We start from the raw sequence: 284,847 nt of genomic DNA, 5'->3' as shown, positions 1-284,847 counted from the left end.
CTTATTCAAAATAAAAGTGACAGTTTTGTGGCTGATCTACTCTATATTTAACATGGCAAAAATCATCAGGAAACCTGCTTGAATGTAGCCAATGCCATTAACAACAGATCCAGTGGATCACTGACTTATCCAAGCCTGCCCAGTGGAACCCTGTCAGATGTCAAAACATATTCTCAGATGGAAAGAAACACTGACTGTACTGGGGGTTGAAGAACTCTTTCATTGACACTTGAATGGAAATTCACTGAGCGCTGTTACTGATCAGTAAGCCCTGATAACCCTATTTAGAAATCCTAAAGCTACAGAACTGAAGGAGAAAACTATTTTGCTGTAGTACATGCAGCTGAAAAGACCACCCCCTTTCCCTACACTCTTGTCTCCAACATTTATAATTATTTATTTGTATTACTGCAGCACCTAAGAGTCCCAGTCACGGACCAGGCCCCATTGTGCTCGGCGTAGTACAAAGAGACAGTCCCTGTCCCAGCTAGCATCATGCTATGCCATTTAGTTAGATGATTTAAAAATATATGTCCAAGCTTATTACAATGGCAGGCAGCGTACTCATTAGTATTGCAATCTGAGGAACTAGCTGTTTTATTAGTTGAACCTTTTGTTTTTCTTGCATCTGTCATCTATCTCAGTAACCTTTTTTAAAAAGAAAGAAAGAAATTCAAGAAGCTGAAAAAATATTTTTTCCTCTAAATCAAATTGCATTTGCCCATGGAAGTGTCAGTGCAGCTCCACTACGTCCCTATGTGGCATCAGATATTACTAGGTAGCTATTTCCTGGAAAATTTTCACAATAGAGTGTTTTCACTGAGATTAAACTTGAAGCAGGACTGGTAGGAGCTAGGTAGCACTGGAGTATCCTGTAAAACTCTCTTCAGTCAATCAAGTGTTAAAGAGCAGCACTGGTGGGTTAATTAATTAGTGAGGGCTAAATGCTGGCTTTTCCAGCGAAAGGTGCACTGGAGAGGTGCAGATGGGCCGTACTGCAGAAGGAGCCCCCAGGAAAAAGCCTGGTTGACTCAGCCAAAGTTTCTTCTGGGGCTCCTAAGGGAACTTGGGCAGAAGGTGCTCATTTCATACCTGGATAACTCTGCTGGCTATTGTGGAGGGGATAGGGGGACTCCGCCATGGCTCTCCCTTGCCCCTGCCTCTCCCTGCAACCTTTTGGGTAGCTAGTAAAGGTGGCACTGCTAGCAGGGTCTATGCTGCCAAATAGGACCATACTTAGTCCCTGCACAGGGGTGCAAGTGGCAATGGGAGGCTTCTTGTACCCTCTCCCCTGTTCTGTGCACCCATTGGTGGCTGGGCACAGTCTGGCCCTTAGGGTTTTTATGGCACTGGAAAATAAAAATAAAAAGCAACAACTTGAAAAAAAATTAATTTCCTGCCCCTAGAGGCTCTGGACCAAGTTACTCTCTCAGATCTACAGGGTATCCCCTTTTGGCTTCATTCCCACTCTCAGCCTGTCCATCAACGGGATTTGCGCACACACCATTCTAGGTGCAGATTTGCAGCTGAGTGTGGCCTCTCTTCTTTCCCCATCTCCTTTTCCAGTTCTTTGTCTCCTTCTCTCATTCCACTCAGATTGGGGCAGGGGCCATCTTTCATTATATGTGCACAATGCTGCCCTGACCGGGGGCTACCACAATGGAAATTATAAAAAATAAATTCCTTCCCTCCATTCCCTTTCTAATTCATAAGAACATGAGAGTGGCCAACCTGGGTCAGACCAAAGGTCCATCTAGCCCAGTATCCTGTCTTCTGACAGTGGTCAATGCCAGGTGCCCCAGAGGGAATGAACAGCTTCTGGCAAACAGAGGCTAGGGACACCATCCCTGCCCATCCTGGCTAATAGCCATTGATGGACCTATCCTCTATGAATTTATCTAGTTCTTTTTTGAACCCTGTTATAGTCTTGGCCTTCACAACATCCTCTGGCAAGGAGTTCCACAGGTTGACTGTGTGTTGTGTGAAAAAATACTTTCTTTTGTTTGTTTTAAACCTGTTGCCTATTAATTTCATTTGGTGGCCCCTAGTTCTGGAGTTATGAGAGGAAGTGAATAACACTTCCTTATTTATTTTCTCCACACCAGTCATGATTTTATAAACCTCTATCATATCCCCCCTTAGTCTTCTCTTTTCCAAGCTGAAAAGTCCCAGTCTTATTAATCTCTTCTCATACAGCAGCCGTTCCGTACCCCCAATCATTTTTGTTGCCCCTTTTCTGAACCTTTTCCAATTCCAATACATCTTTTTTGAGATGGGGCGACCACATCTGCATGCAGTATTCAAGATGTGGGTGTACCATGGATTTATACAGAGCCAATATGATATTTTCTGTCTTTTCTATCTATCCCTTTCTTAATGATTCCCAACATTCTGTTCGCTTTTTTGACGGCCGCTGCACCTTGAGTGGATGTTTTCGGAGAACTATCCGCAATGACTCCAAGATCGCTTTCTTGAGTGGTAACAGCTAATTTAGACCCCATCATTTTATATGTATAGTTAGGATTACGTTTTCCAATGTGCATTACTTTGCATTTATCAGCACTGAAAATTCCTTCCTAACTGGGTCATTCCTTCTCTTGTAGAGAAATGTCTCTTTTGTTTGGCTTCATTACCGGCCAGAGCGCCCCCCTTCCCCTTCCTGTTTTGTGTCTCCGCCTGCCCCCACCCCTTTGCACTTTAATTCTATTCTCTCTTTCACCAAGATTGCCCCTCCTTCTCTTTCCTTGGCCCAAATCCTGGGCTCCAGTTTACCTGGCTGGGGTTCTCAGGAGTACTACCACACAGGTTGCAGAGCTGCTCAGCAGTCCTGCAGGTCCTGAACCCTCTCCTCTGCAGGGAACATCGGCTGAAGGATCCATGTAGTGATGGATCCACCAACTGTTCCACTGCTCCCAGGACAGCAGTGCACAGGGAACCCTACAGAGCTGGGCTCCAGAAGGCACTGGCCGGGCACCTCCCTGGACCACCTCTACAAATCCTGCCTCCACCCCCCACTGCACTGAAACTGGACAAGTCCCACTGCATCTAGAAGCCACCACACCAGAGTGTCCAATTTTTCTTCTTGGGGGTATATTCTTCCTTCATTCAAACACATGGGATTCTGGCTAACGCTAATGGGATTTCCTCATGGAGAATGACAGGACACATGGGGGCATATTCTGCTATCTCCTTGCTTTCCCCTTCCCCATGGCTAGTTGTTAGTAATTAGCCATCCATCCAATGCACAGCATGCAACACTGATCACATCATTCCACTGGGCTGTAACAGACTGACTTTCCTCAGTGTTACATTTTAGGCAAGAAGTTGAGCTAATTTCCACAATCTGAGGCTTTGCTTGAAGTGGTGAAGATCAGGGGCTGTCACTCACCAGGGTTATTACTTTCTTAACATACATTTCCCTGGGTACAAAACCCTTCCCCTGCTGACAACCCTTGCGTAAAGGAGGAATGGATGAACATTAGGGCACTAAAGAACTCTAGAACATTTGGAAAAGTTCCTTTGTCTCATGAAACCTCTAAAATGAAACAAACAAAAAAACCAACCTATCTTCACGGGTTTGGCTGGAATAATGGCAGCCAGAGCTTGACGAAACAGAATGATCCTTTAAATCAGTGGCCAGAACGGAGTCATTCCAATGGAATCTCACACTCAGCCCACTTCCCCCTCCTCCCCCCATGAATTTCAAAGGCAATGCTTTTCTACTCACCACTTTTTCTAATGGGTGTCACACTCATATTCCACCACAGGAGAATAGGGCTCTCAGAATTGGATAGTGTGGTAAGGACACATGATAAGAACCTAGAGAGAGAGACAAGAGTATGTCTACACTGCAATAAAAGATACACACACACTCCCCTCCACTCCCCATCATGGCACAGATCAGCTGATTCTGGCTTGCGTGCGTGCGTGTGTGTCAGGCTGCAGGGCTAAAAATTGCAGTATAGACATTTGGGCTTTTTCAGATGCCACAATTCACTTTCTCTTTTTCACATGCATGTGGATCAATGTACCGCAGAAGAGGGTTGACGGCAAATTGTTGTTAGAATTTTCTGAGACACACACACACACACACACGTCACACATCACATAGCTCAGTAACAACCAGAGCGTACAATTCTGAGGGTTTTTCCCTCACCTCTCAGCTCTACTTTTTGCTGGTCGATTCATATTTCCACCCTCATTCCAAACACTATTTTTCACTGTATCTTATGATGTTAATGGAAGACTGCCTTGCTGAAGAAAGATAAGGCAGTTGCCTACGAGTCAGACTTCCTCCTTCGTGATTTTGGCTTTTACCAAAACACATGGGCGTTGAGGATGAATTAGTCTTTGTAAGGTGTGTTGGGATAGGAGGTACCATACAAGTGCACAGTGTTGTTATAATGGGAGCATTCTAAATGTACAAGTTAGTAGACAGCTGGACTGCAGATGATAACTTTTTTGGTCCGAAAATGTCAACTCATCTAAATGAACCGGTTGCAGGAAAGAGTCAGTTTTGACCCCTGTTGCTGTTTCAAAAAAATATTTGGGAAAAAAAAAAAGAAAAAGAAAACATCCTGTTTCGACATTTTCAAAATGAAAAAGTGCACGTTTTTGGGTCGAAGCAACTTTTTGTTTCAAACTTGAAGTAAAAAAAATAAATAAAAAGGTCAAAATTGAAATGAACCATTTCAAGACTATTGAAGCAAAATGTTTTGATTGACCGGATATGAATTTTTTTTTTTTTTTTTAGTCATGAAAATTTGAGATTTAAACTTTTTATGCCAGTTTGGGATGGGAAAGTTTTTCAGCCTCTCGAAAATTCTTGCAGGATGGGAAAAATGCTTCATGTCTAGATCGAGTAGCTAGCGCCTTATTTAAATCAACTTTCATGAATAAATGCACACAGTATATTTCATTTTCAAGTGGACAGTGTCTAAATATCCAAGCAACATAAAGTGATTTGATAGTATCACATGACTAAGTCATAGGTGTTTTAAGGAAACGAATCTGACAGCTAACTTAATAGCTTTGGCAAGTGATGCTGGAAACTATTTTGAGGGGTGACCATGCAGTCGAAAATGGCAGCGCCCAGAGAGTGCGCAGAGAAGACGCCTTGAACAGACCTCTCCCTAATCTACTCTAAATCTAATTTATCAACCTTTCTTAAATACATCTAGACTTTTGCATCATCAGCAACGAAATACATCCCTCTACCACTCAGGCCATGTCTATACTACCGGGACTAGAGAGGCACAACTGTGGGTGTGGTAGCTATGCCCGCATAACCCCGTAGTATAGACACAGCCTACAGCAACAGAAGGGGTTTTCTGTCATTGTAGGAACCACCACCTCCCTGAGCGATGGTAGCTACATCAAAGGAGGCATTCTTCCATCAACCTAGTTGCATCTACACCAGCATAGCTACATCAGTCAGGAGTGTGGATTTTCACACCCCTGAGCACCATAGCCACGTCAACCTGACTTTTAAGCATAGACCAGGCCACAGACCCTTTCATTAGTAGCAAAGGCTGCACCTTGAACAATAGACTGGGCAATAACTGTGCGTACTTAAAAGCTCATTCAATTATCAGAGGCTTGTTTGAGACCAATTTACTGTTTTACGTCTCTTAAAAATGCAGCAAACGCAATAGGAAAAGTTCTGTGGTTTTGTTTTTCTTTCAGTGCAAGTCATTCAGTAAATAACTGAAGGCAATTCAAAGCCAGTTTAAGACTCTAATGAAATGATCCTAGTGTGTTTTCAAACCTCGCCACTCGGGGGCATTGACCTCGTGCACAGAATCACGGCACTATTTCTGCTCTTCCCAGAGCTTCAAGCAGCAGGTGTTTCAGGTGAGGGCTGATGTTCATTGGCAAAGCTGTGTGAGGGCCCAGGCAATGGCAATGGAGTGGAAGGTCAGGGCTGAGATGTGCTAGCAGGGCAGTGTGAATGGTCAGGAGAGAGCAGGGATATTGCAGATCAAGCAATCACAAGACCTGTGCGCACCATGCCTAGCTCTAACTGGAGATATTAGGCCCAGCTGTTAACATCACTCTTTGCTGCAGTAAGTGCTGATTACACCAGAGGGCTACAGTGTAGCCACAATTACTCACTGCATCAGACTGGGACCTCTCATTTCTACTCTGCTGCCTTTCCAACATGCCATTTCAGGGCAGCTTAACTAACTTAAACTACTGTATATCCACTAGGTGGGGCTCTGGGACCAAGAAAATCAGTTGGCATGGTCTCCAGTTGAATGGACGTCTGTTAGTCTATAAGGTGCCACAGGACTCTTTGTCGCTTTTTACAGATCCAGACTAATACGGCTACCCCTCTGATACTTGTTACCTGGTGTTCTCTGCCTTCCTTCCAAAGACAAGCCCCTAAATGGAGATATAGTCGCGAGGGTAAAGCAACATGCTTGTGTAAACATATAGGACTGGACACAAACCTCCCTTAGAGGATGCACATTGAAGGTTTATCATTTTCACCTTAAAATCCATATTTGCATGTTGGTCCGGGTGTTGGAACAGGCTCGGGGTTCATTGTGACAATGGGATTCTGATGATTATGTGAGCCTAGATATAGGGTATAGAGGTCTGAGTCTAGGTATGTGTATTATAATATTTGAATTGTGCATTTCATCTGAGAAGATCAAAGAAGTCAACCAACATTTGTGAGGTTAAATTCATTACAGGTACATACATGTTGTTATTCCCATTTTAAAGATGGAGAAATTGAGGCCCAGATAAGTTACATGACTTGCCAAAGAACACATAGGGAGACAATAGCACCAAGATCCCCTAACTCCCAGCCCTGTGCTTTAGCTACATGCTAATATTTCTTCCCTACAGGGGTCAAGTCTGTGTATATGGGGTATGTATGTATGAGTGTGGGGTCTGGGTATGGAAGCATGTGCAGGTGGAGATGTGGGTTGGGTAGATAAATAAGGTTTTTAAGGTCAGGCTTGACAAAGCCCTGGCTGGGATGATTTAGTTGGGGATTGGTCCTGCTTTGAGCAGGGGGTTGGACTAGATGACCTCCTGAGGTCCCTTCCCACCCTCATATTCTATGATAAGGGTCTGAAGAAGCAGGGATGTGGGTAACCCACAGCAGTGCAGTGTAGATTACCTGGTCTCTGTTTGTTAGGTATCAGACCACAAGTGCAAAGCCCAGAATGTTTGGTGGGAGGGATGAGCTCAGTCAGAGAAGTATACGTCTGTCCGTGGCATACACCTGCCGTCTCTCCTTTGTCTTCTCTATTATGACTATTATTTATACAGTGCTGTAAGTTCTGCCCATCTCTCTTCCCAGCTAGTGCTCCTTCTGCTGACAGCGGAGCCTCTGTGCCAAGATGTGGTAGAGTTGCCACTCATTGGAACCTGTCCTTTCTTCCAATCGGAAAGGGTCCTGAACTAACGCCCTGGGGCAGACCCAAACACTCCTCACTCTTTCCTTTTTGGGTTGTATGAGGGGGAGCTCAGAATCCAAACCCAGCTCTGGATCTGGACTTTGGGGCTGGGATCAATCTCTATTATGAACTGAACTAAAACCCCAGCTCCAAACACACCCAGATTTCTGAATCTGAACTCTACAGCTCTCATAACATAAAAGCCACGTGCTTCCTCCCAGCCCACCTATTCTAATTGCCAGTTTCAGTTGCCAGGTACTTTCAAGACCCCCCTCCCCCGTTGGTGAACAGAGGAGTGAGGAACACAGAAGTTTCTTGTTTGTTGTGGGTTCCAAACTTTCCCGAAGTTCAGGGGTGTTTGGATCCGATTATTATGGCCAGAGAAACAAGTGTAACTCACACACCTCCTGGGTGTGGTGTTCTGTCCCATCTAGGCCTGGTCTACACTACGACTTTAATTCGGATTTAGCTGCTTTAATTCGAATTAATGCTTGACCCGTCCACACAACGAAGCCATTTAATTTGAATTAAAGAGCCCTTTAATTCGATTTCTGTACTCCTCCTCGACGAGAGGAGTAGCGTCAAAATCGGTATTGTTAATCCGAATTAAGGTTAGTGTGGCCGCAATTCGATGTTATTGGCAATTAGATGTTATTGGCTACCCACAATGCAACGCTCTGGAAATCGATGCTACTACGGTAGCTTGGACGCACACCACCGAATTAATGGTGCCTAGTGTGGCCGAATACATTCGAATTTATAAAATCGGTTTCCTAAATTCGAATTATATAAATTCGGATTAATCCTGTAGTGTAGACATACCCCTAGTGACACCAAGGCAACTTAAAGAGAGAGAGAATGAGTCTTCTCTACAGCCTTAGCTACCAGGCTTTTAGCTCTTGCACTAAGCTCCAGAGGCCCCAGGTTCGATCCTGCCCGCCGATGACCAGGGTCTGTCGGTGTTACATAAGGACAGGCAGGATAATCAGGTCCACAGAGAAAGCTGCATGAAGTACAAACTCTTATCCATTAACACCATATGCTGTCACAATACTACGGTACAGTCAATTCATTTGATCTGATAGCAGCTATCTAGGTCTAGAGGAGGTAGGCAGGCAGAACACAAGAAATACACTGAAGGAATTAAATCACGGTCCAGTGATCATGTGGATGGGAAATGGATATTCTTCATCTCTCCCCACAACCTGACACATGCCTGTTACTGACGGAGCCAAGTCCAATGACGGGTTGCATGGCTTTGATCTTTAAGACCCATTGTCAGTCACAGAGCACATTTATTAATTATTATTGGTATGACGCTAACAGCCAGAGGCCCCAGCTGAAGCTCAGCACCCCAGTGTGCTAGGTGCTGTACAAACACAGTGAATGAAAGTTCCAGCCCCCAAAAGCTCATCAGTTAACAGACATAAGAAACAGGTGGATGAAACAAACGAGTGGGTAGAGGGGGGATGGGATGACAAAAATCCTAGGATGTATTAGCACAGAGTGGCTGTGTGCACAATTCAATCGAATCAATCGATATCAGTGATCACAATACAGTAGATTCTACTTATTAGCTACCTCTTGCGCCCAGCAAAAAGTTGCCGTTATCTGGAATAAGTGGAAGGCAGGTTTGTAGGACTGCAGCCAGGGCAAGAAGTGCTGGGACATGCCTTCCCTGGCTGCAACCCTGTAAATCTGCCTGCAGCTAGGGATCTGCTGCCCACACAGGAGCTAATAGGCTGGGGTGCATGCATCCCTGCCTAACGGGGGAACCTCTGGTGGAGTCCCAATGCTGCAGCTGGGAGGGGAGATTGCAGGCAGGGGACTGCAGCAGCCTAGATGTTGGGGCTTTCCATGGGGACCGCGGCGTGGGGCACCCATGGAGCTGCATGGTACCTCCCCCTGTGCTCTCAGGGCTGCATCCTGCCTTGGTACCACAAGGCTGAGACTAGGGAAGGAAGCACTGAAACGTGGCAAGGCTGGGCCCTCGGTGCCAGGGCAGGGCGTTGCCATGAGAGCACAGGGAGTGGTACTGTGCAGCTCCATGGGCCGCTCAGAAATTGATGAAATTATGGACTGAGAAACATTGCATTTGGTGCCAACGTGAACATTTACCACTCTAGGGTACTAACAGTGTTACTCTATGGTCTGGAAGCAGCTGCATGAAAGGAAACAGACCTCAGAAGGCTGGAGGCAGAGGAGACGAGAGTTTTTCAAAAGATGGCAGGTGTAGAGTGGAATGATTTTCAGACAAATGACGTTAGAGGGAGAGCAGGATGAGAAGTCAGAGTATGAGTCTGGCTGCGATCAAAAAGATTACAACAGTAGGGACACCGGAGTAGGCACACAGCTAATAGGATGCCAAAGAAAATAAGGCAGACACTACCAAGGTCAGTCCGACCTAGAAGCCAGCCACCAACTAGGTGGCGGGCCATCATACGCAGGGACATAACCAGGCTGGGCTTCAAGGAGGAACATGCCTGGGGCAGGAAGGAATGGTGATGCTGTACGGCTTCTTGTGTCTGCAAAGATGCTTCGGGATGAAAGATATATACACACACATACACAATCAGTTAGCCTTAATATTTGCTTGTATTTTCCTTGGTAGATGAATAGGAACTGGAATGCCTGGCTGTTGCAGACCGACAGTTTATACCCCATATTAAGCTAGGCAGGTGAGGGATCAACTAAGGGCATGTTAGAGCAGAGATATAAAGAAGATCCATTGGTCAGAGAAAGGTCTCATTTATCCAAGGCAGGACGGAAACAGGGTTCTGCAGTTTCTGGGCCCGTCAGACCCAGACCAGGATGCAGGGAGGAACTGGGAAGCTGTTTATCTAGTTAAGCGGAAGGTCAAGAGGCATTGTAAATTAAGGACAGTTGGTTTTTCCCCCTCAAACCACCCTTTGTTTGCCATGTCACTGTTGTATTCTGACCGGGCTGAAGAATACCACAGCCCTGACGACTCCACATGCTGGGCCAGGCTGGAGCAGCGCTCGGCGCAGAGGGGGTGATGAGTGTTAATTTGACTCACTGAAATGCTATCTAAGCAGATGGCACTGCTCATTGGGTTGGGCTCAGCAGCAACAGAAACAAAACTCCAGGCATTCACAGAGCCAGTGGGGTTGACTCACCTCGTTGGGTGCTGGCCTGTTGGAAGCATTCGTCTCTGCAGAACAGATCTAGAGGCAGTGGAGATAGCTGCATGGAGCTCTGCAATCTGGACCCGGTCAAAGAGCCACTGGCCACGGTAGGCTCCTGGATTATAATGGAAAGCACTTTTCAATCATTCATTTTGGGTTCTTCTGTAAAGCAACACACTCCAGAGAAATCTCTTCAAGGGGACTCGGGGTGTTTTCCACTGCGGGGCTCAGCACGCTGCTGTGTAATTGTGATGGTGATGGCAGATATATGTTGCAAACCCAGCATCTCAAAGGACACACGCACTCATCAGACTTGGCCAAATGGAAACATCTGCCTGACAGCACGGCATAAAAAACAACGTATCAGTCCTGGGCACGTCCTAGCCAGCCGCAGCCACGGCCAGGCAGGGTCTGAGTTAGCAGCATCTCTCTGAAGAGGGCCATTGTGTGTTATTGGACGTATAGCCATGCCAGGATCTGGGAAATCGCTTTAATTGCCTGAGTGTTTCCTAATGTTTGGCTCCCGGATACTTTATTTTTTACTCCTCGCTAGGGTGACCAGATGTCCCGATTTTATAGAGACAGTCCCGATTTTTGGGTCTTTTTCTTATATAGGCTCCTATTACCCCCCACCTCCTGTCCTGATTTTTCACACTTGCTGTCTGGTCACCCTACTCCTCCCACGATACAGCAGGATGAAACAAACCATCCAAATTGAGAAAAAGAGCCTGAATAGAAGAGATCAGGCACAAAGGAACTGCAATTACTGGGCTAGAGATGAGATCGTTCTTGGGGCTGGATTCGGAGTTTCTTTTCTGAAATATCGGACTGATATTTGGCGGGGTGGGGGAGGGCAAAGAAACAAAGAGCTTGAAATGTCCTCTTTAGGGTCCATGTTTCTGTGCCGATCCCATCTGTACGCTCATCTCCGCGGCGTCAGCCACACCTGATTCCACTGGGATGAAGTGGGGTGGAACCAGAGGTGGGTGAGCCTCAAAGTTTTGGAAGTTCAGCTCGGATAAGCACCCCAAGCCTGGCTCTGCAGCCGTAACTTTTTGGGGCTGCAAAACTGGTCTGAAAACACAGCCAGAGCAGCTTTCTGTGCTCAGACTCCATACAAACAGCTGAACGGAAGAAACCATTTGCAGCACACAACAGTGAGTTTTATTGGCCCTACAAAACCCAGGAACTGTGCTACATAATCTCAAGCACCATCTACTGGCATCTCATCTATTGACTATTTGTATGGATACGATTTTTGTCACAGTAAAATTAGGCAAAATTCACAGAGCAGTTATGGTAAAAATGTACAACATCAGGGCATGCTCATGGCAGGGTTGAAGCCCAAGCCCCACCATGCGGGGCTGAAACCAAAGCCCGAGCGGGGCTGAAGTTGAAGTCTTGGACATCTGTTAAAATCACAGAATCCGTGACCTCCATGCCAAAATCATACCCTTAATCCTTTGTTTGAAGTGGTGCTGTAGACGTGTTGGTCCCAGGATATGAGACACAGTGAGGGAATATTTTTACACCAACATCCCTCACCGTGACAGCATCGCGGCCTGCCTCATATATCTACAAGACCATGAACAACACTCACATCCACCCCAAGCACATCGCCAACCTCATCCATTTCATCCTCACCCAGAACAACTTTACATCCAACAGCAAACACTTTGTCCAAACCCTGGGAACACTCATGGGTACTAGTCCGGCTCCCCAATATCCCAACCTCTCCATGGGCCAGCTTGAGGAAGAATTTCTGGAAAAATGCAAGATGAAACCGACGCTGTACATGAGATACCATCAATGATACCTCTGGACAGATACCTCTGGACAGATGACCTAAACTCACTCAGAGCTTTCCACAACATTTTCAACCACCACCACCCACTCATCCATCCAATTCCTTCTAGAACATTCTCACACCAGCACCAATTTCCTGGACACCACAAACAGCTTTAACAATGGAAATCTACAGACAACTGTATACAAGAAACCCACTGATCACCACATCTATATTCACAGATCCAGTAACCACCCCAAACACACCAAGAAATCTGTTATCTACAGCCAGGCACTCAGGTACCACAGAATATGCAAAGAGAAAGTCCAGGATACACACTTTAACACACTAAAATCACCATTTCTAAACAAGGACACTGCACCAGACAACAGGCCACCCAAATGCCCTGAGAAAACCTGCTTCAATATAAGGGGGAAAAACGCACCGATTACACACCCCTAGTTGTCACCTACTAACCCATACCATGTATTATCAAGCAATTACAACCCATACTTGATGGGGACCATATCCTGAAAGAAATCCTTTCCAAACCCCCTCTCCTGGCCTTCAAACAAACCCCCAACCTGGCCAAGATTATCATCAGAAGCAAAGTCCCCACAGACCAGGACACACCAATTCACGTTAGCCAGCATACAGGTACTTCTTGAAACTGGAATGCCCTACAGCAGTGGGCCCCAAATTGTTTCATGCCAAGACCCTCTTTCGGCTCACTTCTGTTACCCAAGAGCGGGTGGAGTTGCAGAGAGAGCCTGCCCGGCACTCACCCCACAGTAGCATCTCTGGCCCCTGGCTCACTGGATCACATTGCAGCACCTGACGGAGGAGGGTGACCGTGCTTAATTTGAGGGAGTGGTGTTGTGATCCCACATGCCAGAGGCCAGGCCACAATGCCCAGAGCGGGGGGCCAAGGCCAGCCAGCCCCAGGGACAGAAGCCACTTCAACTAGGAGATATTCTGGCTTTCTTGCATTTTCCTTTTCTGTCCATGTCTTGCAACCTCCTGGTACCTTTTTGTGACCCCCTCTCAGCCCCCTGGGAAATGCTGCCTTAAGCATTCCTTGTGCCTGGACCAGTGATGGCTAGAGCCCCCTTGAGGCAGGAAATGGTAATGTTTAGTAGCCCCCCCAGATAGGCATGTCCCAGCCGTGTTTACATCCCTCCTACCCCATTTTGCTTTGGCCTGTTATAGAATCATAGAATATCAGGGTTGGAAGGGACCTCAGGAGGTCATCTAGTCCAACCCCCTGCTCAAAGCAGGACCAATCCCCAGACAGATTTTTGCCCCAGATCCCTAAATGGCCCCCTCAAGAATTGAACTTACAACCCTGGGTTTAGCAGGCCAATGCTCAAACCACTGAGCTATCCCTCCACTCATGACCTGCCCACAGAGAAGTCAGATAAAAACAGAAAATACTCTTGCTGGAAGCTCACAACGTAACACGACTTTATTTCTTGGACTCCAGAACCAGAACACACAAGAACCGAAAAGAGAGTGAGAGGGGGCCCCCAAACAAAGTGGCCTTGCAGCCTGGTGCACAGGGTCCCAGCACAACTCAGGTCTGGCCCAGCCGCCCCTCCGTTGGTCTACAGGGGGCAGACAGGCCATACCTGAGTGGCGCTGCGGCCCTGCTTTGGTCACTTGAAATATCGGAAGGGGTGCAATTAAAGTGATGGCTTGTCATTTAAGCTTGCACTACGTCACGTGGCCAACCATGGCCACCCCACCCCACCCCTGGGGCTTGGGCTATCAGGGTTTTGTCCCACTTTCCTTGTGGGCCTTTGGGTCTGGGCAGAGTGTACCCACCACCTTTGGGTCCCTCCTGCAGCATTTGGTTTCCTCTTTCCCCTTGGCACTGGCCCAGGGTCTGTGCTGGTTGACGGTGTTTAGTCTCCCACTCCCTTGGGGCTGCTCCAGCCAGCAGTCTGCACTCTGGGGCTGGATAGTCATTAGCCCAACAAAGAGCCCTTGCCACAGAACCTTTGGATCATTGAAGGGATTAGGAAAAGCAGCATCGGTGCCCCTCTTCTTCACCCTCTGGTGCCTTCTGTGCCTCCTCAAGCCCAGAAGAGCTTAGGAGCCAGATTCTCAGTGAAACATCCCATTAGATACCAGAGTGGAGGGAAGTGCTCAGCGGGCGCCGAGGGAGACATAAAAGCTCCCAGCGCGTGGGCCGCGGGTTGCACATTTTCACTCCTCTCCACACTCCCTTGTGAATCCAGCGGAGGAAGGCGAGAACAGCAAAGAGCAGAAGAGCTTTTCACAGGAGCATGCCTATCAAACAAGATGCTGCCCAAGGCAATTGACAGAGCAATAGTCTTATTAATAAATCATGCCCACGCATAGGCGACGCGTAGAGAGGGGCATGCGGGGTCAAGTGCCACACAGATTTATGCTTGGCCTGGGGGGGGGGTCCTTCTCCCACTGCACCTGCCCCCTGGCACACTCAGCCCCTGTACTTGGCAGCCGGGCAGGCAGGGAGTGGAGGGGGCGGGACCAACCGCTTCTCACGCCAGCCACTCCGGGTCGCTGCTCTGTGCAGTGCAAGGGGCCAAGTGAGCCAGGGAGAGGGGCTGAACACGGCAGGGGGTGGGAGGCGCAGCAGAAGGACAGAGCCCCGCCCCCCGCAGGTAACTCTGGTGGGGCAGCAGAATGCGGCAGCCCTGGGATGGGCTCAGGATGGGGGGGGGGGCGCGCTAGGCAGAGGAGACACATGGGGCGATCACGTCCTCCCCTTTAGATTGTGCCCCCAGATTGAAGAGGCACGAGTCGTCTACGTGCACATGCCACACCCTGCTCTGTGCGCTGGTAGAGGCAAGGGGATTTGAAGACTCACCAAGAGGGTGTCTGACAGAGTTTACATTTAAAGAAATCCAAAGCCAGCTACTGTCTCTGTCAGATGTGCTGAGCAGAGGAGACTAATCCACAAAAGCTCTTTAATCCAACAGTGGCATTTAATCTTCCAGAGAGAAAGACATGGTCTATGTCATCACATGCTGACTGGCAGAGGTGATACTTGCAGGCAGTATCGCCTTGCATGGGCTTCAGCTCTTTTAGAGCTATAGAATTGTGGTTTCACTCTGAAAAGTAACTCAAACTGGCATCCTGGGGCTCCGCGTTTATTATTCTTCATTGACTCCAGCTCAAGCTATGCGTTGTTTACAAGGAGAAGGAGATTTGCTTTCTCTTAACAGCCAACCTTGCTAATGCAGCCTGGGATCTGAGGGTCAAGCTGGGTTCTTTCCATCTCATGCAGCATCACCTGTAGTAAGAGTTCTGCAGGACAATTCGGGCCCTCAATTCGGCAACTCCACTGCCATTTGACTGTGTCCTTTTTGACGCCTGTGCAGCCTCTAACTTTCAATGGGCTTGCCAAAAGAGTAACTCACTAGAGCTCACTGAACTATCCTGTTGGTGATGTTTGAGGAGGAACAGACGCTGGCTCCTCCTCTCTGTGCTGGCTGCTGTTCTGTGGCAGAACATGGTCAGTTTCACACAATGAATTCCCACCAATGAAGGCCTCTTCTGCATTGCTTATGTCCATCTATCCATCCATCTCTGCAGGATATGCTATCCAGGCCACTTCTCGCCTGCTTTTGCTTCGTGATTTCATAACCAGTGATTCAAACAGCAGGGCTGCTTTTTTACTGGGAAACCCTGGGATAGACTCAAGAGAAAAAATCCTCCTTGGAAAACATAATCCGTCTGCAATGAGTCACATTATGAAAATAGCCACGTTTGTTCTGCCATGCTACACTGACATCGGCAGCAGGGGAACAGTTTAACAGCTGAGGAGTTTCAGTTTGCGATGGTTAATTTGCCATTGTGAATAGTCTCCCTACAGGCAAAGGGCAGAGGTGAGTGTACATGGTGAATTTCAGGCTGAATCAAAAAACACTAGAAACCCAGGGTAGTTCCCCCAGGGGCAGGGACCAAAGATGTCCACTTGAGGGCGGATTTTTTTTGCCTTCATTTGGATAATTTCCCAGCAACTAAAGAGTTATTGCATTGGCTTCAAGACCTGCATCCTATTGCTGATCACGGATGCTCTCTTTACTAGGATAGGGTTGTAAGCGTTGGTTTCCCCATTTGACGAACGGGGATCGAATACTTACCCACCTCGGCGGGGTGTTACAAGGCTTCGTTTGTTACAAAGCACTTTGAAGAATTCCCCTAAAAGAGCACTGAAGGGCAAAGCGACCCTGTTCACTGCTAATCAGAGAGCTGCTGAGATGCTACAGTCAGAGCAGGAATAGAATCCAAATGCACCCCAAAATCAGGGCAGGCAGCCCCAGTGCTCTGGCGTGGTCCGCTCTGTACCGCCCCTGTCATTACGCCCCTACCTGCCTCTGCGGGAAGGACGCGTCCTACAGAATCTCTCAGTGGTACTTCAAAGACTCCTGTCACCATGGTACCTAAGCATCGCACAGCAGTTCAGCTTCAATAAGCCTGTCCACAAAAGATTATAATTACATCGGCTCCCTCCAGTGGGCATTCTTTTCACCCTTACTTCCTACTCCCCTCCTTGTGAAGGCGCCTAGAGGATTCAAGTGAGAATTATCCCCTTTTGGTTGGGTTTTTGAAGCAGCCTATAAATAGTAATAGAGAATGTTATCACTGCTACATAATTCTATAGGCTGCGTCAAAATCCCTGTAAAAAAGCACTTGAGGTCCTATTGTCTATTAAATCCTCTAGGGTTTTTTTTGTTTGTTTGTTTGTTTTTTCTGGAGTGATTTCTATATCTCCCCAGTGGTTTCATTCCTATTCATTTCAATGGGACTGTTCCAGGAGGGTTTCTCCTGGCGTTTCTTCTGTTTTCCCCTCTGATCTGCCCCATTCTGGGGGCCCATCCATACTTTGTACCACCAAAATGTGAGCAGACCAGACCATATAAGGCTGAGCACGCTCCTTTCTGCCAATAGGGATCCAGGATCTTTGGGGGTGGGAAGGGACATATGCGTCAGAGGAATATGGTGAAAAATGGGAGTTCATTTGGAGCCCTGTGTCCAGAGAAAGCGTAGACGTGAGAGACAGCGACGCTTTTTCAGTGGGCTGGGCTGGATCGGTTTCCTCTCTCGTTTGTCTCGTCTTTCGGTGGCATCTCGTTTTCATGCCTCCGTTAAACATCCATCCCGAGGATGAGGCTCTGGTATCTCTCTCGCAGCTGGGAAACGCAGCTCACGCTGGATCAAACGCTGAGGACGCAGAGCGGTTGCTCTTATATTGTAGCTGTGGCTGCGGGGGTGGAACGTGGCTTGCATCTTCAGCACGCCCATCGCTTGCTCCGGGGAGATTTATTTGCTTGGGTGCTATTAGGAGGGACTGATGCTAAAAAGCCTTGGCTCAGCTGACTTGTGTGGTGGGGGATGCTCAGATATACCCCCAGCCCTGCCCCTGGAGGAGAGCCAACAGTCAGGCCTGGAAGGGGCAGTTCAGAGGGAAAAAGCCACTGTTGTTCCTGGCTCTTCCCCTGAGCAGGTGGAAGCCCCTACACATGAGCATTACACTTTATTCTATGTAGCTAGCTCCCCTCTCTGGGCAGTGAATTAATAGACAGCAGCAATACTTCCCCCTCGGTGGCTTTATTACATGGCCGAGGGGGCATGGGTAGGAAAACAGCCATGCAAGGGCTGGTGGGGAAGGCCTGACGGGTGTGCGCCTGAGCTGAGATCCACAGGAGTTCACCCTGTTGCTGTACATGCCAGTCTCCCATGACCATGCTTCGTTCTGCTCTGCAGCCAGCCATACATTCAGCTGGGCCCAAGGCCCTGGCATACAGGTGTGCCAGTGCTGCCGAAAGGCTGCCCTTTATGGCCTGGCCCCAGTCACATGACACAGGCCAGGGCTCCACTGGGCCATACTCAGGGCCCAATAAGTCCAACGGCTACCGTTACAGAGCAGAGGGGCCTGGGAACAATGGCTCTGCCGTCCTTTGACCGCGGGAACACCAGGATTTAGCCTGTGATTTAAGCTGCCCGGTTGCAGCAGAGCAGGATTACAGGAGCTTTGCTGGGGCTCAGTGAGTAATACTCCAGCCTTTGGCTGACGGGGACGTGGGCTGAAATGAGGAAAAGGGTTTCACAGACGGGGCTTTGAACATCAGCCCTCCCTAGCAGCACGGACCAGCAGCCCGTGTTGTCCCCATCAGTCCCGACTAAGCTACACCAGCATTCGCCACCTGCCAGGATGCATCCCTCCTTCAGCAAAGGCAGCCCCTTCTGCTGAGCCCAGAGCCACTGCCAACGAGACACGTGGGGAATCAAGCCCCGGAAAGGTTTCAAACGACGCAGTTCCATGGCATCGGGGGGGGGGGGGGCGGGGAAATCAATGCCAACCCTTCAGCTGGAAGGTCAGCTCTGCAGCTGAAGGGTTGGCATTGATTCCCCCCCCCCCCCCCCCGATGCCATGGAACTGCGTCGTTTGAAACCTTTCCGGGGCTTGATTCCCCACGTGTCTCGTTGGCAGTGGCTCTGGGCTCAGCAGAAGGGGCTGCCTCTGCTGAAGGAGGGATGCATCCTGGCAGGTGGCCTTGGCCGCCTGCAGAACGAAGAGGCTCCGAAGCAGCGCTGGGTGAGCAGCGCTCGCTGAAGGCTTCACCTCTCTCTCTCCGGCCATGCTGTGAATTACAGCTGGATATTTCTGCACAGGGTTGGATGTGTCATGCTCATTGAAAGGGAAAGCCTTGAGTGTATTAGTGAGAGCTGCAAGCAGGCATACGGAGCTACTGGTGCTAGAATCCCACTGAGGCAGGGCAGAGACAGACAGCTGAGAGCTGTTAAGAGCTGCAAATGTGGACAGACAAACGCAACACCTCCCGAGTGCCTTCCCCCACCCTATTCGCAGCACAAGTTCATCCTTGAAAGGGCTGGTTCTCTTTGCAGAAAAGAATCTGTCCAGCCGACCAGATGATTTCCCCCACCCCAAGAGGTTCAGATTCATAAATTATACAAGGATTAGTTATTTTTTCCCTTTGGAACTTTCTTCCCTTCCAGAGTCTGTAACTTCCCTGGCTGTTAACCTTCAGAGCATAGTGCACGGCCCACAAGAAGGATGGTAGGGGAAGGGGTTAAGGTGCTAGCCCCCACCACAGGCAAGCCAGGTTCAATGGCCGGCTCCACTACAGCCTGTGTGTGAGACCAGGTCCAGCTTAAAGAGTTTTGGGGTGCTGTGCTCTATGGAAATTGGGGGCCCCCCACCTTCCTTCAATTAGATAGCCAATGTGAGATAAAAGACAATAACTGCCTGAGGTGAAAATTCAGTGTCCCACCCCTCCTCTGGCCCCCTAGCGCAGAGGTTCTTCGCCATGGGGCTCAGTGTGAGCCTGATGGTTTGGTGGTTACGGTAGAAGCGGGCAGGCCAAGTGGTGGGTGACAGCACCACTCATTCAGGTTTGGCCCAGCCGCCCCTCCGTCCCGACGGGGGGATGCGTGTGAGCCAGATTTGAGTGAATGGCATTGTGACCTGGTGCCACTCAGGGCTTTGTTGCTGCTGCTCTTGTTTCTTTTTCTGGTGATAGGGGGCCTTCCTGAGGTGGGGACCCCATGCCAGGGCACCGAGAGCACGTTGGTTAATCTGGACATGCATGAGATGTGGAACAAGTCACTTAGTTGCTCTGTGCCTCGGTTTCTCCTTCTGTACAATGGGGATAATAGTACTGCCCTGCCTCACAGGGGTATTGCGAGGATAAATATACTGACAATTGTGCGGTGCTGAGATACTAAGGTAAAGGGGCCATGTAGGTACCTAAGAGAGGTAGATTTTTGTTATGTGGTTTGATTTGATCTGAGGGATCTATTTATTAGTATATTTTAAAAGATGGTCAAGGATGACTAGAGCATTGGACGGCTGCACTTTGACTGGAGAGCAGTAAGCACCCAGAGTCATAAAAAACGACAGGTTCATAGCACTGGCAGCCAGGGGCGGTTCCAGGCACCAGCACACCAAGCGCGTGCCTGGGGAGGCAAGCCGCAGGGGGTGGCCTGCGGGGGGTCCGTCGGTCCCGCGGTTTCGGCGGTGGTAGGGGCACTCCCAGAGCAGCCAGCTCCCCAGCCCTCCTTCCCCAGCTAAAAAAATCACCTGCCCCAAGCAGTTTTGGCTCCAAAAAGTGCTACAGACTCCAGGAAGTCTACTAAGGGCTTTGCTATTGATTTTAAGTGGAAGGTGCTCGGATACCACAGAGATGGGTGTAGTATGAGAGAGAAAGAGAGAGAGAATCAGTCCTGCTTGGCTGTCAGATCTCAGGCTGGCTTCTAAGGAAAAACAAATCTGTTTACCTTTAAAGTGACTCTGTTTGGTCTGGAATTAGTGACCCCCGACGGAGGTGCAATGGTGCCGTTTTTACTGTCACTCCTCAGAGCAGAACTGCACTTTAAATCCGTACCCAGGATGTCTTGTAAACCCAACCGGCCACTGTGGTTTTAACATCCGCCACAATGCCATCCAGAACCGGCTGGTGAAAGCCATCCTGCCGTCCCTGGGGAAGATCACCGTCGACTCCGCCATCCCCGGGACAGACAGCCGACTGTGACCCGACATCGTCGTGACAGGCGCAGAAAAGAAGAAGGTCCTCATGGTAGGCGTCATGGTGCCATTTGAAAACAGGTCACCGGCCTTCCACGAGGCCCGAGCACGGAAGGCGTTGAAGTACACCCCGCTGGCCGACACCCTGAGAGCCCAGGGCTACGAGGTCCAGATACACACCCTGATCGTGGTAGCCCTGGGCTCGTGGCACCCCCACAACGAGCCGGTACTGAGAGCATAGGGAGTCGGGCGATGCTACGCCCGGCTCATGAGACAGCTCATGGTGTCTGACACCATCAGGTGGTCCAGTGACATCTATACGGAATACATCATGGGACACCGTCAATACCACGTTGAGTAATCGAGACCGCTAACCAGGGAAATAACTCACTTCCTTCCCTGACGAACCAAAGGATGCACCCCACCCAGGTACTTATTCGCTACACTGATACTGACTTGGACTCTTTATACATTCCAGTGGTGGCGTACCCGCGCCCATTTATCCACTGACGCTTTAACAACTCCCACACCCCAATCTGGGTCTATGTTGGTTGTGTGATATGTATGTCTCTCATGATCCTTGTAACCAGTACCTGTAATCCCTCATAACTCAAGCCTGACCCCAGATGTACAGTACCTTCCCTCTTAACTTGTGTCTATTTAATTTTAAACATTAACTTTAATAAAATGTTTATTACATAGCTGACCAGTGACTAAGGAATTTCTGGAGTTCTCCTCCATCCTTACATAGATTCCGCACCCAGTGAGGGCAACGGACCTTATAGGGATCCCTGATATTATATAGTAAGTGTGGGGGACTCAACGAGACAATGGTCAAAGCACGGTTGTCTAGGATGGCCTTAGTCTGTATGTAGGATATGGCTGAAAGATTCATGCCATAATCGATACATGTGGGAGAAATGCAGTTCTTACCTCTTCCTTGCCCTAGTGCAGTCAGGCCTCCTCAACACCAGGGTGAATGCAGAGCAACAGCGGCACTGCTTCAGTTTCAGTGACTTGCTGCAGGGGGAGGGGGTTCTCTTCCTTAGGACTGACTCATCCAGGATGCACCAGACAGTCTCCTCAGAGCTGGGAGCCCCAGTCTCCTGCCAAAATACAAACCGGGATAATGACACACCATGTGCTTCTTCACGTCCTCTCCTAAACAATGGCATGCTGTTGCTGTGCGCTGCTGAGCAGCTGATGCGTTCCACCCCAGAGGTGACTCCATCGCAAAGTAAGGGGATCTTCATCTAATCCGTTCTGGCAATCTTTTGTTACAAAAGGCACCGTGGCAATCTAAGTGATGACACTTTGCTCATTCCACGGTTAGCTAGGGCTACACCATTCACTTTCTTCTGATTTTTATGGCCCTCCTATTACAGGAATGAGGCATTAGACAGCATTTCCTTTTGGCCTTTTCAGGCTTCTCTGCTCCCTTTTCCTGGAACACGTGCTCCAGCTGCAGGTTCAATACCTCTCCATCCTGACAGAGGCAGCAGGTTTAAAAATAGCCCCCCAGCCATGCCCAGATCAAATGAGCGTATGTGCGTCTTGCACAGCGGAATTAGCCTCTCAGCGTCCCCTTTGAAGCACAAAGAAAGAACTGTGCAAAATTAAAATTACAGGGCAAGAGCCTAGAAAGAAAGGAGCAAAGATCTCCCTATAGAAATACATTTCAAGAGGCAGAGCCCAACGCCCAGTGTTGCTAAGGGAGCAAGGGGGCAGGAGGTGCCGGGTGTGTGCATGCGTCCTGGTGGGAAGAATGTGCCAGTGCTGGTTTTACCTCCTCTTCTCTATTTGGAAAAGGGACAAATCCCACCTCTTGGGGGGCTGTCAGAGCAGCAGATCCCACCCCTCTCCAGCTCCGGCTCTTGGAAAATGCACGGATTTACCAGCATGGGGAGAGAGAGGAGTCTGCTGGAACAGATCATCCCAGCTCTGCTCTTAGCCCAGACCCCAACACCCACCTCATTGGGGACTGGCAGGGACCCCTCGGTGGTCCAGCCTTATCTTTGTTAACAGCAGCTAAGATCTGCCTTGGCATTCAAACAACACTGCTTCCGATTTACATTCTAGCATCTGCAAGGAGAGCAGATCGCCCTCACATCTCTCTGGGAGGATATCAGCACTCAGGCCACCGTTTATCTGTCATTTCACATGCCATGGAACTTTGGACAGGTCTGGAGAAGGGCAACTCTTGCTCGCAGCTTCAATTCAATCGCTGACAACTTAAAAGCCTCCAGGGTCACAAGGACCACTTAGAAGGCAATCGGAGTAAATAAATGCCTGCATCTTCATGGGAAGGAAAAGAGCTTGGACAGGCAGCTGCACCAGGATTATTTCCAGCAGAGTGATCGCTTCCCCATCTACCTGCCAGCCACAGCTTTAATATACATTAGGGGCTTTTAGCCTTTGGACTTGAAGACAGCTGTCTGCAGGTAACTGACTCCTATCTTCACTTCCATCTGTGGTCCTTGAAGGCTGTTTTCTGCAGGGTGAAATAACATACAGCCGAGAGAGAGCAGGGATTGTTTTTTTAGAGGCTGTAAATTCGTGGGCACCGGCAAAGAATCAGAGTGATGCTGTTATAGTGACAGGGACCTTTGTGTCTAACGCAGCCCTGTCTGCTCAGCTGCATGGAATCTGTCTGCACGTCTGACGACAGCTTCTCAATGTGACATCTTCACAGTTAAGTGCATCTATTATTATGCTCTGGGGCTGGAAAAATCCATAATTGCAGAGAGATGGAGCTGGGTCCATGCACTTCTGTGCCCTGCCACCCTAAGAATGCCACGGATCACGCCAATGCCACCTTTGAAGTCCTCGCTGACACCAGTGATGTCTTGGTCACCTACTTCCTGGGGTGCATCCTGGCCGTGATGTGCCTGGTGGGCATAGTTGGCAACATCTACACGTTGGTGGTCGTGAACCTCTCCATGACGTTCACTGGCTCAATGTATATTTATATTGTCAACCTGGCACTGGCAGATCTCCTGTACCTGTCGACCATCCCCTTCGTGGTCTGCACGTATTTCGTGAAGGACTGGTACTTTGGAGATGTGGGTTGCAGGATCCTGTTCAGCCTGGACCTCCTCACCATGCACGCCAGCATCTTCATCCTCACCATCATGAGCACCGAAAGGTACCTAGCCGTAGTCAAGCCATTAGACACTATTGGGAGATCCAGAGACTACCGGAGGACTGTCACCTGCCTGGTGTGGCTGGTGTCCTTTCTTCTTGCCCTCCCTACTATGATCCTCATAGACCTCAGGACGAGTGACCAGGGTGGGGTGACCAAGCGCATGTGCCATCCCACTTGGCAGATGGAGACCTACAAAGTGTACCTCACCATCCTTTTTAACACCTGCATCCTGGCCCCTGGGCTTGTCATCTGCTACTTATACATTAAGTTGGCCAGGACATACTGGAGATCTCAGACTGCTGTTTTCACCCCCAGGGAAATGAACCGGTGCCCCAAGCAGAAAGTCCTGTACATGATATTCAGCATCGTCCTCACCTACTGGGCTTGTTTCATACCCTTCTGGCTCTGGCAGCTGCTCAGTATCTACTACAAGCAGCCAGGGAACCTCACCACCACCACCATGGTCTACATCAATTTCATCGTGACCTGCTTGGCCTACAGCAACAGCTGCATTAACCCTTTCCTTTACACGCTGCTCTCCAGGAATTACAAAGAGTATCTGAGGAGTCGCCAGAAGAACTGCATCAACCTCTCCAAGTTAAAGCCCAAGAGGCGCTCCTCGAGGAGGTCCAGGTTCTCTGGAAGCCACGCCTACACGGAATCCATAGCCATCGCTCAGATCACAGGGCTCACTAACGAGGATGTCTGCACTCTGTGAAAGGTGAGTAGGTGTGGGGGGAAGGGAGCTATTTAATGATTCATGCTCATGGGTTTTATTTACATGTGTGGTACCACCTGCGTGGCACAGCTGCACCAGAAATTACGTTCAAATTTAACACACTAGGTATGAGCAACATATTCCCCTCTGGTAGCCACTCCACATAGAGGATAAGAGCCTACTACAGCTACCAGCTAACCAAGTTATTCATTGGGAACATGGTAGAAGCCCAGACTTTGGAGCTGAAAGTCCTGGGTTCTAGTCATGTTGCCCCCCACATGGTGCTGGGAGGTCATTACACACGTAGATCATTACAGTAGCAGCTGTGGTCTAAACTATGTTCACATAACTCATTTCGAGTTGGTGTGGCAGGGAAAAGGAGGCTACGTAGTACAAGCACCATGCCTTGGTTTTCTGGCATCCAGCACCAGACAAAGGCTTTAAGGATAACTTAATACTTGGCAGTCACTGCTTCTCCACATTGAGAGAGAGCTCTTAAATCTAATGTAACTGAATGGAAAACACAGATGCTGCTCTTCCTCCCCCCCCCCCAACCAATTCATTTCATTTGTGTTTGCATTTTAATCAACATCTTTCCCTTGAAGAGCCCAGTGTGTTGTTAGAGCTGATAGGATGTTGTTAAACAATGACGATGTCACAACAATAAAGAGGTAAAACAATAGCTCCCAGCCAGGAGAGGCAGAATTGGAAGAACCAGGTTCTTTTGGGGGAGTAGCTCAGATTATAATTAAAACCTAGTCTCACGGTGCCCATTGAAGTTCCATTGAAAATTAGTTTAGATTTACTAGTAAAATGATCTCCAGGCAAAAAGCAGGGCTCTGAACTGAATTGATCCTTTCAGTTCTGTGCCATCGTGCTTTCGGGATTGTTTTGGACACGCTGCTTTTGATGATAGCTATCGAACGACTGCTAAATCCAGCCCCAGAAGGCTGTGACCTTCCCTCGTCACACCCACACAACAGAAGTTAACTTTCAAGGACAGTAAATTCTACTGTGCATTTTAGTGCCCTGGCGGATCTGACAGGCTGGGTGTGATTCTGAAAGGCTTGGCCTACGTTACATCAGTTACAGCTTCCCGCCATTGCTACCACCGCCGTACGGGTCCGTCAGTGGAAGGGCTCTAGTCTAGGCAGGCTGACAGCATTTTAAACACCACATGGACTAAGCCTGCTCCGAGCAGGTCTCCACAACAGTGGCAGCTGGGAGTCTGTCTATGACTGGTGGGGCTTCGCTGCAGGTAGCAATGGTGGGAAATTCGGGGGAAATCAGTCTAATGTAGGCATGGTCCATGTGGCGTTTGCACAAGCAGAAACATGGTCTTCCTAGGCCACAAAGGGCCTTGAAAGGCCTGGCCTAGATTAGGGAATTTTAGTGACAAATTGCTTCTCTCGCTAACACCCACTGGGAGCCAGAGTGTAGACACCCCCTGGCTCCAGTGTGCATTCATTAACATGTTCCACCAATTGTCTTTCCAGCTGAGCTGGCCTGGAGGCAGCCCCCTCTGGAGGCCTGGAGGAGTTAGTCTGTGCTGGCCAGATGGTGCTCCCTAGCAAAATGACTGGCCAAGTATTATTTTATCAACTACACGTGGTTAATAACCTAGTAAAAGCATCCTGGTTGGTTAATAACTTAGATTGGTTAATAATTAAATCACATGGTGTGTTAATGTCATCTGCTGCAAAGAGCCAGAGGAGATGTATTAAAAAGCCACTTGCAGCTCCCAAACCTCAGGCTGAATATCAGTGTTATTGTGTCCTCTTCCCTCTCTGTAGGGTCCGTGGGGAAGAACAGTGTCCCTATCAACTCACGCCCCAGAAGGTCTTCTGTTGCTGGGTTCTCCTTGGGACACAGAGGTTGAGGAGGAACAACGGTGCCAAACCTCCTGCCGTCATTTGCACCCCATGTCCCTGTTCTACTGGTTCCTGCCCCAACGGTGATGGTTCTGAGCTGTTGCCATCTAACCCAGTGTCTGAGCTTCTTCTGCTATTAGGTGCCCATCAGCGCCTGCCACTTGGGCACCATCATGAAATTAAATGAACACAATTAACGTTGTCCCTAGGCAGGCAACGGACTGACTCTGCTGTAGGCTACCCCCCGCCGGCTGACTGACACAGCACCCGATGGTAACACCCCAGGAAGGAGAAGCCGGATGGACAATGGTGCATCTCGAACTGTACCCTACAGGTGACCAAGCTCAGCAGAGAAGGTTAAGCCCTGGGACCTCACTGCAGGTTGTCACCACTGCGGCGGGGCATGTGGGGAGAATATGCAGGTGGACGAAGGGCTGTCCACCGTACGGATGCTGTCGGTGGACTCCAGGGAACAACTTTCCCAACGGAAGGCCCAAAGTTAAAACGCCGGACGAGCCCAGGAGGCAGGTGGGTGACTTGCTGCAGGCTGTAGTGAGGACGCAACAAGGCTACCTGAACTCCGCTCCCCTGCGACATCAGAGCAAGGAACGGCTCTGGCACGGCCTGCCCGGCTCTGCTGCATTCCTCGCTCTCCATGCACAGTGCGGCACGAGGTGGCACTCAAGCCCATTGCTGGCTAACCCCCCTACCCCGCGCCGGACGTTGCATTTTTATTATTGGGTGCAAAGGTTCCATCAGTAAAATAAAAATACGCTGAAAGAGGAGGCGGCCCTTTTCTCTGCACCTAGGGGCAGCTCTCGGTTGGGCCAGAGCTGAAAGCAGGTCGCTTTAAATGGTGTGGGTGGGGACAGTGTACGAGGGTTGGCCCAGAGGGGGACCGCTGGAGTTTGGGGGGGGGGGGGAGGAAGTGGGCCTCGAGCTGTGTGGGCACTGCCAGGAAATGGGACAAGGAGGGTCCCACTCAGAGGCGGATTAAGAGCTCCTGGGGCCCTGGGATGGAGCAATGTGGGGGCCCTGCCCCTGGCACCGGAACTGTGGCCCGACCCCACCCCTTTTGTCTGTGGGCCCCGCCCATGGCCCCACCCCATTCCACCCCTTCCCCTGTTCCACCCACGGCCCCGCCCCGTTCTGCCCCAAGACCAGAGATACTGTGCCCCTGCTGCGACACTGGGGCTGTGGTGGGAAGCAAGAGCTCCTGTAACCCCAGGGCTGTGGTGGGGAGAGGGTTTTCCAGGGGTCCCAAATTGGCTGGGGCCCCTGGGCACACTTTAGAAATGGGGAAATTGAACCTATGAGTCAAGATATACATCCGCCAATCCCTCCCTCCCAACGGGGCTGGCCAGTTGGAAGCCATTCTCCAGCCACTGTTCTACTGGAGACACGAGTTCTCAGGGCCACTGGGAGTGGGAATTCATCACCGTATTTACTGGGCTCTGTATACAAAACACAGTGGGCCCAGCCCTGCGATCCTTGCTCAGGCAAAACTGCCAGTGCTATCACCTGCCACACACACAGGCTCAGACCCATTCTCCTCACACAGGAACAAGTTCCCGGAGTCACTGCCATGCAGGGGGGACCGTGAGACACAGACAAATGTTGAACACGATCACCGTCCTGCAAGGACAGGCTGGTGGGGGGATCCGGAGATTGCGGAGTGGCTCTGGAGTCTTTCACCAGTGGTCCAAATCTAATCCAGGCCAGGAGGGATCGAAAGTTGCTACCCCTTTATTGCTATCTGAAGTGTGTTTGGAAGTGTCAGTCCCGTCCCTAGCAGCCGCCTACCCACATCCCAAACATGCCAGGCAGCTGCAGCCTCAGCAGAGCGCCCAAGGGTTACGTTGGCTTTGGAGACCCATCTCCCTACTTGCTCTGAGACCTGGGCTGCGTTAGCAGAGCACCGTGGGTCGCCCTGCTGTGGCCCAGGCTGTCTCCATCCTGTCCAGCCAGCATGTGGCTGCAGGACTGCCAATCTGGCCCCTTTCACCCACACTTTCTACAGCCCTGCACGGGAGACTGCCATGGAGAAAATGGCCCGTACCAGTCCCGACCCAAATGCTGGCGGTTCCCTCCCCCCAAGCAGGTGTGACAGATCAGGGCTACAATCTGCAGAACAAAGAGCCCAGCCCGGCACTCAAACCAAGGTGAGTGCACATGGAGATTTCTGTAGAACAGGGTCAGGCCAGGGCCAGAGTCGGAGAGAACAGTCTCCACCAAACCCTCTGTGACGGAGGATGCTGGCGATTGATGCTGGTTTTGCTGGACCCTCCCCAAGGAAGCCTTTTCAGCAGCTCAGATAGTTAAAGCTCCTCCCCTCGGCGAGGAGTGATGCATGCACCATGCGAACCAGGCGTCTGCCCTGCAGCTGCCTCCACTCGCTGAGCCCAGGGGTTGTGCTCTCAAAGCGCCTACATGATTTAGGAGCCCGCGTTCCACTTTCAAAAGGCATTTATGTACTCAGGAGCCTAAGGGAAGGAGATGTAGGCTCCTAAGTCACTTTTAAATAGGGAGCATGGCTTCCTAAGTCACTTGGGTGATTTACATTTTTTTACCCCAGTTCCCAAGTATACAGAGCCCAGGACACATCTAAGGGGCTCAGACACTGAACCCACTGGCCCTTTTCATGTTGTTTCAAATTCTTTACAGCTCGAGACTTGTCCTCACTGACTGATGGACCATCTCTTCCGTCAGCCCCAGAGGTGAAAGTAAGTCGGTAAGCCCCCGTACGGCGTACCAGCAAGAGCCGGTGCGCCGTACCGGGGCAGCCCAGCTTCCCCAGGCGGCAATTTAAAGGACCTGGGGCTCCCAGCAGTGGGCTTGTCTACACAACAAAATTAAGTCGATTTAAGTTAGGGCGACCTACATCCACCGTAGTAATTAAATTGGCTGTTCATGTCCACCCTACCCTCCTTCTGCTGGTGGTGTGCGTCCTCAGCAGGCGCACTTGCTCCTTAAGTAGGGCATTGTGGGGGGGCTGACAGCCGGAGCGGTCTGCCCCGGAGTGGCGGGGTCCCAACTGTCAAAGGCAGCAACAGGCGATGTAAGCAACACTCCCAGTGCATACACAGACACTGGGTTGACCTAACTGCTATGCCTCTTGCAGAGATGGAGTTATTAAGGAGATGTAGTGGGTGACTTACATCGGCGGGAGCAGCAACATAGTGTGGACACTTACAGAGTTAGGTCGACGTAAGCACCGTAACGTAGACCAGGCCTGAGTGAATAGATGCTGCAAACCTCATCTCTGTGCAGACATGCACCCCTGGGACACACAGGTTACCACAAACTAAGGAACAACCTCTCTGTGGGAGCACTCCAGTGACACGGTGGGGGCCGTCATTGCTAATCAGGTCCCATTCCCTTGGGGCCGGTCAGGAAGGGGTGGGGTGGTGTGAGAGTGAGAGTCCAGTCACTTTAGGGCTTTTATTTTTTTAGCCCTCCCCGAAAATGCAGCCAGCTGGAGAGATGGTTCTGTTTCCTCCACTGCTGAGCCATGATCCCACCAGCCCCCACCACTCCCCCGTGCCAGTGGCCGCGGAGATTCGCAGCTGGGGACTGCCTGAGGTGAGCACACCTTGGGTTTATCAGCGGTTTTGTGCTACACTTTACTGTCCTCCACTGCCAGGCAAGGGGCTCTGACTCATGCACTCCCCCACAGCCTGCGATTCGGAACCCCGAATGGAATTATTCCAATGTCGGAAAAGATGAGTCTAACCTGAATCTACTGCACTCAGATCCTCGTGGAGCGCCAGGAGCTGGGGCTGCTTCTTAATTGCTTTTTTTTAAATTCTTAAAGACTTTCCTTTCCCTTCCCCAACCCCCAGAGCTGTAAGGTCGCAGACAACACGCAAAGGAAGTGAATTGAAACTGACACACCTGCCAGGCTGCCTGATCTGAAGCTGCCCCATTGCAACTATCACCTCCTGTCAGAGCAAAGCACATGGCAGAGGCAACGCAGACACGTTTGCCCTGGAGAGATGTGCTTTGCTGGGCAAACTTTGGGAAGATGACACTGGGAGGAGGAGGAGAAAGGTACCGACAAGAGTTAATTCTCCTTGGAGAGGTTCAGACAGTAAAAGGAATCTGGGCTGGAGGGCTCGGGCTGGCTTCTTGCACACCATGCAGGAAACCACAGCTCAGCGAATGCACTGCTAATGGCTTCTTCCTAAAGCACTTTACAAAGAGTGGCCCCTTTGGGCTGGGGCGGCGTCACGCCCTTGCGTGACGGCAGTGAAGTATTATCCCCATTTTACAGATGAAGGCACAGGCTGATGAAGTGCCCATGCAGGGAAATCTTTAGCAGAGCAGGGAATCGAACCCAGGACTCCTTAACTCCCAGCTACAAGACAACCCTTCCCCTCCTTAGCAGCACTCAGTCAGCTGTAAGCTCGGTGCCCAACGGGCAGGCAGCAGCCCATCCATTTATCTAAAGTCGCTCTGGTTGCATTGATTTGCTCGGACGCTTGGAAGCCAAAAATCAGCCTCCTCCCTGATTTTAGTCCACACTGCAGAGGATTGTCCCCATTTCAATATGGAGGCCTTTCATTCAGGTGCCCCTTCCTCCCTTTTCAGGCACATCACACAGCAAGCGGCCACGAGGCCCAGAGCCCGCTCCACAGACTCGGGTTCACGTGCTGGCACTAAAAATAGCTGTGCAGGCGAGGGAGGGGGGTGGGCTCCAGCCTGAAGCGGGGGGTCTACACTGCTCTGTCGAGCCGAGCTCTGAGCCTCGCTGCCGCAGGCTGCGTAGCTGCACCTTCCAGATCAGTAGCGAAGACGTCCAATCAGAACGAGCTGCTCAGGAGGCCATTGCCCTGCTCGACGCATTGCGAGCCACAGCTACCCTAGTGCTTCGGATCCGAGGCCACAGGCCAGGTTGTGTGTGCAAGCCCTGATTGGATCTTTAAGTAGGATTCTGTGAGGCTGTATCTGAGGCTTTCCTGAGATCCCAATCTGCCGCACGGCCTGCAGGCCCTTCTGTAATCCTTCGGAACAAAAAAACCAATCAGGTTTGTCTGGCTGGATTTATTGTCTCTAGTCTAAAACCCCGTTTAGGCTCCTGTTTCCTTAGTGATCCCCCCCCACCCCTTTACCTTTGTTCAGAACGGTCCGTCCACGCTCAGTTTTTACATCAGCCTTTTAAAACCCTGTTATTACCTCCCTGCTCGGCTGCAGCAGCATTGCGCTCTGCGGAGGAGGCCTTTGAGTCCTGTGTGGTGAGCAGAAAGCCAGTTGCCCTCACACGGTGCACAATCAGTGCTCCACAGGGCTGTAGCTGCACGCACAAGTACAGCGGCCCCTTAGGCCCATCCTGCCCAAAAATCTCTCACAGGATTGCTATAAGCTTGGAAACTCAGAACACTTTCTCTCACCTAGATGCATTAAGTACCAAAGTACGTACTGACCTTTAGAAAAAGAAGCCCTAGGCATTTGGGAAGCTCTTGATATATCATCATCCACTTTTAATAGTTCTTAACAACATATCACAACTAGAAATAATTCTAGTTTTGAATGATCAGTGGTATTAATGTGAGTACTGCTTTAGTCCCTTGAAGGGGAGGGATAGCTCAGTGGTTTGAGCATTGGCCTGCTAAACCCAGGGTTGTGAGTTTAATCATTGAGGGGGCCACTTAGGGATCTGGGACAAAAATCTGTCTGGGAATTGGTCCTGCTTTGAGCAGGGGATTGGACTAGATGACCTCCTGAGGTCCCTTCCAACCCTGATATTCTATTTCTAGAGCGCCTTTCCAGTCTGAAGGATCTCAAAGAGCTTCACAAACCACTACCTAAATGCTACCACCTCTGGGGAGGAAGGCAGCGTCATGTCTCCCTCTAGTGGCCAGCCCAAGCAAGGATAAAAGCCTGCTGCGTAGAAATGCCCTTTTTGAATTCACACCAATACCACAGCGATGAGCAGAGTGGAGAACCTGTGTAGAAGAGAAGGTGGGGGAGGAGAGGACTCCTTCAGCTCTAGTGGTGGGTGCTTGTGCTTTTGGTGCCGACGGGCACGGGTCCAGTGTCTGCCAGTCCCTGTGGGGTCAGTACAGACATTGCCAGGAGTCAGTAACACATGCAAAGCAACACAGCCCAGTAGTTTAGGACAGGAAGTGAAAGCCATCTCCAATTAATCCAACACCAGGGGGCGGGGATAAATCATATCCACCAAGTTTGGGAGGAAATCCACTTCCTGGAGGGGACAGGGTTGCCAGGGAGAAGTGAGCAGTGCATCATGAGACATCTCAGTAGCAACTTGTGTGTGAGCTCCCACTGGCTGCATCCTCCAAGTCTCCACCAGCTACACAATTAACGGACAGCGACGACGGGGCTTGATTCAAATCAGGTCAGGATCCCGCAGCCTTACAAAGAAGCTGCAGTTCCTGCTAGCCTCACCTTGGGCATGGCCGCTTGCCCATCGCTTCCCTGAATTCGCGGGACAATGGGCTGTTACTGCCTCCCCTTCTCACCAAGACCTTAAATTGTTTCCTAACAGCGAGGTAAAGTTGCCTGGGCAAAGGGTGGAACCCCCAGGAGGGGCGTTGCAGCCATGACAACTCCAGGACATGCTTTACCAGAACGACATGCTCCACTCACCCCAGGGAAGACGAAGGGATCATGGCTGAATGATCCTTTCCAGCATGGTGAACCTCATAATGGCATCTCTAAACAGAGACTTTATCCCAGGAGGAGTTCTTGGCAGAGAAAAGATGCCTGAGCACCAGACGAGAGCCCTAAATGACTGTGAAGGACACTGCTAACGAAATGGGCTGAGCCCAACCGATATCCCTTGGAGTCCGTCAGCTCTCCATTTCACTTGTCACATGCTGTCTTCGCCAGGTTTGGACTCTCTAGGTTTATGTGGAGTGGGCGTTTGGGCAAGGCCTTTAGAACACAGGACTTGACAGGCCAGAGCAGCCCATCGGTGCCCCAAGTCGGTTATGATTTGTCCTCCAGTAATGCCTAGGAACCCAATCACAGATCAATGCTAAGGCCTGTACAGGCACATCACAAAAAGACAGCACCCATGCCCCGAAGAGCTCGCGATCTAAGCATAAGGTGAGACAATGGGTGGATGCAGACAGACAGGAAGCACCAGGCAACAAGAAGATACTGGGGCGCAGGGCAAGCTGGCTCTCAGCACACCACCTGCTGAACCACTCCTGAGGTTTTTGTAGGCGTACCCCACTTTTGGCAGGGGCCCAATAGCTATTGCTCCCGAGAAAGGCAACTCTGCTCCTGCACACGCCCAAAGAAAGGGCTGTATCTGGCCAGTGTTGCAATGCTGCGTCTGGAGTCAAAAAGTCCCCTCCTGGAGGCTTTGACGATCAGCACGAGACACTAGCAATCTTGTCAAAACCACACCGCGATGCTCATGTCCAGCCACTGGTGGTTGAGAAGGACCTAGAGCGGTGGTGGGGCTGCCCCTCCCTACATACCCTCACACTAGAGCTGGTGTAGAGGACGTGTAGGGCACAGGCAGGGACCCAGAGGCACTGCCAACAAGATCTCTGATTAAGAGCACACTAGACTGAATTACAGCTTCCCAAAGGGAGGGTCCGGTAGTGCCACTGGGGAAGCACCAACCTCCTTTCAGGACAGGCACAAGAAGTCAAGAGGGAAATGGGAGAAATGTGCTAAACTGATTGATCTTTTTGAATCAAGGCTCAGCAAGGAGCGGATTCTGGATAATGAAGATCCAGTGTGTCCACTCTTCAAGGAGTAGCATTGCTGGGTTTTTGAGCCCCGGCTGGTGGTGAAATAGCCTGGTGTCAAAACAAAGGAAAAGGGGTGGGGCAGGAAATGCTGTCCAGGGTGTTGAAAGGGATGTGCCAGAGTGATTTGTAAGGGTGGCTGTTATCCTCTTGTTGCAGATGGGGAAACCGAGGCACAGAAAAGTTAAACCACTTGCCCAATGCCATACAGCAAATTAGTGGCCGAGCCAGTTTGCCCTAGTCTCAGCCTCCTGCCCAAACCACTAGCCCACAAGACGGGATGAACTGGGCACACTGGGTAGGGTCATACAATTGCATTCCTGCACAAAGTCATTCTCGCCTTTCCTCCTCTGGGACCTTGGACGTCAGGATGGCCTCGCTTCTGGATCTTCCCCCTCCTTGGCACTGCCTGCTCTGGCAAGGGGCTACCACCTTGTGCCAGTCTCGGGGGCATTAAGCACAGAAAGGAAAGGAACTGCTTGGTTTCCACATGCAATACACACACAGCTCTCCCAGGCATTCTAGTGCCCCTCCCCTATGCCTTCCCCAGTCTGTCTTCTGCACACTCCTCCAGACCCTGCCTCCTTTTCCTTCTTTCACAACGTCCCTCACATACGATGGCTACACATTTTCCCCTTGCCCTCCCCTCTTATCCTCCTTCCCCTCTAATTTACATTGGCCCTCCCTGTCCCCCTCCCGCACAGTTCTGCTAAACTTGCTGGCCCTGTTGTCTCCTCGGGCCGAAGCACAAAGCATACCTGATGTTCAGTGGACAAGCTAACTGTAAAGGCACCGGGCCAAGCAAACGCCGCGTGGATGCGCATCAAACCGACGCTCTCAATGAATAACAATATGTAATTATTAGGAAGATCGTCCTCTTGAAAGCGGTTATTTAACGGCCTTTTCTTCATGTCACGGCCAATTAAGTCATAAATTAGTCCTCAAGAGGAGCCTGTCCCACTGGGGTCGGCGGGTTGACGCTGCTGCAGTAGAATTAGCTGAATCCTTGGCAGCCATTCAAGAGAGGGGGAAATAAATCAGTAATTGGAGTTGAATAAAGACTGTTGGCTTCTTCCTCGGGCAGACTTGGATCACTTCAAGAACCATTCAGACCTCACAGCTGCTCCGGTCATGTTCTTTTCCTGTAGTGAGTGGGCGTGAGCCTGCACTCTGGATCCAAACACCTCCCAACCTGATCTGAGCAGCCTCAGGTTTGGAGGAGCTGAGTTGTGCAGCATGGACCTGCCAGTAACGATCGGGGCCGTTATCTCCATGACTCGCAGAAAACGTGCTGTCAACATTTGCACCGAAGGTCGCTTGAGTGATCATGTTGCTGCAAAACAAAAGAAAACAGAGGCCAAAATACTTCAGTAAGATGAAGTTAGGCACAGGTACACGTTCCCCGCACAGCTCCCCTCCCCACCCCCCAAACCCGCTGAGCTCCTGAGCACGCCCCAGGACCCCTTCATGCCCCCTCCCACCCACTCCATAGGTTCTATTCCGAAAGCAGCAGAAAGTTCAGAAAACAATTTCTCCCCATACATACATACATACCTCTGCTCGTATGCGGTGGGGGCCAACCAGTGGAGGTCTCTGCCATGGCAGCAGATTGTTGTGGGCTGACAATTTTTGATGCCAAAAGCACAGCAATCATTAAGCCAACCTAATAATCCCTGTCAGGAGGGGAGCAGAGCCAAATAGGATGGCAGCCAGGCCCTAGGAAGGTTTCAAAACCTTCATTTCCAGGGATACAGGGCCCAGCTTGTGTAGTTTGGCCTCTTACAGACACATGTTAACACGCTCTATCTGAAGTGCCCTCCTAGGGATCACTGAGGCTGGAGGCAAAGAGCCGGAGCACAGGGAGTTACTAAGCAGACATATTAAAAGTGAAACACTGAAGTAATCAATGGAAGATGGAAAGAACTAAGAGCTGGAGCACTTGAAATTGACCGCAGGGCTGCATCTGCTCTGCAAGGTCCTGGGAGAAGATGGTGGTACCATCTCCACCATCTGGGTGAGTGACAGATCTTTCTGGTTCGGTGGAGAAGAAAAAGATCCTTTTCTCCTTTGCTGCAACTCCCCTCCGTCCCCCCCCTGAGCACCATTTCTCAAGGTTTGATGCAGACTGGCTCAACTGCATCTCAGTCCAATACATGCCTTGACCAGGAGCCAACAATAGCACACATCAGTGCTAGCGCTAGGAGTTTTGGATCAGGTATTTTCAGAGATTAAGGCCAAAAGGTACCATTGTAATAATCTAGTCGGACCTGCTACATAGTACAGGCCATAGAATTTCACCCAGGGATCCCTGTATCAAGCCTACAACTTCTGGTTGAGCTGGAGCATATCCAGATGCACACACTGGATTTAGAGAAGTTGAATGATGGAGAATCCACCAAATCCCTTGGTAAGTTGTTCCAATGGTTAATTCCCCTTCCTTAAAAATCTGCACCTCGTTTCTAGTCTGAATGTGTCTGGCTTCGGCTTCCAGACACTGGATTTTGTTATGCTAGATTAAAGAACCGTGGACAACCAGAAATTTTTCTCCTTGTAGGTACTTACAGATTGTGATAATTGCTTTCTTAACCTTCTCTTTGATAAATCTTGATCTTTCTAAATAGATTGAACTTCTTTAGCTTTTCACTCGATGGCAAGTTTTCCAGGCCTCAAATCACTGTTATAGCTCATCTCTGAACACTTAACACGTGGACACCAGGATGGGACACTGTATTCCAGTAATAGTCTCAACTAATGCCACATACAGCGGTAATAACTCCCTACTTCTACTTGATACTTCCAAGGATTGCATGTGTTCTCTTAGCCACCACACTGCACTGGGAGTTCATGTTCAGTTCGTTTTCAACTATTATCCCTAAGTCCTTTTGAATCACTGCTTTCCAAAATACAAACCTTCATCCTAGAAGTGGGACCTATGTCCTTGTTTCCTAGATATATGACTTTGCCTTCAGCTGTATTAACACACACGATGTTCAAGCAAGCCCTTCACGTGCAAGTCACATTACTCTAGAACTGATCTGTCCTTTATCACACCACCAATTTCAGCATCCGCAAACTTTATCTGCAATGTTTTTCTCTTCCAGACCATTGATAAATGTCTTACATAGCATTGAGCCAAGAATTTAAAGGACTGAAGGAGAGTCCATCTTTTCCCTTCCTTCCTCTTCCCCATCCTTCTATAGCTTATTTTGACCATTTTCTTCTCTCTCCCTTCTTGTGGCTGAAAGTCTTAAGAATCAAAGAGCCCAATTCACTTCTCTCTCACCAGCTTTTCACGGTTGTAGCTTCCATTGGACTCAATGGAATTTACTCATTTTCCCCACAGGGAATGGAGATTCAGACCCTAAGAATGTCTTTCAGCATTAGGCAGAAAAGAAGGGATCTGTTTATTCTAACTGGGGCAGCCTCAATTGACCATCATGAAAGTTCACCTAATTAATTGCGTCCCCTGTTTGTTCAGTCATGTGATCAAAATGCCCCTATGTTATCCCCTGGCACACCTGATTTTTCTTGAAGGCATAATCTCATTTCAGTGGAATCCTATCTTCAGACACAGCTTCAGCCACACCCACGCTCAGTCCTCTCCCTTGGGACTTCACCCCTAGAGCGGAGCTGGTAAAAGGAATGAAGACCAACCACCCACTCAGCACACAGCAGCAGGGCTGAGCCCTTATTCTCAGCACGCAAAAGCAAAGATTAGTGGCTGAACAGATTCAACAAGGGGATCTTGGAAGTGTTAAATTTCTTCCCATCATCTTATGTAATTGTGATGAAACCTGGCACAAGTGGGGTAAATGTAACCATGACAGACTTCCCATAATTTTGCTCTCTCCTCTCAAAGATTTCCTCTTCAAGAGCATCTGCCCGTAAAAGAAGAAGAAGAAGAAGAAGAAGAAGAAGAAGAAAAAAGACGACATGGTCTTCAGCTCCCAATAGATAGGCCCTGGCCTGCAAAGGCAGCTGGTTCTGTTTAAATGAATCTTTCACCATCTATTAGAGGCTTTGACAGTGTTAGCAGCTGGGGGGTACATTTTGTCCTGACTCCTGTTTTAACAGCACAGAGTGGCTGCTAACCAGTTTCAAATCTTCAGTAGATGCCAGTCCCTGGAAAGATTTAACCTTTTACCCAAGTAGCATGACCAGCAATTCACTAGGCAGTTCGATATAAACTTCAAGAGGTCTAATTTGTTGTGTAATTAAGTTGGAACCTTCAAGGATTCTACTTCTACTGCCACAACCAGTTGCTTTCCCAGAAACCTTTGGTGGTAAGTCTGAAGGCGTCTATACTCATCACTATAGCATCCATTTGCATGGGGCAAGATTGACACCAATGACTAGTAAACTAATTTCAAGTGCCCTGTCTAGGTTTGTCGTTGCTCCAAGCTCAGACAAACCAGCTTTTTTTTTTTTTTTTTTTTTTTTTTTTAAGTTCCCCTGTGACCCGGGCCAGCTCCCCTATGGAAAACACAACCCCCAAGAAATCCTTCAAGCTGGTTTTACTCTTTGTAGCTAAAACAAGCTAGGATTTGTAAAGGAACTTGAGTTAGACACCCAAATCCTATTGAATTGTCGTAAGAATGAGACACCGGATTCCCTCGGGTTCCTTTAAACATCCCAGCCACAATGGATAGCCTGGAGAGAATCTTTAAGGTAGCAGCCTGTGTTCTGGATGCCTAGCTCCTAATTTTCCAAAGAGCCCTACATCTGGAGACCAGCATCTCAGTTTAGTTTCCAATCCCAACTCCTTGTGACTGCTGTTCACATGTCTCCCTGCACACCTCTTGTAAACCAGTGCTGCCAGATGAATGGAAGAAAACTGGTCCAAGCAGGGCTGAGAGAAGACATCCTAGGCAAGCATTTTTTTGGACAATCCACCTAGCAAATAACTGTCAGCCAATGAGAATCTAGAGAGACTAAGCACCATCACTAGTTGCCAGAAGAATTAACCCTCCCCTTCCTAGTCATACAGTAATTAGCAACCCACAACCATGAATACCTGGAAAAGCCACCCAAAATATGGCTCTGTTGTTGGGTGAACATCCCTAACTAGGTTCTACTAGCTAAGAAAACACCACCACGACCTTGGCACCTCTCTGCTCAACACTGCAAGCCAAACTCCCCATTTAATCACTGGGAACAGGGGACGGAGCTGCTCAGGGCACGTTGCCGCAGCACCCGCTCCATCAGCAGCAGGGACAAGCTCCAGCACCTCTCTTGGAAGAAGTAAATCTTGCAGCAAGGGTTAGCAGAGAAGCAGCAACACGTTTTACGGTGCTCTGATGTCGCCAGCGTGTTTCTGAACTGCTTCTGGCCTAGTGATGAGAGACGTGACTGTGGGGTGTGAGGGCAGGGAGAGTGAAAGGGGTAATAAATTAGAGATGTAAATAACATGTAAAAACAACCGTGTAACCAATTAAAATTCTATCCATGACACGGTTAAACATTTAACCGGGGAACTACAGGTGCACGGGGTGCTGCAGCACCCCCACATTTTAGGCAGGGTTCATCTGCCAGCCCCATGCCCGGCATCCCGGCTGCCGGCCCACCTCTGGGGCTCTGTGCGAGGCAGCAGCAGAGCCCCGGGTGCGGGGCCGGCAGCCGGGACCCTGGGTGGAGTTTAATTGTTAACAGAAACCGATAAGCATCAAGTTTATGGCTTAACCTTTTACATCCCTATTACAAATCAGAGATAATTCCACTAAGATTAAGGTTAAGGAATGAGAAAGTGTAAATTAACAGAAGGTAAAATGTATGGATTAAAGACGAGGTGGACTTTAAAGGGCGTTTTCTGTTTAGCTGCTCTGATTGGCTGAATTTTCTGCAACTCAGCCATGTAACAAAGATTTCCATTTGATAGATCTCAAAGCGCTTTTCAAAGGGCAGTATAATTATCTCCATTTTACAGATGGGGAAACTGCGAAAGAGGGCTGGGTAAAAGGGAAATGAGAGAGGGAGGGGGTGTGGAATGAACTAAAGGGATAGGGAAGGGGGCAGCTGGGGATCAAATTGTACAAATGAATTAAACAAGTTTACCAATCACCACCTATCCCACTGTTTGTACATTGTAACCTCTTCCCACCACCTTGTGTCCTGCCTTTTTAAACTAAGCAATTTGGGGCAGAGATGGTTTTCCCACGTGTTTGTACAGTGCCTAGCACACCACAGCCAGCATCATAAATACATAAACAAGTGAGGCCACTAATGGGCAGATCCTTCTTTTCACAGGATGCTGTTTCCACCAGACTTGTTGAAAGAAGGCCCAGGAAATGGAAAACATAACCCAAGAGATTTATTCCATCTGGACCTCCTGCATTCCTGTTTATAAGAGGGTAAGTTATTTGTCAGCTGAACTATCCCTATATTTTCTTTTAGCAGAAACTTTACATTTTTCTGTCTCTATCAAAAGTTCATAGAGTACGATATAGTCCTGTCATCTCAGTTGCTTTAAAGAAAAAAAATCCAAGGCCCTCACTTCAAAAAAGTATCAATTAACTGATGTAGACAGCCACCTATTTATAGTGTCAGGAGGGGGAAAAAAAGAATTCCAAAATACTCTATGGGTTTGCATACCAAAAGAAGTCCATGGAGACCAGGAATTTCTTTTCCAAAGTATTTAATAAAGAAAACACAAGGTAGCACAAATGCTTGTCAGAGCAGTGAAGAATTGATGGCAGTTTCTGTTCCAAACCATCAGCAAAAGTGGTTAAATCCCTACTAGCTGGTTGAAAAAGGAAAAACTTGGATTAAGGCCACCATCGTTCACTCATTACATGTAGATTCACTTCTTATACCATGAAACTGACTCAACAACAAACAGCAAAAACAGATGAATGATCCCAGTTTTATAACAATACGCATGAAGATCAAACCGTAGCAAGAAAAGCTTTAGACAGGAAAGGCTATGCCACAACACATGCCTGTATCAAGCCCAGAACTCCCATATCCACCTTGGAAATACAGCCAAGCAGTACTCTACATCACTTCTGTAAAATAAGTTTCTCATTGCCAAAGCAACAACATTAGTAATGTGAGACCACACTTGTCAGTTACTTTTACCCAAGTACCATTAAAATGGAATCTGTTTTTCCTGAGGGTAGAGATTTTGCAGAAAGGAAGGAAGCTGCAGAAGGAGCAGCAAAAAAATCATGACAAGCCAGAGGAAGGAGAGAAGCAAATTAGGGCTGGTAAAAATGTCCCAACAAACTGTACAGCTTAAAAGATAATGAATGCTACCTGGGGAAAATGATTTTCATCTGAACAACCCATGTGTTCTCAGATAAATCTAATGGAGTTCTATGCTACCTTTCACAGCTTGCCTGCATTGAAATTTTATCAGAATTTTCCTCACTACTGGTCTAGTAAGAGTGCCCAGAAGAGAATTAGACAATGCTGTGGTAAAAGTGTCTGGTCACCACTAGAGCTTCCATCATTGCCAGTGCTGCATTAGTGCTTAACCAATGCTGGAAAACTTTTGTAAAACCATTATAGATGCAGACTGTCAAACATGTCTTAGGTTCTACTGTAAGCTTTGCTAAATACTCAGTTTAGTGGCATTTCAATCCATTTCTTTGTTGCCTTCCCTACTGTTCTACCATTCCCCAAATATGGGCTGACTGATATCACTCCCTTAGTCACAATCGTCACTGCCTTATCCACAGTTTGATAAACAAAATGGTAGATACCAAGAGTTTAAAGTTGTGAGTTTATTGCATATGTAACAAAAATGAACATGACCTCCTGGGTCCAGCCTACTATACAATCACTGTTTATTCCAGCTGGTTCCATAACCACATTAAATAGAAGTAGTATTTCTTTAAATACTTTGATTTAGACATAAAATGAAACTTTAGTGTACAACTTTCACAAAATAAATCTGCAATAAAAACAGTGGGAAGAATAACAAGGATAGCAGCAATACTTAAACAAGACATTACAAAATAATAAATTAAAAATACATTATAAAGTGGTCAAGGAACAAAAATTAACCAATGAAAAACAGAATCACATATGCTGTGTTTCTGGGAGCCTGCTGTGCTACACAGCACTGACCCTGGGCACTGGGTACAGAGTGTGCGGTGGCGGGGGCTTTACTTGTACGAAATCTGCTAGATTTCAAAACCACCTTCCTTGACTTGAACTAAAAATGTACAGCTGAGTAAGCTTTGATTTCACCATCTCAACCAACAAGCAGCCTTTTAAAGCAGGGCTCTGTCAAACATAATGCCCAAGTTAACTCTAACATTCATAACGCAGTCTCATTTCTTCCCGATTTAAAACACAAGCAGAGTGGTGGTCTCCTACATCCCTGAGTGTATAGGATCGGCTGATGAGCAATATCAGGGCAAGTACTGAACATCTGTACCACTGGAGCAGTTTCTAAATTTGCTTTTGGAATAGGTACAAGAAAGAATTCAGAAGATGTAACTTGCACTTTCCTCAGGTCTGCTCCAAAATGTATGTGTGTACAAGGCAGATGGGTGATGGTGAAATGTGAACGGTAAACTTTTCTGTGTTATTCTTTGGGCAAGTCTGTAAACAACCAACCAGTTCAAATACTGGAAGTTGTTGTAGAGAACACGTTCCATCTTCTTCATGCTGGCAGACCACAAGGGAAAGAACATGCTTTAAAATTCTGGGTGTCAGAGGTGACAAGAACAGACTCAGTAAAAACCTCAGTCAATCAATGACTAAGTTCCCTCCAGCACCATCCCCTCTCAACTTTCTGCTTGTCTTTCACAATTTCTTGGCCATGAACCCAGATGTGAAACCAGAATAGTGAGTCTTAGGCAGAACCAAGCATTGTTTTAAATCCACACTTGCCTAGCTTGTTTATTTTCTCCATCCAGACAGTTTTAAGGCCTGCCTCACACATTAATATACAGAATGATATAAAATTAATGCTCCATCATTACTGTAGTGGCACAAAATTGAAAAGACAACATAACGGGAGAGGTGGGAAAACTGTTTCAAAGATTTATCCCTTAAAGTAATTTAGAGGACAGTTCCCTCTCCCCACTGCTGCCAGCATGGAAAAGGGACATTAGCAAGGCTTTTAAAAATACAAAAACAGACTTTACAAAACAGAAATCCTTGCCTATTTTGTGCAACCAACGAAGTGTTGATCTAAAAGAGATGTACTATCACATGCTAACTTGCTTGCTGACTTGCAGTTCTCCGGATTGAGAGCCCTCCATCCTCACCTTGTTTGGTTTTAGAGAGCCAGCTGTGCTTTGTGTGAAGGTGGTGGGTTTTATTTATTTATTGTTAGCCCTTTCAGTGAAAAAAGCCACAACATGAGACTGCATACAATATTTTTGGGCAACAACCTATTTTGGATTTTTCCTATCTGCCTATGGTATATTGCACATACAAATGCACTGAAAGGTTAAATACATTCCACTGGCAGTGACTGATTTCATAGCCATTTTCAACAAGCCAGGGCTAGTGGAATTACGTTACCCAATGCAAGACTGCACAGACGTGCGGCTGCAGAAAGTTGCATTTTTCCCTCTACTGTAAATGTCACACAATTTCTCCTTCCATGCCCAATAACCCATAATGCAGAAACTGGTCCTTAAGTGCCACTAGATTCTAAAGACCCTACGTACAACTGTCTGAACATGTCTTTCTTACAAAATCCTGCCATGTGAGCTTCTATAGCCAAACTGTGCAAATCTCACAAAATTATACAATTTCATACTTGGAATGCAATTCTGACACTCCCAACATCAAATCACAAGAATTATGGTCAATGGAAAATAAAACGAAGGGGGAAGATTCCAGGATTTTGACAAGTATATAACTTTTTGTCCTATCACAGTTTAAAGCTATTATCAAATTCAATTAAAAAAGACAAAATAGAAATATTCCAGTAGACATTTTCTAAGAACAATCTCTGACCCACAGCTGAATTCCAATGCACTATTCCATAAACATAACATCTGTTAAATGTTTCAGTAATGAATCTCTCTAAAAATCAGGCTTGCCAAAGAAAATCCTATACAAAGCAAGTCTGCTTTACTTATGTTTAGACATGTTTGATGGCTAACTTGCTCTTTATGAAGTCATGTTATTTTGTTAAAATACTGTCTTATCTTGGTGTGCAAATTGGAAGAAATGTTATTTGACCCAGGTACTTGATTTGCTTTTGTTTCCCCTTGCACTGGGAATCCATATTAGCAAATGAGTTAGAGTACCAACCTTTAACATTAGTTTCAGACAGTTGAAAAAAATGCCATATGTGGCACTCTGGAGTAATTTCCATCACTATAGAACTTAAAAGATAAAACCTTCCAATAGCTTTACGTAAAGTTTAGACTTTATTCACTATATAGTTATCCTTTTACCTTCCCCTCAAATACACCTTTCACAAGGCCTATGACTTAAGAACAGAACTTTGTTCCATTAGCTTAGCTTTTAGCAATTTCCTCATAAAATCTTTTAGAATTTCAACTCACAAGTGACTCTCAGATAAAACAGTGGCACAGAAATCACAGCTTTTTGGATTTATCGGATTTGAAAATTTTGTCTGTTTGCTTTCTCTTTACCAAGCTTCTTTGCAAAGTACTTAAATTTGGACAGACTATGGTAAGTGAATCTGCAGGAGAAATATTTTTCCCATGTGCAAAACAATTAAATTTCAACCAGGACATCCAAAAAGAAATAATATACACCAATTAAGCTGCCCTGGATTCCTTCATTTTTCTAGACGTGAGCCACTACTTTCACTGAGAGCTTCCTGCTAAGGCAGAACTTCCGTTACACGTGCATATGGAGTTTTATTTTCTGCTAGAAATTTGTTTGTTTAACAGGTGTTTAAAACGTGCAATTCTGAATTCCAGTGCCAGTCAGATATTCAATAGCTGCTGGACTCTACAAGAGGCTCAAGCTTGCTTTAAGACAAAATAGCCAGGTACTCCTACCAGTTGCAAGTCCTCAGCAAACCAAGCTCAGATACTCAACTACAGATTGATACTCCTATAAAAAGACCACAGGTCATTGACCCTATCACAATATGTGTTACAAGTCTAGCAGAATATCTGGTGTAATCAAAGCCAAATGCTGAACTTGGCTGCATTTCATTTTATGGGGATGGAAGAAGAGGGTGGGGATTATTGTAACAAAGGGGAGAAAATGGCTGGGAACCACCACCAAAAGCCCCCTCCCCCCACCAACAAAGGAGGGGAAACAACCCCATCTCTCTAAGTTGTCTAGTGTTCCAATGCTTCAGACAGCTTAGCAGGAAGTTCACAGCAAGCTTCTTCTAGCTTTTGATCTGGTGGTCCATGAGCTAGTGTCTGTTTCCTTTGGTTGCCTCTTCACTCCACAGCAAATCCACATGTCTCTTCCACGGCTGTCAGTAGCTTCTCATAAAGCTTCTCATAGGACTCATAAGGCGGAATGTCAATCCGGTTAAAGCTAAACAAGATGAAAATAACAGTATGAACATTGCTGTATATGACCCAAAACATTTCACTTGCAAAAACCTAACTCACCCATATTTAAAGATGTACTCTATAAAATGAACCGTGGTAGAAGTGAAAATTATTAGCTGTTTCAGTGATCAAATTAAACAAGATTAGGGCTAATTTAGCACCTTTTCCTATAGTTCATGAACCTGCACAGGGGAGCTGTGAACTGGGGGAAAGGAATTCTGTTAGCATTTGAGCTTGTTTAACTTCACTATTCCGTGTTACCCTTTACCTAGTTTTTTTTTTTTTTTTAAATATTGCCTCTAATATGGCTACACTTTTTAAAATAAAAATTTAGCATTCACACGTGAAATGTTTGATTTTTTTTTTTTTTTGCTTAATAATAATAATGTATAATTCTAATGGTGGAATAAAGTAAAAAGCTTTCAATAAAAATACACACATTCCCATGCAATATTTGAACTGAAAACACTTGCAACGTGTAAAAAAAGACACCAGGCTACAGTGCCTCTGGTTAGCATCCAAAGCATTTTGAAGCATTGTTTTAGTCACGGTAACACTAACTTTTTTCTTGCCTATTAATACCTAATAAGGGAAGAAGTTACTGAATCCAAAGCATTTCCTGTATCGGACAATGCTACTGCTTTCTGAGGGGCTGATGGTCCAATGGAATGTCAGATAGTAGTGTGCCTAATATACAGGGAAGCACTGGGTGTATACTTTGCCCCAAGTATGAGGCATATTAGGGAATCAGTTAAGTGGTTAATTTACTGAAAGTGTTGCTTCAAAATAAGAGTTTTCCTACATTTTGGTTCCAAATGCCAAAATATTTAGGGTACCTATTAAAATGGCTTCCTGTACATGAGCGTGTGAGTAGGTCTATGCAAAAGCTAATCTCAGATTCTCTTGAAGTTCAGTTCTGTATAGAACGTATTAGTAGTGCCTTTTTTTCTAATTTTATAGCTAAATGTACATGCAAGAACACCATTACTGTACTGCTGCACAAGGAATACATGGAATTATTGAATCATTGTCTTTGAAGATTATTTCTTGTAATGTGTATCCTTTTATCTGTGAAGACTTGACTGGACAAATGGAGATAAATGAATATCCTGTGCACCAACGCAAGAGGCAGCAGATTTTAATAACATCTTCATCTTACCAAGTGTGGGCTTTTGGAAGGTTGTCTGTATTTGCATCTATCAAATGGATGGTAAACAGCCTGGGTCCTGCAGCGCCTGTAGAACCTTACAGACAGACATTCTAGTTAATGCACTTCAGCAACAGTTATAATACATAATGAATTTGCTAAATACGGGGGGAGGCGGGGTGGGGAGGAGGAGGATTCATTCCAGTTTCAAGCAGGAATGTACCAGAGGTTAACTGTGCATACCAGTCAGTGCAGAGTTGGCCCAGGGGTTCTGGGGAGGTAGCTGGAGTGGTTAAGACAAAAATATCACCCAACATGGCTCTCAGAAAACATGGGTTTTTACTTAAAGAGCTTCCCCGTTCTCAAAATGGGAGAGGTGTTAGGGCAAGCAGCACTTGGGAGATGCTCATACACACTATGCTGCAAGGCTCCATTTATTCTCAGCCAACATGTATCTGTAATGGGTCCATTCATAATGTGCTTAATACACTGAAATTCTGTTGCCAGAAAGAGGCAATTTCTGGAAATACATTCAAAGTCTAATAAAAATACTTATAGCAAATGTATTGAGTCAGGGTATAAAATCTTCATTTAAGAAACAGTCTAAGTAGTTCATGTGCATTCAGGAACCCAATTAGATTTGTAAATTTCATGCACTAAAATATACAGTGGTTGTATATACAATGATTTTAACTACACCCGTCTAGACAATAGTCTTCTCAGGAGACTGGCACATACTAGTGGTGACACCAACTAAACTGCTACCTGATAACAAGAATACAGACTTGTCAATGCATATCACTACTGGCAACTGCTAACTGTCCATTACTGGCAGAGGTGTTGACAAATGAGAACTTCAATTCAAGGGCAGGGTTTCAGTAATTAGCTTACTAAATTCTAGTGCCACATATTGACATGCTACTATTATAGTGCAGTGAATATGGAACAACTTTTACTGCCTTCTCCGACTACGCATTAACTCAGACTCCACATCAGTCACCTTGCAAAGCCTTGAAACCTTGAAGAGGGACACGTGTGGACCCAGTCACAAACTGTAACAGCCTCGCCCTTCTTTCCTCATCAAACGTTTCCACGGCTTGCCAGAACCACTTTACGATATTGCTATCTGCCATGCAGTGCTTTAGACGCGTGTTTGACTTCCAGTCATTCAGGTCTATCTTATCCAGGCCTCCTATTATTAGCTGTTAAATAATTTTAAAAACACTTTAAAGCAACAAGCACTGAAATGACATTTTACATTAATATCTATTACCCCAACATGCTTTACAAACTGTAATATACTGCACATACACAAATCATTTTACCCACAATGAAAAACTTTTCTGGTGCACAGTATATAGTAATGCTACTAAACAGCTCAGGACAGGAGGTGAATACTCTCTCCAGTTGAAATGGCAAGTGGATTTTAGGTAGGTGAATGCAATTACCTAAACTGGGTTTTGGAGAAGAAACCAAAGCCAACCCTCTACTTTAATTATCACTAGTTTTGTTTGTTTGTTTTTTTAACATGTAACCTGAAAAGCATAGTGTGATTCCTTACACTATACCAGAGCTTCAGACTTAGACAAAAGAGTGTCACCTACTGAATCATAGACACCACTTTTCACAGCACTGCATTTTATCTGGAGGTCTTCCATCCCACTAATGACTACAGCCAAACCCTGCTTAATTTGTGAGATCTTACTAGATCACTGCCAACTGTGCCATGGTATATATATCTATACAATATTCTGTTTATCATCTCTAATATAGACTACAAAACAAATTCCTCAGATCTCTTCCATAAGTGAAAATGGAATGCTGAGTAGTGGGAAGAAGTCATGATAGGCCAAGGTCCCAACCAACTGGAATGGTGATAAGGAAGTGGGGACACAAGAGCCAATTGCTTAAAATGAATGATATAGTCCAGGGATCTGCAACCTTTGGCACGCGGTCCATCATGGAAAGCCCCTGGCGGGCCGGGATGGTTTGTTTACCTGCAGTGTCAGCAGGTTTGGCCGATCGCAGCTCCCACTGGCCACAGTTCGCCGCTCCAGGCCAATGGGGGCTGCGGGAAGCAGCAGCCAGCACATCCCTTGGCCCACGCCGCTTCCTGCAGCCCCCATTGGCCTGGAACGGGGGACCGCGGCCAGTGGGAGCCGCGATCGGCCGAACCTGCGGACGCTGCAGGTAAACAAACCGCCCCGGCCCGCCAGCAGATTTCCCTGTCGGGCCGTGTGCCAAAGGTTGCCGATCCCGGATATAGTATATTCCAAAGGTACTCAAACTGTTTCAGGCGGTGGACCACATTTTAAAAGAGTATTGTCTCATGGATCTGTCTTGTGCCAGGATATGTAGACCCCCTTCCCTCTCATTCACACTCATTTAACATTGTGGCAATGGCAACATTTGTTTACATGGAAAATATCACAAAGTTTTTAATGCATTTTTTATTTGCCTTTCAGGGCAATTTAGAAGGCTGAAACAAGAAATAGCCTTATGTGACTAGCTGGCATGCCACAAATTGCTAGCAAGTGCTTCCAGGACCACCAATGGTCCACAAGCTACAAGTTGAGAACATCTGCTTTACTATTAAGGGAGCAAACCATTTGCACTGAAGGAACAGAAAACAGAAATAAATAAATGTGATACAAAGAAAAAAAATACCATTTTAAGTGGCTGCATTTTGAAATTCAGGTTTAAAGTAACAGGCCCAGGTCTTTTCTGTATATTCTATACTTAAATTTTCTGCTTTCATTTTAAAGTGCTCTAATCTTTGCTCTATGTAGTGTCAATAAATGACCTGGATTGTAAATTATTACAGAAGACAAGCTATTCTGAGGAGACTAACAAGCTAGGATCTGTCATTGTTTGTGCGATCTGCAATATAGAATCAGTCTTATTGCTGAAAAAAACAAAACTGTCCACGTCCAGCATTAGCCCTCGTTTAGACAACATGTATTTTTACCATCTCCCATTTTAGACAGCCCTAGCCGTAATGCTAGTATCTCTCACGTACAAAAAAGCCAGAACAAACTAGCAACTGTGATTAAAATGACACAGCTTTCTGGTACTGTTCATTATAATTGAAAAGGGAAAAACTATTTTTACATTAATACTCTAAACATTTGCTCATGGGTCATCCTGATCACAAAATAAAGTCATTCCGAATGAATAAACACGTGTACCTCAAGCTCCTTCTGGTCAAAAGGCTTTAGTAAGTGTTGAGGAATAAGTTCATTAAAGCCTTTTTGTAGAGCCAGAAACTGTGCCTCAATTCCTCTCATAAATCGCCAGTTTACATACAACCTGGGGGGGGAAAAGCCCAAAACAGAAAGTTAGGAGCAATATGCTGGATAGAACTGGGCTTTTTTATATTATCAGAGTGGGAAAGTTTGGTCAAAGACCTATTATGGTCTGGATAGACACATTGTGTTTATGGAAAACACTTTTTTTGTCCATTTTCCTTCTGTAATTACCAGTTCCATATCAACACAAAGAAAACGAGAACTAACTTTTTTAAAGCTCAGTTTATTTCTCCTAGCTCTTATGGCATGTATACAAATTACATTGGTATGCCAGGAAGGTATATAAAGATGAAGACTTCATACAAAATCAGGCCAGAAAGGTCAGCACTAACTAGCTACTGTGAATAGGTCACTGGATCTTGTTTGTATCATTCATTACATCTCCCACCAATTCAGAGCATTTGTATTCCCAGCCTAAAAGGAAAGCAGTAAATTAATGTTTGAAATGCATCAAAAAAAGGTATTATTCTATACTTAGGTGTTGCAGATTTTCTGAAAAAAAATCTTAAAGTTCTGCCCTCAACCATCAGTCTCCCTTCAAATACCTATCACCATTTTTAGGCATGTTTGCTAAAAGCCAGCTCAGAAGTCTAATCCCAAAATGATTTTAGTCATGTTTTTCAATGTCATCAGTAAGAGGACAGAAGTCAACTGAAAGCAGCAATGAATTAATATGTATGATAATAAACAACTAAGGGAGAAATATGAACCTGCTCTCTACATCTGATATAGGTGTGACCTTGAATTCTCTTTGGACTTTTTCCTAAAAAGAGATGACCTAGCTCAAACACAAGTTATTGGACACCATCCAGGAATTACTGGATTAAATTCTATGTACTGTGCAATGCTGCAGATCAGACTAGATGATGGGTTCTCAACCAGGGGGTCATGACCACCCTGCCCTTCCCATATTGCTAAATAGAAGGTGGGTCTGGTATCGTCATATTAGTCCCCTCCTGGCCTTAAAATCCATAAATCTATATACCTTATAAATCCCGAAGCAAAAATGTCCCCAAATCGAAGACACTTAGACCGATTTATCCTTCAGAATAGACTGATTTAGTGCCAGCAGAAACTGCTGCCGTGCAGAGAACCACAACTCAGGACAGAACTTGGTCCTTCACTCCAATGGCTTTGCAGGGGCTTAAGTGCCAAGGAATAATTTGCTCTGACTGATTGAAGGAAAACTGTTTACTTGCTCAGAGAAAGGTCTTCATTCCTCCCTAGACTAAGGAAGAGTCATTATAATGGACATAAGTGGTTGTGATGGGCTGGAAATGGGAACTTTCAGGAAAGCAAAGGATTTCCCAATGTGCTTTTTCTCTGAGAATCTCTTTTCCTCCAAGTCCTAAACAAAACATACACTTGTTCACTAAAAACAATTTTCAGATCTCCCTCCTAATGTGCACTCTTCATTACTTCACTTTTCAGATCCTAAGAATTGTATAAAGAACTCATCTTCTCCAACCCCTTCCCGTTATGTTTTGGGCAGCTGGTTCTTCCTGTGGTACCTGACATATTCTTTCTTGTTCTCTTCTGTAACAGGAACATTTCTGCCATTTGGTTTGAGCTCATGCTGCAGAATGCGCCCAAAAGCATTGTGTTCCACACAGAAAGTATGGTCCAACACTGGGGTGATGTCATTCTCTCTGTCAATTAAAAGGAAAATGGAAAAAAATGTCAGTTTTTTCCAATTGTTGATGCACACAGACCAGTTACTTATTGAACACTTAAGGAAGTTAATCAGTGAAGGGTCCATCTGCCATCTTTCACAAGCCCTACATTTACTGTTTCCTAAGTTGCCTCTCTCATGTATAGCCTTGTGGGTTTCAGAAGTCCAACCTATGTGTTAGTTTCCCTTTTCTCTACACACCCTGCTAGTAAACAGACAGTTAATTTGTTAAATTTAAAATAAAATTAACTGATTTTTTGCCATATTTCAACACAAAGTATTAGGAAGATCATGTAACTTTCTGAACTGCTGGTGAATTGACAATGAATTAGAACACAAAAGGAAAAGCTGCATTGATAAAAATTATTTGCCTTATGACCAATGAAACTTTGAAGGAATTTCAAATATATCTGACTAAATCTAAGAGGATGTGAATATAAAAGATAATTTCTTATATATGTCTAAAACAGTAGAACCAAGGGCACGCTCCCCCACTGGTTGTTTCCCAAGCAATCACACACAGAATTCATTAGATTTTGATATAAATAATTTCCACAACTAAACATTAGGTGACTAAGGACAAGGTTATGATTTCATTGAAGGATCCAGCAAGAGCTGAGTGGTGTTTGTATAAGAGCTTTCCTTCACAAGTACCTTCAATTCTTGGATGGGGAAGCAGAGGCTAGGAAATAGAGTGTTTTTGCAAAACCTGCTCCACTGTGAAGGCTCTCTTTTAATGTGATATCTTACTACCCCTGAGGTCTGGTGCTCAGTCTTCTATAGTTAAGTACTTGGTAAATGAATAGTACTTACAAAATCCAAACTAAACTCTTGTGCAGTTCTGGGTCAACAGATTCCAGATCAGATAGCTGAATGGGTTTCCCCAGCAGCTGTTTGTAGAAGGGAACTGTGAAACCCCCATTGATGTAGTGTCCATGGAACACAGCTAAACCCATTATCCGACCAACAAAATGGAAATATGACAAGTGATCCTGCAGGGGACACAGAAGAAAAAGAATAAATCATTGGCAAAGCAGTCCAATGCTGACACCTTGTGGCTATATTTATGCCAGTAGCAATGACTTAGTATTCAAGGATTTGCAACCTGCTGGGCACCAAGGTATGTCTATACTGCTATGTAAGCCTGGGCTCACTCAGGTTTGAGCCCATATCCCCATCTGTCTACACACAACTCTCTCAGACTCTGGCTCAGACCTATAGTCCTAGGTTCCTGCAGTACTGGAGGGTTCAAACCCTTCTACTTTGCAGTGTAGATGCAGCCTCCCGACTGAAGTCCTAGAAGTCCACCAAAAATATCCCACAATCCCATGGGTCAACTTCCTTTGTCCTCTCTATCCCAAGAACCGCCAGCTGACTGCAGGGAAATGGGAGCATCTGCCCCCCTCCCACTTGTAGTGCAGAAGCTTGGTGGGTCAGTGAGCTGCAAACACACCATCAGAGAGCCTTCTGTGTTTGCAATGGAGACTGAACAGAAAAAGTGAGTGAGGCCAGCAAAATGAGACTGCTGCTGAAACTGGGCCCAGAGGAGGCTTTGCCTCAGGAGCAGCAAAACCTGGGGCCACACTTCGAGGAGCTTTTTGATGCCCCACCCTCACTCCTAGAAACAGCCCATTCTCTCAAAGCCAGCAATTACTTCAGGAATATCTATTATGCTCAATATGCTGGAGTAAACCACACACCTGATTGCCTCAGAAATCTCTGCCACCACTTTACTCACAGTTGATTTTTCCAACACCAAACTGGTTGGCAAAGAACCTGTAGCAGTCTGGGGTAGCCAGCCTCCAGACTGTTATAGCAACCTGCTTCTGGACCAGCGTGGCTGTCCTCATGTGTGTGGTTTGATGCTGGGGGAGTAGGGCAAGCTGCTCACAAAGCTCCAGAAATGTAGCTTTTCTTCATGTGAAAATTCTGAACCCAATGCTGGTCATCCCCTGTCTGCATGATGATGTGGTCCCACCAATCTACGCTTGTGGCTCTGCTCCAGAAGAGCTGATCTACATAGGGGACATCAGCAGCTGTACTGAATGTCATGTGCGGCATCAGCCTCTTTGGGCTGGTCTACACTAACCCCCCCACTTCGGACTAAGGTACGCAAATTCAGCTACGTTAATAACGTAGCTGAATTCGAAGTACCTTAGTCCGACGTTACCGCGGTCCAGACGCGGCAGGAAGGCTCCCCCGTCGATGCTGCGTACTCCGCTCGCCGAGCTGGAGTACCAGCGTCGAAGACGAGCACTTCCGGGATCGATCCGGGGCACTTCCGGGATCGATCCGGGATCGATTTATCGCGTCTTAACCAGACGCGATAAATCGAACTCAGAAAATCGATTGCTTACATCCGGACCCGGATGTAAGTGAAGACGTACCCCTAAAGTCTATCATGTTTGTGTTCTCCTTGTTTTCTTCCTCCGCCTCTATCATAAGCTCTATCAGGTGCCTTTGGTGGACCAGAAAACACCACTGAAATGTCCACCAGCATCTCACAGAAGCTCTGCCTGTTTCCTGACACAGGAGTGAAAGCACAAGCAATAGAAGTGCTGCCTCCATGTTGCTGGTTCTGATAGCTGAGAGCGCACAGACCAAAATGACTAATTGGTAGGATGCATTAGCTGGCTGTTCAAACTTCCTGTAACATGCAGGGTGGACAGTCAAGTTTCCCCACAGTGCACCATGGTCAAAGGGCTAAAAGCTGCCACGTTTCAGGAGTCACTGGAAAGTCTGGGATATGGTTGATGGGACTCAGGCCTGTACGCGGCACTGCGGACACCAGAGCTCTGAGTTCAAGCCTGGGATAGAAAATTCTTAATGAACGGTTGACAATCAGTGTAGATGATCAAGCTCTGGGTTCTCTAACCCAGAGTCAGCTGACATGAGTCCCACTAACCTTGGGCTTACACTGCAGTGTAGACATACCCAAAGAGTCATTATTTCACCTACAGTCATATGACCAAGCACAAAAGAGCCATTTAATGATAAGATGTCACAGAAAATATCCAATGAATTAACTGGGTCAACTTAATTTGGAAAGGTCTCCACACACCATCTAAAGGGTCCAAAATCGAAAAAGGAAATGCAAGATTATGAACCCAAAGAAACCCTTTAGAAATACAAGCAGCAGGGAAAATCCAAACAAATCAAATGCTTGTCAAGTAGAATATCAGCTTCACCCCTAACTCTTATTGATAATTTCTTCTGTTGGAAGTTGGCAAATTTCATCCAGTTCTAGACCATCCACATGTTGCTTATGCTTGCAGGTTTGCCTCAGTTTTTAAGGAGTTGGCTTTTTCAACCCGAGGCCAAATTTCTTCCAATACATCCTCTTGCACAGTGCCACCTATAACTTGTCAACACTGGGATTTTAGTCACTGATTTAACTGCATGAGGTGTAAATCATGCCTATGCTAGGGGTCTGCATCAGTGCAGCAACAACATCTAAAATCACAAAATACACAAGGGTTTACTCTAGATTCATAGATTATAATGCCAGAAGGGACCAGGGGTTCTCAGGACAAATTATTCGGTGGCCTCAGAGTGCGGCCACCAACTCTTGCTGGTGGCCACTCTCACACTTTTCCCTAAAATACTTAATTAGCTTTTGGAAAAACAAATAAATATGCAAATATACACGTCCAGATAATTGTAATTTATTTATTGTTAGCTAGTAAGTCTGTTGTGAAAAGGGATATTAACAAACATACAAGTATCACTTTTCACAGCAGACTTACTCAGCCCCGGAAAGCCTGGGGAAATTAAGCCATGGATGGGGAGGTTGGGGGGAGGCAGCTGGGGCCAGGGGAGATGGGGGTGGGTGGGTGACTGGGGAAGGCAGCGGGGGGCTAGAACCTAAAGGCTGGTGGACGGGGTCTAGGGATGGAGACCAAAGCCCTGCGGCCAGAACCTGGTGCCTACCGCCGTGCAGCCGGAGCCCAGGGCTGGAGACTGAAGTCCCACAGCCAGAGCCTGCCACCCCAAGGCTGAAGCCCAAAGCCTGAGCCCCACCATCCCTGGTAAGGTGGGGAACTCATCAGCTGCCTGCTCCTCCAGCGTTGTGCCCTAGCTGTCTCCGGAAGGGGGCAGGGTCCAACCCCTGCTTGCAGCCTCAGCAGTCAACACCAAGGCAGTGCATTCAGGAGCAACAGGGAGGGGGAGGGGCCACTGCTTCTTCTCCCCCCAACCCCCTCTAAATCACAGCCCAGGAGGCTGTGGCCACAAGAAAAGCCCCTGGTGGCCACATGCAGCCACAGTGGCCGCATTTGAGATATGCTGATCTAGTCTGACCTCCTGCATAACACAGCCAGAGGTCCTCCCTGAACTAATTTCTGTTTGAACTGAGAATATCTTTCAGAAAAACATACAATTTTTAAATCAAGACCGGAAGTGATGGAGAATCCACCACGACCCTTGTTAAGCTGTTCCAAAGGTTAATTTCCTGTCCGAGTCTGTCTAGCTTCAACTTCCAGACATTGGATTGTGTTATACCATTGTCTGCTAGACTGAATATCCAATCCTCAAATTTTTGTTCCCCATGTAGGTACTTATAAACTGTGATTAAGTCACCCCTTAATCTTCTCTTTGTTAAACTAAACAAATTGAGCTCGGAGTCTTTCACTATAAGGCATAGCTCCCAATTCTTTAATCAGTATCCTTGGCACTTCTCTCAATTCTATCCTGTTTATTAATATCCTTTTGAATTGTTTACCCCACAACTGGACGTAGTGTTCCAGTAGCGATTGTACCAGATGCCAAATACAGAGGTAATATAACCTCCTCACTCTTACTTGAGGTTCCCCCGTTTATGCATGCAAGGATCACATTAGTTCCCAGTGTGACTCTGGACAGAAGGGCTAATGTTCAACTGATTATCCACCATGATCCCCAAGTCTTTTTCACAGTCACTGCTTCCTAAAATAGAGGCCCCCATCCTGTAAGTATGACCTACATTCTTTGTTCCTAGATGTATAACTTTACATTTAAGCTACATTAAAGAGTATATTGTTTGTGCTCAGTTTGCCAAGCAACCTAGATATCACTGTATCAGTGACCTGTCCTCTGTGTTATTTACACTCCCGCAATGTGTGTGTCATCTGCAAACGATCAGTGATGACTTCCAGGTCACTGACAAAAAAATTAATAGTATAGGCCAAGAACCAATCTCTGTATACCTCACTAGAAACACACCCTCTCAATGACAATCACCAGTTTATAATTACGTATTGAGACCTGTCCATGAGCCACTTTTTAATCCATTTAGTGTATCATGTTTAATACTGTACTATTCTAGTTTCTTAATCAAAACGTCATGTGGTACCAAGTCAAATGTCTTAAAGAAGTCTAAGTTTATTACATCAACACTATGACCTTTATCAACCAAATTTGTAATCTCAAAAATCTAAATTAGTTTGACAGGATCTATGTTCCATAAACCCATGCTGACTGACATATTACCCTCCTTTAATTCTTTATTAAACGGAGTCTCATATTGACTTCTCTGACTGAGGGCAAAGTACGTGAGGCCACTCCACAAATTGGCTGGGCATTGTTCAGGACGGAATATTGCTTATACTTTTCAATACTAGGGTTGGGAAGTATTGAAGAGTAGCTGCACCCGTGCATATGGTCTCAACAGACCAGGTGTTTAATAGTACCAAAGAATCTCACATGACTGCACACAGCAGTGCTGACATACCATAAACCACACACTACTTCCGGTACATCTGTCTAAAACTCGCTATCGCATTAGTTCACATCCCATCACAAAGCTTTATTGTTTACCCTCTTAAGATTGGACAATTATTAACAGAAGTAGAAGTGTGATTGAGCTCCCATTGAAGTTTAACATATATTATTATTGCCCTAATGTTAATACTTACAGGATTGATAGAAGAGTCTGGATTGATTTGCAGCATGTAAATATTGTCAGTAGAGTACTGGAAGAGTCCATAATAGGGGTTCAACATTTCATGGCACAGTAAATACAACCACTCTCTGCCAAACAAAGCAGGATTTTAGTGAAAGTTTCACTGAAATTTCAAACATTTATTATAACTCTGTCAAACAGTCTTGAATGATTTATTTTCAATATTCGATCAGAAATCTGATAATCTATATTGCCTAGGGTGGAGGACTATAAAGCTTCCTCTAGGAAGCCAGGAAAAGTCTGGCTCATTCACATACAGATTTTGATTTTACTTTAGAAGTATTGTCAAGGAAATTAGCATTAATTAAAAAAAAAAAAGGGGAAAAACAGACTCTAGTAAGCCGTTAGGGTAATGTAATCGTAACTCAGTCTTCACCTGAACCATGGGACTGAGTGTAATCAAAGGAAAACAAGTGGCTGGGTCATTTAATCAATGGATTAACTGGAGCCCTCCTAACATGAGGCGCTCATAATATTTCCAGATTTGTGTAACTTTTGGTGCAGAGCTAGCTATCTGGAAGGATATGAGGCATCACTGGGCAACCTTAACTATGCATTAAAGTTTTTGAGCATTTAGGTCATATGTTCAAGTAATTGATTAAATGATGTAGGAGCCTAAGCCCCACTGACTTTCCTTGAGCTTTAGGCTCCTAAGCCACTTGTGTGCTTTTGAACATTTTACCCACTGGTGCCTTAATTCAGCACTCAATCTTGAAAATTACAGATTGATATATGCATACATTTGAGAACACATACAAACATGAGTTTTGAGGAAATGTTAAGTTTTAGGCCAATGATGTAATTGAAGGGACATCAACTTGAATTAGTCTTTTTTTTAGTATTCAGTAGTTTCAGGTACTACACATCTGCCCCACCAATGGGTTGTAGATTTACAATCACATTTTCCTATTTAAAAATATGTTCTTCTAAGTCCTCTTGCTGTGTGCCAACCATACAAAGCTGACAATTTGGAAGAAAAGTGTGACTATACAAAGTATGCCCAAATGAAAAGAGTTATTTCAAACCTACTTCAGTTATAAAATTTTTAGGTATTATTATTAACAATAGTAGGAAAAATTTTCAGACTTAAGTGGCAGTTTTATGTTGACAGTATTCCCTCCAAAATGATCTGCAATTCAACCTGTGTTTTCCCACACTTCCAGTAATAAAAGCCAAGAAGGAAGGCAGCAGCAAAACAAACACACAGTAAATATTTTGCATAAAGGATATCGTACTAAAGCAAACTGTATAACCAAGTGACTCATTGTAAGAAAAAGCAAGGTTTAAGGTAATATTTAAAGGGGAAATGACTCAGAAGTACTGAGGTGCTGGAAGGAAGAGTCATAGACAGCACAGTAACAGTAAAAAAGCAGCTTCCAATTGTTAAGCATTAATGTGACATGAAAAAGGAGGGGCAAAACCAAAAGGAATAAAGCAAACAAGAAAAATTACAAGCAGAATTTTGTGGGAAATCAGTTTTTGGATAGAATATGGAGATAGATAGGATCTTGATGAAAGTAATGGGGGTTATACAGTTCCACTATCTGGAACAAGAGAGTAGTCTAGCTACATAATTCTGGATCCTCTGAAGTTGTATGCAGAGATTTTGGGCAAATCATAAAAAAAGATATGGAACAGCATCTGTCTAGACAGGAAGTGATTAAGACCTGAATAAACATTGAGGCAGAGGCATTGTCAGGGTAAAGATGAATTCTCACAGCGTGTCAGTGGTGGCAACAGGTGTAGGTCACTAAGCATTTTAAAGGCTGTTTTACAGTTAAACTAAAACATTCCAGACAGAAAGGACTAAAAAAATCCAGGTCTCACCTTGCCACTCCACCATAATCCAAGCCTTCTTCTCCTCGAAATTTCACCATCAGCCTCTTTTTCAAGTCTTTTGGCCTCATCTTCATTATCTGACGGTAGGACTCCTATATAGATTACAAAGAAGACAGTTCTTTCCTTTCCATGGTTAGAAGTCTATTATAAACCACTAGAACCATATAGGTTGCCATTTGAGTCAAGATTTCCCCAGTATAATGCATTAGAGTATTTCATGGCTGATGTCAATGTGAACTCCAATAACATCCCACCAGTATTACTGTTAAATAGGAGAAGATACATGGAGTCTGATTCTATAAATTCAGATGTGTTTTCTATGTTCAAATGCTCTTAATGTTATCCATTCCTAGAATAATAAGAGCCTTCCCCAATTAAAGTAAATCTTTACATGACTGAAAAGCACAAGCAATAATGTCAATGATAGAGATGGACTGGAAATACAACTAAGGGATTTCACTAAGAAAAATTGGTTAGATTTTAACAAATTAATCTGAAAGTGTCATATTAAATTCTTGACTGCTTGTAATTTTAGCTAAAGAGGGTCAAGTTTGCTGCAAAGTCTACAGAAAGAAAAAAAGGTTTCAGTGAGACTTGTCTGACAAGCTGCACAAGTGTGGAAACACCAGCAAAGACTTCTCTCTGTATGGCACATTCTGAAAACGTTTTCATAACATCACCACCTTATATTCAACATTTGAACCTCAGCAGTTAACATTTTCCTCAATGTTATTCCCTTATATTTTCATACTATGCTGCACTATATTTAAAAAACTCTGTCGGTGTTGAGTTGCATGACAGCTTCTGGCCTACCCTCCCCACACTCCTAAGGGAAGGGGGGGGGGGGAAATACCCCAAACAAGCTAGGGCTCTAATCACAAACTGAAACTCAGAGTTAAGAAGGTAATAGGATAGGTCTGCTACCCAGACAGAAAGTTAAACAAAAACAGACAGATAATTCAATATGCTCTGAGGTGGTACTTCAGCTGCACTTCTCTAGCTACAAATTTCAGTCAGAAAAATAATCCTGCAATTTTGTAGTCCAAGCTTACGTTTACGGCAGCTTTCTCTCCTTAGCCATGTCTACTTCAGTGCCTACCTTAGGATGAATCAGATTCACTGTAACCAAAGAGCAATTTTACATAAGAACTATCAGCAGCATTTGACTCTCATCTCACCAGTGATGCACAAACCTACATACCTCAAATATTTCTTCTCTGGATACTTCAATGCGGCAGTGACCAGCTTGTGGTTGCTGAAGAGAGAGTTCATGTCTAAGGACTTTTAATTTCTGTACTAAGTCTCTTTCATATCTTTGTGCAGGCAACTCCTCACCATCTTCTAATGACCCCTCATTTGGGACTGGCAAAGGCTGGCTCGGTTCTTTTAGTTGGCATTGATGGCTTTGGGAAAAAAATGATGTAAAACATTTACTCTAAAAGCACAGCAGTAGAAAATATGGCATAATGTGATGGTCATGGCAATGAAAGAACTAGTTAGCCTCCCTTTTCATTAATACTGAAATGAAGCAGAAAGTGGATTGAGCAGGGTAATTACTGCAGCCTGGCTGCCTTTTATTGGAGGCTGTAACAAATCAGGATACGTACAAAAGCTGAGATAACTCAACTATTCCAAATTCAATGGTTCATGATGATGATATTAATTAAGAAGTTCTGAAAGGCAATATTATTCACCGTTGTACAACGCTTATATTGACTGCTGACTGAACAGTGATGAAAAATTTCATTGACTTCTCCAACGTTGAGACCACTTTAAGAGCTATGACATTCCATTACAAAACTGTTTGCATAAGAGCTTTATAAATGAAATAGCTTAAGACTACATTCTCATTGCATTTTACTTGGGCTCCATGCAAGTAAAACAAGTAGCACCAAAATGAGGTAGTAAATACTGTATTCTATTGTTAGGCTTAAAAAAATATGCTGGTCTCAAAGAGTTACAGCATTATATCTAAATTTACTGATTATGGACAAAGAAAAAGTTAAGCTATTTTTAAAAGATACACCTCTACCCCAATATAACGCGACCCGATATAACACGAATTCGGATATAATGCAGTAAAGCAGTACTCGGGGGGGGGGGGGGGGGGGGGACGACACGGACTGCACACTCTGGTGGATCAAAGCAAGTTCGATATAACGTGGTTTCACCTATAACGCGGTAAGATTTTTTGGCTCCCGAGGACAGCGTTATATCGGGGTAGAGGTGTACTTCAAAGCACAGGAGCCTAAAATTAAAACATGAATTCTCTACTGTATGAAGTTCTTACTTCATGATGTGATGTAATCTTGGGTCTGTGAACTGTGTGGTTCTGTTATTGTGATCTACAAAATATATTCTTCCAGATACTGTACTTCTCACTTCCCAACCCGGTGGCAGAGGTCCGAGTTCATCGCAATTCACACTGTTAAGGTCTCTAGAGAGAGGAGAAGGAAAAAAGTTAGGAAGTATTGGTAACTAAAAGAAAAACAAATTACTCTGAAAATAAGATGAGTAAACTTGGAGTTTATGAAGGCGAGGGGAGATTGCCATGTAAGACAGGGGCCATTCTGTTTTATTTGTTATGCAAGAAACCCAGATATTCAAATAGGAGGGATAGATCTGAAAACCAGGAATACTATAAACACCTTGGAGTGATAGCAGAAAGCAAATTAGACATGAGTTTGCAATACAATATGGCAGCAAAAAAAGGTCAGTGTTGACAGTGTAGTTTTGGGCTACACATTCAGAGGTACCTCATCACAGAGCAGTGAGATAATAGACCCTATTTGCAACTGCATGTGGAAAATTGCATTCATTTCTGAACATCTCATTAACACAAAGAATAAGGAATTAGAAGGAGTTCAGAGTACAGCAATAAAAGTGATTAGGAACCAGAGGGTTAGAACTGAAGAATAATTGAGAACTAAATATGGATACTTGGTTAAGCAATTAAATGGGGAATATTTTCAAATGGCGTAAACACCATGCGGGGGTTTCTCATGGGAAGATGACAAATCAGGATATGTACAAAAGCTGAGATAACCCAACTATTCCTTTAAACACTAAAAGGGGCTTCTTCCCAAAAAACTACAGCATTCATAAACTTAAGACTATAAATTGCAGTGTTCAAAAACCCAGACCATTAAGAACTGAGGTGGCTGACTATTCCCACTATCTTTTTGAAACTGTTAGTGATAAAAATAGGCACAAGCAGGCAAGAAGCTCTCTCACTTCTAATTAGCAAGTTTCTGATTCTAACCATATGATTAATAATTTCAGTACAACTCATTTATTCAGGGAGGCATTGTTGACAACATTTTCCTTTTCATTCTAGGTAATCTCAAATGTATTTTTTTTACAAGTGCTATTGAAGACAGTACACTTACTCACAGGTAACATTTCAATTCTATTGACATGATGGTATTACACATGCAGAATTGCAAAGGCAGAGGACTCCAGCATCCTAAGTATAGGAAAATACTAGTAGGGGCAAAAAAGGGATGGAGTCATTGAAGACTATTATTTAGATAGCAAAGTTGTTCTCATTAATAAGGAAGTGAAAAATGCACTAGATAGCTGCTATGATGCACATTTTATCAGCATTCAAGATGCTGTCTGACAGATATTCTGAATGGGAATATTCTTAAATCTAGCTATACATTATGAACATAAGTCAGTGGATTGTGAGGCTATGGGGAAAGCACATTTTATATACTCTAAGCTTCCTTAGTGCAGGAAAAAGCAGGGAATAGGCCTTCGTCAGGTTTTTCTAAAGGATTTCAGTTATGGCTATGTGTTTAGATCAGCTGAGCATCTGAAACCGTAGTTTAGTGATCTGATCACATCCAATTTTTAGTGTACATTTGTGCTAAATGGCAAGGACAAGATTATGAAGTCTTGTTTCAAAACAGGTACAGAAAGAGAGAACAACCTTTGCTAAAAAATAAGACAAATGTTATCGTCACTAGTAAGACACTGTGACCTGTTTACTTAAACTGTTGTTCTTGAAAGCCTGTCTCTGCACTCTGCTTCATCTATCCAGTATCTTGCATTACTCCAGTTAGTTATGTTGTCTGCACAGTGAGTAGAAAGTTGCAGACTTTCATAGTTTCACTTTCCAGGCTTTGGGGCACAGACAGCCTATAGGAACATTATGGAGAAGCAAATCCCCTCAGGGAAACTAGCCAGCCATGGATGTATAGTCACAAAAGACTGGATTAGCACAGGCTAATTCTTTAAAGAGGCTTTATCAAATTAATTTTGTGGATGATTCATATTTTCCCAGCTGCAATTTGTTGGTCTGAAATGAAGAGAATTTTAAATAGTTCTTTAAAAGTAATTTTTCAAGCCCCTAGAGTGTAGAATTGGCAAAATATTTCTGCTTCAGTTGCACAAAAAATGAGCAATACTATGATTGAAGACATCAACCAACCATTCAGGAGTCAGAAGTTATCAGTAGTTTAAAGCCAGCAGAATTTAGCTTTTCTCAGTTGAGCACTCAAACGGTTCTCAGTCTCAGAAAAATTTTAGGTCAGATTCAACAAAGCAATTTGCAACTTTATTAAAAGGATCAAGTCAAATCAATGTTTTATCAATGTGACTTCAGTAAGGGTTACATGATGTTTTTACTTGATTTAAAAGTCGCAGGTAGCTAATTTTTAATTAATAAGTAAGTAACCTGAGATTGAATTAAAGTCAATAAAGAAATCTACGATGATTCCTTATTCTGCTGTCTCTCAGAGTAGGAACCACTTCATATCATCAGCACTTAATGATTCAGCTGACTGCCATAAGATGAAAATAACTGACTTTGTATAGCTATGAATACATACCTTGGTATCCTGGGGTCATGCCACGTACTAACTCCAGTCTGTGTGTGCAAAAAATAAACCTGTCCCTGTACCGTTGTCCTTTGTTCTACATAAAGGAGGGAAAATATTCCTTAATTATTCTAAATTATAAATTCTTAAAAATCTATAAGCAGTTTCTTAAAGCTATAAGCATGTTCTTTTACAACAGAATCAGGGAGAGAACAGATTACTTGAGCCATCCAGGCTGATCTCTCTCACTTTGGACTCAATAGTATGTTCCACCATCCAACTGCTCTTAATATTTCTAATATCTTAAATTCAGATTACGATGCCTTGAACTAATTCTCTTCTTTTCTATTGTGGTGATTATTATTACTATTTTAAAATAAACTAGATAACTGCCTCACTCCCAAATCTGGTGTCATCTTTTTTCCTAGATGAGATTTAATTCTCCCTCTCATCTTATCCTCGGATTCTTGTTTCTTTGTTGCCTTTATATTTTCTTGTAGTTTTTCTAGCTCTTCTCTAAACTATGGGCCTCAACCCTGCACAAAATATGCCAGAGGGAAAGCAAAATAGCACTACTACTCTAGTTTAAAAGTGTTTTAAATGCACTCGCCATGCATAAACATTCAAATTTAGCATTAGCTTTTCTGCAACAGCATCACACCACAAACTCATGTTTAGTTTACTATCAGCGCTAGGTGTCTCTTGCAGTAGCTGTTTTCTAAAGCAGCCATTCTTCAGTTTATATCTGTACTGCTTATCTCGTGTCCCTAAATACAGACCGTTACAGACATACAGATATTGCCTGTACTAACAAGTAAAGCATGTATTTTATACTAAACTTAAGGAAATTTAGATATAAAGCTCTCTAATAGACTTCAGCAAATGTACAGTTCCGGAAACTCTTACCATAACCTTCAGGTAGGTCAGGTGACTGATGACCATGTGGTCTATTCTGAGGTGTTTGTACATGACCTCTGACTTCAGGGTTTCGAAGTCGCTGTGCCTGAAGTCTCTGATCTTGACTAGGAGATTCCACAAACCTACAATTTCCTCCACCAGCAGCACCAGTACTATCTGTATATGGTGCTGGTTCCTCCATAAAACAGCTTAGTGGCCTTCCAGGTCCAGAATCTTCATAAACCGTTCTGAAAGCAGGGACGCTCACAAAATTAACACAATAAAGGCTTGTATACAAAAAGGGCTAATTTTCTTCCTCTCCATTATTTGATTTGAATGAACTGCAACTTCTATGACACACTATACCCTACTTTTTTTTACATATATATGCGCACACATATTGAATTAAATTTATATACACACACATACATATACACACACAAATTTAATTCAATATATGTTTATGTGTATGCGCACACATGTATGTATAAATATATAATTAAATTGTGTGATTAGCAATACAGACAAATTTATAAAGAAATGGTCTGGAGATACATCATATCTATCTCAGGACCATTTCTTAATTAATTTGGCTGAATTACTATTCACAAGAATTCCAGATTTTATTCTTCATAAGCGTAATACATAGCATGAACAAAAATACAAAAATACCATGAATGGAATTAAGTGAAACTAAATACTCAGCAGAATTATCAGATGTGACACTTACCCTTCGTTGTCCAACAGCCCTCTACAATCTACCACAGAACCTCCTGAGCCTATTCTGTCCCGTGTCTGTAAACTGACTGAAATAGAAAAAGGAAAATTGAAGACAAATCCTGCCATTCCAAGAATGCATTGTTTTATCAATAGTTCACATCTGCACTAAATATTTTATTAAGTGTTTTTGATTAAAAAAGGGATAGTATTTCCCAAATGCAAACTACTAGCATCACAGCTCCAAAAGCTAGGCTGTCTCTTCCCTATGAATAATCCAAGCTAGCATTTACTTTGTTATAAATATGGACTTTTTTATTTATCAGCATTCACAAAGGTTCTAAATCTCTTCTGTGAGTACTGAGTCAAGGATGCCCGGAACTAGAACTTTATTCACCACTAGATGTCACCACAATGGAGAATTAAAATTTTTGCCAATTATATATTTCCTCCTTCAGTGAAGAGGAGTCAGGAAAAGACAAAGGGGATTTGATTGTATTTTTAAGTTGAAGGCATACTTCAAAATATTTTAAAAACAACACAACAGAGTAAAATTTGGGCTAAATGCTCCAAACAGAGCAAGAAAAATAAAAAAAATGAAGAAAAAGTTTGTCTAATCAATTGTTAAGTACCCCAAGTCATAGATCACCAGCTCACACTATGAGATGGCTAGGCAGGCACACTACCGCAATGTCAAAACAACAATTCACTGTCAGGTGGTGTTCTCAGGAAAGTACCTTAAAAATGGTGTTCTGCAAAGCGTTTATATCCCAATATCTTCCTTTAGAGTTGACAGTACCACTGAATTCCTGTTATATATCACCTTGGCCCTACATGTACAATTGGTTTTCCATGGAGAAAGTTTACCCTAAGTAGCTGTATTAGAACCACCACCAAAATCCTCCATTCCTACTTATTCATACCAATTACCCTTACAATTACCAGTTGGAAGAAAGCAATTTAGATAATAATTAAACAAATTTCAAATGATCTAACCTAGTCCCTGTTCATTTACAGTAACCAGGACATCTAATTAATATTAGTATAAGGAACACAAAAGGGGATTGAAGCAATTAGTGACTTCAGGAAATGATGTTTGAAAGATTATTTTTTTTTTTTTAGGAAAGTTTTTCCCTTTTAGCATCCATCTGAATCTTGTTTTAATCCAAGGAGTTGTAAGTTTGAACTATAACTGCTTCTTTTTATACAGACAGGAATGTTCTTACCCACTATTTGGCCTCGTACTGCATCAGTATCTGTGGGGTTTAATTTGCATAGATCCAAACGCTGGTCTGCAAACGAACAATTAAAAAACAACTCAACCCAAGCAAATATTGAACTGAAGATAAAAAAGTTAATATTCACAACTCAAATATATAGCAAGGACTTTTGCAAAATACATTTTTTAAGATGCATGTAAAAAAAAATACACTAACATCCAGTATCTTTTAGTCTGCTGATGGCATTGGAAAGGAGACGGACACACCCCAGGAAGCCAGCTCCCTGTTTCTTGTGTATTTTCTTGTGATTCCATACACTGATGGTTATAGAATCTGTTTTCCCAACATATCTAGAAAAATATATATTTAGAAGAGATTAATTCAAACTTGTTCTCTTATTATTCTACAGTATTTTCACTTTGCTCCATGCAGATTGAATTCTGATATATTTTAAGTCATGCCGCTTTATCATAAATACAGAAACACTTAATCTTGCTATGGCATTAATTAGAGTGCTGTAACTTTGCACAGCATGTTAATGTTACAGCGTTGGCTAATTACAGACAACCTCATAAACACACATGAATTCATTATGTTCCAAACTTATTTCTTTTAGATCTGTGTTTATTATTTTGAAAACATTTTAAATCACTGCAACAAGGAGAATGTTTGGAAATAACTTTGATGCAGGAATCTAGCCAAGCTTGAGTCAAAGCTTTCATGCTGTGTTTGAAACACCTAGATGCTTTAAAATCATGCCTAAATAATTATTTTTTAAAAAGTGTCCATAAAGAAAAAGAAAACCCTTCAAAAACATTTGAAGAACTGCAAGTGATTGTAAAGTCAAGCTTCCTCAGGAAGTGTGGCTCTTCTTGCTAACAGATGGGGAAAAAGGTGGCTTGCTTACACTTGTGTTTTACTTTCCATGTAGAATCATGCAATGGTTTTACAGAATAAGTAACTCACAGATCATAATGCTGGTTCCACTTGGGGTCTAATGTGTTCTTCACAGTGTCAGTTGAATGGCACTGACCTGATCCGTCTACTACTATTTTTGCAAATGGATCAGGAAGTCCTATGGAGGGGGTGTGGGGGAGAGAAAAGGTACAATTAGAATCACAGTGCCAAATTAATAATTGAATACATACATATATACATACATATATACACACATACATATACACACACACACACACACTTTTAATGCATCAGAAACTGAAAGAAAAAAACCTATCACAAGTTTCAGCAAGCTACCTTTTTGTAATTTTATATAGGACCAATAAAGTGATGACCATAATTTGACCTTTGTACTGTTTTTTTGTTGGTTCAGTTTTCCTTTTTTATCCCAATTCTGCCATGAGCTTTTAACATTCTTGTAAGGAAAATTTACAGTTATCCTAAAATTCTTTCTGTAACTTAAATACACAGTTTCCATTCCTAGGATCAGATTTTTTTTTTTTTGACGCAGATTTGCTTAACATAATTCTAACCTGTAGCAAATTTTGAAATTCTTTAGGGGAAAAAACATTAAATACTGCTTAAATTAAAACAGTATTTCATTTAAACAAATACCTTCATTAGTATCTATGCATTTCTATGCACTCTTTGGTATGATGTTTAGGCTCCAGCACTCATATGGTATTTTATAACCTCAGAGTGCTTTACAAACATAATACTGATCTCAAAAGAGGTGGTAAGTTATGCCTCTTTTACATAGACGCAGAGGTAAGTGACATCAGTGGTAGAGTTAGGACTAGAATTATTGTCGTCCCCCCCACCCCCACCCCCGTCTTGTATTTAGGCTGCCTGTCTACATCATATAGTAATATGAACCTAAATAGTAATCCAATGCTACTGGCAAATGTGGAAGTTATCCTTAACTCTCTCTCACAAAGAAACAGACATGCATAGGAGTTAGGACAATAATAATGTATAGTTTAAAAATACAAGTGTGAGAACAATACCATAAAGCTATTTATACAGTATTAGAAATCTGTCAGTTATACTTACTGAAGAAATCTTTTTTTGCAAGATTCTTGGCACATAATACTGCAAAACAAAAATATCAGATTAATATTTTTATAAAAGGTTTTTAGATGTATCTTCAACACCCATAATGATTAGACACCAAAAATTTTCTCACTCTTGATCTTAACTTAAAACTGAGCAAGTTAAATATGAACACTGCTTTTTTTGCCCTCAAAATTTGGAATCAGCGTAGTCTCTGCATGCACTCATGTATGGAGGGAGTTGAATTAATATCCTACCGCCTTTACCCTCATATCTCAATGCTGACCACATACCAAGAAAAATAAAATAAAAGGAAACTTGGTCTTTATGAACTTTTGGCATGAATTGTTTAATATGACAAAGACCAAATTCAGTATCTTTCAAAGTGTGCCAGTTTTGCTGAACTTCCCAATGCAGAAAGCGCTCTCTGTATTTTATATTTACATACACAAAAGTGACTTCTCTTGCCTCAGGTCCACCCATTCAAATTGTTGGTCATAGCTTTTCAAGCAGTTGTTACTGTACTGTACCAGTAACTTTTTTAGAACTTTTGCACCTACCCTCCTACTGAACCCCAGCTTACTCTACCTCAATCTGCCAGCAAATTCCACTCTTGTAGGCAAAGGTATTTTTACATATAATAAAATAAGATAAAAGAGGAAGAAAAAAAAAGCACACACTGCAATAGCACTCAAGGGGTCTCCAATGCAATATCTTTTTGCCCTAGATATAAGACAAGACCCCACCCAAGGGAACAAAGCCAAAAAAGCATCCAATTATCCATGACCTTCTTGAAGATCCACAAATCAGACATTATTTGCCTCTCCCCAATTCTACAGAAAAAGGATAGCAGAGTACGCAGAAATGAAGGAAGTAAGGGAAGGAAAGACTTTGGTCTGACTATCTCCACTTCTATAAGGTCCTCTTCTGCTCAAGACTCCAATCTTAATTCTACTGTTCAATAGGACCTTTTCAGTATCCAGTCTCAATTCAAAGGAGTTGTCCAATATTCATTAAACTTCTATATCAGGCTAGGAAGCATAACCACTGACTGTCAAATATTAACTTTAATATCTTCAAGATATTTAAGTGTTACTTAAGGTGTGTGTGAGAGAGAAAGTAGGCTAGCTATACCAGTGTTCAATTTATGTATCACTAACCACTTGTTGAGAAGGTCCCCTCTATATCAGGATGAGACTTCTGGACACAAGTAGCAGGATGCTTGTATCATGCTTATGCCATCACTCTGCCTATCAACATCTCTCCTCATCTCTTTCCCACACTGCAGCTAACGGGTTCCCATTCTACATAAAATCAGCCCTAGGAATGTGGGGTCAGACACAGGCACCTTCACCTTGGCTAAGCTAGACTTGGGAGGTAGTTGTAACAAGAGTGTGGGAAAAACAATCTTGGCACACCTCTGCTGAGACCCTTTCAGCTTCCTGGGAGCAGCTCTGCGCTGGGAGCAATGCCACCAGCATCTGCCTTCAGCTAGGAAGTGGAGTAAGAGGCTGTCAAAGAGCAAATGTGATCGAAAACACTGCATTAAATTCATAAATGTATAACCAAATGAAACTGTCCAGACTAGCTTGCTATTCAACCTGAATGAACTGCAAAAATAAACCATTCATTTTTACATCCTTTGTAGCAACAGGTAAAGAATTTTTTTAAATACAATTATCATAACAGTGTCTCTTTAAATTGGGTGCTAGATCACAGGAATCTTCTTCCATAATTTTTTTCCCCCCCACTGACCAAAAAAATGAAAAATCTGCAGGTCTGTGAAGTATTGTACTCGAAAGAATACTGATGACACAATTTGAAATAAAATAGGATTACAGAATCAGAGTCAGTTACTACATGAGCACTTACAGAGCAAAATTTAATTTTCTTCTACTGCTGGGGTTGATTTGAGAAAAAAGGAGGAAAAACAGAAAAAAGTGAATATGGGAAAAATTAGAGTCAGAAATGTTAGACTGTTAGTTGAAATTTCTAATTTAAAAAAATCCCTTTAAAGTATGGAATTGTTCAGCCTCTCACCCCACTTCTCACCATCAATATGAAAGCTTATTGGAGAAGTTAAAGCCCTATACTCAATCTCATTGTTAAATTAATATTTTCAGACTGACCCAAGTTTTGTGGTGTTTTCTTACAGCTACCTTCTCCAGAGCTTCTGAATAAAAGCCACTGCAGTTCCTGACTACTGGAAAATTAGATTCTCTGTTTAATGTTTTATCTTTGCCACTGGCTTTTGGTCTACTGTAGTAGAGTATTACTGCCAATTTTAGTACTGCAGTCTGTAAAACCCTCACTTTTAGATAAAGCTATTATTCACTCTAGTAACACAAAAATCCTGCCCCAAAACAGTCAGTGCTCCAAAAACACCTTTATGAAGCAGTCTCGGCAGCCAGCATCCCTGAGCTGTGCCCCTGGCTTCATTCCACTATTTGCGCACTAAAGTCACTGAAGCAAAAATGCTTTTAACTGCCCTATCAATGGTTCACTTAAAAACCCCCTCAGATTTCTAAAACCAAGTAAACAAACAGGGGACAAAGGCACTTGATAGGGGACTGCAACAGGAAGTGGTACTGGTGATTGAGGAGAAGGCTTTCCTCCTCCAGGCTGTGTTTATGCCAGACTTTTTCTTAAAGTGCACTACCACCAGTGAAACTCTTCTGGCAGGGTGCACGATGGTAGACTAGCCATTGGCATCGTACTGCCAGAGGGCTATATACCACTTGTAAACAAATATCTCACTGCATTTGCTGCAAAAATATTGGGGGTGTTCACCCTGGCATGCTGGTCATTTACATTATGCCTTCCAAATAGCTTCCCCTCACCTTGTTACAACAAAAAGAACAGGTTTCAGAATAGCAGCCGTGTTAGTCTGTATCCGCAAAAAGAACAGGAGTACTTGTGGCACCTTAGAGACTAACAAATGTATTAGAGCATAAGCTTTCGTGGGATGCATCCGAAGAAGTGGGTTGTAGCCCACGAAAGCTTATGCTCTAATACATTTGTTAGTCTCTAAGGTGCCACAAGTACTCCTGTTCTTTTAACAAAAAGAACAGTTCTTAGCACTGCGGTAGGCAGAGATACTCTGTACTCTTTGCCACTGAATTGTAGGAGAACTTGTCGGTCCTTTCTGGGCACGTGGAAGGAATTGTGGGAAGATACTGCAGGACTAGATGCACACCAGAGCATCTAGTCCAGGGGTCTCAAACTCAAATGACCACGAGGGCCACATGAGGACTAGTGCATTGCCCGAGGGCCGCATCACTGACACCCCCCCTCGCTGCCTCTGGCCCTGTCCCCACTCCACCCCTTCCATTAGGCCCCGTCCCACCTCTTCCCACCCCTTCCCCGAAGTCCCCACCCCAACGCTGCCCCCAGGGGGTGCAGAAAGGGTGCAGGGTGCCGCGGCAGGGGCTCAAGGCAGGGAGTTGAGGTGCAGGAGGTGTGCAGGGTGCAGCATGGGGCTCAGGGCAGGGAGTTGGTGTGTGGGGTGCAAGAGGGTGAGGGGTGCGGCAGGGGGTCAGGGTGTAGGGTGCGGCAGGGGGCTCAGGGCAGGGAATTGGGATGCGGGATGTGGCAGGGGGCTCAGGGCAGGGGATTGGGGTGCAGGAGGGGTTCAGGGTGTGAGCTCCAGCCCAGCACCACTTATCTAGAGCGGCTCTGGGGTGGCAGCAGCGTGCACCGGGGCCAGGGCAGGCTCCCTGCCTGCCTGCCCTGGCCCCCGGCCCCGCGCTGCTCCGTTCCAGGAAGCAGCTGGAACCCTGTCCCTGCAGCCCCTGGGGGAGGAGTAGGGGCTCAGGGTTCCATGCATGTGCTGCTCTTGCCGCTCCTCCAGGTACCTCCCATGAAGCTCCCATTGGCCGCGGTTCCCTGTTCCCGGCCAATGGGAGCTGCAGGGGGCGGTGCCTGGAAGGAGGCAATGCAGGAGCCCTCTACCTCCTTCCCCCCTCCCCCCGGCCTGAAGGGGCGTGCTGTCAGCTGCTTCAGAGAGTTGCGCAGGGCTCGCAGCGCCACAGGGGGCAATCCCGGGGGTAGGCAGAGGGGCGGGGGGAGCTTGGTGGGCCACATGCAAGAGCCCCGCGGGCCGCGTGTTTGAGACCCCTGATCTAGTCTGTATCCAGACTACAGAGTGGTTGTGTTAGAAATTGACAAGTTGTGTTCACTTGAGTTTTAACTTATACCCCTTCTCAGGCCAGCCAACTTGAGTTAAAAGGAGCACTGCATTCAAGTCAGGGCTTTCTGTGTGTGGATGGGATTCTAATTAGGAGCAACACTTAAATTACTTGAGTTAACTTTGCAGTGAAGACAAGTCCTCTGAGAATGATCAGCTCTTCCTGTACAGAAAGAGGGGCGGTCTCATTGTAAGATGTCTGCAGAGCTATGTTTTGGTCATCTTTGTGCTTTCATCAGGTATTATAGTTGATTATCTTTGTTTGTATAAATGCACTTTCAATTACTGCATTCCAAGAGGTGTTTAACTCTCTGCATTCTCAGTCAGAGGCATTAATCCAGATTGGTGGACATAAGGGTGCAGAAAAGATTTTGACTTGAAAATATTTACACATCTGACACCAGTCTTGACTTTCCCTCCCTAATCATAGGTAAAGTTAGTTAACACAGAATAGGAACTTTAACAGGTCATTTCTATTAAAAGCATTAAAGATTTTAGGGCTCAAGTTTTTTAATTCTTATTTATAAATGTCTACTTTGAAAGTTTCCTTATGGGAAGAGAGGAGTAAAAGTGGGAAACAGGAAGTCCTAGATGCAAAATAACTGACACATTGTAATGAATGTTACTGTATACCACACAAGGACATCCAGCTGCAATGTAGTTTACATTCAGATGTGGTCTACATTACAAACTTATGGTATAACTACTTCGTTTAGGGGGCGTGGAAAATCTACTACCCTGAGCGACAGAGTTATACCAACTGAAATTCTGACAGACAGTGCTATGTTGATGGGAGGTCTTTTCCTGTCAACACAGCTACCACCTCTTGGGGAAGTGGAATACCTACACCAATACCTACCATTGGCATAGGTAGCATCTTCACTAAGCGCTACAGCAGCACTATGTGTAGACAAGCCCTCAGTGTATCTGAGATCAGGTCTACACTATAAGCTTTTGCTGGCATAGCTATGTTGGTCAGGGGTAGAGTGACCAGACAGAAAATGTGAAAAATTGGGACGGGGTGGGGGGTAATAGGAGCCTATATAAGAAAAAGACCCCAAAATCGGGACTGTCCCAATAAAATCGGGACATCTGGTCACCCTAGTCAGGGGTGAGACAAGGTATGAGCTCTGACCAACATAACTGCATCAACAAAAGCCCCTAGTGTACACAGTGATACTGGCAAAACTGTGCTTTTGCCGGTACATGCTCCATCCACACTAGGAGCACTTTGCCAGTATAGCTATACCAGCAAAACGCCCAATGTAGACTGGCCCAAGACACAGAAATTATAATAATAATAGTAATACCTCCACTAGTGCCTCCAGAGTTCACATGGTATGCAACTTGCAAACAAAGGAATCAGCGGCGACCTATTTATGAAGGAGAATTTTTTTGGCACTACTATGCAATAGTGCAACCAAATGCTATACTATTTAGAAGTTCTGTCTTAAGGGCTATTTTCCAAATTGCTGTTTTTCTACCCCTAAATAAGGCAGTTTAAAAATAACTACAAACAGCAGTGTGTTCTGTTATTCAAAGCTAAAATGCAGAGGGGAAAAGAACAAGTTTTCTGAGAGGGCAGCATAAAAGGACAAAGTATTTTAAGTGTTAAAAATTAGACAGCAGCAGCCCAACACATGCGGCATTAAATCCCACAGTACAGTGGCACAAGATTAAAAACCTTAGATGAATCTGTTAAATGAAATCCCTTCTCATCCAAATGGTTCAGTGTATTTTCTGTGGAAAATCTTCTGAATACCACCAGCAACCCTCCCTATACTGCCTCTGAGAATGATTCTTCTTCCTGTTCCTAATCTGTGTGCATGCCCTTAAGAGAGACTTCACGGCAGACAAATGTGTTTTGATTTCCCACCACTAGGCAACACATGAAGAAATCTAAGTGTGTTTTTTTCCAGGTTGGCAATCATTTACGTTTGATGGGGTATGGAAGGAGAAATAGTTTAATAGAAAATGAATATTGCTGAAGGCACCACGTGTATAAAAACAGAGTTTCTAAGACTAACCACATTATTGTACCAAAATACACCATTATATTTGCAATTTGAAGTTAAATTGTTACCACAAAGCCCAAGGCATCCATTCTATTCTCCTCTTCCTTTATTTTTGTTTTTTTATTTTGATCATAATTTTAAGTGAATTTCTGAATTTTTTTTTTTTTTTTTTTTAATTCAGAGTCAACTTTGCACTTCAGGTTCTGAAAGGTTTCAGAGGGTTGTGTGTATTTAACTTTTCAAAAATCAAATACTTGGGTCTCTGATATTTAAAACCCAGAGAACAGAGGCAAACTGAAAACCTGTACAGATGTCCATGCAATAACTCATCAGAATATTTTGCAAACATCACATGACTGACCTGCATTAATGATAGAGAATAGTATTATAATGCCGACACAGTTTGCTAGTCAGCAAAGAACAGGCTTCAGTGGAAATACAAACCATATCCTGACATTTCACTCCACCTTAACTAAAACTAGAACTCAACTGGGCTACAGGACTGAATCAATACATTATCCTTTACATTCCTATGAAGTTTTCTCTTAATTAACAGCCAAAGGAAGAGTTACTAGATTTAAGATATTTAGGTCTTTTTATGCAGCCCTTTTATGTGGGCTGCAGTAGGGTTCAAAGTATTTTTTTTTTTTCTGGGTTGAAACTCACTACATATCCATCTACAAACAGTAGGCACCTCTGAAGAGAGATTCAAAACACACACCAGGAGCGAGTGTGAGCATTTTTATTAAGCAATAGCTAACAATTAAAAGTGCATTAAAAAACTAGTTGGAAAAGAATACTAACAGGTTGGTCCTACATAAGCATAAAAAGAACTTGCAAATAGGAGAGTTCTCTCCATTTATGTTAATTTCAACATGACATTACCACAAAGGGAACCATATTGTCTCTCAAATTCCTGATATTAAAAAAACCAAAACACTATGGCAGTGACCAGCAATAAACGTGATTAAAATCTGCATCTGTACATCCTGTGTACGTGGAAGGGTTGGCTAGCTTTCCAAACTTTCGGAAATATTTTAACCTTTACTAAGGAAGAATATAGGGCTAAATGGTGGGGCGAGGCTGATTGCAGGGATTTATAGAAGGAATTTATAGAAGGACTAACGTGTGCAGGGGAACAGAATTGGGCCTTTGTGCATATGTGGTGAATTACAGAAATGGGGAAGAGAATAAATTGGGGGGCATGTGAAAGTTCTAGAATTAATTATGTGGGAGCGAGGAAGATTAATTGGTGTTGAATTAAATCAATTTTATTTATTCGAACATATGCAAATTTAATTTTGTCAGGAGATATTAGCAGGTCTGGAAATTTTTTTAAATATTAACTTCTCCATCTGTCCCCTCCTCTACCCACCCATAATTAGTGCCCGATCCAACCCTTATCTACTAACCTAAATATTCCTTTAAATGCCCCTAAAATTCTAGCTAGTGTATCACTTAACCAAGGATCCTCCTGTGCCGCCAACACAACATAGCCACTGTCACCCTGTCCTCCCCTCCACCTCTGCGCCAAGAACCCTCCCACTCCCACTGCACAATTACTTATTCTGTAACAGAAATTCAAGAAGTCTGAAATGCCTTGTGAGGGCAGCCACAACTCCCCCTCCTGGAAGCAGATCAGTTTTTGAAAGTAGGAGTTTCCTTTGGTTCCTGTTCACCAGCCGTACTTGTTTAGCCTCTATGTTCAATTCCTACCCATTACCTACTCCTCTTATTCAGTCACCTTCTTATCTATATGTTCCCCCCCTAAACAGTCTCCCAGCCTCACAAAACAAATTAAGACAATTTAGATCTTTAATAGCAATTTTTAGCCACAAATCTCAAAGCACTTTTCAGTCTTATCAGTATTCCGATTTTACAGATGGGTAAATGGCAGAGCAGGGAACTGTCCCCAGATCTCCCAATTCCCAGTTCAGTGCCATATTCATTGGACTACACTGCCTCCCTTGACATTTCAGGGGAATACAGCCACATATTCCCACTGCATGGTATACTATTCTCAATCGTCTCCTAAGTAATGCATCCACCAGAACCACAACAAAAGTGAAAACAAAATAAGTCAAATTTTTCTTCCCTCTTTTCTAACAAATGTTTCCAACAAATCTGATTGAGTGAATTCTTTATGAAATGTCCACCAATTATCTTTCAATGATCTGAGAATACATTATGCTCTCATTACCCCCATTGTATTCCGTCACAGTCTGGATACAATATGTATTTTGAGAAGTGAACAACTGAGAGACTGGTTAGAATACCTTTTTTTTTTTTTTTTTTTTAAGTGATGTATATACAGGGAAGAAAGTTCAGAAAATAAAGTGCAAAAATCCTAAACGCAACTTTATAGATGAGAATTTAAACAAAAAATCAGGAAATTCAAAGCTACAATTCAAATAAGAGCTGTAACAATATTCCCTTTCATATATGCACCATATTTCTGTTTATGCTGTTAATTTTATGCCCTAATGTAGAAGCAATGCATCCACGTTACAGTTGCTGTGGTAACCACAATTTTGGATTTCTTGTGAGTTTTATTTCTTAAACCATAACATTATATTCATTTCCATTCAATATTTTTTTTTTTTAAAGAGAAATTCTCTGTTGACTAGCAATGATTATCTGAATGGTTCGCACATATCTGATCACACTCTGAAACAGATATTGATGTGCAGAGCTCCACACCATTGTCATAAAATTAAAAATTTGTTGGAAGGTCAAGTGTTGAAAATTATGTGCTGCATGTGTGCTTCAAATAACATCAAAATCTTTGAGAAATAAACCCATGATGAAGTTCTAAAATTAGCTGTTTCAGTTATCCAAGTACTAAAAAAATTCTTAAAGCATGAAAATACCAAGCGCACACAGCAAGTCTGAGGTAGAGCTGGTAATCAAACTCAAGAGTTCTGACTCTTGCCCCATATCTTAACATTATACTCTACTCCCAGCCTTTGCTGAACAGCAAAAAAATATATAATACTCCAAAAAGTAAGCATCTGACAACAGCATCTTTAATCATAACTTCACCAATATGCATTTGATTTTTACAAATACCAGAGGTGCAACAGTGAATGGTTAATTCAATATAAAATTTGAGATCTGAACACAATACAGGTACCGATTTTAGCTATTAAAATTGTCTTTAGGTTCACCCTTTAAACATAGTTCTTTCCTATTTATGAAAAGACTGAAGCTACATCTTGAAATGACATTGGGATCCTGTACGTGTGTGGAACAGGAAGGAACAATTCTAACAATGATGCAAAGGCCATTTATCAATTTGTACTAACTTTTAATATTAGGAAGGTAGGACTATTTGGTTTCTTTTAAAAATAATGCAAATAGTCAGTTAGGTATGTTATATGAATGTGCTTTAATTACCCATCTGTTAATGCTATCAGTATTCATTCAAATTATTTAAGATTTTTGGCGGAGTACAGAACCACCTAAACAAAAGGGCTGCCAACTGCAGACAGCATTCATTTCCTAACACATCAAACCCACAAGAATATTTAGGCAAAAAAATTCTTAATTAGTAAATATATAGATGGGAGCCTGGACTTCCCCCCCATAATTTTCCAGGAAATCAAACATTCCACAAATACAAACTCTAGCCTTAAACTACTCATCCACTTCTGAATGATTACCAACAAAACTGTACAGTGAAATTCATGCAGGACATAAATGGACTTTCTAAGGACACGAGAAATAGGAAAAGAACCCCAAGTGAATATCCAAAAAGCTTTCTTCCAAAATTACTTTGGAATTGCTTTGTATATACTTAGCAGGAAAGTGTTTACAGAATACTCAGATAATTCAGATAGCTATTTACTGGTTCAATGAATTTAGGATAATATTCAACCTCCTCTTTCACAAGTTTGAAAGCTCTTCAAATGTCTCAAAAATGGATTTTCTTTAAAAATATATATTTTTATAAAACGTGTGTAGAGCAGATCATTTGAGTGCTAATTCAAATATGTAATGGTCTTCTGAAAACCTACATATTAGTTATAAAATGCACAATTTTGGATCTTGCTCTTTTACCAGATGCGCTCTGTGCTCCCTTTTGAAAGCGAAGGGCTCAGCCAGCCACTCTACTAGTATAATTATGTTTTTGTGACCAATTTGTGAAACACAAATGACAAGGGTAGAGTCATTTTCACACAGCTGCTTTTTTTCTTTTTTTTTTTTTTTCCCTTAACAAATATCCATGTGTCAACCAAGTTTGAGAGTCCTTACAAAGAAACATCTTTCTTTGTCCCTTCGTATACTGGGAAAACTTGGACGGCTATATCCCATACTGCCTCAGTAGGAGATAAACTACCCACAAAACACATACATGCTGAGTGGCTCCAGCAACACACCATGCTATATACTTTAGGATGCCTTACTACATTTACAGCTAAGAGGAGGGAGGATCAGCCAAACTGATTAAATAGACAAAATTTGGGGTGGGGGGGCAGGGGGGGCGGGAGGGAGAGAGAGAGTGTATTGTCCACAGAGCAAAACACATTTGAAATGGTGACAGAAAGAGAACCACATACCAGCTTATATAAAACTCTGGCAAGGGCAAAACATGGTTAGCCATTATACTTATTAACCAAGTATTATCTTTGACCCTGTTTCCTCCCCACACACAGTTAAGCGCCAAATAATTTATCTCATCAGTAAAAAGATAGCAAAAACCTGACTGGTCATAGGCTTCAAGTGTCCTGCAGTGGAAAGTGGAAGCCTCTGCATTGAAGCTGTTGAGAAAGTTTATTTAAATACAACAAGGCAACAGGCCAACAGTGACATTATATTATTCCCAAATGGTCAAAGCTCTAAAACGTCCATCCAAATGGCAAGCATTTTTTTGCCATTTCAATCCTGAAATCTTCATAAAAAAGCATTTTGCATTTCAGCCAAACAATGCTTGGGATTTATAGCCCTTCACATAGACTATATTAATCTCCAAAGACTACTTCCAATTTTAGATGCTATTTAATTTACTTAAAGATCATACCAAAAGCGACAAGGACATGATTCAGAATTCCATATATATTAAAAATCAATTATGTGAAGTTAAATTTTATTTTTCAAATAAATGGAATAAGACAACAAAAAATCAGGGTATTGATTCAACATAAGATACAAGAGCAAAAGTATTTAAATGAAAATAAGCCTATCTGGAATTTTTATGGACAATACATTTTTTTGGTACAGATAAGTGTCTGGTTTTCATCAAATGCTCAACAGGAATGTTTGCAAGAGCTTAAAAACAATGTTATTTCAAAAATGTATGCAGTTAAACCATGTGTAAGCTGTAAACTATGCAAACTGCTAGTTCATCCCATGAGAGTTTAAATGTATCACTATGAAAGATTTTAGTTAAACAACTTGCATGGAACATTGTCTTAAAGTAAAAATACAGGCATGCCTTCAGTCAAAGCTTGGCACTCAGCTGAGCAGACCCAGCAAAAGCTGCTATGTAATGCACTGTGTAAAGGCAGCTAGCAATTGGCTTCTGCTGAAACTATAGATCACTTCAGATGATGGACTCAAGAGCCACCAGAAAGAACAAAGCTTTTATAAGAACAACATTTAACTGGGAGAAGCAAAGAGTAAACTTAATTCTGCTAAAAGGTACAACTATAAAGTAAGAGAGGAGTAAATTGACCCAACAGCAAGTGAAAGTCCACAGGATAGCTGCTATTTAAATAGACTGAAACCAACACACACTCTTGTAGATTCAATTAATGACCTGGAACCAACAGGGATATTCCAACTTTCAATTACAAGCAATTCTTTTGATGGCAACTAATACTAGCCAAGGTACTTCTATAACCATCATAACCACAGTATCCTAGCACCCCCTTTCCCTAAATTCTTTTAAATCACTAAATCCATTCAAATGAAGGATTTCCAGTACCAAACATCAATTTAGGAAACAAGGAAACTTCACTCTGTAAAATATCAGACACAAAAATTTTAAGGCCAGATTTTGAATATGTCTAAACATGAACCAGTAAGCCAGTAGTTTACATCTCCAGCAGTTAATCTGACACCAACTAATTATTGGAACTAAGGGTTATGCTTTAAAGTAAAATTATAAAATAAAGTCTCTTAAATTAATCTGACATTACTACTGGAGCGGCCTCTAAATAAATACATACTGAAGTACTTTTCAAGAAGTCCACAGTCCATGTTCTCCTTTTTTAAAACGTATAGGATTTATTTTGCTTTTACTTACTATTGTGTATTGGTATTAATACTGCAGCCTCCATTTTGATATTGAGTACCTTAAGCAATCGGTGGTCTTAAGCAACCCCCATTTCCTAGAGTATATAGCTGGCTTTCACATTTATATTTTAGTAAGAAAGCTATGGCGAAAAGATGGCTTTTACTTTTCCATCTAAAATGTAGTAAGACTACTTGTGTCAATCCTTGTGATAGAGAGAATTCCAAAGCTATGGGTCCCACTGCCAAGGCAACTCTGTTCCCTGCTTCCACAAATTTCAGCCTTGTTATTAACAGTTCCATTGTTCCTGATGGATACAGCTGTCTGGGTAAGCATGACAACAAGGGGGACAATTTTTGAGGTAACCAAGCCCCAGCCCATTGAAGGCTATAAATATCAAGATCAGGACATTAAAGCCAGTATTCAATGGGGAGCTAAGAGTGTCCAAAAGATGAGGGTGATGTGTTCATATTGATCTGGGCTACTTAGCAGGTGGACAGCCATTAGTTGAACCAGCTGGAATTTTTTCATCAATGTTATTTTCATTCCTTGGTACAGTGTGTTGCCATAGTCAAGCCAAGGGTAACAAATGTGTGGATGACCACACATCCAAAGGATGGGGCATGGCCTCTTGGCCAGTAGTAGATGGAAGAAGTTATTTTTGGCAGCAGATGCTAACTGGTAATCCATTATCACTGAAGAATCCAAAAGGAACCTAAAGCTGCATACCACCATGGAACGCTGAGACTAATGTCATGGTGCTGGCTAGTTCTTCAAAAGCATTTCCCTTCCCCTGCCAGGCATCAAGGCACTGATACTGCTTAGACACTAACAGCTAGATGGGGTACTGTTAGTTTTCAATATGGAGAAAATATACATACTGGATACAGTTTTAGTTATTTCCCATGAGTATAACTTCATTTCACAACTATATGAGTGACCTGCCTTGAATTCCTGTTATATTTATTTTGAGTTGACAGTTATGTCATATGTCATTAGAAAGAATTCCCCCAGATTAGTAATAAGGTCTTAGATTTTACCTAGGACAGTATCAAGGTATTAATGACATTCACATTTAAGACCTTCATATACAAGATTTGCCTATCAGCTAGATTAGTTTAAAAGATTTATCTATAATTCTAAAGATTTTAGATTGATTACCTACTTTTTGATGCACAGCTAGTTACTATACGTGAGATCCTGATGAGTAGTTTCAACCCCTGCTGATACTGAAAGATCAGCTTTTTAGCATAGATATACTGCCTTCCCTTCTATGTAGCCCATTCTAAAACACTCAGCCAAGCAAAGTGAGCCTGCCACATGAAGTTATTGCAGCATAAACACCCAAAAGTCATTCTAAACACCATTTGGATTCCTTCCTGTAGGAAAATAAGTACTAAAAATGGAGAAAGTCATTTTCATTCATTACCCACATTTGACCACGTCTACATCACAAATGAAGCTGTGCTTGAAATCCAATATCACTGTTCCCTCCAGGACCCTTCCAACTGTGGCTGCACATAGTTTAGCCATTTGTGCAATAGACAGAGTCAAACCCCATTTAATACTGGAGCCAGGAAGTGTGATACTGCTCTATAGTCACATTGTCACTGCAGCTAGACAGAGAAGGATCTAAACACTAAAACTCTGCCGATTCTGTACACTGGCACCAGACAGAACACCTAAAGTATCAGATTAGCGGTCAAACATCTATTAATCAATTTTGGTTTTTATTAATACTCCTTTATAGCCACATTATTTCTATCAGATATAGAAAACAAGGCATAATTTTCTTAAGCCATTCCCAGAAGATTATAAAAAGGCACAGCCAAATCTGAACACTAAGGCCTATATTTCCCAAACTTAAGTATCTAAAGTTGCACAACAAAATCTATTTTTAAGTAATTGCTCTGATTTTCAGAAGTGCATTGGGCACCTGTAACTCCCACCTATTTCAACAGAAACTACAGGCACCAAGTTTTTTTTGGTTTTGTTTTGTTTTGGGTAAATCAGACCTATTACCTAAGCACCTAAATATGGAGTTAGGTGTTTGATTTTAGGAACTCAAATTTGGAAGTTCTAGCATAAGGGCGCAATTTATTTCTCAAGTCTGGGGAGGTAAGGAACAGAAATTTTCTGCAATGAGACAAACATGAGATTCTTAGCACCAGCTTTGATTTTTAATATAAGAAGTCTATCGATTAAAATATTACTCGTAATTGAATCATTAGAAAATTTCAACTGTCAAATTCTGAGATTTATACACAAACTATTATACATCTTCTCCATTTATCAGTCCAAATTACTGTAGTTCAGCACAAAGAGCTTAAAACTCTTATTCCCATTACTATTTGGACATCTATAGTTTTCTAAAGATCGCCACTAAAGCCTTCTCGCTTAGAGCTGAAAATGCATAGAAAGTATGGAACAAGTTGTCTTTAGTATTTATTTTAAATCAAATTTCTCATTCATCCCCCAATTCCTGATCCTTTTGCAGAGTCTATTAATCCTAATATTAAAATCACTATTCTCTATTAGATAACAGCAGCTAACCTGTTGTAGGAAATACCCCTATATAATGCCGTTTTCACTGGATTAATATAAAAGTTTCTAATATCTGGTAAACAATTAAAACACTTTTGGTTTAGAAGTAAGCAATTTTTTACTTGGCTATTGTAAGAATAAGGCAGTAGTGTGCACAGAGATTTGTGTTTTCTTGTTAGACAAAAATTAAAGGAAGCGTACACATATACTCTCTATAGTCTATCTCAGCGATTCATGTGTTGCTGACTTAGACTTGCTGGGGCCCGGGGCCAAAGCTCAAGCCCGAGTTGAAGGGCTTCAGCCCTGGGCATCAGGACTAAGGTTAGAGGCTCCCTGCCTGGGGCTGAAGCCTTTGGGCTTTGGCCTCCAGGCCTAGGGCAGTGCAGCTTTGGCTTTGCCCCCTCCACCCAGGGTGATGGGGCTTGGGCAGGCTCAGGCTTCGGTGACCTCTCCTGGGGTCCTGTAGTAATTTTTGTTGTCAGAAGGGGGTCGCGGTGCAATGAAGTTTGAGAACCCCTGGTCTATCTAATCACATATCAGTCATACAAAGGGTAAATCCCTGAAAGCACTTTGGTTTAGGTTATATAAATGCTTGATGAACCAAGTTACTGTACATCAATGCTTGTCTGGTTTCCAAACAGTAAATGAGATGCATTTCCTGGTGTGGAAGACACACGTGACTATTTCTGTGCCTGAGGAAATGTGGGTCAATAAGCATGCATCCTACTGCTGAATTTGCAGACTCTCCAGAGACTAGCAACAATGTGACTCAGGAACACTAGACTGTCTGCAGGCACATACTGTACACATATTAATGAGATTACCACTATTCTGTTCTAATGCTGTTCACACTACACTAACGCATACCTAGCACTCATTTGTAATACATATTGGTAAGCTGTGTGTAAACAAGGTACTATGGACAGAGGAGGCAAGCTGAAACATTTTGGACAGAATACTCTAAGCAGTTGGAGCCAGAGAGTGATAAGCCATTCTTCCCCAAATATTTTCATTTGTCTACCCAAGAAATTGTCTGGCAGTATGAGATTAACTAGTCATTTACCTCACAGAACACCCTGGTGACCATTTCCTCCAAGCATGATTTTACAATTAGCATCAAAGGCTTTGCAGTCTCACATCATATCAATGCCATTTTTCACTTATAGTCACAAAACTATTATCCTCACTTTATTTTAAATATATTTTGTTTATTTTAATAATTTTAAAAAAGCCTAGTTCTTGTGCAAGCTAAATATACAAAACAAGAAAAACATCTGAATAGCACCAAATTAAGACTTTATGAAAAGAAGGCTTTTATTTAGAATAAAGCCGTATCAGCCAGTGTTACTCTCTTGTTCTACTAATTATATAGGACAGCATCTATTTAAGCAGCCAAGTTAATGACTTCAAATTTGATCAATAGTCCCTGTTTGTACAGCATAGCACGACTAGCAGTCACCAGGGATGAACAACAAAACAAACAAACTGGTTACACCAAATCTACCAACTGAGATACAATGGGAATAAGAGAAATGTGTTCAGAGTAAGAAGCAGATCATATTTTCCATGTTTGCAGTTACAAAGATTCCCGCTCACCTCTCATTTTAGAAGATTAATCAAGATTATTCCATTGTCTATGAACATTACAGAATTGACACAAGTAAACTATGTCTCTTGTATGCATAAAATATTTATCCTTATTATGCTGCTCACAACCTACTTGTGAGTTTAGTGAACTCAAGCATAATTTACAGCATGGATACAGAATGATTCCAATCTGTATCCTATACCACACAGCTATGTTAAATATTTAAGTTTGTTTTCAGCTCATGCTCTGCAGGACATGACAATTCCCTGGCATCAGAGAAACACTGTAAGCCCTTGGACCATAAGCATTAGGTTGTCCTTATCTTCACTGAGCCAACCGTGAAACGGCACTTAAAGCTATTAGGCTACATACTGGAATGGAATCTGGAAAGACTAGAAAAATCCTCTTAGAAGCAGATGGAGAAGGATAAGTGTCACTGCCTAAACTTTCTATCAAAAGATGCTAGAAATTTTTTACTTAAGGACTGACTGCAAACCAAAAAACAAAATGTCAATCCAGTTCAGGATGAAAGCAATAGATTTTTATAGTATTATATACAAAGCTTTCTAGCTAAACTTTTCAACCTATGCCATAATTATTTGCACTGCAAAGCTAGTTTATTAGCTTACTTTTCCATGTGCATAATTATTAAAATATTATGACTTTCTGGATACAGCTTGGCAGCTGAGATCACACTTCTGCACTAACAGGATACCACCATTTAACTGACCTCAATCAAATCTATATGTACAATGAATGAGAACCTGAAGAGAGAACTACTGCTTTAATGTAGTATTAGGATTGAGATCTTAAAGACATAAAATTGAGAAAATTTAGAGTTACTGCTATTAGTAAATTGTTCTTATATCCAAATCAGTGTTCAATGAATGAACAAATTATAATCCCAGTACTACTTTGAAATGCTCATCTGAAAGGTGATAAATAATTGCAATGTAGCTCAATGAAAATATACCAAAGCTGCCTCCACCCTGCAAAAATATGGGACTTTTAGGTCCAAAGAGAAGGTGCAATATTTTCAGAGATTACATAATATTAATTTTGCTGTGTTTTCCATGGGAAAGAACGTTAACAGAGTCAAACCATGCTATGATTTGAACTAAAACCTTATAATTAATATTCTTAGAAGTTAACTGAGAAAACCTGTTCAGTGAAAAACCAAGGATTTTTTTAAACTGGCTGACCAAGTAAACATATTATATTTCACATGGATGATTAACATATACAATGCTAATATTCTAGGTCAGATTAAATTAAATGTGAGGAAAGTATTTGCTTGGGTTTGATTTTAACATTCCTCTAACTAGATATTTCATTTACCTCCACAATACTCCATTAAAACAGAGGCAGTCCCAATGAAAATTTCAAATTAGAGAGAAACAGAATTACAAAAACATCAACATATAGTTCATGCTACATCCCTGGAGACAGTGACTGCTACAATGCAGAGTATGGAGACGCTCAGAACCATGGGTTTCCTCATTATACTTTCAACCTACGGAATGTACTTGCACTTGTTATGACAGCTTTACTATACATATTCTATCATTTTAAAAATTACACTAGTAACAGAATAAGTTTGAATTGTTCTTTTCCACAGAACAATCCAAGATATTCAATCCTAACCTACTGCTTCAGTTCACGTTATATTCATAGTTCTCATACCCTCAAATGTCTGATTTCTAACCCAAACATCTAAAACAAAGGTCATACCTATTTAAAACATGTAACACTAAAACTGAAAGGATGAAAAAAGCCGAATCAGGCAAAATTCAGTAGACAAAAATTTAAACTTCTGTATACAACATTCAAAAAGTATGAAACATTGTTCCACTCCTTATTAGGAACACACACAGAACACTTCAAAATGAAATAATATTGTGTTTAAAAAAAGCACAAGCTATCCTAAACTACTGCAGAATGGTAGAAATTTGATGCATTGTTTTGAATGTGAACTAGTGAGATCTTTTAGAGCACTTTGCAAAGGTAAAAAAAAAATTAATATTTGAAGGACGTAGTGAGAAAAGGTAAATTAAATAGTATTCTACCAAGACAACAAAGAGGAGTGTCTCAATGTCATGTCAAAACTGTTCACCTGAAGTAAGTAGGAAGTTTTCCTAGTGACGGCTATCAATTTCTGCAAAGTCAGAGCTTACATTTAAAACATTAAGTTTCTATCCCTTCTGGTTATGAACACAGCAGTTAGGCTACCTTCTGAAGTCTGCAGACAGATAGCTCTGGAGCACCTCTGCTCTTGCTTACAGCATTGCCAAACTGAGGAAGAGTGCAATCTGACCAGAACTGCCTTTTTTCACTGCTGCTATACAGAACTAATGAATACCTATAAAACTGACAGGTATCAGCTCCTGTTCTCTGGATGAGTCAGGCTGGCCAAAAGTCTTGCTGGCCAAAAGTATCTACTGATTCTCTGGACCACTTTTTCCAGCATCCTACATCTAGACTCCATGGTCCTAAAAAGAAAATCAGACTCATGACCAGGTGTGGGACTTCCAACATGATTCTTTCCATTGCTACAACCATAAAAGGAGCACCACTGAGGCATCTGAAAGCATAACAGTCTTATTTAACAATTAACCACCACCTGCTGATTGACAGCTGCGTGAGTGCAGAAAAATTCCAGGAAACAAGTAGGTCATTTTGGTTTTATTTGGTACGCCGATTAGTACAGTGAAGCTCATCTGTCAAAATGTACAGAGCCTTTGGATCAATCAATCTCACAAATAAGTATTCCAATAACATTTATATCATTTCACACCTCCCCAAATGAATAGTAATTCTTTCCTTTGGTCTCCCAAAAGTCTGAAGCTTTTTCTGTATACAACATTTGTATGCTTAGTAGCTTGAAATAATAAAGAAGTGGTACTATTTTCTCTGAAATTTTGTTTTATTCCCTCCCTTTTACACCATCCCCAATCAGCTAGGAATAATTCTCAAATCTGTTCTAGTTCAGCTTGGAAGTAGAGCTCACAGGCTTGATAAGCATGCAGAACAGGAAATGCTTTGAATTGCAGACTACTTAGAACACTTATTTTCCCAAGCAAGTTTTTACAAATTCAGTTTGATGGGTGGTTTTATAATTTTTAATTCCCACTAAAGCATATCCAAACACTATCGCTAGACAAGTCAAAGAAGAATGAGAATCACTATTCCAAAAGTCCTGCAATAGATGAGGCAAGAAGGTTACTACCAGCAGGTGGAGAGAGTAGACAGGAGAATTACAACAACTCAGATTATGTTTGTTGCCCATATTTTTACATACACACACAGAGAGATCTAAACAATACTTATTGAATAAAAAGTGTTACGTTTATACAACATTCAGGTTTTAAATTGAAGTCAAGAAATGGAAAAAATATGCTTCTCAATGTAACATTAATTTGCCCGTATTGCCATAACACTTTAAATTACTAGTTACTGTTAAATGTATACTTCACTACACAGTATGCATGTGTACGTTAATCTTGCAAAGAAAACTATCATTTTCTGATATGCTTTTACATTTGTAAACTTAATGTTACATTAATAAAGGTTTTGGTTTGCATTTAACTTCTGAATTTAAGAAAAAAACTCCCCCACACATTACCCAGTAAATGCTTCATGCCAGTACTAAATTTCATTGAATAAAGTGATGAAAGAAGGACAAATATATACCTTTGCTGCTTGATGGCATCATGGTCCAGGGGATAGGGAATGGACTGGGTGTCAAAAGAACTGGGTTCCATTCCTAGTTCTGTCACTGATTTAGCTGGGCAATCTCACATAAATTACCCCTTTTACCATTTCACATATCTGTACCTCAGTACTCATCTGTAAATTGGGGATAACAATCATTTGTTAAGCTTTTTGAAATATAAAGGAGATAAGAACCATTGCTGTTTGGTGGTAGAGAATTTTAAGTCTAGGTTAACCAAGCAACGGTATATCACTTCACATAGTGGAGGTGCTCTTCCTAATGGAAAGAGGTTTTTTAAAATCAAGATCACAGAATTTTCAGAAAATTTCACAAATCCAGAAAATTGTGGCACGTTGCTATTTTTGCACCCATCAATTTCTTCTTTCCCTGATGCTAAAGTATTTGAGGAGTCTGTTATTTCAATAAGACATTTACAAACAATGAGAGTGTGCATAATTTGAAAATTAGTGATAAGAGAATTGCCTGTTAAAAACAACCACCTTAAACAGCTAGGTTGACCTTATTTGTGGCCATCTTAAAGAAAAGAGGGACACTGTTGATATTTCAGCTACTGTCTAAAAATGCCAAAGTCAATGCTACTTCAAGAACCCAACAAAACTGGCAAACTTTCAATAAGAGGTTAACATCACAACACAAGCCTGTGTTCACATACCCTGGTCAGAAGAAAACAGTTCAGATTCTTAGGCTTGGTCTACACTCAAAAAAAAAAAAAAAAAAAAAAAAAAAAAAGAGTTAGATCAATCTAGCTACATTGCTCAGTGCCATGAAAAGGGTCATGCCCTGTGTGACGCAGTTTGGTTGACCTAACCTCCACTGTAGACATTGCTAGGTCGACGGAAGAATGCTTCCGTCAACCTAGCTACCACCTCATATGGAGGTAGATTAACTACATCAATGGAAAAATCCCTTCCATGATGTAGGAAGCACTACACTGATGCTGCAGCGCACTACTATAGTGTAGACAATCTCTTGTTAAACAGGGCTTCTCCATTATTCTTAAAATAATTTCTTTTAACAATCAGGTTTTCATTATCCCTGAATCTGACACACATTTGAACTACATGTATAAAACTGGAGTTCTGCATTGTAAACTTGAGTGTAAAGTCATATACATACAACATGATGGGGGCTAATTTAGCTACAACGAGTCAGGAAAAAGATCTTGGCGTCATCGTGGATAGTTCTCTAAAGATGTCCACGCAGTGTGCAGAGGCGGTCAAAAAAGCAAACAGGATGTTAGGAATCATTAAAAAGGGGATAGAGAATAAGACTGAGAATATATTATTGCCCTTATATAAATCCATGGTACGCCCACATCTCGAATACTGTGTACAGATGTGGTCTCCTCACCTCAAAAAAGATATTCTAGCACTAGAAAAGGTTCAGAAAAGAGCAACTAAAATGATTAAGGGTTTAGAGAGGGTCCCATATGAGGAAAGGTTAAAGAGGCTAGGACTCTTCAGTTTGGAAAAGAGAAGACTAAGGGGGGACATGATAGAGGTATATAAAATCATGAGTGATGTTGAGAAAGTGGATAAGGAAAAGTTATTTACTTATTCCCATAATACAAGAACTAGGGGTCACCAAATGAAATTAATAGGCAGCAGGTTTAAAACAAATAAAAGGAAGTTCTTCTTCACGCAGCGCACAGTCAACTTGTGGAACTCCTTACCTGAGGAGGTTGTGAAGGCTAGGACTATAACAATGTTTAAAAGGGGACTGGATAAATTCATGGTGGCTAAGTCCATAAATGGCTATTAGCCAGGATGTGTAAGAATGGTGTCCCTAGCCTCTGTTCGTCAGAGGATGGAGATGGATGGCAGGAGAGAGATCACTTGATCATTGCCTGTTAGGTTCACTCCCTCTGGGGCACCTGGCATTGGCCACTGTCGGTAGACAGATACTGGGCTAGATGGACCTTTGGTCTGACCCACTACGGCCTTTCTTATGTTCTTATGTTCTTATACTGATGTTTCCAAAGACTTCCAAAGAATATTTTTCTAAGAAGATGTATTCAAAAAAGCTATTAACACTAATCATTGAAGAATTAAGTTACATAATTTTCAGTTAGAGTGCAGCATCAAGTCCATTTAAAAAACTGTTATATACACTGATTAATCAAAAACACACAAATATAAATTTACCAAACTTTCCCATTATGATTATCTTTGGGCCGAGAAGCAAGCATAAGAGGTTTCAACCCAAAGTATAGTGATCACTGTGAAGCATATAAATTACATAGCTGGATTAAGTACTACGGCGCATGTGTGATTATGCATATAAAACTTCTATTGACTTAGTAACTGTAGCACAAGCCATGTACAATACATTTAGCTCTTCATGCGCATTTAAAAATCTGGACTTTTTAGACTTTGCACTTTCAGTATAACAATTAGAAATGTTCGTTTCACAAAATGCTCTCTTTTCAAAAAGCTTTTTGGTTAGTATTTGCCATGGGTTAATAGTAAATATAATAGTATCGATCAAAGGGGCATAGAGTTTTCAACCCATCATACTTATGAGCATGGTACATTTACTGGATGCAAGCCAGGCACCATTCAGCGTCTGAAAAAACATCAATTCAGCTTTACATTAACAGTCATCTTGAGTACAAAGTGAATCAAATGCCAGCTGTCTAAAATACATTTCCACAACTTTCTTTTACCTAGATCTTAAAGAAAAAGATACAATAAATCTCTACACTGTAATATACTCCACACTCTGGAGACCAAAAAGTTTACTATTCAAAAAAAAAAAACATTACCTCTTTCATCAACATAATCAGATTTATCTTGCCATTTTGTAAAGGAAACAAGAGATGCAAATCTTCAGATAGTAGTATGCTGAACTACAGAGGGTTCAGATCAGTGCTGCATTTTATTTTAATCTAATCATTTGAGTGAAAGTATAATCAGAAGACTGAAGTACAAAGATACAAAAAGCATAATGAGCATTCTATACTTTTCCCCAAAAGTACAATAATAAACCCCACTTTATTGAAAGATGCTAAATTGCAAAATTTACAAAGAGAGACTATCAAGTTAAAAAAAAAATACTCATCTGATTTTTTTTTTAACCTAGTATTACTGGTAAGAGCTAAGATTCTCTAAAAGGTTAGAGAACACTATCTTTTACTTTTCAGCTTATTTTTTGTATATTTCATTCTCCTGCATATTTAGTCTCCCCTGTTTGTGTAGATCTTTTGCAGTCACTGGGGAGAGAAAAAAATCTAAGTATTTGGTAATGACTAAGATCATAAACACTGGCAAGGAAACTTAATGACAGAATATCTGAAATAATTTTTTTAATTGATAATTTTCAAATTGACTGTGTTCCTTTAAACTTGCATTGTTTACAGCACACTCTAATTGGGTATTAGAAATTAAAGAATAAAATAGAAAGTTACTATAATATAAACACCTAGCTGCAGATGATTCTTCACAATTTCAAGAAACCATAAGAGCAAGAGTCAGACTCATAGATCTTAAAACATTCAAATTGCTTCATCATGCCACAGCCAGCCTAAACCTTTGGGTTCACTGATGAATGTCTGTAGCATCATGTCTCAGCCAATTAGAATTCCTTTCAGCTGCAATGGAGGTGAACACAGCTGGAATTGATGGAGTAGCATGCATCATCACCACATACTCATTGATTAGGCATTATTTTAACATTATTCTGAAATAACCGTGGATTGTTTTACCCACAAATAGACGGATGAACATTCCAATTAAATACTTAAGTTTATTAAACTGCATTACTACACACTAATTTCGATATCTTTAAAACAAAAAAAGAGGTTAAAAAAATCTTGCTCTGCCTACTCTACCCATCTACGCTCTGAGTTTGGTGGCCTTAGGGATTTTTGTCTACTGTGCTTACAGTGACCTTGACAACAAGCCAGTCTGAATTTTGGCCTGTAACTTGACAAAAATCATTTGCTGAAGAGGAAGGCATCAAGCTATTTATACCCTTTATGAGTTTTTTTGTTTTGTTTTGTTTTTTTAGTTTTTCTTCACAGAATACAACCCTACTTTGCTATCTAAGCCAAGTTAGTGTCACAAACATATCTTCCAATGTAGACACCCCCAAAATATTCCCAGGATGTGTCTCTCTCTTCAGAATAATTTAATTCACACAAACACACACCACAGAAGGATTGGGGAGGCTCAAAATGTTGCCTTTTAAGGTCTACACAAGGCAGTTACTGGGATGTGAGAAGAGGCAGAACATATTCTCTGATTTCCCACTCAGAAATTAAGAAAATTGCAATAGCATTTTAGTATCAAACGGTCTTGAATCACAATTTACAAGCAGACAGTCTACCTAACTGGAGTATGGAATTGCAGATTTTCCTTTTTCAAAAGGAAAGCTAAACAATTAATGTTTTACATTCAAGTTGCTTATCCTACCACATACACAGACCTCATCTACACTGAGGCACTGGTGAAAATCTTCCACCAACTCTATCAACACTAGCAACAGTGGGAATGTTAATGTGGACTGACTGTCTTTAACAATGTGTCTTCTAGAATCTGCTCTAGATAGAGTTAGATAATATGGCAGCAAAAAAGCTGGTAGTCAGTCAACACTAGTACTCATTTCTAGCACAGGGGGAGGTGTCAAGCAATTATGGAAGATTTTCAGAAAGACTTCAGTGCAGACCACAGCCACTCACACCAAACTCTAAAACCTATCTGCAACAGGAAACGTACAGTATGCAGTTTATAATGGTTGTCAGTAAGAGGTATCCTGGACTAATGTTCTATAAAGTTTAACTTCCAGCCTAGAAAGAGAAATCATCTTCAGCAGCAAAATAGCAGTCGCCTTGTCCATACTGGGAAGCTGAACTGTTGCTGAGAATAGTTCTCAGTTCCCTCTGAATCAAAATTGCACATGGTTAAAGTGCTAGTACAGACAAAAATTTTCAGCAGCATTCCAGAATTTTATCCTGTCTACAGGAGGACTTGAAATATTTCAAGTATTGCTTCCAATGGAACCATTGTGGAGAACCATGTTCAGCAAAGATAGAGAAGAGAACTCACTACTTTATATCTTCATCTTATTTATTTTTATACCTAAGGACATTAAAATGAGCCACATGATTTGCACATGACTAAATTAAGTAGCCACATTATTGAACTGGTGTAGCCTTCATCCTTCTTTGACCCATTCCCACCTTTGTTAGTCATTCCCAATAACTGTGGCCCCAATTCGGCAAAGGATTTATGTGCTTAACTTTAGGCCCATGAGTGTTCCCACTGAAGACAAAGGGATTACTTCTGTTCTTAAGGTTAAGTACACGCTTAAGTGCTGTACTGAATCAGGGCCTAAGTCCAGTTTAAAATTTATATTGTAAGCTCTCTGGGGCAGAGAGCATGTCTTTGTATTCTGTGAAGCACAGAGTTCCAACTTCAGCGTGCTATATACTGACACCACTCCATGCTGAAAACTTTTGTTTCACCAGCAGCAGGTAAACTGTTTGCCAGCTCCTGTCAGCAATAGGTCAATTTCCTTGTATAAATGGGGACATAACATAAAACTTAGTCACCTCTACACTACAAAATTGAAATTACTAAATAATTTTCAGAAGCATGTCCCACTCCATCCTAAATCAGTAATGAAAGTGGTGTACGTACAAATACATCATCTTCAATGCTGTTTCAGAAAACATGACTAAAAATTAGCAAATCTCACACTTTCTGTATCTGAAATGATAATGAAGATGTTTTATCTGCTCCACTTATGCCATTTCAATATTGATTCAGTGGTTCACTACTGAAACCAATTTTCAGTAATAGTTGAACTTCTTCGCAGAGACAGAAAGAAGGCATTCGGAACAGTTACAGAAAACACAAAAATACAAGATGAAAGAGCGTTAAAAGGAATGGGTGAGAAAAGAATAGTTCTTAGTCTGGTAGATAATGAAAAGAAGAAAAAGCAGTAATTAAATTGTACAACAGTATTCCAAGTTACACTCTTTATATGAAGATTCTGAGTTTGAGAAAAGAAAGCTTTGAGTTAGGAACAATGGCGACTTTATTCCTACTTCCCCCACCCGAGAGGGATGTTGAAGCAAACTCTTTTTGAAAATTTAATTTCCTTCCACCAGGACAACAGTTTTGGGATGGTCTTGACTTCCATGTAGGAAAAAAAGACTTGTTACCCACCAGCCTGCCCATAGGAAAAGGCTGTTCTCCGTATTCCCACTCTGGTAGCTCAGTGAAGATATCAGCAGACCTATTACAAAAGTTGCACTCTGGATTCTTACCCATCAAACAAAGAAAAAAAAATACAAGTTTTTTTCTCTAGTTATATGTGTCCCCTTCCATATCACCATACTATGAGAGTGTCACACCATAATAAGGCTCAACTTAAATGTATACCCCAAATTAAAAAACATAGTAAGAGAACCAAAAAACTGCCACCGTGGCTAACCAACAAAGTAAAAGAAGCAGTGAGAGGCAAAAAGGCAACCTTTAAAAAGTGGAAGTTAAATCCTAGTGAGCAAAATAGAAAGGAGCATAAACTCTGGCAAATGAAGTGTAAAAATATAATTAGGAAGGCCAAAAAAGAATTTGAAGAACAGCTAGCCAAAGACTCAAAAAGTAATAAAAAAATTTTTAAGTACATCAGAAGCAGGAAGCCTGCTAAACAACTAGTGGGGCCACTGGACGATCGAGATGCTAAAGGAGCACTCAAGGGCAATAAGGCCATTGCGGAGAAACTAAATGAATTCTTTGCAACGGTCTTCATAGCTGAGAATGAGAGGGAGATGCCCAAACCCGAGCCATTCTTTTTAGGTGACAAATCTGAGGAACTGTCCCAGATTGAGGTGTCATTCTAGGAGTGTTTGGAACAAATTGATAACTAAACAGTAATAAGTCACCAGGACCAGATAGTATTCACCCAAGAGTTCTGAAGGAACTCAAATGTGAAATTGCAAAACTACTAACTGTAGTCTGTAACCTATCATTTAAATCATCTTCTGTACCAAATGACTGGAGGATAGCTAATGTGACGCCAATTTTTAAAAAGGGCTCCACAGGTGATCCTGGCAATTACAGGCCTGACTTCAGTGCCAGGCAAACTGGTTGAAACTATATTAAAGAACAAAATTGTCAGATACATAGATGAACATAATTTGTTGGGGAAGAGTCAACATGGTTTTTGTAAAGGGAAATCATGCCTCACCAATCTACTAGAATTCTTTGAGGGAATTCAACAGACATGTGGACAAGGGGGAATCCAGTGGATATAGTGTACTCAGATTTTCATAAAGCTTTCGACAAGGTCCCTTACCAAAGGCTTCTAAGCAAAGTAAACTATCGTGGGATAAGAGGAAAGATTCTCTCATGGATTGGTAACTGGTTAAAAGATAGGAAACAAAGGGTAGGAATAAATGGTCAGTTTTCAGAATGGAGAGAGGTAAACAGTGGTGTCCCCCAGGGGTCTGTACTGGGACCAGTCCTATTCAACATATTCATAAATGATCTGGAAAAAGGGGTAAACACTGAAGTGGCAAAATGTGCAGATGATACAAAACTATTCAAGATAGTTAAGTCCCACGGAAACAGCAAAGAGCTACAAAAAGGATCTCTCAAAACTAGATGACTGGGCAACAAAATGGCAGATGAAATTCAATGTTGATAAATGCAAAATAATGCACACTGGAAAACATAATCCCAACTATACATATAAAATGATGGGGTCTAAATTAGCTGTTACCATTCAAGAAAGACATCTTGGAGTCATTGTGGATAGTTCTCTGAAAACATCCACTCAATGTGCAGCAGTAGTCAAAAAAGCAAACAGAACGTTAGGCATCATTAAGAAAGGGATAGATAATAGGACAGAAAATATCATATTGCCTCTATATAAATCCATGGTACGCCCACATCTTGAATACTGTGTACAGATGTGGTTGCCCCATCTCAAAAAAGATATATCGGAATTGGAAAAGGTTCAGAACAGGGCAACAAAAATGATTAGGGGTATGGAACGGCTGCCATATGAGGAGAGATTAATAAGACTGGGACTTTTCAGCTTGGAAAAGAGACAACTAAGGGGGGGGGGATATGATAGAGGTCTATAAAATCATGACTAGTGTGGAGAAAGTAAACAAGGAAGTGTTATTTACTTCCTCATATAACACAAGAACTAGGGGTCACCTAATGAAATTAATAGGTAGCAGGTTTAAAACAAGCAAAAGGAAGTATTTCTTCACACAACGCACAGTCAACCTGTGGCACTCCTTTCCAGAGGATGTTGTGAAGGCCAAGACTATAACAGGGTTCAAAAAAGAACTAGATAAATTCATGGAGGATAGGTCCATCAATGGCTATTAGCCAGGATGGACAGGGATGGTGTCCCTAGCCTCTGTTTGCCAGAAGTTGGGAATGGGCGACAGGGGATGGATCACTTGATGATGACCTGTTGTGTTCATTCTCTCTTGGGCACCTGGCATTGGTCACTGTCAGAAGACAGGATACTGGGCTAGATGGACCTTTGGTCTGACCCCGTATGGCCGTTCTTACGTCTTATGAATTTACTCTCACAGCCTCTTTGTATGGTGAGGCAGTAGTATTATCCCCACTGCACAAATGGGGAACCAAGGCACTGAGATTCAGTGACTTGTTCAAGGTCACAGAGGAAGTTTGTGGTAAAGTCAGGACTGAACTCCGTCCAGTGCTCCAACCACAAAGGCACCTGACTCCCAGAAGAGTGTCTGCGGTAAAGGAGTTGAGACAATCATTACAGGAGAGAAATTGAGGTAAAAATAAAGTAAGAAAGTTTTGGTCATAGATTTTGATGAAATCCCATGCTATTATCCAGAGTTTGTAGTGACTCTATTGTTATTCCCTGCTCCTCCCCACCACCCCACTGTGTACAACCAAATCATTTCCCTGTCCAGATGGTGTAACATACTGAGCTTATTAACCAGTCATTTCAATTTTCACCCCTGGATCATAATAGTCAGACCAGTACCAAGACAATGCTTTTCTACAACCAGTAAACCACATTCTGTATGAAAATGTGAGAAAAACAGCTATGTACAACACATTAGGTACTTAGTACTTCTGACAAGACAAAGACAGATGTGTAGTGCTATTCAACATTTCTAAAAATGAGACATAAAACTGTCTGGGTCACCAATCTCAATGTTCCTATTGATCAGTCAGTTAACTTTGCTGCAAGCAATATTACATTAATAATAAAGCCAAAGCAAGACAAGCTAATACATTTGTGACAAGTGCTTTTCAAATTTGCCTTTTCACTAACTGTAAGTGCATTCTATCTAAAATATAATTTAATATTTTACTTTGAACTTTAAGTCAATTTATTCCCCAAATGTTTAAGTTGCAGGTGAATTTACTTACAAAATGTTTGGAAGCCATGCTTTTGAAATATACTGATCATTCAGTTTTATATACTCTAACTAAATTTCATCCAGAGTTTATTGTAAGTATTGGTATGTACAACCATTCTCCCTCCTCCCCCTTTCTCTGATACTATTAATGCAACCATCTCTCCTGCAAAAATCAGATCTGTAACCCAGGAGTCACCTTTTAGTGCCCCCACTTGCCTCAGACTTCCAGGCTGCCTCCAAATCTTGCTGCTTGTTCCTCCATAACATTTCTAAATCCAACCTTTTTTTCTTGTCAAGACAGATAGGACTCCCATCTATACCCTCATTGACACCTTTACTGCACCCTCCAATCTGTACAAAATGCAGTTAAAATAGTCTTCCTTGCCTATCACTCTGACCATGTCATCCTTCTCTTTAATTTCTCCAGTGGCTCCCCACCTCCATGATATCAAGTTAAAAATAGTTGTCTTACTTTCAAGGCCCTTCACAATTCCATCCCTCCCAACTTATCCGCTCATGTTTTATCACACTGCTCCTCTCCACCCCAGCTCCCTTTCTTTTCTGTCAATTAGAATTGCCTCTGCTACCAACTTGTCCATTCAGCCCATAAAGATCTTTGCATTTTCTTTCACTCAGATTCTTATGCATGAACCCCTTTCCCCAGAACTGATCCATAGGGCTATTACTACCCTTTCTTCCTTTAAATTGCTTCCCAACTCCCAATACTGCCACTAAAGTACCTACAGACAACCAACTTCTAAAGCCTAGGCCAAGAAGCAGTTGGGGAAAGTCACTCTTTGCTATTTTTTATTTTGCAATTATATCAATAAATTTATACATATAAAATGTTATATTTATTGTTTCCATCTTCCCTACGCTTCATATTGTGCACATCTTTTTAGGTTTTATGTCATTTGGGGATGGGTGTCAAGTCTCCATCTTTGCATAGTACTCAGCACGATGTGATAACAATCCTCATCAAGGCTTCTAAGTGCTACTAGAAATCTCAAAACCTTAAATGTTTTGGGACCTGCCCGACAAACCCCTCTGCCCAAGTGACACTGCCACAGCAAAACACAACAAAGATGCTTGAGCTGGAACACTGGAGAAACATCCTCTGTGAAGGCCCCCTGGTCTTTGGAATGCAATCCTCCCTTGAACAGCAGACCTTTCAGACACATGGCACAACCCATTCAGGACTTTTCTACACTAGCTTTTTTTTTTTTCATTGAGAGGGAGAGAGAGCGCTCTCATTCTTACACTACCACTGATAACACTAATATACACGTTTTTACACTGTGTTGTCCAGAGTTGCTCTGAAAAGCAACAGACAACATGATTGTAAAAACCAGTGCACGCCTTACCACCACCAGGACCTTATTTGCTCAGGCTTTGGGGAAAGCTGAAGTATAGGGGGGAGATCAGAGTGCTTGAGATCTGTGAAAGGTGGGATCATTCTATTCTATGGACTGGCTTTTTATTGTTTTGTTTTAAACGGGGGGGGGGGGGGAGATTTGCAATTTTTTTTTTTTTTTAAATGGATAGCACTGTGGCAGAGCTCACAGTGTCTGATCCTGTCCACAAGCAGTTGTGTTTTTAATCACTGTCAAAGCGTCTAGACCTTGGGATAAGTAAAAATAAATAAAACGTTTCTGTTAATGCAAACGTTTGTGTGTGTACAAGAATGAAGTTCATTTCTTTAAACACAGGAAAGATTCTACCAGTGTTCACATCTCATTTATGAAGTGGTCCTTGAAGGCATCTTCTATGGAAGTGGTATTTACATAGTAATTTTCAGTTGATATAAAACAACAGAGATGGTTTATAATCACAGGAAAAGAAATTGCAAGTCACAAGGCAACATGATGTAGGTAGTATATCAAACAGAAGATGTCCTGTTTTGTTTCAATTCAGCTTCTCTCTCTCAACAACAAAACAGAATGTAGTAACAAGAGACATATTAGCTATAGTTATTCAAAGTTGATCAGTCAATGAGCACATTTCAAATGAAGCAAGAAGTAAAATATATGTTTAATACTTCTGAAGGGACAAATCTCCAAAAGTAGTAGTTATTTATTTTTAGAATAAATCTTGCAGATTTTAACTCACTGTTGGGGTTATTTATTAATAAAACTGAAAGTAAGATTGACCAGGTGGCAGATTCCTCAATATAGTTTAAAGAATGTTATGCTCAAACAAGTCACCAAAGTTATTTCATTAACAAAAAATGCAGCATCTTCCGAAATGCTTTGAATTATGAAGGTCGATTCATGCAAACTAGAAGTGAAAATGAAGATACAAGCTACCTGACGCAGTATTTGTTTAAAAAATGCAAAACCAGTAACTTCTGTTCAGAATAATTTTTACTTGGGCTGTGTACAGTGTTCTGAAGGGGACTGCCAGTGTCCCTTATACAACAATTACTCAGCTCCTTCTGAAATCAATTAAAAAAAAATATTCTGCACTTCTGTTTTAGAAACAATTATATGACTCTGTGAGTATGTATTTAACATACACCAGTATAAAACTATCAAATATCTATGTACTTTAAACATTTTAAAACGTTTTAGTTTCATAAAACATTCATTCTATCTTTAAAGCCCTTTTCTCACAAAGCCTAAATTCTAAACCAGTAGTAGTTTAGATCCAAGAAGATTAATGAGCTGATATCTTCCAACCAATTACTCTCCCCCCCTCTGAAACATATATTTAATCACCCTGTTTCCTAGAAATACTATTTGAAATCAGCTAGCTTTGCACTTTATAAAAGGAAATGGGGTTTTAACACAGGTGTTTATGACTGACTGCACTGTAACTAGGAACCAAATTAGGCTTATCATTAAAGCTTAACTAATGCCATATTCTCATTAATCCATGATATTTTATGTGCCAATAAAAACTATATACTGTATGTTAAATTCATGCAGTGGAATAGTATTATAGTTCTTTCAGTCAACAAGATCCTATAGTGGATGTACCTGTTGCCTTTCAAAACCTGTACTGGATCTTATTCATCAGTAATTCATGATGCTGTCATCTTTAGAAACAGAAATCACGTCTTTCCCTTAAATGAGAGATGCCAATGCAGGCTGCACCTTTTATAAAATAACAGGTAATTCAGCTCTGTAAGGGTATAACAAACTGATGTACCCACTACAACCTCGTGACCAAACATGAACTTCAAAGTGTAGTATGTGATTTACATAAGGAAAGCGAATTAGGTGAAAACGTCTGAAAGAGATTAAACAGATGTTTGATTTATTCTCCTATATATATCTTCCAGCAAGTGAACCTCTCCATTGCAGAAAAAAGCAAATTCATTATTAATTAGGGCTAACAAAATATAAACTATTAAGGGAGGGACTGATTTTCCATTATAAAAATTGACATGCAGAAAAATATGACTCTTTAAATACATCTAGCAAAACCAGACTTTTTTATGGGGGGGAGTGGAAAGGAAAGATGCCAGGAATGGACAGGACATCTGGAGACTGCCAAAGAGGGATACTTCCCAGCAGGAACTGTCCATCCCTATGAGGCATGCATACACCAGAACTCACACATTCATCCGTTAAGGGATCTCTAATGGGCAAATGCAAAACACAACGGGAGGGGAGACATGTAAAGTTGATTGAAGAAAAAAGCCAAAGAGGCAGTTCAGTGGTGTCTGGACTTCAGACACCTCCCACTTGACAACCCCAACTGGGAAAAAGAACAGGAACAGGAGAAAGACACTTGAGAAATACAAATGGTAGATTGTGAGGTAAGGAGATCTGCAGGAGGAAATGGTGAGAATGGAAAAACGATTGCTGGGAAACAGGGTCTGGAGAGAAATAAAGAGGAAGAGAAAAAAGGAAAGAAAAATCCTCAACTTTACCCAGCACACTAACTCAGTCCCCAGAATTATTCTGGATTTCAACAAGCTGCAGCCTCCTCAGAAACTACACCACACGAGATAAGAGCGTCCAACCCAGCCTCATTTTTTTCTCCGGGGGGGGGAAGGAGAAGAAAACCCCCTCCACAGCCCTGAGCCCTCTGGAACTCGGCCCCAATCGCAACTCGAGAAAAGAACCACCCTGGTGGGTCCTCCCATGATCTGCGGGGTTAGGAACCCCCCCCCCCCCAGCACCCAAACACCCTCCCCCCCAGCGGGCTTCCTTCCCAGGGAAGAGGAAATGAAACCCAAACCCTCCCCTCAGGCCCCGACTGGCCAGGATTACACCCCAAACCAGAGGAGCAAATCCGGATTTAACACAGACGGGCTCTGATCCCCGTCCCTTTCCAGGGCCCTGCCCTCCCCAGAGGCCCTGCATCCCCCCCCCGGGGCCCGGGCCGTCCCTGCCCCCAGGACCCTCTACCCCAAAGAGGAGAGGAGAACCCGCAGCCCACTCATGCCCACCCGACCCCTCTTTGCCGTGCAAGGCCCCCCGATCCCCTAGGTCCCCCGGGGTGTGGGCGCGCGTGGGGGGGTGTAAAACCCCCGCCGCCCCTCCCCTCTCCGCTACCTGTGAGCCGGATTTTGATGCTGGAGCCGTTTCTCCGGGTCCCTGGATTCGACATCGCTCCCCGAGGAGAGGGGTGGGGGTGGGGAAATCAGCCGCCGGCCACAGTCACCCCCATCCGGACCCTGCCTCTCCCGGCCCCCGGCCTGGGCTGCCCCTGTCCGGCCGCCGCCGCCGCCCCACACAGCGGCCCCGCCACAGCGCCTCAGCAAGCCGCCGCTCGCAGCTCGACGCCCAGCCCGACCCGGACGAGGACTGCGCGCTCGCGCCGCCCCGAACCGCAGGCTCGCACCTCCTTCGCTCCTGCGCGAGAAGACGGCGTGACGCAAGCGCGGCGGCCAGAGGCTGCCGCCATCTCGGGGAGGTCGCCGGCTGAGCCCGGCCAGTGTCACGCTCTGGGCGGAACGGGCAGCGCCCCCAGCGGAGGGCACGAATATTGCAGCCACAGGGGAACGGGTTGGGTTCTTCCCAGGGAGGAGACCGAGTCTGTGCAGGATTTCAGGGTGGCCACAGGGAAACTGAGGCCTGCGCTGCGCCCTGTCCTCTGGGGCTGAGCCATGCTGCACACCATGTGCCTCATCCCCACTCCAAGGGGCAGCATGGGTCACCCCCATGGCATCGCCCCTCCAGGGCCCTCTGGGACTGAGCCATGTTGGACTCCATGCGCCCCATCACCCAGGGCTTAATTTGTGCTAGGGTTGAGCCCTGGCCCCTCTCGTCTTGGCAGTTCATAGCCCTGGCACCTCTGGCTTTCTGCATCAGTTATGCATGTAAAAAAAAATTACTTGAGCCCTGGCACCTAATTGCTTGGCACCTCTTTCATTACAAATTAAGCATTGTCATCACCTGTGGGACCTAGTGGATCGGGGGGGGGGGGGGGGCTTGCACGGCAGAGAGTGGTCGGGTGGGCATGAGGGGGCTGCGGGTTCTCCCCTCCTCCTTGGGGTAGAGGGTCCTGGCCCCCTGGTGCCCCTGGGGTGGCAAGGCCCCTGGGGGCAGGGACGGCCCAGGCAACGGAGGGGGGTTCAGGGCCTCTGGGGAGGGCAGGGCGCCGGAAAGGGACGGGGATCAGAGCCCGTCTGTGTTAAATCCGGTTTTGCTCCTCTGGCTTGGGGTGTAATCCTGGCCAGTCGGGGCCTGAGGGGAGGGTTGGGTTTCATTTTCCCTTCCCTGGGAAGGAAGCCCGCGTGGGGGGGGGGAGTGTTGGGGGTGTTTGGGTGCTCGGTGGGGTTTCCTAACCCCGCAGATCATGGGAGGACCCACCAGGGTGGTTCTTTTCTCGAGTTGCGATTGGGGCCGAGTTCCAGAGGGCTCAGGGCTGTGGAGGGGGGTTTTCTTCTCCTTTTCCCCCAGGGGAAAGAAAATGAGGCTGGGCTGGACGCTCTTATCTCGTGTGGTGTAGTTTCTGAGGAGGCTGCAGCTTGTTGAAATCCAGAATAATTCTGGGGACTGAGTTAGAGTGTGATGCTGGACTCCCTGAACCTGCTCCTATGGGCTCAGCCCCGGCCCTATGCACTCCTGATCTCAATTACTGCAATTTGTCATATGTAGGAATGAAGCTACACACCCTGAAAAAGCTCCAGCTGGTACCAAACGCAGCAGCCTGTCTTGTTCAATATCACTAGTTGCTGTGCACTCTTCATGCCACTGTTCTCCGCTCTGCATTGGCTCCCTACTGAATACAGGATACAGTGAAAAGTCTCCATCATGATACTCAAAACCCTCTTTGGGATTGGTTCAAGCTACCTGGAAGATACCCGCTTCCTTTGCAACCATGACCGCCCATAGCAGTTACATTTCTCTGGAACAATATAGGAATTCTCATACGTACTGGATCAGACCCCTAGTCCATCTAGTGCAGTAGTCTGTCTCCAACCATGGCCAGCACCAGATTCTTTAGAGGAAGATGCAAGAAACTCCTTAGTAAACAGATGTGGGATAATCTGCCCTTGAAGAAAGTCTAATCCTAATCCCTTAATTGTTAGAGAGAGGTTTAAAACCTGAAAATATCTTTTTTAGCATTAACTATTCTAATTTTGGATATTCTTGTGATCCATATCAATGTTCAGTCCCTCTCTGAACCTTGCGAAATCCTTGGGCTCAACATCATCCTATGGCAATGAGTTCCACAGTTGAATTAAAGTATTTCCTTTTCTCAGTTATGAATTTGCTGCCTTTCAATGTCAATAAGTGTGTTCTTGTACGTGCGTTACAAGACAGGAAGAACCTGGAACTCATAGCCGTGAGAGCTAAGAATGACCCTCAGAACTAAAGGCAAAGCTCACACCCTCAATAATTTTGTCACTCACATACATGTAAACAAATAAAAAAAAAATTATAAAGCAAAACAAATCAAGCTACTTCTCCTACTGGCTAGGAAGGGAGAGAGAGATGGTTATTGATATTTCTATTTGTAATATTTCAGAGGTATTCAGATATTACAGTGATGAGATCATATAAATATCTAAAGAGATCGATATGGCATGGCATGGAAATACCAAGACAACAAGAATTTTGGCACATTCTGGCACATTTCCATGGCACAATATGACAGTATCTGCTGAACTTTCCACACCACGATGTCTGGGTGCATCATGCTTACATTCCTCACCACGTTGAATACTCATGTCTCCAGGTCTCTATGTTATGCTAAACAGGGCCGGCTCCAGGCACCAGCAAAGGAAGCAGGTGCTTGGGGCGGCCATTGGAAAGGGGCGGCATGTCCGGGTCTTTGGCGGCGGGTCCCTCAGTCCCTCTCGGAGCGAAGGACCCGCTGCCGAATTGCTGCCGAAGAATGAAGCGACGCGGTAGAGCTGCCGCCGAACTGCCGCTGATCACGGCTTTATCTTTTTTTTTCTTTTCTTTTTTCCCACTTCGCCGCTTGAGGTGGCAAAAAAGCTGGAGCCGGCCCTGAAGCTAAATCACAACGGTGCTCTCATGCCAGGTTGTGACAATTCCCATCTTTTCTTTCTTCTTTTACACTTTTACAGCATTCTATCTAAAGGAACTTAAATTGCTTTCCAAACATTAATTAACCCTCTCAACTATTCTGTGCTATAAAAAGAGGGGAACACAGAGGGATATAATGATTTATTCAGGGTCACATTGCAAATTAGAGCAAGGAACAGAACCAGGAAAAGAACAGAACCTGATACCCAGTCTCCTGCTATAACTACCACCATTACTCTCCCATCAAACCCAAACTTTGAAATAGCCTATGTATGCTGATACAGAATATCAACTAGAATAAAAATTGCATAGATATCATAAAGCTTTGATTTACAAAGATAGGATAACGTAATTGTCTTTATAAAGAGCAAACCCATCCTAGCTCAGGGAGCTACACAATGCTATCAGCAAAATAAACAATAATGAACATTTGAATAATAAATACAACATAATCCCTCCCCCCAAAGAGGTGGATTTAGTCTCCTCCAAACTCTGCTAGTGTCTCTTGTATTCAAGCCATTAATAAATCTATAGATTATACCCTTTGCTAGGGCTAAGACTGGCATATCTTGATTATTTATCTGCATGTGGTGCTTTGTGTCTCAGGCAAGCACATGCTAGGTTGAACATGCTACTGGAGGAGGTTAGATGAGGCTATGCATAGCCAGACAGAAGGAGTAAAACACTAGTGTGTGGCAAATAAATGTTAGCTTTTTTTTTTCTGCCGGCAAGGAGATGACCTAGTTCCCCACTCCTGCTGATTTATTGAACTGGAAGCTGGAATCAGGACGATATGCGCTTGGGTTTTGCTTTGCTTCTGACTGTATTTAAGTTGAAATCATCATCTGCTGTTGCTGGATGAAAGTGACATGGCTGGCTCCTTCCACAGGCTAAGACAGCACAGTTTCTAATCTTCCCTTCTTTGGGGTGAAAAAATTGAAGCCAGGACAGGTGAATGAGATGAAGACTCCTGGAGCATGAAGGGGTGGGGTAGTGGCTAAATGCACTTATTTCAAGCCCCTTCCCATTAAAAAAATAATAATAATTCGGGATTTTGAAGCAGCTGCTATTGTGTGGGGGCAAAGATGATCTATAATTATAAACTACAGCTCTTCTTAACTTTGCCCACCCCTTTCCAGTGATTTCTAATAGTAAGTATGTATCATGTAGAGGGCCAGATCCTCAGCTGAAAATCTGGCTCTTAATGTTTTCCAAGTGTTGTATAGGTGTTTATTAACTCCTAGCTCAGCTAGGGACTGGACTGCCTGAAATATATTTTCAATCCAGAAGTCCCACTACTTTAAATATTTCCAGAAATTAGGACTGAGAAAGAAGGCAAGGATATTAAGACAGGTTTCAGAGCAGCAGCCGTGTTAGTCTGTATCCGCAAAAAGAACAGTACTTGTGGCACCTTATTAAGAGTAACCCCTGCGTCCCTGCTGTTTGATTTTCAGAATGCTGATGGCTAAATGCCTTGTCTCACAGCAGAAGACTTTCCTTGCGGTTTGTTTTCCTCTCCAGATTGTCGTTTTTAGGAACAACAGTTGTAGAAGTTGCAATCTGTTTGCTGAGAAAGATCTGCGATGGCTTAACTAAGCACAGCAGCAGTTCAGCAGTGAATCTCTATACATGGAATTCTGTTGCGGTAAAGGGGGAAACTGCTTTATACATTCCATTGTCGTCTGCAGTCGTCATAGTTTGTGGTGATACCCAGATATGAGAGAGACAAGGTGGGTGAGGTAATATCTTTTACTGGACCAGCTTCTGTTGGTGAAAGAGACAAGCTTGTGAGCTCTACAGAAGAAGAGCTCGGTGGAGCTCAAAAACCAGCAGAAGTTGGGCCAATTAAAGATATTACCTCAGCCACCTTGTCTCCCTTATAAATTCCAGGAAGTAGACTGCAAGGAGAGGAAAACTCCATGAATTTTTGGTCTCCTAGGATTGTACAGTTGGATAATATGTTCGGGTGTGATGGGTGAAATGGAGACCATCAGATGATTTTCTACGTTCACATCCTTCCTTAAAACACTTATTCCAAGCCTTTCGACATGGGCATTCACATCCATTGTGTATTTGAATTAAACAGCAGTGCTTGAAGCCTGGACCTTCACCCTACGCTTTGTGTGTCTGATCACCACTTTGTGCTTACGTTGGATTGCAAACTTCTCGGAGGAGAGATCAGATTCATACAAGGTTGAGGACTAGGTAGTCAGGCAACTAATCCCTTATAATTAATCCTTTGCCCCACAACTCTCTTTTGGTTGACTTTTTTAGACCTAGCAATGATATGCAACCAAAAGATCCTGCCAGCTACTCTTATTGCATAGATTGGGCAGGGCAGGGTAGGGTTACACTCTGGAGCCAGACTGGTGCTTCCTTCAATGATGAGAGAAGTCAGACAGTTCAAACACCCTCCTCCCTCCCCTCCCCCTCCCCCCCCCCCCCCCCCCCCCCCGCCGCCCCAGTAAAAACAAAAGTGAAAATTGCCACCTCACACTCAGTGGGTGCCTGAGGCAGGGGGCCTCTCAGGTTGATGATTACAGGATAGCAGCATCAGTGAAGCAGGCAAGCAGATTCCTGTGGGTAGCAAAGTCACCCACTAGGAGACAACTGAAAGAGCACTGGCATGTGCATATTTATTCAGGCATCTATCCTAATAGTCTAGCCACTTGTACAAGAATATGCTAGCTCAGCCAGCCACAGCAAAGTCAACTGCCAAAGTATGACATCCCACCCCTGCTCATCCAACACCCCCACAACAAAACCCAAGGAAACTAAAGGAGTGTTGCAGCGTGCATTCATGTGCGCTCTTTGTGACAGGGATCCTGGCTTTGCATTTGCACAGTGTTCAGTCCCGCGGGTGCCCCCTGATCCCTTTGGTGGTACTTAGGTGTTACTGCAATAATAAGAGATCCTAGAATGGGCATAACTACCACAACAGTACAAGGAGTACAAAAGAAGAGATGGAACATACCTGGGACACCTTATGAGAACGTCCAAGAGTAAGCTACCTAAACAAGCATTTCTTTGATGACCCCAAGCCAAGAGACTGAGCCGCTGACCTAGAGGCACGCTCTGTTGCACAGTAATGGCTGAAGCAGCATTATTACATCTGGATATAAAAGAGCTGGAAAAACAAGCCCAGGATAAGGATGATTGGTGCCATTTGACTTCTGCCATATGCACTTGATGGTGCAGGGAGAATGCTGCTGCTATAGAAATGTTAGGCAGCAACAAAGGCGGGGCTCTATCAGCCCATGGGGAATGGGCTGTAGAGGAAAAGACCTCTCCCTGACAACACCCTAGCACCAGTCCCTGCCCCTTTAAACCAGGGTGCAGTGGCTCAAGCTTCTCCACTGTAGTATCCTGTGGGGAAAGAGGCTGTCTCTCGCCTAGCCAGATCTCAAGCATTTATAGCTCCTCCAACTCCTCCGTGAAACTGAAGGAAGCCAGTGGAGACTACAGAGCATCAGTGAAATATGCTGTCTGAGAAAGACACTGCTTGGTTACTGGGCAGCTGAGGTTCTGAGTACTAAGAGTCTCATGAACCTGGCCTATTCCGAGCATCTTTCAAAGATCGCCCATCATTGGAGCTCTATTGATGGTAGAGCTAGCTTAGATCAGTCCCATGTCATCTAGCAGTGCTGCCAGGTTAAATGACACAGTGGTTCAAATATTAGAGGAGAGTTCAGTGTGTTCAGTCCCGCGGGTGCCCCCTGATCCCTTTGGTGGTACTTAGGTGTTACTGCAATAATAAGAGATCCTAGAATGGGCATAACTACCACAACAGTACAAGGAGTACAAAAGAAGAGATGGAACATACCTGGGACACCTTATGAGAACGTCCAAGAGTAAGCTACCTAAACAAGCATTTCAAATATTAGAGGAGAGTTTTCACTGGTGTGCTCACCACTGCTAGCCTACTGGTGAGAGATCATGAAAAAGCTCAGCACAGATACAACCACGTAGAGTGCTTTAAAGTAATCCAATCTCAAGGCGACCGTCACAAGGTGGCCTAGCAAGGCCCACCTCTATGCTGTGTATCAATTTACACCAAAGAGGCATCTGCCTCAGATTCTTTTTACCTGGTGAAATACAATATTTTCCAGCTGCAATATCAGTCTCAGCAGCAACGCTATGCCAGAAGAGCAGGCAGATGAGCGGAGGTCAACCCACTGGCCCAGACAAAAGATTTAATAGTTTAAATTCCATGTTCAGGCAACGCTTTGTCCCAGTTTTGAATATACAGTATCATGTCCAAGAAATAAAAAATAATCAAGGATCACTTTGTAATTCGGCAGCTCTGGCATTTTAATTTTAAACAGAGAAGAATACCCAAGTCTCCCACATGATCAAAACCGCATGCATCTCACCAGGGCAGATGGAACGTGTGTGCCGACTCTCGGGCATATTAACCCTTCAGTTAGAACTGGGTAGATAAGAGGAGGAAATAGGTTCTGCTTCCAGGCTGAATTAACTTTAATGGAAGGAGGTTCTCTATTCTCCAGTACCAGATTTTCCTAATACTCTGTAACATGGGGTGCAAACCCCTAAACACATCTGGGACTTTTACTTTTATTTTATTTTTTTGTCAAAAGGAAACCTGAATGGGGCATGATATCTTAAGTCACGGTAGATTTTCAGGAGAGGAGAAGACAGATCAGGTGGAATTTACATTCCATGAAGACTATATATAGTTCTCCTTATATAGCCGCTCTACACCAATCACCAATAGAGTAGCCATCACTCCCACAGATTTTCTAGTGACTTTAGAAGATCAAGATAATACCTACCCTTTATACAGTAGCTTTTACTCTGTAGTTACGACTATACCTCTTTCTCATCTCATGATCATCACAGCCGGCTGAACCGTTCCACATGCCATTCAAGTGTCTGTCACTGCTGCTTGTGATTGGCCAGCAGATAGTGAATAATCCAAGGCCTAATTTATTTTTTCATAGGATGGCAAAAGGTAACTAGACCTATCACACAAGCCCATCTGTTTTGCAGTCTCAGTTGCATGTGTAGATCTCCCTCAAGCAAATTCATCACCGATGTTCACCTGCCCTCCAGCATATTCCAGTTCTGCTAGGGAAGTTTCTGGTTTTGGTGTTTTCTGCAATACTTAAATGTCCCTTGAGTTAGATAGGGGCAGTGCAAGCTCCCCTGGCAACTGCTCACAGTTCTAAGATGGAAGCAATAGCTCCAACTGAGGTTGCAGCATCATGTCCAACTGCCACATCATCCTTGCCCCGTTGCCCTCATTGTTGTAGTAGCTGGAGAAGGCTGTGGCAAACCCTCTGCACCAGGACCGAGGCAGCCTCATATTGCACATGGGCTAGATGGCTTTCAGCTAGCAAGGATTTCATTTATAACTGCCTGGGGCTATAGTCAAATGAGTTAGCTAGAGGTTAGCATTGCTCAAGCCTAGCTACTGTGCCACCCAAACCAAGATTGCTTTCTACAGAAGACTGGATACTGCATGTAGGAATGAATAGGCAGGTTCTTGCCTAGATCTGTTCCGTGAGAGGGTCTTTAGGCAAGAGTTGTTAATTAAGAGAAAAAGTGTAGGAGGAAGGAGCTGTGATGTATTTTTCATTTGGACACCACAGGCAGCTTTTTGTACAGTCAAGTAATTACAGACCCAGGAAGTGTCTGGAAACAGCAAGGTTCGGATGCTCTCTGCACAGCCCCTCCCTTTTCCATCACCACCGCCACAACCTCATGGTCTGGGGCAGAATCTACTTCATAGGAAATAAATAACAGGGAGCTGAAGTGTCAAAGCATCAGGCACCTATTACTTGAAGACCAAGTCAATAGCTAGGACTGTTTATGGTTTCTGCTATTAACTCCTGAAGTGGGGTGTTGGGGGCTGTTCTTATGAAGAGGTTTGAAGGGTAAAGTCCATTAGTGTGCTATGAACAGTGCAGTCTTCTAGTTAAAGACTTGCTCCTTCCCTGGTTTACCTTCTGTGAAGCACTGAGAGATCACTCACCCTCAAACAGTTGAGAGTATCTCCTGTACCACTAACTGCAGCTCCTAGTGCTGGGTGAAAGCATTGAGGGGGTGGGAATGCTGAAGTTCATCCTTGAAGCTGAGGACCTGTTCGAAATAGACTTCAGAGAGGTGGGCCAGATCTTAGATAGTCTTGTGGACCGCTTTATCCATCTATTTGCCAGCAGGAAGTAGTCTACACAATGTTGCAGCAGCTATAGTTGCTGCCTAGATTAGTATTAGAGAGTATTTAATATAGTTTTATTCCCCTCAGCATTAAAAGCTATCCTGTTACTAGCCAGCAGGTGACTCATAGGCCACTTTTTGGGTACCACTAGTTTAGAGATTGATCAGACCTCTACACTGTGACATTACTATGAGAACAAGGGCTTCAGAAGTTGGATGCTATAACAAGGGGCATGGCTACACGTGCAGATGTAGAGTTAAACCAGCCTTCGGAGACCGCAGTAGGGAAAACGCTGCGGTGTGTTTACTCAGCTGGAAGCATACTGGTGTGGCCACATTAGCAGCTCTTGCAATGCCACAAAGAACAGTGCATTGTGGTAGCTATCCCAGCATGCAAGTGGCTGCAACATGCTTTTCAAATGCAGGGGGTGACAAGGCATATGTTGTGTGTATGTGGGGAAGAGAGAGAGTTGGTTTTTGGGGTGCTGAGTGTGTCAGTATGCTGTCTTGTAAGTTCAGACAGCAGCAGACCCCCCCTCCCTTCTCTCACAGCAAGCAGCATTCCACAGTAATGGTTGCTTTGTCCCAGAGCAGATAAGCATGCCAGCTGTCAGAAATGGAGCTTTGAAAAGGGATAGCTGCATTCCTACAGCCAAGTTCAAAACAATGACAAGAGTGGCCACTTGACTTAAGAGGATTATGGGATGTTTCCAGAGGCCAATCACAGCATAGTAATGCAACACCCCGTTCACACTGACACCTGGGCCTTTCAGCCAAGGTGCAGCAAGCCTTATGCTTCTCATGGAGGTGGATTACCAGGAGTGCTCCAGCTGCAGAGTCCAAGTGCTCTAAGTGCCTTGCCAGTGTGGACAGGTCAGGAGTTAAGGCATTTAGGGCTGCTTTAATGCGCTCTAACTTGCAAGTGTAGCCAAGCCCAATGCAATGTTTAATTCAAGGTGAGAATTGGGGCAGAGATCTTAACTGTTCTAGCCCCCCCCCCCCGCCCCAGAGCTGGGAAACTGGTCATGCAGCTCCTGCTCTGACCAGAGTATCAGTTCAAGAACTATGGCTTCCTCCTAAGCCAGTGTCACTTTATGCAGTCAAGGGGGCCATTCTTGCATGCAGCAGCTGCTCCTCAGACTAGCAAAATAGAAATTATGAAGTTCATGGTTGTCTAAGAAGATACGTCTCAGTGAAATAGGTAATGCCTTCAGGCTGCACATAATGAAATGTGTAATTGCTATGCAGAGAGACCTGTGAAAAGCAGCCTTGGTACACACTTGTGCTTTAATCAAGCTAATTATCTTTATGGTACAGGTACAAGTTAGCTTTAAAACTGGTTCCATGAATCAGTCTATGTGCAGTGGAGTGGATTATCTCCTCACCCTCGCCTGTACACCGCATGCTCAGCCTGCAATGAGGACATGGAAGAGCTAGTTCCTCCTGATCCTCCCAGGGAAATACAACTTCCATTAACATGGCTCAAAACACAGCTGCCATTGGCAAGTTAGCAGGAAACTCCAACAGTAAACAAGGGCTCATGCTTGTTTTTTGGCTACTGGAGCAAGCCACAGCTTGCCTACAACAGCCAGTTTTGCCACTAGTACAAGGTCTGACATCTAACTCAACAGCTTTACTTGTTCAGGCCTCATTTTGGGCCATCAGCAACTGAGGCCAGTTTTAGAAAGTACGAATCCTCTTTAGCAGATGCTTAGGTCAACCAGGAAAGAGTGCCCTTAGTTCCCTTCTGTTGGGGTCAGGTGGTTTTTTGCCTACGAGATGGAAGCTCTTTAAATAGCTTATTGTAGAGCTAAGAAGGTTTCAGTCACATCCAAGCTTACTTGAAAAATATCACATGTGGCCAGATAAAAGTTTGCTTTATTCCAATGCTCTAAGCAGCAGGGTGTTCTTACAAAGTCTGAGTAAGAACTCAGAAAGCTTTTATTTTGCTTTGTGAACTAGGTGGACTGAATTTTCCATCCATGCCCCTTGCCTGAAAAAACAGTTCTGTGGACTCCAGTAGTGTTTGAGATATTAGGACAGACCCTGTTGAAGACATTCACAGCAGAGATTTGGCTTCAGAAGCATGTAGTACAAATCCAGAAAGTGATTTATTGTCAGATTTCAGAAATACAAAAAAGACTGAATGCCTTTGTTCCTCTTGAAGGGCTTGGCAGCCAGACAGGAAGACACCTCCACCCACCAGCTCAGTGTTTTGTGGTGCTTCATCTTTAGAAGTTGTAGAAATCCGGTTTCTCTGCTGAGAAGTTGAAGGTTTGTCTTTCTTGGTCAGATTCTGGTTGCAGGTTTGGATTCTCCTAGAGAAAGACAGATACTCATCAGCTGAACGATAGTGGCAGTAGCAGTTCATTGGGATTGCTGAGGCCCAAGTTTCTGCCCTCTTGTTGCTCTTCTAAAATCTGGGAAGTACTCAGAGGAGGTCTAAGCTGCAGCTGGGAGCAAACCTCCCAGCCCGAGTAGTCAGACACTCACACTGGCTTCACTCAATCTAGTACACCAAAAATAGCGATTGCAGCTTGCCATTCTAGCTCCGATCCAAGAGGTTGGATGGGCCTGTGAGGTCAAGCTGCTGCCTGAGCTTGCTTCCAGCTGCAGTGTGGACATATCAGGGGCAGTTAGCTAAGGGTGTTTCATGCAGTGGAGACTGGCCATTTGACTTGACTAAGTGACTAATTTCTTATAGCAGTGGAATGCTTAGATCAGTCGTCTCACTGGCAGTGCCAAGACAACTGGGGACTAGTTCAGATGCTGTTCCAACCCATCTAGTACTGCACAAAGCAGGGATAGCCTAGGCCTCCTGTATTGATTGTGTCGATGGGCTGACAGTCACAGCTACAGGTCAAGTGTCTCACAGAAGCATTGCAGTAGAGTCAGTGTTTACTCAAGTTCTGATCACTGCTGTTACAGCCTGACTGTTTCTTTGTAAGGGATATCTCAGTCTTTGCCTTCTTCCTGTGACCCCAAATCCTTCAAGGTTGGGGTCAGCTACTCAGAACACACGAGGCTTCCCTACAAGTATCAGGATTTTAAAAGGAAACACTCTGCAGGATTTTAACAATAGTTTCTAGACCTTAGGATTTGGGATATGAACATCCTACCAATATAGCACCTATAGATTTTAGGTAGGGTCTGGTCCCACTGTGCTTGGGTACCATATAGACTAGTATGAGAAGCCCTGCTCAAAAAGCTTGTCATTTAAAGGTGCCCCAATTCATCTCGATGAGTGTTTGCTCTTAAGCCTAATGATATTATGAACACATTTCAGATACTTTAGCAGCACAGCTATGCTCTGTGCATGCACAAGTGCTGCAACTGCAGTTATGGTAAGTCATAGGGGCACATGAGCTGCTAGACAGGGTTAAGTGCCCTGTCTCATTTCCCCCTGCCCAAATGCAACAGTAACCATAACTTTAGAGTTACTGCACAAGGCCAGTGTTCTAAACTTAACCTTTGATAGAGGGAGATTTGTGGTGAATTAACAGGATTTGATCTTCTACCTATAGGGCTAGCAGCTTGACAAGAGTGCTCAATTAGAGTAGGATGTTTAGTCTAGCCTTCCATTCATGCCAATAAATTAGCTAAGCTTTAAATAAGTAAAGCCTATTTACATTTGCAGTTCATATAAATCCTTGAATCATTCCAACAGCTGTCATTTGGAGATAGCCAAAAAGGAACTCCAGCAGCAAGATAGGATCTGGTTGACTTTGTTGGGCATCAACTCAACCTAACTTAAGTCTTGACCTTCTGGAGTCCAGATTAGTAACGGATACCTGTGAACTGAATGATGGCACAGTCTGAGGCTAATAAACTGCAGAAACTCAAGATTGTTTCAGGGTCCTGAAAGCCTGGATGGAGAGACCTGGCAGAAGATACTATTCAGAGATCACATGTGATAACTGTTCTCCCCATGCTACCACTTGGAAGTAGTTGAGACAGTCCACATACCTCACTAGCGAAGTATCTCTCTATGAGACCTAAGGCAGCTTGATAAACCATGGTATTATTATGGGTTTGCAGTGCTTCAATTTTCTCCAGGCCACCAAGTTCTTCCACTAGAAAGCACAGCTTTTCTGTCTCTTCCAGCTTCTCAGCTGCCTGTGGAGATTGGGAGAAGGAGCAAGGAGATTAGATAGCACCAGCTGCCATAGGTGCCTTCTTGACATACTGAAAAAATAATTTAACTCCATCAGATGGCACCTTGTTCTGGGACTATCCATTGAATCCCCACTCCTGCACACCGAAGTGTTGTAGAGAGTCAAAGCCTGCATGCAGGTATGCCGTTTGTGAGCTACAAGCTCTCCAGTTGGATCCTGCAGTGCTACAAGAATGAGGCCTGAAGCTCAGGTATTTACAAAATTAAACCACACAATAAGTACTTGGCTCCAAGGGATTTAGTTACAAGCCTCTGGGACCAGTTGTTGATCTTAAGTGGTTAACCTCAGTGCTTTTATTTAAATATTAAGATTTAGGTTTTCAAGAACTCTTTACTTCTGTGCTGTTAGACAGCACGTCAATAGGAGTTTATTTCCAGAGGGGGCCAATATTTACACAGGACATGGTTGTAGTGTCATACTAGCTTGTTTCATCCTCTTAAGGAAGAAAGAGCTGCAAGCAGAAATCCAAGCTTCGTTTCTCTTAGCATGGCTTTTAACTTTATCTAAGTCAGCTCACGTTTTTGGTATTTAGTAGTTATTTTGGGGCAACACTTGCCTTCTACTGCCTACAGCCTATTGCAAGGGTAGGGCCAATACTGGTGATCCATGTGCACAGGCAAGTGTGACCCTAGTGCATACAAGTTTGGTGGTTTTTCCTTTTGGGGGGCCTCACTTACAAAAAAGCAAGACCACTGGAAGTGAAGGTCTTACCAGGAAGAGATTTGAAATTGTATCAAGGATGACCAGGATGGTTTTGCCATCTCTGGCAGAGAGCAGATTGAGCAGAGGTTTAAGGACCCCATACTGGACAAGTTCCACCACTTGCTGTACAGTGCCTCCTGTTGTGAAGTTGGCTACTGCCCACACGGCCTCTTTCTGAGCTTTAAATTCTCCCTGCAAGAGAGATGCGTGTTAGAACTTGGAGATCCATTCACCTATATCTATAAAAAATGTAACAAGTGGAAAAGGACTAGACAGTTTCCTTGATACGCTGGTTGCTTAAGCACTCTGTTCTCAGGAGTCAGCTTAATTCAAGAATTAAGCAAAGCTTTGTAGAGGTGACACATGGGGGCATATAGGGTCATGCTGCTTCCCCCCCCCCCACCCCCATTTGCTGCTTGGCTTTTACTGAGCATGGTCAGTAACACTGCTTAAGCCAGCTGCCCTCTGTCTCCCCACCCACAACTATCACTAGGCACAAGTCATCTGACACTTGTGATGTCTGTATGGAAGAGGTTGGTCATAGGGAAAGAGTACCTGCATGCTTCTATGAGGGGCGTGCAAGAAAAGCGTGCAGCTCCCTTGCAGTTTTAAGGCACATGAAACAGGCCAGAGTACCTCAAGAGGAGTAGTAGCATGTGCCGTTCCTCCTAGTCCAAACAAAGTCTCAGACTAGAAGTGGGAAGCATGGAGCTTTTAACAACTCACTGCTTTTGCAGTAGCGGTAATCCCAGCGCCACACATCACCCACACTGCTTCTCCCGTACCTTATCCAGCAGCTCCACCAAGGGAAGTAGCAGCCCACAGGTGATGAGTTGCTGGATCTGATGGCAAGGTCCTGCTGCAATGTTACTGAGAGTCCATGCTGCCTCCTTCTGTATAGTTGGCTTTGGGTGTTGCAAGAGCTGTGGCAGGACGGTCAACACACCTGCATCGATGGCCATCTGGGTCTGCTCATCGGTCCCAGTGACTACGTTCCCAATAGCACGTAGAGCAGGGGTCTAGGTAGAGAGAAATGATTCACTCCCTGAATGAGCGAGATGAGGAGACTGTCTTTGGCAGGTACCCCAGACTTAGTCACCCAAGAAGCAGAACTAGTCTAACAAGTGTTTCCCCTCAACATTGGTCTTTCCCTTACTGACCAGTAGAAAAGTTCATTCATGCTGCTGGCCCCTGCAGCCATAACCTAACTAGTGCACAACTCTGGTGTCCTACTTTTAAGACAAGTCCCACTTTCAGAGGAAGTTGGCTTGTTAAATCTTTAGGTCATGAACCATAAGCCAGCAAGACCAGGGTGCTGGATCAGCAGCAGAGCTACCTCTGCAATCTAGGGAGCAGGACAATCCCATTATGGTGGACAAGGATACCTTTGTTTCCCTCCCAGCTCCAGCATGCTTCCAATTCCAGTCCTAGAAGGGAGGAGTCTTGCTTTTTAGGTTTCCCTTTGTAGCACTGAATTGTGCCTTTGTGGAGGAGTGAGGTTCATGAAAGAATAAGTATTTCTTGCCATAGCCCATGTGTTCTACCTACCACAACACTTAATTCTGGACTGGCCATGAGTTCCACCAGCCTCGGGAGAATCCCAGTCTCCACCACCACATGGATGCGATCATTGGACCCATCAGTCAGGTAGGATACAGCCCAGCAAGTGTCAGAGAGGATGTCCTTATCTTCATGTTTCAGTAGGCGAATGAGCACTGGCAGGATCTGTCTCACTGCCTCAAGGGGTGGGTAAGGGTTCTTGTTCCTGCAGAGGTTTGACAGCGTCCATGTTATATTTCGCAGGAACCCAACCTGAAACACAAGGGAGGATGTTCTCATACAAGACTGAGAATCTGCAAAGTTAAGGCCAGGGAAAGGAAGCACTCTAGAAGTGGTGCATTTGCCCCATTTAATAGCATTTCCTCGTGAGTTAGAGGGGAACAGCAAAGAGTCAGCGTAGGGGAATCCTGCAAAGCCAGTGGCAACTTTCTGTGAAGTTTGAGGTGGGGGGAGGGGGGAGAGAAAGGATAAGATGGGAGGTGAGTTAATAGGGTGCCCTCATCAGAGATGAGGTATGAGTAAGAAGGCAGTCTCCTTTCCCCCCTCCGCCCCCCCCCATGATAAATTGCTACCTGGTGAGAAGTCTCTCAAACAAATACCTGGTGGCATGACAAACTGATACTAAAACAATAAGTGAGATTTTTAAACTAGAGCTGTTTGGCATGTTACAAGTTAAATGCCAGTTTCCAAGGCAAGCATTTGCTGGACCTTTGGGACCAAGATTATGAAGTAATCCCATACGGAGTTCGGAGCTGGAGTGGTTGGTTTTTCAGCATGGCTGATCTAACGTACAGTGCACGGAGGCTATGAACAGGGCCAGCTCTAGGCACCAGCAAAACAAGCTGGTGCTTGGGGTGGCACATTTTTAGGGGTGGCATGGCCGGCGCCAGAATGCTGCCCCTAAAAATGTGCCCCGGCCACCCTAGCTCACCTCCGCTGCCGCTCGCGCGCCGCTACTTGCCCTCCCTCCCAGGCTCAAACCTGGGAGGGAGGGGGAGATCCCAAGTGGCCGCAGCACGCGAAACACTTGTTTCGCACGCCACTGCTCCCCCTCCCTCCCAGGCTTGAGAGCCTGGGGGAAGGAGGCAGGGCTGGGGATTTAGGGAAGGGGCGGAGTTGAGGCAGGGCCAGGGGTGGGGTAATTAAAAAATGGGGGGGGGGCGGTGGCCAAAATTGTTTTTGCTTTGGGCGGCAAAAATCCTAGAGCCGGCCCTGGCTATGAATAGCTAGTGCTGTGCAGACCATATTCATCACAGCAGGAGGGAAGCACAGACTTTCTGAAGGACAGCAACATCTGGGTTCACAAAGAGTTGCATCTACCATATTATGTTTTCAATACACAACTAAGCTATCCATGCTGTTCCCTGGGAGGAGTATGCGAGTACATCTAGGAATGCAGCAGCAAGAGACAGAAAAATACAGAAAGAACTAGGAGCATCTAAGGCAGGGCTTCTCAAACTGGGGGTCATGACCCTTCAGGGGGTTGCAAAGTTATTATGTGGGGGGTTGCGAGCTGTCAGCCTCCACCTCAAACCCCGTTTCATCTGCAGCATTTATAGTAGTGTTAAATATAAACAAGTGTTTAATTTGTATGGGGAGGCTGCACACAGAGGCTTGCTATGTGAAAGGCGTCACCAATACAAAAGTTTGAGAACCACTGATCTAAGGGAAGGACATTGCTTAACACTGCCCTAAATTGCCCCTCCTCTACCCAGAAGTGCATGGCAGGCTCTCCTGCCTCTATTCTACCCATAGGAAAGGACAATATAGACATCAGTGCCCTACGGACACCCCACCCTAGGCATCCATGCAGGTCACTAGGCCCAGCCCTCACCCTGCCATTTCCCAGGGAGCATCTTATACAAAGCCTCAGCCCTTCCTGGGAGGAGAGGAGCCCCAGAGACACATTTATCATCTCAGGAACCCTCAGCAGGGTCAGACTAAGCAGTTCATCCAAGGAAGAAAGTATTAGACACGTATGTAGTAAGGATCTGGACTGGTGAATCTAGTGGATCACTCACATGGGTTTGCAGATAAAGTGATGTATAATACACCTGCATCGCCAACCTCCCCCTCCCCCCATTATGCTTTGTTTTGTGTTTAGAGCCAAGATTTTAAATTCTTTGGGGTAGGGACCAGTAACTGGTTTTGAAGCATCTAACATTGACTCAAGTACTAGCCAGGAGGCACACCAGACCCTGCATTACTTCTCTCCTTCACTCCTCCCCATAAGCAGCTTCTGTTTTACGGGGTACAGGTTAATCTTGCTGCTTCTTAGAGAGACCAGATATCCTGATTTTATAGGGACAGTCCTGATTTTTGGGTCTCTTATATAGGCTCCTATTACCCCCACCCCCGTCCTGATTTTTCACATTTGCTGTCTGGTCATGCTACTGCTTCTTGTTCTCCTCTCCCTCCCCCCCGTCCTCCATCCTTTTGGGAGTGACAATTCAGCATCTTACCACTTTATCTAGTTCTGACAGTTGTTTGCTACTGAGCACTAGACAAGTGGAAAGGTTTAAAAGAGGATGAGACCCAGAGTGGAAAGGTTCCTTAGATCTAGGTGCAGGGGGACCAGCTTGCTACATCTACACATTTGCCACCATTAGACAGCCAAATCAGCATGGACAGGTGAAAGCGGTCAGATCTTTGTTAGTTTGTATCCAGTGGGTTTCCAATTAGCCAATCACAAACCATTAACTATATACAGGACAAGATCTCCTTTTCTTCCAGCCCCTCCAACTGTTTTATCCCAAGAGCAGAGCCCATCCCACCTTTACACAAATGGGTTAACATTTGGCTTTGTTACAAGTGATTAGTAGTCACAGTTCAGCAATTAGTCAAGTGATTAACAGCTACTAATTCAAGAAGTTGGAATATTTACAGGAGTAGAAGGCGACACCAGGGCCAACAGAGGAGGAATCACATTGTTGTGGATAAGGGAGTCTCTGTACATGGGGCCATCACCTGTATGGAGAAGAGCAGAATGGTTTGTTTACAGTTGTCTTATCTAGCAGCCAGACTACTTCCTGATGTGTTAAAGAACAGAATTACAACAAGTAGTGTCTACACTTGCAGCCACCAGTAGGTGATGAGGTGGTTTATTTTTGGTAGGCAAACTAGAGCCATAAAGTATTGTTTGTTTTCAATTGGTGAGGATTGAGTGGCCAGACAGTTTTCCCCTCATGCAAACTGAATTTTAAGAAAAATCAAAACCATACTCTTTGGCAAGAAAGGCGTGTTAGACGAGGCAGATATGGAGGGAGAAAGAGAATAAAGACTGAGTACTCTGCCTTCATAACAAGAATTTAAGGTCTCGGTAAGGTTTGTTCTTCAGCACACAGATGCTGGCTGGGTTTGCCTATACCACAAGGTTAAGTAGATGGATTTATTGGTCCTTATTATACCCCAGGCTTTATCTTATCTTGAGAAGTCTAGATATCTAGTTCCCATTAAGGCTAGAGGGCATGAGATTATTGCCAAGGCAACAGTGATCACAAGGCAAAAATCTGGAGGCATTCCAAAGGAGAGCCCTTGCACAGGTCACCATTTTGTGAAAGCTAGAGAGCGCCTCTTACCTGCTATGTTACCCAGTGCCCACACAGACTGTTCACTGATATGCATGTGTGGAGAAGACAAGAGGGCTACGAAGGCTGGGACAGCACCTGCCTCCACAACGGCTCTTGTCTGGTCAGATGTTCCAGAAGCAATGTTAGTCAGGGCCCACGCGGCTTCGAACTGCAAGGTAACGTTATCGTTACGGCTCAAGAATTCCACCAGTTTGGGAATAATCCCTGCTTCAATAATCTGATTGAGAGGTGGGTTCCTCTGCCGGGACAGCATCCTCCTGTGGGGGACAGACAGGAAATGGCATCTCAGAGTAAGTTCTCCCTTTTCACTCAGTCAGTGGGAAATGATGAACCACAATCCTATATGAATCTGAACTATAGCTAGATGGACCCTGGAGTGTTTTACACAGCAAGTAGACAAGCTCTGTAGCTCTCACTATAGGAAAACTGAATTCAGCATCTAGTTTAGGCAAATCCTACAGTAGTTATTGTGTATTCAAGAGTTAGTCTTCTACAAAAACTGTAGTCACATGGGTCTTCAGGAGGTCACGGTGGCAGCAATATCATTGTTTGCCTATGGCTCAGAGCAGTGGCAACCAGAGAAAGCATGTTAACAAGAGCAGTAATACTTCCTCTTCCCTGTTTTGAGATTATTGCTTTTTTGGGGTGGGGGGTCCTTTAGAAGACTTGTTTTCTGGTACAGTCTGCTACTTTGACTACCTACAGCTTGTTGATATTTTGCCTGGGACACTCAAGAGCCAATTGCAGGTCAGCTCTGCCATGCACCTGGAAGACTGGCCTTCTTCCTTGAAGGGGTCAGTCACATCTAGTTTTCAAGTTGTTTTAGTTATGTGCACAAGTTGGGCCCAGTAGAGGCCAAGTTTGTCACTTGTGAAGCAAATGCATTTGAATCAGTCTCCAGAGGAGCGAGGTTATTGCACTGCCCATCATAACCACCACAGGACCTTTAGGAAGGCTCTTGAGGTACATCTACACAGCAATTAAAAACCCCACAGTTGGTTCATGCCAGTTTGCAGGGCTCTGGCTAAGGGGCTGTTTAACTGTGGTGCAGACGTTCAGGCTTGGGCTGCAGCCTGACCTTTGGGACCCTCCCACTTCAGGCTCCTGTGAACATCTACACGGCAATTAACAACAGCCCCTTAGCCCAAGCCCTGCAAGCCCAGGCCAGCCACAGGTTTTTAACTGCAGTATAGAGGTGTCCTAGTCATTCTGGCAGACATGTCAGATACCCTTGTCTAGGGAGTTGAGTCAGCAAAAGAAGCCAGGAGGAGCCTTCAATGAGTGGTGGCAGCCACAGCAACCCCCCTGCCTTCTGAAGGCCAAGGTGGGAGGCTGCATGTGGCCTGAAGGAAGAGTTGCACCTCAAACAGGCCTAACCCTGTCGAGGAGAGGAGACACTTAACCAGCTGTGTTCCTTCACAGTGCTTGTCCCCTCAGACATTAAAGTCTGTTCTTAAACTGTTCTAACCTGAGCTTCAGACATTGGTTGGTTTCTTCCCCCCACCCCAATCACTCACACAGGACAGGAAACATCCCTTTCCCCACCCATGAGTTAGCAAGGAAGCACCCCTACCTCTACACAGGCTAATGTTTGAGTTGCCTCATGTTTTGGATTCTGGCTTTTGTACCCTTGCCCCTTTCCCTTCCATTGTTTCAGGTACTTTCATGCTTCCCCTCCCCCCCTCCCCCCCATTGCTGCAGTATTTGAATGCCTCAATCGGATTTCTTCTCTTGCTCACAATTGTATTGTGAAGTACCATTATCCCCATTTTACAGGTGGGAAACTGAGGCAGAGACAAAGCAACTTGCCCAAGGTCAGACAGGAAGTCTGGTGAAGTAGGGACTTCAACACATGTCTAGTCCTATGCCAATACCCTAACCACTGGACAATCCATCCTCTCTAGTCCTTCAATTAGGTCTGCAGTAAAACTCTTGAGCAGGGAACAGGTCTGTAGCACATCTGGGCACTACATCAATATTTGTATTCTATTGCACAGAAAGAACTGTTACAACATACCTGGCTGTCTGAGTAGCCTTCAGATGAAGCTCAGGATTGTTCCCATTCACAGCTTGAACTATTTCCTCCAAGGAGAGCTGAGCAGTCTGTCATGGAGAAAGGAGACTCAGTCAGACAAGGTAAGCCAAGACTCAGAATTCATCTTTGTAGTCAACTAGAAGCCTAGGCCCAATCTGCCACCATTGCATGTCTAAACAATATCCATCCTTTATGCAATGCAGTTTCAGGATGAGGCAGAGGAAGAAAGTCCATGAAAACCTCAGATGTAAGGGATCCCTTGTGCCAGGCAGGAATAAGGCCGCAAGTTCTGAAAGTTTGTTGAGAATGTTCCAGGGTAGGCAGACTATCAGCTATCACATTGCATTCACTGCTCAAGTAGCCAGCTTGGGTTCTTGCCAGTTCTATCTTCTAACAGGAAGTCTAACATACACCATTGGAAGAGGTTTTCAGACATCCCCTTTCTAGTTTATTTTGGATAGTCTTCCTGTAGAACTGAGTCACTTAAATAGACTTGTTAGTGTTCACTGCAACATCCGAGCAGCTCACAGAGTGGCTAGCAACTATGTCACTAGCCAAGTTAGCCTGGCCATAGAGTCTAGCAGCTAGCATGGTTTTTGCACAGCAGTGCACTGTACTCACTGCATTCTTTTTCTCTTGTTCTGGAGAAAGACTCTCTCCCATGGAAGAGAAAGAAATGTTCCTTCGTTTTAGGATCTGTTCATCTTTCTTGGCCTTTCGAAGTTCTACATTAACCTCCATCCTCTGGCGTCTCATCGCCTAGGAAGGAAGAGTGCCATATGTTACAAGCGGTTTTGTGAGTATCAGCTCTGAAGATGGATGTTTCATAGCACTGCACACATTATTTCTCTAGGAAGTGATCTGACTTCTATCCCAAGTTTAGTCTTCAAGTGTTCTGCTCAGATTTCCTGTTTGACTTACTTAAGCTTTGTAGCTTCACAAATATTGTGACAAAGTCTTGCACATGACAGATTGTAGGTGCCAATCATTATTGGGGGTAGGGGATTGTGGCAAGTTTTGAGTTATGCTGCAAGACCAAAAAATGGGCATCTTGTAATGATCTGCCATTGGACAGGATGCTACCTTTACAACTGCTCTGATGACTAGGAGAGTAGATGATATTCCTCTGGTAAATGCTTTAGTGCTATCCTAGAGAAATAAAGGTAAACCATCAGATTCACAGATTACAAGGCCAGAAGGGTCCACTGTGTTCATCTAGTCTGACCTCCTGTATAATTAAGCTTGGAAAGAGGACATTTACAGACAAAAATGTAAATTTCACCATCCACACACAAACCAGTGGAAAAAAATCAACTGAAAATTAGACAGGCCAAGAAAGAAGTGCGCTATTTGAGAAATTCTAGTTTGATTTTAAGAATATTTACTTTGTATATTTTGACATGTGATGCAGACAATTTGTGCTTAAAGCTTTCTGAATCTCAAAACCCGTCATTAAATAATTGTCTGACAGCCCCCGATGATTTCTTGAAACTGAATGTTTAAAGTTAAAAATGCTTAAAACCAAACAGCAATATTCTCAGTCAATCATAAAAGAAATAAAAAGTGAATTCTGCAAGGCTTATTTATAAGCCAGGACATAGAACTTCAAAATAGTTCCTGGAGCACATATCTTTTAGAAAAGACATCCAGTCACCAGCGATGGGGAATACATCAATATCCATGGTAATTTGTTCCAGTGGTTAATTACCCTCACTGTTAAATTTACACTATTTCCAGTCTGAATTTGTCTAACTAACTTCCAGCCATTGGATCATGTTACACCTTTCTCTGGTAGCTTGAAGAGCCCATTATTAAATCTTGGTTCCCCATGTAGGTACTAATCAAATCACCCCATAACTTTCTCTTTGTTAAACTAAAGAGACTGAGCACCTTGAGTCAATTATAAGGCAGGTTTTTCTAATCATTTAGTTGTTCTCATGGCTCTTCTCTGAGCCCTCTCCAATTTATCAACATCCGTCTTGAATTGTGGGCACCAGAAGTGGAGCTAGTATTCCAGTGCCAGAGGTAAAATAATCTTACAATACAGAAGTAAAATAATCTTACTCCTACATGCAATTCTGCTGTTTATGTACCCAAGAATCACATTAGCCATTTTGGTGACAGCATAGCCCTGGGAGCTCATGTTCAGCTGATTATCCACCACAACTCTCAAATCTTTTTCAGAGTCACTGCTTCCCAGGATCAACTCCCCCATTCTGTAAATACAGCCTACATTCTTTGCACCTAGATGTATACATTTAGCTATATTAAAGACATGGTTTGCTTGCGCCCAGTTTACCAAGCAATCCAGATCACGATCAGAAATCTGCCCTTGTCATTATTTATGAAGGACAGCTTTTGGCTTGCAGCCTTACACATCCTAAAGGGGAAGGGCAGCTTCGTTTAGACATGTTAGAAATAGCTAATTTATTGGCATAGATGTTATTTTCATTTCACTAGGAAACTCCAGACAGTCTTAAGAGGCCTTGTTCTGATGTTTCCCCTCTCTCAAGGCTGTCACAACTCTGTCTACACTGGCACTTCCCATCAATACGTTTTGATAAAGCCATCCTCCCTGTCAGTCCCCCCTTTAGGGCATTCCCGACACCAGGGTAGTCAGACTGTTTTGTGATCAGTGTCGGATTTGTAGGTGCACCAGAGAACAGTTATCCTCTCTAAGAGAACGCTTCACTGCAGCCATGTACAAGCGTTTGGCTCCACTTGAGTGTTATTTCAGACTGATTGTCTTTGTCTCAATCAAGTACAACTATTCCCAAAGCAGTGGGTCCAGACTGCTTTGTTATACTGCTGTAACTAACCTCCCTTTTGAATCAGAGGCCGTGCATCACTGCACTTTTTCAAGGTAAGTGCAAAGCATTCTGGGCAGACATCCCCTGGTACGGTGATCCACCACCAGGCTCATGAGTTCTGGGATTTTTTCCCTCACTGTATGGGGGAACACCTACTGGAAGCCACTGGAATTTGAGGACTTGGTCAAACCAATGCCCATGATTCCTCTCCTGTCATCCCACAGGGGGCATGGCTGCTATAATTTGTATGTGACTGTGTGAGAGCTCTCCAAAGGAGGGCACACCTGGCTGCACACCAGCATTTAATCAGGGCAATGACATCTGGACAAGATGACCCAGGACCAGTAGGGCACACAGAGGTAAACTGACAGGCCCACCCAGGTGGGCACTAATGCAGTGTGGGATAGCAGTGGGAGGACTGCCAGACGCAGAATAGCTAATTCAAAATGAGGATGCATTCAGACCAACCTTATTCCAGGGCAACTCCTTCCAAATTAGAGAGTCTATCTGCAGCCAAAATGGATTAATTAAAGCAGAATGGGATGTTGTAATTAAACATGTGGATGCAAGGCAGTTTATCCTAAAGCAATTCAGGTTAATCTAAGATAGCTTTCAAGTTTACGCAAGCCCCTACAAATATTTTCCTTACCCCAGGATGTTTTTATTTTAAAACTCGGCAGGACTTTTAAAGGTTTGTCAACTTGAGATGTCGCCAGCTGGAGAAAGTTGCGTCAGTTATGAAACCTGCCCCCAAATCCTCTGTCAGTTTGCATTTTTTCCTACTTTTTAAAGGGTTTTCCTCAGTTTCTGTACAAGAGGACCACAGAGGAAGTGCTAGAGAACACTGTTCCAACTGAATAAAACCCAGATCCATCTCTCAAATTCTATATTATATGTAATCTTTTCCAAGTCTTGACCCCCATGCAGATAACTTTTTGTAATTTTGTTTTGAGGGCCGTGTAAAACTCAAACAAAAAACCCCCAAGCCATGCAAGACACAGTTTTAGTGCTAGCTTCAAGTGTTTCAGCTGCACAAAATTATGACAGATACCATTAAGCTTCAGTTTGACAGACCTGAAAAGCAAAATCTCTGCCTTTTACAAGTGTCGAGAGCCAGCTTTCTGCCCCAGTGATTTCTTACCAAGTTTTAGTTTCTCTTTTGTAGTTTAAAAAGAGATCTTGTTCTTTCAAGCTCAAGGCACGTTTTCTTCCTGCTGTATTAAGGCTTGTCTACACGTACAGTGCTGCAGCTGTAGTGGTGCAGTTGTGCCACTGTAGTGCTTAGTGAAGATGCCACCTATGCTGACAGGAGATGGGTTTCTCCTGTCTGCCTAAGTAACCCATCTTCTCAAGAAGCTGTCTATACCACGGATTTGTTTGGTATAACTACATCACTCAGGGACATGAAGCAACGTAGTTATATTGACGTAAGTTCAAAGTATAGATCAATAGTTCTCAGCCTATTTACTATTGTGGGCCACATATGTAGCTCTCTGGTTTATATGGGCTACAGCCACACAATATATATACTACCTGTATGGCCCTGAGGATGTCACATGGGCCACAGCTGCATGCTTAGCAGGCCACAAGCGGCCCACAGGTTGAGAACCTCTGGTGTAGGCCAAGCCTAAATCTCATGTTATATGCTTTATCATATTCTGAAAGATACTGTTTAGACCACTTACGGTCAACATTTTCAATTTCTGTGCCATAAGGGAAAACACCTTGTGAGGAATCATGCATACACACCAATTTGGTCAGGACACTGATTGGTTGGGGACCTCCATACTTACAGCTGTATCTTTGCCTTTATTTTTAAACTTTTTCATCCTCTCATCTTGCTCGTTTGTGGTAGGCATCTTTTCAGCTGTTTGTTGAGCGAGTTCAAAGCTTCAGCTGCAGATAGGATTTGAGACAGAACAGATTAAGTTTCAGTGATTAGTTAGTTTCACTGCAACTAGCCGGCAAGCTCCACTTACAGGGTTTAACTTGGTCTAAAGGGAGAGGCTGCACCTAGCACAGGTATGGGCTGTGAACATACATGTTCCAGTGTCCAAAGTCTAGTGCTCCAAACAGCTTTGTCCCCAGCACATACACTCTACTGCATCAACGTTTGGGCACAAGTTTGTTTTCTGGACAGGAAGGACCATTTAAGGCTCATGCTCTGGAGCATGGGCTATCCTGGCAGTTAGCCAGACCTGAGTCATTTAGAATACTAACAAAAACCCCAGTGACTAACACTAGGCCATTGAAGTTACATTTGTCACTAAGCACAGATCTGCTCTGTGACAAGAACCCAGACATGTCCCAAGAGGTTTTTGTAGCCATTACTTGATACTGTAGCTTCTGCCTCAGTCTCTTTAGTTTAAGAACATTCAAAGGGAGGGAGGGATAGCTCAGTGGTTTGAGCATTGGCCTGCTAAACCCAGGGTTGTGAGTTCAATCCTTGAGGGGGCCACTTAGGGATCTGGGGCAAAATCAGTACTTGGTCCTGCTAGAGAAGGCAGGGGCTGGACTCGATGACCTTTCAAGGTCCCTTCCAGTTCTAGGAGATAGGATATCTCCATTAATTTATTTATTTAAAGCTGGAGAGGGATGCAAGAGAGTCCATGATGTTGAAAGCGCTGACTTAAGGGGTAGCTATGAAGAGACTGAATATGTGCAAGCCTACTTTCTTACACCACCAGGTAACCTGTACTGTTACAGGTAGAGAGGTGGCCTAGTTATTCCTATTTTCCCAGATACATTTGTTATTATACCGCCATCAACAGCCAGTAAGTGACTCAGATTTAAGTATTTTTCCAGATCAGAATTTGCACTAAGAAGCCTTCCCCATCACAAAACTGTGGTTACAAGTGTTTGGTTATTTTAAAGACCACACAATGGTCAATGTTAGCCATAACTACAGACAAACTCAGATGCATACTACTGGGGAAAGCACATGGTACACACCACCAGCTGGTTTATTTCACAGGGGTGGATGTTGCAGGTGACCGAACAGCCCAAGAAGTTTAGTAAAGGACAAGCAAGGCAAGTTTACACGTCAACAGCAGTCCTGGGGTATTACCAGCATTAAAATCACAGATGCAACTGATCTGTTAGAAGCAAGGTCTTTCTAAACATGCTAGTGTAGCAGTTATACACACACACACACATTCTTGTTCTTATCTTTTTACATTCACCATCAGGCATGGGATATATTGCCCAAGCCTTTTGGAGAGGATATCCTGAAAGTGTTGGCCCTTTGAGGCACGAGCACCCTCCGTACCCTCCGATCGGAGGGGGCCCTACAAGGAAGGGGCCCCCTGAAAGTGGCAAAATAAATACCGCATTCCAGTTTCTGCATTGTAAGGGGCCCCGCCCGGACATATGTTCGGAGGGGGCCACGTTCTTTGTTGCTACGGCCCTGCTTCCCACTTAAGGCACCATTTAAAGCAATTTATGCTCAACAGTTGCATGAGAAGCCAGATACGGCTACTAGTAGCCAAATCCACAAGTACATACCAGCCAGCTACCCACCAGGATGAAAAACTCTTGCCTAGTCATTCTACCAGCATGCAGCAGGGAGAGGAAGAGGCCAGTCAACTCCATAGGCTTCACACACCCCTGCTTTAGGGCTGGATTTAAGCTGTAACTTGCATGCACATAGGGGAGGACAGTTTACTGATCAAACCCTTTGTTTCTGGCTGTACCACTAACAGAATAGACCTTTCACCCATCAACTCATCTATTGGATTTCTGCATTTCTCTGAAAATTGTAACAGACTTGCACAGGGGGAGAGCTCAGTCTAACAGGATTTGAGATGAGGACGGGAGACTAAATGCTGCTGCTTCTTCCCAGAGGAAGATTTTAAACGTCCATTGAAACAACTCATGAAAGCCTCCCTCAGGAGGAGCCTCTTCTAGTACTAACCAGTCCACTACTGCCAGAGAGACCTAGCAGGTGGGTAACCTGCCTAGGACTCCTGCCTTCCCAGCAAGGGCAGAAAAGTGACCTGCCCCCAGCAGCTGGGGGGAGAAGGGAGCAGCCTACAGCCTCTGCAAGCATTTACATCAGGCGAGCCACAAGCTTCACCCCTTGCACAGCCAGAGAGCAGCTCTGCAGAGCCTGGCCTCCTACCCAAGCAAGGAGGCTACCCCACTGCGCCCCAGCAGCACGCCTCTCCCCCCCAGCTGGAGGGGGCTGCAGGCTGAAAAAACAAGCGTCAGTGGAAGCAGCGAGCGACCACTCCAGCCGGCGCAGGGACTCCAGCTACAGCCCGTCTGCTGCACCAGCTGTTCAACACAGGCCCCCTCCCAGCGGCGACGGGCCGGCTACCCCCTGTACCTGCTCAGCCCCTGGCTCTGTGCAAAGACTTCACCTAAAGCAGCGGCCTGAGGATGGCACTTTAATCTCCCGCGGATCTGTGTCGCCTCGCTGATTGGCTCTTTCCTGGAGCCGCCCCGCCCCCGTAATTACTTAACATTCTTTTGCCATAGCAACGCCCGACTCCACCTTCACAAGGCTGCAGGGGAGGTGTAGCAATCATCCTGTCCCCCCCCCCGAGGATTGCGGAGGGTCCGCAGCCACGGGCTCTGCTCCACACAGTCTCGCGTCAGGGGCTTGGCTTGGCTGTTTCAGTTGCCCCTGGGGTGGGGCTTTTCATCCCCAACACATCAGTGTCTCTCCCCACCCTTTGCCATGCGCCATGTTACACCAAAGCTAGGGCCCAGCCAGCCCAGTACTAACAGACCTCGGGCACTACTAGCATCGCGCCAGAAGCAGGTATTTTCCAGTCCCTGCAGGCAGGCTACATTGTGCATTAACTGTTCTGCTGGGGTGCTGGGATTTGCTTGACTAGGAGGGGCAAGGAGCGTGTTTAAAGTGCAGACAAAAACCAGCTGGGAAAATTTGGGAAATGGCCCTTCCCCACATGAACGTGATATGAAACTGTTCTCACATGGAGTGCTGGGGCAACTTCCCCCTTGCCCTGGCTGAACAAGGGTGGAAAGGAGCAAGCCGGGGGCAGGCACTGTGTTACCCAGCTCTACATCTCCACAATCCCCATAATACAAGGAAAGGAAGAGGCAGTCTGAGGCTAAAGGGGACCATGTTCAGACCAGTACAGAGAGAGGGGCTGCGTGTGAGCGGGAGAAATGGCACAGGCAGCAACCTGGGAACTGGCTGTGCAGGGAAGGCCGGGTGGCAAGGAGCCCAGGAGGAAGGACTGAAAAATTGGGAGCTAGGCAGGGAAGCTGCCTGTTGCCAGCAGTGGCCTGCATGCAGGTGGCATGGGCATGACTGTGTATATGCAGCAGGTGGATGGCATGGAGGGAACCCCAATGAGACCCCATTACCTTTATACCTTGTTAGTGGGGTGCCTATAGGAGGTAGGTGAGGAACCATTAGGTTGCTCTTTTCTTGAGTAATTGTCCCTTTCAGTTTCCAGTAGCCCTAGAAAAGTGACCTTCTGTGACTCAAAATGGAAGTTGATCTCCACCCGAAGGCAAGGACCTGGTGTTTATAGTGCCTATCATGCTTGCCTCCTTGCCTGGTAGCAGACATTCAGAGGGGACTGAAATACCACAGCCCTCAAACCTATGACTTGCTCTGGTCAGTCAGGGGAGGCCTCCTTTTAAATAGCCAGCTACCAACAGCCCTTTGTTACGGGCCCCAGAAAGCCTGCTTTGTGTTCCCTCTGCTTGGTGTACAGGAGCGGCAAGCACTGGGCAGAAGTGACAGCCATCCACGATGCAGGGGGTTGTTACAGACAGAGAACATTCATGTTAACTTCAGCTGAATCAAGAAACACACAAGGGGCAAAAGGACCAGTGTTTGCTAAATGTGTATGGGACTCAGCTGAGAGTTTAAAATATTTAATTAAAATCTACTTTTAAACCACGTAACATCTTTTCCTGGGAGAGAGAAGTTCATTGAGCCGTGTTGCTCCCAGGGTATGAGAGACAAAGTGGGTGAGGTAATATCTCGTGTTGGGGAAAGAGACAAGCTTTGGAACTACAGAGCCCTTCTCAGTAAGTTGGGCAGGATGCCTGGGGATTGCTTCCAGTCAGAAGACTAGACCCAATGAGTTTTAGGGATGAGGTAGCAACATTGGAGTCAGTGGGTAACCCTCCTGGGAGTAAGGGTCTTGCATGGGTGTAACCTGGAGCAGAATTTGGCCCCACGTGTCCAGTTAATTACATATACTGAGAACCTTTTCAAGGAAACATCTGTAAACTACAGGGAATACCTATATGTGCTCATGTACAGCATATTAAGGCTGCCTGGAATCCCAGGTTCAAATCCCAGGAAGGGTCATTTTAGCCGTTCCTCCCCAGGCAGATGAAACGAGATCTAAGCAGGTTACTGCACTGGGGGGGCGGGTCTTTCAGATGAGCCCTTCCAAATGGAAGCCTGCTCTTTGTGGACATTAAAGATCCCACAGCACTTTCCATAACATCAGTGTTACGTGTCAAGTGGTTGCACTCTGTCCTTCCTTTAGCCTTGGTTCCATGAGAAAATAGCACCAATGTAACTTAAATTAGTTTTGAATCTGATTTACTCAAACTGGTGCAAAGGACAATGTGGACCCTTTTATTTTACTTTCAGAGTGGCTCGTCATGGTTTAGCTTCAGTCAGTTCCCAATTGGTGCAAGCTAACCCGCAATATGTCTGGTTTACAGGGAAATAGGAGGGTCCACACAACTTTTTCCACTAGTTTAACTAAAGGGGTTTAAACTCACGCCTTAAGTTAAACTGATGCGACTTTCTCATGACAAGTAACAGAGGTGGGCACTGGGAAATGGCTCCTTTAGCCTTGAAGACTCTGACTTTCTCTTGGCAGGAAATGAGGCTTTAGAATGTGAATAAGTGAAGAGGCCGTGAGGAAGTTTATTGTTATTCTGCGCTCCTCTTTCTCTTGGTGCTTTTCCTTTTCCTGCACACCTGCCAGGCACAATCAGACCCATCCTGTGTAGTGCTCCGTGACTGCCAGCACAGAAAAAGAGAGCAAGCGAGACAGTGTGCCCAAGTTCACTAAATAAAGCACCCCCCCAGCTTTGCTTAATTCCTGGACCGCATCCTTGCCAATAGTGTTGAATGTCAAGCCCAGAAGCAGGAACAAAAAGAGCCGGGTTAATGTCAGCCTCTGTGGAGAACGTGGGGAAGATCAATATTGGCCAAATGGGAAAGGGCAAGATCGATAGAGATGTTTTATTTTCAAACTTAATCGGAGGGTATCACAACTAATGGAGAGTAAGAAAGATAAAACCATAAGTCGACAAGACAGTGGCCCTTTAGCTCAGCCATGTGTGCTCAGGCTGAAAACCCACATCTTGACAGGTACGCAAAAGCGAGAAGTCTACCCTGGTGCCAGGGTTTCTGTATCCCAAGCAGGTGGATCTGATCAGACGGAAGAGAAAATATATATAGGTTTGTTCATTTCCTGCATCTCAGAGGAAATAGCTCAATTGTACAGTAGGTTTTTTTCCCCTGCCAGCTTTTTGTCAGGCATTCATATGCCAGTACTGTAGATTGGTTAGATCACCACTGACAACAGCTTTGAAAACATCGTTTTTTAAGCCTGAAGATAAAAGTCTGCTTCCCCCCTCCCCGCCCCCTCCATCTTTTCATGTCTTTTTAATAGGCTTCCCGACGTTGCTGCATGCAATGAAAGATGCTACTGGTGAAAGACGTCAATATGCAGGATCCCTGCAGTGGGGTCGGACAAGTCATGCAATTGTTGCCCTGGCATCGTCGTGTGAGGTTGTTCTTTGGAGCAGGTGTTCAGAGCGATCCTTCTGCAAAATGAAACCTCACCTGGTGAAGAGAGGGACAAAGAGGAGTCCTACAAAGCTAGTCATCCTCTGCATTCAAATGGGGTATCTTGCACTAGATTCTAATCCAGCCCATTAAGTTAACATCAGCAGCTTCATTATTATTATTATTATTAATTACAGTGGCACCTAGAGTCCCCACCCAAGATTGGAGCTGGCCCTGTGGTGCTAGGTGCTGTACATATGCTTAGAATCATAGAATATCAGGGTTGGAAGGGACCTCAGGAGGTTATCTAGTCCAACCCCCTGCTCAAAGCAGGACCAATCCCCAGACAGATTTTTGCCCCAGATCCCTAAAAGGCCCCCTCAAGGATTGAACTCACAACCCTGGGTTAGGAAGCAGACTCCTAAAAAGTCCCCACAATTTGCCAAGCAGCGTGACAATGTGCATGTGAGGGGAAAGTGTTCAGCTCTGATAAAACAGGCAAATGCAGAAGAAGTCATTGAGTGCCATGGTTCCCCTTGGTACGGATGACACACTCAGGGACCCAAGCCAAGAGATACGCCAGTCACAAAGTGATGAATCAGATGCTGAGAAGAGTGCTTTGCTGTTGGGACAGCTGCAACCGCATTTCAGTTCTGTTGCTAGGGAGGGCAGGGGAAACTATGAGCCCTATCCACCCTTATGCACATGAGTAGCCCCATTGGCCCCAGTTGGGCTGTGAATGAGAGTCAGGGTGGCAGGATTAGGCCTGTAAATTGAACATATTGTATGTGGGTTTATCAGTAAAGATGTTCTGGTTCACAATGCTAATTTACTAGTCCCTACCAACTCCCCAGTCAGCCGAAGAATCACACAAATGGTGGCCTTCACACCCCCAGCCTTCAACTTCATTTCACCTACTATTATTATTCCTGTAGCACCTAGTGTCAGGCGACCTGGACGTGGGCAGTCTAGCCTAGTGGTGAGTGCGAGCATCAGGTCTAAGGGTTAGAGAAGGCGTCAGGAACCGAGCATCAGAAACCAGGGGCTAGGGTCAGAGCTGGAGACTGGAGTCAGGCACTGGGTACCACGGCCAACGGTCAAGCTGGAGTCCCCTAGAGCAAGCAGGATAACAGGCAAGGTGGGGTCTCAGGCAGGGACAAGAGTAGTGACAATAATGTGCTTCAGAGCTGCTTTGCTGGCCCCTCCAGTTGATCAGACAAGCCTGCTGCAAGCCATGGATTGCCTGGAAACTAGCTCTGTTGCAGGCCCTGATTTCTGACACCTAGCGTCCCATTGTGCTAGGCCCCATACAAACACCTAGGAAGAGATAGCCCTGGCTCCAAACAGCTTACCATCTATATAAACAGGTCAGAGGAAAGCTAGGAGAAAGGAAGTGCTGTTATCCCCATTTTACTGATGGGGGATTGAGGCACCAGGAAGATTAAGAGACTTGCCCAAGGTCACTCAGGCAGTCTGTGGCAGAGCTAAGCATTGAACCCCAATTTCCTGAGTCCAGTGCCTCAATCACAAGACTGTCTTTTCCCTCCCATTGAGCTCTCTTTGGGGTGGGCTCATGGCCAGGGGTGTGTGCACAACAGGAGGGGATCAAAATCACCGCCAAAATTGTTTAAAACTTTTCATCTGCATGGCTATGGACTTAAACCCTCTCCCCAAACAATTTGGACAATAAATGCTCCAACCTGAAAGCCCTGACTACAAAGGAGAAGAACAGATGAAACTGAAGCTGAATGAAAAATCTCCGGTGGTATTTGACGGGTTACATTACATTTCATGAATACCAACAACTTTACATGATCAGCTATTGCTTTCTGTGATTCCATTTTTATTCTTCGTCCCAGCAGATCCTAGCTAAAGCTGGCGCAGGGCTCTCAATGCAGCTGACAAAATATAACAATAATGCACATAACAATAATAACTTACACAAGAATATATGAAGAGGAGAATCTGTCCCTTTGTGTGTTTTTTTTCAAGGCATGAGGCTTTAGGCCAAGTGTCTTTAACTGTCTCTTTTCTGCCAAGAATGGGAGTATTCACTCAGAAATGTAGGACGGGGGCCTGATTATCTCATCAGTTGCGCAGGCGAAAGCCAATGGGAGCTGCGTGCCTGCAACAGACAGGCTAATTGAGAAGTTCTAACGCCAGCACGGCTTGAATGGAAGTGGTAGGAGTCCTTTAGCGCTTGCCAAATGCAGCTGCTAATGTCCGTTAGCCAGGCAATATAAGTGTACATCTTAGAAAGCCAGCGCAGTCCTGGAAGAACTGTCACTCCACACTAGACTGAACATTAAGGAACTCAGTTTATCCTCTTAAGCTTCATCCTTTCTGCCATCTCAGAGGGGATCAGGGTAACAATTTGGTGTGTTATTATTTAAAGAGAACATCAGACACAGCTAATTATTAGAGTTATTACAGGACACTGATTTATCGAACTGCCGAAGTGTAATCACAGAACTCCTTGAAGCTTAACAGAGTTTGTTTTCTAAAGGAATAAAATAGCAGGATCCAGTAATACTCAGCTCTGGTTTAGTCTCAGGCTCTTTTCTGTGCCATGAATATTTGGATGTGTTGAAACAGGCAGAACTATGTGCAGCTGAGGGAAAAAGCACAACCCATTGATGGGCTGTCTCAGATTTACGGGGGGATCCCATAAGCGGGCCGGGGGGAGGAACAGAGAAACGATTTAAACATCTGTGAACATCCCACACAACCTTTCTCCCCCAAAACATTAAAATTCCAAGGGAATAAATCACTCATTAAAATAAAGGGAAATATTTTAATTCACATGGGAGAGAAAAACGCATGAAAATATCAGGAAACATCCAAAATCATGGATTTCAGAAGTCTGGCAACCTAACAAAATCCCTGAAGATGCCACTTTACTGTCAGGGATTCAGTGTGCAATTTCATTACATGCACATGAATGCCTGGTCCCCTTCCACTCCCTAAATACCGATAGTGTTATATTTGAGGCCAGGAAGAATCTTTCTCTTTGGAGTAGTGGGTGGCAGGTTGAAGCCTTTCACAAAGATTTGTCCTGTGCTAGGAACACAGTGCTGTGTGTAGGGCCTACTCCTGAACCACTGAAGTCAATGGCAGTTTTGACATGACTTTCACAGGGAGCAGAAGCAGGGTGGAGCTGTGCCGTACTTCCAGTGAGCTGAAGTGGTTGCTTGCCACTGGTTTGATGGGGGCAGACATGAGTGATCAAGGGTTAAATTGTATGCCAACACCCTGTGCAAATCCATTTCCTTCACGGAGGGCGGATAGAGCGTAAGGCCGTGTGTAACCCACACACCTTCTGGGTGTGGTGTTCTGTCCTAGCTAGTGGCACTGAGACCACTTAGAGAGAGATAAAATATGTCTGCTCTTCAGCCTTAGTTAACGATCAGTTGGCTTTTAGCTCATGTGGTAGAGGCTCATGCCCAGAGGTCCCTGGTTCGATCCTGCCCGCCGACGACCCTGGTCTGTCGGCGTTACACGTGCAATACGTAGCTCTCAGAGAATGTCTTCACTGGAGCTGGAGGTGTCATTTCCAGCTTGAGTGGACATTCCTGTGCTAAATCTGATCATGCAAGCATGCTCAACATGTAGCCATGATGGCATGAGCAATGGCACATAGCTAGTGTCTCGGATGGGGCCGTACTCGGGGCAGCTTGCTCTCTCCCTGCTCATTCACCTACACTCTATTTTTAGCATGCTCACTCAATCAGAGCTAGCATGGATATGTCTACTCAATTTGGAAATTACACTTCCATCTGCAGTGTCAATGTACCCTTAAATAGTCAACTCTTCGGGGCAGGGACTGTGTGTGCAGAGTCTAACACAGCCGGGCGCTGATTCTGATCAAGACCTTTGGATGCTGCCATAACCTAAATATTAAATACATAAGGACAAGGATTTTCAAAGGGGCCTGAAAGTCAATGAGAATTGGGCACCTAACTCCCTCAGGAGTTTTTGAAAATTGCAGCCCAGGCTAGGAAGTTACTGGAGATGGGTGGAAGGGGCTTTCTTGTGGTTAACATTAATATTCAGGAGATGCTGAAAACTCTCCAAGGCCTTCTAAAAAGGCACAAGCAGAAGGTTGGACACAGGGCCGGCTCTAGGTTTTTTGCTGCCCCAAGCAAAACAAACAAACAAAAAACCTCGAACAATGCCACCCCTGGAATTCTGCTGCCCCAAGCTTGTGTTTGGTTTGCTGGTTCCTAGAGCCGGTCCTGGTTGGACATGTCTCCCCTACCTGTTCCTAGCAGCTGTTGGTTAAAGCTAATTCTGCGCTAAGCATGAGGATAATACCAATGTCTGTTTCAGCATTTCCTATCTCACACACGCTGATTTAGTAATGAGGTTTCGGGGCAGCGGTAATTACATTCCTTGTGCTGTATCCACGCTGCCACTTCGCTGCTCTGATGTCTCTTCACATTTGGGTAGGATCTCTGATGTGCATGGCGTGCTGAGCCTCTCTGGATGAGCTAATTGAATAGTTCTTCTTTGCACCAGTGTAGCCCTTGGGCACCCCCACCTTGCCACTTGCTGGAAGAGCAGCTCAGCTGAGAATCCAGCCAGACCCCTCCCTTCCAGAACACTGTGACTCACAGCTGATTTATATGAAATGGGGCTTGTGTGTTTGTTTGTTTGATAGCTCTCTGATTCCCTTCTAGCGTGGAGTGAACCAAGGGATCCGAGTGTGGATTCTCCCTCCTTCACCCCATCAGCTACACTCTAGTATAGCCGCTCTCAGTCAATGAGAGAGAGCTCTCCCATCGATGGAATGAATCCACCCCCAATGAGCAGCGGCCGGTAGCCATGTCAGCTGGAGAAGCGCTCCTGCCAACATAGTGCTGTCCACACCGGCGCTTCGGTCAGTGTAACTTATGTCACGCAGGGGTGGTGGTAGTGTAGATGCAGCCTAAGACATGTCCTGAGGTTGAGGTCCACACCTCCCTGAGAAACGACTAAGGGAACAGTTAGACCATCAGAGTGGGAATGCTAAAGGTTTCTCCCCCCCGCCCCCACATTCTCCTTTTCTTTCCTGTTTTCAGAACTGCACCTGGAAGAACTAGCCAAAAGGGTATAGGAAAACACAGTAAGGACAGGAGATAAGCCAAAGGCTGATCTTACAAACAAATGTGAGAGAGGCCCATATAATCCTAATGGATGATCCCATTCATTGCCTGAGAAAAACACCTCCACTACCTACGACATACTCCTAAGCAATGCATGATAACCAATAACATGACATACAGGCCACGAACTTCAGTATGAGGCTGGGTGGTGGCCCTGGATCAGGGTAAGGATTGAAGCCAGTAGGTGACCCTGGTGAATGGGTTAAGGTCAGGCCCGCTGACGGGGGGGGCAAAGGGGGCAATTGCCCAGGGGCCTGGGCAATTTAAAAGGGCCTGGGGCGGCGGCTGGGAGCCCCAGGCCCTTTTAAACAACCCAGGAGGGCCACAAGGCTCCTAAGCGCACATGACTGCGCTGGCCAATCGTGCCAGCCTGCGGGGCCTCCCAAAGCGCAGGGCCCGGAGCGGTCGCATGTGCCTAGGAGTGACAGGTCCTGGAAGTGACGGATTCGTCACTTCTGCCCCGGGCCCCCCACCAGGGACGGCCCTGGCCCTGGGGCCCGGAATTTCTGTCAGCGGGCCTAGTTAAGGTTGGGGCCAGTAGAGGATCTTGGGCTAGAGCAGTTCTTAATTTGTGCCCGAGTTCATAGTGCCGGCACCTCTGGACTTGCTGCGTCAGTTATGCAAGTAAAAATATTGCTTGAGCCCCGGCACCTCTTTCATTACAAATTAAGCACTGGGCTGTGGTTCAGTTTGGGGGCTGCAGAGGGCGCCAAGCTGGGGTTAGGATTGGGGCCAGTTTTGGGCCCCGGGCTAAGGTTAGGATTGCAGCTGGCTGGGGCCCCAGGTCAAGGTTAGGGCTAGAGCTGGCTGGGGTCCTGGTCTCGTTAGGAGTGGGGCCTGCACAGGGTCCAACCCAGGGTAAGGGCTAGACCCCTAGTGGGGTTTGAAAGTGCTCAGCACCTCACAGGATCAGTCCCAGGGTGCTGGGCAAAGAGCTTTGTCCTTGTTTGGTTCGAGTCGGGGATGTTTGCCTCTTCAGCACAGGCGTTACCCTACCGTCCTCATGGGAAGACAACAATCCTCCCCAAGGCGGCCAGCAGACAACAGCTGAGAATGAGGCTAACACATTTAGCCGGAGGATCAGCATTATTATTATTTTTTTTAATGATTCATAAATGCAAAAACCATCTTAGAGTCTCTCGGGTCAGGTCTTAATATAACCATGGGCAGGGTTTGCCTTTCCCGATGCGAACGACCCCCCAAAGCAGCATCCAGCATGTGTCAGTTTGCTGCACCCCAGTGAATGTAGCAGGCAGCATGTGAAAGGCAGCTCCCGGTTGCCCCAGGGCTTGCCAGGACAGGCTGGCTTGAACAGCAAAGCCCTGCTGTGCGCAGGCTGAGACCGTAAATCAATCAAACGTTCTTTTGGCCCACTTGGCTTTGCAGTTCTCCTATCTTCTCCTTTACCTTACTCTTTGCGGACTGGAGTCTGCAGGAAGAAGTACTCTATCTTATACGGCTTTGCACCCTAGGGATACGTCTACATGGCAAAAAACCTGCCGCATCAGCAAGCTTCAGAGCCTGGGGCAACTGGCTCCGGCTCATGCTACAGGGCTAAAAACAGCAACATAGACATTCCCGCTCGGGCCAGAGCCCAGGCTCTGAAACCCAGTGGGGGCTGGGTCTCTTGGCTCGGAGTGGAACATCTGCACTGCTGTTTTTAGCCCCTTAGCGCAAGCTGACCAGAGCTGTGTGACTTGCTGCCGCGAGGATCTTTTGCCCATCACCATAACAGCTGGGCACCACACCAGCACCAATGGATTTAGCCTCACAACATCCTAGGGAGGTGGGGCCGTGATATTATCCCCATCGTGCAGATGGGAAAGTCTGTGAGAGAACAGGCACTTGAATCCATGTCCCCCATGTCCTAGGCTAGTGCTCTAACCATTGGACATCCTTCCTCTCTCCCGTTTGACATCAGCACCTTTCAGAGGGGGCTACCTAACACCTGCCTCCAAAGTCACTCATTTTGAGTGGCGTAGGGTGGTATTATTTAGAGTGCTCAGGGCAGGGCCCATGTATTTTATTTTCTGTAAAGCGCCATTAAAACAAATACTTTTTCTATAATATATAAATAATAACAATAAGTGAGTGGAAAAGTTGGTCCAGTACAGCCAGGGTCATTATAATGGAGTTTATAAAATGTAATGAGAGAGAGAGAGAGAGTGTGTGTGTGTGCGCGTGTGTGCGCGCGTGTGCGCCCTCTGCTGGGTAAAATCTGAACGGCTCAACTCTGTGACATAGGCCCTATACTGCTAAGAAGCAATGGCCATTCTCCTTTAGTTCAAGTGGTATTTATTATTAATTATTATTATTTGTACTCATAATTCACTAGTGCCCAGAGGCCCCCGTCATATTTCAGGACCTGATCCTGCAGCCATTAGAAAACCAAAATGCCCACTGTCTTCAAAGGAGTTTTGTCTGAATAGGGACTGCAGCCCTAAGTCAGAATTTCAGATAATTGATAACATTATCAGGTGCCTGCAGAGTCACAAACTCCACCCACACAGACCCGTTCTGAACCTGTCTCTCCAGCTGCATTTGGCCTGTTGACTGAATCACTTGGTTATTGCTAGTCGATCTCCTCCAGGCCAGGGAGGAGTTTTCAATTTGCTGGGAAAAGCAGGGGAATAAGGACTCGTAGGAAGGTCTGTAGATGTCATCTCCCCTCCCTGCCACCCCCCTGGCCCCAATCCCCAAGGCCATGGTGCAATCCGGGGCATTTCAAACTGTGCTCTTTCCAAGTACTTGTATAGTAAGGATAAAAGTCACCTCTGGCTGGGGTGCTTTGGAAGCATTCAGAGAGTGGAGCAAACCTCCAAACATCCCTCATCTCCCTTTGAATTCCACCAGTGCCCATGGTAAAGATCTGGGAGCGTGAAGGATGTGCTGCTGTCTAAGGGCCTGGTCTTGCGCACCCTCAATTCCCACTGACGTCAACGAGGGCAGTCAGCCTCTTCCAGGTCTGGGCCTGTCTTACTAAAAAAACATTCTGCATGTGAGGCTCCCTAATCAGCTGAGCCAACATCCCCTGAAGTCAGAGGGAAACATTCTGCTGATTTTCATGGGAGTTGGATTTGGCCCCAAATGTTTGCTGATTCTGGTCTCTTGGTTGGATGAGCTTGTGCCTGTTTATGATTAACCAGCTTGGCCTATAACCTCATGGGGAGGTGTGACTGTTTTTTTGCACCTAGCTCCCACACATGGATAATACAGACCTTTATGTCTAATAGATCAGGATGACTAATTCACAGTCAGTAATTCATCTAATGAATCTCACCCCTCTCGCGCTCTCTAGACAGATTGTTCAGGAGTCACTATAACTTCCACTCATCAATTCATCATTTGAAATTATTCACCGAATACGCTCAGCAAATAAGTCACACTCTGTAGTTCATTCGTGAGCAGTTCATCGCAACCACTCGATATTCAAAATTCAAGATGGATTAGTTAATTCTGATTGGACATACAGATCATGTGGTACCATTTCTGTTCCCTGATTGGATGAATCAGATTTTCAGTGTGAATACTCACCATTGCAAATTCAAAATTTGCTTTCTCCATTTCCCTAATATTTGCCTCAGATTTGCTGTTTCTGCAAACATTTCTGCCAGCAAACTCACTCCTTAGCATATTCACCTAAGTAAACACAAAACCCCTTGATGGGGGATACTACTCATGCTCCACCCACAAGAGTCGTCAGATGCTTCTATTGAAACACGCAGCAGTGCAGGAGGTAGTAAAGTTGACATTGAAGTGATCATCATTAGACTTCAGAGTCAACATGCCACTGCAATATGACTGGGGGGCAGTTGCCAAACTTGCCACCTCCTAGAGCAGTTGGGTGAAATTCAGTCCTGGTGTAAGCAGTTGCAACTCCACAACAGATGCCATTGTTTGTCTGCCTGCAGACTCAGGCAGACAGCTCAGATTCACAAGTTTTTCATCACAAATGTAAGGACTAAAAACTATTTTCAAGTGGAAGCTTAACTGGGTCAAAACTGATAGCGCCACTTGAGAAGTAGGGGCACAGCTGGCACTCCAAGTACCATTGAGCCGGACTCCTGCTTTTCACTGGTCAGCTACCCTCACTGGTGAAATCCTTACCCATCACTTGGCAGGAAAGAGACGGCTGAAGTTGTGCCTTTGAAGGAAAAATTCATTAGGCAGCTGTTCTATTTCAGCCCCTGGTCCCTGGACTCATGCAGTTGAGTTGGTAAGATGCCCTATAAGGAGAAGAAAGGGAAGGAGAATTCCCCAAGAAACAGGGCATTAATTGATCTCTCCTGCGGGACATGAACGTTGGCCAATCAGGTTTGCAATGGTGTGGCCAGCTGAGTTTGTGTCTCATTAATGCGCTGTTCTTTTTTTTAAAGGAAATGCTGGCTCAGGCCCTTTGGGTGGGTATAAGAGAAGCTGGCCAGCCCCTTGTAAACACGCAACGTCTTCCAGCACTCTCGGTGGTAGGTACTTGCTATGTGTGACGGTCGGGAAGAGGTGTATTGCGGAGCTCTGCTGTGATTCATGCAGCCGTACTGGGCAGGAATTGAAAGTGGAGGTGGGGGAGGGAATAATGTCAGGCTATAAGAAGCAATAGCTACCCCTCCCAGCATGGATTTGTTTTCATTGTGTTTTATGCCAGAGAGACTTTGAACTCACAGATAGTTTTATATTATAGTTGTTACATCAACGGAAGCCTTGGAAAACTAAACCTCAGAATTTTAAAAGGCGAGAGCCTGCTCTGAAAACCCAATGACGATAATGAGGAGATTCCTTTAGAGAGGCAGTTTGATCAAATACATTAGAACAGTGAAAGTAACCTCCTTGCACTGTACTTGTTTTTAATAATTGACTTAATTTAAGACATCAGTGGGGTGTGTTATTCAGTGGCTGGACCGGAGAGGGGTGTTCCAGGGCTTCTGTGCCAGCTGCGCCACTTATCATGTGACCTTTGGCAAGACCTTTGCGCCCTTTTTCAAAAATGTCCCCGGTTTCTGGATGCCTGTTTTGGGGTCCCAAAATAAGACACTCAGGGGCTGATTTCAGAGGAGCTTCAGGTAGAAAGGCAGGCGGCCAGAAATATCCGATTTTAGATGCCTCATGTTGGCCTCTCAGAAACCAAGGCAACCCCAAATTGATGGACACTTTTGAAGATTTAGGCCATTCCTCAGTTTCCCCATCTATAAAATAGTATCTCCCAGGGATAGTGAAGCTTACTGAATTGAAATCTGTAAAGGGCTTTGAGAGCCTCAGCTACGGGGCACTGTATGACCGAAGTGTATGCTATTTGTATTTACATGCGTGTATGTTTAGTGGGAGTCTAGTGCAATGTACCTTTCAATCTAATCGGTTACTAATATGCTTTAAAGATCCAGGGTCCAAGTTCTGCTCCCCTGCCTTTATTCATGTGTAATGTTACTTAGTTCACTAGTGAGTCTGTTGATTTCAGTGGGATTGCTGATGGAGTAGGGAGAACAAGGGAGAGCAGAATCCGGCTCTAAATAACTCTTGCAAACCTGGGAATAATAATAGTCAAATTTAGCTACACAGAGCGCAAAGGAAAATGTTTGCTGATACTCCCTCGCTGAACCTCCTTTATCTCTGCCTGCTTGACCAGCAGGTGAAGTATACAGAGGAAACTTCTTCCTTCATGCTCTGTGGGTGAAATTCATCCACTGAAATCAGTGGCGTTACACCAGGAATTCATTTGGCCCCCATAGCCTCCCTTATCGCTTCCAGTGCCTGGAGGAGCAGTACTGCATCTTGGGTTCTTTTAGACCCTCAAGATCCGGAGTGGGCATCGGGGAAATTGAGAGCCCCAGAGGGACCCCAACCAAGATCTCTCTCCATGTAGTGCCAATCTATTCTGAGAGAGCAACAGGCTGCGGCCCAAGCAGCATCTTCTAAATGGAGCAACAGCTGGCAACTGGAGTCATCTGCCCTTCCCCTTGGGATTCCTCCCCGTCAGCCAAGACTGGCTTGTCTAACCAGGCAGCTACTTCTGCTGCGACACCACAGCTCAATATTGCAGTGAACACTGTTCTGGGTTATTCACCCGCCGCCCCAGGGAGTCAAGGGAGCTGCAGTGGTGGAACAGAGAGTAGCGCTTGGTGACAAGAGCATCAGGGGTCAGGTCTGTGATGTCTCCTGGAGGAACAGCCCGGAAGGCACAGACCAGCCTTTAAGCAGCTCGCATCCTGGACTGCACTGCTAGGGCTAATGCATTCCCTGGGGTAAGGGAGGGAAGCTTTGGGGTCTGATTTCTGGCTGCCGATGGGCCGTTGCGCAGCCCAGAGCCCACACAGAGTCTCCGTAGTGCTCAGCATAATGGAGATGCCACTGACACTGCCTGCCCCCAAATGTGCCCCAACATACCACCAGATTTGGGGCTTGCAAGCACTCTTGGTGGCCCTATGCACGGCCTGCACCGGGGAATTCTCCCCTTGCCACAGGCCAGGGGCTCTTGGGGAACGTCTACATTGCAGTTAGACACCCACGCATAGCTCCCCGACCCGCCCCAGCTCACCTCCGTCTCCGCTCCGCCTCCACCTCCTCCCCTGAGCGCGCCGCTGCGTCCTGCTTCTCCCCCCTCCCTCCCAGCGAGGGGGAACGCGGCGCGCTTGGGGGAGGAGGCATGGCGGGGCGGGGATTTGGGGAGGGGTCCAATAAGGGCAGGGAGGGGCGGAATTGGGGTGGGGACTTTGGGGCAGGGGTGGAGTCGGGGCGGGGGCGTGAGCTCCCACAGGCGCAGAAAAAAGTTGGCGCCTGTGCACCCACGGCTGGCCCATGCCAGCTGACTCTGGCTCGCGTGGCTCGGGCTAAGAGCCTGTTTAATTGCAGCACAGACGTTTGGGCTCGGACTACAACTCGAGCTCTGGGACCATCTCACCTCACAGGGTCCTAGAGCCTGGGCTCCAACCCAAGCCGGAACGTCTACACTACAATTAAACAACCCCTTCCTTAGCCCCCGAGCCCCGCAAGCCCGAGTCAGCTGGCACAGGCTAGCTGCAGGTTTTTCATTGCAGTGTAGACCTACCGTTGGGGCTTACAGGGTTTAGGGGGTGTGGGAGAAATCATCTCTCACTTTCTAGCCTCCCTCTTGGTAACAATCCTCCAGTTTTGGGGCATCCCAGTCTCTCACTATGTGCTGTGATGGGGCCCTATTGAATTCCCAGGGGGTTACTGTAGCCTGTGGGGGACAGAATAGGGCCCCAGGATTCCCCACTGTGCTCCTTGCCAGATTCTCTGTTCTCCCCCTTTTCACAGCCCTGCAGGAAGCACTGCTCCCCATCTCTTTTCCTTCCGGTTTCACCCTCTGCCTGACCTGAAGCCAAGATGCCTGGTGGCTACAAAGGCGAGTGCGGGGATGATATTGACCCCATGCCATTCCTGAACCCTCCCGAAAAGGAGAAGCTGGAGGCCATGAACAAGCCCTATGACATCAAGAAGTCGTGCTGGGTCAAAGATGAGAAGGAGGGTTTCGTTGCCGGGGAGATCCAGTCTGACAAGGGTGACCAAGTCGTTGTGAAGACTGCGACCAACCAGGTACGGTCGGCTCTGTGAGTTGGATGTGAGAATGACAGCAGCTCCCGCTGGGTCACCGCCCTCACACTGCAGCTGCATCACCAGTGTAAGCCTCTAGATTTTAGGGCCTGGTTTCTCCCTCCTCCCTCTATGGGGCAGAGGCTTAAAATCAATGGAAATCCATTGTATTCTCTGGCGAGAGGGGGAAGGAACCAGGCCCAGGGGTTAACTGACCACATAAGATTAGCCCTGAAGCCAAGTGGTGCTAGTAAGGATTACTCACGTGAGTAAAGCTTTGCAGGATCAAAACATTGTTAGTCTGAAGCCTCTATCCTCAGGCAGGCTGAAAGTGGCAGTGGCTGCCTGGCCGGGCTTGAAGGAGAGTTTTGCCATTTGCTTTGCAGCTCTCTCTTTCTGCCCAGTTTCGTGGGAAGGACGCTCATTAACAGTCCGAGCATCTTCCACACAAAGCCTCCAGGGTTTGATCTGATTAGAATGTCCCCGTGCTGGATTGGCAGCCCGGGCGAGTGAAGCCCGCTATCCCCAGAGCGGGCATGGCATGGCGAGCAGCAATCCACGCGCCCGCCTCCCTGCCCTGCTGACGTGCCTTCGGCCTGACCTGGCCTGAGCCGCGCTAGGGCTGGAAGTTCAGTGTCCATGGGCCATTCAGGCCTGGGCCCTCTCTGCAGAGCTTGCCAACAAGGTGCTGTTGACAATGAGTGGAGGAGGGGTTGAGATATGGCTGGGTGTCCATGGAGACCATCAAACTCATCTCACATAGCATCTGATGGGTGCTCACTGGCCTAACACCTTTCAGTGGCTATTGAAAGAGGCAGGATTGAACCCAGGGACCATAGAGCGTAAGGCTCTACTTCCCATTTACCAGTTACCTCGAACTCTGGCTCAAATATTCTGATGGTGACAGAATGCAGACCGACCCCACTTACATATTGCTTCCCTAACCCCCCAGACCGTCACCGTGAAGAAGGATGATATCCAGCAGATGAACCCACCGAAGTTCTACCAGGCCAGCGACATGGCCAACATGACCTTCCTGAACGAGGCCAGCGTCTTGGACAATCTGCGGCAGCGTTACAGCCACATGAGGATTTATGTAAGTGGAAGGCTCACACGGGACAGCCGAGTAGCGTGTGGCGATGAACATGCCAGTGCCAGGCACTAGTGGGTCAGAGATAGTCATTGACCCCAATTCAGAGGCCCAGATCCAGACCTGAGTTACTTCAGTGTAAATCTGGAGGCACTTTCTTCTTTCTAAGTTCCACCTCATTCAAACCCTCCTCCAGGCCTGCTTGGCTCTCACCTGCTTAAAACAGATGACAGCATGTGAGGCAGCCTGGATTTTCACCCTCGCTCTGCCTCTGTATGAAATCGGCCAAGCCAATTCACCGCTCTGGGCCTCAGTTTCCCCATCTGTAAAACAGGGACAATGAATGACGCTGCCCTACAGGTGTTGGAAGCACTAATTCATGCTTGTAAAGCCCTTTGAGATCCCTGAGTGCAGGGTGCTAGATGAGTGTCAGGCGTTAGAGAGACCTGAAGTATCACCTGAGGCTGAGGCGGCACAATAAACTAGCTCTGTGCTTCCCATTGTGCCCAGAGCAAACTGGTTTTCCTCATGCTGGCTGGTTTGTCTTCTCTTTCTCACACTCCAGACGTACTCTGGTTTGTTCTGCGTGACCATCAACCCCTACAAGTGGCTGCCAATCTACGGAGCCCGGGTGGCCCAGATGTACAAGGGCAGGAAGCGTACTGAGATGCCCCCTCATCTCTTCTCCATCTCAGACAATGCCTACCACGACATGCTCCAGGGTGAGTGCGAAGGGCAAACTGGCTTCCCTACTCCCCCGGAGCCTCTATCCTTGTTCATCCCAACCACGGCTGCCCCCGGAGATCCCACTGGGGCGGGGTGTGCTTCCCCCAGCAGTGAAAGTTGCTGCAAAGTTGGGCTTCACATGAAGTTTTGGGAGGGGAGAGACTAGCTAGATCCCTCCCTCCCCCCGAATCCAGGGCTCTGATGCCACAGAGCCCCCCCATGGAAGGGCTCCTGCAGAGCACGTTCTGAAGATGGCACTTGCCCCTTCCTTGCCAATACCCCTGGGCTAGGCTTCCCTGTGTGGATGGAAGAGGAAGGGCACGTCTGGGAGCAGAGGGGCAGGGACCAAGGGCGCTATCCCCAAGCCCAGACTGGGCACGCCCTGCAGGGCTGGCGCTTTGTTCCTAGGGGATTGTGGAGAGCCTCGTTAACCCTGGCCTTGTCTTGTTTGTTGTTCCCCCACAGACCGTGAAAACCAGTCTATGCTGATTACGTAAGTATTCCTTGGGAGTCTTCAGCTGGTCATCTCCGCTGAGCGAGAGGGGAACGGGGCGCAGGGAGAAGAGGTGCAATTAGGTCTCGGAGGGAAAGCTGTCCGGTGGTTAGAGCAAGGGCTGGCAGTCAGAATGCCCCGGTTCTGTTCTTGACTGTCACGGACTAAGGCCCTGATTGTCCTTAGGTGTGTGGGGAGCAAGGGGGACAGGAGCCTTTCCCCACACTTGCGTGCCCTGTGCGAGGATCAGCTGCAAATGCCATTCCTGGACTTGGAAGGGGGGGTGGAGTGTTGAGACTGTTCCCCTGATGCACCCCTGCGGGCTCTGTTAATTTTTCTGCTGATCCTCTGCAGGTTTAGTGCAGGCAAGATACACTTTCCCCCGCTCCCCCCCAGTCTGCCCCCTTCCCATGCACAGATCGGTGAGCTCAGAGTCTCTCTGCGGTGTCCAGGATATAATGCAGCAAACTGGGATGATTCCCGCCTTCCCAGCATGGACACTGTAAATAAGTGATACTCCAGATTGCCCTCTCATGGCCTGGAATGGTCCTGCAGGCACCCTGCCTCAGTTTCCCTCTGAGTTCTGAGAATAATACACTTCTACCCAGCGTCTTCAAGTACAATATTACACACACACACACACACACACACACACACACACACACACACACACACCTTGAGCTAATTTATCAGTCTCTTGATCCTTCCCAGGTGGGTCTAATAACCCCAAGCCCCCATCTGCGAGAGAGGGGAGCTTTGCTCCCTCCCACCCCCCACTCTACAAGGCTCCAGGTCTCAGACCCTTAAAGGAACAGTGCTCTTGGATGGCCCTAGATCTTTCCTCTGCCTCCTCAAGCTACTTCCCCGAGCTGTAAAGGCCGGAACCCCGTTACAGCCACAGGCCGCTGCCAGCACACAGTATGGGGCATGTGTTGTAAAACTGTAGGGCAATGATGCTGATTTTGCATTAATGTAAAACTCCTCCTGATGACTCTTCTGGAAGTATCAACTGCGGGCCTGATTCTCCTCTCGCTTACATTGGCCTTACACCCCTCCCCTATTCTTGACTTTAATGAAGTTACTCCAATTTTGCCCTGGTGCGAGGGAAAGCAGAATCAGCCCCGGTGAGCTTTGTAAGTGACCGTTCACGTCACAGATGTCTTTCCCCAGGGCAACTGCCTTCAGTCTTTCCCTGCTCGTTCTTGGGAAGGTCAGTCCCCCCCAGAAAGGACTTGTGCCCGCAAACACACGCAGTAGAAGCAATGTTATTTCTCTCCTGACACAGACAGATCATTTCTTACCTTTTGCTTGTTTCTTTTTACCGACACCTTGTTTCTCTTGTTTGTTTTACTTAGCGGAGAATCCGGTGCCGGCAAGACTGAGAACACAAAAAAGGTCATTCAGTACTTTGCCAACATCGGCAGCACGGGCAAGCAGGCTCTTGACGGGAAGGTAAGACGCAGGAACGTGGGCGTACTGTCACAACAGTCATTCAGCTACCCTTGGGAGTTCCCTGGAAGAAACTATTCTTTAAAGAGCTGCAGGAAACGTTTGCAACCAAACTCGAAAGTCTTTTATGTTTAGATTCCAAGGCCAGAAGGGACCACTGTGACCATCTAGTGAGACCTCCCGTATAACACAGGCCACAGAATTTCCCCAAAATAATCTGCCTTTTCTTGTGCAGGGATCCCTGGAAGATCAAATCATCCAGGCTAATCCTGTCCTGGAGGCTTTTGGAAATGCCAAAACTACCAGGAACAACAATTCCTCGCGTTTTGTAAGTACCAGCCTCTCTCCTGACTTCAGTTTTGTTGGGTGGGGGGTTATGTCAATGATGCAACCCGAAAGTGTTCACAGAGGAAGAAGCCTCTCTAGGAGTAATGATAATAAGAAGGATGTATTTAGCACTTTGCATTTCCAAAAGACCATGCAAGCATTAATTACCCTGCATTTGGTAAAATTCCAAATCCAGCTTCATTGCATCCACGTTCACTAAAACAGGCACAAAAATAGAAAATCAAACATTGCCAGAAGCTGGGAATGGGCGACAGGGGATGGATCACTTGATGATTACCTGTTCTGTTCATTCCCTGTGGGGCACCTGGCATTGGCCACTGTCGGAAGACAGGATACTGGGCTAGATGGACCTTTGGTCTGACCCAGTATGGCCCTTCTTATGTACAGTAAGAAATACACATTCATATTAATGATCCACTGTATTACTGACCCTTAGTGCTTATAGATCAAATTCAAAATGCTTTGCAAAGGTTAGCAAATGAACCCACAGACCATCCCGGTGAAGTAAGTGAGTATCATTCATGCCTTCTAATTGACTGGGAAATCGAGGCAAGGAGATTTTTTTTATTCAGGAAATCTCTGAAGCACGTGCTTACGTCCCCCTGGAAGTCAATGGGGTAAATGCTAAAATACTTTCCTGAATCAGGGCCAAAGAGCTTTGTCAAAGTCTCATAGCAGGTGCGTGAGAGTGTTCCTGGCTCCCATTCTTCTGTTGTGTGCACTATACAGCATTGCCTCAGCTGTAACAATAGGACAGTTTCTTTAAGCTATACTGAAATATCCAAGAACAAAGGGATTTTTAGAGATTTGATCTGTGAAAAGACTAATTGCTTCTCACTGACTTGCACATTTGCCCCTGCTGCACGGCCCCTATGAGCCCTCAGAATCTCTCAGCTACTCCCTGTTTTTAGACAGATATCGCAATAAACGGCCTCCTCTTTCATTTTCTTATCCAGGGCAAATTTATCCGAATTCACTTCGGTACCACAGGCAAACTGGCTGGGGCTGACATTGAGAGCTGTAAGTAGCCACATGAATTTTGTCATTTACTTCCCCCTGGGTCTCCTCCAAAGGCCATGGGAATGAGTGGGAAAACTCCCATTGACATCAGTGGCCTATGGGTCAGGGTCTATATTGTATGGCCATCTTCTGCACCAGGGCAAAGCTGGAGTTCATTCCATTAACTTGCTTGATTTGCTCTAGTGTAAACAAAACCAGAATCTGGTCTCTGGTGAAAAGACCTGCTACAGTTACTTGTATTCATCATCATCATCAGGACAATGGCATGACTGTGGTATACTTAGGATTCTAAAAATAGCTTTCTAGGACTGTGCATTGTTCTTTGTTTGCACACATGCATTTAAAACCAAACTTAGAACCACATATCCCAGCACTCCATGCATCGAGACCCCGGCGGGTTTCCTGGCTAGGGACTTTGAGAGAGCAGAAGAAAGAGAGAGAGGAAACATATGGACTGTTGTTTTTTTCCTGGGGGATTCTCTATATCTGCTACTTTCAACTGGTCCCTGCTTTGCAGTCCTCTCTGGAGGTCATAGGTTGCAGTCACCTCTTTTTTTGGACAAGGAGGTGTAGCTATCCTCCGAGTCAATCAGAACTGCAGCCTAACTGGCTGTTGAACAATGGAAGAAGCTTCTTCCCCCAACGACTTCTTTGCAAATGGCTGAATTTCCTGCCTCTGCATCATTTGCAAGTTGCAGCCTCAGCTGGTGTGACCAAGAGAGTAAGAGACCAGAATCAAACGTAAGTCTCCTTCACGTCAGTGAGAAACAGCACCATTGGGCCAATGCACATGGGCATAGGACATGATGACAGGGCACAGGGAGTCTTTTCTATGGCTCTTTTTAGAGAGGAAGAGCATCTCAGAGATGATTAGTAGTTTAATCATATATGCAATAAATTGACTTTTATTAACATCCTTTGAAATGGAAAGAGCTTTGGGGCAGTTGCGTATCTGGAGATTAGAGCGGGGCTCTGAGAACCAGAAATCCTGGCTTCCTTGGACACACCATTGACTTATGACCCTGGATAAACAACGAGGAGTCCTTGTGGCACCTTAGAGACTAACAAATTTATTTGGGCATAAGCTTTTGTGGGCTAGAACCCACTTCATCAGATGCATGAAGTGGAAAATACAGGAACAGGTATAAACACATGAAAGGATGGGAGTTGCCTTACCAAGTGTGAGGTTAGTCTCACTTATCCCTGGATAAGTGACTTCATCTCTTGCCTCACCCATTTGGAAAATAATTATAATAAAACGGATCTAACTGGGAATGTTGTGAAGCTTATAAAGTTCTTTGAGATCCTCAGCTGAAGGATGCTCTAGGAGTGCAAAGTATTATACAGTCATGCTGGATAGAGTGAATGGAGAAGGAATTTGCTTCCAAAGGATACTTACTGTACATGAAATTCTGGCTCCATTGACATCAACGGAGCCAGGATTTCACGCTATACCTTTTACCTACGTCTGCAATCTTAACACAGGTCTGGGTTTACCAATGATCCCCTCTATATTTCAGATCTCCTAGAGAAGTCTCGTGTCATTTCCCAGCAGGCAGCTGAGAGAAGCTATCACATCTTCTACCAGATCCTCTCTAAGAAGAAGCCTGAACTGATTGGTATGGCCCTTCTGTGTATATTCACTCTTCTTAACTCGGGCTTCCCTGATATGTCCTCTGTTTCCAGGATGAGAAATCTATTCACCAAAGCTTTGTTTATCAGTGGTTAAAGTAGGTTGACTCAAGAAGGCGACCTCTTACTGAAGCAGCTAAGGAGGAGGAGACCAGGGCGGGAGACCAGGACAGGGAGTGATGGGGACGTTGTATTTCCTTTTCTTTAACCCCTGTAACTGACTGGTCTAAGGTGTGCCATGTAAGGTCTCAGCTGATCTGATCAGGTTTGGTGTTAAGGTAATGAACGTCAGGTGCAAACTGAAGCGATGGATTGCTAGAGCATGGAGATTGCTTATTTCCCTAGACATGGGGAAAACACTGAGGCTGAGGTTTTCAATGTTGCATAAGAGTTTTGGGTGTCCAGTTCTCATTAATTTTAATGGGAATGGGGTGTCCACATCCCATAGGTGGTCTGAAAATCTCAGCCCTAAAGGAAGTCTCTCGGAAAGTGCTCCATTAGAAGTGGATCCCCGGGAAATGAAACTCCTTATTCCCTTCCCCATCTGAAGAGTTTTCCTTCTCCACCCATAGGTCCAGTGCAGGTACTGCTTTGTAACTGCATTGCTGTCAGACCATGTAATTACCTCTTGGTTTGCCTCCTTCTGCAGAAACTTTGCTTCTGGCACCTGATCCCAAGAATTACCAGTGGATAAGTCAGGGCGTAACTACAGTAGACAACATGGATGATGGGGAAGAGCTGCTTGTCACAGATGTAAGTCTGGAAAAATGAAGTGGGGGGAAAAAAGGTCTGGCTAAACATGATGCTCCTCCATGATCTCAGTTCTCTCTAGAAATAAGGGGACAACTTCTTAATAGTGAGAGTAATTAACTATTGCAGCAATTTACCCAGGGATCTGATAGATTCTTCATCGCTCAGAGATTGGGTTTCTCTACAGGATATCCTCTAGCTCAGGGGTAGGCAATCTATGGCACGCGTGCCGAAGGCGGCACGCAAGCTGATTTTCAGTGGCACTCACACTGCCCAGGTCCTGGCCACCGGTCTGGGGGGCTCTGCATTTTAATTTAATTTTAAGTGAAGCTTCTTAAACATTTTAAAAACTTTATTTACTTTACAGACAACAATAGTTTAGTTATATATTATCGACTTCTAGAAAGAGACCTTCTAAAAACGTTAAAATGTATTACTGGCACACGAAACCTTAAATTAGAGTGAACAAATGAAGACTCGGCACAGCACTTCTGAACGGTTGCCGACCCCTGCTCAACCAGAAATTCTGGGCTTGATGCAGGAGGTCCTGGGTGAAAGTCTATGAGTTGTATTATTACAGACATCAAACTAGATTAATTATAATGGTCTTTTCTAGCCATAACACCTATGAATCTGTAAACTTTGGTGCACATCATAGGGTAAAGCCTGCTTACCTCCCTCACATGCATAGTTTCATTGGACTTCTTGCATGTGGAAGGCTAGCAGGTTTTGAGCCTCTCTCTGTTCTTTGATGACTGTTTTCATACATAGGGCAATCTGGCTTTGGAAAGGGCTTACAGGTCTGTCTCATCTTACGCTGGGGTTACGTTCCGCAGTCAGCGCCTAAAGCGAAAATCGCCTATAGTCAAAATTACATTGAGTGTAATGGTGGGCGGAATCGCCCGCACTACAGAAACAGTATTTAAATTGTTATTTTTCTCTTTTTTGTTTTGCCGACCATGTAAAGCTGAAATCGCACATGTTAAATGCGCCTAAGATGCAACAGACCTGTATTAGGAATCCTTGCTCCTGACGGTGCTATTACAAGCACTGTTTCAACTACACAGAGTTCAGACTGTCTTCAGCTGCGCATGTTATAGTGCCACACGACCCTTTAGAAGAGCTACGCTTCCCTCACTGTAAACGGGATGCTAGCTAGAGCAATAGCTTTAGGCAGTGTTTCCCAAACTTGGGACGCCGCTTGTGTAGGGAAAGCCCCTGGCGGGCCGGGCCGGTTTGTTTACCTGCCCCGTCCGCAGGGTCGGCCGATCGCGACTCCCACTGGCCACGGTTCGCCGCTCCAGGCCAATGGGGGCTGCTGGAAGCGATGCGGGCCGAGGGACGTACTGGCCGCCGCTTCCAGCAGCTCCCATTGGCCTGGAGCAGCAAACCGCGGTCAGTGGGAGCTGAGATCGGCCGGACCTGCGGACGCAGCAGGTAAACAAACTAGCCCGGCCCGCCAGGGGCTTTCCCTACACAAGTGGCGTCCCAAGTTTGGGAAACACTGGCTTTAGGCATAGAATAGGCCTCAGAAACATTGAATTTTCCCACTAGATTAACATCTTTGTACAGTCCGTTTTAAGTTCAGTTCTGTGATAGACTCACAAGACAGAGACGGGAAAAGGCCAATTAGGTCATCTAGTCCCTCGCCTTGCTGTTACTGTAGGGCTGTTTCCTACCAGTGTTTTGGCCAGACTAGTTTCGGGAGATAGGATCCCGTCACTGCCCTTGGAAGACTGTGGTTGGTGACCTGGATTTCAGGAAATGTTGATAAGGGTTCCAAAAGGTCAGGTGCTACTGAGCCACATTCCTCTCTGGTGTGACTCTACCAGAGCCAGTGGAGTTACACGAGAGATGGAAGCAGCTCCTTCTGTCTTCCATCAGGCTCTTTGTTTGCACGAGATTCAGGTTTCCGCCCAGTGTGGGGAGTTCAACCAGCCCTTTGTTTATTTGGTACAGAATGATGAAAAAGTTCCAAATTTGAAAATTATCTTTTTTTTTTTTTTAGTGGCGCTTGGTGTTTTACAGGCTTCACTCCTTTAAAGGAAACAGCTGAGATTCTCAGAGCCCTCTGAGGGGATCTCGATGCCCTACTCCCCTGAATTTTAAAAGGGGGCTTTGAAAATGTCAGCAAATGTGTTGGATTTAGCTCCTTATGTCATGAGATTGTTCAAATGACTACTGGCGAGGGGGCAGATCCTCAGCTGGGGTTAAGTGGTGGATTAGAGACAATCAGGCTACACTGATGTCCATCAGCTGAGGATCCGTCCCAAATAACTTCCCCAAAATGCTATCTAGAGCTAGTTTGAAGGGACCTCACTGGGCTGATCTTGATGGGCTGTGAAATGACTTTAGGTGTTTATAGTAAGGAGAAGTCCTCCTGCTTAAGGTGCAGGTTTATATGTCCCTTCTGTGGGTCTCTTTCCCTGCGTCCAGGTGGCCTTTGATGTTCTAGGCTTCTTGCCAGAAGAGAAGCTTGGAGTTTACAAGCTGACGGGAGGCATCATGCACTTTGGCAACATGAAGTTCAGGCAGAAGGCAAGAGAGGAGCAGGCGGACGTAGACACCACCGAGGGTAGGTTGGGGGTCACTGCATTGAGTCAAAGTATGCCCAGGGAATCTACAGCTGACACAAGAATAGATTGTTTTACTCAGCCAGTTCACTGACGTCCCAGAAAAGCTGCCCAAACCCAAGCATGTTTCCAAAGGATAAAAATGACCTTAAACAACCAACTGCATCTGAATCTTTAAAGTGAGCAGATGTGCTACCGGGAGCTGCCATTCACCACTCCAAAGGGGTGTCAGGCCTAGACAGGTGATTGAGCATTCAGCAAAAGGCTTGATTGTTCCTCATAGACATCACCCTGCATTGTGGCTAGTATGGAGTCCTGGGGGAGTGGGCAGACAGTATGTCTCCCAGAGCACAAAGGCAAAGCACCCCCTGCTGTGTCTCTTTCTTGACTGGGCTCTACTCCTTCAACTCCAATATGGCTGGCCAGCTCTGCTGGCCAATGTGTGTCAGGGGTCAAAACTATGGCCCCTCCCCACCCCTTGTGGAGTGCTGTGCTGTAGCGGTGACGCAGTCTCTGGGCTCCCATAACCCCTTTCCAGAACCCATAACCCCTTTCCAGAATATACTAAAAGACACAAACAGGAGATCAAGCAACATTCTGCCTCCCTTTAAGATTAACTAGGTTCCTCTTGTCCTTCAACAGTGGCTGACAAAGTTGCCCACCTCATGGGTCTCAACTCTGGAGAGCTCCAGAAGGGCATCACCAGGCCCCGGGTGAAAGTGGGCAATGAGTTTGTGCAGAAAGGGCAGAACATGGAACAGTGCCACAACTCCATCGGCGCCCTGGGCAAGGCCGTCTATGACAAGATGTTCAAGTGGATGGTGGTCAGAATCAACAAGACCTTAGACACCAAGATGCAGAGACAATTCTTCATTGGGGTGCTGGACATCGCTGGCTTTGAGATCTTTGAGGTACACAAAGCAAGAGACCCTCTCTCTGCAGTGGGACCCCTCTGTTTGTGAAAATATTTCCTTATCATCCTGCCCTCCTCCAAAATGTTACTTTCAGTATCCGTGAACATGCCAGCATAGTCAGTCATCGTCCATTGGGACGGGTCACTAAATCATGGGCACCAAACAGAGGTTGATACCCTGGCAGAAAACAACCATAGAGCATGTGGGGGTTAAATAATGAGCAAATGACCACATTGGATCTCTCAGTTGCAGGAACCCAGCGACTGCTTTGCATTAGGGAAAGAAAGGTGCATGTTGTTTGGACATTCAGTTACCTAAGGCCAAATTTTGGTCTCATTTACATCACAGAGGGAATCTGAAATAACTCTGAAGTCAGTAGGGTTGCTCTAGACTGGCTCTGGAATAGCGGAGATCAGAACGTGTCCCCGAGAGTGGATAATTTGCTTCTTGCCAGCAGCTGTGTTGTATTTGCAGCCTCTGGGGCGACATTTCAAAGGCCGATTAGTGAATGCTTTGCTTCCCCCCTACTCTCTGCAGTTCAACAGCTTTGAGCAGCTGTGCATCAACTTCACCAACGAGAAGCTGCAGCAGTTCTTCAACCACCACATGTTTGTGCTGGAGCAGGAGGAGTACAAGAGAGAGGGCATTGTGTGGGAATTCATTGACTTTGGCATGGATTTGCAGGCTTGCATTGATCTCCTGGAAAAGGTAACTTTCCCTGCCCTGAAGGAGAGGAGCGGGGAGAGAATGATCTAGAACAGATGCAGAGAAGGGCTACTAGGATGGTTGGAGGAATGGAGAACTTAGCTCTGAGAGCAGACATACGGAGCTCGGCTTGTTTAGCCTAACCAAACAAAGGCTGAGGGGACCTATGACTGCTCTGTATAAATACACCAGAGGGATAAGCACCAGGGAGGGAGAAGAGTTATTTCAGTTAAGGGCCAATGTTGGCGAAAGAACAAATGGATATAAACTGGCCATCAACAAGTTTAGGCTTGAAATTAAATGAAGGTTTCTAACCATGAGAAGAGTGAAGTTCTGGAACAGCCTCCCCAGGGGAGCTGCCTTCCAAGACTGAGCTTGATAAGTTTATGCAGGGGACGGTATGATGAGACTGTGTACAATGGCATGTGGCCCATCCACGACGGCTAGCAGCAAATACCTCCAATGGCCAGAGATGGGACACTAGATGGGGAGGGATCTGAGCTACTACAGTGAATTCTTTCAAGGGCTCTGGCTGGTGGGTTTCACCAACATGCTCAGGGTCTAACTGATCACCCTATTTGGGGTAAGGAAGGAATTTTCCCCAAGGTCAAATTGGCAGAGACCCTGGGCTTTTTTCGCCTTCCTCTGCAACATGGGGCACGGGTCACTTGGTGGTTTGAACTAGAGTAAATGGTGGATTCTCGGTAACTTGAAGTCTTTAAATCAGGGGTAGTCAATTGCTTTTTGTCAAGGTCCAAATTTCTTGGCCAAGGTATAGTCAAGATCCAGACACCGGAGAAAATAATAAAATAAAATAATAATAATAAATAAAATAGCAATCATGATAATAATAAGTACATGAAAAGATTTTGGGGTCCGTTCAAAAGCATCTGGTGGTCTGGATTTGGCCTGCGGTCCACCTCCTGACTACCCCTTCATGATTTGAGGACTTCAGTAACTCAGCCAGAGGTTAGGGGTCTATTATGGGAGTGGGTGGGTGAGGTTCTGTGGCCTGCAATGTGCAGGAGGTCAGACTAGATGATCACTCAGCTGCACATAATTAAATTACTAGATAATAATCTTGCCATAAGTGGCAAACTCAAATCAGAGGTGAAGCTTCCCCTGCTCACCACTGAGAAGGCAGAAATGGGCTTCTCTCATCTGCTTCTACCTTGTGATCCTCTTTCTTCCCCCAGCCCATGGGCATCTTCTCTATCCTGGAAGAGCAGTGTGTGTTCCCGAAGGCCACAGATGCTACTTTCAAGGCTGCTCTCTATGACAATCACCTAGGCAAATCATCCAACTTCCTGAAACCCAAGGGAGGCAAGAAAGGGCCTGAAGCCCACTTTGAGCTGGTGCATTATGCTGGCACGGTACGTCCAGAACAACGTTATTTTTGTTGGTATATCATCCATGTAGATCCAGCTACCTGCATGGGCCTGACCATGTACTCGCTGAAGTTAACGATGAAACTCCCACTGACTTCAGTGGAAACGGAGCCAGGACTGCACTGCAAACTCAGGCCTGTTAGACCCATGCCTGGGTGCTCGGTGTTTCCAAGCTCATGTTTCAGCATCCACATGGCACTGGGTCATGCACCAATCATGTCATGCTTTCAAGGCATTTGACATATTACAGCACAATGTGCCTTTATGGGCCAAATTCCCTGCTGGGGTAAACTGGTGGAGCTCTGTTGACTTCAATAGAGCAGCACCAACTTACCGCAGCAGGGAATTTAGTCCTGCAGGGTCTAATTGAAACGCATCTCACAATGCTTTATAATAACAACAAATGAGATAAATCACAATCTAAAACTTCAGCTGGACAAATGGACCATCAATGACTCGATAGTAGCGCACTTTAGTGGATTATGAGTAGCAAGTCAATTGCATGAGCAAGTCAATTGCATCTGTCGGGGATGGTCTACGTATACTTGGTCCTACCTCAGCGTCAGGGCCGGCGCTTCCATTTAGGCGACCTAGGCAGTCGCCTAGGGTGCCAGGATTTGGGGGGGTGGCATTTTGGCGGCGGGGGCTCCTTCCGCGCTCCGGGTCTTCGGCGGCAATTCTGCGGCGGGTCCTTCACTCGCTCTGGGACCCGCCGCCGAAGTGCCCCGAAGACCGGGAGCGCGGAAGGACCCCCGCCTAGGGCGCCAAAAACCCTGGCGCCGCTCCTGCTCAGCATGGGTGGGATGGAGTAGGTGACCCCTCCGTCCCTTCCAGCCCCGCATTGCTATGATTTCTATGACACTTCAACACACAGGGCTCAGCTCTGATCAAAAATGAAATCCTTAAAAAAATTCTGCAAGCCATCCCCCCTCCTCCCCCGCAGTACCAGGACTTTGTTTCTGGGAGCACAAAAGCTCCCAGGACAGTTACTAGGCGAGCAAATCAGCCAAGGGGTTAAATTAATTTTTGCTTGTTTCTCAAATGTTGCCAGAAGAGCCTGAGTCCTGGGGTTCGCTGCCGCTTGTCTAGTCTTTCATGGAGACTGTGTCAAGCAGCCGTGCCAGCGCTTAGTCTTTATGCATCTAACCAAACTCCGCCAGTTATTCCCGCACGAGACCGCACAGACATTCTGACAATACACGACCACAGCATGAATCAGAAGAGCTTTCTGTGTCTTATTCACATTTAGCAGCTATTGCCATTCCGGGATCACACATGGGCATTTGACATTGGCATTTGTGTTAGACTACGCCACGCTAAAGTCAGATGACACCAACGGATGGGCCATATTGTCCCCTCTGGCAGTGGCTCTGGATGAATGCGTATTAGGGAAGTGTCTAACCTCTGCCTGCAACAGGCCGCCATCCTTGAAGCCTGCCAAAGCTCCTCCATCAGGGGAACATCTGCTTTCAATGGCAAGAATACCTAAACCCACAAGACTTCAGTGAGTAAGTTAATGCTGATTGTGAGTCAGCAGTAACTCAGTCACTTTCCCTCTTCATGCAGTGGATTTCTCTTCAGGGGTCTTCGGGGCCAGTGGTCAATGGAGAAGAAGCATCTTCTTATTTATACTGTGTGGCAGCAACATTCTCTTTCAGAATCTGGAGTGTTCACTTTTCTCCCCCGTCTCCAGGTGGGGTACAATATTACTGGGTGGCTGGAGAAAAACAAGGACCCCCTGAATGAAACAGTGGTGGGCTTGTTCCAGAAATCCAGCATGGCACTGCTCGGTACTCTCTTTAAAGAGGAGGAGGCTGCAGGTACGGTAAACATTACACAGTACAGCAATGTGGTTGAGCGCAAATGTGATCGTGTCTAGCCCTTTAGTGTTTCCCCACAATTCTCTGGGGCAAGGATTAGGCCACTGGTTGTAGCATCCTCTGCAGCCAGGTAACAGACTTTGCTCTGTGATACCGCCTCTTCCACGCTGAAAGATGGGCTAGCTCTGTCCTTGAAAACGACGCCCCCTTAGTGTTAGCCGAGGTAGCTCACCTTGGTGGAATGAAGCCTCTCTAGAATACTGCTGCCGGCACACACTTGTGTCTGAATGAAGGGAGGATGCAATGCGGAGTTAATGACAAACTATGGAATTCCCTCCTGGCAGTAAATGGCCTTCTGTTGACCAGACAAATGTCAGGTTTCTATCAACCAGAAAACTTGCTGCCTCATCGGATTGTTGCCAGCCCAGCCTGGGGCTCCACAGTTCAAAAGATGAATGGGAAAACTGTTTATGAAAAGGCTTTTAAGATCTCAAATTATTAACAGATTGGGTCAAATTCTCCTCGGAGTTACACTGGTCCCACTCCATCCAGTTAGAGTGCAAAGCAAGGCATATGCCCCACTGTCACCGAGAGGAGAATTTGGCCCAATGGATGTACTTTCAAACAAAATATTGTAAACTCATTTTTTCTTTTCCAAGCACTGAGCTCGCTTCAGATTCCAGGATTCCCTTACAGTAGTAAATGAATACAAAATCCCTAAACCAGAATAGCATGCAGGTTTGATGGATGCTTGTTTTTTATTTAAGGGGCTGTATTCTCCAGCGAGAACTGTACTGTGAACTACAGGCTCCTGAGGAGATATATTTATTTTGTGTGCTATAGTATAGCACTTTCATCTAATGTATACTTGAGTATATCACTTATATGTTATGCATTTTATTATTATTCAGCTGGTACCAAGAAACAGAAGAGAGGCTCTTCTTTCATGACTGTCTCCAACTTCTATAGGGTAAGTGGGCCTTCGCCACCCATCAATCGCAATATAGGGTTCTTTATTATTTGTATTTTGGTAGTGATCCATGCCCCTATAGGGCCAGACCCTATACACACACATAACAGAGAGCAGCCCTGCCCAAAGGAACATACCATTTAGGATATGATTGTGGAATTATAGCTCAGCTCTAGGAATTATTTTGGGGAAGTTCTCTGGCCTGTATTCTACAGGAGGTCAGACTAGTTGATGACAATGGTTCCTTCTGGCCTGGGAATCTAGTCATCTAATCTATGAATCGAAGGTTTAGAAAAGATTCAACAGGTAGACATGGCCAAGAGAGGTTGGGAGCGCAAGAAAACCGTGTGCTTGTTTATGAATTGTGGAATAAGAAGAACACTAAGATCACATCAGCTGCCTTTTAGAACTGAAAATCCACAATTCAGACCCTCTTGATCACCCATGGTGTCCTCAAACGTTCATCCGTGCACCGCTCTTCACCTGGTGTGCAGCATCCAGCCTGCACCTGCCTCCTATTGTTATCTTCACAACTAAGGAGTGTGAATTAATGTATTGAGCATGAGGTTCTCTCTCTCCTGCTTGGCTCGCTCACTTGATTTCTCTTCCTCTGGCTTCAGGAGCAGCTGAACAAGCTGATGGCCACTTTGCACAGCACGTCGCCCCATTTTGTACGCTGCATCATTCCAAACGAGTTCAAGCAGTCTGGTAAGTGTCTGCAGAGCCTCTGAACTACACTCGGGCAAAGAAACACAATGCCTTCAGCCCTAGCTTTGGCTGGCTGAACCGCAGAGCTTTATCCAGTCCTGGAAGAACATGGGATATCACTTCATAGAAGACCTCCATGTCCCTTAAAGGCAATATTAGTATGGGACAAGACTCCAATAGAGAGGTCTGAAGACAGGATGGCTAATGAGCAGTTCATTCCTCTGTGGATGTCCACTGAACAGGGAAATACAGGATCACCAAACTGCTTTGACATGCAGTAAACTGGCAAGGACAGTAATAGAAAGCACAAGGTAGCACATGGACTTCTGGTAAAGGGTGGTTATCCCTGATATCTCCCTTTAACTCCTCGTCTACCCATGGATATGCTGTTGGGCTGATAAATGTGCCAGATACTTCACCTCCTAGATTGCCATAGGGGTCAGTGGAATCTCAGCTGCACAGTAATTCCAAGAAGACTGATGGAGCAGGGTTGAAGTGAAAAGGTACACGAACAGACCCTCTGGTGTAGTTCAGTTTTTCTTGTACCCAGCACAGCAAAGGGAAGGGCGCCCTTAATACAGTCCTTTCTCCTCCATTTCCGTTCTACCCGCAGTGTGTGAATTCAGTCGATTGCTAACCTCTCCCTCACAGAGGGCGAACTGCGCGAGAAGCTCCAGTTGCTTTGTTCCCCTGGCTCTGGCTCAGGAAAGCGAAGTGCTGACCTGTTCTATGGTTTTTGTAGGGGTGGCTGATGCCCACTTGATCTTGCACCAGCTGGCCTGTAATGGAGTGCTGGAAGGCATCCGTATTTGCAGGAAGGGCTTTCCTAACAGACTGCAGTACCCCGAATTCAAGCAGAGGTGAATGTTTTCTATTTTTGGGGGCCGTTTGGTAGAGTTTGGGAGGATGGACACATACAACATCCTATATGGTAACCTCCTTGGACAATCGGGAGGTGGAGTAGCGCCACTGCTAACCCTCCTACGTCCGCTTCTCCAGGAACTCTTATTAAGCAAAGACGAGAAACAGAGATGGTTATAAACACTTCACAGCTGGCACCCTTGCCCTCTGGAGACCTTTGCTAGATGAGCCTGCGATGCAAGTAGACATTAACCCTTGCCTAGCTCCAGGGCCATCCTTACGCATACACAGCTGCGTAGGGCACCTGACCACCAGGACCATAGGCGCCGACTTCTCATCTTGTCGGGGGGTGCTTGACCCCCCCCTCCCCACTCCAGGCCCTGCCCCCAAGACCCCGCCCCGCCTCTTCCCACCCCTGTTCCACCCCCACCCCGCCTCTTCCCCAGAGCACGCCCCATCCCCGCTTCTCCCCCTCCCCCCCAAAGCTTGAACACTGCAAATCAGCTGTTCGCGGTGCTCTGGAAGCGCTGGGAGGGAGGGGGAGGAGTTGGTAAGCGCAGGGCCGCCGGCACGCAAGAGGTGTGGGGGGAGGGGGCCAAAGGGGGGGAGCTTGGTGCCGGTGGGTGCTCTGCACCCACTAAATTTTCCCCATGGGTGCTCCAGCCCCGGAGCACACACCCACAGAGTCCACATCTATGACTGGGACAGCAGGCAAGAGTGGGTCAGCTCCCACACACCCAGCACGCACTGCAGTCTCCTTGCGAGGCAGAAGGCAGGGGCCGTATTCACAGAGCCGAAGGTGCATTCTGCATGAGGGAGAGGGTACGGGGGTCGGGTCTCTGTGGGGAACTGTGACTCTCCGCATCATTCTGTCAATAAATCAGAATTTTTTTCTATAGCGCTACTTCGTTAATGCAAGGACAGTCCAGCAACATTACAGTGGGCTTCATTTGTTTAAACTGGTTTTAATAACATGCATGTGGCAAGTTGTCCAAACCTGTCAACTTATGTTTGTGTTGCTAAGAGCAAGTCGGGCATAGAGGCACCAGTTTAACAATACTGCGTAGGGCCCCATACATCCTAAGGACGGCCCTGCCTAGCTCTTCTACACTGGTCCTAACAGTGGCTCTTACATCATTACACGTCTTTCTCATTCCAGATATCAAGTCTTGAACCCCAGTGTAATCCCTCAGGGATTTGTGGACAATAAGAAAGCATCAGAATTGCTGCTTGGCTCTATTGACTTGGGGGAAAACGAGTACAAAATTGGGCACACCAAGGTACTGTTTTTTCCTCTCAGATTAAGCTAAATGAATCCCAGACTGTTGTCATAAGTGTGTCCACACAGGGAATGGCACCAGTTTATGTTGATGTCAAAACCAATTTTAATTCAAGCACTGGGACTTTTGTGTGTCGACCAGGCCTCGGAGTTAAAAGTTCCTACAGCAACCTTAGCTCTGCCCTCCATTGCCTTCCATTACATGACCTCACGGCCCAGAGCAATGTCACATGCTCCTTCTCAAATACAGCACAAGATAATGCGAAGGAGGCACACTTTTAAAGTTCCCTCAGGTCCCTCCGCTTTTTACTCGCTCCTTAGTGTATGTCTACACTAGAAACACTATAGGGGCACAGCTACAGACACTACAGCACCAGAAAGGGTTCTTCCGTCACTGTAGTAAATCCACTTTCCCGAGAGGCGGTAGCTAGAATTCTTTTGCTGACCTAGAAGCGTCTACACCCGGGTTTCTGTTGTCTTACTTACATCATGCAGGGCATGACCTAACTTTGTAGTGTAGACCAGGCCTTAATCAAGTAAAAATTCCACTAAGAATTATGCCCGACTTCAGACTGAGTAAAAAAAAAGAGTCAGGACCTTGTTTTTTGCCCCTATAATCTTAGTGGAGCATGTCAGAAATTAATATTTCTGCATGTATGTTTTGCGTGATCACGTAATGAAATAGACTATTGTGATACACATGCAGAGGCGGAAAAAGTTCAGCTTTTTCCAGGAACTTCTACTGGAATTTTCTAACTTGTATAATACTCCCACTCCATTTACTGCTTCTCTAGTATATTTCATCCTTCAATTTCCAAGTGCTTTATTATATGTCAGTTAATTAAATCTTCCAGTGTCGTCGTTATCCCCATTTTATTGCTAAAGGAACACAGGCAGAGAGAGGGTAAGTGACCTCACCTAGGACACACAGCAAGTCAGTGCTAGAGCCAGAAATAGAACCCAGGAGTCTTGACTCCCAGGCCCTTGCTTATAAAAAGCCCAACTTTAATATTTTATTAATATATAATTCTGTGTACTTACAGCAGTGGTCCTCAAGCTTTATTGGCCGCACCCCCCTTACCTCGTCCGTGTCCCCCGGGAGCCATGGGTGGGAGCTTGGGCTGGGAGTGGGGCCGCAGTCATGGGCCACGGTCAGGAATGGGGCCGGTGCTGCAGCTGGGGCCTCAGCCGGGAGCAGGGCCACGGTCGGAGCCGGGGGCCATGGTCAGAGCTGGGGGCCGCGGCCGGGAACAGAGCTGTGGCTGGGAGTGGGGCCACGGTTGGGGCTGGAACTGCAGCTGGGGCCGCATCCAGGAGCGGCGCGGCTGGTTGCGGGGCCAGGAACCAGTGGCTGAGGCTGGGGGCAGGGCCGGCATGGAGCTGGGGGCAGAGCAGGGCTGGGTGGTGCTTCCTCCCTGCCCCCCCCGTGGGGTCTGGCCCGGGCCCAGCCACAGCCCCCCACAAATGTTCCTCCATGCCCCCCCTGGGGGGGACACCAGTGACCTACAGTGATAGTAAATGTAGGTGGAAAGTCAGACAAGTCAACAAAGGCAGAAACCCATAGATGGAAACTAAAAGGGGACTAAGCCCTGAATAAGCCCAGATACATGAATAAGCCTAGAGACGTGGGCAGAAGTTCACAGTTTCAAAGTTCTGGTGCATGACCTGGAAGCCAAGTCCTAACAGTCTTCTCTTGCTCTTCAAGGTGTTCTTCCGTGCCGGAGTCCTGGCCCAACTGGAAGACATGCGCGATGACCGTCTGGCAAAGATCATGACCATGTTGCAGAGCCGTGTTCGTGGCTTCCTGATGAGGATTGAGTTCAAAAAGATGCTGGAAAGAAGGTATCCCTTTGAAATATGAGACACCATCCGAGAGAGCGCTAGAAACCAATTGCTAACAGGCTTCATTCTCTACTAGGCACCATGAAATGAATCTTGGATGTCAACCCTTGGTCCTGGCACGCAACCAAAGTAACGGGGCTATGCACTGTGGATCTACACGGGAATCATGGGGATAAAGAATCCTCCCCTTCAGGCCACAGTAGTGCATTAAAGCCATGCTGCAGCCACAGGGCTACAATAGCTCCACTCCCTCCCGTGCATCTACTCTACTAGTTGATGGATCTATCTAGTGATGGATTCACAAGCCTTGCCTCTGTTCAGGAACCTGATGGTGCAGTGAACCCTTTGGAACACAGCTTTGTGGTACACAGTTGGTGTAGATCAGAGTGGGCCCTTAACATCTTGGTCCCAACCTGTGCAGTAGAACGGTATTGTTTCTGCTGCCGCTAGGGGGCGTTGATGGCTGCGAGGTAGAGGAGTGTGGGGAAGAGAGGCAGATACTGCCAGTTAGAATCTTTTCCAGCTGATGCACCATATTTGTTTCCTCCCGTGCATGAAACACCCAGGTTCTACTTCAGTGGCAGGATTCCTTCTATCCCAATACCACCCTGCCACCCTTTTCCTACCTCAGCACACTGCTGCTGACCTTTCTTGCATCTGGGACTGGGAGAATACTGCTCGATCCATTCCTACCCCACTCAGCGAATGCACCAGCATTACATAGCTTCTGTATACTGGCTCCAGCCTCCTGGCAGGGTTCTATCACACTGCCACAGTGATACCACCCAGTACAATATACACACTGCACAACGAACCTTTGAAAATAATATCTGCTTTAGGAAACAATTGTATTCAATGAAGAGAAAACCCCTCTAGCCAATGCAGAAATGTGAGGTCAGCATTTAAGAATGGACTGAAAACGACATCTCTCAAATGAGCTGATACAGAAACTTGCTGCATACCAGGACAATGTCTTGATGTCTCAACATTGCCAGGAAACCGGGGACTGTTTCTAAGCCACACAATCTGTTCTGTTTCATTACAGGCTAGGCCTGATGGCGATTCAGAGGAATGTTCGCAAATTCCTGCAGCTGCGCTTCTGGGGCTGGTGGAAATTGTATAACAAGGTGAGAACCGTGCTCCCCACAAACAAACCCACGTGCACCACTGTACCCAGCTTACACATACTGAACTGAAAGCAGCTGCAATGGGTGGGGTGCTTGGATTTTGAAGATAAAGGGTAGAAAAAAAAGAATTGCCTTGCCCAGTTATTCAGCGACAAGTAAATACACTCTGGGTGCCAGTGACTTTCTTGCTAATTATTAACAGGGCAAGGGACACGAATGATTTCCCTCCAAGTCGATGCCAGAGCAGTCTGGAAATGGAGGACACTTTGAAATCTGAATCTGCCACCTCCATGAAATGGGAATTAGGTTCTTTAGGAAATTCAAGCCCTGGATCTCCCTCCTCCAAAAAATAAAGTGGCTAGGTGTTGTAGTTCTGAACACTGGGGATGGACTCAGGCTATTAATTAAATCCTGAAACCTAGAACAAAGTTTCTTGGTCCACTTCCCCACCAGCTCAGAAAGACGTGGCCTAAATAGGACAGATGAGCCCCATTCCACAGCAGTGGCTTCTTCTCTCATCTCATAGGCCCATTAAGATTAAGATTTTTTTGGTGGCAGGGGATGGAAAGGAGCATTGGCCAAGATATTCTTGCATAATAGATGCTGAAGGACCCATACACCAATTTAAGGCCAAATTTAACACAGGGGAACCTAAACAGCATCCGATAAATGTACCTGTGTACCCATTGGGAGCACAGCCTCCCACATCCGCACATGCAAAATTGATGTTGCAAACCTTAAATATTCATTATTCCACCCCCATTTTGTGGGTGCGCAAATGTAAATATGGGGCTTTTGCATGTGTGTAGAGGCCAAAATGTTAAAAATGTGGGCCCAATGTCCTCAATTTACCAGAAGTTCAGCACCTCAGGAGCCAAGACCCGGAGCCTCAAAGGTACTTAGACATCTTACTCTCCCATTGAAATAAATATCTTTGAGGATCTGGGCCAAAGAGCCTCCAAAAGACATTAAGTCAGATTTTGATCTCAGTTACACTGGTGTGAACCTGCAGTAGCTCTAATGATGTAAATGGCGCTCAGAATCTGGCAAACTGTCCTGATTTCTCTGCTGGGGCCCAGAATTGTTAGGGTAAGTAGTTTATTATGATGCCTTTCCTGGAAGTCATCTAACTCACACTGTAGTGATGAAGCACTCCGCACCGAATCAGTCATTTCAGAAGACACCAGGCCCAGGCAATACGATCAGCTCAGGTGCATTCTGGGGGAAGTTGCTACAGAGAAGATCCATTTGTGAACCTCACTGGCTGAACTGCTTGCTTACAGGTGAAGCCTCTGCTGAATGTGGCCCGACAGGAGGATGAGATAAAGGCGAAGGAAGAGGAGCTGAGGAATGCCATGTCGAAGACTCAGGACCTAATTGATCGTGTCAAACAGCTGGAGGAAAATATGGCCAGCCTCAGCCAAGAGAAGAATGATCTTACCATCCAGCTGCAGGCTGTGAGTTATCAAAAAAAGGATGGTTACCGGTTATGTCTCCTCCTTGGGCCCGTAAGAGGGCATTGGCTATAGCTTTTCCAAATGATTCATAAAAGGGCTTGTTTTAAGAATCTGGAACAAGTAGAGAGCAGTGGGAGATGGAAAGTGAGAGTCCCAGAGAACCACAGCAGGGCAAAGAAAAACCCAACTCTTCCAAAAACAGCAGGAGGCAGAATGGCCTAGTGGTTAGAGCAAGGAAATGGGAGTCAGGAATCCTGGATTTTCTTCCTGCCTCAGCCACTGATTCTGTGTGTCCTTAAGCAAATTACTTGGGGGAAAATTTTCAAAAGCGCCCTCTAATTTGGGTTCTTCCATTTCTGGTTGTCGCACAGTCAACCTGTGGAACTCCTTGCCAGAGGATGTTGTGAAGGCCAAGACTATAACAGAGTTCAAAAAAGAACTAGATAAATTCATGGAGGATAGGTCCATCAATGGCTATTAGCCAGGATGGGCAGGGATGGTGTCCCTAGCCTCTGTTTGCCAGAAGCTGGAAATGGGTGACATGGGATGGATCACTTGATGATTAGCTGTTCTGTTCATTCCCTCTGAAGCACCTGGCATTGGCCACTGTCGGAAGACAGGATACTGGGCTAGATGGACCTTTGGTTTGACCCAGTATGGCCATTCTTATGTTCTTATGTAACTTGAAACACTGAAGGCCTGATTTTCAGAGATGCTGTGCAACCACAACTCCAGCTGGAGTCAATGCACCTTTAACATCCTAGCATAGCCGCCGGTGCTTCAGTGGAGCGGCCCTGACCCACTGTAATGGATGTTTGGTGCCACAAGAGACCAGAGATACAGTAGCCTCTAAAATGATAAAGGCTTTGTTTCCCTCCCGCCATTAGGAACAAGAGAACTTGACAGATGCTGAGGAGCGGCTGACCCAGCTGATGAAATCTAAAATTGACATGGAGAGCCAGATCTCAGAGATGAAGGAGCGCCTGGAAGAAGAGGAGGGCGCGGCCTCTTCCCTGAGTGCCCACAAGCGCAAGCTGGAAGGGGAGCTCAATGACCTGAAGCGCGACCTAGAGGGGTTGGAAACCACGTTGGCCAAGACCGAGAAAGAGAAGCAGGTACGAAGCGTCGTCATTATTTTAAGCTCTCTCTTCCTTGCCCTTTAGGGAAATAACCCCTGTCAAGAGCAGGGAACCAACCAGCAAAGCTCACACAGTCTGAATGCCCTTTCAGAAGCTAGCTCGGAAGCTGTCAGCTGTTCCCTCTCCAGTATTCAATATTCCCTCTTCCATAGTCTCTAAAAATCTGTTATTCCTTCTATCTTGAGCTGGGATGAACCTGAATCTACAACTCTCCTTATTGTCCTGTATTAGGAAGAGTAATTTCCCTGTAACTCCCACGAATCTCTCTCTACAGAGGCCTTCAGAGCCCTTCCACATCCTGTGTTAATCACCACCTTCCTTGCACTGCAAAGTTACTGGGTTTTTGCATAAAAAATGTGCCCCCATGAATCCCTCCCAGTTGCCTTTTATCTAAGTTTTGGGGATACTCCCTCTGTTCCCCATCAACCGTTTCTTATTTGGAACAGTCACCGAAAGTTTAAATCCATGATGATGTTATAGCCTTTTCGTGTCCGTGTGATATGGTCCCTGGGTCACAGTCAGCAGATGCTTGTGGCACCCTGCTGCTTCCCCTGAAATCAGTGTTAGTTAGATAGAAAGCAGGACAGGGTCCTTGATCTTCTACTCCCAGACACCGAGCGTGTGTGAGAGGTCAATAACAGAGGTCCAGGTTCTGGCCTTCCTGGAGCTAAAAAACGACAAGTTAGTTGATTTGGGGGGCGCTAAAAGTTGACATGGCTGGTCGTGATCTTGACTATGTTATCTTCCCTGTCTCCAGGCGCTAGACCACCGAGTGCGAACCCTGACTTCGGATCTCTCCGTCCGGGACGACACAATCGCTAAACTCCAGAAGGAGAAGAGGGCGTTGGAGGAGTTGCACCAGGTAGAAAAATCTGCTCCATTTTCTTTACTGCGCCCCAATCGTGTCCTTAGAGTTGAGCTCTGGTAAAGGAGAAATGGTGTCCTACTCAGAGAGATTAAATTGCTGCACAAATGGGAAAGGATCCCAGGTCTCAATCATGCTGGTGATTTGTGTCTCCTACAAATTGTACATTGCAGAAGAGTAAAATCTTTCTCCTTTGCACTAATGGAGTGCACGGCCTTGCACCTCCTGCTGTTTGTACCTGTCATTTGCTAGCTGCTCTGGCCAGGGACTGCGTTTTTCTTACACACAGTGCCGAGCCTGCAGCCAGTCAAAACCCACCCCCCAGACGCATTCGGCTCAGCGGGCTGACCTGGTTAAGGCACATCCGTTTCCACAGCGTAACATACAGGAAGTCATGATAATGAACTATAGTGCTAGTAATCGTACTGAATTAGTAAATGTTCTGCAGGCTCTTTTCCACACGTAATGACGTCTTCGTGAGATGCGAGCTCACTACCGTGGTCTATTCTCACATCTCTGCTGAGCTAGGAAGAGACTGCTCCTGGGTGGAAAAGATGGTGTGTGGATTAGCCAAGAGCAAACGAGGGCGGTTCTTTTGTAACGAGACATGTTGTCATTGGGCCAGATCCTGCAGGTCTTGCTGACAACTTACACAAAGCTCCCATCAATGTCAGTGGGTGTTTGGCCTGACTGAGGAGGGCTGCAGCTGTATCCCAGGATTATTACTACCATCTACGACCTTTAATAAGACACTATATGAAATTATATGAATCATTAATAAACCTGTTAACCTGATGCGCCTTCACTGAGAGTAACTGGGGTTTTGGATGGTGTTTTTCTTATTGTCAGGACAGGGGTAGCTAGTCTTCCAGCCAACAAAGTGCACCAGCGATGGCCCTTTTCTCTGTCTCTCTCTTCCTAGAAAACTCTAGATGACCTGCAAGCTGAGGAGGACAAAGTGAACCATCTGACCAAGAACAACAGCAAACTTACCACTCAGCTACACGAGGTGAGGACTGGTGGTCTGAGATTGTCATTTCATTCATTACTGTGTGAGGACTTGTTTTTAAAGATTGATACGTTGGGTGCCTCTGATGAGCATCTACCACCCGGGTGTTATCATTACAGAGTGCTTGTCTCTACCAACCCAGCTTTTTCAAATTCTTGTGGCCATGGATTCTCCTCTCCCCTTTTATCTCTGATTAGCTGGAGGACAACTGGGAACAGGAAAAGAAGATCCGTGCCGAGGTGGAGAAGGCCCGACGGAAGGCTGAGGGTGACCTGAAAATGACCATTGAAAACCTCAATGAGATGGAGCGAGCCAAACTGGACTTGGAGGAGGTTGTTAAGAAGTAAGTGTCAGTCCATACGGAATCTCATTGTGTGGCGGATACTCCGCAGTCAAAACAGGGCAGCACCAGGGATCTGATGGCATTAATTATACCTGAAGACCACTTCATTAGAAAATCACTAGTAAGAGTTCCTCTTGGGATCCTAGAAATCCATTACTAACCTAAGGCCAGGAGGAAGTGCTGTCTAATGGTTAGGGCAGAAGACTAGGAGTCAGGACTCCTGGATCTTATTCTCGAATCTTTCTCCAACTCATTGTCTGATCTTTGGTAAGTCAGCCTCTCTATTTTCCCTCTTATAAAATGAGTATAATCATACCTACCTCGATGGGTGTTGTGAGTGTTAACTGATCCTTATTTCTACAAGGCTCTGTGAACAGATAAAAGCTGTCCTAGAAATGCAAAGTATTATCGCTAATTAGATCATTATTATAGTGTCACCACCGACTACTCTAGTGATTGGTCTGCCAGCGTGTCTCTGGCATTCCTCCCCTTCAAAATTAACTTTAAGGATGTAAATTCTCAATTACATATTATCGAAACCACTGCTATTGTTAGTTAAATAGCTAAGTAGCTAAGTAAATGAATACAGCCATTAATTAGTAGGTGCAAAGTGTGATACTGCCAGTCCTAGCAGAGAGCTCAGCAGGAAGTGCAAGGCTGTTGTGCTCCCGTGCAAGGGAAGCTAAGTGCAGACACAAGTAAGGTTAAGCACTAATATCGCTCCTCCACACTGAGTGAATGTATCAGCTCCCCTGGGTGGCCATGCCTTTACCCTCAAGGGTACATAGTAAAAAGGGGGCAGGGAATGGACATGACTGAGGAGAAATGAGCTTAAGTACTGAGGCAATTAGCTATGAATTGCCTACTTAGCCCTCACTCCTGCACAGCCTAGCTCAGGGGTGGCCAACCAGTGGCTTCAGAAGTTAATATGCGGCTCCTTGTACAGGCACCGATTCCGGGGCTGGAGCTACAGGCGCCAACTTTCCAATGTGCCAGGGGGGTGCTAATTGCTCAACCCCTGGCTCGGCCACAGGTCCTGCCCCTACTCCACCCCTTCCCACCCCCTCCCCTGAGCCTGCCATGCCCTCGCTCCTCCCCCTTTCCCCCCAGAGCCTCCTGCATGCCAGGAAACAGCTGATTGGGAGCTGTGGGGAGGGAGGGGGAGGCGCTGATCGGTGGGGCTGCCGGTGGGTGGGAGGCCCCAAGAGCGGGGTGGGGGAGCTGATGGGGGGCTGCTGACGTATTTCTTTGGCAATGTCCATCGGTAAATTCTGGTTCCTTCTCAGGCTCAGGTTGGCCACCCCAGCCTAGAGTCAAGGGTTCCTAGTGGAGTTCTTACCCAGTCCTCTGAACCCTTGTAAAAAGGACCACCCACCATGTGACACCCCCCTCTCACCTGAAGGGGTTTCTTGTGCCTTTTCTTGCAGGCGAGACATGGAAATCAATTCAATCAGTTCTAAGGTGGAAGATGAACAGTCTCTGAATTCCACACTGCAGAGGAAACTGAAAGAACACCAGGTGAGGAATGATCTGACTATTCTCTTGCCCTTTACATCCTATTTCAAGACTGCCCGGTTTTCCTTTGCTAGTATCAAAGGGACTGTCCAAACTCACATGAGAAGTCAATCCACTGGCGTGCTAGGGAGCTGGATTGGCTGTTAGGGACCCATGTCATTCGTGAAAAACTCCTCAAACCAGAGCTCCAATAACACCAAACCTTTGTGGCTAGGGCCAGATTCGCCATTCTGGCCCGTCAGTGTAAACTGGTGTAACTCTGCTGAAGTCAATGAAGCTACTCCAGGTTCAAACCCGTTTAAAGGAGATCACCATCTATCCCCTGGTGGGGTGGGATCTATTACCCATTCTTTACAGGACAAGTACAAATGTCAACTTCCTTTTCTTCTACGGAAATTATTCTAAGAAATCCAGTGCAAAACAGCAATCCAGCTCTTTTAAACTATCCTGTTAAAATGGAGACAAGGCCCTATTGCTCTTTAAGACCTCTCTACTCTTCTCTTCCAGTAAGTCATACAATAGTCGGGTAGCCACTTCCTTTTCCAGGTAAATACATTATGCAAAGCTCAGCTCAGAGGCAGCACCTGTGTGGGTTTTTTTTCAGGGAAATTTTATATATTTTTTTCCCCCTAGCTGCCCTGTCTGAAGCCCCAGGATGTGGAGTCCCTTGCCCTACAACTCACAATGAGTCAGTGGCTCAGTCAGCTCTGAGCTCCGCCCCGTCTTTTGTTCCAGCTACTTGCACTAGACCCTATTTCCTTTTATGGCCGGAAAACTGCAGCCTCCGCTTTGAACTTAAAACTCATCACAGATGTCCTGTCACAATGATGCAGCAAGAAGGAAGGTGATCTAGTGCAGGCACCTCTTGGTCTATTTGTATCTACCACACAAGTATGGCTGGTCAAAAATGTGGCATCGAAACTAAGCACGGGGTCTCCTATGAAGTTTCCCTTCCCCTGACCAAGAGGGGATAAAGTTGTGAATCATGGGAGATGTAGTCCAGCCAGAGACCCCAGCCCATAAGGCACCCAAACTACAATTCCCACAAGGCACGGCGGTGCCCTGCAATATTTCTGGTTTTGGCTGGAATAGTTCAGTTTTCAAATATTTCACTGAAAAGTCAAAATTTGTCATGAAAAAAATGCCCATTTTCTGCCCAACTCTACTAACAAGTTTCCCCATGTAAACTGGTCTTCTTTCCAAGGACCCACTACCTACACGAGATGTGACACTCCTCAGGAATGAGAAGAAAGGCCTGGTGATAATAGGTCTTGAATGTTGGTCTTTTACAGTTTAGCTAGGGCCAAATTCTACAGACCCTTCCCAGGGAAAACTCCCTCAGAAGTTGACAGGTGTTCTGACTGAGTACAGATGTTAGAATTTACAGATGTGTTCATGCAGGTTCTTTCTTATTCCCTCAGCTACTCAGATATAAACACTGGACAGTTTACTGTTGCTTGTCCGATCACTTGATATGCTTGTGTGTGTCTTACAGGCCCGTATTGAGGAGCTGGAGGAGGAACTGGAAGCTGAACGGGCTATGCGAGCTAAGGTAAAAATATCCTTCCAAAGAGAGAAGACTGTATGTTGCAAGTCCCTGATAAAATCAGCAATGGTGTGAAGACCAGTCTTGAACTCTACTTTGCTTTCTGTCCAGCTATCAGTGGGCAGGTGCTCACACCACAAGGACCTACCAGTATGTAGCAGCCCTCTGGTTTGAAATCTGTGTAGACTGAATGGGCCATGAAGCGTGAACTACCTGCCCACTGCAAACAGGAGCCTTGCAATTCAGGGGCTGACCAGTTTGAGGGGAAATCTGTGGCAGAACAGGGTGGATCCCATCCTGGCTTTAATAAAAAAAATCTTCCCTTTTGCTCTTTACGTAAACAGATATGTAACTATGTATGTATCTCGTATAACAAACCTTATATGTGCAATTCCCTAAGCCAATTGTAGGGATTTGACTAATAACTATATTATCAGATCTAGTGATAGCAGAATAATCCACTCTCCAAAAGGATATACTGTAAAAGCATGCCCTACATACAATCTGTGGCTATGAACGGACAGCATGAATACATAACTTTTCCATTTCAGTGTGCTGTACAAATGATAACTTATGAATTTTCCAACAAGCTACGAGGCAGATAAGTATTATTAGTCCCATTGCACAGATGGGGAAACTGAGGCATGGAGGGACTTGCCCATGGACACAGCAGGCACCAACGATTAGCGTTCAGGAATTCCTGGGTCCCACTCCTGAGCTCACTCTGACCGTGGTTTCTGACATAGTCATGCTTTTAAAAAAAGGCCATGGGAGAATTTAGCTTCGTCAGCGAGTAAGAATTTCTTTCCTTCCCTCCCACCAGGTGGAGAAACAGCGCAGCGACCTCTCCCGTGACCTTGAGGATCTCAGCGACAGATTGGATGAGGCCGGAGGTGCCACTACTGCTCAGGTTAGGAACTGACCAGAGAAGGGCATCTGACCCTTTGGTCCCCCTCCTTGAAGAAAGCAAAACATTAGTGAGTTGGGAATATCTCCAGGAGCATTTTCAGAATCTGCACTGAGCTAGTGAGCAGGCAAGATTCTACACCCCCTTGTATCACCAAACCTTTACCAACCCCCAACTCCCCCAAAACCTTCCCCAAGCAGAGTTTGACCCCCAACAGGGACACACGTCAGAAACTCCAGGAAGTCTGCCATGAACTTCACTATTGCTATTAACTTTACATGGACAGCACTCAGAAACTATGGTGATACGTAGCAGTATAAAACCCTTAGATTCTCTGATGAGGAACTCATTTACTAGCATGGAGAAGGGGGGTGGCAGATGACTTGGACAGAGTTTTCGATTGATTCCACAATGAAAACATTTGGACTGAAGTCCAAAGAACGTTTCTGTTTGAACTTCAGCCCGGATGCTTTGCCTTCCGGGGGATCTGTCCTGGTAGCCAGCGGTAAACTCATTAATGAAGTTACACCAGGGTGGAGCTGGTGAAACAAAACAAGACAAAAGGTATCAAAAAGCCTTTCAAACAAAACAGCCCCTTGAGGAACATGCTGAGAATCGGCAGCTCTCCCGATCCTGGTGGATGGTTTGTGCTCTGTCCCTCCGCAGATTGATCAGAATCGCAAGCGTGAGGCCGAGCTGCTGAAGCTGCGGCGTGAGCTGGAGGAGGCAGCCTTGCAAAGCGAAGCCACAGCCTCGACTCTGCGCAAGAAGCACGCAGACTCCATGGCGGAGATGGCGGAGCACGCGGAGAACCTCCAGAGGGTCAAGTCCAAGCTGGAGAAAGACAAGCAGGTCATGAAGGCCGAGATCGAGGACCTCAGCGCCACCATAGAGACCATCCAGAAATCCAAGGTAAGAAGCAAACAGCCAGTGTCTCTGAAACCCAGCAGGGAAACCAGGAGGGCTGCATATGTGCTGAACCCCTTCAATGTCCCCTGAAGCAGAGGCTATTCAGCACCTTGGAGCGCCTGGCCCACATCCCACTCGCCTGGTCCACGCTAGTCATTCCATTAGAATGATAGCTAACGGGACAAACTGGGTGTGCCGGGGAGCAGAACTTGGCCCTTCAAGTCAGACTTTGCTTTTGTATGACTGACCTCACCGTTCATTTACAGCTGAATGCTGACGCCCATGTCCGCAAGCTGGAAGACAACTTGGCTGAGGCCAATTCCAGGCTGGCTGAGATGGAGAAGAACCAGGCTGAAACTAACGCCATCAGGACAAGACTCCAAGGTAAACTCCCTGCTCTCCTTTGACATGTCTGTGCCATACTGTGCCCCACTGGGCCTCCTCTTCCCCTTTTTCCCATCTAGCTCTGGCAGCCCTGTCCCCATCTCCTCTAGCCATCTCTTGCGCTGCAAAGTCTTTCTGGCAAGGTCGTGACAGTCCAGCCTCGTGATCTCTTTCAATTCATGAGGGCAGAATTATTTCATCTCACGCTTGTTTTGCACTTTATTTGTAGCTGAAAACAGTGAACTGAGCCGGGAGCATGAGGAATCTCAGAGCAGGCTTACCCAGATTGCCCGCATGAAGACTACCCTCACCTCTCAGGTGGATGACTTGAAGAGGCAGCTGGATGAAGAATCGAAGGTGTGGATGATAGCCCAAGAGGGGGCTGCTGGCTGGATAGTTGCACTAATTGCCATCCCATGCACTGCTCTCTTCAGAGAAACAAACCTTTTATTGTGTTAATGACTCACTTCTAGCCATGGAAAATCAGCCTGGTCCAATTCATCCCTGGGGTAACAAATAATACCAATTAACAGCAATTTTTATCCATGGATCTCGGTGGTAGGTACCATTAGTCCCATTTTACAGATAAGGAAATGAGACCTAGGGCAGTGGTTCTCAAACTAGGGCCGCCGCTTGTTCAGGGAAAGCCCCTGACAGGCCGGGCTGGTTTGTTTAGCTGCCGCGTCCGCAGGTTCGGCCGATCGCGGCTCCCACTGGCTGCGGTTTGCTGCTCCAGGCCAATGGGGGCTGCAGGAAGCGATGCAGGCCGAGGGATGTGCTGGCCGCCCTTCCTGCACCCCCCATTGGCCTGGAGCGGCAAACCGCAGCCACTGGGAGCCGCGATCGGCCGAACCTGCGGACGCGGGAGGTAAACAAACCAGCCTGGCCCACCAGGGGCTTTCCCTGAACTAGCGGCAGCCCTAGTTTGAGACCACTGACTGTTTTTATAGCCCCGCAGCCCAAGCCCCATCAGCTTGAGCCAGTGATCCGGGCCAGCCGTGCTGCAGGTGCTTTATCACAGTGTAGACAAACCCTCAGAGGTCTTACTTGAGTCAGTGGAAGAACTGAGAATAGAACACGGTTCTCCTGACTCCCCCTTCTATGCCCCAACTACTGGATCTCACGGCAGACGACTCCAGTTGAGTTACACTTGGAACAAATTAGCCTGAAAACTATGGCAATATTTCAAGTACCTCCTCTGCCCTGGAGGCACTCAGCATATTCCGCAGGCAGGCTCCGTTTACTTGGTGCATTGCTCTATTGGTGTATCAGTACATCTCAGTCACGGCAGACGCTGTTTCTCGGCTTAGAATGAGCACAGAATGGGTTTTCCATGGTAAATCAAGTGAAACACCACGCCAAAGCGTTGAGAATGGTGCAAGGCCAAATTCTGCTCTCCGTTCTATGAGTGCATGTGCAACTCATTCGCGGCAAAGCAGTAACACCTATGTACGGAGAGTGGAAACTGGCCCCGTGACTGTGAATGTATTTGTATTTCTGGCCTGAAATGTTTCTAACAGGCTCAGAACTGAGTTGTTCCATCTGAGCACCGAAAGGCCAGGAAGTTACTCCAGTGCCTTCATTAACATAAGAACAGCTATCGTGCGTCAGACCAAGGTTCCATCTAGCCCAGTATCCTGTCTGCCAACAGTAGCCAATGCCAGGTGCCCCAGAGGGAATGAACAGAGGCAAGTGATCCATCCCCCTGTCGTCCACTGCCAGCTTCAGGCAAACAGAGGCTAAGGACGCCCAGAGCATGGGGTTGCCTCCCTGTCCATCCTGGCTAATAGCCATTGATGGACCTATCCTCCAGGAATGTATCTAGTTCTTTTTTGAACCCTGTTATAGTTTTGGCCTTACTTTGTGCTCCCAAAGGACAAGTAACTCATGGTGGTTTTGGTATCTCCAGTCCCGTAGCACCGCTGTCGTGAGCCTGGCCAACACAAAACATGATCTGGACCTGATAAAAGAGCAGCTGGAGGAAGAGCAAGAGGGCAAAGCCGAGCTGCAACGCCTGGTCTCCAAACTCAACACCGAAGTCACGACGTGGAGGACCAAATACGAGACGGATGCCATTCAAAGAACTGAAGAGCTGGAAGAGACCAAGTGAGCATTCGGCTTTCAAGGCGCCGGAGAGGGGATGGGGGTAGCCAGGGCCAGTATTCAGGTTGGCTGTGGAGCGAGTCAGAGTTTAGGGCTGTGAGCTTGTGGGGCTCCACTTGAAAAAGCTGAAGAGGAAGCGAGAGCATCCCGGTCAGGAGGAGAAAGAGGGAATGTTGCCTGTAATAATAAATAAGGGATGCTGAGAGCTAAATCCCCATTGCTGCCTGGTATCAAACACAGCAGACACATTCCTAATAAAGGGCCAGGTTCAGATACCCCTACTCGCACCTGAGCGGTACTTTACTCCTCAGTCAGCCCTCGTGGAGTCAATAGCACTATCACGGGGAAAGGGGCTACCAAACCGGAGTAAGGCACTCCGCCCCGGGGAACTAAGAGATTATCGAAGCTGCACAGGCTAAAAGCGGAGCCCCCTTGCCCGTGGTCCATCTGGAAAGAGCACTGTGAGAATCCATGCCACCACGAGGAGAGCTCTTAGCCTGAAAGCCCCGGTTTACATCTCTTGACTCAGATTGAATAGGTCTGGTTTACTTTAGATTTGATGGACCGGGCATTGGCTGAGGGGGAAAAGGGGACAATTTACCTTTCCCCTCTTTGCAGTCCTACTCCTTGAGACCCCTATGTGCCAGGCCAAGGAGAGCTCAGTGCCAGCAAACCACCCAAGAGCAGAGGTCTGAACGGTGGCCCCGACCACTCCTTCCAGTAGAAGAGACGAGCATGTTGCACACTGTTAAAGGTGCTGCTGGGTCCCTTCTCTGGCATATACCCCCCCAGCAACTCTGGACGTGTTCTCGCCGCGTCAGCAGCAAAACCTTGGAAGAGTCCTGCTGGTGTGGAGCCCTTCCACGCAGACTCAGCCCAGCGTTTATTTGCAAAGCCGAATGGCAGGCACTGTGAAATGCGCCGGATTGAAATTTAACGCTGCAAAACCAATAAACTAAGCGGTGCGCATGCCATTCACAGATAAGACAGTACCATTCTCAGTCAGGCTTCTGCAGACCTCCTGACCTTGGTAGGTCCCTCTGAAGGCTAAAACAGTGAACGTGTCTGAGGAGGGAACGGATGGGCAAGCCTCTCTCCCTCCGCTTTCTTCAGCTTACGCTTTAAAACCTTCCACCCTCAGGAGAAAGCTGGCTGCTAGGCTCCAGGTGGCAGAGGAGACAGCCGAAGCTGCCCAAGCCCGGGCCGCCAGCATGGAGAAAACCAAGCAGAGGCTTCAGATAGAAGTGGAAGACCTTACTCTTGACCTGGAAAAGGTAAGGGACCTGATAATGCAAAGATGGATTCCTTCAACATATGTCTGAACAAAACATCCCAGGAAACCCTAGAACCTGATTTAAAGCCCACTGAAGTCCCTCTGTCAATTTCCATGGACTTTGGGCCAGGCCCCTCATTCACATGATTTTTATGGTCTCTACTGAGTTTATTAAAGTAAAGACAAAATCTTGCATTACCAGCAGTAGCAAGGCACTAGACGTATCCCACTGTGTGAAAGCCCAGAGCAGGGGTTGGCAACCTTTCAGAAGTGGTGTGCCGAGTCTTCATTTATTCACTCTAATGTAAGGTTTCGCGTGCCAGTCATACATTTTAACGTTTTTAGAAGTTCTCTTTCTACAAGTCTATAATATAGAACTAAACTATTGTTGTCTGTAAAGTAAATAAGGTTTTTAAAATGTTTAAGAAGCTTCATTTAAAATTAAATTAAAATGCAGAGCCCCCCGGACCGGTGGCCAGGACCCGGGCAGTGTGAGTGCCACTGAAAATCAGCTCGCGTGCCGCCTTTGGCATGCTTGCTATAGGTTGCGTACCCCTGGCCCAGAGGATAGTCACAGACATTCCATATGGACATACAGCATGTTCCTTTCAGTCAGGCTAATTAACCAGCTTCCAGTAGCAGCAAAAGCAAGAGTCCATCTGGCCAGACAGCCCATCCTAGCTGCAGCACCAGGTAACCCTCTCCGAAGCCTGTGTCTACAATGCCATTGTCCTTCGCATTTGCCAGTGTTGGACCGCCACTGTTTGCAGCAACGGTGGGAATGCTAGTGTGGACTGGCCACTGGTGTTTTAATCATCATGTCATCTAGCCCTGCAGTGAAAACACTAGTGACTGGTGCTGCCGGTTTACGCTAGCGTTTCCACCTTTGCCACCACTAGTCTAGATGCACCAATAACAGTGCAATGGTGGGAAATGGGAATAAAAATGCTAGTTAAATCAGGACTACGGGGTGCTCCAAAGCCCAATAAACTAAATGGGAGTTTTTCCAATGACTGCAATGGGCTTTGGATCAGGCCGTAGGAGCAGACAACCCTACCTCACTGTGTTACATCCATGGACGGTGGGTGACTCGCCGGCTCGGGAAGGCTAGCCCCTCCCGCCCTCCTTCCCCTGATGGAGCCCAGAGCGCCCCCCCCCCCCGTGGCTACCAGCCCGCCCCCCCAGCATGCTGGGCAGGCGGCGCGTGGCTCCCCCAACCCCACGCCGCCAGCCCACCCCTCCAGCACAGGGCGGGCAGCCCCAGCAGCCTCCCCCCCCCGCCCCAGCACTGGGTAGTGCAGCCCCAGCGCTTGGGGGGGCCCCCTAACGCTGGGTGACCCCAGCCACCCCAAGTCCCAGCCTGCTTCCTGTAGAGTTGCCAACCCTTCAGGACTGGCCTGGAGACTCCACGAATTAAAGATTAATCTTTAATTAAAGATTATGTCATGTGATTAAATCTCCAAGAATACGTCCAACCAAAATTGGCAACCCTATTTCCTGGAGAGGAGCAGCCAGCCTGCCTGGGCTGGGGCCAAGAGGGAAGGGCAAGCATAGCCTTCTGGGCGGAGCATGGGCGGGGCCACGCTGGGCTGGTTGGGGAGGCACAGCCTCCCTCAGCCTACGATATGCACTGCCCATGGTTACATCCCTGGGGCAAAGGGGTGTTTTGCTATCATTTCCCTCTAATGAAGCTCGGCTTTGGGTAGTAAGAATGCAAGGCGTATTCATGATTAAAAGCCATAAAGCTCCAGGAAAGAAAAATACCCTGTTATCCTTTCCCTTTTATGGTGATTCAGTTTAACACAATCTAAAATTGCCTTGGATAGCATCTTGTTGGCAACTGAAGCCAAAATGCTTTCGAAAGAGCCACAGTAGTCGACCACAAGAATTCCCACCAGCGCATCTGTACGCGATATGTCTGAAATGGGAAACATTTGCTCCCCTATAACCGCAGAATTGAGGGAGGCCATCACACTGAAAGCAACTTGGTGGTCTTGCCAAATTCCTAGCAGCAGGGAAAGAAAGCCAAGCAAATATTTTAATCATCCATTCAGAATGACTAAGAGGAACTCTGCCAGTCACTAGAGCTGCTGCCAATTTAACCGTGACTAGCTGGCAGGACATGCAGAGAAATGATGTGTAAAGAAAAACTTGTCTGCCGTGAATGCTTGGCTTTCTGCTTGCAGGCCAATGCTGCTTGTGCTGCCCTGGACAAGAAGCAAAGGGCCTTTGATAAGATGCTGGCGGAGTGGCAGCAGAAATGCGAAGAGCTGCAGGTGGAGCTGGACAATTCCCAGAAGGATTGCCGCATCTACATGACGGAAAACTTCAAGCTCAAAACTGCCTATGAGGAAGCCCTAGAGCATCTGGAATCTGTTAAGAAGGAAAACAAGACCCTCCAGGGTAAGCACTGATTCCATGTAAAAACAACCTCCACACATCCCCAAAGCCCCTGATTTACACAGAATGATGGGCTGTAGCTTCTCCCAGCTGATACTCATGTTCTCTTTGTGCATGTATTTCTGATGACATTCCAAATGATGGGCCAAATTCTGCTCTTGGGGTGAAATTCACCAACTCACTGACACCTCCCCACGCACAAACACAAAGTAAATTGTGAAAGTAACGTAGATAAATGTATAGTGCTGGGGGGGGGGACACAAGAGGGGCTCAGGAGACAGGAAGATTGTGCTGCGGGTCAGTTGCCTCTTGGTGGCCACTGGTCTAAAGTAGGGGCCATGACCCCTGTGCATCCCTTGGGTGGGGGGTTATCATCACGAGAACCAGATAATAGGGGGAATGATGGACTAGTGGTTAAAGCAATCAACTAGGATACATGAGGCTTGGATTCCATTCCCAGCTCTGCCACGGAGTTTTCTGTGATCTTGAGCCAGTCACTTAATCTCTCTTTGCTTCAGTTTCCCCGTCTGTAAAATGGGGCAAATGACACTGACCTTCCTGCCAGGGGTATTGTGAGGATAACTCCATGAATATTTGGGAGGAGTTATGACCCTCTGGCAGTGTGGCCCACAGAAAATAAATAATGATGGACTCAGTGGCACAGCCCTGATACTCCCTGCCCCCTCCATCCTTTGCTCCAGCCTACAGTGGCTGGCACAGAGCCCAGACCGTGTGAAGTCTTGTTTTCACTTAGGAAGAGCAACCATTTGAGAGGAGGGAGGAAGAAGCAGAGAGAGATTGTGGAGAATTTCTGATGGCTTAATAGGTTTCTCTTTTCCATCTCCCTGAACACAGGCTGCCAACAGGCCTCATTCGGAAATCCAGAGTAACATTTAGAAATGAAAGCAAAGGCCAACTGATTGGAAGTAGAGTCATAGAAATGTAGGGCTGGAAGGGACCTTGAGAGGTCATCTAGTCCAGTCCTGGGTGCTGAGACAGGACAAAGTACACCTAGACCATCCCTGACAGATATTTGTCTAGCCTGTTCTTAAAAGTCTCCAATGATGGAGATTCCACAACCTCCTTGGGTAACAGATTCCAGTACTTAATTATCCTTATAGTGAGAAAGTTTTTCCTACTATCTAACTGAAATCTCCCTTGCTGCAGATTGTTGATCGCTTGACTGGAACTATCTCAAGCCATTTTCTTTCAAAGGATCAGTACGGGTGGCACTTGTTAAAAGTTCCCAGTCCTGGAATACACCCATCACATGAAATCTCCATTTTTCTTCCTCAGAGGAGATTAAGGATCTGATTGACCAGTTGGGTGAGGGAGGAAGAAGTGTACATGAGCTACAGAAGATAAAGAAGAAGCTGGAGGTTGAGAAGGATGAACTGCAGATGGCGCTAGAGGAAGCAGAGTCTTCCCTGGAGGTAATAATTGTATCCAGTTCTGACAATTACACACATGAGGGGGACACATCAGACTAGTTCATAACCTGCTGGCCATATTCCAGCAGATAAGTTATACAGATTTTACCTCTTAAAAACCATTCAGTCACACCTCTATTGTATGTTTGCTGGCAGGTTGAAGAAAGCAAACTGATCCGTATTCAGCTTGAACTAGCTCAGGTGAAAGCTGACATTGACAGAAGAATCCATGAGAAGGAAGAGGAATTTGAAGCTACAAGGTATGGAATATTTAAGTGCTCAAAGATACACACTCAGAGCTTTTTGACTCAATATGCAGTGAGGAGGTGTAAGGTCCCAATATGAATATTCTTTCATTCAATGAAAGAAGCCCACATTTGCTTGGGTGATCTGTTGGATTTGACCTGATCTAGTGGCTGTATTACCAAGGGATCTTGTGTTAACATTAAGAAGCAAGTGATTGTAGGAGATTCTGGGTCAAATCCAGCTCTCTGTTACAGCTGCGTGGTGTCACCGAAGTCCAAGATGTTGCGCTGCATAACTAAGAACAAAATCTGGCTCATAATACATTTCTTAGTTACCATCAGAACAGACTTCTGCTTCAGAACTTACGCCAGTCTCTATTAGAGTAGGATGAGACCTAATATGGGAGGCAGATTATCCCACAACCAGGGTTATTACACCTTCCTCTGAGGCTTATGCTGTTGGCTAGTGTCGTAGAGAGAATATTGGACTAGATGGACCTTGGCTCTGAGCCAGCCTAGTAATCCTTAGACGTCTAATGTTCACAAAAGATAAAAAATATTGTATCTCAGGGAAACGTGATAAACCACAATTATCACGTTAAACTCTCAGGATTATTTCCAGTGCTTAGCTACCTCATTGGAGAAGTGTTGGTCCATTTCAAATCTATACTTATTAGTATGAAGTACTCTAAGAAGGAAAGTGTTTGGGATCAGTGTGGCTGCTGGGATCAAGAATCCCATTTTCAGAGAGTTTCTGAAATGATCCCTTTTTATTATTTCATGAACAATCCCTTGGTTTTACCCACCGAAAGCCAAAGGCTGGACTGCACTCAAGTGTAACAGAATGATCCAACTTGTGCTTCATTGGAATCCGCAGGAAAAATCATCAGCGTGCAATTGAGTCTCTGCAGTCAAGTCTGGAGATGGAGGCTAAGGGGCGTGCTGAAGCGCTCAGGCTCAAGAAGAAGATGGAGACGGATCTGAATGAAATGGAAATCCAGCTGGATCACGCCAACAGGAACAACAGTGAGCTTGTCAAGACACTGAAAAAACTGCAGCAGCAGATCAAGGTAAACTGGAGAGGAGGAAGCCGGACCCTGAAGGGAAAACTCTATCCAGTTACATCTTTTTACATATAATAACTCTAGGCAGTGGAATATACAGCCTTGTTTAGAGAGACTCTGTCAGGTCACATTTGCCCCCAAATTCAGGTTTTGTAAGCAAAGGATGTAAATCAGGAGTAACTTCATCCAAATCAATGGGGTACAACTGTTGTGAGAGAAAAACCAGGCGCACGGGCTTTTACAAAACCTCAGACCAGCAGAAATATTTCCATGCAATTAAAAAAAATTGCAATGAAAACGGTTTTGTTTTTAATAGACAGTGCCCTGCAGTGTTTGGAAACCAAAGAGTGCTTCATCACTCCAGTGCAGGTGAACCTGAAAGTGAAATTGACTAGAAATCAACTGAAGTGAAAAGTGAAACTTACCAGTCTGTTTTCTTTGTCCAAGCTCAGAGAACTGCAAAAAGGATACAAACAGCATAAAAAGGGCAAACCAAATTTAGATTAAAAAATTAAAAAAAAAAAAAAACCTTTAAAGGCCAGATCCTCAGCTGGTGTAAACTGGTGTCACCGCAGCTGAGGATGTGACTCTAATAATAACCTAGTCCGGGGTCCTCAAACTTCATTGCACCGCGACCCCCTTCTGACAAGAAAAATTACTACATGACCCCAGGAGGGGGGCCTGAAGCCTGAGCCCATCCAAGCCCCACCCCCTGGGTGGGGGACCAAGATCGAAGCCCAAGGGCTTCAGTCCCAGGCAAGGGGCCTGTAATCTGAGCACCAGTGCCCTCGGGCTTCAGCTTCGGCCCCAGGTAGTGGGGCTCGAGCTTCGGCTTTGGCCCCAGCAAGTCTAAGCCAGCCCTGGAGACTCCATTAAAATGGGGGCGCGACCTACTTCGGGGTCTCAACCCACAGTTTGAGAACCACTGACCTAAGGTGGTGTAACAGCATTGAAAAGTACATTTGTTTTCGTTTTTTAAATATGTGGGCCTTATTTTGCTCTTTGACACTGGTGCAAATCAGGACTAACTCCACTGAAGTCAAAGAAGTTGCACTGGTGTAAAGCAGGCATAGGTGACATCAGAATCAGACATCATGATTTTTAACTGGACAATGTCCCTTTAAAAAATAGGAGAAAAGCAAAGGAGATGGGTGGGCCGTCTTGTACTTCGCAGCTTCCTCTGCATGCTTCTTAATCATACTGATCCCTCTTTTGCCTTCAGGATCTTCAGATTCAGATGGATGAAGATGCTCGCCAGCACGAGGAACTCCGGGAACAGTACAACCTCCAGGAACGCCGCCTCAGCCTGACACAGACAGAGCTGGAAGAAATGCGCGCTGGGCTGGAGGGCAGCGAGCGCTCTCGCAAACTCCTGGAGCAGGAGCTGATAGAGATCACTGAGAGGCACAACGAAATCAATGTCCAGGTGAAAACAAATACCACACTCTTGATACAGGGTCGTTGTACTGTTTGCTCCGCTGCTGGCATTAAAATGCTGTCGTGCTTGATGAGAATGTACTGCACTGTAAAGAAAATGTTATGAAAGAATAAATAAAAATCCGATTGATTTTATTAGAGCCAAATATAGCAGCAAAACTCCCAGTGACTTCAGTGACAGCCTGAGTAAGGATTGCAGGATTCGACCCATAAAGAATTAAATATGATATTACTCCTTATGGGGAAAGTCCTATAGAATTTACGATGAACTCTACCAAGAGGGTTGTATGGATATTACACTAAGGATGGGATATTCGAAAATGCTCAGCGTTGGCCCAAGTCTATGATCCATTGACGCCAGTGGGGGCAGAGTTAGGACAATGCTGAGTGCTTTTGAAAATGCCACTCTAAAAATCTATAGGGTGAAATGCTGGCTCCACTGAAGTCAATGTGAATTTTGCCATCGGCTTCACTGGTGTCAGGATTTTACCCCTAGAATTTAATGAAGAGTGAGATCCATTTGACTGAAATTTTAAACCATCCTACAGAATGCAAAGACAATGATGTCCTATAGGATTCTGTGTGCTGGTTTCAAAATTCTAGAGATGGTTTATCATTATTTATTACATTCTCTAGGCCTTTTTCCATAAAGGATGGACTAAATGTGCAAAGGATTTCCAAAGAAGGGGAAGGTCTACAAGATAAACTGCTGGAAAGGACTAATAATAGAGAGAAGCATTTGCATACTGAGATGATGATGGGACTTTGTTCATCTAAACAGATGTAAATGCCACTTTTTATCAGAGACATAAAAAATATAACAAATACATTTACTTGTAACTGATGCTCAAAGGCTAAATTTTCGGCAGCTAAACTGCTGTATTTATGTCTCATAGTCTTCCTGATGCTTGCTTGTTATACAGAACTAATATTGCACAGTGCTTGCATTGTACTCTACAGCAGGGGTAGTCAATTATTTTTTTGTCAAGGTCCAAATTTTTTGGTCAAGGTATAATCAAGGTTTAGACTCCAGAGAAAATAATACAAAATAACAGTAACAATAATAATAAAAAGATTTCAGGGACCATTCAAAAGTGTCTGGTGGTCCGGATTTGGCCCGTGGTCTGCCTATTGACTACCCCTGCTCTACAGTATTGTGGTACATAGACTTGATGCTGTAGTACTGAAGATCTTGAAAGTCTATACAATGCATTTGTTTGGTTATTTAGTAATGTTTCTAGGTATAATTGTCTTAGCATTTGGGCTCCTTACAAAAAATCTTAAACTATACACATTGGCAAACATTGTGATTAGCTGTAGGATTTTCAGATTTCCCATGAGGCAAAAGATACACGTAGGCTGTAAGTTCTTTGCACAGCAATTCTGTGTGTGTGTGTGTGTGTGTGTGTGTGTGTGTGTAGAGTGCCTATAGACAAAAATGTCTGGATGCTACTGCAATATAACTTTGAAATAATAATACACACACATGCACACAAATACAATGAAGCAGGATTAAAATCAAACCCTTTCGTAGACAAAGGGATATGACGCATGAAACAAGATTGGTTACCAAGGAAAATCTTTCCGATATAAAAGTAAAATAAACATACAGGGCCAAATGCATCCCTAGTTTCAAGCCAGCAAAGTGCCAAGTCATCTGCTCAAAGATCAAGTTATAGCCCACAAAGCTAGGCTGGGTCACTGAGTCTTCCCTCCTCCCTCCAGAACCAAAGCCTGCTGGTGATAAAGCGCAAACTGGAGTCTGACCTTATGCGCATTACAAGTGAACATGAGGAGATGATCAGCGAGTTCCGAGCGGCCGATGAGCGAGCCAAGAAAGCCGTGGCTGATGTAAGTTGCACCCGGCCCTCAGTGATGGTCCCTAGAAGCCGGGGGCGGGGGGGGGGGGGAGGTTGTATATTCTGCTCTTTCCTACACTGCTCAATTTTGAAGTGCATTGTTACTGATCAATCTTAGCACTTACGTAGCATTTCCCATTCGCAACGGGCTGTGCACACATCAGCTCGTCTGTCCACCAAGATGGCAAAAAGAGACTTGGAGAAATCCACTGCTGTTCTGTCCCCCTGCTAGGGAAGGGATCTGCTGCATTACTGATGGCGTCCTGGGGAGCTCCTCCATTTTCCCTTCTGTTTTGTCCCCGCTTTCCTCAAGGCTTAATATTGAAACTATCATGCTTCCAACCAAAGACTGGACACCCTCCCCCGTAGCCTGTCAATGCCATTCATAATTGGCATGGAAAGCAGAAGAGTGGCCAATGTTGAGTACATTTCTCAGTTGGCACTTAACAATTGACACCTTAGAAATTCCATAGATAGCTGTAGAGTTAATGCTCAGTATTTCCTCCTGAAAAAAGGCTGAACATTCTGCCTTCTTTATGCTCTCAGCTATTGCTTGTTCATACAGCACCTTACCTAGACCCTGGGGCAAGAAACCCAGGCTGGACCCTGCTCCCAGAGGCTCCCTCCTGCTCCCAGCTCCGAACCTTGGCTGTCATGTCAATTTCATGGCTGGGAGCTGTGAAACTGACAAGGCTGTCTGGCTTCTGGAGGGGAGTGGACATTGGGGGGAGAAGTCCTGGGTAGCTTCCTCCCGTTCCCAGTGGGGAACATGGAGTGGTGGGGGGCAGCCCGCCAGGAGCCTGTGGGGCAGCCAGGCTCACGGCTCTCAGCTTCCACACTGCCCCTCTTAGGTCGGTGGAAACGCTCCTGGTGAGGACACGCACCACCAATCCAAGGAGGGTAGTCTGGATATGCACCACCGCAGTAATTATTGCGGGGCCTGTAAGTCGACCTAATATAAGTTGACTTATGTTTCTAGTGTAGACATACCCTATGGTATGTTCTAATCTCTCTTCTTCCCAGGGGAGGATGGAAAGCATAAGCACTGGATTGTCTATAGGCAGAAATTACTGTCTTAATAAGAGGGATGGGTAATATCTTATACTATACCCCTGTGATAGTAAGCAAGCGCAAATCTCCTGGCTTGAGGCCTGATCCAAAGCCCATTGAAGTCAATGGGAGCCTTTCCATTAGAGAGGCAAACTGTGATGCATAGAACAGACTTCTAGATCCTGCAAAAATTCCCCATATGGCAGCATATGGACATCAGGTCTAAATATCCTAGTTTCCAATGCTCAGTATAAATAGTCTGTGCTGACAAGCTGTTTCTTACCCTCCTCTTAGGCTTCCCGCATGGCAGAAGAGCTGCGTCAGGAGCAGGATCACTGCATGCACCTGGAAAAGATCAAAAAGAACTATGAAATCACAATAAAAGACCTGCAAATCAAGATGGAAGAGGCTGAGCAGTTGGCCCTGAAAGGAGGAAAACGTACTATCATGAAACTTGAGACCCGGGTAAGAAAAACTGGATAGATCTACTCCAAAAAATTCTTCCAACACCGCCGTCCAACCCTTCCCTGACCTGAGCTTTAGTACTCGGGAGAAATATTTGGGGGGGGGGGGGGAAAGGAATGTTTTTATTAAAGGGCCAGTGTATCCCAGATAGATTAAACTAAATTAAAGAGAGAAAATAATAGCAAAATATATTCTAGAGAAATTAAAATCCACCCAGGCCATACTCAGCCCACTGCAATGCAATGAAAGGTCAGTGCTGCTCCTCTGTGTCATATGCAATGTCTGGTTGGATCCTAAATGTCCTTGGCTATAACTCTAGGGCATATTATCATTAGCCAAGCCATCTCTCTGTCGAGCATCCCAACGATGGGTCCTCCTGGCCCCAGTTCACACAAAGTCCTATTATATCCAGTGATATGTTTCATTGGGATTCTTTTCATATTTATTGCAACTGAAATACCCCTGCATCAGTAAATAAAAACTTTCCAGATTCTTAGTGTGACTCCAGATCTCCATGTCCATCATGCTAAACACAATCAGTACTAACGTATCCTGCTGGGTTTTTACCTCCTTTTCAGATTAAGGAACTGGAAACGGAGCTAGATTCCGAACAGAAGCGTCACGTGGAGACGGTGAAAACTCTGCACAAGAATGAACGCCGCCTGAAAGAGCTGATCTTCCAAACAGACGAGGACCACAAAACCAACCAGCGCATGCAGGAGCTTGTGGAGAAGCTGCAGAACAAGCTGAAGATTTACAAGAGACAAATTGAGGAGGCCGTATGTACCCCAGACTGTAACTCTCCCCTCTGGTGTGCACACAATAATATCTACCACATAAGTTGCATCTTCAAAAGAAACATAACCTGAAATACGTGTTCATCAGTAGCATTAGCACCTCCAGTCGTCAGCTCCTGTTTTATGCTCCCTTTTTCTGCCATCACTGATAATACAAGCCCCAACCTACCTATAAAAAGAGAGCCACCTAAAAACCCACCTGCCTTATCCTTTGCAAAAAATCAGATTAATGCATGTTGTCATCTCAACCTCTTGCAGTCTGTTGGCCGCCCTCACAAGTTACCTCCAATATCTGGGGGGATGTGTGTGTAAAATGTATTTATTCTTGGTCCAACAGTTTACTAGACACTTTGCCTGATTGGTTGTATTGAAGGAATACAGGTCAGAGCCATTTTGTGCCGGCATTGTCTGATATATAGACTTAAAAAAAATAAGCCAAATCTTCTCATGTCCGCAGGAGGAGCAGGCTAACCAGAGCATCGCAAAGTACAGAAAGACGGTGCACGAGCTGGATGATGCAGAGGAAAGGGCTGGAATGGCTGAATCGGCACTAAACAAATTGCGCACCAGGCACCGTGTCTCAGCGAGCAAGGGATTCACCTCTGTGGAGATCATCCAAGTGTCGAAGTCTTCTGCTTCCAAGTCCGCTTCGGGGGAATAGACACCTATGCTCTGAACCTGCAGCTGGTAGGGCTGCATGCCTGGCCTTTTTCAGACAGGGTACTGGGGTGGATTCAGAAACACGGGTTCAGTACTGACCCTGGGTGACTCATTGAATTCACTATGAATGGTGACGGGGCCATTCTGCATGGCTCTGCTGATGTGGGAAGAGGAATTGTGAAATTGAAGAGGACTGTGATGGTTATAGATGCTGTTACAGCCTTAGAATCATGCAGAAGTTCCACTGTAGCTCTTTAGCTCAGAGGCAGTGGGGTTTCTGTCCCCTCCACACCCCTCAAGTAGAACCTATGCTCAAAACCGATATACCTGGCCCGGAGAGGTCAGGATTTGGCCCTATTAAAGGAAATCATTGGCCCGGTCTGAGCATCAGTAGGTTCCAGTGGGTGTTTACATGGATATTGTAGCATTTCTCACCTCTTCCCCTCCTCCCTAGAGAGGCTTTAAAAGATAAAGAAGTTGCTATTGCAATCCAATTTCAATGTCTCTTTCCTTCCAGGGTGACACACATCTTCCCAACAGCTGCCCATTGCAAGATTGCTACCCTAGTGATGAATTGAAAATAGCAGTCTAGAGCCATCAAGAAGACGCCTACAAAGGGAGAGAGAGATGGAAACAAAGAATTACGTGTATCTCTGGGGGGAAAAGAATGATCTGTGTGTTCCCATCACTGGAGAGTTTGAAACCAGTACTTCCCCCGACTGGATTAAACCACAAAATCATATAGGTCTGGCTGTTATCAGTTAAAATGAGTCTGTTTTCATGTGGATTTTACATTTTCATGTCAAGGACGGAAGGTGTAAAGCATTTGGTTGATGTGGGCTGACTCTTGTAAATAATTCCTCACACTAATAGTCTTAATGCATAGTCTTAATAAAGCTTACTGCATGGGAAAGAAACTTGGAGACGCTGCAGGATTGTCTGTTTGTAGGATGACAGTTTGATTCACTGAGACCTCCTGTCCAAAAAAACATTTTTAAACTAAATTCAGCAGCACTGAACCATGTTGGCTAGTGTGCAAGTGTACCAGTTACCTTTACTGGATCAGAATTTCTCAGCTGTGTGTCACGGGTCCTCTAATGCTAACAGTTAAAAGCAGGTTCTCCTTTCACCCGGGGTTTTGGAGAGGAAGGATCTAAGTTCTATCCCTGCTATTGCTCTAAGTTGCTGTGGTACACATCACACTGACACCTATGAAATCCTAGGCCATGGATTCTTTGAAATCCCAATGTATGAGGACTCGCACAGCATTTCCTTTGCTCATTTAACATAAGGGCTGTAGAGATTTTCCAGATCCTTTTGGTGATGAGGTCCCAGCCATGTACTGTTGGGGGCAGTTTTGTGACATCAACAAAAAGGCCCAGCCAATCAGAACATGGCTTTGGACAATCAGTGTCTCCAACCCAGACACTACTATGTACTGGCACACACTCTCCTGGGGTGAAAAAATACAGCATTGTGTGTCTGTATGATACAAGCCCTTGTGACAATGGGTTCAAATGTGTGATGCTTGGGATCAGAGATTTGTGCAGCTAAGGGAGGCGGAAGCAAAGGTGGCTGAACACATGCTGACCCAGCTCCAGTAGCAGCATGGTGGGGGACAGTGGCCGTTCCAAGAAACAGCTGGAGGATTTGTCAAGAACAAATCAATGCCAAACCAACCTGATTTCCTTCTTTGACAGGGTTACTGGCCTAGTGGACAAGGGGGAAGCTGTAGACATGATATATCTAGACTTTAGTAGGGCTTTTGACACAATCCCTTAAGACATTGTCATAAGCAAACTAAGAAACTCTGGTCTAGATTAAATTACTGTAAGGTAGGTGCACAATTGATTTTAAAAACCCTATTCAAAGTGTTGAACGTGTTGCTGTTAAACAGGGAGGGTGTATTTAGTGGGATCCCACAGGGGTCTGTCCTGGGTGTGGTACAAGTCAATATTTTCATTAATGACTTGGATAATGGACTGGGGAATATGCTTTTAAAATTTGCAGATGACGTCAAGCTGGGAGGGGTTGCAAACACTTCGGAGGACAGGATTACAATTCGAAACAAGCTTGACAAAATGGAGAATTGGTCTGAAATCAACAAGATCAAATTCACTAAAGGCAAGTGCAAAGTCCTTCACTTAGGAAGGAAAAATCAAATGCACAACTACAAAATGGGGAATTACTGACTCGGCAGTAGTACCGCTGAAAAGGATCTGGGAGTTATAGGGGATCACAAATTGAATTTGAGTCATCAGTGTGATGCTCTTGCAAAAAGGGAAAATAATATTCTTGGGTATAGTAACAGGAGCGTTGTATGTAAGACACGGGAAGTAATAGCTCCGCTCTACTTTGCACTGGAGTATTATATGACCTCATCTGGAGTATAGTGTCCAGTTCTGGGCACCACACTTCAAGAAAGCTGTGAACAAATTGGAGAGCCCAGAGGAGAGCAACAAAAACTGATAGAAGGTTTAGAAAATCTGACCTATGAGGAAACATTAAAAAAGTGAGCATATTTAATCTACAGGGGGGCCTCATAACAGTCTTCAAATATGCTAAGGCTTGTTGTAAAGAGGACAATGATTGATTGTTCTCTGTGTCCACTGATGGTAGGACAAAAAGTAATCGGCTTAATCTGCAGCAAGGGAGATTTAAGTTAGGTATGAGGAAAACCTCCTATCTATAAGGGTAGTTAAGCACTGGAACCCTTGGAATCCCGGTCATTGGAGCTTTTTAAGAACAGGTTAGACAAACACCTGTCAGGGATGGTCTAGGTATTCTTAATCCCACCTCAGGTAGAGGGATGAACTAGATCAGAGGTTCTCAAAGCCGGTCTGCCACTTGTTCAGGGAAAGCCCCTGGCGGGCCGGGCCAGTTTGTTTACCTGCCGGGTCCACAGGTTCGGCCGATCGCAGCTCCCACTGGCTGCGGTTCGCAGCTCCAGGCCAATGGGCGCTGTGGGAAGTGGCGCGGGCCGAGGGATGTGCTGGCCGCCCTTCCTGCAGCCCCCATTGCCCAGTGGGAACCGCGATCGGCCTAACCTGCGGACGCGGCAGGTAAACATACCGGCCCGGCCCGCCAGGGGCTTTCCCTGAACAAGCGGCGGACCGGCTTTGAGAACCACTGGACTAGATGACATCGTCAGATCCTTTCCAGCCCTACATTTCTACGAATCCCCAACTCTGGGCTTGTCAGCATTACACTTCAGCTGCAGGAGAAATCAGTTGAAACGAGGGAGGGTGATGCCAGGGAGAACGATGCTGCAGCCTCTGAAGAAGCTGCTGCCAGAAACACCAAGCAGCAGCTTCGTTGTCTCAAAGGGAAATGGTGGTGGTGACTTGTGTACTGCTGCACCAAATCAACTGACATCCCTCAGCAGAGCCTGGGACAAACACTGCCACCTGCTGGCTCCTTTGTTCCCCATCCTCGCCCCACCAATCTGCCTCTCTCCCTCCTTCTTCAAAAATCAAACCAGTCAAGCCCCTCCAAGGTGGGGGCAGTGGGAGCCCTGAGGTGTGTGAGGTGGTTGGGAGGGGAGCCTTGAGCTCTCACCCTCATTCTGCCCCCTCTCTGCATTATCCTCCCCAATTCTTCCCCCCTCCCTCCTGCAGTGATCACCTGCTCCCTCCACCTCCCTACCAGCCACATCCATCTTCACCCAGGAGCTCCACGATGGCTAGGTGTCAGCAGGCACAGGCAGGAGCCAAGAGGGAAGACAGCCCACCCAGTTGCCTGTAGCCATCACCCTTGGTGGCTGGGAGAAGCAAATGTAGCTGTGCCTACAACTCTCCTGTACGCAGGAGGTAGCCGGAGGGTTGCCAACCCTCCGGGATTGGCCTGGAGTCTCCAGGAATTAAAGATTAATCTTTAATTAAAGATTATGTCATGTGATGAAATCTCCAGGAATACATCCAACCAAAACTGGCAACCCTAGGAAGCAGCGGGGCTGTCATGGCAGATATCTGGCACTTTACCAAATGGCTGAGGCCCTAAATCTGTTTCCAAAAATGCTCATTTCAGGCCTGACCCTTGGACCTGAGCTTCCCAATTCCCATTGATTTCAGGGAAGACCTCATCTTGCAGGAGCTACCTGCAACTAACTAACTACCAAGGAAAAACTTGAACCAAAGACCACAGCTGAAACATGGCATTTACTTAAGGTTTTGATCAGGTTAAAAACAACTAAATCATGCCCCCTCCTTCCCCACCATATGTCACAACCATTTCACACACAATCCACTTAAACACAGAAGATTAAAACACAGCACAGCAGCTGTTAAACTGGCCTGTCTTAACCAGCTATGGAAGCTGTCCAAGATGATGGCATAAATTGATCATTTGTTAAGAATCCCAAATTTTGCAACTTCAATACATCCAGAGTGGCTATTTGAGATCAATATAATGCCTTTGCTAAGTCAGATAGCTCAAGTATTGGTTATGAAAACTGATTTTGAAAAATTATTATAATCTAGGTGGATGCTGTACTGAAGTCTTAAGCAAGTGCATCTTGGAAAAAAATCCAGTACTTATTTTTCTCTCTTTTTTTTCCTCCCCAAACATGTTGTGTTTCCTTCCCTGTGCCTGAAAGTGATACATTTTCAAATGTTGGAGCCTACCTTACACTTCTAAAATAGATACTTTTGCCCACAAATGCATTTGTGTTTAGTTACCCATTTGGAATCCAAAATTCATGTTGTGCACTTGCAGTTACCTGTTTGCACATGTCTGCGCATATTTTGCAGTTGTCTGCATTTTGAAACTATGTCCTGTCGTTTTTTTCTTAATACCTTAAGGCAAACTTCATCTATAGTTAAATCTCCCACTGTTGCTCTCACATTAGTGCAGTTCCACCACTGTTAGAGGAGTGTTAGTGTAGATTGGTCACTGACCTTTTCACTACTAAATCTTCTACTCCAGCTCACAGCTGCTTGGGAGGATGTGATGGTGAAACTGCTGACAGCTTGTCTGCACTGGAACTTGCATAGCTACACCAGTGATACAGCTGGAGCCGAAGTGGGAGATTCCTGAAAACCTTTATTGTAGACAAGGCCTTAGTATTTTTGCATTTAAAATCTCCCAGCTCCTGCAGAACACGGCTGCTCTGTAACATATCTGGCTCAGCTGCTTTCATCCATCTGCCAGTGAAAATCATTTTGTAAACGTAATATTGTATTTAAATGCAATTTCAATCCTGTTATGTAATATTTAGTCGACCTAGTTACATATCTTTAATCTGTACAACTCAACTAGTTTTATAAGCAGACCAATAAGAACTCCAGTGACTGCATATTGCAAAGAGTCACTCTAATCTTCCCATCGCCCCACTCAGATTTGTCTTTTCTATACTATAAATTGCCAGCTTTACAAGTGCTGCCTTTTATAAATATGGTGGTGTTACAGAGCAGTAGACCAGGACTCTGGAGAGCTGAGTTCTACTCTTGCTCTGCCACTGGCCTGCTAGATGAACTTGGGCAAGTCACTTCACCTCTTTGTACCCCAGTTTCCCCACCTGTACAATACCTATACCTATCTCATAGAGCTGGAAGGGACCCTGAAAGGTCATGGGAGTCCAGCCCCCTGCCTTCACTAGCAGGACCAAGTACTGATTTTGCCCCAGATCCCTAAGTGGCCCCCTCAAAGATTGAACTCACAACCCTGGGTTTAGCAGGTCAATGCTCAAACCACTGAGCTATCCCTCCCCCCTATATGTGTAACAATAGGGGTAACTATGACATTTCAGTTTGATTTATAACATTACTCCCTAGCTTTTTCATCGGTAGAGCTCAAAGCACTTGACAAAGGAGGTCAGAATTCCCAGCCAGCTGCTGGATCAGCCAGATCCAGCTTAACTGACAAGCGCTGCCACAAACCACAGCTCCAAGCACTTCAGTGACTAGCTCTGCACAGAACCACTAACCAACCGCACTACGCATGTGTAACTTTCCCCTCCAGGACGATCACTGCGCATGTACAGCTCTCCCCTTCAAGCTGGCGACACTGCGCATGCTCCACCCTATCGCCTCCTCTCCCCCCCCCCGGCATTGTGTAAGAAGAGCTCTCGCCTCAACACGCTTCAGATCTAAGCGCAGGCGCAGACTGAGGAGCAGCTCCCGGCTCGTGCGCAGGCGTAGGGGCAGGAACTCACCCCGCCCCGATTCTGTGCGCAGGCGCAGTGAGAGGAGCGGCTCCCGGCCCGTGCGCAGACTCCGAGGCTGTTTCCTGGATCGCTTGTCAGTGCCGGGCCCCGCCGGCCGCTCCCTCTCCCGCCGCCCGGAGCGGAGTCGCGTTGACTGACCAGAGTCCGCGAGTCCCGCTCCGCTGCCTCCTCCCCTCCCCCCCAGGTAAGTGCCGGGTCCGCGGCCAGGCTCATCCCGCGTCCGCCTGGGGACCCCGGGCCCTTCATCCCCCCCTCGGAGTGGGCTCGGCCCTTCCTGGGCCCCTCCCCTCAGCGGGTGGGGGGTACCTGGGCCCCGCCCCCTTCCCTCACGCCGGGGGGCGGGAACCCCTCCCCCCATTCTCCGTGCGGCGGCGGGAAAGGGGGGTGTCCGGCTCTTCCTCAAACCTGGGGGGGGGGTGAGAGCAGCCCCTCACCCACCGCTGGGTGGGGCAGGGCACTGACCTGTTCCCGCGTCCCCGCCTGGGGCTGGTCCCTCCTTCCCAATGGCGTGCGGGGCTAGCCCTGCCGCCTCCTCCCCACCCCCACCCATCTGGGGCGAGGGGTTCCAGATCTCCGGCCACCTGTGCCGAGAGCAGCGGGAGGCAGCGGCCCGCCAGAGCCCAGCTCGCTCAGAGCCCCTCCTGCCAGCCCGTGCCCCGGTAGTGACAGCCTGGGTCAGGGGCACAACCCGTCGGAAACAGCGTCTCTGTTTATAACGCGGACTGCATCCTGGGTCGGTAGCCCTGGCTGTAAGCTGTTAGCCCCGCGAGAGAGCAATCCTGACCGATTTGGAGGGGATGACTAGCAGGAGGCAGTGAACTGCAGACACTTCCCTTCCAGATGATTGATGTGATCTGAAAGGAGGTCGATGGGGGTTAAGAAAGTCTCTCTCTTTTTAGCGCTCTATCTGGATTCGGAGGCAGTATTCCTGCTATGTGTGTGTTGGGGATAGCCCTGTAACATATGTAACCTGGCTTGGTTAGGGAATGACAGCAACCTAACACCCTTTCCTCACCCCATTATCTCCCTCCCCTCCCCACCACCCCTGAAAAAGGAAGCTGGTACTGTACAAAAAGATAAAAATCCCATCTTGATTCTGGAAAGCAAGGATTATTACTTTGCAGTTGTAAATTAATTAGATACATTAGGCCAAGTACCTAGATAAAAAGGTTAACTGGGGTAATATATTTCCTGTGGGGGATTCTCAGATTGGGCTGACAGGGAAGGTTGAAGATATTGGTGGTTGAGAACTGCACTGAATACCACCTATCAGTAATATCAAAGGGCCATGGATTAGTGTCTTTATCCTGCAATGAGCTGTTTGGTGATTAGGAAGAGTATGACTAAAAATTGTATTGAGGTTTTTTTGACTCTCTTAAAAAGGAAGGTTTCAGAGTAGCAGCCGTGTTAGTCTGTATCCGCAAAAATAACAGGAGTTAAAAAGGAAGGTTAGGAAAAGGATAGTGTAGTTATCAAATGTGTGGGTGAGAGGTATTAATTTTTGAGAATATCTGTCTGCAGCATTGCTCTGTAGTGGTTAGTTGGTCCTCCAAAACAGAATACTGTCACTTTATACAGGTGAAGGGAGATCTAATGTCCGTCTTATGAATACGATTATTGCACTAGAGAAACCCAGTCATTTGGAAAGAATGCATGATACCTTCTATCTAGATTCACTGAATGGGCATTTTAGGTTAATACTGGATATGGGGGAATCTTTCTAAGGTGAACTAGAGCTGTTTTCATGTACGAGCATCTATTTTTGATACCAGCTTACTGTTTAGTCTGAAGCTTAGAAGTAAATTCTGTGGACTAGATGTTATAAAGACAGGAATATGTCCCCAACATGTAGCGCATGTGTGGGAAAGTAGCAGGATTGTGTTAGAAACCGTGTTTTGAAATAACTATATGCTTTGGTTTTGGAAAATTGTCTACATTTTATTTCTGAAAGAGAGTAGAAAGGGCTGAGCCATCCTTGTTGGTGAAACAGCTCTTCAATTTTTCCTGTATATGGAAATTTACTGCGACTGACTGTTGGCGTGCACTAAAACAAGAAGATGATAAAAAGAAGTTGCAAACCTTTTGCTTAGATTAACAAATGGAATCTCAAATCATGGCTGTCCCAGGTCAGAGATAACTCAAACCCCTTTTAATTAAGGAAACGATGATGACATAACACTTTGGTAGGACTGGATAAAACCTCTCCAATAATAGTTACCCATATTTTGGTAAATCAAAGGAATTAGAAGAACAAGCAATGAGGTGTCAGTTTAAAATTATATCACCTTGACCTTAGTTAAAAGTTTAAATACTGTTTTTCTCAAAATGTACTTTCAGAAGAAGTACACTGATATATAATTGTATTTGTTTCCTTAAGTGTAAGGTAACGACGTGGAGGCAGTACTTAAGTTTTAAAAAAAAAAGTCTCCAAAAATATTTGTGGTGTTGGAATGCTGTATCATTTGTTAAACTACTGTGATTCCATTTGCTAAATTCAGTAAGGAGTTGCTCATCTTCCATTCACTCCTGAGTTTCTGTTGGGTTCTGTTCATTTCCTGTTTGCATCTGAATTCCTACCTTGCCTTGCAATCTCCACCCTCTGCTAACATGGCCATACTTGGGTATGTTGTAATTTCAGATTATAATGGGTGTGAGTGTTTTAGAATGACATCACTATGGGTTTTTTTTTTCCTTTTAGATGCATGTAGGAAAAAAGCTTTCTCCTGGACTATTATAAATTGATCCTTGGATATGAAATTTAGTAGGAATATGTGTGGGAATTGGCAAATACAAATTATATATATTGAGCTGTATGTAGTTTGATGACTACAGGTGCTTTTAAACTGCTGCGGTGTTATCTTCCACCCATTTATGCTGCAGCGTCTTTATACTTTTGACAGCTGTGCATGTGGAATGTATAAAGTCTCAGATTGTACTGTATTATACGGTTGTGTGGTTACTCACTAATACAACTTCGGTTGCAGAACCCAGTGGCATCTGTATTAATGCAGTTACAAATTATGGAATACTAAGCTTTTTTAAAATAAATTGTATATTTACAGATTAGAATATTTTATGCTGTCGTTTTAGTGTTCAGTTTTCATGAAAAATTCTGTAATCCAAAAATTTATAGCTAATTAGAAGTAATTTCTTTTTGGGATTAATGAAGTGAATAATTTTATCACATAACAAATGTGTCAGTACACTGTAATTAAGTTTCAGTGGAATGTTCGTGTTAATATTAAAATGACACATTCAACTTTAAAAAAAAAAATATTCCTGGAATCGTCTTAATGCTTCCTTTGAGCCTTGATATTGCAGGGGACTTCGATCAGTTTATTGAAATATCCATCTAAATAGAGAAAGCTTTTTTAAAAAAAACACCATTCTGTAACTCTGTAGAATTATTTAGGTTTGTTAGAAGACTTTTCATAAGTCAGGGAAAGCCTGTCTCGCTCTTACGTGTGAAGAAACATTAAGAAGTGATAATTTGCGATTAGCTGTATTAAGAATGAGAAGTCAAAATAAGTCTGCATACCATGGTGAATGGGTGCTTTATAAATTCATGAGGTAGCAAAGGTAACCTTTATAGGCATCTATACTCTTGTTGAACTAGTTATGATGATGTGTAAATAAGCTATAGTATTTGACTCAAACAGCCCTAGTAAGTAATGTCTAAGACTATAGCTTTATGTAATTATCTAATTTAAAATGTTGATTTTTCAACTCTTATTCCTTTCAGCTTTTTCACTGTTTAAAACACTAAAAATATCCTTTATTCAGAATGTCTCTACATCAGTTTTTATTAGAACCAATCACCTGCCATGCCTGGAACAGAGATCGTACTCGTAAGTACCATATTAACTATCTTTTCCCCTTTGATTGGTATTTTGTACATGCTACAGAACCATATACTTATAGAAAGGTGACCCAGAACTTTGAAAAGGAGAAAACAATCCAGTACAGCAACAATTACAAGATCATATCAGGTACCTAGTGTGCCTCACTGAGCGCTCCCCTAAAAACTACAAAACATGCTGCAATAGTGATAGTCTTCAAAATTCCGTACTAGGTCATTGGGCATACGGGAAACTAGAGTCTTAGAAGTGTTTATCTGCGGTGCCCAAAAGCAAAAACTAGAGATTTAAGTGGGCACCATCACTTGCAACATGACTTCCTGTTACCCTCACTCTTAACCCTCTTTTCCATGCCCCAAATCCAGCCTTTTTTGTACCCTAGTTTCTCCCCACCCATTTTGGATTATAACCTTCAGAATCTATTTTCTTCTTTGGAGACTGTTGAATACTAAACATCATACAGTTCTAAAGTTCTTCACAGCTTCTCCAGATAAGAAATGCCCTACAATGCATTCTGGACTTTGGGAATAAGTCTCTTTAGTCCAGACTCTGCATTCCCAATGAGATTGTACCCACCGGTGTACACATTTTGAAACTGAAAAATACAGATTTGATTTGGAAAGATATGCTGTTCTAAAGCTTTTGTCATAAAAAATAATCTCACATACTAATGGATTAATTCCCTTTGCCAGAGATTGCCATTAGCCCTAATAACCATGAAGTTCACATCTATAAGAAGAGTGGGAACCAGTGGGTAAAAGCTCATGAGCTGAAGGAACACAATGGACACATTACAGGTAAGTGAATATGCTGAATCTGATAACATAGTTATAGAAAGTGATTCAACCTGCTTTTAAGAAGTAGTCTGACAAACAGTAAGAAATCTGTAAGTGATGAATAGATGATCCAGTCTTTTTATAGGTCGGCACTCACTTAATGCAGCAAAGCTCTCCATGTTCCTGGATCACATAAAGCAAATGTGGGGAAGCAAAGCATTGATTTCCAAACACTTTCATTGAGTAGCTACCATACTAAAGTTCAAGGCTGTAAAAAGTAGTAGTATCCTGTTCCTGTGACCTTTTAAAAAAAATTCTTTAGTGAGCTAGCAAGAATATTTTTTTTCAACTTTTCAAATAAGCCAATTTTGTCATGATTTTTCTCTGGTCATACTTTGCATTCATCTTAATTGCTAGTTTTAGTAAGCAAACATCAGCAAGTATATATGACTCTGCTATACTGGTATGTGGCTTTTGATATCTATAGATATATTTTCTGGGGATTAAATAAGCAGTTTATGTTTAAGCAGGTTGGCATCAGTTAATCTCTTCCTTTCTCCTCTTTGATATGCTTGTAATACAGTGTCTTTGTGTAAAGAGCAGTGGGTTGCCATTCTAAACCCTGGTGATGGAACAGGGTCTTCAGGACTTTGTTTTACAAGGTAAAACATGAAAAGGAAGATAATGCAAAACAGTTTTACCAAAGGTCCTTTGTATTCTGGGGAAGGCTAGAGCTCATTTCTACAGCAAGGTCTTGGTTTTTGTGCCAGAATAGAAATTCTGCAGCAGCTGAGATTAATTTTAAATTGGGGTTTTAATTATAACATTAATATAACAGTACAGTATTATTTAAATATTAAATCCAGTTTATCTTAATTTGTGTTTGCATTTACACTTTGTACTGTCTCATACTTCTGTATTGACAATTCAGTTTTGTATTAAAGTTTTCAGTGAGGGAAAACTAGATGTTGTGGGTTTTGGTGGCTGGATAGCAGGAAGTTGAGGATTTTGCCATCCAGGGAGATGTGGTAGAGGTTTACAGTGCTCACTTTTAAGTTACCATGTTTTGGTTTCAGAGTTAACACTCATTGGAGATAAATCGTACTGTTCACATCTGTGAGTTATTGTTTCAGGCTGTCTGCAGATTCAGGAAGACATACCACTGCATTGGTTTTACTCATTTTATATTTTAACACCTTCTTTGCAACCATAATGGCTAGAAACCTTTGTTAACTAAAGCTTAGATACTGATGCACAATTCTGGGGTAAGTTCTACTTGTGTGAATTCTTGGAATTCATGGGTCTCTGGCTTTAACACAGAAGCTTAGTTAATATAATTTTCAGGATCCAAAATTAAAATATAGAAATGGTAAGATTGCCAAAACATGAGTCACCCAGGTATAGTGTAGAAAATAGGATTGTCCTGCATTAGCCTTTTAAACAAAATTACTTGGGAAACTAGTGAAAATTAGCATTTCCCCTGTCCACCAGTATTGTGTGCTGATATCAGCCCACTAATGGAGAGAAGCCTCTGCTTGTACTACAGGGTTTTGTGGGAACTTCACCAAACTTACCTGCACCTCGTTGGCAAGCGCACAGCAGTTTGCACTCTTTCATGCTGACCTAACCACATAGCCTGGTTGAGTGTACAAAAGACTTGTCATTCCCAAAGGTGTTGCTCAGCATTTTAGTTGCACCTGTTGCCACTAGCAACATTTGGGTGTTCGTTACAGAAGTCAATGTTGCATACCACTGCCACTTGAGAATGCTGGGTGCTATGCAGCGTTTAAAGCTTACCAAAGTCTTGACACTTGCAGTATTTTAACATTAAGAAACCTGTTTTTATAGTAGGCCAGAAATGAATTGTAGAATAAACATTGCATCTAAAAATATTAGGCATCAGATTCTGCCATATTTTTCTACTTTAATTCTATTTTTGTATCTTTCACGCTGGTGTTTTTTTTTTTGTTTTTTTTTTTTTTTTAATCAGCATGCTTGAAGAATTTTTTTTTAGTACTAGAGTAGTGCTGTTAAGGAAGGTCTAAATATATTTTTGTGGCAGGGAGAGACTAATGATAGCAGACTGACTCAAAAAGAAAGATGCTGAGTAAAAAGATAGGCAATAACTCTGCTCTGAATATTTCCAGTTGAAAACATCCATCATTGCATAGGAAGGATGGAAAGCTGTGGCAAGCTTGTCAAAGGGATTTCTTATACTATTTTTTTCCTGACATTTATTCGCTTCTTTGCATTGATACTGATTTATTTTTGGCTGATGGCACAGCTTAAGTAGGCATGACACAGACATATGTATTGTATTCCTACATAAAAACTGATAGCTTTGTTCTTTCTAACATTTCTAAAAACTACTACTGTCTGAAGTTTTAGACTATGACCGTGTAGCTTGGCAGCAGCAAAGTCAACAACTCTGCTAGAAGTTTGGGCGAAGTTTTGGAAGTACTGCTTCTTTAGCTATTGAAGTAATAAGCCTCTTGCAGAAATCAGAGTTGGGGATCCAGAAGAGGGAGGGGGTGGAGGAAGAGGGCGGTAGCCATTCTACTACAAGTGGGCGAGCTTTCAAAGCAGTCTTCCTTATCACACAGTCTATGTTCCAATAATCTATCAGAGGGATTTGGAGAGGGAAGTCAGGAGCAGTAAAGGTTTACAATGGTGATTGAATGAATGGTGGTGAAGACATCATTGGCATCTATCTTCATGGCAAAGGGCAGTAGCTGATGTCTCGGTTCTGGGTTGCTGTACAGTAAACAGGATTCACAAGAAAGAAAATGTGATATTAATAGAAGGTCTAAATTGCAGGTATTGATTGGGCTCCCAAGAGTGACCGCATTGTAACTTGTGGTGCAGACCGTAATGCCTACGTCTGGAGTCAGAAAGACGGCGTGTGGAAGCCAACTCTAGTGATTCTGAGAATTAATCGCGCGGCCACCTTTGTGAAGTGGTCTCCTTTGGAGAATAAATTTGCCGTAGGAAGTGGAGCTCGACTCATATCTGTGTGCTACTTTGAGTCTGAAAATGATTGGTGAGCAGTTTAAACTTGATGATTTCCATTAAGGCAAATCCATGAGGCAGTACATTGTCTTGTTTCTGTATTCCATAGTGTGTTTTAAAATGCAGTTAATGGACCATAGATGTGCTTTAATTGCTGAGTTTTTCTTTTTTATTGAGATTTTCTTAGAGTTTCAAAGCTGTAAAGGGTACATGTTATGCATGTGATTTAATCATGCAGTTCTCATTAATATTAATAGGTAGCTAAATCCTTGGACAGTACCCTGAAAATGTATTTCTAACACTTACAGTAGAACCTCAGAGCTACGAACACCTCGGGAATGAGTCGTTCGTAACTCCAAAATGTTTGTAACTCTGAACAAAACGTTATGGTTGTTCTTTGAAAAGCTTACAACTGAACATTGATTTAATGCAGCTTTGAAACTTTATTATGTAGAAGAAAAATGCTGCTTTTAACCATCTTAATTTAAATTAAACAAGCACAGAAACAGTTTCCTTACCTTGTCAAATCTTTTTTTTAAACTTCCCTTTTTTTTTTAAGTAGTTTACATTTAACACAGTATTGTACTGTATTTGCTTTTTTTTATTTGTTTCTGCTGCTGACTGCATACTTCTGGTTCCAAATGAGGTGTGTTTGACTGGTCAGTTTGCAATTCTGGTGTTCGTAATTCTGAGGTTTTACTGTATGTCTATTTAGACCTTTATTTTCATACTCCACTACCTGATTTCTGGCAAGTTTAATGGATTTTCTCAAATATTTGGTGTTCTTACTTCTCCTACCTCTTTCAAAAGTGCCTGAATTTCTTTTATAACTAACCATTGCCTGGGATTTTGCTCATTTACCAAACAGGTTTTTTGGTGTAATAATAGTTTTTGTTGTAGACACACAAACCAACTCAATACTAATTCACCAAGATTCTGAAGTTGTTTGGGTAAATATTGTATAGAGCTTCAGAAATCAAGCCCCATATCTCACAAACATGAAATAAAATGGTCATGGCGCTGCTCGGGTTTGGCCCAGTTACCCTTCATCATCATGGGGTGTAGGGGAAGGTGTCTTGGCTAAATTTGAGTGAATGGCACCGTGGCCTGGCCCAGAAAGGGGAACTGAACCCATGTGATGAGCCATCACTGCAGGGTGATTGCAGGGCAGGCTCTCTATGCAAACACCCCCCCACCCCCACCTCCAGGTCCAACCCCCTGGTATGGGTAAAACAAAATAACCTGAAATTCCCCAAAAAGAAACTATAAAAAATAAAAAGAATTTCACAGGTTTCTAGTCATATACCATCTGAAACAACCATTCAAAAGAAATGTATTGCATAAGCAAAGAACTTAATTTAATAAATCTCTTCTGTTTGGTGTGTAAAGAAACAAGTGGTCTACCAGACACTCAGAAATGGAATGGGTGACCATACTTGAACCTGACAGCATCAAGCAATATATAACCATTAACATTTCCATGTCTCTTACAAGCTCTGTGAGACACATACTACTTTTCATTAGCATTTATATACTATGCCAAAGCCACAGCATTTGGGCGGGCCAGAAGACGTTGCATTTTAAGATAGATTTACAAACATGGACTGAATGGTACCTCGTCCTTATTTGCGTAATCCTCCATGTTTAGAGTGTCTTTTTTTTCTCCGTTACAAGCTAAGAACTTGCACCCAAGTCACAATATTTAGATGGAAAAAACTTTGTTTTGCTATTGCTGTTATCTGTGGCTTAAATGTGGCATTTAATTGATCTGTATTTTATAACCTTCTGAATAACCTGTGAAAATTTCCGTGCAATATGAGTTTGTATAACTTTCATAAATTTTACCATAAAATATAAAGAACAGAAAAGTTATAAGCTGCAGAAAACACTTTAAACATGCATTCAGAATGTTGTACTAAGAAAATAATACTGCTCAACTCTATATTGTGATTCAGCAATGTTCTCTTGTTCTTGGGCATATAAAAGGGGAAATTTACTACATCAAAATCAAGTTAATGAACTCAAGGTCAGAGTAGTGGTCAATTTGGTATATTAAAGTGTTTCTAAAAATTGATTTCAAAAGGGCATAGGACCCAAATGCGTATCTGCTCAGAATAGTAGCTTCTTTATTTTAATTGTTGATGCCTGGCTGACAGAGCTCACAGCCACTTGAGATTCATGAATTGTATTGGAGGTTTTGCAGTCATCAGTATTTTCTGAAATGAATTTACAAAATCTCGACTAGATGGAGTAAGGTAGAAGAAAGGAGCAAAAAGAGAATAACTAGTTGAATTCTTCTCTAAAAAGTTCAGCTGGTCAGTGTCTCAAAAACCTACATAGCGCTAACTGAAAAGTAAAGAGAATACACATATCTGATAGAATACAGGTGTATATTACAAGTGTTGCATTTTAATGTACTGTCACTGTGGAGTAATAGAGGGCTGGAGTTCCATGATGTCTAGAACCATTTCTTTTCTGGTGAGAATTTAGAGGCAGATTTAACAGTAATGATGATTGAATGGGCCATGTGTACTTCAGTCTCCTCGTCCTTTACACATCAGTTCTGTTGCAAAGTTGGAATGTTTCCAGTCACTTGCACTGAGATTTGATGCATTGGAGTCATATACTGCAGGATATTTGGTGCTTTAATGGTAAGCAAATGGTTCTCAATAAATAAGTTTTATTTCCTGTTATTTTAGGTGGGTGAGCAAACACATTAAAAAGCCTATTCGCTCCACTGTCCTAAGTCTGGACTGGCACCCCAATAATGTCTTGCTGGCTGCTGGATCCTGTGACTTCAAATGCAGGTGAGAGTAAATAAAGCATTTGCAAGTTGATTTGTGTTACTGATTTAAATCAGTAAGTATGTGCTAATCCTACGTACACTGTCAAAATAGCAACCTGTCACGTACTAATGTATTTATTTAGAAAAATAAAATATAGCCTTGAAAGACTATTGAATCTATGCCACTACACATGTATACAGGACTTTATATTTTAGCATGTATCCACTAAAAAGTCAGTGTTACTTTCATAAAGCAGTGTTTACTTATACTGCGTCAGCTGTGCAGGTACCTGATGGTCAGCTCCATGCAGCTCCTAATATGAAATCAAAGCCTGTCAAGCACCATCTTTTATCTGAAACAGACCTTTGGCCATTGTTAGCATGAGGTTGGAAGACTTGGCAGCTGCTTAGTGCAGATAGATCCCTGCCCCCGGCACAGCATCCCATTATAGGCCCAGATAGGTAATTTTCTACATGGTGATTTCACTGTATTCTTTTTATGATTATTATTTTAAACACTTTTACTTTGCACAATAGTGAGAATTTCCCTTCCTTCTGCTACAGGGGAAGTATTCAGACTTAAAAATAAAGTCTGTGTATTCAAAATGGCTACTAGAATAAATGCTAGGCCCAAACATTACATTCCCTAGTCTAAAATGAGGTGTAAATCTGAAGTCTAGAGCATTTGGTCATTTGATATCTCATGGCACTTTTCACATGAGGAGAGGTGTTCTGACCAAATCCCAGTTTGTTTAAATTGGATAGGGTATACATCTTCACTTCCTGCCCTAAACAGTTGACTTTTGTAAAGTGTTTTCACCCCTCCAGAAGAGACTGCATGTGAGTTGTGTGTGAAAGGTTCCTTCTGTATATGTTATTAAAGCACTTTGCGACCCTGTGAGATGAAAGGTGCTATTTAAATGAGAGTTGTTTTTTATATTAATGTCAGTTTCCTTGGACTTGTAACTTTTTTGTCCTAGTATTTTTTTCTAACACCTCTTCTGTGGAGAGGATCTCATGTGAGGTTTTTCTTTTGACTGCTCCTGAGAAGCTGGAACTGATTACCTTATAATGCCTTGTTGTGTCTAATCATCCCTTATTGAAGAATCTTATTGAAGATATGGGTAGGCAAGAAATTACCAAACATAGGTTGAATCAACTTCCCAGGATTTCCTTAGAACAGAACAATGATTCATGGAAGATTAATATTCTTGTTTCATGTACTTCCTGCTGGAAAACTTGTTCTGCCCGGCATTTCATTCCTCTGGAAATGGTCCATTCTGAAATGTGTATCTTGCTATTAAAATATTTAGGAGGCATTTATTATTTAAAGTTTGCATTGCAGGATGGACCATTTAATACCAATTACAACTCTGATCAGAGAGAGGAACAGGTCTTTATGTAGGTGCATCGGAGGAAGAAGTGTCCATCTCAATTCACATTTCCAGGTCTCGTACTTTTATTGTCTGCGAATAACCTATTTCTGAATGTTAGGAGAACTGTCTTTCTCTGCTGAAGGGTGAATACAGATCTCGGGAATTCTGTTTCCAGGCGAATGTTCAGTTATATACTAGAGTTATAAAGACTACTGGGCTTTTAGCACATCTGCACCGATAGCTGGTTCTGAAAAGTTATTAAATGCCAAAATCAGTAGTAGCAAGCAGTACATCACTTCAGCAAGCAGGAGACATGCTGATAAAAATCCAGGGCAAGAGGTGCTGCTAGTTGATAGTTATTTAATAGGATTTAAGATGGCTGGCCTTGATAATCCATAGGGCCTCTTCCTTTAACTTTCTCTCTCTCTTAGAGTATAGGTACGAGCACTATGTAGGGTTGGTTTTTATACTGTAGCTGGAGCAGTGTCACTGGAAATAAAGGCCATATTCTAGTGCTCTTTGAATGTGGAGACTTTCAAGCATAGAGATGGCTTTAGTTCTAAAATTGAATGGTTCAGAAAGAAATCTCAGCAAATGAAAGGCTTTCTTCAATCATCAGTCACCTCCCAGTCTTCTTGCTACTTGGGACTGATTTATTCTTGCCTTGTATCAAAGACTCTGCTGCTTTTAACATATGATGTCTTATTTCCATATATTAAGTGAGCTGTCCTTCTGGATTCTTGTAAAGGGCTCTTAAATTTAAACCTACCAACAACACACAGTCCTTCCGCCAACTTCTGTTTTAAACTGACAAGGCTGATTGAACTCATGTTTACAATTTAGAATTCTCTGGTAGCCATATTAACATAGCTGCACTTAAGGCCTTTTTTCTGTTCTATATTTGTCGGCTTTACTGAAGACGTGTGTGTTCTTCAAAGCGTATGTTGAACAATGTGCCACACACACACATGCAGAGTTTAAAAAATATTACCATAAGCTCACTTTAAAAAAAAATAAAAAAAAATTCCTCTTCATTTTTGACCTTGAGCATGATCATTTGATCACGGCTATTGTTATACTGAAATGTTTCATTATTTGTACTATGGTGTGGTTCAAATGGAAGAACTCTCTTGCTCAGTGGATTAACTGCTGCTATTAATCCTATGCCTGTGACATCATAATAACTTCCATGGTAGCAGTTATGCCATATTGTGCCACCCCTGAATCTCACAAAAAGAACCTATGATTATAGGGGGAAGACTTTTTATTTAACACATTTTCATAAATAGCAGTGCTGGGAAAAGAGATGCAGAAAAATAGTGACGGTTTAATATGTTTTGATGCACTCTTCCAGCAGTTAGTCTGAATGTGACAGTCTCTCTTACCCATTCTCTAGATTGAGATTTGGAATCTTTGTAAGGATTTGTGTTAGCTGGCTGTTACATATTGCACTTCTCAGATTCTCTCTGAACTTTGATTGCCAGGGTTGTTAGTGCTGTGAAAGGAAGAAACAAAAATCTTAATGCAATAGAGAATTTTTGTAAGGGCAGTATACATTTCCATAGCCAGCCTCTGGCAAAAAGGAAAGAGACAGAAGGTTGCATTTGCGATAAGAAGACTGTGTACGTTTTATGCATAATGCTGCTGAGTGCTGATGTTTTCCCACAGCACACAGAAGTCTGCTGTCAAAGGAAGCTCAAAAAATGGCACCTTAGCATGGCACAATTAATGTAGCGTCTGTCCTGGTGAATCTAACGTGAGATTTTTATGCAGTTAAAGTGTCTGGTTTTCTTTCCATTATCATTTTGGTGTTTTTTTTTTATTTGCAGAGTGTTTTCTGCTTACATTAAGGAAGTGGATGAAAAGCCAGCCAGCACACCATGGGGCTCAAAGATGCCCTTTGGGCAGCTGATGTCAGAATTTGGTGGTCCTGGAAGTGGCGGATGGGTGCACAGCGTCAGTTTTTCTGCCAGTGGTAACCGCCTAGCCTGGGTCAGCCATGATAGTACTGTGTCAGTTGCTGATGCCTCAAAAAATATGATGTAAGTATTTTCTTTTTGTTGTCTGTGTATTTATTAACCCTGCGATACGAGAAGGGAAGGGCAAGCATGGCACGTGGAATGTTGTTTGCAACAAGGAAGAACAAAGCTGGTATTTCCAGAAGTGTTGTGTCCAGCTCTGTCAGTTATGCTGTGGGGTACAAGCAGTCCATTTAAAGTTTAGAAGACTTGTGTCTATTCAGATTGGCTGTTGGGAAGTTTGGATAAATAAAACCAATCTGGAGTAAATTAATGGTTTTTGAAAAAAACATTTTGTTTTTTAAACGAACAGTGTGTTTAGTTCTGCTATTAGGAAACTACATTCTCCTGTGGAATAGCTATAGGAGACTTCTGTGAGAGCATGTCCAGTTCTTTTACATCTAGTCCCTGATTTGATCGTGTTAACTAGGGACTGGAGAATAAACTGTTTGTTTATTCCATGAAATCTCAATTCCACACCTGTCCTCTTCACCATCTTACCTGTTGCAAGGTTTTAAATTATATCCTCCAACCATGGTAGAAATATTTCACTACCCTCCTGTAGTGCCCCCGCCTCTCTTCTCTTGGGAATGGGGAGAGGTGACGTTGTTCCAGGGATGTGGGGAGAGGAGAGGGCCATCTGAGTACAGCTGTGTTTAATTGTAACACACACAGATCTGGGGAGAAATGCAGAATGTATACTTAGCTAGAGAGATCAGTAAATAATACAGATGATCTAGGGCCATCTTTGAAATCCTGGCCTGTTCATTAATTTCCTTGGTATTGTTGTAATAACTTGAATGATGAGATCATTTAGTATTGATATAAATGCCCAGCTATTGTGTCTTAAAAGGATGCAGCCAAGTACTTTAAGTACTGGAGTGTTTTACATTATTTTTGTAACCTTCTAGAGACCTAACTTTTTGTCTTACCAAGCAGAAAAGGCCCAAATTGGTAAATATCAGTAATGCTGGAATGTGTAATCTTTTTAAATGTGTGTCACCACTTGTGTACAGAATGCTCTATAAGGTCAGCATATAGCCAGGAATAGTTTTCTGGTTAATGGCGCCCTCTACTGCCTGCTCAGCAGCCCAGTATAAAATATTGTAGGATTTTTATAAACATTGACTATTGTCTCTCCCTTAATTTCTTGGGGACATGCCACAGGATTTAAAATAAAAATAGATTTCACAGGGCATTTGCACTAAACTATAATTACTTTCATGTAAGTCACAATCTACTTGGGTCACTTGAAGGCACCATATTATAGTAATTGGGCTATACTAGCTTTTGTACTAGTAGCGCTGTCTGAGAATGGGCCCTTTTGTCATATTCTGTTGAAACAAAAGATAAGAGGTTTCAGTGAGGCCCTTCTTTAACAATTGTTCTTGTGTTTAGGGTTTCACAGCTGAAAACAGAGTACCTCCCATTCCTGAGTGTGTCATTTGTCTCTGAGAACAGCGTTGTGGCAGCTGTAAGTGTCCCTTCTTTCCTCTTGTAGAATGTTGTAGTGCTTCAGTGAGAGGATAACACACACATTGTGAAGTTAGTCAATAATAAAATACCTCTTCAGAAGCACCAGCATGAGCTGTTCTGCAGCCGAGTGAGGTATAAAAAGCAAAGGTGCTGCTCCTAATTAGCTAATTTTTTTTGCCTTGATGATGTCTTGTTGCAGGGCCATGATTGCTGCCCAATGCTCTTTAACTGTGATGACCGTGGCTCGCTGACCTTCGTTTCCAAACTAGACATTCCAAAGCAGAGCATCCAGCGTAATATTTCTGCCATGGAACGCTTCCGCAACATGGACAAGAGAGCCACTACAGAGGATCGTAACACTACTTTGGAGACACTGCATCAAAACAGCATCACGTGAGTGCCACCGCGCTCAGGACATGTGACAAGGAGAGCTCCCTTGCACCTTATGTATTGCAGGACATATCTGAGACCCTTCAACCTTGGATTTGCCATATCAGAAAACTTACCCTTTCACTGACAGTTGCTTATTCCTGGTGTTTCATAGAAAGGCAAGAATGCCTTGCCCCAGGGACCTAGCCAATTTAGCAGTTTTGTGCATAGATGTTAGCTATTGGAAAGGGAGACATGGAATTCCTTCCTGACCCCTTGGGATGTTGTCTGATACCCTGAATAAGGAGATTTAATTGCTCCCATTTTGTTTGGAACCTGATAAAAGATAATAATTAACATTGATAGTTACACATGTGTATCTCCCTTTGCTTCTGGGTAAAGTCATATTTAATGTGTTCCATCATTCAGACCTGAACAGACACTGTGTAACTAGGACTTGATACTGTAAGTGGGTCCAGGAACACTTACCAAAGCCACTAAATCCAGTGAGCAGAATTCACCTGAAAAACTAATTCTCCTTTCACCCTCACATTTAAAAAATTATTTCAGTATTTATTACTGTTCTGGAATGAGTGAATACAAGTTAATCATGTGAGATGTTCCTGTTTGCCCCAGTACTCCATGTGCACAAAATACACTAACACTTCTAAAGTAAAGTTGGTCCCTCTTTAAATTATAAGCTTTTTATAATAGTGCTGGATGACCTTCCTTGTCTGCCTTGGAGGCTGCCTCCCAAGTTCTTACATTGGCAGAAATACTTCACCATTCTTACTCCTTGAAGATGCATGAGGTGGGGTTGTGTTTTGAAATCTTTACTTGATAGCACAGCTAATGAAAGATGGAGGGTTTTCAAGCAGACTCTCCAGCATCCTCCAAATATGATGCTTGCTTTATTCTTTCTCAAGTGGCATACTGAAAATCAGGCAGAAGGTACAAATTACAATCATGTCACTCTCTTCCTTTGGGAGAATAGGGATTGAACCTTCTGGAGTTCTTACAAAGCCAGTAATATCCAGTGCTTTAAAGTCTACTCAACCATGTCTCCACTACTTGTGGCTCTCTGGTATTCTTAGCTCTCTTACAGCTGTCACTCTCTGTTTTCAGCCAAGTGTCTATTTATGAGGTAGACAAGCGAGATTGTCGCAAGTTCTGCACCACTGGCATTGATGGAGCAATGACCATCTGGGATTTCAAGGTATGCATTTACTACTTTGCTTATGAGTAAGGCTAAGATTATGTCATGGAAGTCACGGAATCTGTGACTTCCAGAGACCTCCGTGACATTTTTCTGCTTCAGCCCCTGGGCTGCAGGGCTGGAGCTGTCAACCAGAGGATGCTAGAGATCTCAGCTGTGGGGCCACCGCATCTCCCAGCCAGCATGCAGGGGCAGCCCTTCTCCTCCCCCCCCCCCCCCCCCGCCGCCGCCGCCGCCAGTGTTCCCTCTAATTTTTCCCACCCATGTGCGGAGAATTTTGTTAGTGTCAACACTTCGTATTGGTGCACATAACAAAATTCATGTGGTGGGGGTGGGGCCAAGTGGTTTGGAGTGTGGGAGGGGGCTCAGGGCTGGGGCAGAGGGTTGGGGTGCAGGGGCGTGAGGGCTCTGGCTGGAGGTGTGGGCTCTGGGGTGAGGCCGGGGATGAGGGGCTCAGGGCTGGTGCAGGGGGTGTGTGCTCTGGGGGTGTGTGCTCTGGGATGGGGCAGAGGGTTGGGTGCAGAGGGTGAGGGCTCTGGGGTGGGGCTGCGGATGAGGGGTTTGGGGTGCAGGAGGGTGCTCCGGGGCTGCGGCGGGGAGAGAGGACTCCCCCCTCCAAGCCCAGGTGCTGCTGTAGGGGGGAGAGTGCTGGGGGGGGGGGGGGGGGGAAGGCACCTTTCCCCACCACAGGAGCTCTGGGGCTGCAGGATAGGCACGCCAGCCCTGGGCGGGGAGGATCACCCCAGCCGTGCCTGATTCTGGGCAGCTTTGGCTGTAGCTGTGTCCGGGCTGCTCCGGGGTGGGCCAGTCCGCGCCCTGGGGGCCAACCCGGGCCGCTCCAGCTGCGTGCCCCAGCAGGTCCAGGCGCCCCAGCCCCAGCAGGTCCGGGCCACAGGCTGAGTTGGGGCTGGGGGAGGGGCCCCCCAGCAGGTCCAGGTCCAGGCCCCCCAGCAGGTCCAGGCGCCCCAGCCCCAGCAGGTCCGGGCCACAGGCTGAGTTGGGGCTGGGGGAGGGGCGCCCCAGCAGGTCCCTGGGCGGGTTCCCTGAGTGCCTGCGCAGCGCTAAGTAGGCTGTTGCGTGGCCGCGCAGCTTACAGGGAACTTAGGCCCCCGCAGCTCCCAGCTGCTGGCCTGGAGCTTCAAGCCACTGTGGGGGGGCCCCGGAGCTTGTAGCCGCTGCAGGCAGCTGCTGGCCCTGGAGTTCTGAGCTGCGGCGGGGGTTCCCGGAGTGCCCAGCTCCAGCAGGTGGCGGGGCCCCCTCAGCTCTCAGCTGCCACCGGGAGATCCCATCCGTGAAGGGCAGCCCCCGGAGCTCCCAGCCACCACAGGCAGCAGGGCCACTGCAGCTCCCAGCTGCTCTGAGCAGCAGGGGTGGGTGCTGGCTCCCCTGGTCCCCATTTTGTGTCCGCTCTTTTTAGTAAAGGTCAGGGGCAGGTCACAGACTTCTGTGAATTTTTGTTTATTGCCCATCACCTGTCCGTGATTTTTACTAAAAATAACCATGACAAAATCTTAGCCTTACTTGTGAACTGTCTGTGATTTGTTAATCTCTGGGCATTGGAACCTGGGATTCAGCCCTAATGTAAATTGTATTGGCATTAGGGAATCTAGAGTCTGGATAATTAGGACTCTTAGTGAACTCTTTAGAGAGGACAGATCCAAGACTCAACGTAATCAGATGCATTTGCTTAGCAGATGGTACTAATCCAGACTAATTTTTTAATGGGATCACTCAGGTCCCTGTAGGAATCTTGTTAATCCTCTTCTTCCTCCGCCAATCCCCTTTTTTTTTTTTTTAAGCCACAACCATGCTGGCTCAGGAGACCAGAATCATCACTGGAGCAATGAAAGGGACTCTGGCACAGATCTACAAAGGTATTTAGGCTTATAACTTCCATTGAAATCAGTGGAAGTTAGGAGCCTAAATATCTTTGTAGATCTGGGCCACTGTTATTATCTTTCTCCATCCTCTAGGGACTGAGCTTACTGTCTTGGCAGGACCCAGGGTCTTCAGAGACTTTCTTGACTATTTTTTTTTTTAAAGTAGCAAAAAAGCGTCTAAAGTGAGGTCCAAAATGCATGGAAGCTCAAACAAAAAACCTAAATGGATTTAAATGTTTAAATGATTCTAGGCTGACTTTTTACTGGATTCATCTTGATGTCAAAACAGACTAGGTCATTCACCCTGCAAACTAGGATTCATAGTTTAAAATTCCAGCAAAAGACTACTGTTTGACACTCCTATGGCAGGGTGCCCTACTTGGTGCTTTAAAAAAAACCCAACCATAATTGGGATATATCTAGGATCTAAGGATCCATCTTTGTGAAAGCCTACACGGGCCCTATTCTGTATGCAAAGTCTCTCTCAGAATTTCCTCCAGACCAGATTGTATGTGTTGCTGCACATTGGCCAGCAGGTGTCTCTGTAGACCCCCCGACTTTTCTGTTGAGCTGTGGAATACAGTAGAACCTCAGAGTTACGAACACCTCAGGAATGGAGGTTGTTTGTAACTCTGAACAAAACGTTATGGTTGTTCTTTCAAACGTTTACAACTGAACATTGACTTAATACAGCTTTAAATTTTACGATGCAGAAGTGTTCCCTTTATTTTTTTAGTAGTTTGTTTAACACAGTACTGCACTGTATTTGTTTTTTTTATTTTATTTTTTTCGTCTCTGCTGCTGCCTGATTGTGTACTTCTGGTTCCGAATGAGGTGTGTGGTTGACCAGTCAGTTCGTAACTCTGAGGTTCTACTGTACACAATTTTTGCAAGAGAACTGTTGGTTGCTTTATAATCTGGTAGCATGTACCAGCCCCAACCAGTGTTGGGGCCAAGTTAGAGAGCTGGACCTGTCTCATGTTTCATCTGTTTTGTTCTATCACTTAGTTTTGCTGTAGGAGTTGACTATGTTCCATACAAGATACTGTAGTAGTTACTGATAAATGTTTTCTCTCTCAAGACTTTAGAGTCTTCTATCCAAGGTCTACGAATCATGTAAAGATGGATCTCCATTATCTAGCATGACAGACTGCTTGACAGCATGCAGCTCCAGCCTCCACACAGACCTGAAAAGGGATGAGTAAGCTGGATCATTTGGAAGCACTGAGAAGATATGGCTTGGCAGATTTTCTTTTAAATACATACTTGGTGAAATGTGTTGGTTTCAAAATCAGCTGTGATTGTCTCTTTCGTTTTGATTGGTTGTTTCATTCCATTCTTTACCAAAGCTGCTCCGTTAGTAGTATATTGCAGGAAGTTATGGATCACTAACTTAAAAGGGGAATTTTATGTAAATTGTCTGCTAGAAATAAAAGATACAGAATGTGTTTGTAGTTTGGTTCCTTGTTAATGATGATCTAATCAGTAGTGAGTGCATGGGAAAGGAAAAAACCTTTAATGTGTCCTTCTATATCAAGAGGAGGAAGTTCGTCTTCTCAGCTAAAAGCTCTTTACAATCTCAAGAGTGAGGGTAAATCCAACCAGACTTCTTCTGAAGGAAGAGCCTGGTCATGGAAAGCTGTAATGATGAGGGAGACTTGTCTCAATGATTATTTCCAGAGTGATTAGTCCTCTCTGCTTTAGCAGTTCACCGTCTAATAGTAGCAAATTAAAACTGAAAGTCCTCTCATTATCAGCTCAGACTTGGTTCGCTAAAGGCAAATTAAATGACCAGGATTATCTGTAATGCTTTGAGGCTTGCACGGAGCACCTCCTCAAATAGCATTAGCTCAAAGTATCTATGATATGGGATGGAGACGGCATACTGGAATTGAAGCATCATTAATGCTGAGCTAGAGTCTAGTAGGACAAGTGAGACAATGACCTTCTAGGCATGGCGTATAACATTCTACTTTATTATGACTGCTGGAGGAGTGCAGCTTGTTTAGCAGCACAGAGAGCACAGACCAGCTTCTCCAGAGACGTAAAAAGTAATGGTGGACCGGTCAGACTTGCTGGAGTTCATTTCTGACCCCCTGATAACTCTCAGAAGCAGTTATGAATAACTTTGTGCATACGGCCATGTAAGGTGACTGTTGAATCTTACTGCATGCCTTGAGGTCGGCAGTGCATTACAGGGGATTATCTGGCTAAGGGCAGTTTGCATTGTGTCTCAGGTTTGAGTGTTGCATTTTAAACACAAGAAATGAAGGGGGGGGGGGGAAACCATTGGCTATATTTACCACTTCCTCTGAAACCAGCATGTAACTTGATACACTTCTTATTGCTCCCCTTTGGTTTGAAAAGAAGGGTGAGAGGGAACCCACAAGGCATTGGGTCTCTCGTGCATGTCTAAAAAACAAGCTACCCGCAACTCCAAGACGCATCTTTTTTCAGGTAAGGTGTCTGTGAAACACAGAAAAATGATTATTTTCCAATTCCTCTTGTTTCTGGTTTCCAGGAGTGTGGGGAGGGAAGTCAACATTTTGCAGTTTTTCCTTCATCTCAAGAGCATAGAATCAGTGGGGCTGAAATGAACCTCTCATTCACCATCTAGTGCAATGATCTGCAAAGTACTGTGACTGATTTCATCCGTAATAATACAGGGCATTTCCTTGTATGTTCCATGTGAGGCTGTGTGTGCTTGAAACAGTAGTGAATTAAACCTCTTAGGCTGCTATTGCATAGGTATTATCTCCCTCCCTGTTTCAGACCTAGGAAAATATCCCCCTGGCTAAAACCTGTCACCAGAAGCTATTAGAGACATTAAGATAGTGATGGAGTCAGGGAATGTCATGAATAAGAAACTGTTTTTGAAACAGTTTAGGATTCCAAACATGGCAAAAATGTAACAATGGAATGTCCCAAGGTTCTATATTTGGACCAGAGTTACATATATTAATCATCTGGAAAAGGGGGGGAGCCAGTCAGATGAGTTATTTTGGCTCCTCAAAGCTAGAGAAGACTGAGAAACTCCGGAGGAACCTTTTTTTAGCCTGGTGCATGGAGGCAGCACCATCTCTACATTCATTATTGCTATATACCCTGTAGAGGAATATTTGAACTACGACTACATATTGCTGGGACCTAAGTTAACTGAAACAACTCAGAAAAAAGAATTAAGCATCACTGTAAGGAGAGCCCTGTTCAGGGGTAGACTAGTGCCAGTCAAAAATAATAATCAGGTAGGAATAGGATAGAAAATAGAACTATTACACATCATAATGGAATGTCTCAAATACTGCTGAATTCTGGTCACCTGGGGTAAAATTTTCAGAAGTGTCTGTTTCGTTTGAAGTCAGTGGTAGTTAGTCCCCTAAGTTGTGCGGATGCTTTTGAAATTTTTATTCCCATCTCAAAAAGACAGTAGCAGAAACGGGGGTTCAGAAATAGGTGGCAAGAATGAGTAGAGGCAGAAAGAGAGACATCTGCAGGAAGAGTAAAAAGTGGGCGTGTTACATGCAGAGAAGAGGGTAGAATGGAAGCATATGAAATAAATGGTCTACAGAAGTTAAACAACTCTGTTGTCCTTAGTACAAAAAAGGCAAAACCAGCAAATTCCGAACTGAGAAGGCATAACACACAACTGCAAAAATCAGCAATTTCCAAACTCCTTGACATAACACAAGCTGTGTGACTTATCGCCCCCAAAATGTGTATGCCGGAAGCTTAGTGGGATTCAAAATGGATTAAACACGTGTGGGCAATGAACACATTCACAGTTAGATTAAGAAAGGATAAAACTATGAAGTTAAGGGATATAAAACAACATCCTTTAAGGCATAATTCAACTAACAGCTGCTTGGGATGAAAAATAAACTTCCCCTAAAGGCAGGTTATTATAGGCTGCTCCAGTGCAGGATTTCTTGCTCCTTGCTCTGCAGCATCCGGTTGAGGCAACTCTCAGAGATGGGGTCCACTGGTCTCATCGGGAATAGCTTTTCCTCTACCCTTTGCATTTATCACATGACCATCTTTCCTCTCCGTTAAACCAAACTGAAGGTCTGTACGGTGCCTGGCTGAGTCAAGCAGTCTCCTTGCCCTGATTTCCCATCTTTTAAGGAGGCCAAGGGGAGTGCTTTGTATCTTGCTTTGGTAAGAATCAGCTGGTATGTTAGCCAGCTGCAGTACCAGACTACGCACCCAGTTTGGTCAGGGGTGTCTTGTCTACACTTACGGTGCAGCTGTAGCGCTTAGTGACAGCCGACAGGAAAGCTGCTCCCCGAGAGGCAGTAGCTATGTTGATGGGAGACATAGCGCTGTCTACACTGGGGGTTTGGTCAGTGATGAAGCGATGTAGTTATACCAACATAAGTTTGTCGTGTAGACAAGGGCGTAGAGAGCTATATTCCTAACCAATAAAACTCATAGCTGCCATCTTAATTCTATGGGAACAAGCAATCTTACTGTTTTTTCTAGCAGTCTTCACTCCAATCCTGCTTTAAGACAATTGGACAATAGCAACACAGTCAGCTGGCCAGGTCTACATCCTGCACTTATGCTGAGCTGGGTTTAGGTCATCGAGGGGTTTCTTGGGTGTCATGAGCATACAAATTCTCTGTGTGTAGCATTTCACGTCATTACTGTGCATATGCCTTCTTGAGACTTGGCAATGGAAATCCGTGCAAGCTGTCCATTGAATGTCAGGTAAATCCTAAGTCAAGCGATGCATAAGACTGTGGTCTTGTCCTCTTTTCAGCTGGTCTTGAGGTTCCTTACAGTGAAGAATTAGCACCATTGTCAAAGAATTCTGTTTTCAATTCAATTCACTTTCAGTTCCACAAGCTAGTATGTTATACGCTAGCCAGAGGATAAGGAGCAGCTTGCGTTCTCTGTCACATCGTCCAGCTTGCAAGGACCTAGAACAGCCTGATCTTATGGTCCTAATTCATTTTAAAATCTGGCTCTCTTCCTGTGCTCAATGATTCTCCCTCTTGTAAGTTGATCCTCTCCTGCTGCCTGCTTTATGTGGAGCTGCATGGAGAGGCTGAAGTGGGGGAAGCAAAAGTGTAGAGTTGCTTTTAACAAATGTCTTTTTCCCCCCAGGGAACTCATTTGTTTGAAGCAAGGAACCTTTTGTTTTGGCTGCATTTTAGTTTTTGCCAGCAGGAATAACTATGGGAGGAAGCTCATGGGCTCTGAAGGAGCTGTAGGGTTGCCTGGGCCTGCTGCATTCAATGTATCAGATCATGTGGTTTGAGCAGAAACCTATTTTAAAATATGTATTTTTTGGACCAGGCCAACTTAGAACCCTAGTTTAGAAAGATCTACAATAGTGCCCATCGTGTAGGTACCTTAGATTGTAAGCTCTTTGGGCGGGGATTGGCTTTGTTCTGTGTTTGTACAGGGCCTAGCACAATGGGGTCTTGGGCCCTTCGGTACACTTGTGAGAAGCACTGTGTGGAAACCCTGTGATAGCCGAGAGCGTTTCACCCCAGCAACAGCAAGTGGGACCTGGCTAAGAAGAACCCAGCCCCTAAAGCTTTCAGGATGATGCTGGAGTGTAACCAATGCCTTACCTGCCTCTGGAAGTGAACAGGTAGCCACCACTGTGGCAGAGCTGGGAATAGAACCCAGGAGTCCTGAGACCAGTCCTAAGCAGCAGTGTCCGATTACTCTCTTGCAGGGGATACATTGGCATCATACTCTAGACTAGAGAAACACGCACGCCAGATCTCTGCAAGAGCTCCACATGTTCAGTAGCAACTTCTTTCTGTCCTTGTTAATTACAACACATCTGAACAGGAGAATGTGGAGCAGCAGCAGCAGCAGCCACACCTCAGCCCGAAGCAAAGAGGAAGTGCAGTAGCTGGCAGGGAACTGCTTTGCAGGGGACGCTGCTGGGTTTTCAGTCCAAGCTCTCTGTTTAGTAAGGTAAGGGTTCCTTCCCACAGAAATGAAGCTGACCTATAATTAATTCACAGTCTTAACAGGTAGTAGTGAGTGGGAGTGGAGTGCCCCAGGCAGCTGAATGTCTTAACGTAGCCTGGAGGGGAGAATCTTTTGTTCTGCAGTGAAGTAAACCTGTGTTCACTCTGTCAGGTCTCTCTGGGGCCAGTGATCAGTGGCAGTATTCTTCTGCCATCAGGCCTACTGATTACAATGAAAGAGTCAATATACTGATGGATTCAGGAAAGGATCCCTGGCAGAGATCGGCATTGCTGAGATCACAGCAGCTTCTAGCCACCAGTAGCCTGAAGGGAGAACTAGTTTGCTTGGTCCGAGGACATGAGATGCGCAGGGTAGGAAATCAAACCTCTGCTAAGCTACAGATTTCAGCTCTGAGAAGCCTGTAGCAGGTGCCTTGTTAGCCAGGTCACCCAATGAGGGACAAGGAGTGGTTACACCTGCCAAGTTGCCTTGGTGGACTTTGCATCTCCCCTCTCAAAGCTTAGAGTTAGGCCTCTTGCCTGATTTTGAGAGACGTATTTTCCTGCCGTATCATCCTCGGTTACCTTCAGCCCTCCCTAGGGTGACCAGATGTCCCGATTGTATAGGGACAGTCCCGATATTTGGAGCTTTCTTATATAGGCACCTATTACCCGCCCACGCCTAGTCCCAATTTTTCACACTTTCTATCTGGTCACCCTAGCCCTCCCAGCACCTAAAGCGGCAGTGGCCAACCTGTGGCTCCGGAGCCACATGCGGCTCTTCAGAAGTTAATATGCGGCTCCTTGTATAGGCACTGACTCCGGGGCTGGAGCTACAGGCGCCAACTTTCCAATGGGCCAGGGGGTGCTCACTGCTCAACCCCTGTGTCTACCACAGGCCCTGCCCCTCACTCCACCCCTTCTTGCCCCCTCCCCTGAGCCTGCCGTGCCCTCACTCGTCCGCCCCCCCCCCCCCCAGCCTCCTGCCCGCCACAAAACAGCTGATCTGGAGGTGTGGGGAAGGAGTAGGAGGCGCTGATCAGTGGGGCTGCCGGTGGGCGGGAGGCGCTGGGAGCTGGGGGGAGCTGATGGGGGCTGCTGACGTATTACTGTGGCTCTTTGGCAATGTCCATTGGTAAATTCTGGCTCCTTCTCAGGCTCAGGTTGGCCACCCCTGACCTAAAGACTCCTGCTTAGACTCTTGCAGGCTTCTAGGGACGCTCTGAGAACAACCCTCCTTGCATGCTGCAGAAATCCGGACTAGCCAGTTAAGCCGGAAATCTGCACAGGAATATGTGAAAGGTAAAGCTGTCAAAGCCTTTTTGGATCTGGCATTTATGCAGCCATTTCAGCTACTCATCCTCCCCCCAGCAATGCCCATGAATATTAACACTTGGCACTTCTCCAGAGATTGACAAAGGTTGGTCCCTGGCTGCTACGGTGCTGGTTGCCTTAGAAATACGTATTAAATTAGTAAATAGTCAACCTATTCATGGTGTGAGGAAACTAGATTAAGTAGGCTGCTGGGTATCTACTTAAAAGGACCCCATCACTATGCCAATCCTGGGTTTAGGCAGTGTAATTGTAGCCTTATTGGTCCCAGGGTATTAATGGGACAAAGTGGGTCAGGTAATATCTTTTACTGGACCAACTTCTGTTGGTGAGTTTTTGTCTAGAAACTTTAAACTGTCTCTACCTTCAAGTGACACTTAAAGTTACTGCAGCTGCATGGACGTAGTAGAAAAAATCGATTAGCTTGTTTACTGTGGGCATTTGACCACAGTTGTGTATAGTCACTGTTACGGTTTCTTTAGGGTCACCAGACAGCAAGTGTAAAAAATCGGGACAGGGGTTGGGGGGTAATAGGAGCCTATATAAGAAAAAGCCCCCAAAATCAGGACTGTCCCTATCAAATCGGGACATCTGGTCACCCTAGGTTTCTTCCTTGCTAAAATGACACGGGGGGGGGGGGGGGGAAGAAGAGGGGGGAAATGATTACAGAAACCCCCCTCCTCAGTTGTTGTTGGAATTTTAAAACACCTTCAGGACATACTCTCTAAAGGGGGCTGGCTGAGTCCAGGCCACATGGGTCTTTAAAGGGCTAGCCAGCCTCCATATAGCCTGGCCAGTTGCAAAACTATTGATAGTGTCCCTTGAAGGAGGCAGAAATACCGTCAAATAATCCACACTCCAAATCTAGAGGAGAAGTGAAAAGCTGAGCGCAGGCGTCCCTGGTTCCTGGGTTGGCACTGCTGCTGTCTAAAGCTGTGCAAGGGCTGCGTTCCTGGCACACTCGGCAATGACCGTCGCCGTGTGTGGAGGTCTTGGCAAGTGGGAGCCAGAGGACTTAGTTCTTAATTACTTTGCTTTTAAGATTTTATTTAGGCGGGGGGGGGGGGGGGGAATTCCCTCCTGCACCGTGGTCGTGTTCTACCAGCGACACTGGCCCACAGTAGCATCAAGAGAGCACAAGGAACGGCTGGAGAACACCCCGCCCCCCAGCATGGGGCTGTTCCAGACAGGGCCGGCTCCAGGGTTTTGGCCGCCCCAAGCAGCCAAAAAAAAATAAATAAAAAGCCGCGATCGTGATCTGTGGCGGCAATTCGGCGGGAGGTCCTTCGCTCCTAGGCGGAGTGAGGGACCGTCCGCCGAATTGCTGCCGAATACCTGGACGTGCCGCCCCTCTCCGGAGCGGCCGCCCCAAGCACCTGCTTGACAAGCTGGTGCCTGAAGCCGGCCCTGGTTCCAGAGCAAGGGCCTGCTCCTTCCCCAAGGTGCCACCAGGTCTGTAGGGTTGTGGCAGCTGGACTAGAAGTCAGGGATGCTCAGTGCTGCCCTACCCAGCACTGCGGGGCTGAGCTGGGCCTCAGCAGCCCAAGGCTTGCCGAGGTGCAAGCCACCTCCTCTCTGTCCCCGTGCCAGGCTCTGAACTGGCCCAGGGATCAATCTGCCCAGGATCCTGAATCATAACACAGACTTGGGTTAGCAAACTTTGCAGCTCCCCTTTAACGCTGCGATGAGCTGGCGCAGCATTGCCCTCCAAGGGCCGGATTCCGATCTCCGCCCCATTGATCTCCCTGCAGTTACACCTGCGAGTGTGGGGGAGTCCGGCCCTTCTAGTACGACTGAGCCCACCATGAAACCAGTGTCACCGTGCCATGCTGGGAAACTGTTAGGGACATTTTGATCCTTCCTTCCTCTCTCCAACCTGCCAGCATTGGAAAGCCAGAACCAGGGCCATAGCATCAAACTCCCCTGGGCTACGCTGGGCTGGCATGCCAGAACAGGGAGAGCAGTAAAGATTTTGCTCAGAAGAAAAAGAGGGTGGCTATTCTCTGTTGTAAACGAGGATGCTTTGGGTCTGATCCTGCACACGCTTCTGCGAGTAACTGCCCTTGTGAGCAGCCCTGCTGATTTCAGGTGTAAATGCTGTTACTCCCGGGCATCAGGGAGTCCAGGATTGGGCCTCCAGGGCCACCAGCCTGTCCCTTCCAGCTCTGAAACTGTCAAACCGGGGAGCAGAGCAGGAACTTTTCCTGTTGCATCCACCTGTCTCTGCCCCTTCCCTTTGGCCTTTCACAGCCAAGTCTCCTCTTGAGCCCAGACACCTCGAATCTGCCAGGTTTCTGGGCCAGATGCGAACGCGATCGATGGCCGAGCACAGCAGCGATGCCCTGAGCTCCAAGGGCATCTGCCAAGCCTCTAGCGAGGGAAGCTCTTTCCAGGCTCCAGCACTTCCACGTGTCGGCCCCGGAGCCTTGCACACAGGCCTGGAGAACTGAGCCAGGGCTCGTGCAGACAACCCAAGGCTGCTGCGGCTGCTGCTTCAGCTGGGGGCAGCCTGTGCAGCTTTCTGCAGTCCCCACACGCCCACGCAAGGAAGTGGTTACATTTCTCAGAGAGGAAAAGGGAAGTCAGGCTACTTCAGAGCGAGAACTCAACTTCTGCCTTTCATTCGGGGCTGGTTCAGCTGCAGTTCGTGTCGACTGCCCAGAGTCCATGAACTAGCGAACCCGCTTTGGAGAGAGAGATTTTCACCCTGCTTTCCTCATCTTCTCTTGAAGGTAAGTTGGCAGGAGTTTCTTCTCTTTTACCCCAGGGGAAGGGGAGGCTCGTCCTCGGCTCCTAGCAGAGTTACTGGCCGTGTGTTTAACCCCGGAGCGTGCCACCAAAAGAAAAATCTTTGTTCCTTTTACTTGAGCAGAACAGATCCGGAGCTACAAGAACGGCGCTGGGATGGGAATGAACTTCCCCTTTGAATCAATAGGTCCTCAGAGCTGTTGGCTTTCCCCCCCCCCCTTTTTAAATGTTTCTTTTCCATTGTAGCATTTTTTTTCCCCCTAGGAGGCCTGAAAGCTCCACTGATTTGGAACAGATCCCTGAGCAGGGATACCACAGAAATTAATGAAAACGGTGTGCTGGACCACAGCCCCGTTAGCCCTGCTGCTGTTCCCAGATCCCTCCCCAGGGATCCCCTTCGTGTGCGCGCTGGGTCTGACTCTCCCCTTGCTTACGCTGCTCCATTTGGCAGTTACTTCTGAGTTACACCAGTGGGAGTGAGAGGAGAATCAGGGCCTCTGGCTCACGTTTGCGCTTTCCCCTCCTTGATTTTTTCCCTCTAATCCTGACACTGACACTTGATGCAAAGGTGTCTCTTGGCACATCTGCCTGGAACCGGCTAGGGGTGCTCTCTTTCCAGCCAAAGGGACAGAGCCTGCGCGGATATCTGCGTAACAGCGTGGGCAAGCGAAGATGGAAGTGTGTCGGGGGATCTCAGAACTGTGTGCTGATTGATTAAAACATCAGGCTTTGCTCTCGGAGCCAAGACCTAGCAGCAGCAGGCAGACAGAGAGCTCCTCCGTCTATAATCTGCTGTGTCTATCATAGAGGAACTGCCTGGGCTGTGGTGCTCTCTGATAGCCTGGGGCGGGGGCAGGGTGCCTTCAGTTAAATCAGTTCATTTGGAAGAAGGAAGAGAAAACCCTGGCCTGGCCGGGGAGCCATTGTCACCCTCAGCAGTGGGCTCCTGCTGGCTCCCTCCCGAGGTGGGGATCTGGTCACTCTGTCACAGCGAAAGCGCCTCGCCTGACTCCCAGGGGAAATCAATGGGTCGCAGGCTCCGGAGTCACAGAGGTACTTTGGATCGTGTCACCCTGCCGGGTTGGCTGGAGAGGAGGAAAGGAAAGAGCAGATGGATGGAGAGGATGGGTAGAAAGCAGGGCCTGGGCCGGGGGGGGGGGGTGCACAACTCTGCCTCCCCTTCCCTGCAGCTGTTGCTGGAGTTGATGGGATTGACCACTGAGGCCCGAGGGCACTGTCAGTAATACGGGGCTGGGACGGTGGCCTGACCGTAAAAGGCTTTGGGACAGACTCGGTCCCATCCCTGGCCTGGCTCGCTCTCCCCCCAGGCTGAAGCAGGCCAGTGGAGATGCAAACTTAACCGCTGTGCAGAGCAGGGTGATCAGATGTCCCGATTGTACAGGGACAGTCCTGATATTTGGGGCTTTGTCGGATGCAGGTGCCTATTACCCCCCCCCTCCTGCCCTGATTTTTCACACTTGCTGTCTGGTCACCTTAGTGCAGAGCATCTCAGCTCCCCATGCGCCACCTCCCCCTGGAAAGGGGCAGAGGAGCCTGGCTGGCCTCCCAAGGGAACATTGATTCTGCCTAGTCTAGCAATAGAGCCCCCTCCCCATATTAACTGCTTGACCGTCCAGCGGGGCAGGGGTTAACACGGACGACCTGCCTGGCTCGGGGCGGGGTGGAGGACTATATTAAGCTGCATGTGCTAAATACAATTTCCTGCTGAGCCTTTTCACTAGGGGAGGCAGTGACAGCAGAGAGGCTGATCCAGCATTTTGCCTGTTTCTGACCTAATTCAACGCTCCCCACAAAATTTGCAATCAAGGCCCTTCCTACTGAGCAACTTCCTTAGCTGGGGGGGAAAGAAATGGCCCAGCTCTGGATCCAACATTCAGTTACTTCCCCCAGCCTGTCTCTTCATTGGTGAGGCCTTGAGCCTGGGCAGAAAAGGAGTGAAACCCGAGGAAGGTATCCAATTCTAAGCCATCTCAGCGCTGGGGATCAACTCATCTGTCTCAAGCAGGCAAAGATCCTCAAACTGAACTTTTTACCCACAAAAGCTTATGCCCAAATAAATCTGTTAGTCTTTAAGGTGCCACCAGACTCCTCGTTGTTTTTGTGGCTACAGACTAACACAGCTACCCCTCTGAAACTTACCTTTGTTTTACTTGAGAGAGCAGGTATCTGATTGTTCCGGGGTGGGAGGGGATGTGGAGCCAGCAGATTCAGGAGGTGAATGGGACCTGCTGTTGGAGTGGATGTTAGTATAGAATGAAAGGTGACGGGCAAAGGGGGGAATTTTTCTGGACCCTTTTTTGGTTCTTTACTGTGCATAAAAGTGACCGGAAAGCTTGTTTTATTAACCGATGTCCTGCTTTGTCCTTGCATTACAACTTCAGCTCTTGTATAGTCTGCCCGGAAGACGAAAAGTGGATCAGTGAAATCAGATGCCAAGCAAGTGAAACCTAACCTAGGAGGGGAAGTGATTGTTATTCAGATTGCTTAAAACACTTGGGTGCAGGCAGTTGGCAGCAAAGCATCTCCATTTTTAACCATTCAGCACCCAGCGCCTTCCACGGAGGGTGAGGAAAGCAGCCAACGAGTCCCCCTGCAAAAGAGGGAAGGCAGAACTTGATATTCCCAAGGCAAAATTAAGCAAAACTTCCCCCCTCCTGATATTATTTTAAGCCTTTCAGGCTGTCTTGATGCATCAAAAAGAAGGGAATGGGGACACAACTCCCCTTTTCTCGTCACTGTTAAAAAGGACAGAGATGCAGTAAATGCACCCTTCCCCCAAACCCATCTCACTCCTAAAGCAACATCAGCTGCTCAATTCTGGTTAGTGACTTCACATGTTTTCTGCTCCAGGTTTTACGCCCTGCTTTCAATGGGTGTTAGGCACCTAAACAGCTTCGAGGAGCTGGGCCCAGACTACTATTTGCAGCCAGTTTTATTCAGCCAGGCCTCCTGGGGCACTTGCTTCCTGTGCATCTCACGCCAGCAGTGTCAATGGGATGTGCTGTAGCAGGTTTCAGGACAACGGCAGCACTGCGCGGTGATCACTGAAATATATACGGTTGGGTTCATTGGGTCAAACGAATCCCCCGTGTAACCTCATTGACACTTTGATGGGATTATAGCATAGTCCTTTGATGCTCATAACACTTCCCAGGGTTGCCGCTGGTCACGCTTCCCCCTTGCAGATGATGCGTACAATCCCGCAATAATACAGATCCTTTGCATTTTTAATACAACGGCCTCCAAAGCTACTTAAGCTTAATTCAATAAGGTTTGTGAAGGAGCGTGCAGGAAATGGCCAGATCTGTCACAGGCTGCATTGTGCTCTTAGATTTATTACGGGTTTTACAGCTGTGTGCGCATCAGCCAGCCTGCAGCACTGCTTGCAAGGGGGTTAGTAGGATCATTGGTTTGATCTGCTGTGGTAAGTCCTACGTCCTCCACCATCTCCACGGAGTCTCATGAGCAATTCCTTGGAGGGCGGGGCTGATTGTTACAGCTGTTTAAGGCCTGGGTAGTTGGCACATTATGTGCTGTGGATCTGAGCTTTGCTGGGACTCAAACCACTAGGCATTGGTTTTTGCTAATTCCTGTGTGGGGGGCCCTGTTTCTCTTGCTCTTCACAGGCCTGGGAGGCTGGAATCTGTTATTAGAGACTTTGCTTTTTTGCCTCCAATAATAACAAGCAGCAAACACTGCAGTTAACATCCTGGCTATCCTGCCCAAGGGCGGCACAGAGAACCGTGGCAATTTCTGAGTGCTCCTCATGAAATTGGCTTCTAGGTTCAGTGCAGCCCAGCTCAGCAAACCGGGGTCTGTTCCTTGTCTGATGGTTCCAGTATCTTCCATAGAGTTGGCTGAGGCCTGTTTAAACGGCAAGGGTGGGTTAATTAAAAAAAAAAAAAAAAAAAAACTGTAAAAATATCCCCTCCCACTCCAACGCTGAGTATTTCAAGCAGCACCACAATGGTTCTTTCATTATGAATTCTGTACAGTGGCAAAAGCCAGCGGTGAGCTAAGCTAGTGGAAGATATTAGTCATGATCTACACTGGGGTTGAACAGCCAGCTTGTGCTTAATAGAAATGTAGATTGGTTGGTGCGGGGCGGTGAAGAGAAAAGAACGTTTTAACCATAAAAGTTGAGTTGTGTCTAAAGAGGAAGGAACTCACAGAGGAACCAAAGTGAGGAAACTAAGATGAAGCAACCAAGCAGGCCGAGAGATTGCACACTGTCTGTTACACAGTGCCGGCAAGATAGTTTCTAGAAGAGGACGACTTCTCGTTTAAAAGGTTCTCTGACTTGGGAGCAACTTGCTAAGACACTCATGGTTAATTTTGCTAAGAGAATTTTTGATCTTGGTTGATTTCGGTACGGAAGCATCTTGAGGCACATGCGTGCCCAGCCCCTCAGCCTTTGCCACAGCCTCTGTTTGGTTTGGGATGTTTAACGGAACAGCTGAGCATTAGCCAGATTAAAACCGGTGTCATTAGTATTGACTAAATTGGAAACTGGACTAAAACATGCAGCATAGTGAATGCAGACGGAATGGGGCAGTGTGTTGCTGGGGATTGGATGGAGGCTTAAAGTGGGCAACGCCTACCATTAGACAAAGCTCGAGCAAGCACATCTACAAGAGCTACCAGCTCTGACTTGGCTGACTGCATCTCAGAGAGGCACCTCCCAGCAGCCAGACAGTGGTTCCTTCTTTTGCAACATCGTGCAGTGGCCCCAGCTGGAGGCAGGAAGCCAGGCTCGATGGGCCACTGGTCTGATTCAGCATGACACACTTTTGATCTGAGGTCAGCCTCTTTAATACTGGAATGCCTCCAATCTATGCATTTTTATGGCTCCTTACAGGGCAGTCTGGGGTAGCTGGTACAGCCCCCTGCTCCCTTCAGGGCGGTGTTGGTGGGAATGGATCACATGATTCTAGCACCAGTGATGGGGAATAGTGAACTGGAAGGCGATCCGTTGGGGGCTGCCTGGCTCAGGGGATGGGGACACGGAGCATTTCACCACTCGGGCGCCAGCTTGAATCTAGTCATGGTTGGTAGTGACAGAAAACTTTTCTCCGCTGCCATTTGTTCATTGGCTGTGAGCCACTTGATGCTCCCTGTCTTGGTACCATTCCCTCCAGGTGTCTGATCTCGCCCGGGCTGGGGCAATGTATGGGAGGTTTGCATTGAGTCTGAAGCTGCCCCCTTCCCCCTTCTATAAATAAAGGGAGGCCTCGCCTCTCTAGGCCAGTCAACGCAGCACTGAATTCACCCCCTCCATGGAGGCTTAGTGGGGACACGGCACTCAGTAGGTGACTGTCCAACTGCCTGTGGCTTTGAGGGGGAAGGTCAGGAAGGAACCTGAGCCATGGGAAAGAGAAGATTCCCAGCCACAGGCAGTTTCCTCAGCAAGGAGATGACTAAGTGTGTGGAGACACTGAGGACTCCCAGATGGGGCAGGCTTTTCCCAGTGCACTTAATTCCCAGGCCCACTGCTGTTCATTCAGGCTCTGCTCTGTTCTGCTGCACGCAGCAGGGGCATCTGAGGAATGTGACAGGCATGCGGAAGGGGGGGGGGGGATCTAAGGCACAAGGGCAGGGGAGGGGTTAGCAGCCAGCTGCTCTGTCCTCCAGCTGGTGGAGGTTAGTGGCTCTCTGGGATCACACTGAAGATCCTGGCCAGGAAGAAGGGAGGCTGGCAAGGCAGGCAGCAGTTCCTCTCTGACCCTACGAACTTGAAGAATTTTGCACTTCATTCATCTGCAAGGAACCCCAATTCTGGGCTTGGTTCACCAGATAGGTCACCTCTCCTCCCTCCCCTTCATGAAGGGGCCAGTCCGGACCGTCCATGTGAAGTGGACTGAAGGGCCCTGCTGAAATGATCTGCTGACCGATAGTTATGTGCCAGTCACCTGGGTTAAGAGGCCATGGAACAGAATGATTTCCTGCACCCCTGCACCAGTACAGCAGACTTTCCCATAAGCCAAGAACATATGTGTCCATTTAGATGGAGCAGTTCCAAGTGGTTTTGGTCCTGGCCTTTCTGCAGAATTCTTATCTCCTCTGCCCTGAATGCTGAGAGCTTCCCTGATGTTTATAGACATTGCAGAAACCAGAAATCCTGCCTAATGCGTCCATTTGACTGTCACCGCATCCTCCCCCCATTTTATCTCCTTCCACTGGTTGCATCTTGACTTTATCCACCCTACACTGCGAGCTTTGGGGCAGGGACTGTCCTAGGTACGTGTCTGCACAGCAAGGAGCAATGCACTGCCCTGATTGAGGCCCCCAGGGGCTACTGCCGTGCAAAGAAGTAATAACAATGCAGCTGATTTCGATGAGAGCATTAGAGTAGCCACAAGAACGGATTGAGATCACAAGCGACTTTGTGTTTAGCCTGCTCCAATCCCCTCCTGTAAAACCATGCTTGTGGGCTGAGTCTGTTCGCTTCAGAAGCAGGAACCAGCGCCAAGAAGGTTCATGAGTGATTAGAAAGTCCCTTAACATTCTGAGCCAGCTTCCTGTTTTTTAAGGTTATCTGGACCTTCTTGTTTCCTTTCTATGCCCTGACTGTGACAGGTTGCTGCCAAAGGGCCATTCCAGGGAGACTTTAAAAGGGAACTGGGGGGAGGCCTCGCTGTGTCCTTCCAGCAATAAGGTTCGACTGGATGGTAATATCATTGCCAGAGCGCCAGGTCCATCCTGTGGGCTGGACCATGAGGCCCTAGCCTAGTCTCTTCTCATTTTGCACCACCAATCTCCCTCCACCAAAGGCTTAAGGGGAGTAATTTATCAGACTAAATTAGTAACGCATTCCAGTGCTGACTTGTGAGAATCAGACAGTCTTAAGAAATGCTTGGGGTTACTGACTCGAAAGGGATGGCCACAGAGAGAGGAGTGTGTGACTTCCTGGCTTTTCATCGGTTGGAGATCTGGCTTCAAATCCAGCCCTAGGTTAACAATGAATTGATGGGTCCTCCTCCTAGTTCCTAGTGGCCCAAACAACTACACAGGTCATGATTAGTTGAACTGGTCTGAAATCAAATCTGAAATTCAACAGAGATAAGTGCAAAGTACTACAGTTAGGAAGGAAAAATAAAATGCACAAATATAAAGTGGGGAATAACTGGCTAGGCAGGAGTGCTACCGAAAAGGAGCTGGGAGTGATAGTGGATCACAAATTGAATATGAACATACAGTGGCAAAAAAGGCTAATATCATTCTGGGGTGTAGTAACAAGAGGGTTGTAGGTAAGACACAGGAGATAATTGTCTACTCAGCACTGGTGAAGCCTCAGCTGGAGCCTTGTGTCCAATTGTGGGCACCAGGCTTTCGGAAAGATGCGAACAAACTGGAGGGAGTCCAGAGGAGAGCAACACAAACGATAAAAGGTTTAGGAAACCTGCCCTATGAAGAAATATTTAAAAAATTGGTATGTTTAGTCTTGAGAAAAGAAGACTAACGGGCAACCTAGTAATAGGCTTCAAATATGTTCAGGGCTGTTATAAAGAGAACTGTCATCGATTGTTCTTCATCTCCACTGAAGGTAGGGCAAGAAGTAATCAGTTTAATCTGCAGCAAGGGAGATTTAGTTGAGCTACTAGGGAAACGTGTCTGTTAGGATAATTATGCTCTGGAATAGAGTTCCAAGGGAGGTTGTGGGATCCCTCTCATTGGAGGTTTTTAAGAACAGGTTGGCCTAACACTGGTCTAGGTGGACTTGGCCTACCTCAGTAGAGTGGGCTGGACTAGATGACCTCTCAGGGTCCCTTCCAGCATTACATTTAAATGATTCTATGAAAGCCAATTGAAGTCAATGGAGCTATGCAGATTTACATCAACTGAGGAGCTGGCCTTCGGTTTCAGTTGTCATTGAACACCAGTGTGAGAATCACCATGAATCTACCGAGTCAGGCAATGATTGGGTGACCAAGGAGCAGATTCCAGTTTACCGCCCTTATAGTGGCTTGCTCCCTTTGGTGGCTATTTCCTTTAGATGTGGCTGCCGAGGGCCATCTTTTAACCTGGCTCTTACATCTCTGCTTTTTCTCTTTCGTTCCAGCTGAAAAGCCATGGCCTATCACAGCTTCCTGCTGGAACCCATCAGCTGCCACTCCTGGAATAAGGACAGAACCCGTAAGTGTACAAATCCCTTCTCCTCCATGCGCACCAGCACCATGGAGTGAAAACAGGTTACGCGGATATAACTGAATTAGCAGAACTGGCCCATGGTATGCATGGAACATGCTGCACTGGTAAAGGTCCCATTTCCCAGGACCCAGCCTCAGAGCGCAGAGAGTGTTGAGCTGGCCACATTGGCTTCCCTTCAGGGCTGGCTCACAAGACTGCTTCTCATGTTCTTCCCAGCTGCCAGATGTGCAGGCTGTGGAGACCCCTCGCATCTGGCTTTGCCAAGTGCAATGACATACTGGGCTGGGCCTATGACCTAGTCATGCTATTCATCAGAAAGAAGAGACAACGTTCATCCAGGTTCTGAGCGCCTCAAACTCGGCAGAGGGGTTTTCAAATCCGGGACCCTAACAGAGAGAGGAGGCCATTTGCAAGGTCCAGGTCCCAGTTCCGAACACGCAGCTAGCCTGGGGGTGGGGGGACGGATCCCGGAGTTTGCTTATGTCCCGTCTCTGAAGCAGTTTGTACAGAGGGATAAGGAGCAAGTGGGTAACACATCTGGGGAGGCGTTCCAGCAGGCTCCCACTCCTCGCCTCCCCCACGGCTTCCTACCAGGAGATTGGGGTCACGAAGGAGGAGGCTCAGCCCAGCCCAGCAGGCTCAGAGAGACGATCCTGCAGCCCCGTTTACTTGGGGCCAGGTGCACCATATGCGCTGTGTTGCGGGGGGCCCAGCCCCATGGTGCAGCAATGGGCAGAATCGAGGTGGAAGGGAACAGCCTGTTACTGTTAGTATCACAGATAAATACATTTCAAGTCAATCTGAGCTGCCCTTGTGGCCTGCAAGCAGAGCCCCTGGGCGACTGACGGTGAGTGACGGTCTCCTCCCCAGCCGTGCCGCCATGGCGCCCTGGGGTGGAGGGTATAAAAGGGCTGCAGTGAGCACGGAGCGGCTCACCAGAACAAAAAGCACTTTCTTTAGGGGCAGGGGGGAATGGGCCATGCGGCTGGCTGTAGGCAGGATGGGGCGGGCACAGGCAGAGTGCCTGCCAGGGGGCCACCCTTCGACAGCTGGCATTCCATAGGGAACCTCCCAGCAGAACGGCTCACCCGAGGTGGGCGGAGCCTCTTCTGGTGGTGGGTGGGGCCTCTTCTGGTGGTGGGCGGGGCCTTCCTCCCACTTGCCAGTTTAACTCGGAGCTGAAACTCAACGCCGGGGGCTGCACAGCGGTGGCAGAGTGTGGCATGGATGGGCTGGGTCAGAGGAGCTCGGCTGGGACAATTCACATTCAGCTGCTCCCCTCCAGCACTAAGTCTCGCCTAGCTTCACCCAGCTGCCTCTTCCCCTTGTGCTACTCCCCTCACATAGGTGACCCCTGAGCAATGGAAGGCACAAGATCTAAGCTATGCTTGAATCAAGGCCTCAGACTCCCCTTCGTGTCCCTTTTATAACCTCCACCTTCCTGCGTAGAGGCCCCTGCCCACCACATGCTAGTGCCAGGTTCACCAGCACACAGGTGCCGACTTTCCCGCTCCGCCCCAGTCCCCGCCCCCCACGCTACTCCTTCCCCCAAGCCCCCGCCCCGCCTCTTCCTGTCCCTCTCCCCCCCAACCCGAGCACGCCCTGCCCTCGTTCCTCCCCCTCTCCTCCTGCATGCCGCGAAACAGCTGATCCACAGTGGGCAGGAGGCGCTGGGAGGAAGGGGGAGGCCCTGATGGGCGGGGCCTGCCAGGGGGTGGGAGGCACTGAGGGGTGAGGGAGGAGCTGATAGAGGGGCTGCCAGTGGGTGCTGAGCACCCACCATTTTTTTCCCATGGCTGCACCAGGGCTGGAGCACCCACGGAGTTGGTGTCAACACACCAGCACGTGTGAAGTTTCTCTCCTATCACCTCTCTTTGTCACTGTGCACAGGGATCACCCAGCCCCTCATCACAAGGCAAGAGGGATGTTGCTTTTAGTAGCTTTCCCACAACAGGGAACTCCGTGTCCGCTGACTGTGCGCTACAAGCTGGGCTCTGGCTCCAGACTCAGGGCCACCGGGCAGGCAGCACTGGGGCAGGTACCAGCAGGGGAAGGTTGAAAGAGGAAGGGCTGTGGGTCACTCAGAGCGAGCCCCTTTGAAGTGTACAACTGTTCCGTTGGCTCTGGTATTCGGCCATGGCTGCAGCTGGCAGCTGTTGCTTAGACAACCCCCCGCCCCTTCCAGCACTAGTCAGGGTAGAGGCTTTCCTTCCTGACCCTTGTGGGCCATAAGTGAACACCCTGAAGCTTGAGACTGGCCTGTCTCACCATGAGCTTAGCCTGACTAGCCACATGCTGTATTCATGGGCATCAGCTGGTCCTGCTCTTCATTGGACCCCAGCTGCCGTACTTAACCCCGCCCCCGATGGCGGGTCACGTAACCGCTGTTATTGTTCCCCAGAGCTTGCCATCTGCCCCAACAACCACGAGGTCCACATCTACAAGAAAGCTGGGGAAAAGTGGAACAAGGTCCATGAGCTGAAGGAGCACAACGGGCAGGTGACAGGTGAGACAACGCGTCATAGGGCCAAGGGTCCCTCTCTTGTCTCTGAGAGCAGCCAGGGAACACGGCCCCTAGACACAGCCGCCCATGAGAGACGGGGCTGGAGGGGGCAGATCCCCGGCTAATGGGAGGGCTCCCTGCTTGGTAATGCACTCAGAAGGACGTGCTTGTATCTGCAGTGGGGGGACGGGTGTCCTGGAGATCTTGTCTCAGCTGCAGCCAGAACCCCTCAGGCTGCACTTGGGCATCTTGCTAACTAAGCAGGGTTGGGCTGGCTCAGCCCTTAGATGGGAACCATCCATGGAACACAGTAGTGCTGCAGGAGGTGGTGGTGTATGAGTCAGTAGGTGGCGCTCTTCCCCTTGTCACTACTGAGTCCAGAGTCCTAGCGCGGTGGTAGGGGGCGCTGTTCTGTCTTTCAGAGGAGATGTGCAACGGAGATCCTGACCCAGGGGCATCAAAATCCCAGGGCACTTTCCACCACAGTTCTTGTACTGGCTGAATTCCCCACTGGTCTCATTCTTCACCCCCTGTACTAAACTGTTGTGTTGCTGTCTGCTGTCAAACAGTTGCCATGTTCCACCCAGAGGTGGCTGCATTTCAGGGGGGAGTGAAGGAATGTATATAAATTGTTAAGCAGTGAGGGATCTTGTGAAAGGAACAGGGGAAATCTAAGCTTTTGCTGTTAGCCAGCTGAGGGCAGAAGCAGCTGAAAGGGCCTCCCCAAGGTATAAATTGAGATGGGAGTTGCAGCTAACAGGAGAGACCGCTTTAAGCCATCATTAAAGCTGAGCTGGGGCAGGGACTGTCTAGTGGCAGCACATTGGCGTTCAGGGCCTCACCACCCTGTCACTGCAAGGACTGGGAGAGACAGAGGCTTGGAGTGGCATCAACAGTCTCCAATTGGAACAGCGTCCAGCCCTTTCCCGCCCCTGGTAGGCCTTCTAGAGGAAGGGGTGTGGGGGGGGAGGGAGGGGATTGATCCACTTCCTCAAAATCAATAAACTTGCAGCTTCCCGCCCCCAAAGATCTGTGCTGTGAAAGGCTGCCTGGCTGACTCATTCTAGGAGGTTGTGGCTCTGTAGCAGGAACCCCAGATCCAGCGTGGCAGCCTGGGGGCACTGAATGTGAAATGGCACTAGTGAAAGGCGGTGGGGGGGGGGGGGGGGAAGATTTGGAAGTGGAGGCTGGCAGCAGGAGGGGGAAGGAAAGGGCAATGGTGCCCCCTACTGGCCATTTTGTTGGTTTCTTCTCACCAGCTTTACAGGGGGCAGTAAACTGATGCCAGCGATGGGCCAGACCCAAAGCCCTGGCACCAACCACCCCGACCGCTGAGGCCCCTTAAGCCCAGCTGTGAATGTGGTGACTGGGGAGGGGCTCGAAGAGCCGGGGAGAAGGGAGTTTGGGAGCATAGACTCATAGATCTTCAGGCCACAAGGAACCATGATGTCATCTAGGCTGCCTTCCAGCAAAGCACAGCCCAGGGACCCTCCCCCAGCATTCCCCGCCCCAGCCCACGCCCTACCCACATGGCTCTCTGTGTTTCAGGCATTGACTGGGCCCCCGATAGCAACCGCATCGTGACCTGCGGGACCGACCGGAACGCCTACGTGTGGACCCTAAAGGGCAATGTCTGGAAACCCACCCTGGTTATCCTGAGGATCAACCGCGCCGCCCGCTGCGTGAAGTGGTCCCCCAAGGAGAACAAGTTTGCTGTGGGCAGCGGCTCCAGGGTCATCTCCATCTGCTATTTCGAGCAGGAGAACGACTGGTGAGTCCTGGCCCTTTGGAGCGCCAGCCTCTAGGGGAACATGCTCCCAGGGGGTAGGGCGCCTCTGCCCTGCTGCTGTCAGTCAGGCACCGTGTGACCTGCTTGTCTTGTGCCCTAGGTGGGTTTGCAAGCACATCAAGAAGCCCATTCGCTCGACCGTCCTCAGCCTGGACTGGCACCCCAATAACGTCCTGCTGGCCGCCGGCGCCTGCGACTTCAAATGCAGGTGAATTAAGAGTCCCTGAGAAAACGCTGAGACCCGGGGATGGTAAGGAACAGGGGGTTCTGGAAAGGAGCAGGAAGGCTGCTCTCTAGCGGGGAGCCCTCGCCCTGGCTGGACTGACATGCTCTTTGGCGCTCCAAGGTTAGAAATGGGGCCCTGTTGGGGTTTGGGCTTGCACAGAACTGCCTCTCCCTTTGCCGTGCCCCGTCACTTTCCTCGGGGAAAGCTGACGTCAGTCTTCTCCCCTGTTTATTTCTGACTAGAAGTGGGCCCTAGATCAGAGCACCCCAAGCTCTGGGGAAGCCCTGACCCTCGACTGGATCCCAGCTGTGCAGCTCAGGCCCATCGCTGGCTCTTCAGAACCAGAAACGGCCGCTGGGCAAACAGCAAAGCCTCTCGTGTGAGAGTAACAAGGGACGATCATGGAACTAAAATAAAGATCCAGGGAGCAGCCGAGAGGTCAGGTTTGCCAGATCTAGGCTGGACTGGGCCCTCCAGGGTTCGGAGTGTCGTTCAAGACCCAGGAGGTGTGAGGGGAGTCTCCATGTGGCAGCACTGCCTCCCTGGCTGATGATAAAGCAGATGGTATCGTCAGGACCGGCTCCAGGGTTTTAGCCACCCCAAGCAGCAGGGGAAAAAAAAAAAAAAGCCGTGATCGCAATTGCGATCGGCGGCACTCCGGCGGCAGCTTCTCCGTGCCACTTTCTTCTTCGGTGGGAATTCGGCGGCAGGTGCTTCCCTCCAAGAGGGACCCGCCACCGAATTGCCGCCGAACAGCCCGACGTGCCACCCCTTCCCCTTGGCCGCCCCAAGCACCTGCTTGCTGGGCTGGTGCCTGGAGCCGGCCCTGGATATCGTGGAGTGATTTCCTGCCATAAGCATCCATCAGGGAGCTTCCGATTTGTTGTTCCCCACCCTAGGGGTGTCTCATTAGTGATGTGGCCCAGCCCAGCTCCCTGGTAAAAGCTCCGTCGTCTGTGGCCCTTCATAACACAGCTGGGCCTTGATCAGGAATGAGTGAGGCCTGCTGGGGGCGGGAGAGAAGAGTAACTCCCCCTTCTGGGTTCTAACAACGCTCAGCACCTCTCTGGAGAGGGCCAAGGGACTCGCTCAAGGTCACACCAGCAAGCATTACAAACCTGGTCGCCTAACTCCTCAGCCAGGGCCCAGGCTGCTGGACTCGTCTGCTTCTCGGGCTACCAGCACCGTAGCCACCGTTCAGCCAGCGCATGCAGCAGCCCAGATCTGTGCCTCGGTTCCCTGTAGGATTTTCTCGGCCTACATTAAGGAAGTGGAGGAGAGGCCGTCCCCCACACCGTGGGGCTCCAAGATGCCCTTTGGGGAGCTGATGTTTGAGTCGAGCAGCAGCTGCGGCTGGGTCCACAGCATCTGCTTCTCTGAAAGCGGCAACCGCGTGGCGTGGGTCGGCCACGACAGCACCGTCTGCCTCTGGGATGCCAACAAGAAAACGGCGTAAGTGGGACTGATTTCTTTAACTGAGCAGCACGTGCCAGCACACTTGTATCTCCAGTGGGGCTGGCTGGAAGCACAGTGGGGCAAACCCCAGCTCGGGGGAGAAGCCCTTGTCCGCACAGAGCAGGGAGAACCTCACTGTGAAGGGCTGAGCTGGCTGCAGGTAGCCTGGACGCTGGAGCGGCCGGGGGTTGAGAGCCTTGCTCAGCCCCATGCGCTGATCAACCCTCGGGGATACAGGGGCTCTCCAGGCAGAGGTCTGGGAACGAGCAGCAAGGGTTGGGAGCGCCGGGGCTGACTGCTGAGCCGTCTGCACTTCTAGCCTCTGTTGCTGCTGCAGCCACCTCTGGGGGCAAAAAGTGGCAGCAGCTGGCCAGTGCCCAGCGACACTCGAGAATAGCCTAGGGCAGCATGCGAAGACTGAATCCAACGCCATCTCCTGCCGCTCTCCCAGCCACCTACCGACCCAGCCCGATCCTGCCGTGCCAGGCTGCCTGGGCGAGGAAGGGACCACGCGTCACAATCCCCCTGCTAAATTGGCCCCTTTCCCTTGCTCACTCCGTGGTGCTGGAGACCAGGAGGGGCTCAGCCCTCGGAAGAGCCGGCTAACCCTGGCTGCAGTCTGGCTCATTGCTCGCGCTCTGGAAATCTGGGGGGCCTGTTGCGTTCCCTGGTGGTTCCAAGGAGGATGTGATGTGAAGCCAGAACGCTGCTCAGAGGTGCTAACCGCTCTTGGCTTCTTCTCCCTGCCTAGCGTCGCCTCGTTGTCGGTGGAGACTCTGCCGTTCCTAGCGGTCACCTTCATTACCGAGAACAGCCTGGTGGCAGCGGTAAGTCTGCGGCTCGCGCCGGGAAGCTGAGTGCCTGCTCTGGTGCCTGGCGGCTTTGAGCAGAACACACTGTTGGTGTTTCCCCAGGGCCACGACTGCTACCCGATGCTCTTCACCTACGACGAGAGCCAGGGCTCGCTGACCTTTGGTGGGAAGCTGGACGTCCCCAAGCAGAGCTCCCAGCGTGGCCTGACCGCTCGCGAGCGCTTCCAGAACCTGGATAAGAAAGCCAGCACCGAGACCAACAACGTCACGCTGGAAACGCTGCACAAGAACAGTATCAGGCAAGTGCCGGGTGGGGCACCGGGAGGGACCCCGCCACACGTTAGTCCCGGAGACAGGGTGGGGGATGGAGCTAAGTCCAGCCAAACCCAAACCCCAGAGCTGCCTCCTCACTTCGAGGAGGTTCGGCTTCCAGTCTGACCACGTTCGTGTGGGACTGGCTGAAGCGGAGGCTTGCACTGCAGGAGCCAGGAGCATCTCCCTGGCCTTTCTGCAGGGACCAACTGCCTCCCCTTGCTAGAGCTCACTTGCTCCATGCAGCCTTGTTAGCTGGGAGAGCCCCTGCTGGTGGCCTTCACAACTGAAGGTGGTGAGTTGGGTTGCACGAGACAGAATCTTGGGCAAAACTCTCCTGTTGGAGCCAGCCTTCCCGTGTGGCAGGTGGTAAAATAACCCGGAGCTTAATAAACTCTGAGTCGACCACGCCAGCTTAGAAAGACTCTGTCAAATGCTGAGGCCAGGGAAGCCAAAGGGCAGCTGACTTTCCAGTGTCCGTCTGTGCTCTCCAGCCAGATTTCCGTGATTGCCGGTGGCAAAGCCAAGTGTACCCAGTTCTGCACCACAGGAATGGATGGGGGGCTGAGCATCTGGGATATCAAGGTAAACAACCCCAGCAGTGACTGGAGACGTGTTTGCAAGTTATGGGGCTTCCTTGGGTCACCTCAGATCACAGCCTGAGTGCCAGGCCCTGCTCGCAGTTCCAATAGCGTCCGCGCCTCCATTGCGGCCAGCTGTAAAGGAAAATACAACGTGGCCCCGCAGCCCTTCTACACGAGTGGATTGCTGGCTCTGGGGAGTGGTGCTTCTGCAGCCACTGGGGGAGGGATTCTCAAAAGCACCTGGCGTTGGCCTAGCTGCTCCCAGGCCAACTCTGCGCCCTTAACCAAGCTGGGTATTTATTTACCGGGGTTGTTTTCAAACTGTTGGCACGAAAGACCCAAACAGCAGGGGAAGCCTTCCCAGACACTTCAAATTACTTCTTTGGGAGCGGTCCCCACTACAGTTATTAGGCTGCTAATAAAGCTAATCTCTGCCCTGATTGTGCTTTCTAGTTGCTTTTAGAACAGGAGAACTTGTGGCACCTTAGAGACTAACAAATTTATTTGAGCATAAGCTTTCGTGGGCTACAGCCCACTTCTTCGGATGCATAGCTTTTATTATGCCTGGTGGCAGCATTTGGCTGCTGATTAGCAGCAGGTAACAAAATTCACACTACTGGGAAGGACTTAGTAGCTCCGAAGCCTTTTGCCTGATTACATGGAGACAGCAAGGAGGAAGCTGGGTTCTCTCTGTTGGAAGGTGCTCGGGAAACGTTATATTGTAACAAAAGCTTCCATTTCACGTCACGCTCGCGTCCCCAGCATCCCACTGATTTGCAGTTCTGCGACCCCCCAAATACCTGGGAGCTACTGCTCAGCACCGGGCACTGCTTGCAGGCCAGTCCTGGTACTGAGAGCACATACCTTTACCTAGCACTACACTATCCAGACTCCCAAAGCCACCGCGCGGTTCCCCAAGGCAGTGCTGGGAGCTGTCTGTTTGCTGGTGCAGGCATATTTAACAAAAACTCATTGTTATTGCCACTCTCTGCTGCCATTGGCTAGCTCCAGGGGGATATATGTCCACAGGAGGCTATTTCCTCGCCTTCATACCCCAGAACATGGATCAGCTTTTCAACCTTTTCTTCTGTTGAAAGCTATTCAGCATGCCAGAGGGAGTGTTCCACGCCGGTGCTGCGCCCATCACAGCCACTCACATGAGCACAGATTGAGTCCTTGTGTAATAAACGCTGCTTGGAATGGGATCAGACGTGCCGCTGAGCCTTTGGCTCACCTTGTGCGACTCCACCCATTCCGTCACAGCTAGTAACATTCGGCAGAGACATTCTGTCCATGATTTGACCTACCCAGATAGTTCTCCAGGCTGGGGGGGAATATTCCCGGGATGGTATTTTTAAAATTCAGCCTGATCAAAGGGAAATTTAGAACCCGACACTAGCCCTTCTGATTAGAGGATCCTGCAAAAGAAATGGACACACCCAACTGGCTCTGTCAGATAGTCGACTTGAACAGCCCTTTGGAGCAATGGAGAGCTGTAAACGCTAAGCACCATAGAAAAGCATGCCATGATTTGTCCTCTTGCTGGGGGGGGGGGGGGGGGGGGGAGGGTAGAGAAGGGGGTGCTTGGGGAATGCTAAATGCATACTAGCTTGTATTTTTACATGGCTGGACACAATGTCTATCTATTCCCCCCACCATAAAACAAATACCAGCTGTGGTCTACATCCAGTTTTGGCATGTCCACACCAAATCACACCCTTAGTAGTAGAAAGATGTTCTATAGAAATGTGGCTCAGTCCCCTTCCCATATGGAATCAGGTACACCGGGACAACTGTGTCTACATTAGCGGGTGGTGTTGTAACACTAAACTCTAGCAATGCCATTAAAGCAGTACATCTCGTGTGTGTTGACAAGGCTTACGAGATGAGGTCACAGAGGGCCCTGCATTAGAGAGGTGACTGGTTGAGAGGCAAGGAGTCTGCTGCAAGAAGCAGGCATATTTCCATGGCTTGTGCTTGCACTCTGGCCGAGCAAGCCAGCCCCCTAATTTGCAGTGGCCAGGCTGCCCAGACCGTTTATTCATTAACTGTGCTCTCACACACCCGGAGAAAAGTGCTTGTTGGAAATCTTTGTTGTTTTCCTTGTAGAGCCTGGAGTCCGCACTGAAGGATCTCAAGATCAAGTGACGGAGCCTGTCGGGAAAGGCCATTTGCAGCACCGCCAGCCTCGCTCTCTTATTCCAATTCTGCTTGCTTCTTTTTCTGTAAGATGTTGAGTTCAGATCAAGACGACTGATAGTTGCAGATACACATCTCCCCTGGCAGCGGTACAACTGCCTGGGCTCAAAGGCACTTGGGAGACTTGTCAGCTGAAGTAAATTAAGTACAAAGAAATTAAGTAGTATTTTTAAGACTTTTTTACATTTTAAAACAATGCACCTATGCTGGTCATAAATTGCTTAAAGAAACAGAAAATAAAGTGTCTTTTTCATGTAAATCCAGTGGCTGCTTTCTTTCGAATGTATATTGATGTCAGTGTCACTGTTAAGTTCTCCCCAAGGTAGCAGATATCATGGGGGAGTCTCCTAGTGCTGTCTCTGCGTCTGTTTCACACCTCATAACCACTTCCTGTTTCAAACAATTGCTGCACTGATGCCTGGCACCCTTTATTGCCAGAACAGAAACAGCTTTTGCCTGGGAAAGGCTGGGAGGGGTTCTGCCCATGCCTGCCTCAGCCATGTACAGCCCCACCCAGTCTGCTCGAAGAGAAGCAGGTTTCCCAACCTGCGATGTTGCTGCCCTGGTTTCATAACTCTACCTGCAAACATGGGACCCAAAGCTTGCGCCTCCAGCATGCCATCCTCATGGTTGAGTTCAGCACAGCTTCCAGACAGGTGGGGGCTTTTCAAAGATGCAAGTAATAAGCCATGGTGTGTGGCACCTTATCTTTCCAAAACACTTAAAGATACAAGGGGATAAAGATGGAAGAAAAAAAAGATCGTTCCCATTGGATTTTAACCAGTCGTGTCCACTTCTAAATGTCTCCTTCTCATTTATACAGACTTCCAAGGATCACGTTCTGGCACCCAGCTAGGGGACAACTCTCTCCCGGTAGCACAGTGGCATTTTTGATTGTTGGAGTTTACATCCCCACTGTGTGTGATCACAGGCGGTTCTGAGACACACTTATGAGACAGGTGTTTAACATGGGAGACTCGGTGTAGATCAGATTATCAGACACTGATCAAACCTTTATGGATACATCACACTCCCTCTACAAACATTCAAGTCAGAGCTTTCCATGATAAATACGCCCTCTTTTCCCTCCTCCCAGAAACCTCACACTAACCCCCCCACCTCTGATGCCACCCAATTCTGAAAGGTGTAACAGTCCAGGGTTAGCTCTATCCACATTGAAGAGGACATGGATTGAAAGAAGTTAGAGGACAATTATCCCCTTCCACTAGGCTAGCCAACTGTGTAGAGCAGATCGAATGAGATGTCCACCAGACCCAAGCAGGGAAAGCACGTTACCTTCAGGCTGTAGCTGTCGGTACAGTCCAGATGCTCCAGTCAGACTTGTCCTATTGGCTCCATTTTGACAGTGCAAGTGGCACAAAGTGCCAGGAAAGCAGAGCAAAACAGACATGAAATAGCAAGTCACCATCACAGGTACGGGGCATCTCCCACAAGTTGCTGTAACTGGAAACCCCACAGAAGCACGCCTGGTGCCCATGAGATTTCATGCTGACACGCACAAAAGACAAGGGCAAAGCGTTTACGATAATTTAAATTTTAATCAGCCAAATATACAAGTTTGGGTTGGTTTGTTTTTAATTTATTGAGTTTTTCTTTTTACCTGGGTTTTGGTACAATCAATGAAGGCTTTGCTTTAAACAAAGGATGCTGTGGTTAAAAACTGACACTATCCCTAGTCAGAGGGGAGGGAAAAGGGTGGGGGGTGGAGGGTGAAAATGGGAATGAACAGCACTCCAGAAAAACAGCCATGAAGTTAGGCTTCCAGACTATTCTTACAACACTCTGCAGCTCAATTTCACGGGCTGTTTGCAGAAGTGGGTCCTTACGATACACACCCCCGACCTTTGGGTTTTCATCAAGATTACCGACCCCATGCCCCACCCCCAAGCTGACAGAAAAATCTAGGTTTTGTGATCTAATATATGAAGCATTACCCCTCCCACCTTGCTCCCCTACCCTGCCCCTAATGTGTTCTCAGTCCTAAAAACAGCAAAAACATTCAGGTTTCCAAACTGTTACACAGAGAAGTGCTGTTCAGCACGGTTCTGCCCTGAAGATAGCAGCTGCCCCCCCAACCCAAAATGGAATTCTGTGCCAAGATGAAGACGAACACACTGTCAGTGTCTCTTGGTGGTGAATTTGACTTCGATGTTGCAGTACACCCTATGTGGTATGCAACATGGCAGAGTTCCTGGCAGGCACCAGGCAGTTCCCTGGAATTCTTCCTCCTGTATGTCCTGTGCTTATTTGTTAAGGGATAGTGATTGCAGTCTTTTGCCTGCCACAGACGCGTCATCTTTTGCTGTGGGAGTGGGAGGGGAGAAAGAAAAGAGAGAGACTTGTCAATGTTTTCAGATGCACGTGGGGAATTGGTGCTGCCTCAGTGGCCCTAGAGACAGAGCTCCATTTAGCCACACTACACGCATAGCACAGATAACAGCTTAGCAAGTGTCCCTCTGCCACCCCCCTGCTTAGATGCTAAAATTCCTGGTGGGCCCACATCCAGAGTGAAAGGAGAATGCCATCTCTACGGTCCATCCTGACCCTGGCCTCAGTCATTGGTGCCAACAGTGGAGAGATCTGTGCAGTGCGAAATGGACTGAGACCAAACCCCCATCAGCACTCTGGTTCACTAGATACTTCAGCTGAATTAAGGGTCAGCCTGTGACCTAGAGATGCAAAGCTCTATATCCCATTACCAATTCCCTGAGCCGTTTAGGCCCCACCCCATATGTAATTCTGATGCCCAATATCCAAGCTGTTTGCAGGGAATTCACTGAACTGCTGGTGCAAACATGTACAAAAATCCACTACCTTTGCCTGTTCAGCTGAAGCGCTGTAGGTGTAGAGAGCAATTCCCTCCTTACTTTGCCTGCTCACTGCCTAACTAATCTACCACTTTATGACGCAGCATAAGGCAGAGGATGAAACAAAGCCGACTCTAGGGTTGAACAGAATAGCTGTTTAACAGCACACGGTAACAGCACTGGCAGAAAGGGAATACTATGCCTCCTTCGCTTGTGATACTGAGATCACAGCTCCTGGAGGTATGGCTGTCGGCGAGGCCAGTTAGGGGTGGACGGAATGAGGAACAGTTATTGTAACAGCCTTACCTTTTCTTTCCTCTTCTTTCTTTTTGGCAGCTTCTTCCCTCTGTTTCCGAATGATGGCTAGTCGAGCGAGATCTGCCTTTGCCTGCTCTGTTTTACCAGCTAGATGCATTTTCATGTATCTTTCTTTTGCTTTCTGCTTCTCTATTTCTTCTCTGTTTGAGTGAAATACACGAGTCATCATGGTACCCAAATTAACACACAGGAATCGTTAGCGTTAGAAAGGGGATTAAGAGAAGGCATGATCTCAAGCAGCATCGACCTCTGATCTTGGAGCACAAATGCGCACAGTCATTTCACTCTCTAATTAGCATGTTAGCGATCGAGCAATTCAAGGAGGCCGAAGATCAAAATAATGTTTAAATCCTTTTCAGAGCAGTCATGGGGCTTGGGAAAAGCCATGGTGAAGATGGCTTCTGGCTTGAAAAGCTACCTAAATAAAGGCTTCTTTCTAACATTCATTATCACCACACCCAAGTGCCTCACAGTAGCCTGGTGAATTAGGGATTGTTTCTGTTCCCACTGTGCCAGGGAAAACTCTGGCACAAAGAGTTAAGTGACTTAGGGTACGCCTATACTACCCGCCGGATAGCGTTCCACGTATCGGGGATCGATTTATCGCGTCTCGTCCAGACGAGACAAATCGATTCGCGAATCGACGCCCGTACTCCACCCCGGCAGGAGGAGTAAGCGGAGTCGACGGGGGAGCCGCGGCAGTCGACTCGCCACCGTGACGACAGCCAAGTAAGTCGAACTAAGATACTTCGACTTCAACTATGCGAATAGCGTAGCTGAAGTTGCGTCTCTTAGTTCGAACCCCCCTGCTAGTCTAGCCCAGGCCTTAGCCTAATATCCCACAGCAGGACAGTGTCAAACCAGAGCACAGTCCTCCTGCTTCCCAGTCTAGTGCCCTACCCAAAGCCACCCTTCAGCTGTAGGAATCGGTATTGAATCAAACTCACACTTTTCTCTCTAAAAACTCACCTGTGAAATGGCAACTGAGTTCAAGACTGAAAACAAAATCTAAGTGTCCACTGGGGCATGTAACTTCACTCTGACCCCAGGAATCTGGAAAACGCACTCCCATCAATACTAGGGCTCCTGCCACACCAGGAACTAACAGCGTGACCCTTGGTATGGTATTTTTCTGCCACTACGCACTAATGCACAGGGGCAGTTATTTCTGATTATTGACATCAGGCTTTTAGAAAGGAAAACTAGATAGCCAGGGTCCATGACAAGGGCTACTAGGTGCTTAACACAAATAATTAATAACCATTATAATAATTATCAGAGGAAAAAACACTTATGCCCATCTCAATGCGTTTCGCAAAGCTGCCTGACTTTAGGATGACAAGGTGGGTGAGGTAATATCTTTTATTGGACCAACTTTTGCTGGTGAAAGAGACAAGCTTCCAAGCTTATACAGAGCTCTTCTTCAGGTCTGGGAAAGGTGCTCAGAGTGTCACAGCTAATTACAGATTGTTTAGCATAAGTAGTTAACACATAGAATAGAATCATAGAATATCAGGGTTGGAAGGGACCTCAGGAGGTCATCTAGTCCAACCCCCTGCTCACAGCAGGACTAATCCCCAGACAGATTTTTGCCCCAGATCCCTAAATGGCCCCCTCAAGGATTGAACTCACAACCCTGGGTTTAACAGGCTAATGCTCAAACCACTGAGCTATCCCTCCCCCCATGTAGGATGGCAGCCACCAACATAGGCTGGCTCTACTTAACCATGTAAGTTCCTACCCAATGAAATTGGGATCCAAAGTGAATCCTGATAATTATCTTCACACCTACTCTGACGATGGGCTCAAATACATAAAGGACCTCACTGAGACGTCAACTTCCCTCCCAGCAGGTCAGATTTACTGGCACTACGTGGCTTGGCCATTGCAGGAGGCAGAACGTTATTCTAGGAACAAACACAACACACACATCTCTCCAAGCTATAAGAGAGAAGGGGGATTGTTACCGCTCTCTCCGCGACAGCTCCTTGGGTCCATCCAGATCCAGCTGAGTTACTTTTTTGGCTGTCTGAACAACTCGATTGGGATTCTCTATGTCTATCAACCCTTCCACGCCTTTGCGCTTTTGCTGGAGTTTAGAAACAAAGGACATGCATGTTATCAATGAGTTCTGTAGCTGTCAAGGCTCAATGAGTCTTCTTCACATGCGTCCTAGTGGAGAAAGTTCACTCATGTGGTCATTACCTCTGAAACCAAACCTAGACAGACACTAAAAAAAATTCTTATTACCAGGGAATATATCTGCTGCCACATCATATTTTACTTTACCATGTGTTTTCAACCCCACTGTTAATAGTGAACGTTACCACCTCTGTTTCTTCCACTTCAGTGTACAGCAATGAACAAATTATTAATGGAGTGAAGATTAACTGGGAGGAGACACACACTAAATTTAACTTTAAAAAATCCCACCATCCTTATAAATCTGGGCTCAGGAGCCCACAAATACATGGGGAAAATAAAAATTAAGGATTAGCAGGTTGGTTGTGCCTTGAGAATGTGGGGTGTTCATTTACGTTAAATGCATTGGGAGTTACGGTACCTGATAGTCCTCGTCATCTTCGTCACTCTCGTCTGAATCTAAGGATTTCTTCTCTTTTTTGGGGTCTCCTATTGCCCCTTCCCCCCCTTCTTCTTGCTCCTCCTCTTCCTATGAGTTTACAGGAGATTAAGAAAAAATGTAAACTGATGAAATTGCAACCTCTAGCAACGACTCTTGAAAAGAAGTAAGCACAGTGAAAACATTAATAGGCAAGGGATACAACTGCATGGCCGAGAATGTCAGTATTACTGGTATGTCTCCTATAATCAATTTTATTTTTATTGCATTCAAGAGCAAGATACATTTTGTCCCCTAAATGTGTCCCATTATTCACATCACCTGCATTAACAGGGTCCTCAATAAGAGACTCCACTGCTTTCTATATACAATATGATATCCATTGCTAGGTAACTTGATCACCATATTCTATGTTTCACATTTTACTTCCCACAGAGGACGAGAATAAGGGGACACATTCTGACTTTGGTTTCAAGTGCTCGATACCCCATTGATTTTGATAGAAACTGCCCAAACATTACTACAAATTAGATCCAGCTCTAAAACTCTAGGTCACCAACAGAAAATCTGGAGAATTGCAGCTTGTCAAACCCAACATAGAAGCTTTTCCACATATTGTAATTCAGGTGACAGAATGATTTACAACACTTGACTCTAAGTTGCCTTTGCTCATGAACTGCAAAATAATTGAGTATAAGAGCAGCAGTTTATCTTGCTAAGCACGTGACCAGACACAACACATACCCTGGCCTTTTGTTTTTCTGCTTGGAGCTGTGCATCAATCTCTTCAGGGCTTGTGTACTGTCTTGCTCGGCCTTTGTGGCCTCCTTTTCTACCTGCACGAGAAATTAAGTCAGTAGCTGATTTAGTGAGATGTTTCCAGAAACTCAAAAGCCTGTCCTCCATTCTCTCTTGGCTGTGGTTGTGCATAGTACAGACCAGTTCTTCTTCCAGTAAAAGCTAAAAGAACACAGAAGGAGCCCAGTAATTCACCGACCTTAGTCAAGCACTTCCAGCCCTTAGATAAATACATAGAGAACTGTTATTGAACCATAAAAGTGTTCAGAGAAAAACTTTCAGACTTAGCTTAACCCCTCCAGTTTCTAGGGAAGCCTGCGCCAGTTGGACCATCTAATCCAATGGTCTGTATTTGAGAGGGCCCAGTTTATACCTGGCATCACCAGAAAAGAACATAGCCCACCATCTCCATAAGATTCTCTACATCATGTTAGCAAATAAAAGCTCTGATCAATTTCAGTTTTTCCTGTAGTTCACTAGGGATGTTCTCACCACTCCTCAAGGTAGGTACTACTGTTTTCATCCCTCAGCTACTACAGACACCAGGCATTGCAGCATAGTTCTGTCAGGCTATAGAAGGATGAGGAGAATTACGCTTCCAAGGGCTCAGATAGTGGAATGACACCATCCTTCCCCTTCCATCCACATCCACAGTTGCCTCTGATTCACTTCCTGGGTTGGCAACCAAATATAAATCCCACAACCGCTCCTTACTCTGCATTTCCTACACAGCAGGGAGCTGCGCTCTAACTATGCTGCCACAGAAACACTAGGGAGTGACAGCAATTGTAAGTGAATTTCTACTAGAACCCTGATTTTTCCTGACTGCCCGCCGCCCCTACACACATACCCAGAAAAATGAGAGATGAAATCAGTTTCCCTGGATGCATTGCCCTAGCTGAGATCCGGGATCTACCACCAAATTTTAATACCTATCGCCAAACTTAAATTGATTGATGTGAAATCACTGAAACTATTCATGTTTCCTGAAGAATGGCAGCTCCAGTGGTCTCGGCACAAGACATCCAAGGACTGCTGGAGACCTGAGCTTTCTTTTTTAAACAGTCTCTACCCTTTTCCCTGCAGACACAGAGCTCAAAGTACAATCTGACCACTAAAAGTACTTGGCAATGATTTTTTTGCCAAACAGTTCACGAGGGGGTTCTCTCCTCCTGCAGATCTGAGGAGGGCCACTGGCAGGAGCCATGGGACAGCCGTTTGACCTCTTTACCCCCCTGTTTATTCCCTGAGGTCAGTAAGTAGCCTTGGGGGGAAGGGGTCGGGGGCGAGAGATCAAGGGAACACTCTTCCTGAGATCTGTATGAGGGGAGAGCACCAGCTCCCCTGCAGAGGTTCAGTAGTGCCCAACTAACCTAATTTATTGAGCTGGTTGAATAACTGGAAAATGTTCATGAAAAAATTGTCCCTTTTTTGGCTTTAAGTTTGTCAACCAGCATTAGTACGTTGGTCCAGCAGAGGCAGGCAACCCCTGTTTTCTTGATCAGAGCTGAGCCACTTACTGTGACTGTGGGTGGAGTTGTCTTGAGGAACCTACCAAGGCTGGGGGGCACAATTATTCATGAGGAGGGCTCTCAATAGCTCCAACATACCTCCCCCCCGCTCCCCTCGTCCTCTTTCCTCACACTGTTTTTCACTGCAGATTTTCTAATGTCTCTAGGAAGGGAGCTTTGAACATGCAGTTCTTAGAAAATCTGAAGGGGGGAAATGTAAAAAGCAGGAGGCTTGAAGGGAGAATTCCCAGCCAATCTTGGGGAGCTCAATAAGCCACCTCCCCACAAATCTTAGGAAGCTTCATGGTCCCTTCACCTCTGCATTTCTACGTTTTCTAACATGAGAGGTGAGGTTCTGTACACTAGTGGCCTTGAAAGGGGATATTCACTCAAAGAACTTACATGTGCCTGCCGCCTTCAAAAAACATGTGATGGATTTTCAGTTGTGATTTCAACTACAGTGGTGTCTGCAGCCACTGATAGATGGTGCTGTACATCAAAGGACTTATCTACCCCAGTAAACCACCCTTTTTTCTCACAGCTTATAGAGATGCCAGAGTAGCATTACAATTCCAAATTGGTTACTTATTTTAAAAAGAGTGTGGCATGACTGATACAGGTACAAAGTAACTACTATGCTGTAAACTTTATGCATTATTCTACACCATGAAGGGCTACATGATCTAAAACAATGATCTGCTACAATACTACCAGGGTAACTAGGCTCTTTGGTGTCTGGCAGATGCATTTTCAGGCATTTGTTTTCTTTATGTGTCAGGTCAGCTTATAACAGCAGATTTCAACGTATTTTTTCAAAAAATAAAACTAGCCTGTAACCCCCTTTGGTCTTCACATTAGGTGTTGTCAAAAGCAATAGATACGAACGAGCAAAGCTTATTAGTTCTAAGTTTTACCCATTCTACATTGAAGCCTGTACCAAAGAATTAAGTATTGTACCGCTCAATACTTTTACCATCATCTCATCAACTCGAATGAGATGAGACTTGAGTCACATTAGTATGCAGATATTTAATCAAGGAGGGCATAGGGAAGGCCTTTGCTCATGGTAAGGAGGCAGGACTGTAAGGGGCTTTGGGCTGTGAGTCATGCAACCTGAGTTCTATTCCTAGCTCTGCCACTGACCTGCTGCATTACGTTGGGCAAGTCACTTCACCTCTGTGCCTCAGTTTCCCCATCTGTAAAATAGGGATAATGAGTCTTATCCTCCTTTGCAAAGCACTTTGAAACCCACAGATGATTGTATTTTTAAATTATGGTAAAGGCACACAGAGCCTAAGATAGGCATGTTTTTAAATACATATTTATTTCAGTCTATAAGAGTATTACTATTAATGTGAATTTAAGCTTAGAAGAATTTTATGGAGCTATGAGTTTAAAAAAAAACTTGGGAAAACGGGTTTCGACAGCCTCTAAACAGAGATCAAGAAGTACTTCAGAAACACTTGTTCTGTATTAGCAGACAAGCTCATATTTGTGCAGCAGAAAGGGTTTATCCCCCAACACATTATGAACTATTTCTTCAATAGCACTATTTCTTTACAGAACATAGATTATAAAAAATTACACACACACATTACAGAAAAGAGAAGAGCATTCACCGAGTGGATCCTTTTGGAGCAAGATGTATTTGTAACATACGCAGCTGGGGTTTTTGTTTTTTTTAATTATTGACAGGATTAAATCCAAGTCCGCTGCCAAACACTGCAGGCAAAACCCTGGCCCCCCTGAAGTCAATGGCAAAACACCCATTGATTTCATTGGGGCCAGGGTTTCACCCTGCAAAGCCACAGACAAACTTGAGAGGGATATGTTTAGAATTGTGTGATGAATTTGGAATAGGAAAAATTGAATTTATTGAGCTTTCATTACAAAAATAATTATGAGCATCAATACAAATAAGTCTGGAGCCTTTTCCTATGTCTAGCAATAGTTTTATATAGTACAAACTGGTATGAAGGATGTCTGGCCTAGATCAAGATATCAAAGAACCTGTATTAAAAAACTGGGAAACAGATCTTATGATATGAAAGACTGTGGGGGGTGGGAATACTGTATTTGATGCCTAAAGAATTCTCTAACAGTCTGGCAACAGTTCACAAACTCAGTTAATGGACACTAATAAAGTAAATTGGCAGAGACTACAGGAAGGGTAGAATGGGGAATAATAATTTACATTAACATAGTAAGATTTGATTCCATAGAAAGCATGCAAGAGCCAATTATGTGGACAGATTTAGTGAATCTAGAGAATGATCTGGGTAGAACCAGCTCAGACCTGATGGACTCTCATTCCCTCATTAGCTCTCCTGTACCACATGCAGGCAGGTTGGTACCCACTGCATAACAGCAAGATGCTGTGAGTGAAGCTATTATGGTGGTGGGTTTAGAGCCACTAAAAACTCTAAAATGAGACATTAAAAGTCATCTTTGTGTCTTCTTCTGTACTGTACTCTTATGCAGCAAGTAACCACCTTCTCTTCATTTAGATCAGTAGTTCTCAGACTTTTGTACTAATAGCAAGCCTCTGAGTGTGACCCCCCTTATACATTAAAAACACTGTTTTATATATTTAACACCATTATAAATGCTGGAGGCAAAGCAGGGTTTGGGGTGGAGGCTGACAGCTCACAACCCCCCATGTAATAACCTTGCGACCCCCTGAGGGGTTCCAACCCCCAGTTTAAGAACCCCTGATTTAGATCCTTTCTAAATATCCCCAGAGGCCTCTCAAATACTAATCCACTGAAGGAAGAATCTTAAAGAACCACATGCCATCAGCATCCCTTTGAAACAGGCCCCATCAGTCAGTACATTGGGTACATGTGAACTGCATTCTGTGCCCAATTTAGCTTGTGAGCTCAGTGCCTCATGTATTCTGTACAGCACCAATCATACACTCCATGCTCAACAGATGCCAGCCTCCTCCCCAGTGCAGAACAAAACCCATCACCTGGCACTAGATCTGCTATGGGCAACCAGTCCCACTACTTTCCCCCTGCACACAGTACCCCTACAACTTGCACACACCCCTTAGTTCCCAGGGGCTTATGCCCCCTCATGCTTCTCCCATCACCCACAGGGGCTTCAAGCTTGTACTCCCCTGAACCTGCAATCGGTCCATGGGGGCTTGCACCTCCCCATAACCCATCACTCCATTCCCCTGGGCTTGCATCTTCCTCTCAACCCAATCGCTCCGGGGGGCTTATACCCCTCCCCCAGGGACTTAGGGCTTGCCCCCCCCCCTTGATCCTATCACTGCTGTGGGGCTTACACCCCTTCCCCCGAGCCCTAAGGCTTGCCCCGACAAACCCCACTGCTCCTGGGGGGCTTATACCCCTCCCCCAGGGACCTAGAGCTTGGGCCCGCCCTTAACCCACCACTCGTGGGGGGGCTTATACCCCTTCCCCAGGAACCTAGGGCTTGCCCCCCCCTAAACCCCACCGCTCCTGGGGGGCTTATATCCCTCCCCCAGGGACTTAGGGCTTGGGGCCCCCCTCCTTAGCCCCACCGTTCCTGGGGCCTGTTTCCTCTCATCCGCCCCTCCCTCACCTCCTTTAGGCATAGCGGCGGTGATGGCGGCTCCGGCAGCAGCTGCAGCGAGTCCCCCAGTCCTCGACCCGGAAGCGGAAGCCGCAAACCGCAGCCCCAGCGCGCGGCTCCCTCCTCAGCCCAGTCACCAAGCCTGGCCCTGGAGCACGAGGCCCCCAGCACAAGGGCTAACCGCAGCACTGCCTGAGTACAAACCGAGCCGCTACCTTCCCATTGCCCCTCACTCACGGCACCAGTGGGGAGGCCTGTCCCTGCTCCTTCCTTCCGCACCCACCACCCGGGGCGGGGGAGGAGAGGGAAATTCCTTACAGGCATTACAATAGACACCACATGCACGCGAGGATTGCGTGAAACTCGCGCTCCCCACCCAGAAAACGGCGAGTGAGGTTAGAGTCACTAAAGCGACTAGGTAGCGGAAGGACCCAAAGCTGATTGTGACGCCACAGGGGAGCGACGGATTTGAAAAGGCGGAAGCTAAATAGTGATCGTCTTTTTTTCTCCCGGCAGGTGAGCTCCCTTCTTTCAGGGAGGGCGATATCCCTCGGGGCGGCGGTGGGTCGCATTGCACTGCTCGACACGCCGCTGGGCGGGGTGAGAGTAGGGCAGGGGGTACTAGGCCACAGGCAGGCTATTGTAAGAGATGGCGTGTTCTCCCTTAGAGCCTAGCAACGAGAGACCTGCGCCTGGCCTGCTCCTTATTCCAGCCAGCCCGCTTCGACCATCCCTTGGGGTGTCTGGTCTGGGTCTCGTACAGAGATAGTCCCCTAGCTACACGCAGCAACTACGGGTCAATATTACCAGCTTTCAGCCCAGCCCAGGATGTTTAAACTCAGGTTTTCCTTGACTTGGCTAGGTGGTTTCACCATATCTGTGTATAATGGTTACGGCCATAGTCTGTGGTTAAAAGCAAATGTGAGGGGAGCTAAGACTCGGGGATTCCCAGCTTTGTCACTGACTTGTCGGGTGATATTTGGCTTCCCGGTCTTTACAATGGCAGTTATGATGCCTATGTATCTCTCAGTAGTTTGTGATGCATAATAGATAGGTCTTTGGATTGAAGGCATTAGAGAAGGGTAAAGTGTACTATTAACTGGGAAACCTGCCCTCAAAATTGAAGGACTATGTTATGAATTAAAACGGGAATTAGGAAAGGCTCCCTCCCTCCTATACACTGATAACATGTTAAACACTTATTCATTGTTTAAAACAAAACAAAAAAAACAAAAAAGTGTCAGACCATGTCATTTGTTTGTTCCTTAGTTTCATTTATCTCTAAATAAAAAAACCCACCTCTATCTTTATCATTGAAAAAGGGGTAATGACTGCAAGGGAGTCAAAATAATGCTGAAAAGTTTCAAGGGCTTCCTTATGCTTTTTTTTTGGAGGGGTGGGGGTGCATGATGACCTTATGATATCTGGAAACATAAGTGCTATTGAAACTTGACCTGCATTTATCCCTATAACAGCCTTTTTTGAGAAGATGCCCAAAGTAAAGAGAAGCAGGAAAGCTCCTCCGGATGGCTGGGAACTGATCGAACCAACATTGGATGAGCTGGATCAAAAAATGAGAGAAGGTAAGTTATGAAGCCAGATGCTGGTTAGCATGTGACCCTATGATTGTACAGTCCTTAAGAGCTTCAGGATACACGTTTTATAAAAGGACAGCAAGTGTGGATTTTTAAATCTGTTTTCATTAGGGGCTAATAATGAAGATGAAACATTTTGATGATGATAACTTAGTGTGTTAATTTCCTGCATTAAAAGTTACCCCTAGAAGACAAATTCCTAATTCTAATTTAGGACACATGGGATTGGGACATGGCAGAATGAGTTACGTGGATCATCTCTGGATCTATGGCTTAATTTGCAAATGAAATGAATATTGTTCTGAGTCCATAGTACTCCACCCAAGCTCTAAGGACTACTGTAGGCCGGGATTGAAGCACGCTGGTATAACTATGTGCAGGGGGAAGCTTGCATTGCAAAGGCCAGCAGTGTTTGGTTCTAGTCTGTGCTGTCTCTTGGTTTCATGGGTACTCAGATGTGCCTGTCCTATCCAATCATTATACCTGTATTTTCCGTACCATCATCCCTTTAGCGCACTGAGTTCCTTTCCAAAGGGAGTGCATGAGAGTTAAATACCTCCTGTGTGTATTTTTACTCCAGTGAATTTTGTTTTTGACTATCTCCCCACACCCCTTTAAAACTACATTTTTTTTTTCTCGGAACAATTGTGCTTTTTTAGGATATATAGTGCTGTATGTAATAACTTATAGGCCACTGACAGTGAAATCTGATTTCTGTGCCCTCTTTCCTCAGCGGAGACTGAGCCTCATGAAGGGAAGAGGAAGGTGGAATCCCTCTGGCCCATCTTCAGAATTCATCATCAGAAAACGCGCTACATCTTTGATCTCTTCTATAAGAGAAAAGCTATTAGCAGAGGTAAAAAGCTTAAATATTTGCTCTTGTGGTGAAGAGCTCACAGCTTCCAGATGGAGTGTATGAATCATTAGCCAGTGAGTGTAAACCAGAATTAGATTATTGATGGGAAAGGATTAAATAATTCTTAAAAAAAAAAAAAAAGTGACTTTCCCTCTGTCTGTATTTGCTAGCAAGTGGAACTAGCAATGAGAACTAGATTCAGTGTAAAGACTAAAACTTTTTAAATAAACTGTTCATTTATCTGCCTCCAATGAGAATTCTGTGGTGCTCACCAGTCACCTCTCTCGTGCAGAACTGTATGAGTACTGTATCAGAGAAGGATATGCTGACAAAAACCTGATTGCAAAGTGGAAGAAACAGGGTTATGAGAACCTTTGCTGCCTGCGCTGTATCCAGACTCGGGATACCAACTTCGGAACTAACTGCATTTGCAGGGTCCCAAAAAGCAAGCTGGAAGTGGTATGAATTTTTTATTTGCTCTGATGCTATTTTCCTTGCTTGGATTTTGAGCCAGCAGTTATGACTTACCATAATTGTATTTCCTCTGCTACCTTTGACAATAGTATCAATTTCTAGTTTTCCTTACCACTGGATTCTGCTGTTAAGTGGCCATCCTCTGTTTTTCCTGTTTCCTGAAGCATTTGCCCATGAAAATGACATTAAGGGTCTAATATAGACTTGCCCTAGTTACCTTCACACTTAACCAACTAACATTCTGGTGCAGTGTTTAGGGTGCTAGAACAACACTTGAGACCAGAGCACTGACTTCCTATACATAGTGTCTTGAGCCTAATTACGTGTATTACTGTGGCATCTAAGAGCCCTAGTCCTAGACCAGGACCTGATTGTGCTAGGCACTGCACAAACACAGAACAAAGAATGGTCCTTGTCTCCTGCAAGTCAGACTGAGGTATTTTTGAGAGGGATTTGACTGTGGCAAAGTACAGTGAAAGGAATCTTAAATACCCAAAAGGAAATACAACTGTCTAGTTTCTGATGCGTTCCCTTTATTCTTGATAACTCGAGCTTGTAACATAGCTATAGTGCAGACGTTCCCACTTCTGTAGATGAAAATTTGTAATAGTAGGAAGGAAAACTGATAGTCCTAGATGTTAATTGGTCCCATGACTGTCTCTTGAACGTTCTATTCGTAGTTCCAGACAGCAGAGTCCCACTGATGCACTTCTTGGCCAAACCTAGTTCTGTAGGATTCCATAATCTTTCCTGGTGGAATATTCACTTCCATTTGGTTTTATAGTAATGCCTGATTCTTGCTTCACCCCCGGAGGGAAGGTGGGGCTTGCGTAGCCTCTGCATAATGTTGCGTAAAGTGGTGGTGGGAGACTGTTTGTAGAGTAGCAGGAAACTTAGAGCTATGGAAGCTTCAGAGGGCTTCCCCTGTTCGAGATGTAGCATACTGCACTAGCTTTTTATTAAGAATACTTGTTCTCGATATAAAGTAACTTATCTGGAATGTGGTGACTAATGCTTGTTTTTGCTTTATAGGGGAGAATCATTGAGTGCACGCACTGTGGATGCAGAGGCTGCTCTGGGTGAAATCTTTAAAAACTGGACACTTTGGGGGTTCTGAAAAGTGCTGATTTCACATCATGGACTATTCCTGCTATAACTGTCTTGTATAAACCCTGCAGTGAGTGAAGCTTCCTTTATCAGTCTGAACAGCAATGTGCCCACCTGGATCATAAAATGCAGTAGTGAATGATTTTGACTAGTCTTGTATAACCATTTTATTTTAAAATAAAATCTTACCTCCCCCCCATAGTGGAGTGGCATAATCTTGTGACAAGGCAGTTCAAAGATTGATTACACATATTCACAATGGCATATGGCTCCTGGCAGCAGAGCTGTATTGTCAGTAGTAGAGGCACCTGTGAATGGGGTGTAATCCTTAACAAGTGACAACTCTATGCCATACCCAGGAAGCTGACTTTGTACAACTATCCCTTTGTCTTTAATAGTAGTGTCCTAATTACAAAGTGACTCCCTAAAGCAAGATAGTGAGGCAGGTATACAGAAACTAGTGTACAGGTTTTCTGTTACTTCAAATTTCAGTACTAGTGAGGGTAGCTGGCCTGGTTGTACCATTGGAAAGTCAAGCTTCCTCATTCTCCCTGGGTTACAGCTTTCTGTTAGGAGTGAGTTCCTGGGGTTTGGAATTCTTGTCTGTTACTAAATCTAGCAAGTCCCAGACTGCCAACTTTCAAGCCCTGAACACTTCTTGCGGTGGAGGGGAAGGTAGCTTTCAATAAACTGCTTAACATGAATTGCATTGTAAGTTTAGTGGGACAGCATGGAGGTACAAACTGAGTACTTAATTTCATGGATAATCGCACCATTTGGCAAACACTAAGGAAAGTAACCTAGGGTCAAATGTGTATCGTCTCCTATTTGAGCCAAAAACTGGCCTTAGGTTGTCATTAATGTTACAAATGCTTAGCAGCTGTATTCCACAAGCAGCTGTTAGTGTTAAACATTTTAAGTTCTCCATCTATCATATACTCCATCTCCTCTGCCACATGTGATCACATTGTAGCCCTTCTAAAAACAGCAGGAAATGCAAATGCTTTCTTATTAATTTTCCACAGAAGCATCTAATAAGTGTTTTGACCTTTGAAAAAAAGATAATCCTCTTACTTGTTACTCATGTTTTAGGGGTGATGTTACTTCCCTAAGAAGGTGCTAGTTTCCTCTCCTAGGGACCAGCAGACATTGGCTGCTGTTCAGGTCTAAAGGCCCTCTTCTTCAGTGATGCCTGGACCCAGAGAGGCAGATGGAATCAAAAAAACTGCCTTATGATCTACCTCTGAAGATGAATTAGAGAACCACTGAGTAGTTGTTTCTAACAACTCTGGCAATTCAAACCTCTTACAAAATCAAACACAAGCTTGCCACTTACTAACGAAGCATCTGTTAACAGTAGTGGGAAGCGACGCTGTGCTGATGACCACCCAGTCCTTTTTAGTTCTTATTTCTCCTTTCTGTTGAGATGGTACTTTATTAAACAGTCAGAACATACAAGTACAGTGCTGCCAGCTATAAGGCACCTGAAGGAAACAACCCTCCAAATTCCTCTGTCTAGGTAGTTCCAGCATCTGACGTCGTGCACATTCCACACATGGAGAATACTGACTTGCTCTCAATAGTTACTGTTCCCTGGTGCCCTGGGGCTGCGTGTCCTCAGCACTGCCCTTGGCTGCTGAATTCTTAGTTCTGTATTTTGCCCATGGGTGTGGAGTCTCCTCTGCTACCATTGCTTTTAGCCAGCGGAAATAGTAGCCTCGGAACCCATCAATCTTCTCCAGATATGTGTTCTTTGACTTATACTGCAAGTGAAAACCCAATAGTACGTGTTATTCTATGGAAGAGTAACTAGGCTGCTCTGATTCTGCAAATTGGAAGAAGACAGAATACTCCCACTAAGCCGATACAGAAAATATTTGGCAGCTGCACTGTACTCTTAACTGTCACCATTTCAGCTGATGCTTAAACAGGTAGTAGATGAGGAAGATACAATTTTATTGGGGCAGGGAGGAAAGGTAGAGATCTTAAAAATTACTTCACTCTCCTGCTAGGCATTATATAAACAGACAGTCCTTATCCAAAACAGCTTAGTCTAATCTGTGCTTTTCCACATTATAATGTTCACTTCAGCCATAATCAGTTACATTGGTCCTGGTCCTAATAAATGACTGTGGTACTTACCCTGTCAAACTGAGGTGGATGCTGAGCTGCAAACTCCAGCTGGCGTATGACAACTTCGTTTGGGGGGACCTGGTTCTTTCTCATGTCCCGTAGGATTTCTGTGAGGTAAGTATAGTCCAACTGCTTCACAGCTGCATTGATAAGGGTGCTGTAGATGTGGGTGTTAGGAGTAATCCCAGAGTTCTGAAAACACATCAGTGTCCGAATTATTAGTGCCTGCTATCTACTACAGAGCTGATCTCAGCAGACCTTTCTGCCGGAGAGATATGAGCATATCCTAACTGAGAATCTTTGACCAATGTTATTATTTGACCTCAGTGCTGGCAAGTCACATCACCACTTAAGCTAAGAGTGCAACAGCTGAAGCATAGATACTTTTGCCTACCAACACGCACTTTGGGAGACGTGTGTGTCACAACTCCACTGCAGATAAGGGGGAAGGGCCCATTGCCTAGGGAGTGCGGCTGCCTTTCCTGTTATGGTTCTGGTTACCTGTACAGTACTAGTGAAGTTTACAATCCAATCCTCCTTCCCATGACCCATGCATTAAGCTAGACTACTGTACCACAAAGGAGGAGTTGCAGAAGATCTGACTAGAGGGAGTTCCATTACTTTAGCCTCAGTGAAAGCTCATGTAGAGAAAGGTATAGGATCACTGACTGTAGGAATCCCCCAGTTACTGCTGTCCCAATAATAAAGTAATAATACTTTCCAGTAGCCAGAGCTGTAGTTTTTGTACCTTCATGTCCAAAAGTAACTGCAGTCCATCTTTCTCTCTGCGGCAGGCTATTGCCAAGTTACAAAACGTCTGCATGTTGGGTGATATTCCCCTCCGCACTAGAGCGGTCAGCATGCCCTGCAAAACACAAATACTTGAGTACTCAGACCATTCTAGATGATTTAAGATGCAGCACTGACTGTTTCCAAAAGAAGTTCCAGCTAGTTCTCTTTAGACAGAAGGTTGCTATCTGAGAATGCAACAGAATCCTCAGAGCTCCAATAAGTACTTTAAGGGTCCCTTATGGGAGGGGGAGAGAATATAGGATTCTGTGCCTTCTGCTGTGAGTGGAGAGTTGATCTCATCAAAGGTTAAAAGGCAGCTAACATGACACCAGTATGACGATAAAAGTTTGCAGTATAGTCATCATTTAGGGGCTCTTATTCTTACCTTTGCACCTTCTAGGTCTCCCAGTTTACTCTTCTTTCTCAACAAAGTATTAAACAAGGTCACATCTACTTTCACTTTATGTTCATCCAGGACTGTCAATAAAGAGGATTCTGACTGGCTCAAAGGTTCAATCAGCTCAGCCAACAGTGTGAAAGTCTTAATGTTGGGTGCCACATTGTCCTCTTTCATTTTATTCAAAAACCCCTCCATGTTCCCCATCAAAGCCAGCCTATCGAAGGGCGTTGCTACTGTCCCTAAGGAAACCAAGTTCTTATTGGAGATTTTCAAATCCAACAAATTGGGCAGGTTGCAAGCAGGCTCAAAAAATTGACCTCGGTTTGTTTGAGGTGGATCTGAAATAGCCTGGTTTCTTCTGAAGTCTCCAATCCTACTGCATTCTACTGTCTTATTAGTGAGACCAGCCAATCCAGTTCCTGGCTCAGTCTGAACCTCACTCAAGTCTTCGTCTTCATTGTTGATTAAGTGTTCCTCAGCTTTTCTGGAATTTTCTTGAAATATTTGTTTTTCCATGGTTTCCACATCCAACTGGGTAGAAATTCCACTGTCTGCTCCCTTCCTTTTCTGACTTTTCACCTTTTGACCCCGCCTACCTGATACGAGCTTTACTTGAGCAGGGTTTTCATCTGTGCTTCTTAGCAACAAGTCAGAAGCCACAACTGGGTCACCTATTCCACAATCCCTTGCAGCATGGAGCATCAAATTGTAAGTGTAACCATCAGGTTTAATTCCCAATTTAGTCATTTGTCGCCAAACCTGTTTTGAAAGGGAAAAAAAATGTAGAGAAGCTTAGACAGAGTTAATGTATGTGAAATGTGTACAGCATTAAAGAAGTGGGGTATTTTTAGCTAGAAGTAATCTGTCATATTTAGACCCAATTATTGTAACATTTTAGGTGCCCACCATCAGGGTTTCTAGCTGCACAAATGGGAATGAATACACTTCTTCAACAGAAAAGACCTCCACACCACAGACCGGACACCCATCCAAACTATTATTAGTACAATCCTGTAGTGCACATGGCACTTTATGGGCATCAGATAAGAAGCCTGACTGAGGAGCTTACAGTTTAAGCACCTCCATCAGCTCCAAAGGCCCCTCCCACAGGTTCCAATCCCAAGTTACAGATACAACAGTTAAATGAATGGCAAAACAGGATAGAACTAGACCTGCAAGGCATATCTGAGGCCACTCTCCTTGTCCTTTATGCAGCCCATGAGAAGGAAACTGAAGGTCTCTGTGGTGACAGCATGGCCTTTATGCACAATTTCCTAGAGAAGGAAAAGGAAGATTACAGTTACACCAAGGGAGTTTATTCTGCAGCTGATTGCTTAATGGAAAGTACTGCCTTTCTTGCTGCTCAATGGAATCACTTTTTTGAGACACATCTGCAGCAAACTGCATGGGAGGTCTAAGGACTCCAAGTACTTTAAGCAGAATGATGGCTACAGAAAAGAGAAAAACAACATCTGACAGCTACTTCAATCTCAGTCTGTCTCAGCTGAAGGTGCTATAGGGAATAGTGTAGGAAATTTGGGTGGGATATAGGAAGGAACTGCTCAGCTGCTCCACTGTCAGCCTTTCAAGGGGGAGCTGCAGTAGAGGCAAAAGCAACCGCTTTAGATGAATACACGTTTGTAAAAAAGGGACCGTAAACCTGACCTTTACACAACACTTAATACTTGAGAGCAGAATTTCAAAACCTCTAAGTCTGAGCCTGCAAAATCCTGTTTTTGTCTGTTTAAACTGAATACTTAAGATATCGAACTACCCAGTATGATTGCATAACTCAACGCAAGCACAAAAGAGTGATCCTTTAAAAAAAAAAAAAAATCAATCTATTCCCCCAAGCTTAAAGGCTAATATAACAATGCATAATTACAACCTGTCTGCAAGGAAAGCCACATGCTTCCCTAAAGTGCTTTGATTAGAGATGGAGATATGTATAGTACAAGAAGATACTCCTCTTTACCTTCAGTACATCAAAGCATGTCCTGAGATCTGAGCAGATGGCACATACTTTCAGCAGAGCGTGATATGTTATCAGATTCAGCTCCAGATTTTTGCTCTTTAGTTCTTGCCGTAGTTTGAGCGCACTCTGCAGACCCGAATCTTTCCATGGCGACTCAGCACAGGCATTGAAGAGGGCTGTGTATGTAGCGTCTGTGGGGATTAAACCCCGCTTTTTCATCTACTCTCAGGGGGGGGGGAAAGTTAAGGAAATAATTATATTAAATAAAGAGCCCAGAATTAAGATAAAAAATAGTTCCACCTTATACAGATACCCTGGCGATAGGCACATTAGGAAAACCTAAAATAAATTAGATACAACATCTAAGCTTCAAGGCTACAGTAAATTCTTGAGCTCCAGTCTTCTGAGTCCCCAAGCACAGTGGAAACACCCATGGAAAGGCATTTTGGAGGAAGCATCTCCAGAATGAGCTCTTTCTATGGGACAGAATGCAAATGGGTATACTTTATCTCACGAAAGACCCCCATTGTACTACCTGCCAGTGACCCTGGCCCCTTTCTTAGGGAAACAGCTATAATATTTACATCATTGTAAAGTCTGAATGCCTTCTTCACATAGCCGACTCTGCCACAGCCACCAATCAGAACAGTGTAGTTGCTCTCCTCTGGCTGCAGACGCTCTTCCTTCAGCATCTGCACCTCAAAAAGCTTCAGAGCCTCTGCCAGCTACAGATAGGAGAGACAAAGATGAGAAGGTAAGAGAAGCAGTTCCTTAACTAACATTTAATAAAGCAGATACATATACAAATATGGAGACACACTATGATGAGACAAGGGGTGCATGTTTATATTTCACCTTGGGATGGAAACCACTAGCCCTCCATTCCTTATGAAGCCACAGAAATGTAATCATAATTCCTTTGCCAAAAGGGGTGACTAGTGAGAGGCCCTCTCCTTCCCACTCAGAGGTTAAGAGCAATTATCACTCTTTAATGAATTAATACTCTCCAACACCCCTGTGAATTAGATAGATAGATAGATATTACTCCTGGGGAAACTGAGGCTTATAAGGAGGTAACCAAACTGTCCTGGGCTTTAATTCTACTTCTGAATTTTTGTCTCCCAGTCCCACAACCAATCTAATAGATCATACTGCCCCTCAATTATCAAATGCCGTTAACTACTCTAGTGATTACAAGACCTGAGAAACCAACCTTGTCTTCCTTTATCAGTGCCTTGCATTGCAAAAAGTACCAGTATGGTGTGTTCTTAGGACCACGTCTAGGTTTCCGTTCTGACACTTTTTCCTCCTCTTCCTCTTCTGCTTGAAATCTTAAGTTCTGCAACTCTGATGTTGTTTTGCGAAAATATTTTCTAGATGAAAATTTATTAGATAGTGTTCCAAAGCCTACATCTGCATCACCGTCTTCCGATTCTTCTTCATGTTTCCTGATAGCTTCAGGGGAGCTGGCAGGGTCAATCTGTTTCAAGTCTCGGTTGTGTAACTTACAGAGACCCTGTGATGAGCTGAAAGGCCTCAGCCTCATGCACTGCAGTCTCTGGCCCAGGAATCTGAGCAGACTCGGTATATTTTTGGGACACCCTGAAAAGCTCTTTGGAGTTGCCCAAAACATTCGAGTGTGACACACCAAGGGATAGTAGCATTTCAGGGAGAACAATCCTCCAGGGAGCTGGCGGGACACCAACTGCGTGAACCTCATGATGCACCTCTTGTGTCACTCCCCTTCACTACGAGGTTAAACGTCCATCTCCTAAAGTCAACAAGAAAAGAGAGCCGATGAGAGGAGCCTGAATGGGGTCAGCGAGGGGAGCCCTCAGAGAGAGCGGGACACACACCAGGAACAGGCACTAGCAAGGCAAGGGCTGAAGGGCTTTTCCCCTGAGGGTGGAGAAAGTCCAGGACCCTGCACATGCTGTCAGGTCTAGTCCCAGCCCCTGGCTCCTCCCTGAGCACAGAGATGGGGGGGGGGGGGGGTGTCCATGCACCTTATGATCTGCTCTCCCCCGCCCTCCAGCCCCGGCCTGCTGGGGCCAGGCCCCACGAGGAGCCCCCGGGGGGGCTCTACCGGGAACCAGGGGGGGCTGCTGCTGGTGGTGGGGAGGAGGGTTTCCGTGGGGGGGAGGGGGGAGCATGGTCCTTCCCGCCCCTCAGCCCCAGAGCGCGCAGCACAACCCCCTTCAACTCACCCGCAGCCCTCGCCTCAGCTCGCGCTCAGGGGCGGGGTCATGGCAGGCTCCCCTTCCCATTGGCGGAGGCGGCCCCGCGCGGTGCATGCTGGGAGCTGGGGGGTCAGAGGTGGCGGCGGGTGAGGGTTGAGATCCCAGCATCCCGCGGGCGGGCGGTCCGGAGCGGCTGAGCCGGTGGCCCCGCCGGCCCCCAACTCCGCGAGTCCCCGGCCCAGGCCCCCTCCCCGCTGCCATCATGCAGGAGCTCATCGCCAGCGTGGACCACATCAAGTTCGACCTGGAGATCGCGGTGGAGCAGCAGCTGGGGGCGCAGCCCCTGCCCTTCCCCGGCATGGACAGTGCGTGAGGGGCCGGGAAGTCCGCTCCCCATCGCCACCCCCGGGGGGACACTCCCCCTCTCCTGCGGAGACCCCCCCATGGTCCCGGGGGGGATACCCCCTCCCCTGCGGAGACCCCCCCATGGTCCCGGGGGGGATACCCCCCTCTCCTGCGGAGACCTCCCCCCTCACAGCCCCCGGGGGGGAGCCCCCCTCCCCTGCGGAGACCCCCCCATGGTCCCGGGGGGAACACCCCCCTCCTGGGGAGACCCGCGTTCGCGGGCCCCGGGGGGGAACCCTCCCCATAGTCCCGGGGGGAACACCCCCCTCTCCTGGGAGATCCCCCCTCATGGTCCCGAGGGGGGAACACCCCCCCCCCCATGGGGAAAACCTCCTCCTTCCTTTTCTCACCCCACCCTTGTGTGAGAGACTCCTCCATATCTTTCTTCCTAGGGGAAAGCTCCCCTCAAGGCCATGAGGAGATGCTTCCTTCATCCCTTTAACCTCCCCCGCCCCCCAACCCCAGCATTGGGCAGATGGCCCCACAGGTTCTCATTCATGGCCTAATGGAATGTGTTTTGTATTTTGGTGTCTGATCTGCATGATTATTGCTTGAAAACAGACTTTATCTCATTAATTAAGGGACACTAGGGACCAGATTACTGTGAGGTAGGTCAGCATCAGTATCCCCACCCTATTGATGGGGAAAACGATTGGACAGAGAGGTGGAGTGACTTGTCCCTGGTCACACCAGGTCTGTGGCTGAGCCTCAAAACCTTGTGTTCTGATGATTGATGCCAGTAGTGGGAGGATAGGCACCGGTTAACAATGTGTGCTGGCTAGCCTAGTGTCCCTGTGTTTGACTCTGCTTGCACACCGCAGATGCTCTAAGTCAGGGTCACCGTGCATAACAAGGGGCAGTGTGCTGCTGACCACACTGTACTTGTTCGGTGGATAAATACTGTATGAGATTTCAGTCTCCAGGACTGGACAGGTTCTTTCACCAATGTGAAACTGACTTAAAAGTAACAAAAAATACTCTGAAGAGCCAAATGGCTGAGACCAGCACAAGAAAGTTCATATATTCCATTAACATGTAGTTTGCCAGGGGGATTTTTAATACTGTTCAACTGCTTTTGATGCCCAGAACTAGCTCATCTCTAGATGGAAGGAAACACTTTTAACATGGCTGCAGAGTTTCAGAAACCTTCACTGTGAATTTTTTTTCTCCACAGAATCGGGTGCTGCTGTCTGTGAATTTTTTTTAAGAGCTGCCTGTGGAAAAGGCAAGTGACATCCCTAATACTATATTCTGACAGAAACAAAAATAGGAGAAATAGGGGTGTTGGCAGTTCATTAATTATATTATCTTAATTTATAATACCCTAGTTATATTGCAGAGGTTGGGGAGAGAGACAGTGAGATGGAGATCAAGAGGGACTATGTTTCACGCACTAGAGCTCTCCAAAGCGAAGATGCATTGGTGGGATCCCTATAAGGTGGATGATGCGTGAACTAAGAAATTCAGGAGGGTGAGGCTTGAATTGATTACATACAAACCCTTTTGAGGGGTTTGGGCAATGGTAGTGGTAGGCACTGAGTACTAGGGTATGTCTTCACTACCCGCCGGATCGGCGGGTAGCAATCGATCTATCGGGGATCGATTTATCGTGTCTCGTCTAGATGCGATAAATCGATCCCCGAACATGCTCCCCGTCGACTCCGGAACTCCACCAGGGCAAGAGGCGGAAGCAGAGTCGACGGGGGAGCCACGGTCATCGATCCCGTGCCGTGAGGACGGGAGGTAAGTCGATCTAAGATACGTCGACTTCAGCTATGCTATTCTCGTAGATAAAGTTGCGTATCTTAGATCGATTTCCCCCCCCCCCCAGTGTAGACCAGCCCATAGACTGCCATGCAGAGGATCTGGCTGTTGAACTCCTAGCCATATATGTGGATAAACAGAAGACCTCCCTTTTCTAGGGCTGTCAGTTCAGGACCTTTCACCAGCACTAAATGGTAAATTCATATGCAAATGTAAAGACTTCTGAAACTCCTCCTCTTCCAGGATTCAAACAAAGGACCACCATTGCCCTGTAGGCCTGCACAAAGCTTCTTGCACTAAAAGTTCCAAATGTTCATTCTTACTTCTCCCCTCTCCACCCATAGGAGGCATGTGTCCTTTCCGACACATCAGTGGAGAAAAGACAGTTGTTTGCAAACACTGGCTCCGAGGGCTGTGCAAGAAGGGAGACCAGTGTGAGTTCCTTCATGAGTATGACATGACCAAGATGCCTGAGTGTTATTTCTACTCCAAATTTGGTAAGGGGTGTTGTGGCTTCTCATTGACTTCACTTCCTAGTGTGGGAATATGACTGGCAAAGAGGACCCTGGTATATACCTGTCATCTCTGCTTCATCTGCTCTCTCTACCCTTCTATGTCTGCTACTGATGCTTGTTAGATTGTAATTTATGAGCTCTGATCAGATCTATTTAGTTCCACATTGTATTTTACCCCCTTAACTCTTCGCACATTTAAAGTTTTGTCTTTCATAGCTTGTCCCTAACTTGAACTCTTTGACCCATGACTTTAATGGGTTTTGTTCCTGTTATGCTGATTTGGATCAGAGTTGATTTGGATGAATGGGTGGTCTCTACATGAATTAATTTTTCAGCAGATGATGAGTGACAGGAGGCTCAAGGATCCAAAAATTGAATGCCTCAGTCTTTCAGCTCTGGAGACCTGGGCTAAATTAAATTAACATATTGAGGCAACTTGTTAGAAAATTATAGTCCTGTAGGTTTCCTTGGATCAAGGTTAGCATGTAATTTGTAGTTTCGCCACACTTTTGCTGCATTAAATGTTTAGTTTTGCTGTAATTGCTTCCCTTTCCAGTGTACTTTATTTTTTAATGCGCATCTAAATAACCCAGTCTAGCAAAATCTTACTCACCTGCAGTGAGTATTTGTTGTTGTTGGTAAAGGGCAGGCAAATATATTTTGTGCCTGGATTTAGAAATATTCATGACAGTTTTGCTGAGACTAGATGATCTAGGTATTGTTTTGGGAGGGGATTTTACCTCATGCATGCTCTGTTTCCTAAAGTGTGTGTTTGGCTTTGGTACAGGAGAGTGCAGTAACAAAGAATGTCCATTCTTGCACATTGACCCGGAGTCTAAGATCAAAGACTGCCCCTGGTATGACAGAGGCTTCTGTAAACACGGTATGTATGGTGCATAGGTGCTGCTTTTGTGACTATAAAAATGAGGCTAATGTAATCCACCTCCCATATGTGCCACTGGTAGGTGCTGGGGTATGTGTGTAATATATGTGATCTATGAAGTTTTATGTTGTAGGTCCCCTCTGCAGACACAGACACACACGAAGAGTCATTTGTGTGAATTACCTGGTGGGATTCTGTCCGGAGGGGCCCGCTTGTAAATTCATGCAGTGAGTATGTTCTAGGGTCTTTTCTGTCATCTGTAGTTTCCTCTCTGATCAGTTACCCATCAGGTCTATCTTACCTATATTGCACCCATCAGTGTAGAACATTTGCAGCACTGATGCAATAACTGTACTGTACCACACATCTGAAGTTTTGTTCATATTTGAGTTTACCTCTTAAAAGTGAAAAGAATTTGTAGTCAGGATGATCAAAAGAGATTGGGCAAATCACACCAATGTTCCCCAAGAAGACATTGAAAATGTCAGTCAGTGCTTACATGGTCAATACAACTTGTACAAAGCAATTTAATTAATTACAGTTGATCTGATCCTCTTAACTCTAGACACATTATTCCAACAGTTATGCTTTCAGCTACACAACTGTTTTATTTCATAGTATATATTTTTTTAATCCTTGCATATGAGTAGTTCATTCAGTGGCCAAAATTGGTATGGACATTTACTATATTGCATTGCATTTTCCAAATATCAGATTAAGGAGGCAAGTGGCTGTTTAGATATTTACACACACAACTCTGGGACGTCAAACAAAGGTTGTGAGGACAACTGCAGATTCGATGAGTATATATCCCAGAATGCTTCACAGCTGCATACAGAAATACTCTTTACTGTCTCAGTACCTCCCCAACCACTTTAGTTTATAAAGGCTAAGCAGCAGAACGCAGGAGAGAAGGTCCACTTGTTGTGAAGCACAGTTTAAATAACTAAAGGTTTGCTTTGCTCTCTGGACCGTTATTTGTCTCTTAAGGAATTAGTTCAGTGCTGTGCTGGTTGTATATGCCAATTTCTGGTTTGAGTTTCAATTCTCTATATGTGTCTTTTCTCTTTGTGTGTTTATAAACCAGTCCTCGATTTGAACTGCCTATGGGAACCACAGAGCAACCACCACTGCCTCAGCCGACACAACCACAGCAAAAGGTACACGACTTCCCTGCCTCTCCCAGAGACAACACATTCGAAGCACAGCTCATTTAGATAAACAAATTTGACTCTCTTTTTAAAGAGGGCATGTGGTTAGAACAGGAACAAGCCATCAGGACTCTTATCCTACTCATTGTGTCTTGGGAAAACATCTGTAAAATGGGGAAAATCCTTTCCTATTTCAGAGGCATATTGAAACTTGACCAAAAGTTTTTAAAGAACTTTGAGATCATTGGAGGAAATGCACCATAAAAATGCAAAGTATTATCCTTTTCCTCTCTCCTCTTACTTCTGGCATTGATCACAGTTGCTGCCTCCTTCATTCTGGGGTTGTTTTTTTTTTTCTTCTAACTGAACCCCTGATTTCCCTCTTCCACAGTCACCATTCTGCTGCTGCCACCTTCCTTCAGCTGAGAGGGCAAATGCATGGCCAGTAGTGACAGTTCTGTTCCGTGGACTGTCTGGAAGGTGGGCACTGTAAGCATTAAGCAGTGCACCTGAGCTCTGCTACACTGACAAGCACAAGTCCTAAGATCACTCGTATATTGCAGTGTAAGCCCTTGGTCACAGAGCACTACCATGTTACATAGTATATCATATACATCTGTGTTTTCTTTATTCCAAGCAACCATCTGCCAGATTTAAAAAAATAAATCTGCTTGACACCTGTCATGGAGCTCTAATGGACATATCTGGCAGCCTAGCCCAGCTCTGTAGATCTGTTTTGTGAGGGAAGTCTTGGTTGCTAGGTCAAGCCCTGTATGCCCTATTGTTTCTGAACTTTCATCTCTGGTGTTTGGGCTGGCAGATAAATTTTCCTATGAATTTATTTAGAAGGTTATCATTCAATGTGTGGGATGTTCTCTTCCCTCCCAGCAAAATAACAATCCGCCATTACAAAGGTCATCATCCTTGATCCAGTTAACGAGTCAGAACTCTTCTCCCAACCAGCAGAGGACCCCACAAGTCATCGGAGTTATGCAGTCTCAAAGCAACAACGTGGGGAACAGAGGTCCCCGGCCGCTGGAGCAGGTCACCTGTTACAAGGTAACTCTCAGAGGGTGTTTGCATTTGAAAAATGCAAGGTAAAAGTCACCTAAACTGACTAGTGCATCCTTTGTGCTGCTAGTCACCTGTCACATTGCTTTTCAACTTGGTGCAGATTGCAGTAAAGGGAACAGGTGGCTGAGTTGCTGGGGCAGCAGGGCCTGTGAAGAAGCATTGACATTGTAAAGAAAAGTATTGAAATGTATGCACTGGTTATTAGACATGTATTTTGGATAGTGGGTGCAGCTTGGGATCAGGAAGTTAGTATTGAGCTATGGAGCCTGTGGGTTACCAGTTACCTAGTCTGTGGGTTGGCAAAGTCTGTCAGATGGCTCCTCGGTGGCCTGTATGAAATGGTTCAATGCACTTGATCCACTTGCTAATCACAGAAAACCCCACTAGTGGCAGTTAAAAGGACATTGTCAACCCGAAATTGAGCCAATTTCAAAAACCGTCTTAGAAGTAGTTTCAGATGCTACCCCTGCCCCTGAATGTTCCTCCTTGCATTTTCCTATTTTTAAAAAGGCTTCTCCCCTGTTGCTGTGTGAAAAACTCACCCAAACAACAGGGGAAAGTGACTATACACAGTCAAACCCAGAAAGGCTGAAGATGGTTCTGCCACAGCACACGTAGTTCCTGCCAAACCGAGGAACAAGACATCAAACCCAAATTTCTCAGTTAGTGGTGCAGGCAGCTCCTCAATTAAACTGAAACCTCAATTTCCATTAACATTTTGCAGAAACATCCCCAAATGCTACTGTAGGTAGCAAAGGATCTTCTTAGCCACTATTTTCAGTAAGTCGGACCAAGATGAGCACTAGCATTAATAATGAACCTAAACATTTCTTTATTCAAAACGAAGTCTCTTAATAATCCAAACATACAACTAAGACTGTTTTTTGGACTCATTCCATCATTATCTTCTATAACTAGACATTTATTCTGGCTACATGATTATAACAGCAAACATCCAAATCAGTTTCACTGAGAACCTCTAAGGCTCCAATTTAATACAAGGTTTGGGTTTCAGTGAAGGCAAAGGGCCTAAACCTACCCACTAAAGTTATCCTTGTGAGTCTTGCCATTAACTTCCTTTGTAGCGGAAACTCTAATTGGGGGCTAGTTGTATGTCATGGGGGAGGAATGGGCAGGGGAGAAGTCATAGGCTTCCCATGCTCTTTTATGACTAATCTATGCAACGCTGTTGCCTTTGTCAAAGGTAAAGCAGGAAAGCAGCACAAAAGAGGATATGGGGGCAGCAGCAGTTCTCTTCTCCCTCCCTCCCTCCCTCCCCGTTCTCTCTCTCACCACAGGGCTTCCCCACCAGGCACTGAGATCGTATGTTTAACGGGTTCTAACATTTCAGTCAGCTTTTTATTGGAAAATAAAAGATATTTTGATTTCAATTAGTTACCCCATGACTCTTGTCATGCATTTGTTTGGTTTTATTATCAATGCATGACTTTCCATTTTTCTGCAGCTGAAGCTTTGAAAAGTCACTACCCTACCCAAGGCTAAGCAGTTTCTCTGCATAGTCATCAATAAAAGAGTGCTATCAGGCTGGGATTTAAGGAAGTAATTCAAATAAATTGCACATCTGGAGAAAGGAGGGTCAGACTACGATATGTCATGGCTTCACAGTTTAGAAGGCTGTTTCAGGGAATAGGAAGCATCTTTTGTTCAGATTGAGTTTTACCCTTGTAGTCCAGGGTGGCTGACAAAGAGACTCTCATCTGAACGTTTATGTTCATCATACACATTGGTCAGAGCAGAGTCCTTGAGACTTCAGGTGCTGAAATATAGCAGGTAAAAAGCCCCCTTCTCTACAGCGGAGTAATGCAGTTAAATCTCCTCAGGGCTTTGAGTATCTCTATTGCAGCCCTTTCCCATTGGTAGTGCCAAGAACCCCAGTGTTCAGATGGAACCCGGGTCTTCAGGTTATAGTGGCAGGCAAGTTCTGGTCCTAACAGTCAAGTGGCCCCAAAAGGGTCTGTGGCAAGAATCTCATTTATGGTATAGCACAGAATGCATTAACTTGCTGAATATTGTCTCGTGTATAAATGGCATTGCTTCCAAACTAGAACTACTTGCCAGTTGATTTGTTAAAGGCAGTGTTGGGAAAAGCCACAATAACTTCTCACTTTTTTCCTTCCTAGTGTGGTGAAAAAGGACATTATGCCAACAGATGCACCAAAGGACATCTGGCCTTTCTAAGCGGACAGTGAGACAGCATAGACGGAGGAGAGTGCAAGGAGGTTCTTTACACTGGGGAAAGGTTTCCGCCTAGCACTATTTCTTGAACTATTGATCAGGTTTTTTTTTTTTTTTAACACCATTAGTGAAAGAACTGTGGCCAGAGGCTGGCTGCTGATAAACATTTTTGTAACTGTCCAATTTTTTATGTTTTAACCTTTTAAAATAGATCTTGGCCTCTGCCTTCTTTCACTGAGCCTAGCTGGGAGGTAGATCTAAAGGCAAATAGATGTGCAAATCCTCACCAACACAACATTCAGCATAATACACATCTTGCTCCAGTGTGTTTCTGTAAAGGATAGCCTTTGGGAACCTCCAACCTTTCAGCAATCCTTGTTCAAGGAGGAAGACAGACTGGAAGAACTAGTACTTGAAATGCCTCCCACTTCAGTGAGGGAGCTTGTCATGCAGCCCCCATGTTCCCTTATTCAATCTGAGGTTTCTTAACCTGCTCGGATGGCTCACATAACATGTGCTGTACCAAGATGTAAAGTATTTGTCCAACTGCAATAAAAGTTTGTATGCTTTGGCCGGAAGTATTTTCCCCCTTGCTGTTCTGCGGGGTGAGAAGTTGGTCCTTGTATGTGAAAACCACTTGTAGGGGAATGAACGTACATTTATGGTTTTAGCTGAAGTCACAAAAGCATTGGCTGTAGAAGAGGCGCAGGTCTGTTCTCACCATGGCAACCCTGAACTCAGACCTGAAGTAGCTTTGAAGGTGTAACAGTATATGGATACCAACAGATGAAGTTAGTTGGCATTCCCACAAGCAGTCAATTGCACAAGTATCTTCACGGGCTCTCGAAACAAATAAATGGAACTATATATTCTTGAGCTTGCTTTTAAATTGGACTCTGAGTGTTAGAGTATCCTCATAGAAGCATGTTTTTCCAAGCCAAAACACCTTAATTTTGTAAGACTTTGGCCCTTTGAAATAATGACAAAGGGAATTAAAAAAAAAAAAGCCCAACTGTTGCATCTGGAATATGTGAGCCTTTTCTAGTCTCGAGCATCTATCTACATTTGCTTATCTGCCGTTGTGTTTTTTCCTTCCTCTTTTAAAGTTGTCTGTGAAACTTAGGTTGTGATTTTTCAGGAAAAGGGTAATGTATGCCTGGGAAGCGATAGGACCCTGTCTTGGTTTAAATGATTACACAGGACTGTTGATTTTAAAAAAATTGTAGAAGAAGCTGTACTTACTGATACTCCTTTTAGTAAGTACACAGTGGGATATTCAGGCTTAAAAGTTAAAATTAAATCCACAGGTGTAAGTTGGCTGACTAGCATTGCTCATTCTGCATTTTTCAGAACATACACATCAAGACTTCTGTCCCTGAAGTCTATAAACAGGTGCCAAACCTGTGTTTGTGCTTCCAGCACAGGGCTGTTAGAGACTGTGCATCTCTAAGCAAGTACCCCAGTCTACACTTAGTGAACCAAAGCGTATCTGCTTGAGAGTATGGTCAGCTGGTGGAAGTTTTTTAAAGCCAGACAGTAATTTCATCTTTATAATACTGCTGAACACAGAAGTGCCCCCTGCCATCCTCCAGCAAGACCTTTATTCTAACCAGGTTCTTAATAGGCAGGGGCCTCTGTACCCCATTAACAGCTGTTATCAAACACTCTTATCACTGTTAGCTTTAGACAAACAGCCTCTTGTAATTCATCCATAAAGAACTGGCCCCTGCATCCTTCTGAACAGTAGCATCATTACTTACGTATGTGTTTTGTTAATGTAGGTGGTCCCGAGTATATCGAAGCTGTGCTTCTTTAAGTGACAACCATGTTCTCTCCATTGCTTATTTAGACTTTCACCATCATGGTTGGAAGTGTCAGCTGGCAAACATGGCTTTGCTGCTGTAGAAGTTTCATTTCATCCCTCCCCACTTTATTTAAAAAAAACCCAATAGCTTTAGCATAGTTGCTTGTCCCTGGCATTTAGAATAATCTGTCACATTCCATTTTAAATAGAGGCTACTCATTTGCTTTCATTCTGCCTTTACCATCACTTGGGCAAGGGTAGTTCTACACACAAATCAATGGAAGCCTTTTAGGCAGGAGCTGCTTGGCAACATACTATTGAAGACAACCACTATCTGAGATCTTACTTAGTAAAACAGTACAGATTAAAAGTGGTGGAAGTGGCCTCTAGCAGAGAAATTTTGTTTTGTACGAGGCAACTATTATTATGAGTTTTAGATATCTGTGGCTACTATGAAGTGTCTGTTGGCATCTTAAACAATTGAATTCTCCTTTGCAACAGTAAGAATCCTGTTAAAACAAGTTCTGACCAGTAATATCTGCACCAATTTGGTTGAAGTGAAGGGATCATTAAAGTAGAGTGGTACCCTATACAGTGGTAATACTTCTCAGTAAAATAGTTAAAGATTAATCAGTCTTATCCTTAGTCATTTGCACTGCACATTAGACCAATTTATTATTAAATGGCAAAAGGCTTTCTAACCATCTTCATTGTACCTACCATATAGGGGGGAAAAAAGGCGAGAAGACGCACACAATTTTCAGCACCAGAAAGTGAAAGTCTCACAATAATAAGAATATTAGCTACATAAACCAACCAACCTTAAATGTACATATTTTATTGGTCATAGAATCTGCCTGGAATTATAACAGTACAGAATTCAGTGTGACTGGCTTATATGCCTTCATCGGGGAAAGTTGTTCCAGCAGCTGAATCCAGGTCCAGGGCTGCAACTTGCATTGCTGCAGTAAGTTAATGTTTCAATGATACTTCCTCCAACGCTCATGCTCTGCATCATTTAAATTAAAACAAGTCAGTTTGCTGAAGTCATAAAGACCATTTTTAGTACTTAGGTATTTAAAGTACAGTCTAAGATTGCACTACACAGTAGGCAGTTCTTGACTACTGTTGGACAATAAAAGCAGCGAGATAATCTTTGTTCACCACTAGCACAAGTACTATTTTGTAAATTATTTAATTCCTAAATATTACCAAACAGCTAATTCATCTTCACAACTTCCGACAGGTAAGTATTATACCCATTTTCTACATAGGTTAAAATTATTAAGTGAAGGTCACAAAACTGCAGAGGTAGGGTTAGAATTCAGCTCCCTACTCCTAGTCCCATGCTCAGTCTGTTAGTATGTGTCTTGTCAGCATTTCTCTGATATATAAATAAGAAAGTTAAGCAATCTCTCTCACTTTGCTTCCTCTTCCAGGAACAGTTTTTGAAATACACCCCCCCCCCCCCATAGTTCTACAGACTACACTAGTGTGCCCAACCATACAAAGTAAGGTTTTACTTACTCAAATGCTCATAGTTCCAAATGTAGCTGACAACAACATAACCAAAAAGCACCATAGCGATACCACCGATGCCCCCTTTCTTCACATCGATGTACTTATTTAAGTATCTGACATAACCTAAATAGGGGAGAGAGTTATTTTCTTAGGTTCAGTGTCAATTATACCCTGTATACAGTTATACTTACAACTCAAAAGTCATTTTGTACAGCTACTTACTGTACCCCTTTCAACAGAAATTCAGATGAGAAAAAACAAGAAAATCTCTAGAAAATAGCATCTATGATCTCCAAACATACTAATGCAGTGGTTCTCAACCTATTTATCATTGTGGGCCGCATCCAATATTACCTGTATGGCTCTGGGGATGTCACATGGGCCATAGCTGTGCACTGACTGGGCTACAGGTTGAGAACCACTGTACTAATTAAACAAGTCTACCAGAAGACAACTCATGTTAAGAAAAATAGGATAGTATTCGCTTTAGACTCATGTATGGAACGGAATAAGAGTGACTCAGTATCTTGTTTCAAGCCAGATACTACTGAGACTTTCATGAGAGCAAAGTTGTTTCTCCAGTTATCCAATTTTTAAAAGAATTATATGCTGTCTACCCAACTACAACTAGTCAAGAATACTTGAGCTCATTGGAAGCTTCATGTGTTTAAAGATATCTGAAGATGCATATGGCACCTACATAAACCATGAAGTTACAACAGAAGTACAATATTTAGAAATTGCTTAGTCCTTAGGGTTTTTGCAAAATTGTTACTGAATTTTATTAGTCTTTGTATTATGTTAATCTCTACCAAAAGCTTGTTTCTTTCCAAACCATCGCCACCTAAAATTACACATTTTATTTGCCTCTTGTGATATGAAAAAAGTACTGATTGTTTATTTTAAGCACATAAATTCAGGTCCCACACACTAATTTTAAGGAATAAGCAGGCCATTTTATTGACTTAAAACTTCTAAAAGATCTATTTATCTACATGTAAACTGAAAGCATATTAAACCTCTGAACAGGCTGACAAAGCAACCTTAATGAATTCAAACACATTCATAAGAACAGAACAATATACTATAAAAAGCAACATTTCTGTGCCTGTTTTAGGAACATAAGAATTGCCATATTGAATTACATCAGTGGGCCATCTAGTCTGGTATTCTGTCTGCATCAATGGCCAGTACCAGCTGCTTCAGAAGCAGCACCAGGCAATTATGGGATAACCCGTCCCCAAGGAAAACTTTCTGCCTAGCCCCTGCAATAGTTAGAGGTTGGCTTATGCTCCAAAGTTTCTTCCTCACAGGAAGGATGGTGACAGTATATTTAAATATGTGCATAGTGCTGGTCAGCCTCAGTAGAGGAGATGCTTCCACTTCCTTAATGAGGGGCAGCATTCCCCACCGAGGATAGGTCTACACTTGCGGTGGCATGCAGGGTACAGAAGCTACACACCCAGCTAGCACCGGTATAAACAACAACATAGACGATGAGGCACAGCTTTGGCAAGTAGGGTCAAGTACCCTACATGCCTGAACTCTAGGATATATGCCCTATGTGGCTCTCTACAAGTCCAAGCAGTGCCGCTGCCACAGTGAAACTCCAGCAGCAGGCAAAGGCAGGAGCTGCCAGAGCCTTTCCTCACTGCCTCCCCCTTGCTAGAACTCTTCGTTGCCATGTGTATCTACACACTGCAGCGAGTGTGGATGCAGGCTGTTTTTCACTGTGATGGGTAGACAAGGTCTAAGTTTGAGAGGAGTGGGGGATGGGTGGGGCAGCCACTTAGTTCTCCCCAGTGAAGCCAGACATGGCCATTTAGGCCCAGATCCTGCAGTTGGCTCTGAGCAGGATCTGAGAACGTGTGCAAGGTTAGGATACGTGGACAGGATCTAGAAGGCAGGGCAGCTCCACATCTGTCCTCGCCGTCACTAGCACTTGGCATTACCCTTTACCAAGGCTACCCCTGCCGGCTCATGGGGCAGACTCACCTCTTCGCACAGCCCCAGTCAGCCCGGAGGGGGTGAAATCCCGCGTTGCAATCCAGCTGGGCAGCTGGCCCAGCTTCACGTCCAGGAGCCTGGTGTCTTTGAGAGGAACTGAGACACAGAGAAAGCCCAGTCACTGCCCGTTTGGCGGGGAATAGCTGCAGCACAGGGACACGGACAGCCCCCCCCCACCCCCGGGGGGGACAGGCGCGGAGAGACGGACATTGGAGGGGAGGGTATCCGAGAGGTGAGCAAGGCCCTTCGGGGGGATGGGCAGTGAAGGGGGGACAGGGATCCTGGGGGCGTGGGGATGGGCATAGAGGGCACGGGGGCAGGAGAGGGCCAGGCACTGGAGGGAGGGAATCCTGGGAGCATGGGGTGGGCAGGACCGCGCCCGGGGCGTCCCTTTGGGGGGGAAGGGGTCACGCTGCGGAGGCCGGGCTAGGGCCAGAGGCGCCCCGCAGGACCTGGATCGGGTGCTGGGCGGGAACCAGCAGCCGCAGTCTCCGGTCACCTTGGAGCCCCCAGGGCCGCACTCACCGGGCCGGTCCGCCATCTTGCAACTGCGCGGGGTGTCGGTGCGCAAGAGAGGAGGACGGGGCAGGACGTGGCGCTGAGACTCACGGGAGGAAGGGCTCAGAAGCCGGAAGTGAGGCAGCCGTTGCCGGTGTAGGCGGGGCGCCATGATAGGGAGGGCGGGGTTGGCTGGCTCCGAGCCTCGTGCGAGCAGGCCCTCCCCCGCGTGTCACGTGCAAGGCGACACCCCCTCGTGTGAACAGACCACCCACGTGTCACGTGCAAGGAGCCACCCCTTCGTGTGAACAGACCACCCACGTGTCACGTGCAAGGAGCCACCCCCTCGTGTGAACAGACCACCCGCGTGTCATGTGCAAGGAGACCCCCCTGTGAACAGACCCCGGCGTGTCAC

General features: G+C 45.6%; 11 protein-coding genes across 13 annotated transcripts; 6 read left to right on the top strand and 5 right to left on the bottom strand.

The window, feature by feature from the left end:
• Positions 1-23,630: 23,630 nt before the first annotated feature.
• LOC135884997 (urotensin-2 receptor-like) lies at positions 23,631-24,746 on the top strand. The gene has a single exon (XM_065412620.1). The coding sequence runs from the start codon at positions 23,631-23,633 to the stop codon at positions 24,744-24,746; it is 1,116 nt and encodes a 371-aa protein (XP_065268692.1).
• Positions 24,747-45,680: 20,934 nt separating this feature from the next.
• Positions 45,681-103,599, bottom strand: SMURF1 (SMAD specific E3 ubiquitin protein ligase 1). Its single transcript, XM_065411975.1, has 18 exons — positions 103,545-103,599; positions 69,369-69,407; positions 68,325-68,433; positions 67,575-67,708; positions 67,365-67,430; positions 66,152-66,227; positions 65,431-65,669; positions 64,537-64,621; positions 61,992-62,138; positions 60,903-61,104; positions 59,690-59,793; positions 57,816-57,930; positions 52,738-52,916; positions 51,764-51,901; positions 50,133-50,253; positions 47,945-48,146; positions 46,957-47,032; positions 45,681-45,780 (listed from the first exon to the last, which is right to left on the bottom strand). Exons 1-18 carry the CDS (start codon positions 103,597-103,599, stop codon positions 45,681-45,683), a joined length of 2,187 nt encoding a protein of 728 aa, XP_065268047.1.
• Positions 103,600-114,901: 11,302 nt separating this feature from the next.
• On the bottom strand, positions 114,902-129,401 carry KPNA7 (karyopherin subunit alpha 7). The gene is made up of 10 exons (XM_065411676.1): positions 129,336-129,401; positions 125,354-125,491; positions 124,715-124,800; positions 122,686-122,954; positions 121,992-122,074; positions 119,096-119,359; positions 118,333-118,566; positions 117,557-117,739; positions 116,637-116,786; positions 114,902-114,988 (listed from the first exon to the last, which is right to left on the bottom strand). The coding sequence occupies exons 1-10, from the start codon at positions 129,399-129,401 to the stop codon at positions 114,902-114,904; spliced, it is 1,560 nt and encodes a 519-aa protein (XP_065267748.1).
• An 18,361-nt stretch (positions 129,402-147,762) lies between these two features.
• On the top strand, positions 147,763-194,522 carry LOC135884234 (myosin-16). The gene is made up of 42 exons (XM_065411491.1): positions 147,763-147,972; positions 148,922-149,065; positions 149,625-149,781; positions 150,251-150,278; positions 151,634-151,730; positions 151,963-152,055; positions 153,032-153,095; positions 154,616-154,714; positions 155,377-155,480; positions 157,914-158,052; positions 158,693-158,961; positions 159,502-159,672; positions 160,866-161,042; positions 162,751-162,877; positions 163,789-163,847; positions 164,468-164,555; positions 165,298-165,415; positions 166,576-166,696; positions 168,401-168,537; positions 169,583-169,664; positions 170,948-171,121; positions 172,009-172,236; positions 173,018-173,122; positions 174,048-174,134; positions 174,332-174,477; positions 175,905-175,995; positions 177,488-177,544; positions 178,362-178,448; positions 179,112-179,357; positions 179,621-179,738; positions 179,968-180,095; positions 181,648-181,844; positions 182,983-183,115; positions 185,301-185,517; positions 186,811-186,947; positions 187,101-187,204; positions 188,067-188,259; positions 189,476-189,679; positions 191,416-191,541; positions 192,894-193,064; positions 193,643-193,843; positions 194,319-194,522. Exons 1-42 carry the CDS (start codon positions 147,763-147,765, stop codon positions 194,520-194,522), a joined length of 5,838 nt encoding a protein of 1,945 aa, XP_065267563.1.
• A 6,185-nt stretch (positions 194,523-200,707) lies between these two features.
• Positions 200,708-220,894, top strand: ARPC1A (actin related protein 2/3 complex subunit 1A). Of its 2 annotated transcripts, none has more exons than XM_065411513.1 (10): positions 200,708-200,868; positions 204,468-204,532; positions 205,234-205,338; positions 208,135-208,357; positions 211,026-211,133; positions 214,317-214,529; positions 215,904-215,979; positions 216,181-216,374; positions 217,476-217,566; positions 220,528-220,894. In XM_065411513.1, exons 2-10 carry the CDS (start codon positions 204,469-204,471, stop codon positions 220,564-220,566), a joined length of 1,113 nt encoding a protein of 370 aa, XP_065267585.1. In that variant the 5' UTR covers positions 200,708-200,868; position 204,468; the 3' UTR covers positions 220,567-220,894. The 2 variants fall into 2 exon arrangements, with proteins under 2 accessions (XP_065267585.1, XP_065267584.1); XM_065411512.1 differs by having other exon boundaries at positions 204,427-204,532.
• Positions 220,895-229,308: 8,414 nt separating this feature from the next.
• Positions 229,309-247,764, top strand: ARPC1B (actin related protein 2/3 complex subunit 1B). 2 transcript variants are annotated; one of them, XM_065411548.1, is made up of 10 exons: positions 229,309-229,440; positions 237,537-237,610; positions 240,027-240,131; positions 241,677-241,899; positions 242,018-242,125; positions 243,389-243,595; positions 244,350-244,425; positions 244,513-244,709; positions 245,217-245,307; positions 247,416-247,764. In XM_065411548.1, exons 2-10 carry the CDS (start codon positions 237,547-237,549, stop codon positions 247,452-247,454), a joined length of 1,110 nt encoding a protein of 369 aa, XP_065267620.1. In that variant the 5' UTR covers positions 229,309-229,440; positions 237,537-237,546; the 3' UTR covers positions 247,455-247,764. The 2 variants fall into 2 exon arrangements, with proteins under 2 accessions (XP_065267620.1, XP_065267621.1); XM_065411549.1 differs by having other exon boundaries at positions 244,513-244,713; positions 245,221-245,307.
• Positions 247,765-249,053: 1,289 nt separating this feature from the next.
• PDAP1 (PDGFA associated protein 1) lies at positions 249,054-259,234 on the bottom strand. Its single transcript, XM_065411898.1, has 6 exons — positions 259,112-259,234; positions 253,977-254,068; positions 253,215-253,322; positions 252,619-252,740; positions 250,640-250,791; positions 249,054-249,828 (listed from the first exon to the last, which is right to left on the bottom strand). Exons 1-6 carry the CDS (start codon positions 259,122-259,124, stop codon positions 249,770-249,772), a joined length of 546 nt encoding a protein of 181 aa, XP_065267970.1. The 5' UTR covers positions 259,125-259,234; the 3' UTR covers positions 249,054-249,769.
• Positions 259,235-259,544: 310 nt separating this feature from the next.
• Positions 259,545-263,333, top strand: BUD31 (BUD31 homolog). Its single transcript, XM_065412051.1, has 5 exons — positions 259,545-259,618; positions 260,578-260,685; positions 261,431-261,553; positions 261,846-262,012; positions 263,060-263,333. The coding sequence occupies exons 2-5, from the start codon at positions 260,592-260,594 to the stop codon at positions 263,108-263,110; spliced, it is 435 nt and encodes a 144-aa protein (XP_065268123.1). The 5' UTR covers positions 259,545-259,618; positions 260,578-260,591; the 3' UTR covers positions 263,111-263,333.
• A 1,220-nt stretch (positions 263,334-264,553) lies between these two features.
• On the bottom strand, positions 264,554-270,682 carry PTCD1 (pentatricopeptide repeat domain 1). The gene is made up of 9 exons (XM_065411527.1): positions 270,642-270,682; positions 269,648-270,205; positions 269,019-269,159; positions 268,435-268,653; positions 267,632-267,733; positions 266,445-267,218; positions 266,016-266,132; positions 265,277-265,459; positions 264,554-264,897 (listed from the first exon to the last, which is right to left on the bottom strand). The coding sequence occupies exons 2-9, from the start codon at positions 270,152-270,154 to the stop codon at positions 264,718-264,720; spliced, it is 2,223 nt and encodes a 740-aa protein (XP_065267599.1). The 5' UTR covers positions 270,155-270,205; positions 270,642-270,682; the 3' UTR covers positions 264,554-264,717.
• Positions 270,683-270,840: 158 nt separating this feature from the next.
• CPSF4 (cleavage and polyadenylation specific factor 4) lies at positions 270,841-279,176 on the top strand. Its single transcript, XM_065411528.1, has 8 exons — positions 270,841-270,979; positions 272,194-272,244; positions 273,128-273,280; positions 274,086-274,181; positions 274,315-274,408; positions 275,269-275,341; positions 276,221-276,391; positions 278,548-279,176. The coding sequence occupies exons 1-8, from the start codon at positions 270,877-270,879 to the stop codon at positions 278,614-278,616; spliced, it is 810 nt and encodes a 269-aa protein (XP_065267600.1). The 5' UTR covers positions 270,841-270,876; the 3' UTR covers positions 278,617-279,176.
• Positions 279,177-281,225: 2,049 nt separating this feature from the next.
• Positions 281,226-284,540, bottom strand: ATP5MF (ATP synthase membrane subunit f). The gene is made up of 4 exons (XM_065411529.1): positions 284,460-284,540; positions 283,923-284,030; positions 281,934-282,050; positions 281,226-281,415 (listed from the first exon to the last, which is right to left on the bottom strand). Exons 1-4 carry the CDS (start codon positions 284,473-284,475, stop codon positions 281,387-281,389), a joined length of 270 nt encoding a protein of 89 aa, XP_065267601.1. The 5' UTR covers positions 284,476-284,540; the 3' UTR covers positions 281,226-281,386.
• Positions 284,541-284,847: the final 307 nt, after the last annotated feature.

The sequence above is a fragment of the Emys orbicularis genome, chromosome 10 (assembly GCF_028017835.1).
Source record: "Emys orbicularis isolate rEmyOrb1 chromosome 10, rEmyOrb1.hap1, whole genome shotgun sequence".
NCBI lineage: Eukaryota > Metazoa > Chordata > Testudines > Emydidae > Emys > Emys orbicularis.
Note: the sequence above shows the minus strand (reverse complement) of the source record. Positions and strands in the feature narration are given on the sequence as shown.

What these genes read in the sequence shown, in the direction of transcription:
- KPNA7 (XM_065411676.1), bottom strand. Translation starts at nt 129,401, where the DNA reads ATGCCTACCACAAACGAGCAAGATGAGAGGATGAAAAAGTTTAAAAAT. An exon ending in AACAAGAGAAAAAGAATGCA is followed by an intron (nt 124,801 to 125,353) that starts GTGAGTACAGTG and finishes TCTCCATGACAG; the next exon opens with ACTGCTCAGCTCTCCTTGGA. An exon ending in TGGTGTCGCCTTCTACTCCT is followed by an intron (nt 119,360 to 121,991) that starts GTAAATATTCCA and finishes CTTGTGTTTCAG; the next exon opens with GTTGGGTTCCTGCGAAATAT.
- CPSF4 (XM_065411528.1), top strand. Translation starts at nt 270,877, where the DNA reads ATGCAGGAGCTCATCGCCAGCGTGGACCACATCAAGTTCGACCTGGAG. An exon ending in AAGAGCTGCCTGTGGAAAAG is followed by an intron (nt 272,245 to 273,127) that starts GCAAGTGACATC and finishes CTCCACCCATAG; the next exon opens with GAGGCATGTGTCCTTTCCGA. An exon ending in CGACACAACCACAGCAAAAG is followed by an intron (nt 275,342 to 276,220) that starts GTACACGACTTC and finishes CTTCCCTCCCAG; the next exon opens with CAAAATAACAATCCGCCATT.
- LOC135884234 (XM_065411491.1), top strand. Translation starts at nt 147,763, where the DNA reads ATGCCTGGTGGCTACAAAGGCGAGTGCGGGGATGATATTGACCCCATG. An exon ending in AAGAGCTGCTTGTCACAGAT is followed by an intron (nt 155,481 to 157,913) that starts GTAAGTCTGGAA and finishes CCCTGCGTCCAG; the next exon opens with GTGGCCTTTGATGTTCTAGG. An exon ending in TAAAGAGGAGGAGGCTGCAG is followed by an intron (nt 162,878 to 163,788) that starts GTACGGTAAACA and finishes ATTATTATTCAG; the next exon opens with CTGGTACCAAGAAACAGAAG.
- PDAP1 (XM_065411898.1), bottom strand. An exon ending in CAGAAAAACAAAAGGCCAGG is followed by an intron (nt 253,323 to 253,976) that starts GTATGTGTTGTG and finishes GTAAACTCATAG; the next exon opens with GAAGAGGAGGAGCAAGAAGA. An exon ending in GAGCTGTCGCGGAGAGAGCG is followed by an intron (nt 250,792 to 252,618) that starts GTAACAATCCCC and finishes TCACTCAAACAG; the next exon opens with AGAAGAAATAGAGAAGCAGA.
- LOC135884997 (XM_065412620.1), top strand. Translation starts at nt 23,631, where the DNA reads ATGGAGCTGGGTCCATGCACTTCTGTGCCCTGCCACCCTAAGAATGCC.
- ATP5MF (XM_065411529.1), bottom strand. An exon ending in GACTGGGGCTGTGCGAAGAG is followed by an intron (nt 282,051 to 283,922) that starts GTGAGTCTGCCC and finishes TCCCCTATTTAG; the next exon opens with GTTATGTCAGATACTTAAAT. An exon ending in TTGGAACTATGAGCATTTGA is followed by an intron (nt 281,416 to 281,933) that starts GTAAGTAAAACC and finishes TAAATGATGCAG; the next exon opens with AGCATGAGCGTTGGAGGAAG.
- ARPC1B (XM_065411548.1), top strand. Translation starts at nt 237,547, where the DNA reads ATGGCCTATCACAGCTTCCTGCTGGAACCCATCAGCTGCCACTCCTGG. An exon ending in CTGGAATAAGGACAGAACCC is followed by an intron (nt 237,611 to 240,026) that starts GTAAGTGTACAA and finishes ATTGTTCCCCAG; the next exon opens with AGCTTGCCATCTGCCCCAAC. An exon ending in GATGCCAACAAGAAAACGGC is followed by an intron (nt 243,596 to 244,349) that starts GTAAGTGGGACT and finishes CTCCCTGCCTAG; the next exon opens with CGTCGCCTCGTTGTCGGTGG.
- SMURF1 (XM_065411975.1), bottom strand. Translation starts at nt 103,599, where the DNA reads ATGTCGAATCCAGGGACCCGGAGAAACGGCTCCAGCATCAAAATCCGG. An exon ending in TGCAAAAAAAGATTTCTTCA is followed by an intron (nt 68,434 to 69,368) that starts GTAAGTATAACT and finishes CCCCCTCCATAG; the next exon opens with GACTTCCTGATCCATTTGCA. An exon ending in CTTCCAAAAGCCCACACTTG is followed by an intron (nt 45,781 to 46,956) that starts GTAAGATGAAGA and finishes CATCTTGTTTAG; the next exon opens with CTTTAACCGGATTGACATTC.
- ARPC1A (XM_065411513.1), top strand. Translation starts at nt 204,469, where the DNA reads ATGTCTCTACATCAGTTTTTATTAGAACCAATCACCTGCCATGCCTGG. An exon ending in ACACAATGGACACATTACAG is followed by an intron (nt 205,339 to 208,134) that starts GTAAGTGAATAT and finishes TCTAAATTGCAG; the next exon opens with GTATTGATTGGGCTCCCAAG. An exon ending in AGAACAGCGTTGTGGCAGCT is followed by an intron (nt 215,980 to 216,180) that starts GTAAGTGTCCCT and finishes GTCTTGTTGCAG; the next exon opens with GGCCATGATTGCTGCCCAAT.
- PTCD1 (XM_065411527.1), bottom strand. Translation starts at nt 270,154, where the DNA reads ATGAGGTTCACGCAGTTGGTGTCCCGCCAGCTCCCTGGAGGATTGTTC. An exon ending in GCCTCAGATATGCCTTGCAG is followed by an intron (nt 267,219 to 267,631) that starts GTCTAGTTCTAT and finishes CTTTCAAAACAG; the next exon opens with GTTTGGCGACAAATGACTAA. An exon ending in GAGACCTAGAAGGTGCAAAG is followed by an intron (nt 266,133 to 266,444) that starts GTAAGAATAAGA and finishes TGTGTTTTGCAG; the next exon opens with GGCATGCTGACCGCTCTAGT.
- BUD31 (XM_065412051.1), top strand. Translation starts at nt 260,592, where the DNA reads ATGCCCAAAGTAAAGAGAAGCAGGAAAGCTCCTCCGGATGGCTGGGAA. An exon ending in GAGAAAAGCTATTAGCAGAG is followed by an intron (nt 261,554 to 261,845) that starts GTAAAAAGCTTA and finishes TCTCTCGTGCAG; the next exon opens with AACTGTATGAGTACTGTATC. An exon ending in CAAAAAGCAAGCTGGAAGTG is followed by an intron (nt 262,013 to 263,059) that starts GTATGAATTTTT and finishes TTTGCTTTATAG; the next exon opens with GGGAGAATCATTGAGTGCAC.